Source organism: Aythya fuligula, chromosome 4 (assembly GCF_009819795.1).
Source record: "Aythya fuligula isolate bAytFul2 chromosome 4, bAytFul2.pri, whole genome shotgun sequence".
NCBI lineage: Eukaryota > Metazoa > Chordata > Aves > Anseriformes > Anatidae > Aythya > Aythya fuligula.
The window spans coordinates 15538287-15821398 of NC_045562.1; the positions used below are offsets into that span (position 1 = coordinate 15538287).

Consider the following 283112-nt stretch of genomic DNA (forward strand, 5'->3'; position numbering starts at 1 on the left):
CAAATTTTTTAACTGCATTTCATTTTGTGAGTGTTCTCAATAGACCAAAAAGGAACTTTTAGCGCTGTTACAAAAATCCTGGGCATGTCTTACAAAATATGTGTTAAAGGGACTTAAGTTCCTTGACACAGGGATCCAAACTGTGAGGTTCCACACTTTCAAACATTTTGAAATTATGACATGTTAACCTTAATTCTGAATGTCAAAGGCCTTTGGGAAATAGTCGTAACAGTCAATCCAAATTTCTAATCAAAAATAATCTTCAAAATTAACTATATATATAAGGGTGCTGTCACACTTTGGAAACAAACAATGTGCAAATGAAAAAACCTGCAGTAAGGCGACACTTTTAGAAAGCAAGGTGTTTGTTGTCTTTTTTTTTCCAACACTATCACTGCTCACACCAACAATTGATGAATCCGGTCATTCAGATTTCCACATTCTTGGTTGTATCGATCCCGTTCGTTCTGAACTTTTGCTACCTCAGAATGAGCTAGGTGCAACTGCTTCTCAAGATCCTCCACCTAAATGAAAAGCAAATTCACGAAGAATTATCTTAATATATTCTACTTTAAGAAGCATACTGGCTTTCTTTTAGTTTTCTTCTAGCTTCTGCTCTAAGCAAGTCTAAATGTCATCTTTTGATGGAACAGAGTTTTTCCCTAGGTATATTCACAATAGCATTTTTTTTTCCCTAATAACTAAGCTCAATTACCTTGTAGAGTTAGCTCAGCTTCCTGAGAATTAATGGGATTCCACCCTGATCTGCAACTCTCCAAAAATTCCTTACTTGTAAAACGAGTAATCTTCAACTTCCTAGAGCTACAAATTCTAAGCAGCTACAGAGAGCACCAGGGCCTTTTCTTCCCCTACTTGCCTGAAATCCTTTTTGAGAAAAGGGATTTTCTGATCCTCTGGAATCCTCCATCAGGAGGAGAAATTACAGTAAGCCCTATGTATTTCTCCCTTGAACCCTCCCTACACAACTACTTTGTATTTCCACAGAAAACCTAAGCCTGAAGCATGTCCTCTACAGAGCTCAAGGACTGCGTATGGCATTACCAAGAGGACTCCCACAGGCAGTGACAGAAAAAGTTCTCCTCGGACAGGGCCCTCCTAATTAAGGGAGAATTTGGTTCCAAGACTATCCAGATGTGTTCACCTTGTGTTTAAAGATACAGCAAAGTTTTTCAGAAGTGCCTATGTCCAAGGGCAGGTTTTATGCAACTAAGACAGTGAGGCATAATTCCCTAACTACAAATACATCAAGAAATCTACAGGCAAACATGTATTGTTCCAACCGATAGTCACACAGTTCCTGTGGAAGGATGCAACTTTTGGCAATGTATGAGATGGCAGGCCAGCCTACAGCCCTTTTTAATAAAGGGAAAGGTATTAACATAGGCTTATCCAAACAGAACACTTATATATTTACATTTATATCTCAAACCTAACCACCAAATTTCTTGACTGCTGAAAAGTATCTGATATCAACAACATACCATGGCTTACACCTACTACATCAAAAACTTTATTTGTGAAGGCGTTTTCCTATGAGAGAAGCTGTGGAGAAATGCTTGTTCTAAAACAGATAGACAGTTGTAAAAGCTTTATTTAGATTCTGCCCCACTCCTTCCTGGACATAACTCCACATAACAGCCTGAGATCAAATGATCAACTTGTCTTTCACTGAAGCCTACCTAATAACACTTAATAATATTGCACTTCCTATTGAAAAGTGGTTTTTATTCAGGGACCAGTAGTCTATTGTTTCATAGGGAAATGAAATGAACATTTTATGCCATCTGTAGATTGCAAAGAATAGTCTGAAATTGATGCAGTGTTTCCAATTTTACTTGTTATATATAAGATAGATATTCTGAAAGAGAATATATTTTAAGGAATACACACTACAGTTATAGTTTTTTACTGGATATGATCTTATGATGTGTACTGCATGATTTAGGTAAAAACAAAACAAAACAAAAATACAACAAACAAAATGTAGGTACACAGACCTACCCGAAAAGCACACTCTAAATTGTACTCTTCCTTGAGCATGAAAGATAGTAACAGAGGCTAAATACAGTTCACCATAGTTCACTTGTGATACTGTAAAAAGTCACTTTCAGAATTGCCTGGTATGAGTTTTGATGCATGTGAATCAAACAGAACTGGTAACAGTGAAAACCTATGGAAATGATAAAACACAATGTCATTCCTGCTCTGCACATCTGTCATGGCTCCACAGGCTCGACCTGACACATCCCTGTCATTCCATCCTCAGTCTGTTTTTGGATCAGAGAATATCAACTGTGCCAAATCTCATAGCACTCCTGTGACCTGTACTTTCCCTTTCCAGCAGCATGTAGGAGAAGGATGCCTAAATCTTCATGACTTGTAATCTAAGCTGGATTTGGATCCAGCAAGCATTTCTGCATGGGTCAGCTCTACTAATTTTTAAAGAAGTGGAGAGCATTCAGGTCATTTTCTATAGAAAACATTAACTAACTTTTACCAAAAATAATTAAGAATTTAAAGATATTCTGGTGGTTTATAAAACTAGAATCCAAAGCATCAAAGTAAGTGAGTGAAGCAATGGACATGATCTGGAAAGGGCATGTAAAATGGGTAATTTCTGGTCCCCAGATCTGGTCCCCTTCATCGAGAGGAAAGATCATGAAGCTCGAAGCTACAAATCTCGTATGCAGAATATGAACCCCAATATGCTGAGGTAGCTTTGTGGCAAACTGCAGTGAAGGAGGTAAACCCACTATGTATGCTTTGATCAGAACGGGGTACGCAGAGGACAAGCCTGGAGATTCGGAATGGAGTTCTTACTATCAGATTTGCCAGGAAACATGTTGACAGTATTGGACTGAGGTTTGGATTCTTCCCTTCTCTCTCAGCTGGCTTTGAGCTAACATTGCAGTTCTGCTGTTGCTCAGATGAATCTGCTGCTTCATGTGCTTAGAAGAATTGGCTAGAAGCCTGAAGAGAAATGTCTCTGGGGATTAGCTTGTTTTCCAGGGATAAACCCTTCTCTACCCTTTGTGCTTCTGAAGGTCTTCCAGGAGGACCCCTTAGAAACCCCTTGGAGAAGAGGCATGGTAACTAACTGTGAGAGGAGTTGAGCTGGGCCTCTGCCTCTCTGCTTCTGTTAAAAGGCCCCACTGAAGAAAAGCAGGACCTTGGGGATGTCCGGAGGCCATGTCAGGCCCAGACCTCAGTCCCCATTTGTTGTGTGGCCCATGCACCTGTGTAAATGCACAGGGAAGAGGATGAACACCCTAACAGCTTGTTGGACATGGGCAGCTTGCCAAACCTTCATCTGGTGTATGATGATACGAAAGGTGCAGTGTAACTCAGTAGACTTGGATGTGATTTCACTATAGTGTTTGCTAGGCAGCACATTAAGGAACTGTTTGGTTCCTTGCTGTTGCTGAGTGTTGCTTTGAACTGGGATTGTTCATATAACGTGACTAAGTACATCCTAATGCCCTGTGTGTGGACAGTATCTACAACTTTGTGTTCTAACCCTAGAGTAAACAGAAACAGATCCCCAGATCTGGTCCCCAGGGAAATGGCTCTGTAAAGGCAGTGCCACTTAGCACGCAACACAGGGAATATTTTGGAGGAACTTTCCAAGTGACGTCGCCACCCCAGATGTCATTCTGAAGCAATGTGTCTTATGGGCACCAAGTTCTGTGGTGCACAGCCTAGCCTAAGCCGCAGTTGAAATCTCAAGCTGTCATCTCAGCTTGACTGGCTCCTGAAGTTGGAATTTTGCAGAAAAAATTCAACAAAGCGCTCCACCAGTCTTACAGCATTCAAGCTTGAGACTAACAGATGACAGAGACTATCCTGAGCAACATGGTCTGAAAATGATGAGTATGTTTCATTATGTGCCTTCCTATGGGTCACAGGCAGGGATCTAAGAGCGTGATGTGGCTTGTCTGAGTTTGGTTTAGTGAGGCATGATTGTCTTACGCAAGCGGAGTGCTGTAATCAAGGGGAACTTTTTCTAACATAAAAGCATCTGAAATTTGAAAGATCCAAAGGCAGCACTTTGAGCTGCCGAAAGCATTAATACTAGGATAATTACATGTGTGCTGCACTAAGACTATCTAGATAACGAAAAACTCTCTAGATGCTGAGTTGTTTCTGCAATCTCAGATCCTTCTTGCCCAGATCCTTCTTCTGCCCAGCGTAGTGGGCTGTGTTCTCTTTAACGCTGTGCAAGCTTTTGGATCTTGGTAGCTCCTCACTGCATGGGGACTGTTGGTGCTCTTGCATGTTCTTCCACTTGCTCTGCACATTTGTTAGGCATGACACTTTTCGGGCAGAGGGGCTTGTTCAGATCATGTAGGGCAGGTTTCTCTCCTGTCTTAACTGCAGCGATCCTTCCAATTTGCTGTTGGCCAGCAGTCCTGCTCCCACCAGCTCAGTATGGAGGGAAAGATCCATTTGCATGTTGCTGCCTCAGGCATGACTGGGATATTCTGGGTGTTCTCCATCTGTCATCGCTGGGTGTAAGAAAGTCCAGAGCTGGGGCCTGTTTTTACGGTTTGTGGTTTGTGAAACGGCAGAGATTCTGTGGTAGGACTGTATGAAGTTCTCTCCATCAGTATGTAGCAATTCTGTGTAACTATCTGGAAAAAATTGGTTTAATTGCATGTCTTTGTGGACGTAAGTAACTTATCAAAATTGTTGTATAATGATATTTAAAAATTGGCTTGAATACATAGGGACTGGCTAGCTGTCTTTTTTACCTGCATTATGTTCTATTGATATGAAGCGTTGCAATGAATTTTGTGATTCTTAACTTACACTGGGACACTTCTGGACAGCTGAATGCTTCTCAAGAGCTGCCCTAATCCCTATGCACTCTTGTTCTTGCACTTCCCAAGAAAAAAAAAAATCGTCAGAACTTTTCTGGGTAGTACAACTCAAATAAATAACTATTTTTACCGCCCACTTTATTCCTTGTTGGTATATTTTCTAGTGGTACAGTGGAAGAATCTTCTTGTACTGCACATATAAGTGACGATTGTAGGACAAAATTACTTCACTTATTTCCAGAAGGCATCATTTTTGGTATGTTCTCAATGCATTCTGCAGAACTGTTTTTGTTAGAGAAATATAACTTGTTCCTAAAAATAATACAAATGATGCTCGAGATAATATCATTTATCTTGTCCACTCAGTTCTTCTAAAGCAAACCCTTACCAAAAGACTTTACTAATCTGTCCGGAAACTTTACACATCAAAATATCCAGTTTACCCAGTACTACCTGTAACACACGAATCTATACACACTTTGTCTTCATATAACCTCCTAGATTCTTGTAATTCAGAACGCAGCTGAGAAACTATAGATCCCAGGTGACTGACTTGATGCATGTGCACCGTGTTTTGCTTTCTTGTTTGTTCTCTAAGAAATATTTTAAAAGGAGAAATTATGCTCACAAAAGCATGAAACATTTGTGGTTGTTTTTGCTGTAATCAGTAAGAACACTAAAACTTACTGCTTTAAAGTACAATTAGCGTTCGGTTGATTATCATTCCACGTTTAAAACATACTGTCTTATTGGCCAGATTTGCTGTCTGAGAGTTCTCACATGAAATCATACAGACTCAAGTCTTAATAATTTTTATTGCTGGTGATGACTCTATCCTTAACCAAATCGTAAAAAAGCTAAGTCTGCTTTCAAATGCACCCCAACTATTCCATAATCTGAATCAGAGGCATTTTGCTATCAGCTATTCACTTTCAACTATGCAGGTCAGTCATAATATATATACCGGTGTTTAAGTCTCATCTTAAGTTTGCAGCACTGCATGGCATGTCCTCGATTTTTAATTGGTTATTGAACACTGATTTCTGAGTCACCAAGTAGCTGGTGAGAATCAGTGTCATTTTCTTCTCAGTCGATTATTGCCAAAGTCAATAGTACCAACATATCTGTTTCTTCCCCCAAATGAAAAGCATTTAAAATTACCCCTCATTACTATTTATTTGTACCTTTATGCAAACAGCCCAACTGTTTACTCAGTCTTGTCTGTGACTCAACAGATAATGTTACTGGCAATTAATTTTGTATCTGAATCCATTGAACATACAGAAGGCAAAGCCCGTGGTGCAATATAGACACCTAAAACTGCACACAACCACAGCTCTTAACTGTAGCCAGGTACTCTGCAAAAACTGTTCACAACTCTGATACTGGGGATACATCATTCAAAAAGCTGGTGGCAAAAACAGAGCTGACAGCTAGAGCCACAATTTGAACTTCCACCCACTTTGCTGGTGCTGTTTCAGAACCACAGTAACCGAACCAGTCCCTGAGTGTGCCAATTCTCAAAGTTTGCCTAATGCATTACTTTTTGCCTGTATATAGCGTGATTTCCTATTTCTTCATTTTTCTTTTTTCTCTTCATTCTACAATTTATGCAAGGACTGCCTAAGTTTCAGACATTAAAAAAAAAAAAAAAAAAAAAGTAGGGCATAGAGTATACCAGCAACATAAGCTGGTATACTCTAGAATAAGCTCTCTCAAATTAAGGTTATTCTTAACATTATCTGTACGATAATCAAACATACTGAACCTTCTACATCTGGCTTTGGATACTATTTGCATAGCTTCGTGCTCTTAGCTTTAGCAGTTAGTGCTGCCACCTCCTGTTCATGTTCATTCATTAGTTGCTCAATCCTGTTTTAAAAAGAAAATGTGGGTTATAATTTTAGTCTTGGCAAAAAAATAACCTCTCCAATGTACAGGTAATCATATTGTTCAGTAGTCAGAAAAGAAGAAGTTTAGAAAAGAAAAATATCATCCTTATCCTTCTCAGTTGGCCATTAACTCTGAAACTCATTAATGATCCCTCTTTTTTTTGGAAAATTTTTCAAATAGTAGGTACATAAGTGTGTATATAAAAATCACTAAATCTAATCACCATCTTCAACTCACCCCAAAACAGTAAAATCACTGAATATCACAAATATCACTTTTCCATTGCTGAATGGCCCTGAATCTAATATTAAAAATAATTCTGGGCTCCTGCAAATTCATTATCATTAGGCCTTACTGTATCCTGATATTTTTTGCAGAAATCCTGCTGACATATGGAAGAACTCCTTCCACCGTGCACAGAAACAAAGTACACAGATTACAATCATCAGTGCAATTCACCCCTCACAGTAGATTGCCTTGGGCACCCATATCCTTAAATTTTGTGTTCACGCCTTTCCTGTCGTGTTAGTATCAAGGACTACACCTTCAGTATCTGTTTGTTTCCATTTTCTGTAAGAATGATGTTGACCACAATGACGGATATCAGATACAGGATTTCTCTAATTAAAAGAAAAAAAAAAAAAAAAAAAAAAAGTATCCTACCTTAATTCCTGGATATTCTCACTCAGATTGACAGCATCTGTGAAGAAGAAATAATTGTCCTTATTTTCTAATATATTTATCAATATATTATTTCCTGGTATGTTAAGAACCAACTTTATGTCATAAAAATGAATTCTGTCTCTCTACTTTTAACTAGGAGAAATTCAAGGATATTGAGGTGGATTATTCTTTTCCTTCATAAAGCCTTAGGCTTTGTTTTGTCTGGATGAACACAGATGCACAGTTTTATAAATACTTGGTATCATCTTCTGTTAAGTTTTTCAACAATTAAGTGGTAAATCATATATACTGTCACTTTCTTATAACATTTCCAGGTACTTTTTCTGCAAGAAACAGTGAAGACCACATTTCTATAAATATCTGCCCTCATCTCATCTCCAAATACATTTTATCCCTACCTGCTTGCCTCAAGACAATCTTTTTCCTCACGTAACTGCTTTGCAGGTATGTCCAGAACAAAAACTGAGGTCTGGTGGAAGACCAAAGCACACAGTCTCAATTTGTGTATCTAGAGTTTTGGGATTGTCATTACCAGCTCCTGCCAGGACAGTTTCTCCTTAACCAGAGAGAACCCTCACGGCTCCCCAGGTTTTGTTTGCTGTGTGGTGAGGACGGAGGCCAGGAGGAGCTACAGGCGCCGCCATTTTGGTGGGGGGTGAGCATGCACAAAATGGCAGCCCCAGGATTCCACCTGCCCCTTCCCTGCAGAGCAATGAGGGAGACACAGAGCTATCTTGCCACTCTTGTAACCCTCCAGCCCTACTGTGCACACACTCCCTTCAAGTTTTTTGTTGGTGGTGTGTTGTTTTTTTCCCCCCTCGTCAGTGCAGGTTCTGGCTATGTCCTTTCAAAAAGGCCATGCCCTCACAGTGAGGCGTGTCACCTTGCCCCTTCTTCTGCCTCTTCCCCAGGAAGGAGTCTGCCCTTTTAGCAATTGCACTACACCCACTTTGCCTCAGCGACAGAAGGGCTGCAACACCCGGCCACCATGAGGAGATCTCCAGGCCAGCGCTTCGTCCAGCCCCCACAAAATGGCCGCTCGTGTGTGGCAGCCCCCTGGCCCCAGGCGGCGGGTTCTCTCCTGTGGGGGCACCAGAGCAGCCAAGCTGCCTTCACAGCCACTGGATGGTGAAGGAAGGTTTAATGGCCCCATGCTCGTGGCTGGAGGTAAAAATCCTCTCAATCGAAGGGGCAGGGAAGGGCTTGGGGCATCACGGTGTGGGGGCTGGCTATGAGCTTGAAGGGAGAAGTCAGAGTGAGGAACCTCCTGTCAGAGAAAAGTTCAGAGGGCCAAAAGCATCCCACCAGAAAGCTAGCTCAGGAGTAAAATCAAAATCTTCTGACTTATGCACCAGACTTTTCAGAGAAAACATGGTTTTCAGTTCCTGAAGGTAATGGCTTGACTGGTATTTTCCATTCTTGCTGGGAGAACGGGTGCACAGCCACCACATGATCAGTAAGGGAAATCAGGTGGCCAATTGTCCTATTTTGGATCTCAGTTTTAGGAGAGAACATACAGATTTCAACAGACCATATAACTCTTACCAAGTTACCAAGTTTTTGTTTGTTTGTTTGTTTTTTTCCCTTCAAAAATAAAAGAAGATAGAAAATAATCTATCTGAAAAAAAAAATACCTACCTGCTGTGTTTTTACATATCCCATATATCAAGTGTAAATGTTGGCAGAATTTTGCCAGCACTTCACATGATGAGCTCAGATAGAGGACCATGTTACCACAGCTTGCTGTGATGTGCTCTGGTGCCTTGAGTGACTTCAGCTGTAATCCATTTTGCAAGAAGCAGTTGCAAGAAATAGTTTGGCACAGAGAACTCTTATCCCAGAAGGTGTGTGCGTGTTGAAGTTGTCTGATTGTGCCTGCAGTCTGCCACGATACAGATAAGCACCACACAATTGCTAAATTAAATGAGGTGATTGTTTCCCCGAGCCTTTTGTGCTTCCCTCTTTTTATTTGGAAAGTCTGTAACTGAGCCACAACAAGGGAAACTCCTTTAGCCATTGCTAATAATACTGGATAATTCTGTATATTCATGTAATCTAATTTAGTGTTAGAATGAAGACATCTAGGATATGCCTACTTCTGTGCATCCTGATAAATTATTGCATTCAGAATGCAAACTGAGTCTGTTTTTCTGGAAAATCTTATGGTACTATATAGAAATTCAGGGCTTGCTACTTCTGAAATGTCCTCAGGGGTGTTACAGTTATAATGCCATACCTAACAACAACTCACATGTTGCAAATTTTTGGTGCTACATTGTGATGAGCCTTCTTTATTGATTCTTGGTTCCTGATTCAAGCAGTTACTTCATCAAGGTCATTGATAAAGCCATTACATCAGATAAGTGAAAATTCAGATGCAGAGAGAAAAATCAGCAGTTTTGAATTTAGATAGCCTGAGTTCATCTTCACTTGTGATGGCAGTTGTGCTCCCCTTGGAGGAGCAGAATTGTTCTTCACTCCTTATAGTTCCTTTTCAGCAACTCAAAGTTTGCTTTGAGTAACAGAGGGACCTCAAACTGTTTTGTGCCAGAGACAATATTATCTGGAAAGACTTTTTTTGTTCACCAAAAATTTTTATTTTTTTATTTTTCCCCAGTCTTCAAAGGCAGGTATCTTCTCCAACATAAGATCTACGTGGATTGATGTACTCTGCAGCTTCCTTCTGTTTCTCAGCCTTGTTATTTCCTTTCACTCTCTGATTTTTATATTCTACGTTAGGCCTGCCCAGGAAAGCAGGCTTATTCTGTAGCTTGGGAGGGAGCTAGACTCAAATCCAGCCTGCAATGTGAGCAGAGCTTCTCCCTTTAGTATCAGGAAAGTTTCTCCAGAAGCAAGCTTTTGACATTGGTAGTTGATTCTAATCCCCTTTTTTTTTGGTCATAGAGAGGCTTAACTTATGGTCCATCCCATCATTTCTCCTTTCAGATGCCAAACAAACATTTTACGGAGTTGAGTGGATGGATGTGCTATGGGATTGGCTCAGGTTGATGGGAGGTAAGCATAGAAAACTAGTATTTTCTATTTAGATGTCTCTAATTTATTAATTTACCTAACCTTCAAGAGAACCGTTACCCCAGGAAGGCATGACTTGCTTCTTAAGGGATCCTGGGTTGATTCAGGAGAGTTGTGTCTTTTAACACTTGTTTTGTTCAGTTCTGCAGGTTTGGGTCCTCTGCATCTTCAAGACTCAGGGTAAAGAAGAGGCTGGGATGGCCACTGGTGCTTGAAGGCCAGCTATTATCATTTAAAATTCCCAAAGCTCTTCAGTTTATACAGAGCCCTATCTGGAAGTAAAAGAAAAGCTATACTGTGGTAAAAAGCAGTGAGCTAGGAAAAAGAAGGCTTGCTTTCAGTTTTCAGCCTTTTCATACTTCATGTGTGACCATCAGCAAGTCACCCATTCCATCTGTTTGCATCTGTGAAAGGTAAGAAGGTCCACATTTCTACTCCCTTTTGTCTGCCTTGCCAATTTAAATTTCAAATTATGTCAAAAGAGGCTGTTGCAAGGCTTTTACTTGCTCAGAAGCAGTTTGCATACAGCTAGAGATACAAAAGACTACTCTAACCCTAGGGACTCGTGCTGGCCTGGCAGAATGTGGGTGCACCAGCTCCTGTATCTAGAAAAGGTTCTAAGAAAGGCCACTGGGAAGGCAAGCTCTAGCATTTGCCTTCACAGACCTTTCACAGAAATCCTGTTTCCACTGACGTGGCTGTGTACCTTGATATTTGTTCACTTCTTTGCATGAAAGGGCTAGAAATAAAAAATAAATAATCAAAATTGGTTTGTGCTTGATAAATCAGTGTGGGCCCTTTGTCCTTTACAGGCTCACTTCTGTGATGCCAGTGGAATTACACTGGAGTAAAACACGAACGCAAGGAGAAAGATGCAGCTCATTCCAAACTTGTCGACCTGCTCGTATTGATGATTTTCTGCCAAATGCATCTTGTTGTGTAATCAGTTACACTGCTGCTCTTCAGATGTCCAACTCAGAGCCAGTTTGGAATGTTAATCCTCTTCAGAAGTCCCTTCATTATGGACGATGGCTGCTTTGTTTTATGAAACAAGTCTTGAGAGGTGAGTCATGAGTTACCTTCACCCTTCCTCTAGATTAAATAGAAAGTAGATTTGAAGAAAGCATACTGTTGAGTTCTGTAGCCAAAAAGTAACATGTACAAAGACTTGGAGCTAAATTTTCTTTTTTTTTTTTTTTTTTTGATTTCTAGATTTATATTTAACCTGATGACACACCAGCTGATGGACCCAGGTAGGATTAATAGCACTGCCCTGAATACTTCGTAGGAATTTTGCTTCCTTTCAGAAAAGTAAATGCTTGCTAACTAATTTGTGAAATGTTTGCATGTAAATCGATAAAGACAACGTGAACTCTCGTAACCCAACTAAAAACCAGTGTGTTAGCTAGAGGCCAGCGGATGGGGGCAGTGTTGCTCCAATGAACTTTTTCATTTGCAAAAGAAACTTGCAATATTTGAAGAAATTTAGGAAAAGTGAGGGCAGCCAGCAGCAAAGTGGCAGCACCTTTATTGATGGTAACTGTAGGGTGTGATCTCGAACTGTGAGAAGAATCAATGGCAATTTCTCCTGCTTTACCAGAGTAGTACTTGACAGTTAAGCAAAAGGGTTCTGACATGACTCTATACCAATTTTATTTTCTCTTACGTTGAAAACCTTCAGAATTTTAATTTGCATTTTATTTTGTGTGGGCAGCACTTTCCTGAATCCACGTCTGTGTATTGCACTGTGACAACAGTGTTCTGAGAGAGACTTCTCAGAGAAGAATTCCTTAATACATGGGCAATGTGAGGTTCTTGCCAAAGGCAAGATGGGGGGAAAAAAGGTTTGTATTTAAGACTTTGAAATGATTATATGCAGGTGAATGTTGAGTACTGCTTTAATTATGTTCAACACTGAAATCTTTTTTCTCAGAAGAATTAGCTCTAGGTTCATGCACAGAAGTGCTCTGTGTACTGAGTCTGGCAAAAAGTTAAATTGGAGGGTGGGGGTGGAATTGCCACAGTCTCTAGCATTCCAAAAATCCCTTGCTTCTTCTTGATTTCTTTGGGTGTTCCCAGTGAGGTAAGCATTGTGAAAAACAGCCCAGGTAATTTTCTCAGTAAGAAATGTATGTATGTCATAGATGCGAATTGGTTTCTACGAGCACTTGACAATTTTTAACTCCTTTGTGAATGAGAGACTGCTGAGAAAGCAGACCAGGATCTGGCAGCCTTTTTGGGGTTGTTGATCAAACCTTTCTCGTAGCTGTTCATGGGTTTCTGATCTATGTAAGAAAATGTATGCTAACCTTTGTACAGCTGAAATAGAATTACGTAGGACTGAAGGGACTAGCAAATGTGGAAGCAGTAGGGGTGTCTCAGGAGACAGTAAACACACGGTTCTAGTAATACAGCAGCAATTTGGTTTATTACGGTAAGCGGAAATTTCATGATGCTATTGACAAAAAAGTTGTATTTTGGTTGTTGTATTCAGCACCCAAAATGAACTACAGTACTTCAGCAGAATATGATGGTAACTCAGCAAAGATGATGGTAACACACCAACCGCTGTCAGCACCATAATACAGCTCCTACTGGAATTCTGGCGTCTGCAAACATGAGGTGTACTGACAACATCTTTTCTTCAAAATGGATATAACCCAGACTACCTTAGCCTGTTAATAGACAGGCATGTTCTCACAGTCTTAAATAGTCTTGATGGTTATGGATAGGAGGATGTATGGCCTCAAGAGGCAGCTTTTGGAGACTTAACCTGTCTCTGCAGGGGCTGTGGAGGGACAGAAATCAATTGCTCATTGTAGGGACTTGAACCGAAGGTTTTTGCATTGAAACACTAGGAGTGTTTGAAACTACAGAAATCTGATTTGAGACAGGCTAAAGGGTGAGTTCTGGATAAAAGCAATCTGTGAGACTGACCATGATGTGAAGCTAATGAAAAATCAGCACCTGGGAGGGAAGCAGAGGGAACAACAGAGCTCAATATAAGCAAGGACTGAGGATCATCTACCATGAAAAACAAGGGAGGCGGGCTCTTTTCTCTGTTCTTCCTCTTGGCGATTGGGAATGAGAGCTGGGACACATGGGAGAAATAAAAGGCTGTGGGGAAACTCTTGCATCTTAAAGGGGTTTGGAGTAGGGCGGTATGAAGGCTGTGAACTAATGTGGAGAGTTTTGGTTTTAGATTTAAAGCTGCAAAGCTCTTTCCCCATGGCTAGAGTCTGAACACAGTAGCATTCATTATGGGTTTGTTAACACAAGATCTTCACTGCTTTCAAAGCCCGAGCACGTCCCAGGGGCTGTGAGAACAGAAGTGTGGGCACCTTTGAGGCACTGCCTGTATTTGTTTGCTCAGGTACAGAAGCAGGAAGGGGAGTGGGCTGTGGGCTGCCCTCTCCATCAGCCTGTTCAAGTGCGGATACGAAGTGGAAGTTTTTGCGAACACCTCTTGTGATGTTTTAGGAGTGAAGTCAACACCTGCTAAAGCGATGAGACAAATGCCTGAGCCTACATGCACACTGATAGACACATCCACAGCCGTAAATTCTAAATTCTATGGTGACTGCCTCCATTCAGAACAATATCCTAACTTCTTGCCACTGGTTCTTATCCCACATTTTGGGAAAACGTGGTCAACAGTGTTTGGAGGAAAGCAAGTAAGTCCATTGAAATTGGTGGGTACCATGTGGAAGAGAAGCACTTGATGAGAATAAAATTATTTGCACTGCTCCATTGTGTTGATTTGGAACAGGTCCATTGTATTTTCAGCAACTGGCAGTTTGCATTGCTGCAATTCCTTGACAAGTACAATGGAAAGATGGTTGGTTTCCGGAGGCATGATAAAAGAGTGAGCCCCAGCTTTTGCACACTGCATTTTATAGCTGCATGCTTGATGTGCACAATTGGGCAGCGCTGCTTTTCTTGCCTTAATCCATTGCCTTCTCTCTCTCTCTCTCTCTCTCACACATACACACACACACACACACTTCCTCACCCTCTCTCACAGCAGCAGTAGCTGCTGCAGCTCTGGCAGATCATCGTAGAGAGCACAGAAAATGAAAAGAGCTCAGCTATTCTCTTAACATTTTACCCAAAGGATTAATTTCACCTGCTTCTCCAGTTTTGCTGATAGACTTTCTGCGTTTTTCAATCCAATAAATGTGGGGTTATTTCGCATTTGAAACCCCTCTAAATAGTTTTCGGGATGGACTTTTTCTCTCCTCCTCCCCCAGCCTTTTTTATGACAGGTCAGAAAATTGTGAAGTAAGCGGACAGAGTAACCGAGAGCGTGAGAGGGAGAAGACGCTTCCATTCTTTTAGTGCAGTGGGCTGAGGCAAAAAGGCCATTGTAATGGTAAATTGCACGCAGAAAGGAAGAAAAGACTGATAATCAATCACAAGTGAAGCATTCGTTTGGATTTTGGCAATTTGCTGGCCAATGGCTTTTAAATGTCTAACCTTTTTAAAAAACTTAAATTTGATATACTGAGGACAGGAAGATAAGTCTTAACGAAGCTATCATGCCCAGAATACCTGGGAATGGGAAAAGCACAGTGTTGAAACAGCAGTAAAAAGTCGTGGTTCTGAAGGAGAAGCAGCATGCTGAAATGTTCTTGGGAAACATCTCTAGCCCATCACCTTGGACTCCAGCTCTGAAGAAAAGCTGTCCGTCTCAGCTGCTTCTTGTTTCACATGTTTAGGAATGGCTTCTGAGAAGTTTAATTTGCAATTTCATTAATCTGTGATTGCCCGAGTGGGTTTTGTATCTGACTGAGTATGCGATAGGACAGATGAGGATGTTAGACAACATTAGCACTGGCATATCATCTTCAGAGTCCAGCATCGCCCGTAAAGGAAGATACATCTACCTGGAGGCACTGCTTCAGGGAGGCGCTCCATGGGGATTCACACTGAAAGGTGGACTGGAGCACGGGGAGCCATTAATCATCTCAAAGGTACATATATATTTTTTATTTGAAATAAAATGCTAACAAGCTAGGAGCTGTGCCTGATTTAAAGAGCAAGAGTTGTAAAATAACCCTGAAATGGTTCGGCACTGTATTTGGCTTGGTTTTCAAATGTCTCGTAGATTTACTCAGGAGCTACCTATTTGAGCAGCATGTGAGAACTCTCAGCATTGTTTAACTATCAAAGTACAGATTTTGTCCCACAGGAAGTACTTTTGCTTTTAGAAATTGGCTCTATTTATTTCACTACACTCTCTTTATGAATGGGAGAAGGGGATTTCCTTTTCATGAGGTGATGCAGTGATCTCATGTCATGAAATCATAGCATATCTGAGCATGTTCAGTAATCCATAACAGCCTCTTCTGAAGAGAAAAGAAAGTAAGTGCTTCTCATCACATGATGTGATGTCAGCTAATAAGTACTTTGTGTGGAGAAACAGAAGAATAATAATGAATACTTATTCCTATCTGGTATGCATATATGTTATGTTAGCAGTGTACTCATGCTATATACTTTCTACTTGCTATCTTATAAGAGTGGTACGCCTTCAAGATTTGTGTTCTAGCTGACAAGGATATTTTGAGAAACAAATGAGAGAAAGTTCCTCATTCTCATCAGAACTGAGCTTTAAAAAGTAATCAGGTACCTGAAGATGCAGATCTTTAAGAAAATGGGTTTCAAAAGCATGAAATTGAATCTATGAATACTGAAATAGGTTTTACCTATGGCCCTAAAACAGTTTTGAAAATAGGATTTTGGTAATGCTGAAATTTAACCTCTAGTGGCTGGTGTGTTTCACTTTTATGTTACCTGTCTGGTGCACTCTTCTTGTTCATAGTACGCATTTATGTGGTGAGCTGCTAGGTGCACATGCACTCTCATCTGATCTCATTCCCTCACGTAAACTGGGACACGTGGGGAATTCAAAGGATCAGAACTGATGTCAACTGGAAGAAAATGCTGATACTCAATTTTATTCAAATCCTGCAACTGACTGTGCAAACACACTCACATGTTAACTGTCAGTCACTTGAATAGTTCACCTGAAATAAATTATTCGTGGTTTGTGCCATCTACATGTTGAAAGAAAAAAAAAAAAGGACTTCCATTAAAAGTTCTGTCATCATAAAGGAATTTTAGAAATTTCACATAATTGTGTTTCTTGCGGGACTTCACTGGAGATTGGCATAGCCACAGGAAGCAAAACTAGCCTCTCTGAAATGGTCTTATATTTTTCATTTTATAAACATGAGGGACTAATACTTCTGTCAGAATTTTCACTTTTTTTGGTAGTGTTCTACATTTGTGAGGAAACTGAGAGTTTATTTTGACTTTGACATTCTTGAGCAGTGTAAAAAGTGCCACCCTCCCTTTTTTTTAATTGGGGGCAGGGAGGAGAGAGGAAGAGAGATGGCTCTGGCTGCTGAACATTAATTAATCTATGGGATTTGGTTTCCACAACAACGAGGCCCCTTAATGTCAAACATGCCTGGAGTGTGCGTGGCGCCACTGGGAGCTCTCTGACTTGTGCCTGCCTTCTGTGAAAAGCACTGCAAAAATGTGTATTTTTTTTAAACTTGTAGCTGATGCTTGGTTTGTGCTGTCAGTGTTGACATTATGTTGTTTTGCTCATGCATTGGTGACTGCTGAAGAAAAGCTTGTGCACTCCAGAATATGCACAGCACCTATAGCTGCTTTTTGGTTTCCAGTTTCAGCTGGAAAACTCATTTCTTCTTGTGTTTGTATTCTCGTGTGTGAATTCACTAGGCACTCTTCAGGAAGAATCGAATCACATATCAGTAATTAAGCTAATTCGGTGTTCTTCTGGGAAGTAAGGAGGAACTGCGGGAAGCAAAAAATTGAACCATACTACAAGGCAGATCCTCTCGTACTTACGCGAGAGCACTAGCAGTACATATGCAGGTACAGCTCTAGGAATGATCCAACAACAATTCTAAGTAATGTTACCTATAAATATAAAAAAATATGGATGTCAGATTTTCATTTCTGATTATTCAGAATTAAGGTAGGAATTTTATTCACTTCAGGTTTCTTTTCTGTTCTGGTGAATAAATAATATTTACATCTGCTTAAGGATCTATTTGCATTGACAAAGTGGTGTTAAATTACCTTAGTGTTTAATAAAAATTTAGATTAAAATAAATATTGAAGTTGGTACCTTTTGAAAGCTTGCAACATGACTTAAAACAACAGTTTTAGTCTGGTTACTATCTTCTGGCAGCTCTTTCAACTAAAAGCAAGCTACCCACAGCCTCTCAGCTAAGTCACCTTGCTATATAGATGTGTTGCAGTGCTCCTGTGCAACAAGGCAGCTCAATTGCTTGTTGTGTATGTGGTTGAATGCACAGATAAGCACACGTAGAGTTAAACATGCTAGTAAATGCTTTGCTGAATCAGCTGTGATGCTCAGCACATCATGGAACCAAGACTTAATCAACTTGTCAGAAATGTTGGTTGTGCAGCTATCATGAATTTAGGTAGTTAAAACAGATGACCTTTATAAGCTAACACTCTTCTTTTTTCCCTGTGGAAAGACAAGCCTGTAAATCTGAGGATGGTTACTTCAAAGTCCTCAGCATAGGCATTTTCTGAATGTGTTTTGCGGGAGGTAGAGGAGGACAGACCATAAATAAACTTAGAACAACTGACCTGCGTTTTCCTCTCTCCATGTAGGAAGGTGCTTTGACAGTCCCTTATTTTTCCTGTCTTGTTTCTTGACTGACTATAAGCAACTCTTCACGCAAAGGCTGCAGAATCATAGTACTTCGTGATTCTGGCTGCGTAGGGCATTTAAAAGAACATACTCATTTTCAATAAAAAGAAATTTGGAAATGCTAATGCTGTCAGCAAGATGGAGATCCAAGGTGCTGACTGGCCTAGAACAGCACTTTGCCATTTTGGGAGCCTAAGGAAGTTCCCTTTGTTTTCTGGAGCTGCTGGTTGGTCCACAGTGCTTCAGGATTGTGTGTGGTATTCCTGATGGGCCACCTAAGCACAAGGTTGTGAGGGATCCTCAGAAACAAGCTTTGTGGAATTTCCCCAACATTTTATTTTGTGCCAGGAAAGGTTAGAAGAATGAGCAAAAAATGTCAGCTGGATGTTCCTTTTCCCAAGTGCGTGTCCAAAAATCAGTACCTAAATCAGCACGAGAATGTTAATGGCTAGCAGTGGGACAGCATCCAAAAAGATGGAGCAGAGGCTGAAAATTAACAAAAGGTGATTTGCCTCTCGTATTGATTCTGTGGAATTAAACACATTATCAGGGAATTGTGTAGGTGAGAATTTGAAAGGGAACTATGGTCTTACATTCCTCCTAGGGAAGAATTTCTCATTTATATGAGCTTAGAGAATAGCTGTCAATCAAATTCTTTACTTAGAACTATTCACAGTTTCTCCCCGTGTTTTGAAAGAAATAAATGTCCTCCTGAGGTGAAGAGGAAAAAGGCTTTGGTGGGAGGAGGAAAGAGACTCCAGAATGAGCATGTTATGTTAAATTTTTCGCAGCTGAGTGAGCTCTGCAAATTTGTAGACTTCAAAGAATCTAGCCTAGATCTCAAGAAAATTTGCTACTTGTGGTTATCAAATATTCCTTTGGCAAGAAGATTGTCAAGTTTTTATTATTTTACTTTATGTAAAATCACAGTTTTATTCTTCTATACATTAGTGTTCAAAAGGTAATATGAGATTATGTAAAAATGTCACTAATACTTCAGAAACAGTAGAAGTGAAATCCCTAGTAATGAGCTCCACTTCTCTGTTTTCAGATCATAGTTCATATTGCTCATCTTCCTTTTTCTTTCCTTTTTTGATTGTGCCAGTTTTGTAGTTCAGAACCATGTAATTTTGGCTCCGATTTGAGGAGATTTGCTCACAGTGGGAATCTTGTTAAATAAATGGTGTCTTAACCTGGAACCAGGAATGCCATGAGAAATGCACAAGTGATTGCTGTCGATACCAAATGCTGAATTGGAACCTGATTTCCTTTGGTCTCAAAACCATAAGCACGCACAGTTGAAAACGTGCATATTACTCTTTTGGTTCATCTTTTGCAGTAAGAGCAGTATTACTGAAATGAAAACGCCCACTGTTTTAGGCAGCAAAGGCAATCTGGGAACAGAAGTGTTTGTTCCCTCTTGGTTGGCTGGGAGAATTTTCAAGGTAATAAACATGATTCAGTATCAACTGTTCTGGGGCCAGGCGATCTATTTCAGCGGTCACTTTCTCATTGCTACACACAAACCTTTGCAATAGCTTCGGTTGTTACAGGCCTCTGAAATGTGCTTTTATTTTGAGCTCCGTGTTGATGATATTAACAAAAGAGTTGTTTCTCTTGCCTAAGAATTAAGGCATCTAAAGCCTCCTTTCTCGGATAGCAGCTATGTGGGAACACTTTTCACATGCTGTGCTGCAGTTCATCGGTTCCCTGAACTCAAAAGGATAGGTCATTTACAGGGACCTCATGCCAGAAGCATGACACAAACTCTGAGGTTTACCTCTCAGCAGGGATGTAGGAAGCAATAAAAGTTTAATAATAATAGGAATAGCTTGGGACAGAGCCTGAGAAATAGTCCTGAATTCTTGTAAGGTGTTTAGACCTTGTTAAAAGCTTGATCCAGCTTCTGGGGAAATGAATAGCCCTCTAGCAACCAGTGCGTACAGCACTGGATCAGACTGTCCTCCATGAGGCCCCCATGCCTGTGCTGCTCCTCGAATATTTTTGTTGGTGATGCCTTGTTCATCTCACCTGAGTGAGCTCATCGAGCATTTAGGGACACACAGCGAGAATCATTCCAGCAGTCTTGACAAAACAAAACCCAAAAGGCTGTTTTTTGATTTGTTTGTTTGAAACTTTCCATGTTTATTCTCTTTGGGCTAGACATAAGACTTTATTTTTCTCATTGCTGTCCTAGACTAGCTTAGGGCCTCTGTGTTGTTAATATTTAAAAATGCTCCTTTTCATTATTTATCTTCCAATGTGCTACGAGTGGGTTGATGAACAGATCCATTTCAAGCCATAAGCAGCTTGTTGCACTCATGCCTTCTTGCAGAGCATTTAGGACCATAGACACTGATGCTGTGTATAGTATGGCAAGTCCCTATAAATGTGTTCTTCATGCGTAAGGAAAGAAAAAGAGCAATATGTAAAAGGCAAGAGACCAGCACTCAGGTGATTCTTAACTGCATCAGCTGACAGGGCATGGGGAGCTGGTGTGTTCATTACTCCTTCAGTTCTTGTTTTCATGGGGGAAAGCAGTCAGTGGGCACTGGTTTGCCTAGGACTAAGCCATAATGTGATTGCTTGTGCTTGGTCTTTGTCCAGAGGCAGGCAGGAGGGTGTCCTGTGAGCAGAAAGCAGCACTGCCTGGCGTCCTCTCTGGGTTGTAGTAAAAACATTAAGGACCAAATCAGCTTGGACAACAGAAGTGACTTTTTCACAATTTCCTTCTCTCTGTTCACCCAGTATATCTGTTACATTTTGTATTGGAGAAAGGTGAGCTGAGGGGTTTGTTGTGCAAAATAAACCTTCTGCTGGGCTGGTAGTAGGCAAGACAGGTGCCTGATCCCAGATGACAGGGAAATGTGGATGGGGTGGGTGTTTGCTTTCAGAGAAGAAGGGAATTGATGCTGTAATCGTTCCAGAAAGCAGAAGGCAATTCCTCACTGCTCTTCCTTGTTTCTCAGGGCTCAGATTAGGGCCTCACCAAAGACTGCTGATGCCAGCACTGGGGACAGGATCATCTACCTTTTCTTAAAGCTAGGGAATTGCTCGATGAAAAGGCTTCTATTGTTAGCCCCCTCCATTAGGCTGCCAATCGTTCCCCAGCACAAAAAGACTTCTGTTCAATGCCACAGCACTGAATTAGCAATTGCAGACAAACCGACTGACTGATGGGAGCAGTGGCTTGCTAGGCACTGGTGCTGCCCCAGCCAAGGCAGTAGGAGCTTTTCAGACTGCAGATCTGCTGTCTGATGGGGCCAGTTGGTCTGTGATTCATCACGATGACCCCATCTGCTGGGACTACCTTGGTTGTCCTGGTTAACAAAGATCAGCACAGATGAGTTCTGAGGTTCACAGGAAGCTCAGCCATCTGACTTTCGTGAACATGCATGCAGAATAAAATTACTCTTGGAAATGTCACACTGGCGTGCTGAGTAGAGACAAACTGACAGGTGTCTGTTTCCACTTGACCAGTCGTACTTCAGGTTACATCCTTACCAGAGATGAACCCATTCTGCATAGTTTCAGTCCAAGCCCACAGAAATCTCTCCTCTAAAAGACCAAGTTTGCACTACTGTATCACAACTTTGTGAGTTGCGGAAGGCTACATAGTGTAACATCCTTCAAAGTCATAAAAAGGTGTGAGAGAATATATTTTCTGCTCAGGTTCCTGGACAGAGAGGAATCACATGTAATGAAACACAACATGTAATCCTTAGGGTCAGTAAATAGAGCCTTCATCAGTCCTGGCCTGGCTTTAGCTTACCTGAAAGAGAGTAGTCAGAAAAATGCCATATACCCTTGTTCACTTAGCTGTAGCAGGTATAATCAGAGTTAAAGTTCACACTGATCCTAGCATGAGAACCAGAGAATGTGCTCTTTAAAGCGGTGTTTGGGCAGAATAGATGGTTGCTTGTGAAAGGCTTCACTAAACTCAACCTTTCCCACGTTTCTTGGGAACTCAAGGCATAGAAGGAAAATCCATCATCAGTAACGTGTCTGGAGCTGAGCTAATCTCAAATTTCATCAGTACTTCCCTTCAGGATCTTTTGATAAATCTCCAAACTGTGAAACGTGAATCCAGCATGGATCTGTTTTGTAGAAAGTGCTCAAAACTGGGGGGGGGGGATCACTGAACGTGAAAATAAGTTGAACTGTAATTGGCTTGCCAACAAACATTGGAAATCAAAGAAAAAATGTACAGAGTCCTTTGGAAATACACTGCTGAACCACAGAATCTTTGCCACTTACTTGTGTCTAGCCAAAGCCCTGAGGGGATCACCATCTGATGGCAGCAAAGAACACCCAAGACCTGTGTCAGATAATCCTAAAATGTGTCGGTGTCTGTCAACCCAGGAGGCAAATCTCTCACTTGAGAGTTGAGGCAGTAGGGTTTGGATTTGAACACAACCAACAGGAACTGGTGGGTGTTCTGCCATCATTCCGGAGGCTGCAGGCTACATTTCTGGGCTTGCCTAGTGGAGGCTTTCCTTTTTGACCTGAACCTACTTACCTTTATGCGTGGAACAAGAAATATCCAGTTAATAATACAAAAACATAATTCAGCATCAGGACTAGCTTGTCTGTCGGGAGAGCCTGTCATCCCCCGGCTGCCCAGCACCCAGCCCTATCAACCTCACATCGTGGATTTCTTCTATGAAGTCAACCGTGTGTTCTGCACTGTGAATGCCTGCCAGCGTGGGGACTGAAGAGGACAAAGCCTGCTTAGTCCGTGTGAGATGAGGAAATCGGAGCCTCGCGTGGCCCAGACTACCACACACTAGTGACGGAGCTCCGTGTTGCTAGATGTGAAAATACAGTCTATGTCTGTGTATCAGATTTTGCACTCCTAGCGAAAAAACACCTTCTTAATTAAGTTTGTTTTATGTAAGAGAGGGGCTAATAGAGGTTCATTCATGTGGCTGAGCTGGGAATAGACTTCTGGTCTTCCCATTTTCAGCCACGCACTGCCTAGCTCTGTTTCCACAAGTCTTGTTACTTTGCCATGAGCTTAAAATAAATAAATAAATGATTCCAGGTTTCCCGGTCAACTGAAATTAGGAAAAGGACAACAGGAACAGACAAGACCAGCTTATCCAGGACACAGCTTGTTAACATCCTAACTGGTATTCAAGCATAATACTAATTTTTCACACTTGCATTAAAAAATCCCGCCGAAAAAAATAATTCAAACCTCAGTGAAGAATGATTCCTGCTGATAAGAAAATCACTGTGCTTAAATTCATTAATAGAATAGGCTGTGGGATACATTTCAAAGCACAGGGTGAGAAATAAGCTCCCAAATCCCATTAAGAAATAACAGGATTTATGTGCATTCCTCCCATATATTAACTTTCCCCTCTGGAAACGTCTTGTGCTGGGTTGGTGCCATTTTTCAGGCAGGTGCAATGTTCTGCAGTTCCCACAGACCCCTCCAGATAATCTGCCGGCCTGAAAGCCGTTCCCTATTCTCACTCAAGAATGGGGATTTTCCGACGTGCCAGCGAATGACGGGTTTGGCTGACAAATGTCATAGTTCCGTGATCTACAGGGTTTCAGTCACACATTCTGCAGTGCTGCCCTAAGCAGTTTTGTCCTGTCCGTCTTCACAGTTAAAACATTTCAAGTACCAGGCAATAGGGATGGAAGAGATGCTGTTTTTCAATGGTTATTAGCAGCACCGCATCAGTTTCTGAACTTGACATTATGACTTACGATGCTGAAGTCTTCAGGCAATTGGTTTTTATTATCTGTGGTGTCAGCTCTTGTTAGCACTGTTACAGTTTTGTTTTGTTTTTTGCCTTTCCAGTGAAGTCAGCTTTCTGAAAATCATAGAAAATAAGCCAAATCTTCACATTTGCAATTAGTTGTAAGAGTTTCCATGACTTTTTGCTTTTAGAAGCATAGATAAATGCAAAATGTCAAATCACATAAAACAGAGGTAAAAGTATTATGCAAATACCTGCTGAAGACATGGCAAACAGATCCATTTCCAAGGGTGCAAAGCAGAAACAGTTTCATGGAGCAGAAAGAAGCAAGAAGGGTCTCCAAGATCTGTGAAGATGACGTGTTGTGGCATGTTTATTTCAGAAGAAGAGGAAGAGCATGGAGTCCACTGCATGTTGCAAAAAATGAAGTATTTTTCTTTGTGTTCTGTTCAGCTTGTAATCAATATTTATTTTTTTCTACCATGACAGTGCCAGCAAGCCACAGTTGACAACTAGGACCCCTTTGTGCTATTTATAAATGCAATAAAAATTAACTCAGAGGATTCCAATTTTATAGTTATGATACAGTCACAAGATGCAAATATGAGAAAAATAAATACAGTAATGGGTGAAGGGTAAAGCAAGGGTGAGTGAATCTGCAAATGCATTGGTGACTTCACTGCCTCAGTAATTGTTGCTTGGAGTTTTGTTATGTAGCGTTGGACCTAGAGATGTTTGCAGTGGCACGTAATTGTCAGAATAACTGTATTCTTGGAAACTTGTGGTAGTACTGGATCAGTTATTACTTTTTATTTTCTTTTGTTAAAATATGCATTATTTAGATGAACGCTTTGTTCGGAAAAGTGGATTTGTCCCTAATGTCAGAACTCAGATTTTTATGTATTGATCAATGACCTAACTTGCCAGTGGATTGAGAGAGAGCCACATTACTCAAATGCAGTCTCATAGAAACTGGGAAATGAGCTGATGGAATTCAGACCAAAGATCTGGCTGTTTTCCAGGAGCAAATACATGGCAGAACACGTTTCTAGTTTCAAGAGAGACTGGAAACAGAGAAAGAAATGAGAAACATTTGGACAGAGAAGGGTGGGGTCGTGGGGGGATCTTCATTTTGTCAATGATGTCCCCCTCCTCCTCCTGCCCTGCTTCATTTCGTGTTTGCCTAAAATCAGTTGCCAGTGTTTGCTGAATAGCGTCAGCACAGAAGGGATGCAGCCACTGACCTGACTATACGGCAACAGCGAAAGGTTAGAAGAATTAGTCTTGTACCGCAGACTTGTATTAATAGTTGTATTGTGGTGGTGTTGGCACAAACTCTGCAATTAAATAAGTTGTTGGCGCTCTTCCCTAGGTTAAATTACTACCACTGTTCCCCATGCTTGCAAGTCAATGAATACAACACTTTTGGGGAGGCAAGTTCAAACATTTTTTGTTCTTCTGGGATTCAGCACAGTTCTGATTTCAAGCTAAGAAGTTTCTGCAGACTTTCCAAGTACACCTCTTGTTGTTATGTCTCTGCAGACAGCCCATGCAGACTAATGCTGGAGAGACCAGGCTGGGAAGGAGGTGGGTGAGGGGGAAAAACACAAGACTGGTGTAGAAATGAATGCCCTTGGAAGGGGCTTTCGCTTTCTCTTATCCCCAGGCCCGTGGATGCTTCTTAGCACCAGGCTGTTGTTGTAGAGGATTAAGTTGCCCTCACAGCTTCATGAGCAGCAACTTAACCTCTTTGTCAGCCACAGGCACAGCGGGGTATCCCTGCTTATCCCTGCCCCACAGTGCAAAGCAGCCACTTTTTCCAAACCAAGGTCCTTTTCTTGCTCCAGCTGTAGTCAGTGGCAATTGGGTTTGGCCAAGGGACCCAGGCACCCTTCTGTGCTGTTCTGCAGGGGATGCAAAGAGCAGTACACCTCCCCAAGGCTGCTTGCCAGAAAACTTCATATTTGTGATTTACTGACATTTTTTTCTACTTTGGGAAAAGGAGTCTTTGCGCTTCTTCACGAGTCTGTCTCTAATTTACTCTAGCAGGCAGCACCTGTGGCCCCATCTGTTAGTAAGGAGTAGATATAAAAATTGTCCTTCCCATGCACATCATAGCTTTGTTGTTGTACAGAGTTTTCAGTAAAGCTAGGGAGACAGCCCACATAAAGACTAAGGTAAGATGCAGTCTAGTCCCTTGGGGTAGCACGTTGTAAACAAAAGACCTGGAAATGCTTCTGTCTCTAGCTTCTGGTGGCTGGTGTTGAAAGGCAGCAAGACTGGGGGGAGGCCGTACTCTGTATATAGAACTGAGAAACTTGCACATATAATGGTTTTCTAAAAAGGGAAGACTGGCAGCATACCGAAAAATTATTAGGGAGAACCTTAATGTGTGTTTTCCTGAAGGCTGGCTGTTATTTAATCAGTTATCAGACATTATGAATGAACTGTGTTTGGAGGTTTCTCTGTCCACCACCACCAAAATCTGTTTGTGGCTTACATCAATGTTTAATGGGGATTGATGGAGAGTGAGCCACTAGCGCATCAGTAGAAATGGGAGAGTTAGGAGGAGAAGCAGAAACAAAAATGCACTTGAGTGACTCTGCATCTCTGTGACTTCTTGTGTATCTCATCAGCTGCTTAAACAAAAGGTTCCTCTGCTGGTTGGAGCTGAAGAGAACCAGGGTAAGCATCTTTTGTTCTATATATTTTATTGTTCTTGAGCTGTGATCTTGTCAGCTCGCATTAACTTAACGGCCTGGACTGTGTCAGTCCTTGGATGGGAGACTCTGAAAGCAACAAGAAATGACACAGAGTGGTTCAGTGCATCGCCTGCTCCCTCTGAGTCACTGCTGAGCCACTGAGAGGGTGTGATAGTCCTGCTCTGTGAGACGGTCAGGCTTTTGGTGAAGAGATATAATAGAAGGTCAGTCAGTGGCATATTTTCGTAGAACAAAGGTGCGATCCCATGAGCCAAAGTGTTGTTGGGATAAACTGTAGCACCATCTTCTTTCTCCTGCATCTTGAGCAGGTGAGGGTGGTGGCAGGTGGCTGTTGTGAGATGTTTTGGTTGCAGATGGCAGTGCTTGTGGTGCAATTGGTATATTTAGATATATGGAGGGGTCTGTCTGCTGGGTGTGTTTATAGTTTGTAATCCCATAAAGTGCCAGGATGCAATAAACAAACCAACAAACAAAAATTTCAGAGTTCAGTCAGAATAAACTTTGGAATATAGAATTGAAAGGTAATACCTAACTGAATTTAGAGGGATCTCCACAGAACGATTGCATGATGACTTAAATCAGTGCTTAATAGCAACAGAGCAAGCTAGCTGCTAGCACACAAAATAGAAATGTGAGAGTAAGGGGGAAAGGACTAAAGAAAAGATTTCATGCTGGTTTAGTATGCTCACAACGTTTGGCTAGTGACAGCATACAGTTGGGGCTTAGTTAAGAAGGCTGCCCCATGCATCAGTCATCTCAATTTTAAGCCTTCTTTGTAATTCACAGGAAGCTGCAGCCTGCCCTTGTGCTTTTTGCAACCTGTTGTAGGCCAAGCTCAGTACAAGTCTGAGTCTGTCTGCTTTTCTTTAGCATAATTGGAAAATGGTGAATTGAATTGAATCCAAGTGCCAGTGTTGTACAGCTCCCTACATCTGTGGGAGATCATTGGCCATCTTCTGTAGCAGTACCTAGAAATTTGCAAAGCAAGTTTATTGTGCCAGAGCAGGTGTTCAAGCAATTAAAGGTGTGAATGAATACACTTTCTTAAAGTTGGTAATCTGGGAGCTAGGTAAGGAGGCCCGGGGTAGAAAGCCACCTGGATGCACATGAGAGATGGTGCCTTTCCAAACTGCATATTCCCACAAACTCCCCATCCAAAATAAATTAAAAAAAAAAAAAAAGAAGATGGACAAAAGGAAAATGTGGTTGTCTCATAGCTGCTCAACAGGCAAGTCTGAGATCCTTCTGGCAAGATCAACTGAGGCTGAATTCATCATTGTTTGCCCTGTGTCACCCAGCTGGTCGGGTCAGAGAGCTTCTCTGACCTGAGCCCACGAGTGATGGACAGGTCTGTAGAGGGCATTATCACAACATAATCACATGGAATGAAAGGAAAGGCATGTGGCTTTCTTAACTTTCCCCTCCCTGTTCGCCAAATCTTTAGGATAATACATCTTTTCTTATTTTGCTCTGAATTAATTAATGCTTCTGTTATGTAATAAGGTTTTCACAGCAAAATATGGCCTGGAGAGTAGTGGTGGAGCTTTTCCAAAGATCCACAAAGATCTGGAAAGATTCTGTTGCACTGTTAAAGGAAGCATTAATCATGGTCAGAAATATTTCCTGCTGGGTTGTAGTGTGCTCTCTGGTTTCCTCTATCCCTCAGGCACTAGTGGAAATTCCAGCTGACAAAGAGCTAGATTTTTTTGTGGGTTTATTTACTTTTTTTTCCTCCTGGTTCAAGTTAGCTATTTTGGTTTTGGAGTAGAACAGAGGGGCTGTAAATTCTTAGTGGCATTACTGCACTTGCCAAAACAAGAAGCCAAGAAGAAAATTGCTGAAAACCCAATGGACCTGATCAGGAAGGGACCAAAGGAGGAATTTTGTTGGCCTGAAGATTTCAAAATTCCTTTATCATTTTGTTTATCTGTGTACATGTGTGTTGCTTGGGTGAGGGAGAGCATATGGGGAGACACGTGTTTGGAGAAGGTGGTGTTATGAGTTTGGTTGTTTACTCAGTTTTATAGTTTTTATTTAGTCACTGCATGTTAACCATGGGGTGAAAAATAATCTCTGATACGCATAAAGCTTAAAGAACGTAAAACTATGAAATCTTTTTGATTTCATGGCCCATATAAAGAGACTAGTTCTTATATACCCTGAACCAAAACTATGGCAAGACAAAAAGAAAAGAAAAAAAATGGATGTTTGCGTTGAACTGAAAAGCTTTGCCTGACCCTTTAAAACAAATGGCAGATGAATTTGAGATGAAAACAACAACTGAAAAAAACAAACTGAAATAAGCTGCTATAAAAATGTTAAATAAATGTTTCAACCCTTTCAAAATAACCTGTCATCCCTGCCTTTCAGGGATCAACACCATGGGCTGCACTTTGCCTGCTTGTGGAAGCAGCCTTGTTCTTGCTGCTCAGACTCACACTCCAGCACTGTTATTACTTGCTAAGTAGTGATGCCCTGCTCCTGTCAAAATATGACTTTCAAAGTAAAGCACTGCTTGAACATGGATGAATCTAGACTTTGTAGAACCTGTGAATGACATTCCTTGCTATCTTTGTGGCTTATTTTGATATTTTGTCTTCTAGTGAAAAAGAGCTGAAACTTGCCAGGATCCTCTTTCAAAACCTGCTTAGATGTGCAAGGGATATATTATGCTCCTAGGAAAATGTAGGTAGTGAGGTAGAGTTGTCAGGAAGGAGCAGATGGGGTAATATCCCTGGATATTTTTCCAGTGCATTTTATATTTCTGATGCCGTTGTGATGCTTTGGAGCACATCTTTTATCTGGGCAGGTAATGACGTCCACCGGTTTACGTGGTTACTCTTTTTAAACAAAACAAAACAAAACAAAAAGAAACAACAACAACAATTGTGTTGTGTATAGGAGCAGTAATGATGGCAGGGAATCAACCTATGTATAGATGGAGCTGACAATGGTAGCTTCTGGGCTGTGACCTCGAGGAAGTGCCTCTCAGATTGGCAGTTCTCAAACATCTTCACGGTCGCCTCAAGAGCTGGCACAGTGCGTCCTGCCTGGGTTCTGCTCCCCCTGCAGCTCGCTGTGTCTCCTCCAAGCACAGCATTGGCCACTCAGATATTGGCCAGTGACATGTGGCCTGTGGCCAAGGGCTATATTAAATTAATAATAGGAGAGATAATGGCAGTCAGGAAAATCAACACTGGCTGACAAATGTAGACTTGGTTTCGTTATGCAGCATTGTTAGCGTTATTCCAGTGTGAGAGGTGTCAGCAGAAGAATCTGAAAACACAAAGTCATTCAGGATTGCAGGTTATTGCTTCCTGGTTTCATACAAAGAGCTTTTTTTAAATTTTTTCTTTTTTTTTTTTTTTTTCTTTTTTCCTTTTTTCCCCTTGAGAGCATCATATTTCTGCTTGCAAGAAATACTGATTCATTTCATCCTTGGCTACTGACACACGTTTACAATGGATAACAAAAAATGTTTTATGGGCCCCTTTACCCACTGTAGTCTGTGAAGTAATATGAATCAAACAGGGATTAGTCAACAGGTCAGGGATACAGGTGAATGAATCCTTTGATATTTTTGCAGTTGTGTAGTTACATTTGTGAGGCACAGCTCATATTAAGGAGAAACTGACTTTTAATATTTTTCAATTACCAGTGATACTAAAAAAAAAAAAAAAAAAAAGGCAGTTTGGGCTCTTCCAAGTGGCATGTTACTTGAAAGAAAAGGCATCTCCACGTGAGTGGGGGCCTCATGAACAGCTGGTACTGATAAATAATATCCACAGGATAAATCACAGGATAAATATTGACTGATTTACATTTTGGATGTGTATGCTGTGCGCTGCTTAGAAAAACATGCTACACTGGTAGGCATTATTCTCTCTGCTTGATGTACATCTTGCAAGCCGAGGACTGGAAATGACTTGTTCCATGTCAAAACAGGCAGTGTCACCTTCTCTAATCTTCAGACTTGTTTGCAGTTGAGTACCTGCTGGCAGAGATCCATGCACCAAACCCCTGTTTAGAGGTTCAACTCTAGTGCAGGAGATAATTATTTTTCTTTTACCAAGCACCAGTGGCTTGCAATTTTCCCTTCATGTGTACCCTGGAAGACATCTCTGAAAATAACACAGTGGGTGTCGGGACAAGCGAGTAAATACTCTGTGAGTTTTTGGAGACTGTAGCAATCTCTGATGGAGAGGATTATGATAGTGGGATGCACAACCCAAAAAAGCATTGCCATCTGAATAGAGGATTGATGTGCTTTCTGTCCTCATGTGTTGGACATGTTTGGCTGCTTAGCAAGTCGAATAGACGTGCTGTTATTGTACAAATCCTTTCTGTGATCCAAACTGGGGAATCTAGTCAGCTTCCTCTGGGATTTCTCATACTTCTTAACAGCATGGTACCTATTGTGTGATGTCTTAGATGAACCACAGGTATGGAAAAAGGAAGATTACTTATGAAAGTAATTCTTACATGTTCCATCATCTATTTGAAATCAATGGAGATTTTGTTGCCACACAGGGAATTAAATGCTGGCAAAGACCTACAGTCTTCATAGCTGTGTATTTTCATACCGAAAGGGGGTTGCTTTCTACATTTCTGACTCCCCAGAGTGCATCTTCGGGGCACACACCTCAACAAAGACCTGCGTGTCTTGCTACCCCTTTATTTCCATGACCTGATTAAGGAGGATAAACGTACACTGTCTTATACGTACCTACCTAAAGCATTTGGCTGTAAACAGGAATTGTCAAGGCGTGCTTGGGAACGATCACGCAAACACAACACTGCAAAGCAACTGTGCAAAACAATTTTTAGCAGCCCTTGTCTGAGACAAATCCATGAAATATTTTCTGTAGCATAGTCATCTGAATCTCTCCTTGGCCGTCCATAAAACAGTGATCAGTTAAGATACCCCTTCTATCCCCGTGTTGCTTTGCAAATAATATCGTATCCATGTATTGAACTGCCAAAAATCTACAGGGAAGAAAGACAGAGGCAGAAGGTATTTCTCTTTCCTTATTTCTGTTGGTAACTGGAGCTAAGTGAAAAATGGATTTTTGGGTCAGTGGATGTTAAAGAAATACTCGCAGTTGATCCAGATGCTTTGTTTCAATAACATCCTTAGCTTTGATGATTCACAAAAATAACTTGAGCTTCTAAATCAAAGCAAATAATACAAATTGAATTTAAGCTGAAAAAATGAAATGTTTTAAAAATAATGAGCTTGATAGTGTTTGGGGGGGAGCTGTTTTGTCCTGTTATTTCAACCTTGCTATTTCAGCTATTCCAAATATTATCCCAAATAACTGCTAAGACTTGTCTCTAAATCGAGGGGTAGCACTAATCCAGGGAAAGAGGTTTTGGTAGCGTTAGGCCTTGTCAGAGCAGCTTGTGGGAGTGAAGCAGCTTTTCTTAAAGCTGGCGTATTTATAACCACCTAGTACTTCTGTGCCAGTGTAAGCTCTGGCCTTTGCACTAGGTTCACGCACGTGCACTCCATCTGCACTGGTGCTGTATGTGTGCGAGCGGCGCAGGCATCCCTCGTCTCTCCCCTGGCTGAGGTAGAAAACTAGCGAGCTGAGGGCCCATGCTGGCTCTTGCCACGTGTTTTGGTCAGTTTTGTGTGACCCACTCAGCCACATAGCTGTGTGTGTGGCCGCGCTGTGCGCTCTGTGCTCAGCAGCCAGGTGCTGCTGCTTTCTGTCACCCTGGCGGAGCCTGCTCTGGAAGCAGGAGCTGCCTGGCTGCTGGCACGCAACAAGTCCCTCCAGCAGCCCGCAGCAGGGTCAGCCAGAAGGCAGTGAGACTTGGTGTTTCTGCTGAACCTTCTCAGCTAAATGTTGGGATGAGATGGCTGTAATTAATGCCCAGCAGGTGAGTTATCGCCCTCAAGGGCTGCGTACCTCCACAGGGCTGGCTGTGACCGAGGGCTCATCGTGTTTAACAGACTCAGCCAGCTCTAAGGTTATCCGAGGACAGCTGCTGCATACAGGACATTGGTCTGCTCCACTGTGGCCTCATGCGTCTCCTCCCTGGGAAACATGGGAACGGGCAGAGGGATGTTTGAGAGGAGGATGGGACTGCAAGCCAGACCTCTCGGGGAGCTGTGCGTGTGTGTGCTAATGAGGCCCAGAGGTGATGCCAGCCAGCTCGCTCAAAATGCAGTTTGCACATGAGTGCACCAAGAATGCACCAGCTATTCAACGATAATAAGTTTTCAGAAGCACACGTTTCTGACCATGTCAAATTTTGTACCCCTTCAGCTGCTAAAATCCATGGAATTTGATGCTGGGGAAACAATCACATGCGAGAAGAACTTGTACAAAGGGGAACTCATGTTGCTTCCCAGCTAGAGCCTGAGCAGTTGATTGGCTTTTCTAACACAATATCACACATTTATTCCTAAAGCAAGATTAAAACTTTAGAAGAAGAAAGATTAGTCAGCAAGATTAGAAAAGAAAACATTCTTAGAGAGTTACATTAACCATAACGAACTATCTGCTCTCTGCCACTGCGAAAGCGAAAACTGATTTTTCTTCCACAGTTTTGGATGGTAGATTTCAACAAACACACAAATGGGACCTAGTCTGTTCCCAGCTCAAAAATCCCATTATCTTCTCTAACGCATTACTCATGTGGGTAAGTACAGTGTGTTTAAGGGCAGGGATAGGCTGAGCAAACAGAAGAGAATCGTGTTCACAGATGTCTTGGTGTCCAGGTACACCAAACAACACTAGAAGATACTGATGTGCCCACAGGGTGCTCACACTGAAGTGAAAGAAAAACGTGGCTTCTTCTCAGCTGAAGAAAACTGCTGGAAGCAAAATCATTCCTTCCACAGAAGATCATTGTTGAGAGAGGATCAATGGCGTCAAGGAGGGAAAATGGAAAGAAGTGGCACCTAGGAATAAAAAGGGTTTGGGGATCAGGAAGGATAATGCTAAAAAAGGAGAAAAGAAAACTTGAACCCAAACTGCACAGACTTCCTTTTCACTGGGTCGCTTTCTATTTACGTTGGCTAAAATTCACATACCAAAGGCAGAAGAATTCCCCGCTCGGGTGGGATGGACAGGCTGTTTCGGGCCTGAGCAGGTGTAAATCGGCATGGTTTCACTGACGTCAGGAGGCTAACCCTCATGCGTGTTGCTGGGTCGCCTCTTCCTGCTGATTAACACCATCCTCCAGCTGAGTACTGCTCCTTGCTGAGTTCAGTCAGAAATGCTGCTGGGGTTAAGTAGCCCCCTGATTTGGGGGAGGTCGTCATTGCACTAGGAACAAGGTGTCATCCTTCTTCGTGAGGAAAAATCACTTAGATTGCCTCTTTTCTGTCCATGTAACCTTCCCGAATGAACTGTTAAGTACAGGAGATGAACGTACTGAAATCTCATTTCCCACACTTCAGGTCTGATATCAGTTTACTACAATAACCGCTCTTGGAAAAACAAACATTAGCTCAGAAGAAGGCAAACTACTAAATACAAAGAGATGAAATATTAAGGAAGTTGTGAGCAGTCACTTGAGCTTCTCCAGTAGCACTTAACTTTCTCACCCCAAGGGCTCCGGTGAGATGGACGGAGCTGCTGAAACTCATTAACCAGGGAACCATTGTTCATTTCAAGCTTTTCCTACAAGGTGATTGATATTTCAGAACGGTGTGGGAACTGAAGGGACATGAGGAACAAATAATAAAAGTGAAACCAGGTTGTAGGCCTGATCCTTTCCCCACCGTGGATTTGTGCGGTTTAATTCCTGAGCAGAATGGGTTCGAGGGAATGTGCCCTGTGGAGCCTGTTACCCAAATCTGGATCCACCTCTTGTCCCCTCTCACACCATATTCTGACTCACTTCTCTTTTGGGGCTGGAAGAGATTCCAGCAAGCTCTAAAGGGTCAAAGGAAATGTGAAGGTTTGCCACGACAACCTTTCTGTCTTTAACATTGGCTATGTAAGGTATGTGAATTATAGGGTCAGGTTTTGCAATAGCCTTCTGTTTATATAGCATGAATCTCATACAGGACACTGGGTTTTGCTGAAGGTAACCTAAACCTGCTGTCCTCTGCCCTGACTTCTTGTTTTCATCTTTTAAGGCATTTACTATTTATCGCTCCTCCTTGCACAACAGGGGCTTTAGAAGTAGGGCTGCTCAGTGCATCTGTGAGGGGCACGAAGAGCCCTCAGGGAGCTAGAAATCTCTTGAAATTATCCTGTGGTAAACCTGGAAAGAGTCAGTGAAATGTCAGACGCATTTCTTCTGCACACTGATGTAACCGAAGCGGAATTTGGTTCTAGCTGCCTGTGATGGGTGAGCATTGTTATCTGCCTGGAGATGGCAAAGTCATCTGAGGACAGCCCTTGGGACTTGGCCAACATCCCAAATCTGTGCTATGGCAGCAAAAGACGGCATTTTTTCATCTGAGCTGCTTCTCTCCCAGCAGCAGGGGAATGACCTCTTCCCCGCCTGACACACCTTCACTTCTGCCTCCCCTGTCTTGTCCAGGCCACAGCTGTACTTTAATTAGCTGCTGGTGGGGGAAAGAGAAGTGGGAGCTGTGGCTGAGCTATGAAGAGGGGAGCTAACACAGAACACAGAACACAGTCTTTTCCTTTGAGTACAGAAGAGAAACACATCTTACACTGAATAATCTTGTGACCTTTTCTTAGAAGCTGGGTCATTTTTGCCTCCTTCATCGCTCCCGTGAAACGTTCCTGATTAATCAAATTCATCCAATATAATCCAGGTAGGAATGATTTCCAGAGGGCAGAGCTTTAGCTGATGTAAATCAACACATTGATATTAGTGGAATGACATGAGGCTCTCCCCTGAGAAATAGGCCTGTGTTTGTCTCTCATCCTTTATTTCTTTGGAGTGAGTAATGTGTCCCTAAGGTACAAAGCTAATTATTGCAGGCATATTGCTCTCTCACAAAGGAAAGGCTCAGAAATTCGGGTAGGCAGTGTTAGATGTAAAGCTCAGGAATAATGTTCACCAAAATATGGGGGGGGAAAAATCTAGCTGTCTTTTTGAACCAGGTCCTTTGGAAGCTTTACATGTATTTGTCTGGTTGCAGCAGGAGTTTACTGCCTTGCCCTGCTTGCTGAGGGGTGTTGCCAGTGAGAGTAGAGTGGGGTGCCCCGTTGTATTTGTTCTCAGAAAGCTTGCTTGTGGGGACATAAATTCAGCAGAAGGAAAACAAGACTAGGAGTGACGCCTTCTTGTAGCAGTATTTCATATGCTGCCTCAGCAGTGCACTCAGCCTCTGACCTGACATTTCAGAGAGGAAGAGTCAGTAGGAAAATGACTGCAGAGAAACTAATAAATGCATCAGGTCGTTCAGCTGAGCAAGTTCTTTTGCTGCCCAAAGAAAGAGCCGCACAGGTTTTGTTGTAAGAGGAGTCTTTCCTTCAGAAAGGCTAGTTTGGCACGAAGCATTTCTCACCGTCATCCCGAGTGAGAGGGGAGAAGTATCTGTTGGCTGACATTTGCTTAGAGAGCAACCACTTCCATGTTTGCCTGTGAGGTTGGAGGGGACCACAAAAGGTTAAGCAACAGTGTGGTTATTTGCATGGTTGGAAAAGCGATTCCCAAACTGAAAATGTAAAGACTATTATGGCTGGGATGTCTATGCAATACGAAAAGCTGCTCTGAGACAAGAGTATTGTGTAAGATTCAGTGCTGTGGAATGAGCTGAGATTCTCATGTGCATAACAAGACATGATAATTAAAGTCTATTCTTGTGCTTTTCGTCTTTTGCTGTTTCATGCATTCTTTATTCTTAATGTTGAAGGAAGAAAACAATAGGTTACATATTTCAACTCTTTTTTCTTTCCTGCTGTATTGATTCTAAATGCCTAAGATAATTTGTAGGGACTCTCAGTCTCTCACTTCTGCTTGCATCTGATGTTTTTCATAACAAAGGACAGTTTGACCCCGTAGATCTCACAGTTGTGTATGCTTCGGTCATTCAGTATTTGTGTATATGCAGTTTTGTAGGATACTTAACTGAATATTTGAATCCCTGTTGTAGTAATTGCCCATGGTCTGCTTTATTAGCAGACTCTCTTTATTAGCAGACCCTCTATGATTTTTTCTCTTCCGTGAGAGAAGATGAACATGCGGTGTCACGTAGGTGTTACCATTTATCGTAGCTACCATATATCTTAGCCTGCCACTTTGGACAAAAAGATGGGATTGCCAAATGCGTCAGCCTTCTCCCGAAGCCTTTAAATGCTGGAAGGGCAGCTGGTGGAGAGACGTGCAGAAAGCACACAGTCAGGAATGAGTGAGTGTGGGGCTGAAATGGCAGCCGTGGGATGTTCCTTAGCACCTCCTCTTTGTCCCTGAGCATTTCTGAAAGCTACTGAGTAAATATCATCTGGAAGAAGCAGAGCCCGAGCTCCACAAAAGATGCTTCTAAGTCATGATCTCAGAGAATAACAGTGGGAGAATGAAGCCAGCGGGAGCTCGTGCTTTCTGACGAGAGAAGGAGATGGTTTGCTGGGTAACCAAGACCACTGGAGCTGGCAAGCTCTCTTTAGGTTCTTTTTCACACCAATTTGGCTGCTGTTGGATTTCTTTGCTGGTTGCAAGCTATCAAGGGTACAAAAAGCTCCTGTGATGTTTGCTCTTTTGCCATAGTCTTTGGCAAAAATCTGATGTGCTGAAAGTTGTGATTGTTTTTATATGTGACATTGAAGCATAACAACAAAAGGAGCTGTGTGGTCACATGGAGATACATTTCCAGCCTGAGGGAGTCAGAGTAACTCCAGTGACTTCAAAGTCCAGTTTACTTGACCTGGGGAGCTTGACTCTATGCTACGTGGTTTCAGTTGTCTGAACCAGATGAGTTCAATGAATCCTGTGGCCAACTTCTAAACCTTTGGCTGAGGTAACGAAGCTAGACAAGGCAAGAACCACTAGATTTTAAAATATGGTCAATATCTTTGTACCAATAAGTGAAATGTTGTGTTAACTGCATTTATTGCACTTTCCTATCATGCTAAGCGATCTGGATGCGTTTCTTACTTTCTTGTAAATCAGATAGTCATGTTTTTAATTTAGAAATGTGTTCTGTTCCTCAAGTACCTTAAAATTCATAAGGATTTTACATACACATTTAGTGTTCTGGTATCTAATGCTAAACCGATTTCACCTGCATGCATTTGGGGAGCTGGGCCCTTATACTTTGGTGCATTGGTTTCTTTGTAATTCCTGAATGAAAGAAGCATTTATGAGAATATGAGATGCTAGAGTATCCCAAAAGGAGGAAAACATCTAAACTTACTATATTGGGGCAGAAGCCATGGTTTTAAACAATAAATTTTAAAACAAAGCAGCAGGTTTACAATTTTGCCACAGAGTAATAACCTCCTACCACCAAATTTGAAGTTGTAGTGAACCTGCAGGTGATCCAGCTGTATTTCAGTGTGCCTTATCACTCAAACTGGCATTTGTCTTCCAGTTCCAGAAATGTTATTGTGGTGGTGATGTGTGAAATGGAAATAAGACAATTAGCGTTTCAGACACGCCAGGCTGGCACTCAGACCAGCTTACTCTGGTGGAATGGAGTGTAAATAGCAGCTACCAAGCTACAATACGCCTTTATTTTCTGATCATTATAGGTTAATAACTGATTGTTACGCCCAAAGTGTTGTCTCCTTCCCCAAGTCCATTTATTTTGGAAAAGAAATGGGTCTTGCCCTTACTACTGAAATAACAAGTTTTGATCAGGGAGCTCGGTAAGTGTTGAAGCATGCATTATGAGCTAGTACGACTTCATTGGCAAGTAACAGGGCAAAATTGTTTAGGGAGTGTGAGTACAAGAAAGGATGATAAGAGCCTTTTCAGTTATTAATCACTTTAGTTCACATCTGAAACTCAGCCAGCTGAAAAGCAACCAGCCCTGGAGAATGGGCTCGTGGAGCAGAACACAGTCAGCTTATAGCCTGGTCCCGACATCTGCATTTTCCTACCTGTACTTCAGGAAGCTTTGCCAGGTTTAATGGCTCTGGACAATGCTGAGAAAATGTTCGTTCTGTGTGGAAGTTTATTAGATTAGCTGAGTAGGCGACATTCCGTGGAGAAGGTCAGTGGATCGTGGCCAGTCCTGGTACTTTGTGTTTTAAATTGCATAGCAAATGCTTTCAGTTTACCTACAAAAAATAACCGGTGGCTGAATGCTGAAGCTAAAAGATGAGATTAGGAACAAATGGGAGCTTTTTAGTTGTGAAAGGGACCTTTATCAGCGAAACAATTTACTGAGCGGCTACTACAGTAGTTTCTTTATCCTTGGAAACTTTAAACTGAAGATGGCTTTTTAATTTATTTATTTATTTTCTAATATATATTTCGGATCAGTTTATGTGGGAATTAATTAATCATTAACCTGTGTTAATATGCTGATTGATCACAATCATTTTTTGTGGCAGCATATTCTACAAATTTATCTCAGGATGTGTATGGGGTTTACAAACTTACCTCATAAACTGCAGGGAAGCTACCAGAATCATTTATATCCTACCAGAAGTTGGTACAAGCTCACAAGGTATATGTGGGCCTACAACTACTTTCTCATGGTCACAGTTCTTAAAATCGTAGCAAAACCAATATTTCAAAAGCTTTCAGCAGACAAATTTTCAAGTGATTTGTACTTGCAGGTGATTTGCATGCTCACAAAATGCTCAGTGCCCACGTCACTAGTCCTTCTGGGCAGGAAGGTGGTGAGTTCTGAGAATTCAGCAACAGGATTCCATGTTTGGTACTGGTTTTCCTTTTTCTGCCAAAACCTGTTATAAAGTATATGTTCATAGAAACTGAAACGGATTTTGGCTTCCTAGCATCCCTCGGGCTATGCTGGGATTGCTAATGCCTGCTCCCAGTATCCTGCAGATGAGAAGGTAAAATCAGGAATCACGGTGCTAATCTGTTTGGGAAGTAAAATCAGACATATTAAAAAAAAAAAAAAAAAAAAAAAAAAAAAGCACATTCACATGCAATTGATAAAACTAGTAGTGCATTGTCGGGGTGGTTGTATTTAATGCTCTGAAAGTCTTAGTGCTAAGAGAGCATTTTCACTCGGGACAGCAGAAGGGAACATAACTTGCTCTCAGGAGCATTTTGCTCTGGGCATGAGCTATGCACACAGCAAGAAACAGCCCTGGTCACAGAGAATATATCCCTTAACCAAAGGGATGGAGGAGAAAAGCAGGCAGAGGAAGTAATGCTGTATGGTTTGTAACAGAGCCCGTGTGATACTGATTCCAAAGTCATAGGCTCTAGATGATCCAGTTATTACAAATGGTGTTACACGTACCAGCCTTCAGATTCAGGGGCCTGGGCTAGAGGAAGTTGCCAAAGGTTTTAGAGCTGGACTGTACAATTGTCTGCAGATACCAAAGAATTGTTTATTTGTCTGAGGGCCAATAGAAATAGCTATAATTGCTTTTAATCATAGAATGCTTGGAAAAGACCTTAAGGATCATCCAGTTACACCCCCCTGCCATGGGCAGAGACACTTCCCACTAGACCAGGTTGCTCAAAGCCCCATCCAGCCTGACCTTGAAATGTAAAGCAATTTTAGCTGCTAGAGGCTATCTTGCTTCTAGAAGAAGCCTTCAAGACTAGGCTTCAAGATACCGATCAGTTGTACCAAGGTTACCTTTGCTGCTACTTGGAGTGGAGGGAGGAGCAGCGGATTTAAAACATTTTTGTTCATTAAAGTATGACAAAAGGCCCTATTCTGCCCAGGCATACAGCCTGCAAAGCTGTTTAGGGACTGAAAGAATCAATTGAGGCGATCCAGCGGCAGCAGAACAAAAGATCTCGGCCAGTGTAATTAGCTAAGTATTGCATGCTGTTCTTTCTGCCCCCACTTAGTTAATCAATCAGGACACTGAGCGATGATTCGCATTTCAGGCAGAAGGCTGAGTGACAGACGCCTCTTCCTCTGATAGATGGGCTGCTTGAAACACTGGCCAGAATCACCAGGGCTCCTCTGAAAGCCACGTCTGGGCTGTAGTGTCTATGTACATCATTTTCACCAGGAGCTGAAGCCATCTGCCTGGTAGATGGATACCTACTGCCTTCTTCCAAAGTGCAGGCAGTTCTTATGACAAGCAGTGCCAGTACAAACGGCAAGGATGTCACCCCAATGAACAGTGCAGAGCTGAGCCCTGTGGCACATGTCGTCTCGTGCCTCTGTTTGGCACTCAGGTAAACAGCGCTGCACCAGCTGTCTCTTTACAGCCATCGTGAGCTCACGGCAGTGGAAAGCACAAGCACTTGTAAGAAAATGAACTCCTTGTCCCCAGAGCTGCTAGGTAAATGAGCCTGGCTCTCTGTGGTGGGTGCAACAGGGCCTATTAAACTGCATTTCTTTGTCTCTTTGATTTGAGGAGGAATGCTAGGAAGGAAGAGAGCAAAGCAGCTTTATTAAATCTAGCTTCAGAGTCACCACGACTGGGCTTTGTGTGTGTGTTTCTGAGGCACAGATGTGCAGAAGGACAGCCGGGAAGTTAAAGAGGTCGGCACGGAGGGATGCCTTGATTTGATTTTGGGGTCAGGTGCAAGCTGTTTTATGCAGTCAGCAAATCCCTCAATCTGCCCGTGCTTTCACCTGTGAAATGGAAAGCACAGCACTTCGTCTTTTTGTGTGCCTTCTTTAGGGGAGGAAGGCACTTGAACACAAACACAGCATTGCAGCTGCGCCTTTGGGAGGGATCGCCAGAGTGCACTTCTGTGCCAACAACACTGGTTGAGAGGCCACCACCACTGCGCTGCTTTCACACATTAGAAGGAAAATCCAGTGAGGGCAATAACGCAGGACAGAATCAAGCTGCTAAGCCTCTGCTCAGATCTGGAAGGCTGTCCAACCAGCAAAAGAGAGATTCAACAAAAAGAGGGTAATCTGCCTCTGGTGCTAATTCCGCTTGAGGAACAGATGCTGGGACTTCTGCTGCAACTGTTGCTCTGTGCAGCTCTTCAAAGGGCCAGCTTTGTATGTTTTTAATTACTGTGCTGGCAAGTGTGAAAGAAAACAGCAGTTCAATATGAGTGTTCACAAAAGTTTCTGCTGGGACAGCTGCAAAGTCAGACGTGCAGCTCTAAGATCTGTTGTCTCATTTCCCTCTGGTTTTACTCTTCTCCTGCCAGGCCCTTTGAATGTGATCTGAATTCTTTAAGCTCATCCAAGCTTTTCACATATTCAATACAGTCTAGACATGACCTGTTTTTAACTTACAGGTTAAGGACGCTCCCTCTACAAGAAAGAATATCCTTAAAATGTCAGCCTGGTGGATGTGGGTCCAGAGCCACGTCGTGGGCCTTGCTGCTGTCATTCTGTGCAGTCCCTTTGCTGTCCACGTAGTGCTGGTGGAAGAACCGCTGAAGGGCTGTAGTGGTGCTTGGCGTGAAGAAAGCTGGGGAAAATCCTGCCCAAAATTTAGGCCACTGGTTAGATTCGAGAGGTCTGTAATGTTAGGGTCAGCAGCACAACTGATGACAGTGCAGTTTGTCTCATGAATCACCGCTCACCGCTTCTTGGATTAAGCCAGGTCTAGCACAGGCAGCGGATCAAGCTGCTACAGAGAGGGGGCTACAAGCTTCAGGGCTCAAAACACGGGCTTGCATTAAATCTGGAAGCCTTCAGAAGGGGCTGGTACTGGCCTTCTTTAGTCATAGCACAGTGAAATACCTATTCCAAGGCCTTTCAGGGCAGTGCTGCATGGATATTGCTTTCTTACAACGGGAGGAGCTTTTCTCTGAAAAATACTTTAGTATAGGCTTCATCCAAACACCGTTAAATGGAAAAGGCATTTACTGAGTTCAGCAATGCTTGGGCGAGTCCCCACAAGGATATTAGTTAACCTAACTTCAAACAGCCCAAACAGTGCCTGCCACAGTGTTTCTGCCTTGAGGTTCCAAGTGTGCTTTTTGTTTTGTCCTCTCAGAACTTTTACGCAATCTTAACATTTTCTGCAGCTCATTTGACTCAGCTGTTGTTGCAGGCTTGTTTCTCAGAAGGGACGTTTTCATCATTCACAGGATCTATTTTTAAGTCCCTCAAAGATTGCTTAAGTGAGAATGATATCCCTGCGAGCTGTACAGGATGCTGTGGGTATGGCAGCTGATCTCAGGGACGCTGCAGAGTGCCTGGGAGCTGAAACAATTGACCACATTCATTGAAACGGCAGGGAGACCAGAGGGAAACAGAATGTAGTTACCTTCGCTGGAATTTGGCCAGCATCCCAGCTACCACTAATGCCTCTGCTCTTGTAGGAATGTCCTGGGATTTTCATTAATGTATGATTCAGCTTATAAAAACATGTGCCTGCTGCCTTAGCCCCTGGAGCTATGGCAGTTAAAGAAAGGCGATTTAGCCAATGCGTAACGACTGGCTTTAGCAGGCACGTTCCCTTCCGTTCTAGTTACTTCTGCTCCCCTCACCCTTTGTTCTCTTTCCCATCCCCAAAATGCAAGAGTAAAGTTTCCAGTGCATTGCATAAACTACACAGGCAGTGAGCCCCTGCGCTCCGTTCAGGTGGTGTTGGGGTGCTGTTCCCATTGCACATGAAGCAGGAATACGGTTCTTCAGTGCTTAAGACTGAAATGGAGAAGGTTGTGCAATACTGAGATAAAGTGTTCCCTGTGCCCAGACTAACTAAGCTCATCTGCATTCGGAGTCACCTCGTGTTTTTAGTGCTGATACCTCTGGGACAGGGCGTACGTGTGAGAAGAGGCCAGCAAGTCAAAGTGGTATCCTGGTGGTGCAGGAGCTAAGTCACTTTTTGTGTACTGTTCTAATTTAGGTGTAAAACTTGAGTAAGCCTGAAAGTACTCATGGAGGACATGCCTTCGTAATCCAATTCTTTCCTGTGATCAAGCGTCTTCCACTGCTGATGTCTAAACAGGTCATTCCACATTGCCCTTGTTAATGGGAATCTTGTACTTGTTTGTCCAGTCAGTTTATTTTCAAGGACATTTTTGGAAACAGAAAAGAAGCAAAAAAAACCTGAGAGAACTGTGAGAAACCAGGAAATCATACCAAGCGGCGGAAAAGGCAGGAAGAGGATGCACATTTTCAGTTTGTGTTTCTGAAACAGTTGCAGTGGACTTTTCAGTGGCGCACATGGCAGAACAAGGATTTGAAACCCTTACTCTGGAAAGGCATTTACGTGTCAAACTGCTGGGTCTAACCTTCACATTTTCAGGTGCAGGGCAAAGTGTAAATACACACTTCCACAAAGTTAGCAGCCATTTGGAGCATGTGTTGAGGTTTGTCTCACAAAAAAGTTTCAGAAGAGAAACATAAAAGTGAGAGCTCTCCAGAATGCAGGAAGAAGACAGTGGGCAATGTGCCTGGGGTTTATACAGGTATGTTTACCTCGTTACCTCGTGCCACCTGACAGCATCACTGGCACTGGAAACTTCAACCTGCCTCAACCTGAACTCCACCTAAATTCATTAATGTCTACTGCAACTAAAAATAGTTTTGCCAAAAAGTGTTTGGCTCGATAAATAGGTAAGCTCCAAAACTCAGCCATAAATCACCTCTCCTAAAAGAAGGTATTCCTTGCATACCCCAGGACCTTTTGGATCATTAAGGTCCACTTCTGCAGTATAAAATTAGCAAGAAGGTTCCCAGATTGCTGTGTTTAAATGCAGCCTTGGTAATCACCAGCTAAGCTCTTATCATCTTGTTTTCAAAAGTTTTCTTTGCCATAAGCTGGCAAGAGACCCTGCATGTGCAGGTTGAGGACATTTAGGTGGACACGTGGGAAGGGCATTTGGTGGTGCCTTTGGCCTCTTGGCCACTGGTTGAAGAATTGACATGGAGCCCAAAGAAAATGATTTTGGTGCTTACTAACTTGACTGTTATGCAGAACTGAGCAGCCTGAGGTGTTCTGAGGACAACATGACAAAGAACATGCTGTCAGCCATTTCCTATCAGCAAAAATGGTAGAGAGCTGCAGAGAGGCTGCGGAGGTCATGGCTGAAGGAGCGGGTAGATAAGGAGGTATGAGACAGAGGCTGAGGCAGTCAGTACCCTTCTGTCTCCTTTCGTAGCTTGACAGAGGGCTGTAACATTCACTGGTGAGTCTGACTGCTTCTTCAAGGTCTACATTAAGAAGTGACCCCAAATGCCACTGCTGAACATTTTTTTCTTACTTTTTCACACCATAAACTTCGTTTACGCATCTGCCTTTGAATCTTTGAGATACTCAGCCCAGCTTAAGTGCAGCAACCGCCCTATTTCCACGACAACAGCAGTAACTGACCTTTCAGATGAGCTTTCAGCTAGTGCATAACTCATGTTACTGAAAACAGAACTACCCACAGGTCTGGAGGGGGAAATTCAGACTTAGGCTTGGATTTGACCTGACAGCTTTTCATTCCTCTTCTCACTAACACTATGTGAGCTGCTGCTTTAGCCCATCATTAGCAAAGCATCCCTCACAGTTTGAGTCCCACCAGCTGCAAACGAGATGGTAGCACGGAGAAAAGCAATTGTCCTTTGAGCTTGGAACTGCCGCGGGGTGGCAGCAGGGGACAAGGAGAGTGGCTGCAGAGGGAGCGATGTGAACAAACCAACCGAAGCGGTGCATCTCCCCTGCAGTTTATTCCGCTGTCTCCCTGGTGCTCCTGGTAAGAACACACATAATAAAAAAAAAAAAAAAAAAGAGAAGAAACAAACAAACAAAAACATTAAACAGCCCATTAGGACCCTGTTAGGAAAACATGCACAGCTAAGACTGCACACTTTCACATGGGTTCATAGGGAGAGGTTCTCAAACACTCAGCCTGCCTGTCCTGGCAGAAAGGGGGTGGCTATCAGAAGGACGTGCTCAGTTTGAAATTCAGGGTGTTTGTTCTTCCAGCATGAAGCTGAACTCATCACTCTCCTCCCTCCTTTGCTGTCAGTTGTTTCCAAGTATGTCATGGCAATTCTTTACTATTTGGAGTTATGGTAGTGTCATGGAAAATGCTGCCAGGGATTTCTTTTCATGGGTTGATGTGCGGTGAGGGGGCTCTGGTAGATGGTGGCACCAGGTGCTGCCTGCTTAGACCCCCCTGACACGTTACTGATCCCGCAGATAGCTGTGCCAGTGTCTGATATGCTCCTGTGCTTCAGTGCCTGGGGGACCAGAAGCTGTCCATTCTGCCTCATAAATGCCCATTTTTAAAAAATAGCTGCTGCACTTGGATCTCTGTGGCTGGCCATCTCGACAGCAGTGCTTAGGGTCCCAGAGAAGGAGTCTTCCTTTTGTTTCCAGGAGGCTTTTCCTTCCAGGACACACTAAAACACGCTGGAGATGCGGAGGAGAGAAGGCGTCAGGGAGGAAGGGTGAGAACTGATCTGCAGGCAAAGAAAACAAATCTCCAAGGCTATGAGCCTGGCATCTCTCATGGGCACTAAATTCACTTGAGAAGACTTTTTAATAATTATGGGAGGCTGGGGGAATAAAGAAAGGGTTTGCCAAGTGTGATGTGATGACAATGGCTTGGACTGTGAAATTCCTCTTTTGTACCGGCACCGTCACTCTGAGCCGTGCGCTGTTGCCATTATCTGGTCCGAGGGGAGATCTTGCTGCGTTATTGTGGAGTGTGTGTGACCTGGCATCGAGTCAAAGCGCGCCAAGCTGGGATGAACTTGCCCAGCTACTTCGGGAGAGTGCCTTAGCATTTCCTTCTCATTACCTAGGGATGCCAGAGCTGCTCTCTTGCCCTAAAGGACACGGCTCTCGCTGTCGAGCTGTGTTTTAATTGCTGCCGGCTGCTCCAAGCTTCAGTCTTCAAAGTGTTCCTGAAAATTTTTGTTTGATTCTCACTGAAATGAGTGAGAAACAAATACCTAAATTCCTTAGGCAGCTATTGAATGCGTTGCTAGAGCTCCAGTCAGTTCATCGGGCTGTGCTGCATCATTTTTTTCTCTCACATACAGACAAGTACAGACATTTAGTGGGTATTAGTTTGCATTTGATAGGCTTGGGAAGAAAGGAGGAGCATGGTGAAGGGAATATAGGGCAAAAGAAAGGAAAATGGTAGCACAATGGGAGAGGGGACAGCCACAGCAAATAGAGAAGAATGAAGACAAAAGAGATGAGAGGAGCCAGAGGTACAGGAGGCAGGATGTCCAAAAGCAGTTCCTCTTGGTTGTAGGAAGGGAAAATTGCCGTGAGGGAAAGCGGCTTAATGCTGGGGACATGGTACAAATATTAAGGGGGGAGAGTCTCATTTGGCCTCCGTATGGCGTGACCTGGCAGTCAGCACCGAGTGCAACTCCAGCACTAATGTGTGATTCTTTCTGTGACCCTGAAAAAGTTACACAAACATTGCTTCTGTTTTTATTTCTCCCTAATTTAGAAGCAATACTTTGTGCTGCCTTTCCGTGCTGTCAGAAAGCCAAATGAACTAATGGAAGGAAGGTTCTCATTATTTCTGTTGTCATTACTATTATTACTGCTATTTCCAGTAGCAGGTATAATGAAAGTGTTTAATATTAGGGAATGGAAATAAGGGAAAGAGAAGTGGGAAGTGTCAAAAGCAATAATTGGCCATGCTGGGTCCAACAACCTGTCCCCAGGAGAGACTAGTACTACATGTTCCAGTAGCCAGAAAATCATGTAGTTTCAGGTTTACGTGATTTCTAGAATTACCCAATTGCAGGGCAGATTTTCTTAGAGTTTCTGCTTTGAATTCACACAAGCAAAATATCAAGGCAGGAAATTTCCTGTCTAATCATGGAGTGGAAAAAAAAATATATCATCAACTGTAGTTCTAGAGCCTGCTGTTGGTGACTTCTTCAGTGAAACCTTGCTAGGTGGTGGGATGTGTGAGAAACGGCTGTGAAACTGGGGACAGGATGGCAAAGCAGGACAAGGAAAGGACTCCTGACTGGAAATCTTGGGTGTGTTTAGGAGCAAAGCAGAAGACCTTTCCAGCAGCCTCTCAGACAGATGGCTATTTTTACCTCTCACATGGTGGAGCAAACATTAACTCTCAGGTACGTGCAGTCACTGGAGAGGGGCAAACTGCGTCAGCTGCAGGAGAGTTAACAGGGAAGGAGTTCTCGTAGCCCCTTGAGCTGATATCGCCCTGATAATCGCTGCAGACCAAACAGGATCAAGTTAGCGTGCGCCAGGCCCCAGTATTTGTAATATACCCTCTGTGGAATGCGTGGAATGGCTTGTTTGCAAAAACCAAACAGCGAACAAAGAAGCAAGGCTCTCTCTGCTTGCCATGTGCACGGGCAGGGTGTGTTCTGCAGGCAACGCCCTCCTGGGATAAAAGCTGGCCTCACGCAGGAAGCAGAGAAGGAGCAGGAGAAAGCAATCCCTCGGGTTTTAACACTGGAAGGGAGCGAGCGGTGCAGCTGGCTTTATGCTGGCTGCAGATGAGCTGATTTTTCCCCTCTTCTGCAGGTGCCCTTGCTTTTCCTCACCTCTAGGCTCAGCCCATGTGTTGCAGATGTCTCACTGAAGCTGTGAGCGGGCTTTGCCGCTGTCTTGTTTGCTGTTGACACAGCTTTTCCACATCTCTGTTTCCCGTCCCTCTCTGTCTGACCTGCCCATTCACACGGTAAGGCTCAGGGCAGGAACTGTCCATGCTAATGTGTTAGCACCACACCGCTAGCAGAGGGACCTGACAGGGCTGTACACGTTATACATGTACAAACACTGATCAGTTCCTTGCCTTGTATATATGGATGGGTGTGGAGAAGACTTATTGTTAGTTTTGCCTCCTGTTACAAAAAAAAAAAAAAAAAAAGGATCCTGGAGGCTTCTTAAAGGTCTGAAGTCAAAGCTGTAGTGGAGTTCCGTCTGTCTTTGTGCATTAGCTGAAAGAAAACTTGATTTTTCCTGCTCTATGCTTAAGAAGCTCCAAAATTATCTAAGAGCTAAGCTTTCTTTCCTCTGCTGGCTTAGGAATTCAGAGTCACTGAGAGGAGGCAGACACAAACTCATCCACGCATGTCTTCTTATCTCTTGCAGCTGAAGCCAGCAATCTGGTTTCCATTCACTTCTCGCCACTTTTTGCTGAGGGGCTGACTGCTGAGATTAACCTTGCTTCCAGGACAGGAAACAATCGCGCAGGAAATGGGAAGGTGTGGAAGTGTTGGAGCCTGCGGGGTAGTCAGAGGAATGACCTTGAATCCTGGCCACTTGTCAGTAACTTGCACCCAGCCTGCCTGGAGCACCATGGCATTTCCGCAGCTGGGTCACTGCTTTGCTCCCCACAGCCAGTCTGCACTCCGTAATCATACGGGGAAAGGTCTTGGTCCTTCAGGGAGCTCCTGTCTGCACTGGAGCAGGAGCATCCCAGCATTTCGCCTGCAGTCCTGTCTCCAGACCATCCAGGTTCAAGGACAAGGACAAGGCAGCCCAGGTACTGCCTTACTCCTGGGCCAGGTTTGGGGACAGCCAGGTGGCACGGGGCAGTGATGCTCTCTGCTGCGTGCAGATGGGGCTGGAGAGGAGGGGTGGTGCTCAGTCAGCAAGGGGCAGCAGGTTTCCATCTGGATCTGTAGCACTTGGAGGGGCACCAGCACCACTGCTGCTTCATTTTGGCTTGGGGGAATATCCATAAAAAGTGAGGTCCTGGTCCCCTTTGTACTAGAGGCTCTGATACATAACAGCATTTTCACTCGGCATCCTGGACAGATTTCAGGTTTGGTAAATGGAGCCTGCTTGCCTGAAATCCCTCTTCTGAAGAAAAGATGTGTGGTTCATGTTCTTTCCAGTGTTCCTAGGGCAAGCCTTAGACATGGACAAAATACGGATTGCCTCAGGCAGCAGAGCAGAGGACTAGGAGAGGAGTAAAGCCACAGGGACGAGGAGCAATTTCTCCAGTGACCTTGTCTTGAGGGAAGCTCCTCTGTCCCACTGAGGCACGGCTGGCCTTGCTCTCAGAGCAGTGCCTACCTTTGGCCACCCAGCAGTGGGAGAGCAGCTTTATGGTGTCAAACACTGCTCTGCTGGTGGTTGCAGTGCTAAAATCAATGCTGGTGACTGTCGCTGCCAACACAGTGAGCAGAGGTCCCTCTGGGTTTACCGTGGTGCCTCTCTGATGTAGTATCTGGAAAATAAGCCTGAGGATGCCAGAAGTGCTGGAGTTGTGAATGGCAAGGGCTGGAGTCCTCCTTGCTAGGAGTCTTGCTCCAAGCCAAGTAAATGTATTCATTAACATGGTTCAGACTGAGTGGGGGAGAAAGTATGTTGTTTTGCTTGTGTTAAATAACAGATTTTCTTGGGAAGTGCCAAAAAGATTTCTTAGCACCGTTAACCCTTGAGAACCATGTAGTTTAACTTGTTCTTCCACTGAGTAAAATTCAGGCTCCCGAGGTGAATTCATTCTGCGTGAACCTTGTACAGCTACCTGGAATAAATGAGTCTCTCCACCACCAAACCTTTTACTTGGCAGCAGCAATGTTACTGTAGAACAATCCAGAGCACTACGAGAAAAAAATCTCTTCCTTTCTTCCCTGCAGGATAAAACAATAACTAATTTGGAAACACTTCTGAGTAAACACCAGTAGCTAAATTCTCTCTTGATGCATGTCTGCATCAGGGATGGGGATATCCAGCAGAGATAGGGCTCCAGGGGGAGACCTTAGACTTAACTGGTTTTTGATTGAATTGTATGAACTGCTTTGTCACGCTGACACAGGGCTTGGGGACAATGGGGCAGGATTTCTCTCTGCTGCATGGGAAACGCGCGCTGCCCCCAGACTGTGACACGGCATTAAGTCTGAGTGATGGGAGCAGTGTCTTCTCTGGAGTCTTTCAGTAGCAACTCTGCTGTTAGGTTTGAGAGCCCTGTCTGAACTCCATGGGGGCTTAAAAAACTCGTCTCCCGCGTAAAACTGATATTAATCAGCTACTCAACAAGTTTACCGAGCAAGCCAAATTTGGTGTACCAGTGCTGCTAACCCAGTGAGGGACGAGGCAGAGGTGAGTCCCAGGTGCGCTGGGATGCATCATCCCACTGGAAAGAATAAAAACAAAAAACAATTCTTGTAAAAGATTTTTGGCTGTTACAAATGCTTCAGCAGTGGAGATGTGGAGATGAAAATGGGCTGAGAAGGAGGATTTTCAAGGGCTCTGAAGCAGAGAACAAATTTCCGTAATGCTGCTCCTGGGTGAATCACGGACACCTTGCAGTGGAGAAAGCTTCCTCTCTCAACTCCTCCAGGGAGCAAAATTTCTTCCTCTGCCACCCCATCGGTTCCTATAAAACCTCTTTCTGCAGCTCAGGAATTCTGGACAGCCATCTCCAGCAGTTCATTTGTGATGCTCCCCTTGCCATCGTTACTGTGTGTGACACGCAAAGGGCAGTAGTTTGTCACTGCGATTGTGGCTGCTTCTGTCAACACCCGGCTAGGCTGCCTTACTGTTTTTTTCCAGAGCATCTCCTGGTGTCACTCAGCAGTGGTACTAACCTGCTGTGTGGCACAGCTTTGCTTGTGTAACTGCATACAGTGTGTGTGTCTACGTATTTGCTTCTTTTTTATGAAGAAACTTCGGCCAGTAAGTTTGCAGTTTAGGAATCACATGCATCGTGCTTGATACAAAAGACACAAAGGTGGAATGATCCATCTTAAAAGCTACAGAGAATTTGTTGTTACAAAAGCTCCTCAAAGCAAGGGAAGAGAAAAGAGGAATAAATAAAGAAAACCTCTTTAAAATAATCAAGAAAGGATCTCAGTTAGACAGCATTCTCTGAACCTACAGTAACCATAGTGAACCAAACAAAAGACAGTAGTAATAAGTCTTATGTATCCTTGGTGATCTGCTTAAGCAACATCTTGCTTTTACAGTAAGCCAAAAAAAGGGAGAACAGATGAGTTCAAAGTCTGCTCTATGATCTATTGAGTGACATGGAGCCTCCTCCAGTACAAGAAAATGGACTGGAGTGTTAATGCAAAGCAGGAACCAGGGGTGGCCTTGGGGATTTTTGGGAAAGGGCAGTGGGCATGGTAGGCTTTACTGCAATAAAGACAGCTGAACGGGCTTAGGTTTGTGTCAGCCTGAGAAGACTACTGAGACTTTTTGAAGTGTGTGGGGAGGCCAGCTTGGCAGGGAAGATCTTGTTTTCTCCTTCTGAAAGAACCTGGAAGCACTGGCTAGATACCTTTGTGGAAAGCAGAAGAAAGAGTGAGGTGTGGAGGAGATGGCTGAAATCACAGCCTTTATGGAGGACCTGGATGGGGTTTCACAGGAAATAGGAACTGTCAGATGGTTGGTGGAACACCCTCTGGAAGGGGATAATTTTCTGTTGCATGATTCAAGAGGCAAAGACTCTTCCCCAGGTCAGGGCTTGTGAGCTGCAGATTCAGAGGCAGCCCCTGGAATGAGAGCCAAGGTTTGGATCATCGCCACCCACAGAGAGATCACACATTGAACAGAGGGGACAGGTGAAGGTAGGAACAGTTGTGTCCATTTTACAGTTGGGAAGCCGAGGCACAGAAACCATGACTCTCTTTTCTATGGATGAATGTTTCTCTGTACAGATGCTCCTACTGACTTCGAGGAGAGGATTTCTGCTCCCCACGTGGCCATATCTGGCCATCTGGTTCCTCTCACAAGATCTGCAGTGAAACCAGGCATTAAACACAGCCAACCTGTGTCTTAGGTATTCCTTCCCCCTCTGCTTGTCAGTCTTCTCTCATAACTTGGCTTGGCAGAGTGGTTGTCTCATTCCAGCCAAAAATCATCAGTCCCCAGCTGGCTCCTCTTGTTCCTGACAGTTTTAGCAATATTCCTCTGCCCAAGTAAGCTTGCTGGCTCCAAATCACCTTGTTTCTCTCCGCATAAATAAGCCATAAGAGGTCTTACTGCCTATTGATTGACCCCTTACGCTAGGTCATGTAGCTCAGTGATCCCATTTTTGGCACAAGTGACTGCTGAGGGTCATTTTGACAACACTGTGGCTGTTCAATCTACTCCAATGCAACTGACACACTGAAAACAACAGAGCGTGCTGCTAGCTCTGCCGTTGCTGTGACAGCACTGAGAGCCACTTGAGGTTTAGGGGACAGCTGAAGACTTCTCTTCTCTTTTCCTCTCACTTGGGACCTTGGGTCCACAGAACAAGCCGATGTTCAGAGAGGGCAGCCACACGCAGAAGTGGCCTGCCTGCATATTTATCCGTCTGGTTTGGCACACGAAGCTTTGCAGGCATACTCTGTCATGTGGTCCTCAGCTGCTCAGCGCATCACAGACCAGCAGGTTCCCATCCTTGACTCGGCCAGTGAAGCAGGTGATCATTTAAATAGGTTACATGTGTGCTGAGGTTTGTTTGCTTTTGTTGATAATTGTTACACTGACTAGAGAGAGCGCTTTGTGTTTATACTGCAGCATGTTTTGTTTTAATTATTCTGTTCTTTCCTTGAATTATTACCACTCCTTATGCACAAATATTTTCAGAGGCATTCAGAGAGAGGAAGTGGCCAGGTTAGAACATGGGGCGTCTGAACTTTGCTTTGGGAGACAGTGCCTTGTTTCTGGACTTCTGCTGGAAACCCTGGGGTCTTTTTGACCCTTGTGACTCTCTGAGTGGTATTGCCAGGTCCCAGGGCTGTTGTGAGTATTTTCCTCCAGGATCTGTAGGGAACTTGCATCCAGGGAACCCTGACTCATTAAATGAGACAACTGTACCTAAGCAAGAGAGGAGGCTAACATTATTAAGAAATGAGATAGCTATGCAATCAAACGAAAAAATCAATCCATATCTCCACTTACATTCTGTCTAGGTACACAGGTAATTTAGTTTTGATGCTACCATCAGAAGTGTCTAGTCACAAAAAGCGTGTTGTGTTTTAGATCTTGTTTGTGGATAGTTATACAGGAGCAAAGCAGATCATTCTCAACCTCAGCATTACTTGCAGATGGCTGTACTCAGGCTAGCAAACTCTCCTTGAAGGCCTTCTTTAATATACTGCTGTGGCTGGCTACATGGCCTTGCAGACTGCAGTTTAAGAGCCCCTGGCATAAGCATAAGCTGGAACACATCAGTTGTCAAAGACAGATTTATTTTAGAGCTGTTCATAATGTTAGCAACCTTACCAGGAGTATTGTGGATTTTAGTGTTTCGTTGAGGCCTTTGATTTCAGGTTATTTATAATGGTAATTATGGAAGAATCCAAATACCCATTTTCACTAAAAAAAAAGAGAGGAAAACAAAAATCTAGCCCCCATGGTTCCAAAGAGAACCCTAAAATAGTGATCCTGTGGAGTTTAAAAACCCGAATAAATAAATAAAATCGGGACTTAGTAGAGAATAAAGCACAGATCATGATTTTTCAACTGGCCATTTTTTATGCCCAGAGTTCCTCAAGGCAGAAGTTAATACAAATGCTTCTGATGAGTGTCTCAGCCTTTGAAGTAGATGATATTTGTTACAGGGTACAAGTACAAATTTGTACTGGTCCAAGAATGCCTTTTTTCTATTATATGTGATCTAACATAACAAAGAAAAAAAAAAAGAAAAGACAATAAACAAACTCCCTTCTGTTTCTTGTATTGCAGGTTAATCTAACCTGTATTGTCCCAGTCTATTTTACTTAGTTTAAATGCTACCCACCTGTGTTTCTTTACAGCAGCAACAAACTGGAGCGATTTTTTCGTTTGTTATTTATTTGTGCTGGCAGCAAGGTCTAATGTTTCATCTCTCGCCCTTCCTGTTAAATGTGATACAAGACTCTTTATATGAAGTCTCATTCCTGTGGTTTTATCCATTCTCACAAAGAAAAGAAAAAAAAATCATTCATTAGTGGAAGGACTTCCTGGTAGGATGAATACCAATGATTTTTACCTACCTGTGTAGGGAGGTAGGAGAACTGATTAGCTAATGTTTGTGGAAGTCAGATTTTAAGTGTTACAAAATACAGGAGCTGGAGAACTGTTGTTCAGAAGAACAGACTGGCTTAGCCTGTGAGAAATCACCACTTACACTGAAACTAATGTACTAGTAAAAGGTCTGGGTAATGTGTCTGCACGAGCTGAGCTTCTTGTTTGAGTTGTGGCTCAATTACACCTTACCCGATGTGGCTTGAAGTAAAAGTAGCTTGTAGAAGTGTGCGTGCAGTTTCACTTCTCAGAAAGTGGCACCCCTGCAAATACTACGTCTGCTCACTAGATCAGAGTCTGAATCCAGTTTTTGTTTTGGTGTGATGTCTGGGGAGGTGAAGGACTGACAGAAGAGGTTATACTTCCAGGGTGCCATAAGACGTTGTAATTTGTTGTGGCTCACGAGACAATTGCTAACACCAGTTACAGCTTCTGTTGAACATGGACTGCTGGGTGCTTTGAATATCAGATTCTGTGGTGGCAAGTTTTGTAATAAAAGCTATTTTGGTTGCATTTCATTCTGCAGAAGCTCAGGATTCAGTGTGTTGTATGTATGTAACCTTGTCCTCTGCTAATACTCAGTATCGCTCTGTCAGTATGAACCTCTCACTTCGCACAGGGGCAGGAGTCCGAGATTCTGGGCCCTGTTTCCTTCTCCTCTGCCCTGTCTCTCACTTCTGTGCAGACTTGGTACATTGCTGCTGGCACACTGATGGAGAACCAATGGGCATTGAAGACTACACAGCATACACAGTGGACTATACAAAACCAAGAGGAAAGTGCCCTAGGATTCTCCTTCTGGATTTGCCACTGCATAGCCTTGGGCAAGATACTTACCTTCTCATAAAATTAAAATAACTTTCTATTTCCTTTTTTACTGTTCTTTGAAATCCCTAGCTGAAAAACCCTGCAGAGCTGCTGCATGTTACTAACTGCATACACCTGTGTGCATCTGCTCTGTTGCTGGCCTCTAAGCAGCAAGCTGTTGTTAACCGGGCAGTCAGATCATGCAGAGGAGCCTGAACCAGAAAATCACATCAAAGGTCTTTTAATCCAGGCTTGGCCCTTGGGCTCATGCTGGGGTGCTCTTATCAGGAGATGTTCCATCACCGTTTTGCTGGCAATTACTGCTTCCAAATAGGCGTGCCTCACCATCGCTTTCTCTCTTTCCTGTGCAGATCGAAGAGGGAGGTAAAGCAGACTCCCTGCCTTCCAAGCTGCAGGCTGGTGACGAGGTGGTGAACATCAATGAGGTGGAACTGAGCAGCTCCAGGAGAGAGGCCATCTCCCTGGTGAAAGGGTCCTACAAGAAACTGAAGCTAGTCGTCCGCAGGTAGGCAAGACACAACACTCCCTCTCTCCTGCCCTGCAGGGTACCACAACCACCCCCCTCACATCTCCAGCTGAATGCCTACAGCCTGATCTTGGCAGTAGCCTTGTTTTAAGCACACAGGCATGAGCCCGAGGGCAATCATTTGTTCCTTTCTGCAAACATTTCTATGACTCCTTTGTCACTATTGCATCCAAGTATGTGAACTACTTATCCAAATGTCTTCCACTGCTATCCCGCCACCTGGCAGTCCAGGAATCCTGTTCAGATTTACAGGCAGTCCCCCTTCGTCCTTTAAAGTACCGGGGGCTTCATTCAAAAGGGTGGCAATTCTGTACATAGCTCCTGCCTCATTTGCTCTGTTTTATCACGGTCACTGTGACAGCACAAAGATTTCCACTGGCCACAACAGGATTTGGAGCTGTTTAATGTTCCGCAGGTAAGTGATAGAGTTGCCATGCTGACAGAGAGCAGCTTGATCAGTATGGCACTCAGGGTGCGATCCAGGGGGAAGAGCAGCCACTTCACCTGCATCTTTTTAGCAGCAACCTCTGTATTATCACTGAATGAGCGATCTTTCCTCACACATCCATTTCCCTGGCTGCCAAAGGCCTTGTAAAGGGTAATGAGTAGCAATGCCTGCATGCTGGGTCTGGTGGTGTGCTGCGCTTAACTCAGCTACACAAAATTTGCCAATACCTTCTGGAGGTATGAAGAATAAATGTTTGTGATAGGGTCAAGCCACAGAACTTTATGTCCACTTTGAATCACAGACGTTTGGATCTAAAATTGTGGTCTTAAGACCTTAATAGAGATGCATCCTGTATGTTTCCTAGTGCTGGCATGTCCAAACAGTCTTTTTCTGTGCCAGTTAGGTGATAGCTGGTATCACTTCATGGAGTGCTCTGTCCTGAATTTCCATGCTCAGCCAGAGAGGAATCTGGGTCAAGATCAGCATAGCTGAGGAGCTGTCATTAGCAAAACAAAAGGTGTCAGCATGAGTCACTAAGTTGGAACAACTGGCTAACATCCGAGGGGTAATGTCTGAATAGGGCAGGCATGAAGGGCTCAGACACCCTTCTGTTTTCTGGAGTATATTTCATGCTCTGCTGGCTGTATTGTGTTGTTTACATGAAGCGTCTTCAGGTACTGACAATGGCCTTATGACAAAATCTGGATCTTCATATACTGAACTGGTAGATCGTTTGTATCCACTGGGAGGATATTTGCAAATGCAGTTGATTGCAGCTTGAGTGTTTTCCAAAAAACAAATGGCTTTTACTTAAGATCCATGTAAATTGTAATCAGTACTGACTGAACAAATGTTCAATTCAAGCTAACATTTTTCTGTCACATCTCAATTTAGTTTTGCTGATGTGAAATAGTGAATTAACTGGTTCTCTTTGGTCTAAAGTGATTTTTTTCTCAGGTTTATACTGTCTACTTGGGAGGGAAAAAATAAAAGGAATGAGAAAAGGGAACAAGAAAAATCAAGTTTGCAGACCTTGGAGTCCCAGGGAGTGATAAAAACTCTGTCTCTGTCTGGATATGTATTCACACATGTGCATGTACATAAAAACATTGATATCTATGTATGCATCTGTATGTGCTTACAAGCAGAAGTGAGGTACTCAAAGTCAGCAGTGTCATAGCCAGGACAAAATTCAACAGTTCCTAATATTTCCTTGGGAAATGCCTGAATGAGTGGAAGACATTTCTTACAAAGTTTTGAGGTCTCTCAAGCTAAAAGAGAAAATGAGCTGCTTCTTCACGTCCGTGACTGTTTTTTCACATGCAGGAGGAATCACGAGACACCCAGTTCATGTAGCCAATCCTAAAGGACATTGGTCACATTACTCTTATTGAAGGTGATCAGTTATTGAAGGAGGAAGTGATCAACCTCGCAAAAAGTTAAGAATCAGCCACCAGTGTTTTATATATTTCAAAATTATACTTCACAGTGTAGCTTAATGGTTCCTTTCTCCATTATTTTTAAGTTCCTAAGGCCTTTTCAGCTTTTCTTCTCCTTTTAAAAGGAATTTTCAGGGGTATTTGATGTTTTCCTTGTTTGGAATACTGTATCACACTTACTTTAAGAGGTATTACATTCACATAATACCCTCTTGCCAAGGTTCTTCAAAGCACATTTAAAGCTCAGTAAATCCATAAACCATAAACTTAAAACTGAAAAATTACAATTAAGAGCTAAGAGCCCATCCTTCAGGTGATTCAACATAGTCCCAGCTGCCCCTGCAGTGCTGGCATGGGCTGAGAAAGTAGCAAAAGAAAAAAATGTGAGGTCTGACTGTTTTGTGGGTAGTCAGTTAGAGGTTGCCTGAATTCTCCCAGTCCCCAAAGGTGGCAGGTCTCTGCTCTTTGGCCAGCTGATGACAAGGTAAAAGACTAAGATTTTCTCTCCAGTGCAAGAGAAGGGATAAAAGAAAGATCCCAGAGGAGAATGGTGGGAAATAGGAAAGTAGTGAGAGGAAAGTGAGCTTCTACATTTAATAAAAGCTTCCAACAATATTTAATGAAATGTAGCTAGATGCAAAAGAAATTAAGGAAAGCAACTCATTACAGAATATCAGCCACATAAAGCCTTCATCTCACATAGAGGGATGCTGCTGGGCAGGCTGCTATCTATGTGATAAAATGTGAACAAACAAAGGTTTGCAAGCCAGACTTGAGATAAAGCTACAGCACCAAATATGTGCAGGTTATCTTTACCCCAGACCTAATGTGTTTAGCCATTAGGACTGGTAAAGGAAGCACTAATGTGCTTCAACAACCCCGTTTGGGGTTTGGTTTTTGTTACGTGGACAAGAAGAAAATGCTTTGCAGTACTACATTGACTGAAAATAAATTATGTTTGGAGTGCCTAAGGTACTGGTTTTTGTAAGTTGCTCGTGACAATTTAACTCAAGTGGATTAGGTTTGCTTGCTGCAAATAGCAGCAGTCCTAACGTTCTCTGAACAGTCATCTGTGACGTGAATTTTCAGTGTGTGATTTCAGGATTCATGAGAACTCTTGCTTAGGGAGTGACACAAATGCATACGGACATGGACTTTACCCCTTGAAAGTCATACACAAACAATAGCAAAGTCTGCTTGTTGTCTGTCTTTTTGGTTCTCTCCAAAGCCTATTCAAGGTCAGCATGTTTTTGAAGGTTTGATTGTTTGTTTCTCACATTAAAAACCTCAGGAGCTGTCTTTAGCGGTGTGATGAAGACACGAGACATCACAACAGACAGAAAGCTTGGATTTTTTATTCAGATGTTTTGTAGGAAGAACATCAAAGGACATACAGAGTACATTTGAACCACTCCATATATTTGTGTTGCCTGCATAGCATACGCAGATTGCTATTTAATCTCAGTGTTTTTTTTTCTAGGACAAAGGTAAGCTTTTAGTGCCTATTGCAGTAGCGTGCGCCTTTACATGTTATTAAACAAAAATTAATGTTGCAATACCTTGCTGGGTCTGCAGATGGTTTGATGCAATATTCTGTTATTTTCCTCGGAATGTCATCTGCAAAGCTTGGTACTGATCCATCAGCATCTGTAGTCACCATTTTGTTATTGGGCACTTTAGTGAAGGAAAAGAGTGGTAACATTTGCAATATTGGGAATGTGAAGAGAAAACCAGAGAAAATTCAGTCTGAGAGGAAAGAGGAGAATAAATAGAAATGAGAAAAATGGCTTATCTTACAGCGATACTGAATATAAATGAATGGTTATAAACCAATGAGCAGCACCAGAGTAGGTAGTGTATGAAGACCTTAGTCTGCCTTTTACTTCTGTGCAAACATCCTGCTGATGCTGGGGAGGAACTTGCAGAAGGAGACACACGTGAAGTTGTGAATTTATGAGCTTTCTACTTCCTTGCTCATAAGCTTAACGTGGATTTGGAATCATGACAACTTCAGGCAAGTTTGGCTTTGCTAACATCTTTTTAATTCAAATGTGTGAAGAATAATTCAGAAGAAGAAGCACCTTACCCATTACAAACACTTCATAGGCCCTGGATCTGGTTTTGAAAGAGAGGTGTCTAGTCCATTGCTTCAAAATCAAAGTTACAGCCTTTTCCAGAGGTTAGCGCCTCCCCATGCTTCCCTAGCACAAGAGATGAATTGTCAGAGAAAGGTGTTTTACAGTTTTGCAGAGAAGTAAACTGTCGTTAAACACAGTGTTTGCCTCTGTAACATCTGTGTCAGTGAGATCAGAGTAAGTGTCTGGAAACCCAGAGCAGACAAGACCACAGTGATCCCAAGCTGTTGAAAGATGCGGTGAGCTGATTCTTTCCGGACCAAAAGTAAATTGATCAGCACTGAAGGGAGTAGTGTAAATGTATCAATATGTGACTGAAAGAATGGCAGTGAAAAGGGTTACTAAAGTCTACCACTATGGAAAGTAAACCTATACCCTGAACTGCCATTTGGATTTCTGTCCTGTGCAGGTGGTACCAAAAGCAGTTACGCTGCAGTCATGGGACAGGGATGTGGCAAAGCCACGTAGATTAGGCCACCCAAGACATCCTTTTGTAAATATCTTCAGGTTGTTAGCATATGATGTTGCAATGTAAAGATCAACAGACGGGGTGGTTTGCGTTGGCATGTGTGAGAGCTGCAGGAGACTTAGCGGTCAGAATAACTGCATTTCGGGTTTGCTACATCTCTTGCTCAGAGCTGGAAAGGAGCCTTTTGTGCTGCCTCTTGGCAAACTCCTACTAAATGGCAATTCCTCTTCTGGAGGGTTAACAGCCTTTAGCAGCCAGATAAAGTATAACTGGTCCATTCGCAGATGAGAAGCTGAGGCAGAGAGTGATTGAATGATTTGCTTGATATGACATAGAAGATCTCTGCAGAAGCAGAAAGTGAACCCTAGTGCTAAGTAAATACTGTGCCTAATCCCTGAGATGATCCTTATTTGGGAGATGTCTGGTGAATGTTTTTTCAAGGATGCTCTCTAGTTGCATTTTCTGTGTATCATTGTTAGCTCAGGAGCCCTCGATGACAGTTTATGAGCGTGTTCAGCTTTCCTTTGGTTCCCTAACAAGGCTGCTTGTATCTTAACTCATCTAAGAGGCTGTTCCTAAAGCCCATTTGTTTCTTTATGCCCATTTCTTGCTTCTTCCCTGTACTTGTTTTGCCCGTTCATTCAGGACAGCAGACTCAGGTAAGTATGTATTTGTGTATTCCTGTAGACCCCAGGTCTGCAGCTGCTGTGCCCTGGAGAAGCTTGCTGATGCTTCACATTTATTGTGCTGAAGCCTGAATAAGCCAGAGTGAGGTGCTTTGCATGTCAGAGAGTTACAGAGCCCTAGTGAGTGCACCTTAGGTGCACTTTCCACTCCCTGCTACACCGAGTTACAGTTTCTGGCCTCACATCCCCTGCTGTTGTAATAAGTAATTTGTGGTGCTTGCTGCTGGCAAGGTGGATTCAGTGTGGTGGTCTATTCTAGTCCTTTTTCTGAGGTGTGATGCGTAAGATGTTCAGAACTACACAGCAAAATCCCCTGCTTCTCCTTCCCCTTTCCTACTTTTCAATACAGGGCTTTTCAGGACATTTCTGCCTGCTGGCTCAAGAGAAAGCACATCCATTTCATTCTGACACATTTCAGACCCAAGCAATCAGACAGAAAGAATACTGCTGTTTTGAGCACTCAATCCTGCTAGCCAGATCAAATTGCCATGGATAAATAGTGAGTGAGGGGAACAGCCTTAAGAATTATCACTGGGCAAAGAGACAAGATAGCAGCGTGCTACAGGGAAGAAGGAACTGTCCCTCCACTGCTGACAGACTACGGGAGTGAGCCAAGAAGCAAGGCTCTCCACAAGTATTTCCCATGATAGTCTTCAGTATATTTATATCACTGCTGGTGACAAATGCCTCTGACTGCAGGTGTGAGCAGAACCAGCTCCATCAAGCCTGAGGCATCCACAGGCTGATGCTGGGGAGATCTTTTTGCTCATGGCTTGCCAGATTGGCAACAGTCAGTTGTGAATCACTATGAGGAACTGAAGAGACCAGTTTGTTTAATTTCATCGGAGGAGTCTTGCGTACTGTCCTCAGCAAACCGCCTTAGATAGTTTTTGATACTCAGCTGATCTTTAACCAGCTGGAGGAGACTGAGGGTTTGAAAGCTAAAGCTACAAGCCATAGAAATAATGCTCAGTTTAATTGTGGAAGGTGTTTTTTTGTTTGATTTTTTTTTTTTTTTCCCCAGTTTGGTTTCTTCTGTTGCTTCCTGTCCAACTTGAGTACCTAAGCAAGTTGGATGCAATGTAAAAAGTCCCAGACCCTTTCAGCTGTATCAATTCAATCTGACTCTACTGTGCACGCTTATGTCGGCTGAAGATAAGGCTCAAAATGCGTGCGCTGCCTTGTCTGCTTTACAACGACCATAGTGGCCTACAGCAGCTGCCAAAAATAGACTTTTCCACAGGTCAGTAAGCAAGAATGGCTGTCAGAGCGTCACACTGTTTACATAGTTTTACATTCAACATGTTCATAACAGCAGCAATTAGATCAGTGAGGCATGATGGCAAATGTAGCTGCTCTGTGAATATCATGCTGCAGGCAACAGCAGCCACAGGGACGACAGCTCTCCTTCCTAACACCCTTTCGAGCACAAGCGCTGCTTGAACTAGGGCCTCCTACAAGCCATTCCTTCGAGTTGCTGTGGTGTTCGCTGTTGCCTGGTGCAGGGAGGGCAGAGGTGAAAACATGAAGTTGTTGAGACATCAGTGTGTCGTGAAGTCAGCTTGCCATGGGCAGTTTGGTCTGCGCTCTCAGTGGGCGTAAACCAGCTCCGTTGGCTTGAGTGGCATTCAGATGAGTTACCTCAGGTCAGTATTCGGGCCTGTGATTCTCTAAACTCGTGGATCCAGCATTGGTCTTGGTTAATGAATGCAAAGCTCGATTAAAATTTGTTAGTGGAAAAATTTCTCTGCAGAGAATGACTGATGTTGTAGGTCCGTACTCGGTACACGCTGAAATGCTCGGGTCCTGTAGAGCTCTCCTCGGGTGTTGGTAGGCTCCAACCTGGGATGTGAGGGTCTGCAATGATGATTCTTGCATCTGCACAGCTAGTGAGACTGCATGAAGCAAAAATCTCAAATATCCACGGTCTTCAGCAAAACATGCTGCATGCCTCCAAGATGTGAAACACGTTTTTAGGAAATGTCCTATCATACAGATACAAGCTACTGTAGGAAGTCTGTTCAAATATTATGTAGGTAGCATATATAGTCTTGTATCAAAGATGAAGCACATTCCATTCCTGAAGCATGTAGCTGCCATAAAATCTTGTGCTCCTGAGGCTCAACGTGGGACCTGATGGCACACAAGCATAGCACTGCTGAGGTAAGAGCCCTCCATCAGCCTTGTCCTTAGCAGCAACCCATGAGTGAATCTGCTCACGTGAGTCAGTGATAGCTGGAGTGGGGAGCTGGTGCTGGGGGCTCGGTGCTGGCCATCACTGCTGAGATAGATTCAGCAAATAAAGTGCCTGGCTGCTGCTGCTCCTGATTCCAGCTGTCCCACAGGTGCACGCTTACCCACTTCTCATTGTGTATTTTATGTAGAGTGAAAGACATTTGTCTGCATTTCTCACTTTCTGGGGCAGTTTTATACATGTAGTGAGGTATAAGTAAACACTAAACACAGAGATGAAGACATAGCAAAGATCAGTATTCAAGACAGTTACGTTCTGCTTTCAGTAACTGGTAGTTTGTGTCTGCCCCAAACAGTGCCTGCAATCTGTTCCCATCTCACAGTGCCTTCAGGCTAAATATGCAAGTCGTGTAAAGGAGGAGTAGTGACAGAAAACACTATCCTCGTTTTCCTTTTGTGCTAAAAACTGTACCAAAAGAAAGGATTAAGCTTATCCATGGCTATAACTGTAATCTGTGTGTTCGTTTTCATACTTCTCTGCAGATCTCCCCCAGGACTTGTTTTTTTTCAGCTTATTCTCTTGGCACAGCCCTGTTCCCGTGCCCCCTTGTCTGAACAATGAGCCGTGGGAGAGATGCTGGGAGGAGAAACACAGCGTGGCACTGAGACCAGGGGCGTCGGAGGAAGCTGGCTAATTCAGGCACTGAGCGGGTGCAGAGCTCACCCAGGAGGTGTATTCACCAGGAATACACCCCCTGCAAACACCAGCCCCATGGCAGGGGCTGCCTCCCGGGGCTGGCAGGACATTGTGCACATATTTGTATTTGTTCTGCTCCTCTCTCTTCGTGATGTGTCTGCTTTTGGGCACTGTCAGGGAGAAGATGCTGGGATATGTGGGCCTCTGTTCTACCATGGTATGGACAGTGATGTGTTCTCAGACAAATCTGGTCCCAGTTAACTCATTTTAAGACCCCTCTGGCAAGATTAGGAATTAAACTCAGCCATTTTCTAACACGTATACCCATGCCATAGCTATAAAGTGATTTTTCTTTCAGCAGCCAATTGCTATAACTAAGACTTTCTTTAAAAAATGGAAAAACAAACAAAAAAATAGACTTTTACTCTAGCTGATAAATGACCATAGGGAAGTATGGAAGTGTGGGAGGAAGATGTCAGTCCGACTGACATCTGAGGCTCAGGGCCGACTGGAGCCCGTGGAAATTGGTGGAAAGATTCCCACAGACTCAGAAAGGCTTTGGCTCAGACCCTCACTGAGCAGTGATTTCCCTCATTGACCAGGAGAAAATGGGCTGTTCCTAGAGCGAGGGGAAGCTGCTGGCATTTTTACAAAAAGCCAAGTGCCAACACAGTTCTTCAAAGAACTCTTTGGACTAATCCTTTCCTCTTATGACACTAATGTAATTTTGTGTCGTATTTGACAGCGCGCCAAAAAATTGCATCAAATAAATCCAAGTTTTGTGAATGAAATTTAATTAGAAAAGGCACTGGCTCCCTCCCCGCTCTTCAGCAATGTAGGAGCGTGTTTCCAAAGAGCTGCTCTGCGCTGGGGCTAGTTTTTGCTCAGCGATGATGACTGGGGGAACAGGAGAAAGGGAGGTTTGGTACACATGGAAGTTGTAAGACTGACAGCTGGGGAGGCCAAAGCTGGCATTAGCAGCGGTAAAGGGCTGGCAGGGTGGTCTTGTGACTCGCGCTGTTGTATGTTGAGTTGTGAATTCCTCCACAGCTTTCTACTCTGCCCCTGCTCCCCTCTCCTGTCTGCCAGGTGTTGCTGAGGCTCTGTTCCATGAAGTTTTTGGGCTCTTTTACAGTGCATCTTTTAAACACACATAAAAATGAGCCTTCAGTGAAGTCTTACGTGATGAGACAGGTCCTCAGGTGATGCAGATGGGTGCCATCAGCCAAAGGCCTGACGTGTCATTTATACAGCATTTCTGAGATCAGCACAGCAGGTTCCCAGCTAACTAAAGGCTTTAAAATTTGTCCGTGTGTTGGATCAAACTGTCAAGTTTTTAACTATCTCAAGCATCACTGTTTCATTAGAGGAGTTTTCTCTTCATTTCATCAAAACGTTTGCGGTCCCTATATCATTAGGAAAGGTCAGTATGAAACACAGGGCAGACAGCTAAGAGATGAACAGAATGTAATTTTGAAATCACTGGCAATGGGCTTACTGTCTAGGATTTAATTAGCTACAGCTTAGGGCTGCCAGGCTTTTAGGAAATTTCCCACAGTGAAACATGGTAAGCGTGGAGAAGATCTAGATACCATTTTTGAAAAAAAAGATCTAGGCGTCTGATGGGGACAGTGAGAAAATGCCTTAAAAAAAAGATGCCGGCCACCGTAAAGTGTTAGGCTGTATAGGACATTAAAGGCTGACCCCTCACCTGAGCCTGTTTTAGAAACACAACAATTTCTAGCCACTGCCACTCTGCATTAGCTGCCTCTTTCACCAAGTGCATTTGGATTAGTTTGCCTTCTTCAGGCAGTAATCGGGCTGGGGTTTGATTTGTCAGAAAGTGACACTGGAAAAGCTGGGAAATCTCTGCCAGTGCTGGACAAAGTGCTTTTTAGGGTGTGAATCCCCTTCTTTTGGAATTTCCTGAGGATTAGGTTGGAGCTGGATCAGATCACGATAGTATGGAAATGCAAACAAGCAAGCATGTGTTCTCTGACTGATCCGGGCCTCTCTTCTGTATCTGGGATTGTGTCTAGGCTGACCTTTAGTCCATGGGGCAAATACCTGGACTTGCACAAGGTTTGGGTTACCTGTCCAGGTGCACGGGACTGCAGGATGACAGCTTCACAGCACAGCTGCTGGGGGAGCAGTGAGAATAAGTACGTTTTGTCATCTTTATTGTGAGAAGCTCCAGTTGCATGGCTTTGATTTCAAGAGCTGCCTATAAATATGGTTGGTTTGTAAGGGATTTGTAAGTTGCGTGACATGGATATGTGTTGATGTATACATATCCTTAGCTGGGTTAAATATTTACTTTGCTCAGCTGAGCTAATTACCCTGGAATATAAAACAATTTCTGAAAAACTTGTCCAGGCTTTTACTGCTTGATCCAAGGTTTCCTTTGGAAGAGAGATAGGGTCAGGAAAGGCTAATGAAAGCTAACGTAATCCTCCTGTTACAAGTGGAGTTTGCCTGGATTTACTGCTGTAAAACAGACGTTGGGGTGAAGTGGTCGCTGTAACTACTTCACGTGTTTTAATGAATGGGCTTGTATGGGTCATCCGAACCCGATGGCATTGTTCCTCCCTTGTGGCTGGGTGAATGGAGTATCTCAGTCAAAAGAATAATGAAGAAGAGAGACTGCACAGGCTGTATCGTTTGGTCTTTTATATGCACAGGTCTTCCTGTTCCTAGCGAAAGGCAGCCTCTCTCCCTTGCACAAATGGAGTTGGACAAAGAGCAGTCACATGGATGCGCCTGGCCCAAACATTGGCTGCATCAGTGAATATAGAGCAATTTCGTTCAAAACCCCTTTCTTCAGCTTTCTGCTTGCTTTGACTTTGGCGTTAGAGGCGAGATGGCATCAGCCTTCGGAACATGTATGTAAAGCATTCTCGGGGAGGTTATACCTGCATAAATACACCATAACGTTTGTTTTCTATTAAACAATGCCTAAGCTAATTAAAATCAGAAATATTGGTTACAAAAATACAGCTTCCCGAGGCTGAAAAGAGCCAGTTAACTCTTCTCAGGTTACTTCTCAGTCTGCTGTTTACTGGGCCTCTTAAAATTACTGCTGTTCTGAGGTGGAGTTGCAGGAGGAGAATGGAGGCAGCAAGAGAGAGCCATCCTCTCTCTGTCCTGGGGAGATGGGGAATTCTGCCAGGGTGCTGGTGTTCCCTGGGGAACTAGGTTCAGTTCCTCTTGCTGATAGATATTTGTATGTGGCATTACTCCTCACTCACCCTTTATAAATGGGAGACACAGCTCTCCTTCCCTGTAGGGCGTCAGGAACTTAACTGCGTGGAAGAGGGTGATGCTGAGCTGAAGGGAATATTGCAGCAGAGAAAAAATGGTAAAAATTATAGGCAAAATGGTGAATAATATATGTTTTGATCTAACAGCTGAACTGGAAAAAATATTTAGGGTGAAGTGGAAGTGAAACAGTGTGTTCTGTTTGGCCTGGAATGAAACATTTTGTCCCTTCAGGAAAAACAGGTTAATTTAATCTACAGAATCATAGAATTGCTTGGGTTGGAAAAGACCTTCAGGATCATCAAGTCCCATCACTAAACCATGTCCCTTAGTGCCACGTCCACACGTTTCTGGAACACCTGCAGGGATGGGGACTCCATCACTTTCCTGGGCAGCCCGGTCCAATGCTTGCCCACCCTCCCCACGAAGAAATTCTTTCTAATGTCCAATCTAAACCTCGCTGGTGCAACTTGAGACAGTTTCCTCAGGTCCTATCACTTGTCACCTGAGAAAAGGGACCGGCTCCCTCCTCATTGCAGCCTCCTTTCAGGCCGTGGAACACGGTGAGGTCTGCCCTCAGCCTCCTCGGGACTGAACAGCCCCAGTTCCCTCAGTCACTCCTACGCCTTGTTTTCTCCTCCCTTCAGCAGACCCACTGCTCTTCTCTGGACATGCTCAAACAACTCAGTATCCTTCTTGTAGTGAGGAGCCCCAGACTGAGCACACCATGTAGCATCTATTTAATGCCTGTTGTCAGCGTTCTCCTGGATGTTCAGCCAGCCCGGCCGGGTACAGGGCAGCCCAGCCTCCTGCAGCCGGGCAGTGCCAGGCCAACGGCCTCTTATTCCAGATATGCCCAGCGTGGCAGGTTTTCTGCTGGGCATCCATGGGCATCATGCGGAGAGCTACGTGCAGGGGGACCCACAGAGCGGCCGGCTGGCAGAAGGGAGCCGCTGTGGGCAGCGTTTTCAACCCTGACCCTGCAGCTGAGTTACTGTGCCCTGCCATGCGAGGCAGTGAGCAAGAGCCTGCTGGCCCTGCTACCCCTCTCCTCCACTACGGGATTTTATCCCCAGCCCTCACTGACGCTTTCTTCAGATGAGATTAGGGCGGTGAGTTTCAAAAGAAACACTAAATAATGTTGGGGTGGCCGAAAGCGCTTAGTAAATGTAAGTTTCTTTTCTCCCTTCTCCCCCCAAACTGCCCGGCGTTAATTACAGGAGGGGGGCAGCCAGGGATGCGCGGCAGCCAGGACAGAGCTGCCGGCACTTTCACTCAGCGCATTTCCCCTTTCCTCACGCTCTCTGCTCCTGTCCGTCAGGCCTGCTGACGACTGCTTGGTAGGAGGGCAGTAATCTGAGCTGCCTGTGCTGAGCAAACCTCCTGCTTTTTACTGCGGGATTAGCGCCGAGGTGGCTCTGCGCGCAGCACCTGTATCCGCGCCGCGTTATCTCTAAAGCTCCGCTCCCCCAGGCGGCTGTGCCGTTCCCCCGGCCAGGGCTGCGCTCCCCAAATGGCAGGCTGCCTCCTCCGCCGGGATGGGAACACCTGAGCTTTGTCGGCTGTCCTGCAAGGTAAGCAGCCCCTCGCTAGCAGAGCACAGCGGGCACGGCTCTGTGCTTGCAGGGGCAGCCAGACCTCGCGGCAGGGCTTTGGGAGAGGGAGGACAGGAGCCTTAGGGATCCTCTTGGTGCTCAACATCACGAGCATCACAGCCTGCAGGGCAGACGAGCGGCCAGGCGGTGCTGTGGGGGTGATAAAGCTGCTGTGGTGAGCGAGCAAGCTCACAGCGAGCGGGTGGGGAGCCAGCGCTGTGCCGCTGCTCAGGTGCTGCCACTGGCCAAGGTGTGCAGCCGTGTAAGCCGATCTGGTGCTAGAAAAGTGCCCGAAGCTGGCAGGGAGGTGAACTTGGGAGAGCCTCGGGAGCTGGAGGGGATGTTTAAGGCCATTACCTCCCCTGGTGTCAGTGGGTAAAAATCATGCCCTGCTTTTAAGACGCTGAGTCTCATGAGCAGAGGATCAGACTCACACACACACAGTGATGTGGCGGGCACATTTTCCAGTTTTTCAGACCAGAAGGCTCTCTGCTCAGGTGAGTGGTGCTCCTTTTGGCCTTCACCTTTTATCAGTTAAGTTGCTTAAAGTGGGTGTCAAACCAGACAGATACTTTGCGACGATGTTTGATATAGGCAGGCTAGCCAGGCAGGGTGGGATATAGCGATGTTTGATCTGTGCAGTCACGTTGCAGGTAGCAGAAAGAGAATGTGAAGAGACTGATGAGATGGCAGTGAGTATAGCTCCTGTATGGGCCTGCACTAATTTACGTTTGTTCAAGATCTGTAGGGTATTATGCACAGCTGTACGCCCTGTTGGGTTGGATGTGAATCATAACACTAAGTTCACTGAACTTTGATTTTGATTATTTCCCGAGACATTAACTCCTTTAGCAAACTCATTAACTAATCTTTAAACTAATTACTTCTTTCATTGCTACTAGGGTATCTTTAAAGGTAAAGTTTAGGTTTCCTTTGTCTGTGCTTTTTGTGGGTGAATATGGACCAAATCTTTAGCTGCTGAAATCGCTGTACCTTATTTTTTCACAGTTTGGTGATCCAGCCCATGTAGTGAAGGTTGGCAGTGCAATTGAAGTGGTTCTAGTGGAATAGTGGGGTCTGGGTCCCTGTCTATGTAGAGAGGGGTATTTTTGTGCTGTAGGTTATCTGCTTAAGAAAAGCAACTTGAAACAGAGTGTTCTGGTCACAGGAGCAGCAGCGTATTGTGAGTACAGCACACTGCCTTGCCTAATACACATTCATTAGTCCAGTATTTAAAGAGCAATGGGATTTTGTCAGTAAAACTAGAACTGCTTGCAGTGGCCAATTCTCAGTCCCTCTGGACTGCCCCAAATTCCCTCCTTTTGCCTTGCTTACGAGCCAGCTCTTTAAAACCGAATTCAAAGAAACGTGTGGCTGGGGAGGGACTGACCACGTGCTGTCCGTCCTCAGTCCCCACTGCCCTCTCACAAGCCGACTGCCCAGCCTGAGGAAGATGTGTGCATGGTGGGCACAGGTATGCTGCCACCTGCGTGCATCTGCCTGCTCTCAGGATCACACATTTGCTTAACTGCATGCTCTTAAGGGCAAACCTGCTCTGCATGAGCCCCACAGCACATGGGAAGAGGCTGTTCTGGAGCACAGATCCCATCACCCAGCAGTACAGCCTGCTGCCTGCACACAGGGGCATGTTCCCAGGCTGCAGTGAGGTGAGGAGCCTCCTGTCCTCCCATGGAGGACCCATGCACCGCAAGGCTGCCGGGAGCTCTGCAGAGGAGGGCACCAGCTCTTCCCTGCTCGCATCTCCCACCTGCTGTGACTCTCTCCTGAGGGGAGCTGCGTGCAGACCGTATCACAAGCCAAGAGCTCAGCTACAAATTAGTGTGGACAGTCTTGTACAGGCAACGGATTACCTTGGGCCCTAATCCACTGCCCGCTTGAGTGGTTTGACATCTCCTGTGTTCTTCGTATGGGGCTGTAGATGATCCAGGTGCATATTTCTTCTCTGTCCTGGGAATGACTTGAGCAGTGTGATTCGATGCCCTGTACCACATAATGTGAAGGAAGGTGAATGTGCTTCTGAGATCTGATGAGATGCCTTAGTGGCCTGAATTACAGAGATTTGGTGGTCACTTCCCTTAAGTGATTTGGAAAAAAAATCACCTGGGGGTGCTGTTAGTGCTCTAGATGGTCTGTTTTATGGTGTCTTCAAGACAAGACTTTCCAAAGCCTTCAAAGGGTTAAAGGCAGTGCCTCACAGAAACCCAAGTGGCTGAAGAAACATCAGATATTAACATTTGCTTCAGTTGCCAAAGCCTGGACATTTCTTTCTGCTTTTTAGAAATTAGAGCCTGCAGGGACCATTTAACAAGAAATCGTAGCAACTTGGCTGTTAGAGGGCAACCCGTGTGCACAGGCACTTAAGGGCTGTGCCAGCATCTCCTTTGTTCAATAAAAGTAACAGCAGGAATTTGATTAAAGACTGATAGAAAAGAGAGGGAGAAATGTAGGAAAGATTAAAGAAAGAAAGAGCCACCTGGAAACTTCATTCCCCCTTTATTTCTAACTTAAGCTCATAAATACCAAATCTAAACCATTGTGTGTGAGAGAGGGAGGGAGAATTTCCTGCATGCCTGCACAGAAAAGCCTGCACATGCGGCCGCGCAAGCTGACTTTTAGCAAAAGTCATGCTCTTTCCTCAAACTTAACACTTGCCCCTCGTCTGCATCAGGAAGAAAGGAAGCAGAAAACAACTTTATCCCCCGGTGCTTTGCAACGGCAGCATTCAGGAGTCCCGGCCGTAAAGGAGAGGGGCGAAGGGTTTGGGCTGGACCTGCTGATGAGCAGCGAGTTTCCCAGGCTGCCTCGAGCAGCCCCGCACAATGCCCGTGGGCAGCTGCACACGGCCGGCACCGCGCTTCGTGGTCAGCCTCCGGCATCTGCCGCTTTGTCTCCATCCTCACCCAGACCCCGGGGAAAAAAGTGACTCCAGCAGCCAAATGCAAATAAGCCCCGGAGAGCCCTCTCTGATGTGTGATCGGCAAGCGACAGGCAAACCGCATTCAAATTCCTTGCTGCAGAGCCAGCACGGCTGTTGTTTGCGTTTAGGAGACCAGAACGGTACGGTTAAGTGTCAGCCGTGTGGGGGAGCGGTGCCGGGCTGACTTCTCGTTGGCCTGGTTGTGCCCCGGGACGCGGGAAGGTTTTGCTGTGCAGCCAGAGCCACGCTTTGGTTCCTTGGTTTGGCAGGGTGCAGAGGGCGAGGCTGTGACCATGGCCTCGCCAGCAGCAGGGATGGCAGCGGGTTTCTCGACTGGTCCCTGCATGTTTTGGGTGCTCTGGCTGATGATCGTGCCCCATGTAAGCCTAGATGGAGCAGCAGGGGAGAAATCTGTGCCTGGAGCTCCTTGCTGCTGCTTCTGGTGTCTCTCTTCTGTATGCCTGGCCATTTAGGCTGTGTAAATCATGTTTTACCCCACCTGGTACTTCTTTTACTTCTTTACATCATTTTTCCCTCTTTTTGTTACACTTTTTAGCTGTTAATAACACCTATTAGGCAGCAGAACTTGTGGCAGTGACCTTGGCTTTGAACTGTGCTCCCCTAAAGCGATTTGGATGTGATGGTGTCCTCCAGAGCAAAGAGGATCTCTGCCTCGCTCCCACCTTCCTCACCACAAGCAGGGGTCCTGAGGCGTGCTGAGCAGCAAGGTGCACAGCCCCGCTCTGGATCAGCCCCTCAGGGGCTCCTTTGCCTCTCACCCTGACCCAGAGCAGCACAAGGATGCAGGAATCAGCAGCCTCCGGGACCGAGCCTCCAATTAACAAATCTCCCAGTGATTGAAACCCTGAAAAGCAAAGCGTTGAAATCGGATATCGCGACCCGACTGTGGGAAAACGCAGCGCCCGGGAGGGACGGCGAAAGGCAGAGGAGGTGGAAGGGCTGGATGTCATCCCTCTGCTCGCATCCCAGCTCTGTGTCTTGCGTCTTGGGGACGGGCTGCCCTGCGCCGAGCGGCGGCGGGGCCGGAGGTATGCGGGGAATGCGAATGGTATGCTTGAGTGGACAGCTTCAGAGCCAGGCGCGGGATGGCTCTCGCTGCCATCTGTTGTGAACCCCGCAGGCCCATAGCAACGGCGTCTCAGGAATGGGGCTGCTTTTTTTTTTCTTTTTTCTTTTTTTTTTTTTTCATAAAGAAATTCTTCGTTGCCCCCTTCCCCACTCCTGCATACGCAGCCTCATGAATAAGCGGGAGCGGGGCTGGGATTCCTGCTACGGAGCGATGCGTGCTGAAGGAGAAAAGGGGCTTACAGAGCTCGGCCTCTGGCTGGTGTGGGGCGGCATTCTGCTTTTCTGAGCCATGACGTTCTAGGAACATGAGCCGATGTGTGTAATTCGTTGGTATTTGCCAAAACCTCGTTTGGTTCAAATCAACAGCAGGTCCATATTTGCTGTGAGGTATTTCAGTAGGTGTGTAGCCACTCGTTTGTCCGTCTTGGTAAAACACAGACCTCTTTTGCCTTATTATTACAGATGCCAAGGTTACAACTGGCACAAATCACCCCACCTCACTGATTTGTTGTATGTGTCGTTTTCCTGAGGCCCCACAGCAGTTATGTTCTTCTTAAACGGCTTTGCTACAAAGTCAAGTGATGGGGTCGGATTCTTGGAGGCTACAGATAGCTCAGCATCACCAGTCCTTCGGAGAGATGCAGATTGTTATACCAGGAAAGATTTTGCCACGTCAGAACCCCATCTCTTAATGCCAACAGCTTGCTGATACTGTGCCACCTGAAGGGTTAATGCTGACCGAGCCTTTATTCAAGCAGCAGGGATAGGAATCAGCTGTGTGTGTCCGAGCAAACGGCTTTACTCCTTCCTTTTCCCTGGAAGTTCACCTCTGAAATGCAGACTTCTTTTCTCCCCACACCTTAAGGTTTTTTCCTGCTGGCAAGTGACTGTGGCCCCGTTCCTGAAAATTGCTCAACTGCTTGCCGTGACTCAGCGAAGTGAATTGTTTTCAGCCAAGCGATCTGATTCCTTTAAGACAAGGAATTCTGTGCTGTAATTTTACTTCAGGGTTTCAAGAGGTTTGAAGTGAGGCATTAAGAAGCGAGAGCTATCGAGCTTTTCCAAACAGCATATTGATTATTTTAGTGGTTCCTGCTTCTATATTTCTTGCAATAGCAACAGAAACTTGCAGAGAAAGCCCCCTAGACAAGACAGGGGCGGTGGTCAGGGAACTTGCAGACTGAAAGAAACCTTGCAGGCGTTTCATGCCATTCGGGAAAGTCTGTCGTGCTAGAAATGAGGGAAGGAAAAACAGCAGCCCCCCTCCTTCCCAGTGCCCAAGGCTGCGTTTGAAGCTGGGCACACAGCTATAGTGGCTTGATCACAGGGAGGAGAGTATAATTTCAGTGAAAGCTGATAGCTACATGGAGGGGGATGAAATACTCCCTGTTACAGGTATTTATTATCACTTGACAGCTGTCAGTTTGCAGTAGGTGATTTGCCTTCCTGTCAGCTCTCTGAGAACTGGCTGTATTTGCCTAAGGTTGTAGAGAAGGGTAAAAATCCTGCTTCCAAGTGCAGGTATCATTTCACTGTGATAAGAAGGCAGGTAAAGCATTTCTTCTGCAAGACGGCTGCGGAGAACAGGGAAGTAAAGTCTTTCTGGACCTACCGAGATGGGAAAAAACAAGTCATTAAAATCTGATACCTACCTGCTTTTAATGAGAGAAACGTTGTTCGAAGAAACAATCCCAGCCCTATCAACGCAGAACTATCTTCAGGAGCCATTAGCCTTTCACCTCCTCATATGTTTTTTCTTCTACTTTTTGATCTCTTTCAGGGAAAATGGCAAAGCTTCTGCAACAAGAGATTTAGGCTTTAGCTTTAATCAGCAGCTTACTGAGTCGTAACCGTGCTCTTACAGCCTTGCCTTTCCAGTAGGTGACCTGCAGAAGAACTAGGGGAGTAAGGCATAGAAAACAACACATAACATCAAGCACTTTGTGTCCCTAGTCATTCTTCTCTCTTCAGTGAGCCCATATGGATATTTTTATAGGTTCTGCAGTGCTCCCTTCATCTCTTCTTCTTCCCCAGAAACTTTTTTTCAGCAGGTGGGGACCATGGTCCGTTAGTTGCAAGCTTGAACTACAAGCACAGGCTGTTAGCATTTCTGGTCTTGCTAGACAAAGTGAAGAACAAGAGCAAGCCTTGATGGATGTTATGAGCTCCACTGAGTAGACACTAAATCTGGTCAAATTTACAACAAGCTACCGATCTTAACTACTTTAGCATCAAGGTATCCCTTTTATTTATTCGGTTTGCTGTGTTCTTTATTTGAAGGCTATGGTAAATATAAAATAAAATCATTCTGCCACGCACAGACACTCCCACAGTAAGTTCAAGAAGAGGAGTTGGAGTGCTTTATTTTTTGGCAGTGGGATCAGTAAAGGAGAGTTGTAGGCTCTATTAAGGTTCAAACTCATTTACTCTCTTCAGCATTTATTACAGTGTTTTGTACTTTGCTCCCTTTTGAGGAACGTTTTAAGATGATACCAGAAACGCTGCCTTAGTTCTTTGCCGAGACAGAGTGCTATTGCCAGTTCATGTGATGTACAATAAACGCTTTGAAGGACCGCCTTCTGACTCAGGAGATCTGTGAAGCTTTTTGCTTTTCAGCTTTTTTTGATCTCATGATTCAAAACCTAGAAGATAAGTCAAAATTCTGCTTATACTAACCGTGAAAAGTAGAGTACTTCCATTCTACACATAGTTTTGGAGGCCTGATCGTGCTTTTACATAGAGCATAATGCCTCAGCATAATGCAAAAGGCAGAGTCGTCTTGTGATACTCAGATTTCTCCTCCCTGTAAATATCACTTGCTCCCTGGCTTTTCCTGGCACCCTGGTAACAACCCCTGAAAGTCCAGCCCATGGCATAAAGATGAAATCCATTCATCTCACAGCTTTGTATGAGAGTACTTCAGCAGAAATCTGTCTCTTTGCAGTAGTACTGCAACATTTATCATTGCACTATAATAACTTCTCTGGGGGTGGGGGAGGATGGAAAATGAATCGTTTCCTTTGGCATCATTTCATTACACTCTTCCATTCTGAAAAGCATCAAAGTTTCAGGAGTAGAGAAGAGAAATGGCAGCAGAAGAATAACTGTCTAATGAAGCCCCCTGCTGAAGGGGGAGTTCTCCCTCACGGTCAGTCTGCCTTTGTTCACACAACAAGGAGCTGGCCACAAAAGTTGTTAAATCACAAGAAAATTGAAGCCTCTAGTCTGCTTTGTTGGGGGAACAGCTACTGATAGGTTCACACAGAAGCTTCCTCTTTCTTGAGCCCCAGAAATGCTTCCCCATTCCTAGCATCACAAGACATAGGGATGTGGTTTAGTGGGGACTGCTAGCGTTAGGTCAGAGGTTGGACTCTATGATCTTGAGGTCTCTTCCAACCTAGAAATTCTGTGATTCTGTGATTCTGTAATTCTGGACTATCTCAGCCATTCCCCTGATTTCAGATCTTGCTTCATCCTGTGGCCAGTGCAGGCAGTTCAGCAAACAGCCTCTTGCTGCACCTGCTCGGACAAAACCCTCGTGACAGCAAATGTCATTGTGACTCCACGTGGTGGCTGGCCCCAGGACAGGAGAACTGCTGCTCCAGTCTTTCCTAGCTGGTGAAGCTGGGGATGCTGGGGACAGTAACGATCACCAGGTCTGTGTTAGTCTTCCTCTAGCAACCTGGTCCCATCCAAGAGTTTATCCACCATCTGTATTTAAATGCAGCCAGTGTGCCTGGTGAGAAAACAAGCTCTGTGTCCTCTGTCTCATGGTGTCCTGGGGTCCATTTCTCTATGTGAAATTCAGCTGCTGTTGCTGTTCCTGCACACAGCAGGTCTCCAGAATCATAGAATCCCTTTGGCTGGAGAAGACCTCTAGCTGCCAAGTCTACCATTAAACCCACATTGCTCCTGAATATTTTCTGCCTCAGCTCCAACATGCAGCAACAGATGGTCTTTGATGCTGATTTTTTTTTTTCCTGCATTTGTTTAATTCAGACTGGAATCTGTTTTAATTCCAACACAGTTCTGTTTCAAAAGTTATCCATCCTTAGTTCCTTTCCTTTCCATTCCTATCCTTTCCCTTCTACAAGGAAAGCTTCTTTGCTGAAAACAGAGAAGTAAAAAAAGAATGTGAAACATGTTATATATGAGATAAAATATATAACATGTTATACATGAGATAAAATATATGCATATGTATGGAATACAATATATACATGTTACAATAATACAATATATACATATAATATAATAATACAGTATATCCATATTTGTTCCAGTGTGCTAGTTTTCTTTCTTTTTCTTTCTTTCTTTTGTCTGTGGGTATCAAAAACCAAAGAAATGCCAAGAATGTCTCATCCTATTGAGGATGCCCTGGCGGTATATTCAGAGCAACCCCCAGCAAGAGCTGTATTGCCCACAGATCTCCAAGCAGAAAATTGTACACTGTCTGGGACAATGCATCGCATTACAGACCTACACAAGGGCCACATTGCAGTCACGGTGGGAACCATCACTGGAGTCCCTCGGTTTGTTTGTGTGCACAAGAAGCATGCTTATAATATTGCTGTAACATAGCACTTTGCATCTAATTTAAGCAATACTGGGGCTTTTGTTTGTCTTAGAAGTTCTAATGTAAAGACAAAAGACGTAGTCCGGCCTGAAGTTTATGAGACATTACCAGACATTCATGTTCACACATACACGCTCCGTCAGAGGAATTTATGGCCATTACCATGTTCTCTAATGAGTACAAAATGAGACCATTACATCTTCACTTAATTAGTTTGACAGATTTTCATTTAAATATAAAAAGACTTCTCGTCTTTAGAGAACAAAGGGAAGGCTTTGTGTCCGGTGCAGTTTTTGACTCTGCTTTGCTGGAGCAGGAGGTTGGGGGTGACAAGTGAAGGGAGACGAAGCAGTGTGAATAATTCTCATCTTTTGATTTCATGTTGCCAGTTCTTTGCTGCTTTTCCAGTTCCCCTGGAGCACCTTGAGGAGAGTGATATGATATGGTCCTTTGAGCTGCAGCCAGCACAGGCCAAGTGAGAACTTGGGTTTTTCAAAGCATGATGGATGCTTTGAGATTCAGGGGGGTTGGGGACACTAAAAATATTAGAGAGTGGCTGTGAGCCCTGAGTGAACTGTGCTCTCCAAACCTGTTAGCTCACTCTGCCTCACTATCTTTCTTATCCTCTGGCCCAGCTGTCCCTTGAGAGCATAGAAAACATCGTGGTGAAGTTGCTGTGGGCTTACAGCCATCACAGTGATGTGTGTCAGCCTGGACTTCTCTTGAGCCTTCCCAAAAAAGCCTCGTGCTAGCACAGCTAGCCTTCTCCACACATGCCATAAGCTTTGTGGCATGGAGCAGTCTGCTTTGTCTTTATCTGCCTGCCTGGGCATCTCCAAGGCAGGATCAGACAGCGGCTGGTAAATAAATCCCATTGTCCAAAGGCATGTTAGTGTTACAAACAGTGTCAAACGTGGAGGTACCCACATGCCACAGGAGCAGGAAACATTCAGAGAAAACGTGCCATAAAAACTGCTGTTGTCATGTGAAAAAAATGTGGATGCTTCAGCAAAAATCTCATTTATAGCCTATTTTGGAGGTATATTTTACTTGTAGTTATCATTAGGAAGGGGGCCAACTCGTAGGTGAACAAGTGACAGGCTTTCCTTCCCCCCCTGCCTTTTCTTTCTGTTCAGTGCTGCCATTTCACCCCAGAGGCATAGTACAGCTCTGAGCACTCAGCAGCAGTCGGTCTCTCCACCTGTTTTTTCTGCTTCCAGAGAAAACCAGCCCTGGACTTAGCAAAGAAAGAGTCTAATCCTTGCATTGTGGACTTGCAGATTTCCCCTTTGTCTCCCGCTTACATGCAGGCATGATAGCATGAAAAGAGGCAGATAGCTGCCCAGACACACCCGGCTTTCTGCTTTTTATGGCATTTCCTTAACAGGGCAGCTCTGGCAGTCCAAATTCTTCTGGGGAGCAAGGACCCTTTGATCATATGACTGCAGTTTTCTGTAGGCTGAGTGAGAAGTTTTGGTCAGCAAAACCTGCTGGCAGAAACTTTCGTTCAAATTTCAGAGACATGAGGATTGCCCAGCAGTGTGTTTTAAGCTTCCTTGTAAGTGTGGTTACACTCTGTATGATTTTTTCCATGAGGGTCAGTCTGGTAAAGAACACAGCAAGGTCTACACTAGCAGGTGTGTCTCCTGCAAAGGAGGTGTATTTGGGCCAGAGAGGGAAAAACATAGTACACACATGCAAGTAAATGAACAAGAGCAAGCCTGAAAGAGAGGGCAGGCCATAAGGTCACAGAGACTGCTGCTCTGGAGACCTCATCTTTGCAATGTGTTGAGGAAGACATTAGCAGAGGAAGCGACTGTCATAAATCCAAGGTATCATTTGAGCTTCATGTAGGCTAAGAGTAAATGGTCCCATTTCTTACCTGGGGACAAAGCTGTGTGTGGAGTTACCTCATTAAAGAGGTGAGCCTAGCTGCGGGGAATTACATAGTTCATGGCATGTTATTTAACAAAAATATAAATTGTCGGCCTAGGTACTGTCTCTTCTTTGTCTGGAAGGGAACCAAATGGACGTGTCCTTGCTCCTTGTGCTGTCAGTGTCAGACACTGCAGCGGTGGGGATGCGATGACATTGAGTAGAGACATTTTTCACCTTAATAACATCAACCAGCTGGAACAATGTAAGTTTTGCCACTGAAGCCATGCAGTGTGTGACCCCAGCTCTCCAGAGCCCTTGTGAGAGGCGTCCCCTTGGTGTGGTCACCACGGACAGTGGCACCCTACAGCATGCTCTCCATTTGCACCGAGCTCCTATCGCCCTAGGAGAGCCCAGGGATATGGTTTACACCATCACATCGAGTCAGATGAGGAACAGCAGGTTTTGTGATACCTTGGATGTTATCATGGGACACCTTGAGATAACACTTAGTACCTCCTTTCCCAATTCCCTTACAGCCTTTGTTTCTTCCCGACATAGCAGCTGATTAATCTGAAACAACCTGGGGCTGGGCCTGGCTTCTGAAAAATGTCTTCACAGAATTTGCATAACAGAGAGCATCTAAAACACAAACCATTTTGAAGGTTGATAGTATTTTAGCAACATATGAATGACCCTTTCTGAAAAAGTCAGCGTTCCTTTTAACCTAGTGTTTTGTCTCTGGTGTCGCTTAACAAAATGAGCTGCAGAGTACACAGCTCTGGCTCCTTTCGGTAAGGTATCTGGCAAACGGTGTGCCCTGAAGACTAGTTCTTTGAGTCTTATTTCAGTCTTGCATTATTTTTTTTAGGATTTTTTTTTCCCAATATTGTTGTGCAGTGGCAAGTTCTGTTTCTTGGATATTTGGGGATTATAGAAAAAAAGAGTTTTTTTGTGTGTTTCTTTTTTTTCTTTTTTTCTTTTTTTCTTTTTTTTCAAATTTTACTTATAGTGATTTCTCTTTGGAAAGGTTAGCAAGAGCTATACCAGCTTGGTCTGTACCATTTCACACACTTCTGCAACATCTCTTATGTCTCAGGTCCTTTGTCCTAATTTATTCATCCCTTTGTATTCCTTATGCTCTAGTGGTGTCACTTCAGCTGTGATTTTTGTTCTTACATTGTTTGTTACATGCAGTATTTTCTGTGACTCATAAACGAGCACTGGCTTAAATTCTCTCCTGTTTTTAGAGCCTATATGTTGGTTTTGTCATCTCTGCTTGAGGAACACTACACATAACTGTTTCCAAGGACGTTTCTGTACTAACTAGCAGGAATTCTTAAAAGTCACCAGTAGGTTCCCCCCAAATACTCATGTGCACATCCAACACATCCAAACCAAACTTGGGTGGTGGTAGATTAGGATTACTGTAGGGTCAGATAACCCACCTCAGACCTGCTATCTACCACACCAGGTTAGTGCCCTTAAACCACATACAGATTTTGTTGCTGTTCATAACATGCCATCTGTGGGGCCACAAAACATTCGCCTTTGTGTAAGCAGGCTATGTCCTTATCAGAGCTGACAAAGTTTGTTCCTGTGCAGGGGTTACATGCTGGGACCCAGGGCTAAGTGCAGTTACTTTATTTACACATCTAAGTGCCTCTTGGCCGATGCTGGTAAATTTGTGGTTCTCTGGGACATCTAAAAGCAGCTTTCGTGCTGGAAGGTCTTGCACAAATGCATCTTGGCTCAGCCATTATGACGTTTCCCATTTATTCTTTTAACCATTTAGAGCTTGAAACCAGTAGTCCTTTGGCTTTTTACAACTGTCCCATCCCAGGATATGCCTCCCTTAAGTCCAACTGAGAGTAGGAAAAATTTTATTCACAGGTCATGCTCTCCCACGCTCTGGAACTAGAGCTGCTCTCTTATCATCACCAAGAAATTTACAGAGAGAACAAAGGCATTTTGCTGCTTCCATGTGCTAAAACCTCCAAGGTGCCTGATGTTTCTCCTCTGCTCCTAGCATACCTGAAGTCCCCATGCCACGACCTTACTGAAGACTGCCAGATCGGCTGCTAGTGTCAGGTCAGAGTCGAGCTTTTCACAGACCAAATGCAAACACAGCACTTCTCATATTCAATCCCAAACATTTTATTCCATGCTGTTTAGCTCTGTTGCCCTTGCCTTTTTTACATGATCTAACAAAAAGGAGTTTGGGCCTAATGATGAATTAGTGCTAGTGGAGTTTGAACTCATCTTGTTTTTTCAAGTTATTCTTATCAGAGAGGCTGTGCTTCTGGAAGAGGAACAGCGGCTGCTCGTTTTTGGAAAGCTGACAAAAGCAGGAAATGATCTGCCAGCCTTGACAACATCATAACTGAACATTTACTTTGAGCCACAGTGGGAGGGTCCCAGACTCATAAATCAACCCATTAAGCCTTCAGACACACTGTTTTGGAACCTCCTAGTTGTTTTTTTTTTTTTTCCTTCTTTTTTTTCTGCAGATAATTGTTTTACGGGCACAAGCTTCTTGATATTGTTAAACACAAGAGCAAGTGGTATTGCTCTAGGTCTGGAGTTGAGGCAGCAAGGGTCCTCCCTCTCTAGAAACAAATACCAGCAACTTCAGCTCTGGACATTTATTGACCATAAATACAAACTGACATGAGATATCAATTTCTCAGGAAGGAAGGATGGTCATCTCTGCGTAGAAGAGGCGGAATTTGCTGAACAGGTTTAAGAACTTATGTTGAAGGAATTAAACCTCTTAGAGCTGAATAAGCAATTTCAGAGCAACCAGATGTGTTCAGTGAATGTTGCCTTTCACCTCGTCTCTTCAACAACGTGGAAGCAGATGCTGATATTTCATAAAATGATCTCTTTTTTTAAGAGATCCTAACAGATATTCTGGACTAACCTTTTTCAGACCACGACTATTTTCAGGTTGTGAGCTGGGGCACGGTCTCTTAGATCTCTGGGCGCTGTTGCTTCTGAGTTAGCAGACTTGGAGAGACATGGGGACTGGGACTTTGTCCCATTTTGCTTTCTGGATTACTAGCAAGGTGCATACAAAGACATCAGGGAATGTCGCCCCTCCTCCCAATCTCATATTTGGTGCTTTGCAATGAGAATGCGAGCCTTTGTGGGACTGTTCAGGGGCAAAGAAAAACATGAGCCATCAGCACTTAGCATCATTTCAATCTAGGACTAAGACAGCTGGTATTATTTTTCACTGTTTACCCAGCTCTAATCACCTTGGAAGCTTAAGGAAAGAATAATTAACCTACTTTATCTGCTTCTAAAAAGTCAGCAGTACAGCCTTCCCCAATATAAAGCATGAAAATAAAAGCCTGGAGTTGCAGTATATAAAGTCTGATTACTAGGTGTGCCATTTCAGACTCCTGTTGGATTGCTATAATGATGGGTAGCTGCTTGCTCTTGGGGCAACTTTGTGCAACTTGGTGTTCTGCTTTGTGTAGGCATTGGCTGGGAGCGAAGATGGAGTGGAGTGCAGCTTAGCAATGCAAACATACACCACTGGGCCGATCCTCTTATAGAAAAAGGGATGGAAATGTTGTGACTTGGCTGAAGTGATGTCCATTTAACCTGGAGGAAAATACAAGTCAGCATTCTTCCTTCTGTACTGCATTTTTCATAGAAACGATGTAGGAGCTTAGCGCTCAGAGAAAGCACGAGCCCGTTTGGTCTGTGTGAGGCTGTGTGAAACTGCTGAAGGAGAAAGATAAATGGTGGCTCCCCATGAAAAATCAAGACCTGTAGAAGTTCCCATTGCTCGCAGACAAGTGCCATGACTAAAAAGGAATCCACTGCTCAGAGAAACACTTGCTTAGTCCATAAACAAGCTTGTGATGATAAGTGGGCCCTAGAGTTGCAGAGGAACCTGCAGGCTGGCCAGCCTGCAAACTGACAGCCTCTTTCTCTTATCAATCTGGTATAAACCTGCAGAGCTGAAGGGACAGTGGTCTCCGTGCCCTCTGCTCTCTGCCCCTGTGCTTGCAGGGCTGGCTGGTAGGAGGGCAGTAGGGTAGGAACCAGATCATCACCACTGAGCAGAAATGAGTTTTCTCCTTTTTTCACAGTTGTTAGGGGGAGATGAGCTCAAGTGTTAGGGGCCAGGATGCCTGGGTTTCCTTTCTGGCTGTGCCACGTAACCACTGTGAGACGAGAGGCAAGATGTTTACTTTTGTGTATTTGCATTTCTCCGTCTGTGCGGTGTGTGCGGCCGGCCTTCCTACAGGTGAGGGGTGTCATGAGGCTTAATTACCATGTGCAAAGCACTTCGCAAAATACAATGCACTGCTGAAGGTATGAAATGTCAATTAAAAGGAAAAAATGAAGCCTTTCTCTCTAATTTTCAGAGGAATGTCTTTGTACTTTGACCTGGTTGTTGTAACCGCAACCCAGAAGATTTTCCTGCTAAGTAGGTGGCGAGAAGAAATGCTTCTTGGCAAGAGAAAAATACTGCCTTCCTCAGCCTTGGTCACCCAGGAATGAGTATTTTGAGGCTAAAACAGGATCAAATGCTCCACTCTTCTCCTACCCAGCCAGGCTGTGGGAGCCCCCAGCTCTGCTCAGCCCTGCACACCCAGGAGCAGGAGGACACATTATAAGGGAGGGTGCCTTGTATAGCAGGACCTTGCTGTCGGTGATGAGATGCAGCATTCAAACTCGGTGTAGCTGGCAGGATGCTCTCACTTCCTTACCTCTCTGCTTCACGAGAGGTGAGGAATACACTGTAGGGTTGGCCTGCTGCTCAACCAAGAAGCATTTCTGCCATGGAGGAGATCCCAGGGAACCACAGCTTTGCACCATCCTTTATATATCTCTCTGTTTGTTTGAAGTTGAAGATAAATCATAAGGCACAGGGCCGGAAGCCTTTTACAGCTCATGGTATGGGAATGGGTGTGTGTGGGCGTGCGCGCGTGCATTGCTTCACAGGAAGCCCAAAGAAAGCCCTGGTTGTTTTGTGTGCTTCTGTAAGGAGACAAGAGAAGGGAAAGAAATGCTGAGGAACAAGGAGTTTGGTTTTGCTCTGCAATGATGTCCAAATCTTTTATATTTTCTGTATGCTGCATGCTTTACATGCAGAAGTGCAGCTGGTCACTTAAAGCAGGCTGCGGGTAAGACTTTGATGGAAGTAGGGAATTAAGAGCCTCTTCTACACGTGTTGTTTAGGGAGACAACATTAATTGCTGGACTGCCCCTGAGAGTGCTGAACAGCCTGAGTGGCTGATGGATCTGTAACACCAAGCTGGGACATCTCATGAAAACAGGTTTTCCTGTAACGTGTTCCTCCCAGCCTCTCCAAATGGTGTTCCTGTTTCTTTACATCCCTTGTGTGCACATACTGCACACAGCACGTCCAGCCTGCGGTGCATGTGGGCCACCAGGAAGCCACTGGCAATTCTTTCCAAGGGCTTTTGCCTTACTGACACGGACATGAGAGGGAAAACAAAGGGATAGACTGGGGAAAGCAGAATAGGCACAATGGAAGAAGGGGCTGCAAAGCTACCGCCGCGTATGTCTCAGCACATTTTCCATTGCTAAGGCCTCTTCTCCTCCTTCTGCAGGTTTACATGGGCACCCCCTCCCCTCATGACTGCAGTGGGACTAATCAGACAATAAGGATTACCCATGTGAGTAAAGCTTGCAGGCCTAAACTGCTCAATGCTGCCCATACTCAGGTTTGTTCTTCCCAGCCTTGACATAGCCACCTCCCGTCCCTGGAGATGGGCAGAGGAGTATTTTTCAGGGCCCTGAGCTTTTTAGCAGCAGTCACGAGGTTAATGGGAGCTGTCTTCCGACCTTCTGACCCACAACATGCTCTGGGGTGAAAGGTGCTTTGTTCCTTGTCCCAGTTTTGTCTGAGCCTCTGACAAACGGACATTCTGAGGAGCTAAAGTGCTGTTCAAATCATGGAGAGAAAGGCCCAGCAATGTCAGCTTTATTTGGCATTAATGACTGACCCTGAATTTCTGCTTTAGCAGATGGTAGGTTGGATCAGCTCCTTTGCAGTGTCCTACATCTTTTTTTTCCAAAAGTCTTGTGGTCACCTTCACAACCCGATCCCTATCCAGTGGATGCTTGATCAGTTCTAGTCCTGCAATGCTTTGTTGAAAACAGGTAGCTCAAATGAGGGAACTAAGACAAAACTTTTTAAAAAACAAACAAGCAATCCCCTTTGTGTGAGCTGGAGGCAGTGAAGTGCTGGATACTGCACTGACCTTGGAATCGGGACACTGGCTTGTAATTATTGCTGGTTGTTACCTGCATTATTGTACTTTCAAGGAGCCCTGCTGTGGGTTAGGAACCCAGGGTGCTTACTGCCATAAAAGCAGAGCAAAAGGCAGAGTCAGGCCTCAAGGCAGCAGAAGTCTCCGGGTATGCCCTGTGGTATCAGGCAGGCCTCATCAGCCCAAAGGGCATTACGGCCATCCTTGTGGCCCTGCAGCCTCCAGGGCTGATTGAGTGGATCATGTTTATTTGCTCTACAAGTGTCCTGCCTGTGATGTTAGAGCACGCAGTTACTTGGCCCAAATACATTCATTTTAGTGGTGACTTTTAGTGTGGAGTATTTGAGATAGGATTTGAGAAGCGCTGTGTGGCAGAGCAGCAGTACTGACCCGAGAGATGCTCTGAAAGAGGCCATTGCAGTCGTGACTGTTGCAGGGATTTGTCTTGTGCAATAGGAGGGCTGTACCAAATGTTTTCCATCCTCTGTGAGATTCTGCCTGTTTCTCTACTGTAACAAGAAGCAAATGAGATGGTCACGTTTTTGTCACAATCACACTTTCCATGTAATTTCCAAAGATTTACAAAGAATTCACAAATAAATAAAGAGATGCCGTTTTAATAATCTCATCAAGGAGGAATGCAGCTCTTTGTGAAGGTACGATATCACTTGTGCCTATTGGGTGTGTGAGGTTTGATCTCAAAGCAACACTCAGTAGAAAGTCATGAGCTTTCCTGTGTGTTTATACACTGAGCTGCATTCTCTTAATCCCATCTGCATCAACAGGTTGGTGGTATGAAGAAAGCATTTGCTTTTGAGAAAAAAGGAATTTCTTCCGAGATTGTTTTTTCATCAGCAGGACATCAGCTAGCTCTAGCTGTTATTAATAACGCTGCTGAAAATGGAAGATTTGTGAGAAGTGTTGTTAGGTGACAAACACCAGTAGCTATGGTTCTGCAATGGCCAGAGGTGGCATAAGGATCCTTGCAACTTTCCTATGCTATACACTGGTTATGTGCTTAGGATCAGACGTGTGAGACCCCATTCTATTCCCAGCTCTGCCATGCATCTCCTGGACGGCACTGGGTGTGTGCTTTGCCTTTTCCTAAAGAAAAAACCAGGGCAAGAGCTAAGCATTATTTTTTCATCATTAAAGTGTATGTAAGAGGATCTCACTTTAATTTCAGAGTCATTAAAATATCTTCTGTCAGGGAACTTAACAGGCAGACATCTTTCATCTAACTTGCCCTTGTGTGTGTGTGCTTATGAGATTTTGTAACAAACTGCTTTTTTTAAGAATGAATAAGGGTTCATCGTTACCATAAGCTGCCCAGGAATTCTGAAGGATCTTATCTTTTTAATGAAAACAGCTCCACTGTAAACCTTCTGTGAGTCCCGAGTTCACGCTGTCACATTTCAGGTTTCTTACACACATTTGCTCTCAGGGGCTAGTGTTCAAAGACAGATTTGCCAAGAAAAAAAAAACACTTGATGAACAGACTCTTGTTTTTCAGTGCACTGCCACTCTGGCTTCCCCTCAGGGAGATGAAGAGCGCAGTACAATAGCTGTTGTGGTTGCTTGCTGGCTGAACAAAGCAAACGTAGCTCGTGCTGGAAGGAGGTGGTACATCAAAAAAAAAAAAAAAAAAAAAGAAAGAAATAATTACTTGACTGCTAGCCTTTGTGTCTAAGGCTAAGCCAAACAGGGTTCCTGATGTCCCAGGACATCTAAGAGCCATACATACTGACCACCTACCTGTATCGCCTGGCATGTTGGTAGGACCAGAGCATTAGGTGATGTTCCCTGAAACCAAGGCCCAGATTTGTTCCTGAGGTCAAGGGACCAGCTTGCTCTTTGCCAGATTGGAAGCACAACCTTTCCAACCAGTTTGTCAGGTCAATTATTTAGCAACCTGCTTTGTTTATGCTATAAAACTTGGCTCCTGCATTGAATGTGGATTGCCGGAGGGCACAGGAACAACAGGGTGAGTTGCTTTAAATCCTGTGCATAAACTGCATTAGGCCTTAGAGATGTGAAGAGAAGGCTCCTCTCCAGCTGATAGATTTATTCTCAGTCACATACCTGTGACCCTGGTGCAGGAAACAGGCAGAGCAAATGGGGCAGAATCCAGCCTGTGCATTTTGTTACAATAGCTGGCGGTCCAGAGCAGAAACCAAAACACATTCTGCACTGCTGGAGATTAAAGGCAGGCAGACAAACAACAGGGACTTTAACTCCCCACAGATCTTCCATCTAACATTGTCTTTAAACCCATTAGGGTTTCTCCAACAGAAATGAGGGTGAATTAGAGGGAGATTTTTCTTGAAACCCAAGCTAAAGAGTCTTGAAGATGTTAATGCTCACTTTGGGTGCAGACCTACAAAATTCCTTCTGTGGCAAGTCCCCGTAAATTCAGTGTGAGCTGCTCCAAGCATGGAGGTCATGAGGATTTCCTTACTCACAAGCACTGGCATAGTTAAAGGTAAGCCAGAAATGCATGATTTACGCTTCAGTCTGGCTCTGACCTGTCCCAGAGTCTGGAAATTGCTTCACTCAAAGTTTCACCACCTTTGTTGCTTACTGGGGGTTTCTGTTGGGCTGCCCAAGTAACAGGGCATGTTGCCTGCAATCAGGAGTTTCTAACGCAGCGCAAAGTGCAGGCAGATCACTGCAGGCGTGCCGTCTGCTGGCAGTGCTGCCATGAGGGTGAGCAGCAGACCCAGCTGCAAGGCTTACTGAAATCACTGGTTCCCCAGTGGCTCAGTCCTGTGTGCTGCCAAACATTCTGGTTTGATCCAGCTTTTAAGATCAGGATCAGCTTTGAGAATGTGAGTAGATCCACTGAAGTGATCTGGATTACCCGCGGGGGGACAGGACACACAGCCCTGCAGGATCAAGCCCTTGGAGGCCACGTCCTGGAGGAAGGGGGAGAGAGAGGTGACAGCCAGCACTCCTGTCACAGCGTAGCACCCTGGAATTTAGGGCAAAAGCACACTGGACGTTTTTGTTTAATGCCAATCTGCCTGAAGTCCTCAAACTGAGATTAACAAAGGAGGCTAAAACCTCTAACAGCAGCTTCTCTCATTTGCTGACAGCAGCGTCAGGCACAAAATCAAATTCTTTCTATGTGTCAGGTAAGTCAAAGACTGCGGAGTCCCCCAGAAGGGAATTCTTGAGGATTTATGTTCCATCAGCGAGACGAGCGATAATTAAAGACTGAACATTTCTTCTAGGCTGGGAAACAAGAAAGAACCTTCTTAATTCCTTAAATTCCTCATACCAGCCTGTAAAACATATTCCATTCATGCCTGTGTCTTGCTGCTTGTTCTCTCTGTGTCTCTTTCTTTAGTATTCAGCCACCTGTTTGTAACCAGTGTCCTGCAGGTTCTCAGGGTGCCTTTCTTCTCCTCCCTCTCTGCCCTTGGTCTTGTTGCTTTGACACTGAGGCCTCGTTGTCTGCAAGAGACAGTGCATTGCAGCCCCCTGGCTTGCCGGGCTCCCGTAACTTCATTCTTGGAAAGTTTCTGAGTTTCCCGGGTGATAAAACATGTGCAACATTTGCTCTGACCTGAATCATTTCTGAAGGCATTCAGCCCTGTTTTGTGATGAAGGTTGCTCAGGGTGGGTGGTGGGGCATGAGAACTCCCCGCGATGGCAAGTCCTGAGAAGTGTCGGGAAGTCGCTGCCCGCACCTTGCGCACCGCAGGGTCGGCCTGATGGGTTTTTTAGCGTGTGCTGAAAAATGCATCAGATGCACTGGGGGGTGAGAGACACCGGCAGGACAAATGAGCCCGTGATGAGTTTGGTTGTCGCTGCCTTCCCTCGATTCTCACCAACAGGGAAAAAAAATGAAAAAAAAGGGTAAAAATCCAAGCCCCAGCTCTGTACATACAGCAGCTATGAAAGTGACGCAAATCCCTACAATTACATCTTGGGATATGTTTTCTACACGTGAAAAAACCTCCAGTTATTCACAGGAGACCAAACTAATGAATCAAGCAGGACAGTATTTAAAACTGTTAAAAAAAAAAAAAAAAAAAAAAAAAAAGGCAACAGAAACAAAAAAGCCACTGGTAAATAACTCTGGAATGTTGTGAGTTGACTGCGTGGGATTTTTTTCTTCCGCCCTGCATTATTTATCCCCTTAAAATAAATACTACATGCACGATGGGTGGCTCAGGGCTTTACAGAGCCTTACAGAGAGCATTTACTAACAGTTTGCAAGCAATTACTTTGGAGTCTGATTCTGTTCTCATTTATTCTGGAGTAAATGGGAAATAACTGTATGCACAGCATGTGTATTTCCCCTAACTCAGTATACACCAGGGAATAATAAGACCTTGAATGTCTGGCCTTTGGAAAGGTCTTGATGTGGACTTTGGAGATCCAGGCCACTCCAAATACTCTCCTGTCATTTTTTGTAGTTTTTGTTGCATTTCTTGTGCTGAAAGGTCTCCTAGCATCAAAGCCAAAATATTTCCAATCTTAGTAACTTGCTGTCCTACTACCTTTTGAAGGGAGGATTTCAGGACAGATACATCACACGTTCACCACAGTTTAACTGCCTGAGAGAAGAGGTAGGACATCATCAGAGGTGTTGTCTACTCAAAACAAAGCATTTCTTTTTAGATGGGAACTTCATTTCCTCATAGAAACAGGTGAAAACTTTGGACCAGGATCGTTTAGCAGCCAGGCTCCTGTTGTACACGTTGACTTTGCCTTTCATCTCTGCCATCAGGAAACAGGAAGGCTCGTAGCTAACATTACGCCAAATTAACAGACGGGGTTTTAATGCAGCATCAGTTATGTATGAATACTTGCAGAAGGAATCACAGTCTCGCTTTGAGCAAAGCTTTTGGGCATGCACTTCAGAATTAGCATGAGGACAAGTGCCTTCTTGAGTTGTCTTGGAAGCAATGAATGCCACGTTGCCTTCATTTTCCCCCAAACTAGCTGTAAAAATAAGAAAAAATGTCTGTGACAGGTAACTCAGAAACTTACCAGGTGTGAACTTTGTCACAAAGGCAGTAAGCAGGCTGAAGAAAGCTGCTAAAGAAAGCTTAGCAGCAGTTGCACGCTGTGATGCCCTATGAACTTGTCGGGAATTTCTTTGATGTGATATTGTGAGGCTTCACATTTTATTGCTAAACCTCTCCAAGAGGAGAAGGAGCTTGTGCAGATCTGTCACTACCACTGCTTTAAACAAAATGCATCACCCAGGTAGAGACTTCTAGAGGAGAAAGATTTATGTGGGGTCTGATGACCAAAGAAAACTCTGGTTTTGATCTTTGGAAGTAACAAGATCTTGCCCCTGAGATGCCCTCCTCTCACAAACCATTTTGCCTCCACAGGATCAGGGTTTTGCTGTGACACAGAAGGAAGAAAACAGGCTGCGTGATGGGAACTTCAGTGCCCTCAGCAAACAGCTGATTATCTGTTGGAAGGAAAAATATGTTTTTCCATCTGGTTATGGTTTGTGAGGCTGCCGAACCCAATTTGCTGAGCAGATTTGTGTACAAGACAGTAGGGTCACAGTCTTGTTCAGCCTCTCATCAGACAGGCACCTCAGCCTCCTGCGTTCAGGAAAGCACGTAAGCCTCTCTGTCACCCTGAGCCTGTGTGTGTGTCTTGTTATTGTGGACTTCAGTCCGTGCTGCAAATGAAGCACACGTACAGAGCACAGACACGTGCTTAACAGCCAGCACTGGCTTCAAGCACCCTCTTGAATTAGGATTCAGAAGTAGAAGCTGATAGCTCTTTCCATTTTCAGGCTGATAGGGTGCAGGAGAAGGTTGGCAAGAAAGATCGTGGTCCTGTTCTGCATCACGGGTAGGAACGGGTCTGACCTGCACAAGGATCCTAAGTGCTGGCACAAGAGTGAACTACTTTGCCTGTGGGATAACTGAGTGAAAAGTTGTGTTGGAAGTAGGGCATCATAACAAAAAGCCAAGAAATGCTGTTTTCTTTAGAAGTATGGAGACTGTCAACTATGGCAGGTTGCATAATTCGAGTTTCCCTCTAAGTTCTCTGGTTATCAAGCCACCAAGTCAGTATCTTTGGTGAAATCCTCCGCAATGAGCTGTTCCTGCAGTGAGTCCCGTAGACGTGAAAGGCTGGTGATCAAGATGAAAGGCGTTTCCGAGGGACTTGGGCCCCGCTGGAAGGCACTGGTAACCCAAGATGTGTTTATCCCAGCTGGCTCTCAGTCCGTACTGAGAATGCTTTTGCTTTAGGATTAAAAGTAAGGGGGTGGCTGGTAGTGTTTTAATTAATGCAGCTTCATTTCCCAGCTGGCCACAGTTTCTATACAACTTGTGTCTTCTGCGTGCTCACATAACTTGAACGCTGTCAGTATTTATAACAATCCATGCTTTATCCATAAAACAATAAAAAAGTCTCAGCTGGGTGAAAAATACTGGTAGAGGTGCTCGCTGAGTAGGATGCACTCTTAAAAGAGATGTCACAGCATGTGTGCTAGATCATGGACTCTTCCTTACCATAAAAAGCATTTGAATCAGAGCTTGCTCATGCTTTTGGTACGCAGAATAATTCAGATTAAGAAGCCAAGCACAACTTCTATGTTGCAGCGAAATGAAGTTTACGTTGCCTTCAAATATTGTGCTGCCTTCCCAGCTGCTGGAGTGTTTCTGCTTCACTCGTTGTTAGCTGGCTTTCTTTAATTCCGTGGAGTTGCACAATGCATTTCCTAGTCACGTTGTGTGTGCCAAGACCCACGCTTTATTTTCAATATCACGGTTACCTTTGCGACTGCTTCTTAGGATTTCTCTTTATAATAGAAGTGATGGCTTGGTGAACGTTGAAGAGCAGCATGTGCTGAGAAATGCCCAGTACTGGCACCACTGCTTACCTGAACTGAACCAGTGGCAGAGGCAGATCCTGCTGCTTCTCCCGTGTTTTATGGGAGCTGGCAAATTGGAGCCAAGAACCAGAGCACATTTCATTCCCCTTCCTGTCCAGCGAACCATCTTGTTGGGCACTATTAGCAAGGCCATGGTTAGCGTCCCCAGTGATCTTTAATCCAGATGCTTTCAGCATTAGCAGCTTCAGAGATGTGTGCGATGAAGAGAAGGGACCATACCTGGGTAACTTGACAGAGCAACTGGCTACCTGGCAGGCAAGGGACCAATGTAATTAAAAACATTCCTGTCTGCAGCACCAGGCTTCTGAATGTGTCCTGGCTGGCTGTAATTAGGGGTGTCGAGCAGATGTATTGTTTCTGGAGTGGGATTATTGGTACCTTGCTTATTGGTACCTTCCTTGCTTCTGGTCCTCCTGTTTTATGATGGCCTGTTCTTTGTGATGTCCCAAGGAGTTGACTATCAGCAGTGATCAGGGAAGGAGGAGAGCAGGAAGCTGTGTGGGCAGGTTGGAGATCAAAGGAGCGCGTTGCCCTGCTGCTTGTGTGCTCTTTAAAGAAAGCATTTTGGATTTCAGCACATCATTACTTAGGCTCAGAGTGGACTGATCTGTTACTAATGCAGTGAGCAGATACAGTGCCCTTGCATGGGGAGGGGAAAATAGCCATGAATTAGCAAATGCACGGTGTAGCAGGACAGCGGGAGAGTAGGGCAGAGCTCGCTTGGGGAAATTAGCACGCTTGTCCCACAGCAAGGTCCCCCGAGCAAGCACAGAGGATTACTTTAAACTGCTGGATTACTGCGAGCTCCGGCGCCGAGCCTGCAATGTGCTTGCGCTTTCATTTTGCTCAGCCCTGTTGCCCAGCCCAGCCCAGCCCTACAGGCCAAGCTTTCAGTAAAAAAGGGATCCTTATCTCCTTTCCTTTTCCAAAATTCCTGAACGCCTGAGCAGGGCTCCTTGAAGTCAGTGGGTTCTGCAGACCGCTTTGCACTTTTGAAACTCAGGTCGTGAATTTAGGCACCTGCCTTTCGAAGGTCTTTATACATTTTGCAGTGCCTCTACTTGCCTATCTATAGGACCTGTATATCCAACAATTTGTGCTTGCTTCAGATCCTGGAACAGGGGGAGTGGCTGAAAACTCCCATCTTACAGGAAAATCTCATTTGATTAAATGTGGATGGGTACATGTTGGCCCTAACTGAGCCAGTGACCTTCAGAATTTAATAAGGAATGAAATCATTTTCATAAACATTTTATGGTTTCCCTGGTGAGAAAATTAATGATTTAATTTGATAGGATGGTACCAAATATGCACAGAAAGGTTATCATGTGTGTATGTGATGCCGTAAGGTGACCTTTCCTCATAAGGATTCCCTTGTCTTCCTTTCTCTGGATTTCTTCTCTGTGGTTTCTCTTTTCCCTTACTAGTTTCAACATCCTGCTCCTTGCCTTTTCAATCTCTTTCTCTTCCCCTCTGGTGTAGGTGAGAAGCAGCATCAGAAAAGAACGGGAGCCAGAGTTACAACAGCTTTTCCCCAGTCATCAGCACCGCACTATCACTCCGTGCAGGGAGGGAAGGGGCTTTCCCAAGACTGCCTCTCATCGCTGGAGGAGAAGAGGCAATATTGGAGGAGGCAGTATGGGAGCCAGGAACGACCAGGCTCTTACCCAACTCCAACTCCTTTAGTTCCCAACGTAAGGGCTGGGTTGGGAGCACTTGTAGGTGTGGTTGTGAAACTGGCAGTAAAATCCGTTTCCAATCTCTCTTTGTGAATATCAAGAGATCACACAGGTTGGCTGATCAAAACCAGACAAGGTGTGAGAACTGCTGTCTTGCCCCGTTTGTTTTTATTATAATTTCCTGAGGAGCCGCGACTCTGCCATGAAACTGAAATAGCAGCTTTTAAAATTAGGTATTAAGTAGAACATTTCAGGCCGTGAAGAAATTGTCAGTGCGGGGCTGGGACAAATCATCATTCCTCTGTGCAAGTCTGTGAGGCTGCATGGATCTGCTGGAGCACCTGCCAGCTCGGCATCCCTAAGACATGGGGGCCTCCCGTTAGCTTCATAACGGGTGGCGGTGCTTCTGTAAGGGGGAACAAACAAGTCAGCTGCTCACTCTTACATGCCTCCTGCTTTTCCTTCCCTGTTTTAGTCACCTTGCTCTCTTTTACTCTCGTCTCACCAGCTCAGTGCCTGCAGCAACGGCAATTAGCGCAGTGTGAGCATACAAGCCCTGGCTGTCTGACTCCTGGCCACTGGAGCTCTGTCATTAGCGGCTGCCTGTTAAAAGGGTGAGCAAGGCTGGCTCCCTCTCCTTCCTGCCCCTGGCCTGCCTTCCCATGCGCAGCCTCACCTTCCCCGTCACAACCTGCAGCGCTGATGGTGAAGGCACTTCGTTCACCCTCCTCGCTGACGGCAGCCTCACGATGCAGTCAAATCTGCACGCGCTTAAGAAGATCCTGGCCTTCTGGACTGCGTCGCGACGGTGCGTACCCCAGCACCACGGGTGTAGTGAGCTTGGGCTTTGGTGATTTTTACAGCTTATTTGGAGTTTTGTGCCCCATGTGGGCACACCAGTTCTTTTGCAAGGTGCTCCCTGGCAGGTCTTGTGCTGTGGCTTCCTCATCTTGTTCCCTTTGGTGCCCATTGCGGGTATTTCTCTGCTGCTACTTCTGTCTCTCTGCCTTGTTTTGTAAGGGACTGGACACTCAGAGACGTGGTGAGCTGGGACATTGAATTTTGCAGTCGCCTCTCATCCAGGTTTCTGTTATTTTCTTCTTCCTTTAAGCATGAAGCTGTATAGGTGAGCACAGGCTTAAATCTATTGGGCTGAGGCAGCCAGCAGTGCATAGGAAATGGCATTTTTTTGTGAAGCAGTTCCAGCCTACCCCAGTCCACCAGCAGCAACGTGTGAATGGTCCTGCCGATGTGCCAGTTTGCTTTCTTCATTTACCTTGTGCACGGTCCTGCAAAGACTTTGCAGTCTCCATATTGTGGTGGTGTGCTTCTGCTGTTGAATACCTTGTCACGGATGGTGAGACGGTGACGAGAGCAGCACCCCGGCACATTGGGAGGTAATTGCAGGTGGGCACGGGATCACTCAGACAAGTCCTGTGTTCACTCGTTTTGAGTGTTTGACCAGCAACCACGTGAAGTGCGCAGTATTTGCTGCCTTGCTGTTGCTGTGTTTGTTCGGGGGGCATGTGGCTCAGTAGCTTGCTGAAGCACGAGAAGCAGCAGGGAGATCTGGTTTTGAGACCCAGCACAGCCGGGTCTTCTTTGCTGTCTTTCTTCTAGAAAACGATCTGCTTGGCCTTCCCAGAGATGCAGAAATTGCCACGGTGGTGCTACGTGTTTCCACCCAACAGCAGTCAGTACTCAATGATGCCAGGTGTGGAGCAGCCTTGCTTTATAGCAGTGCCATAGCTTATAATTCAATCTTGACCTTATAAAATGACACTACTTTTCTTGGGGTCCGAGTATCTGGGAATTGACATACAACTGGCTGAGCTCTCAGATGAACGTAATAGCCATGACAATCCCAAGGAAAACATCACGAATTGCAGCTTAGACATACATAAAGCCAGGCATTTTTATTTAGATGTCTAAGATTTTTGGTGTTCTACTTGACTCGAGATTGAGTCATTCTCCCCCACTTAGAGATTCGAGTGTTTCATTTTTGTTATTTACCTTATGTGTTAAGTGTGAGTTCCTCTGCCTGGCCCGCTCCAACGCAAACAAGCCACAATTTCTGTTAGCGATGGGAGCTAACGAGCTTAATTGCCAGACAGCACAGCGTGCCTGACGTCACGGCATCGCAGCATCGGCGCTGTGATGCTGAGCTGCTCCTGGGGCAACCGTAGCAGAGGGCTTTGCTTCTGTCAGGGCACGGGGCTGAATAACAGCCATGGGAAATGGCAGGGGAGGTTCTGAACCTGCCACTGCAAAACGGCTGAGCAAATCAGTCAGCACAAAGCGGCAAGACCTGTCAGTGCCCCTGAGAGGTTGATGCTAAAGGAAACTGTTGCCTTCCACTGAACTGAGCCTCGGCCTTTTTTTACAGGGTGTTAGCCATGTTTTTGCTTTTCTTTGGCAATTTGGAGCACCTGCAAGGTGCTCAGAGCTTGGGGCCAGCTCTTACAAAGGATGCCTAGGAAGAAGAGAAGGAAATTGTTTGCAGCCAGACTTTGCTGCACCACCTGGGACAGCACCCATGTGAAGAAAGCATCCAAACCAGGCTTCACAAAGTAATGTTGACCTAACTAGGAGCAAGAACAAGCCCTTATAGTACACATTGCAGGAGTAGAGTCTGGAGACGTAGCTGAACAAATGTTTCTCTCCATAATTTCAGCAACACTGAAACCCATCGTGTTCAGGTGTGTAAACCACAGGGAGATTCATACGTGGCACTGCATTCAGAAGTGCCAGGGGAAGGCTTTTGAGACCTGTTAACTTGTAGATACTGACATGGTTCTTACAGGAGAAGCAAAACTTTATTCAGTTGTATAAGGGAATGTAGAGACTTAAAATTTAGGTCTGGAGGTTTTGAAAGTTAAAAAAATAGAGGTTAATTTAAGTGTGCGTTTACTTGTGTGATAAGTGTAGTTCTCGTCTTAGGAAGTAATTGGCGAGATGTCTCATAGAGGACTAATAACAGGGTGGGGAAGACAGAGTCATAGTTCTGTGGAATACTCTGTGTCCTCGGAGCGTGTACAAACAGTAACTAGCAGCAGTGCATGACACGGACATTCCCAAAGGCTTGTTCCTGTTCAGTACAAACAGGCAACCCGCAGGATTCCTATTCATGGGAGAGAGTTCAAAGAGCGCAGCCTATTCCGAGAGAGAGCAAGAAGACTTTCCTAAGGGAGCTCGTAGGATAACAAAAAAATAATTTCATGAGCATCTTGGAAATGTCTTAGATCAGGTTCATTGCTGGAGAGCAGAGCAGGATAATGCGATTCTGTGCTTCTGCACAGCTGGTCGGTGGCACATCAGATCTATTTTAAGAATGTACTTGGCCTGCAGACCTGGTGATGATAATGTGCTGATCTGAATCTACCTTTGCTAGCTTAGAGGTTTTCACTTCCATGGTTAGTAGCTGCACTACGTTCCCGTTGCTGAATCAGTGCAGTTGAGGTTCCCTTTTCCGTTTGGTTGATTTGCACTGTAGTTGTTTGTGGAACTGTGTGTGAGAGAACGTAGGTTGTCCTTCATATCGCACAGTCTCCCGAGAAGATTTTGAGGGATAGCAAGTACATTTCGGCGCCCAGACCTGTTAAATTCAGGCAAGCCTCAGGCACTTGCCCTTCCCTGTTGTTTAAATAGTGTTCTTCCTTTTAGGGAACAAATTGGAGTAGCCTTGAGCCCCTGTCACAGAGGTAGGGTCCGTGTACACAGCAGGAACTGGGATCACGGCTCCCACCTTCTGGCAGAGTTAGATCTGGATCTGAAGCTTCACACTCACGCTATCTTTCGATGCCTTTTTCTTTGTTTGCTCAGGCACCGTTCAAAACTTGTGTCCCCATTTTTGGGTGACTTCATGGTGACTGTGTGCCTGGTGGTCAGGGTGCTGGGATCCTGCCAAAAGCTACAGAAGCGGTGGGGCTCTCATCATCATGAGTTTACGTCAGAGTTGTGCAAGCAGTACTTAGCTGCAGATTACGAGAGTGCTCCTCACTCGGTGTTAAGCTAAATGCCTTTTAGTGGGTTGGTGGAGAGGGTGGGAGAGAGAACAGCAGCAAAAACACACAAAGTAGAGCAACTCTGAAGCAGAACAAACCAAGAGGGCACGTTAAACCTGGAACATGAGCTTGTAGGCATGGCACGCTATGTATAATAAATATGAAACTGAGCCCAAAGAGGTTATGATGCAATTTAGAAGTGTATCCTAAAAGAACCTGAGCTGTGGGAGTGCACTCACAGCTTTATCGGATAGGTTAATGTTTCAGAAGTTTTCGTCCACAGGACAGAAGCCGTGGACTCACCACCAGGTTGTAAGAAGCAGCTTTCCCTATGGCTGGCTTGCTCTGCAGCTACCCCAAAAAAGCAGCTGAAATTTAAAACAGTTGGAGGCCAGGTACTGCATTTATGGGGCTGTTTGTGGACACATACCTTTCCCTGGAGGTGTTAGAACAGCAAATACATGAAGATGGGGCATACTTTCTTTTGTTCTGTGCTCTGGTGGGTCTGCCCCTCTCCACTGGTTTCCCTGAGCTTTTTGAGTAATTCAGTATAAATTACCCCACATTTAAACAGCAAGTTAGATGTTAGATGTGTCTCATCACATTAGGCTACTGACTCGCACATGGACATGCAAGCAAAAACTCCATTTGTTGGTTAAACCTTCATAAAGCCATTATCGTGGAAGTGACCACTGACCTAGAAATACGGCAGCTGCATCTCTGGCAGTCACTGCAGTAGCCTCTCGGTGACCTAATTTCTCCTAGCAGTGAGCGTCATGCTGCACGAGCCTGAATCCTCCTTAGTAAACGTACCAGCAAATGCTTCTTGCTGCTGAGTTTTCAGAGAAGTCGCAGATGAACTGGTGAAATGGGAGGAACCGTGGCGCTGATAACTGCTTGGGTAAATCTGGCTTTATCTAAGCCTCGAAGACAAGAATGGTTCAGTTGTGAGTGCGGATTTTCTAAGTATCTGAACGGCTGCTTTAGATTCAAAGGACCAAGTCCTCGTTTTCAGATTCCAAATTTATGAGTTTGTACTGTAGGTTTTTAAGATGCAGAGGGACAAATAAAAACTAGCCCAATTTTCAGCCTTTGGGGCAATGTCTCAATGTTTCCTCTGACTTTGCTGCAGTTTGCAGAAGTGGTGGTGCATGGAGCAGAGCAGAAACTGGTATCCTGCCTGCTCTGCAAACCCTACTTGTCTGTACACAGATGCCTCTGATTTCCATTCTGCATCTCTGTTAGCCTTGGCAATAGCCTTTCTTTTTTACACATAGCTATTAGCCTGACCTTATCTCTGCAGTTAACCATATGATATGTTACGTGTGTCCTTATGAAGCCCCTGATGAAGCTGTCCAGCCTAACCAGCACACCAGGTTAGAGGGTATGAAATGGAAGCCCTTGGGAACTCTCTCTTGTAACCCTCTTATTTTGTTTTAATTATCTATTTTTTTGCTTTCCCATTTTGGTTTATGTAGGGCAACAGTGACATCCATTGGCCTATTAAGCTGATCAGAAGTTCTGTCCAAACACCACCACGTATTTACTCAAGGTGGAGGGCTGCGCTGGAGGCCTCCAGCACCACGGTTTCTCATGTAAATACCAGCTGCTTGCCTTCCCCTCTCCTTCTGTAGCAACCTGTTTGCGTTCTCGTTTCAGATACTGACTCTTCATCCCTGTTAGGGTGAAAACATGCTTTTTAAGATGTAGCTTAGTATCACCAATTCCAAAAATTACAATCTGCTTGGTTTTAACTGCTGCATCCTTTCTTGAAGACAAGAGAGTTTGGAAGCACCACTTCAGAGAGAATTGGAAGGGACTAAGACATGCAGTAGAGGAACTGACAGCAGGAGGGTTCTTTAAAAGAAGTGAGCAAGTGATTCAAAGTATGAAATAATTAGAGGATTCAGCGACATGCACAGAAAATACTCATCTGGAGAATGAATCTGGAGGATTCCGATTTCATTCCAGACAAAAAACGAAGAGCTCAGTTTATTTTGAACTATATAAGTAAATCAGTGAACATTTCCTGCGGGCCTTTCATTGAACAGCCCCGGTGTCTGTTGTACGTTTTTGACCAGCTGTCGTTTCAATCCCATTCCAAGGTGAAACAACCCGTGTCTGAAAGGGAGTCCACCTGAGACGCAGGATTGAACCTATAAGTCTGTGAGCCCGCTGTCCTTGCCCCACAGCACGGTGCGGTTGTTGCAGTTTGCATCTGCAACAAGGTGCAGCCTCTCCCTCGTGACTGAGGCAACTGGAACTTTACCCAGCAAGGTCAGCACAGGGTTTTTCCCTTCCAGCATCACCAGAGATAGAAGAAAAATGAAGATACGCTGGCGCATGTAGTCTGACTTGGAGTCTAGTTCATACCTCTTAATTAGAAAGGAAATGCTAAGGGCTGTGGTCCTTCAGAGCAGTCATAACTGAGGGGAGCCGTAGGTACTGAACATAAGCTCTTCCCTTCATTTCGGCAGCTTTGTGTCAGTCATTGTGTCCACAGTACCTGAGATGAAGGATCTTCTCTTCATGTAGATTATTATTTCCAGCAGGACAGCCTAGGAAACATATTTAAGCAATGCTCAGTGTACTGAAGGACTTCAGGCTGCACTTTGTGGGTGCGTGGATAGCAAGCAGGAGGGAATCTAATGAAGAAGCTTAGCTTCCTGACCCTCCAAACTGCAGCCTGCTGGAAATGTGTTCATCCAGCTTATGTGACATCAGAGTCTTTCCTTCACCAGCATGTCTCTCACATTGCCAATTCCATAGTCGCACAGCTTGCAAATCTTTCTGCTGGATATTTGAGATGCTGTCATCTTACACAGCTCACTCCAGACAGCCTCTCCCCTTTTGATATCCTGTCTTCTCCCTGCCTGACTTTCGGGACTTCTCTGCTCTCCTTGCTTTCCTGCCTCTCGGTGGACAGATAATGTAGATAATGCGTGTGCACTATTGTTACATTTCCATGGGCTGGAAGGAAAGCATCATTTCTTTTTTCAACTCTTACTCACTCTGTGGCTGATTTCTCTCTCTCACACCCTTGCTCTGCAGGTGAGCTGCATACATCATTGGGGTTTACAGGAGCTGATCTTCCCCAGCCATTACCAAATGCTGGAATTTCCCCAGGTTTTGACTTCTTTTTGCCTCTTGAGTTCTTTTTCTCATTCCTACAGCGTGTGGTTTCATGGGGAGTGGCTGTCTATTGGCTCAAGTTTCTTTAACTATACTTTGTATACGTTTTCTGTGGTCAGGAACCAGGACCCAGCGCCAGATAAAATCCTGCTGTTTGTGGCTAACAATGGATAACATTGTTGTCCTCCCAGACATTTGCATAAGAGATATGAAAACAGCCCCATTCATACCCGTCTGTGACGGGGCTGGGTGGCAGCAACTGCTTTGAAATTTGAGGTGGGTTGTTGCTTGATTGCATAAGGTGGCCGGCACTGCCACAGCTTTCCTCAGGCCGCAGGTGCACCGGCCTTATCTGTGCTGTGTCTGCCTGCCAGCAGCGGCAGGGCAGGGGCAGGATTCCTCCTGCTGCTGCAGAGCTCCTGCAGTCCCAAGGAAACGCGTGTCTCATCTGCAGATGTCAAAAGATGGGTGAGAAAATACTGTCATCATGCTCCAGAGCAGGCTTAGCCCCATTTGCACCTGTAAATTCAGGATGAGTTAGGAAGAAAAACATTTCAAATGCCTTTTGGTAACGAACAAGCCAGAAGGTGGCTTTCTTTTTGTATTTTTACTTTTTCCTATAGAGAGTATTGACATTTCATTGGAAAACAGGATAGCTCAGAAGTGCAGTTGTGATTGTGGCACCACGCACAGCAAAGAGCGCCCCAGCCTGATGTGACACCTCCGAGACCCGCATTTGTGCAGCCTTTCCGGTGAAGACAAGCAGGGTTATCACTTCAGGTGTGCTTGTGGCTTGGAATGAAAGGAAGGCTTTCTTTCCCAGTGCTAAGAGGACCCAGGGTTAGTGCTCTCCTGTCAGATAGGGACGTTGTTCTGTGTGTTCAGAGCATCCTGTGCTGACTGCTCCTGTCAGTGAGGAGCTGCCAATGCTGCACACTCAGGTACCTCGTTTTGCTTTGCCACTCCACCAAACTGGCAAAACGCAGCAGGTTTGGGACAGCAGGAAGGTTTTCATGTGGAAAATGATCTCCTGCATGGGGTTCTGCTAGGAGATACTTTACGACCTGCACAGGTGTATAAAGTGGCATGGGGTGGCCCATTTCTCTGCCCTGCCTGTGTACCCCCTCAGGTACCCAGGGTGCCCGGATGGTTCGGTGCCGTGGGCTTTCACTGTAGCAAAGGGAAGGAGATGGACATTTTCTCTTTTGCTGGGCCTTCACATAGTAGAGCTGCTCGCTTGTTTTCAGCAAACAATGCATTATTACTGTCTTGGTGAAAGGAGGAAGGCAAAATTAAAAGAGAGAGAGAACATCTTATGAACCTGCTGTTCTCAGATCTCTCCGATAAGGACAGTTCCAAGTGCGTGAGAAGTTTCCTAGTCTGAGATTTATTTACTTCTGAAAGAAAAGCCACCTTCATCTCATTATTTTATTTTCAATACAGGTTTTAATTTGGTGAGAAAATATCTTCCCCATAAAGAACCTATTCTGCCTCATTAACTCCTATAAAAAGCATCCTCCCCAAGCTTGAAATGTTAAAAGAAGCATAAATTAAGGCTAAGTTTGTTGTTTGCCGCTTTAATCAACAAACAACCTTAAAAGGGACCCACAAAGGCTTCTGTAAACTAAATTTATTAGTGAGCAGGAAAACAGGCCTTCAGCTGCAGCATCCTCCCCTTCCCAGCCCCATGAATTTGGAGGGGGGTGGCTTTTTGGAGGGACTGGTTTTGTTTACAGGGGTCTTACTCTCTTAGGCAGGTTGTTGCGGTCCCATGGATCTCTGTCAGACTTTTGTGTTGCAGCTGAACTGAAATGACTTGGGACAGAGTCTGTTAATTAGGTCTTCAAAAGCCGCCTCCATTTGTTTCTTTGGTGTACAAATGTCCTTTTTTCCTCTTTTTCCCTAAATCTTCTTGTCAGTAGCTAAGCAGAAGAGAAGAGCTTTTTCACAGCAAGAGAAAACGGCCATCCTGGCTGCCTTCCTCTCCGGGAAGCTAGAGGAAAATAGAGCTACCCATCTGTTTTTCCTCCATTCCTCTCCTTGGTATGTTTAAGAAGCCTTCCTCCATTTCCTCTGTATGCTATTGTAATTATCATTGTTTATATTCATTTATATCAGCAGTATCTTACATCTTAGCAGTATCCGTACTCCCACAGAGTGGTGCTCAGAGTCACCGCTGTACCAGGATCCTGGGAAAAGGTTGGGGATGTAATCTAGAAAGCTTCAATACTTGAGGACAGGATAATTGCTTAAAAACATTAAGAATTATCTTTCCTGAGCCAGCACATATGAAAATATGATTTCTTCCCAAATTCCCCTTCAGATAACAGTGAACTTCCTTCCAAAGCTCTTGCAGTCAGATTCATTGCAAATTCGAACCAATTTTTCACTGGCGTTATTTGGGAGCAGTGCCTGTGAGAAAATTCAGTAATGGATTTTGTTGATTGCTGCAGGGTTTGGACTTCCTCACTTCTTTATTTCTTTCACAGATATCTTAAGTACACTCTGAGATATGCAGTGCAAAGACAGAGCCAAGAAAAATCGCTTTTGTACGCTGGAGAAAATTGCCTTGACCCATTAGAGAGCAGTTTCTGAGATTTATCTGAACACCTCCTCATCTTGCAGGAGTTAATTTGAATTGGAGACGAGCCAAGATGGGGAGTTTCTCTAAATTTCCCCAGGCTTTTATGGGCTTGGCTTCAAATGGTCCTGGCACCAACCAGCTTTTGGTTCGGCTTTACAGAGTCCAAAGGCAACTGAGCGAGTTTTGCAAAACCTGAAACTCCCCTGGAGTTTTGCTCTCCTCTGATTGATAGCCCTGGCTCCAGCCCTTCCTGGCTCCTGCTCTTCATGGTCTGTGGATAGGTCAGCGATGCAAACAACTCCTCAAAGGAAATCATCCTTCTTAAATGCAGCCCATGTCTTATTTCAAAAACTAATTTCCTCCCTCTGTCCCACGCCTCCCCTTCCTCCACCAGCAAACGTGACACAGGGCTCGCGTTTCACACCAGCTGCCCAAGCAAATGCACAAACTGGCCCAAATTTACTGTGGCCTGGCATCTGCATTGACCAGAAAGTGACATAACCGGTGACATCAATTACCAGCACAAGACAGTTTCCTTTTGGGGCAGTTGACATTGTCCTTTCATCCTCCAAACACGATCTTTTTTTCCATCCCTGTGAGGCAGCTGTAGCCCAGCTCTGCGCCCAGCAGCTTGCCAGAAAGCAGAGGACGGGAGGAGGGGAGTGCAGGTGAGGGGCAGCACGGTGTGCCAGCGCTCTGTGCTGCTGCAGGACCAAGCTGCTCTCCCAGTGGCATCGCTGGGGCACTCAGGGCTTTATTTAAAGAGGAAGAAGGAAGTTTTCTCAGCTATCCAGCTCCCTGGGAGCGTGCTGCTTGTGGAGCATGGCAGTACCTGGCAGCCAGGCGCCAGGCAGCCTGCGGCCAAGGACCTGGAGGACAGCAGCCCTGGATCCTGCTGCTGAATGAGGGGCAGGGTCCAGGAGCATCGGGGTGAATGCAGCGTCCTAAAAATGCACTGGGTATTCACGTTCTCTGCAGCACCTGGGCTTTCTCGTTCCACCGGATAGCTGATATTTTTCTTTAGTTTGCTTTTGAACCTCTGACACGTCTATTAATATTTATTTCCCTTTGTTTTTTTTTTTTTGCTGTTGATGTGGGGGTTTGGAGGTTTCTTTGTGGCGACCAGAAAAATGCGAGAGAGAAAAAACTCCCAGACAAACGTCTGAGCCCTTTGTCTCCCCGCAACACAGTTATTCCTGTCATTCATGGGGAAATAGCTGGGGAAGGGAGGTATTTGGAGTTATTCATGACATTAAATTGAAAAATGTGCTTGAGTGCTCTGCAGGTCTAGGGCAATTGTACCCACTTAGCACGTACATGCATTGATCCTGCTAACAGGCGCTGGCTCAGCTGGAAGAAGCAGGCTGTGAGGCTGTGTTTATTCTTCCATCTCCATTACCAAGTCCATCAGTGACATGAACTGAAGCAGCTAATAGCTTGAAAGCCTCCACGACCCTCAGAAAATCCCCCCATCTGCACTGACGAGGTGCACAGCTAACCTTGTGTGGTCCGCTGACCGAAAGGCTACATTTTATTTCAGAGTGGCCGCTGCCAGCGAGCAGACCGATGGCATGCAAAGCTCCAGGGCTGGTGCTCGCTGTGACCTGGGAGCTACAAGGAAATTGCTCGCCAGCTTTCAGTCTGGCTCCCGTTACTGCCGGATGAGAAGGGGCAGTGGGATGGGCAAGGTTTTCTCTGCACTCGCTGAGCACCGTTAGTCTCACCCATCTCTGTTGTATTTCACTCAGCTTCTAATTCAACTTGCAGCAGCTGGGAGAAACACATGGGAAAGCCATCGGGGCACTGGAGAGGCCAGCTCTAGTTTCTTCCATTTATCTTTTGAGTCAAAGGACGTACATTTTCAGAGGTAGTGCAGACATGACCAGGACTGAGGAAAATCCACTAGACCAATGACTGCAGTGTGTTGAGGGAGATTGTATGACCTCCACTCTTGTGTTCAAATAGGATTATACTGCCGTCAAAAGAAAACACCAAGCAAAACCAAAACCCTGCAAAAACTGTTAGGAACGTTTTTCTTAAAAGGGGCAGGAGAAAATTGCACAAAGGCAAAAGTGAGCTTTTAAAAGCTGACACTTGGCAGGAGGAGCAAGTGTCACCCAGCAAGATGTAAACATGGCTTTAGGTGTGAGCAGAAGGTTTTTATTCCCGGTAAGGTCAGTGAGGCATCTCAGCTGAGACACCACCACCACTCTGCAGGGCCAGCGATGATGCAGGTTGTGTACAGGTTGGCTGTGTTCTGCAAGGGAATCTCTGTGCATTTTGGGAAGATCCTGCCACCTAACACAAAGTGGAAGAGGTGTCTCTGATGCAGGAGAGGCCCGAGGTGAGCTCTGGACAGTGAGCACCTCCTCCATGTGGCTGTCCATCACCCAGAGCTCCCTGCAGCACCGCCACTCCCCAGCATGGATGTTGGCCCAACCCACACCTGTTTTGTCTGGAAGGGAAGCTGTGGTCATCTCTCCAGGGTGATAGGGCTGGAAGTTGGTTGGAGGTTCCCTTTTGTCAGCTCTATGTGCTTCCTGTGGTCACACATGGTTAATTTCCACTTGGACTGGCTGCCTGTCATCTGCCTGCGGGTGAGTACCTGCGCTATCATAAGTACATAAGGCCTAAATACATACTCTCAGGTTATGGGAAGCCTCAGGTTTATGTTTCGGGTGGTAATTTTTTGTTGTTTTTATCACAGAAGGACAAATGATCATGAGCTTTTATGGTTACATCCCAAAAAGGACTTTGTTTCATTGCCTGGTAACTTCTTGGAAACTGTTTGCTATGTGGTATCTCTGAGTTGCTGGCCAAGATGCAAAGTACAATTAAACTCTTTCAAATCCCAATAAAACCATTTGAAATCATTTTATGAAGCAAATGATTGCGAGCCCATTTGGCGCCTAACGAAGTGAGTGATCCTGAGCGGGTGACATACACTGATATGGCAAACCTGTGTGCCACATAGCCTTCCAGCTGGAAAGTGAAATCATGCGCAGGAGATGTGATAGCAAAATGATGTTTCCAAGCAAGAGCCCCGCAGGCAGCAGATAATCGTGCCTGATAATGTGACCAGCTTTTTAGCTGGGTGATGGGTGTCTTTGGTTCAGGTCAGAAAGGGACCCTTGTGTTGGGTCCACAACCCTTGCCTGCAAAGCAGACCGAAGGCAGGTGTCACAGTAAGCTGTCCTCACTGTTAGTACCAGGCTGTTTAATCTTCTGCCCCCAAAACCCCAAACCTTATCTTTCATGTCCAAGACAGCAATTTAGGGCTGTTAAGTGTTTAACCTATTTGGATGGTGCACCCTCTAAGATGTGCATGGGAGGAGTACGTTGATGACCCTGGCTGGAAACCTGGCCCTGTGAACTGCATGGCGTGCTCCAAGTCATTTTCTGAGGCATGTGATAGCATGCCAGGTTTTATAGAAAAAGATGTTTTTCTCTAGGAAGCACAAGTGGAAAAACCACAGGACATGGTACTCTGCTGTGAGAGGTACCGCGTCAGACAGTGGGTTTCATAAATAAGATTCACAGCTAACATTTTGCATCCTTTATAACGTCACCTGCCATTGCTCTTCTGCATCTCCCAGTGTGTTTGTCACAGGCTCTTTGATTTCTGCGTCTCGTTAAACATTAAGCGTTGTGTTACATTATGAGTTAGCAGGTAGAGGAAGAGATGTCAGCATGAGGAGCAGCACTGGCAGAACACCGTGTCTCCTGGTACGGATGCACCGGTGCAAAAGGCCATTACGTCACTTTTACTTTATCTTGAGAGTAGGATATATTTGTTCAGGTAAGGCCGGCAGGAACCATTTTAAGCCAAGACAAAATAAGTTACTTATGAACTGAAATAAAGTTATCCTTGCAGCCGTTTATGATTACTTAACGGTAGGTGAGGTGAAGCCAGAGCCTCTTTCTTATGAGGAGCACGTCAGGGAGTGGGATCCTCTCGCTGTTCTTACAGCCTCAAATTACGGGCACATCTCCTCCCTCTGTAAAACAAGAATCTCTGCCTCTATCAGACAGGCATACTTGTGGAGGACTCTTGGGTATTTCTGGCTAAAAGATCAGTTACAGGCCAGACACGTTGTGATGAAAATAAGTCACCTGCTTGGGGTTGAACAGAAAAGGTGTCTCTCTGGGTCAGCGTGGCGCGGCTTCTAAGCCACAGCAAGCAGAGCTAGCGGGCTGCCCACGCTGGCTGTCCCCGGGGCTGGCAGCGCGGTACCACCAGGAGCTGGTGGCACAGGGCAGGGTGAGTGCAGGGGCTCCCAGGGTGCCAAGCTGGGCTATGACAGAAGCCAGGGTAGGGCTGGGGCGGGCGAACAAAGGGCAGAGCAGGGGCTCGGCTAGCAGTGGAGCAGTTTTGCAGAGCCTCCATGGCTGTTTTACGGGTGAGCTTCATGTTTGGTGTTTCTGGGGCCTCTGTGAGGCACTGGAGAGGGAGGGAAGGGGTGTAGGAGTGGACCCTGCCTTGCTGCGCTTCGCTCTCTGCATGTGAGCGCTCCCTCCCCAGAAGGATTCTCCAGATGTGATCGGAAAGCCACCTTCTTGCTCGGGCTGCATGCACACCTCTAGGACCACGGCATTCAACTGTCCCATCCATCCAGAGAGCAAACAGGTGAGGGCTGTGGTGTTTTTAGGGTCCTGTTGCAGCACGTTCCCCGGAGGTAGTCGCCAGGCATCCTCGCAGCTGCAGCAGGTTTGCTGTGTGCACGCTCCGCGTGGCGGTTGCCTGTTTCAGGGGGCAGTGTAATGTTCTCGGAGCCGGTGTGGCTGGCAGGTGCCTTGCAATGAGATCCAGGGACGTAGCCTGAGAAATGTTATCACCAGCTCGGAGTGGCCCACAGACCCTTTAAAGCAGCTAAGAACAGAATTACATTCAAGTGTAACATTACCAGCCAACGTCTCTCTTTGTGCATCTGGAAGGAATGTGACCCGCAGACCTCATCCGTCCATTTACCTTCACTGCAATTTTCTCCTCTGCTTCTCCTGCCCAGCAGATCAAAACGTCCCTTTTTCCCATTCCCTGTGATAATAATTCCTGTTTAAGAGTGCTCTCTGTATGTTCCCCTGCCTCACCCAGCCTCCTGTTCCCTGCCCGTTCAGCGCTCCCTGCCCATGCAGGCACCCCGGCAGCCCCTGTTCAGGCGCGTGGATTTTTGCTCCAAACCTCAGCCGTGTTCTGCCTCTCCTTTGCCCAGCAAGTGGTGGGTGAGTCGCTCCTGCAGGTCCACGATGTGGGAGTTCAGGGGCTGAGAGCTGCTTGGTTCATAATGAGTGCTGCTGCGTGCTTAACGTGGGAGAGAGAAGTTCAGTTTGAGTGAAATACAGATTACTGTAATTTTTATGGGAAAGTTCAAGCTGTCATTTAACAATCACGGGGTTTTTCCTTCCAGAGGTCGGTTTAGGTACAAGACATGGCTAAAAAGCCAACGGCTGAGCACGCAGCGGTCGGCTCCAGCCTCCTTGGCACGGCCCTGCAGCAGGTGGGAGCCCTGCCACTGGGAGACAGGCAGGTTGTGATGCCACGGCAGCCAAAACGTCTCAGATGTCCCCGTGCTCAGCAGGCTGCAAACAAACGAACGCTGTGTTTGTGGTGAGAAGCAAAGCGCTGTGGTGCAGGGCCCTTCTCCTGCTGCGTAGAGCCCTCGCTCTTGGCAGCACCGGGAGAAAAACCACGCTGCCTGCTGTAGGATGCGGCCCGTGGCAGTGAGCAGATGGAGCCCAGAAGGGTGCTGAGTGAGCAGCAGTGACCGGAAAAGATCCTTCCCTCGTTTGTTTAGTTAGGGAGGACTCCACCGGTAAATCCTCGGGGTGAGCAATCATTCTTCATCTCGGTGTTTGCAGAGCACCCGGCACTGTGGGGCCAGGTCAGTTCCTGGGCTTCCCCACCTCAGTGGCAGCGTAAATAAATAAAAAAGCAGGATATGAATCGAAGGGGGTGTTCTGTATAATGCCACTGCTCCCTAGCCATGCCCAATTCCCACCGGAGCCTCTAGCCTGGGTAATGCAACACCAGCGTATCAGGTGCTCAGGGCACTGGGAAGGAAACCTGTTAGCGACGTGGCAAAGGAATAAGGGCCGTTCTGCTGGCTGCAGACCTAGCCCCAAAGCCGGGACAGGTCAGACATATGAAGTGAAGTACTGATAGCCCGTTACAAGTGCTTATTCATGACCGTCCCCAAGTGGAAGCCCATTTGTGCTCTGGCTTGCTCTAAGAGTGCAGCTGGGAGCCCCGAGTGTCCCCACACACAGACTGCCTTTACAGCAGCGGGCGTGCGAGCAAGCTGTGCAGTGGGGATAAAGCGAGGGGACAATTACCTGCAGCTCGGCTGAACTCTTTGCGAGCATTTCCTTTCTCTTGGCAAGTGCTGTGTTGGAAACAGGCGGTTCTGTCCAAAGAAGCCAAAGGGGCAAGAGAGCAGAAATAGCTAAAGCTGGGTGATACCCAGGCGGAAAGGAGAGGTACATGAGAAGACGTTGTGTCTGAAAGCCATGAGTTAGGGGGATTGTTGCCGAGTTTAACTGGAGTGAAAAGCTTGGCTGACCATGATGTGATGCATGCCTGTATTCAGCTGAGAGCCACTTCTCCAATCCTTTATGTTCTCATTGCACCAGTGCTTGAATTAGCAGCGCTCTCCTATGGGCTTACAGAAACATGAAGAATTTCAATCCTCAGTTGTTCTTGATGGGAAGAGGGGTGTGGGTTTTTTTTGATGTAGCAGTAGCTGCTGCATTAGCTCTGTTCTAGTGGTAGGGAGGAGGATCAGAAGGGCAAATTTATGCCTTTGAAAGAGGAATCTGATGCAAATGAAACCAGCCCACTTCACCCTGATTAGATTTCATCGTGTTGTGACTTCAGAATGCCTTCAGCATCCTGGCAACAAGGGCAAAGATTTGAGAAATGTCCTGAAGTTAAAAGGACACAGTTCCTATGGATTATCAGTGTATCCCTTTTTTTTTAAAAAAAAAAAAAAAAAAAAAAAAAAACACGCATCTTTACTGTTCTTTCAGCAACTTGAAGCGGGCGTCAAAGAAAAGTATTCAGCCAGACAACAAAAATAGCCGGCCAAGTGCTCTCCAGCAGTGACCTGATCCTGTCTCGTGTGCTGCGGAGGGCGCGGATTCCTTTGCAGTTACAAGCAGGCTCCAGGCTGGAGACAGACTCCATTTCAGGCTAATTTAAGTAAAGTACGTGATGATAACTGATGGCCCGTGCACTGCAGAGTTATAATGGGTACAGGGCCCCCGGTGCAACATGGCTACATCCCAGTCGTGCTGAGATAGTTTACATTTCCCTGGATAGATGGGGTCTACTCTGTGCTGTAAGGCATCACTCTAAAAACTATTCTACAGCCCTGATGGAAAGATGAAGCCATTTGTCTTCACAGCATTATCCCAGCTGGGCAGGGAGGAAGGAACCATGTGGTTACACAGCTCACGAGCTCGTCAGGAGTGGATTTCCCAACATTTTGTACTCCAGTGTGTTAAGGGTGTGTGCTGGTCCTGGCCGTTTCGAGCAGATGATTAGGTCCCAAACAGAGAATGAAGAGCATGGTGGCAAGCATTAACAAGGAACAAGAAGATACATTGCTAAAAGAAGACCTAAGCAGTATCATGCTAACAAAACCAAAATCTTGCCTGTGCCTTATGTTTCTCAAGCGAGGGGCAAGCATAAATACAGACAGCTTCACTGAGCTACATCAGTCAAAAAATCTGGCACCACCGTTGTGTTTCACCCAACATGAACTCCTTCTTGTGAGGATGATGCGGGTGAAAGCCGGGTCCTTTTCTGGGCTCTGATACAGGCACCTTCAGGCATCACCCGGAGTCACCTGGGCGAAGTTAAGAGGGGCTGGTTCCCTGCTCTGCTGTGTGGCTGCACACGTGGTGCTGCTAACACACCCGACAGGACGGGGTATACCACCACCCAGGGGCAGGAATGATCCACAGGGAGAAGGAGAAGCTGCAGTATTTGAAGTGGCTCTTGTGGCTAAGGATTTTACCTTTTGAAATCGTAGTTTTATTTGTCTGCCTTCCCGTGCAGATGGCTTTGGCCTGGGAGCTCTCTTACTCCATGCTGGTTTGAGTGCTTAATGCACTGGAGTCCAGACCTCAGTACAGTGCATCAGGAAAGGGAGCAGAAAAGCCAGCAAAGTGTCTCCAGACCAGAGAGGTGTGTGTTGAGAGGTAGATTGAAAAGTAAACATTTTATGGGGCCCGGTAGCTTTGTTGTGGAGGATGGCAAACCGTCAGGCTGGAACCTGGCGGCTATCACTCTATGAAGTACAAAAGGAGCTTAGTTTCTAAGTGGCTAATGAGTTTACTACCTTGTTTCTGTCAAGGGTTTTGCAGGGGTGATGCTGATTAATGTGTCATGCCCTTTCCCCAAGCCTGTCCCCTTCCTCTTCCATCTCACCAGGCTCTGTCTGACACCATTTATTAGGCTACTTGTCCCTGACTTGTGAGGAATAAATATTGACACTGATGGCTGCTTAAGAGGATTTGTTTTTGCTGTTCGACCTGTGAAAGAGTTTGGCACTCCTCACTCAAAAGCTGCTCTGTGTTTGGGACTGGCTCCACCCAGACTTAATTTTGGAGGTTATTTTTTGTTGTTTTTTTTTAGTGAGGCTGATCACAGCGTGTCCTGTGCATGAGGAGAGGCTGCGATTAGGGTTATACATTGCTCCCCTTTTTCATATTGGCATGAAGAACAGATTTCCAGACTGAGCCTACGGATCACTGCATGTCCCTAGCAAAGATGTGGCTTCCTTTGAGACAGTGCTGCTGTTCACGCTGGCAAATAATAATTTCAATACAATTTTTTGTTAACTGGGGCACGTGAATGGCCTTTTTCTATTTAGCTCCGGAGGTGTGCATCAGATCACGGTCTGTAGCCTGAAGAGCTCAAAGCAGTCTGCCAGTTGGCATTGCAGAGGGTGGTCATCCTCTGCCGCGGCTTTTTAGTGCATTTGGAGCTGCTTTAAGGAAAGCATTCTGTGCAGTTTCACATGCACTGGTTGCGGGTGGAATTTTTAAAATGCATCTTAAGTGGCTTGTTAGGAAAGTCCCGTTAAAAGCCCACAGGCATTTAGAGTAAGTGGGCTTTTCTGAGTTTCCAAAGAGCTATGAAAAATTCTGCATCTACAGAGTAGCACCTGTAACAGGGACTCGGTGTCGCTGGGAGCCCAGCAAGATTTGAGACATCTCCCTGGAAATCAAAACCTTACGGTGATCTGTCGTGGGATTTCCCCAGCTGGGCTTGGAGGTAGTGTGCCCCAGTGCTACCCAGGGACAGCATCACTGGGGCAGACTCTGAGCTCATCCAGGTGAGTGTGTGAGCATCCAGAGTCCCAACTTCAAACCTTGCTTTGAGCCCAGGGGATGACTTGCGTCTGGACTCGGGCTCATTGGACCAAAACACAGGAGGCGAGGTGATGAGGGAGGGTTTCCCAGTTGGCAGTGCTCATAGAAGAGCTCCCACTGCAACTGGGAAAGCTTACACTGGCAACTGGGAAAGCTTTTGTGGCTCCTGCGTTACCTTCTCGCCCACCTCCGTTCCGTGCTAGTCATGAGGCTGGAGCCCACTTGTCTTTTCCACCCTTACAATGCTTCCCCAGCCCCTCAAACTGGAATAATTGCTTTATTGGCACTTCCAGTTCCCTCTGGTTTTCCCCTCCCTCATGCTTTCTTTTTCAAAATCAGCTGCTCTGTGCCCGTCCCCCCAGACAGCCCCTCGCCACCAGCTCAGGAATGCGCGGTGGGGCAGTGGGGGCACTTCTCCTGCACCCCTGCACCAGGCTGGCTTTGCGGGGCAGGGGGCAGGTGGCCAGCCCTTGCCGTTGTTTTAGGAGCTGCAGGTGCAGGGGGCCTCTGTCGCTGCTGGGGAGGGAAAGGCGATTCCTCCTTCGAGGTGGTTTGTGTGAGCACAGTGGGGATGCTCTGGGGCATACGCTGAGCAAGGGAGATGAAGGGTTCCTCCCCTCTGGCTGCAGTCCTCGTCCTGCTCCAGAAAAGAGGATTTTTCTCTTTGCTTTTCTGTGCTTCAGTCCCTGAGACCTGCAGGGCTCTGAACTCTGTGCGGAGTCATGCTCCAGGTGATGCAGAGGTTCTGTGTTTTGGAAGGCAGCTGGCCAAATCCTTATCTCCTCACTCAATCTCTGCTCGTTTCTCACTCAGGCAGATCTCCTGCTGAAATCCTGAGGAAGTAAATGCACGCTGTGTTGAGTAAGGGATTCAGTCATTTGTCCAAGAAGAGTTGTGTGAGTGGGATGGAGAAGCAGTTCAGTAAGAAGTAGTTCCTATTATGGGGATTAAACGTTGCTACACCCATGAAGGTGATTTAGCTCTTTAAAACTCACTCCACCCCTCCAGTTACTGCAATTAAAATCTGGCACACCAGGAAGCCCTGCAAAGCAGTCAGGTTAATGGGCAGAGAGAAAACTCAGCTGTAGACTTGAGTTGGTTCTTGATGCTGAACACCACCGTGCCTGTGACAAGTGTGGATGCGAGGCTTTCTTTTGTCCCTCTGAGCAGATGCCCAGATTGTCGTTTGCTTGGTACCAATCACTGAGACCAATTTTCCAAAAAGCGTCTCAGCTACCATTCCAGTAACACCCGTATTTTCAAAGGACAGCTGCCAGGGTAAAAAGCCAGGTTCCTTGGAGTGCGTGTGTATGCAGGCCAGGGAGGGAGATCCAGCTGTGCTGGTGGAAGAGATTAATGCCCTTGCTTGCTCATCAGTGCCAGAGATCTCATCCATCTGCCACTGGAACAGTTCGTGTAAGCACTCCCTTAATCTTTAGCTTAAAACCATTTAAATTGCTGGTCTGAACTGACCTAGTTTGTTTTGCCTTCAACGCATTAGGAAACCCTCACGCAAACCACTGCACCAGCAGATCGAGCCTGGCCCCAGCTCCTACGCTGGTGGGAACGGTTCCCAGTGGAGCTGGTCCTACCTTTCAGTAGGACCTTTCTTGGGGCCATCCCCCGGCTGGATCCCAGGTGGGACACAGGCTGCCTGGCGTGCCCAGCCCTCCCAAGGACAGCCCTTCGGTATCCGGCAAATGTCACTGTTCTGAAGGGTGAGTGTAACACAGAAATTCTGGAGAAGATTTTCCTGGGTAGTGAATCTCTCACTGCGAACATCGCTTCTTCAGCATGGAGGCTTGTCTTTTCCCATGGAAAGGGCTGAATTTTATAATCCTAAACTGGAACCAGGTTCTTACAGTGTATGAGTATGGCTCTCGCTTCCCTCTCATACTGCCTTTCTTTCTATGAACTTTTTTTTTTATTTACACTTGTCCTTTACAACTAGCTTGTGCTTTGCTTTGTATTGTGTAAGAAAAGTTAGAAGTTTTAATTTATATTAAATGACTTCTGATCAACATGATTCAGCATCAGAATCTCCCAGGTCACGTGCAGATAACTTTATTGTTTTACCTGTGTGCAGGGGTCATGGTCCTACAACAGACAGCTGTGTTCCTGAGCTTCTCCCCGCGTTCTGCAGTACATCGTGCTCACCTGAGGTACCTCTGACCAGCAGGTCTGAGCGCTGCTGCACCTGGAGAGAGCTGATCCCAATCTGTTATGGCCAGGTCCAAAAGGTTGTTCCGAAATGAATCCTGGTCCTGGTGAAGAGGGTTGAAGCTCTGCTTCCCCAGGCAAATCCCATGCCTTGTCCAGAGGCCAGTGTGGCTTGCTGTGTCCAAAAATCTCGTGAGTGGTTCATAATGGTCTGTGGATGCTCGTGAGAGTCCCAGGCGTAGAATTGAACGAAAATGCCATTTCTCTGTAATTTTGCTTCTGTTTGGACAGAGTAAGTAGGTAGGCCTGTTTTCTAAGAGGGTAAAAACTTGGTGAGTGCAAGGTGCAGGGAAGCATTTCACTTGTGGGGAGAGCTGGGGTGCAGAGCAGATTGCTCTCCACTTTGTGTGGATGCCATCGTGATGCTGTTTGGCAGGCCGAGGCAGTTGTAAGCTCTCATTTCTCACCTCCTGAGAAGGGGAGGTCTCCCCTGAGCTGGCAGAGTGCTGCTCAAGTCAGCACTGGCTTACACCAGAGAAGACCGCAGTCCTACGCGTCCATTGAACTACATCCTGAAATGCTACTTTACAGAATTAAGCCACAATCCTGGGAAGATTTGGGTCAGAGCTGCACAGAGAGCACTTTGTGCAGGAACACCAGCAGGATGTAAAGGTGCTGCAGCATTGGGCACGTACCGGTGCCGGGCCTGCCGCTGATGTGCCAGAACTCAGTTGTGTGGACATGGGCTTGTGCCCCAGTTCGCCTTTGAGCACCACGACGCTCTCCTGGCATTAGTTTGGCTCCGATGGAGAGTGAGAGATGTTATTATGTTAAAATGGGTTATTTTAACTGCAAGCTCTTGGGTAAGAAGGAGTCACCTTTTGTTATCTATGCATGTGTACATCCAAGCATGGGGGGCTCCAGTGCCTGGACTGGCTTTCTGGGTGGTACCACAACACAAGCAGCAAGCCATACCTCACTATAACCACCAACTTCTATTACAAAAAGCCAGGAAATAACTAGGGATAAAAACTCTTTTTATTATTTTTTTTTTCTTTCCAGCCCTTCAGGTTATTCCTTCCAGCTAGGGCTCAGGTCTTTTTGGCAGGGCCACGCAGGGAACCGTGCACTCCGGCCGCCAGCTCAGCAGCACAAGAAAAGACTCCAGGCTTCAGGGCGGCGTGCCCAGCTGCCTGCCTGCACGCTTGGTTCACACACGCTGTCTGAGGGAGAGCTACTCATGCGAGGCAGGGGAGGGCCCACATTTCAGAAAGCCTCGATTTAGGGTGTCCTTAAAAGGGTGGCAATCACTGGGGTCTGGGTGCAAGGAATGCCTATTATCAAACCTAAAGACCAAAGGGAACGCTGCATATTGTGGACCCAAATGCAGCTGGCACGGACCAAAAATGTGCATGTGAGTGCCTTTCTAAGTACCCAGTAATCCTCCAGGGCAAAATGAGGATTAGGGCTCTCTCACAGACAAAGAGGGAGTTCATTTTCTCAAAGGTGCCTTGGCCAATACCAAATTAAGTGAGGAACCCGAATGAATGTGAATACTCCTTTCAGATCTCTGCTTGCAAACAGGTACAGTGCAGAAGCAGCTTGTTTGTGTGGGTCTGTGCAAACACAGCGTGGCCAGATTGTGGGATTGAGGTCAGGTCAAATAAAACCCATCCAATCTCAGAGAAAAGGGAAAGCCTGGAAAGCAGTGGGCAAGTGGAAATAGATGGTATTGTACAGACAAAATCCAGTCTCTGTTCACCAGATTTTTCCTCTCTGGACCTGGAGGTCAGTGCTCATTCTCTGCCTTTAATTGGAAGTTGGTTAAGTTGCAGTTAAGTGACGAGCCCTCCTGGAAGGAAAGCTCTAAGTCTGATTTCATTCCAAGTGAGTTCTCAGCCTATTTTTCCCTGCCCTGACACACCGTGTACTCAGCATGATTGCATAGGAGCTACTAGATTGAAGGCAGTGAGTGCTCAGATATGAAATGTATTCATGTCAAATGTCCCATCCCATGACAGCTCAGTGATTTCTTAGCCCTTTAGCTTGTCTTCAGTAGTGGTCGTGCATCTAGAGGAGCGCAAGCCGCCTCTGCTCTGCACTGTTCCTGGAAAATTCCTTCTTTTTCCTTTTGGTGATTGGCTTACAGCATGAGGATCAGCTCTACTAATCCCATCTTAACAGATAATCAGCACGGATGTCCCTGCGATGCATAGAAAAAATATTTGCATTTATGTATCTCAGAAGCAGCAGCCAGCAGCGCTGTGGTTTTGGGTCGTGTATTTTTTTCCTCCAGCTTTGCAGACCCATCGAAATCCAAGGGGTGGACATTATTGGTTCTGCTTGGGACGTGGATACAGCTGCAGAACTCTCCAGGACAAACATCTCATTTGGTCCCAAGATTTCCATGCTCAGTAAGCAGTCCTGTGATTTCAGACCTGCCTTGCTCTGCGTTGGGATGCAACTGAGTCCTTCCAAGGGTTTCCCCAGGCAGGGCCTGGTGCATTTTGAGGTGCCCATGAAACAGCCTTCAGTTCCTTCTCTGCCTCATTAGACTCTGGACGTGAAGCTGGGTCTCCAGGTCCTCCATCTCAGGTGAGTGCTCTAACTTGCAGGTTAGAAAGCTCACACGGGGCCTGAAGGACTTTTCCCAGCAAAAGCTGCAGCCCAAACTGCGTGCTCTCCGAGGAAAAGTTTCACTTCCACAGGCAAGAATTTTTTTGATGGAAAAAAACGTTTTTTCCGCGCATTTCCAGCTGGCGATGGCTTTGTCTGGCTCCCAGGTCCCTTGAGTGAGGCTCACAAACCTGTGCAGATGTTGCAGCTCCAGGGGAGGAGCTGGGCCTTTGTGCTGTGCCACGCAGGGACGCTCCCACTGCAGCTAAAGGAGATTCTGAAAGCGTGACGGATCTGTGGATTATGGGCTATTTCTGGACCAGCCACAGGAGGTAACAAAATAAGAAATACGTAAGCAATCCGGTCTTCTCGCTTCAGGCAGAGCAGGAGGATCCGCAAAACAGCGTGCCCACCGGAGAGGGAAGGGTTGGAGCCCGGGATGAGCACATTCTCCCTGCCCTCCTGCAGCACTGCCCAGGGGAACCTGCTCTTTAACTGCGTGGAGAAGGCAGAAGGGCTTTCTGCTTGCCAGGAGATGGGGAACTGCCATGAAAGCGGCGTTTTCGTTCGCAAGGAGAGGTGATTCCAGCTCCTCAGCTGCCGAGAGCTCGCCCGCAGCCTGCAGGATGAGGATAGCCAGAGGTGAAGCTGCCTAACTGTCCTTACCTCACTTGGCTGAGCTGGGGACCTCAGGACGCCCTGTGACATAATGTAACGCTATCGGGATAAAACCGTGGTCTTAACCCCTTCACCTCCCTCCTCGCAGCGCTGTCGGAGCCCAGTCCTGCATTGTTGCTGCTTCTCCTCGTTTCTGTGTTTGTGCTGTGCTGTCGGCTGCTTCTGTAGTGGAGGAGGGTTGCCTTGTATGTTCCCCTTGTAGACAAAGGAAAAAGTATTAGGTAACACCTAACAACTGCTGTAGAACTTGGAAGAGGAGTTCCTTGCTTTATTCTCAATTTCAGGAGCATCAGCAGGTGAATTAGTTTTCTAGGAAAGCTTTTAATTCTGATACCGGTTAGAAACACTCCTGTTGGTCCCAAATGATTAAAAAACAAAAGCCAGAATTTGAGCTTCATCCTCTTTTCTAGGAATAACACTTGGCTTAGAAATACTGAGACATTAAAAATGACTAAAGCTGTCGCTTGTGGATTGGAACCTGTGGGATTTAGGTCTTTTATTGCCACGGCAAGAAACTTGGAGTTAGCTGAAAATATAAGTCACCGTGACTCCAAGAGGTGGAACCATTAGAAAAATAGCTATTATGAAGAGTTTTAAAAAGAAAACACAAAAATAAATTTTATATATAGTTCCAGGTGCTGTTTATGGATGATCTCATCTCTGTCCTAGACCCATACCTGGAATCACAGACAGCTAAGCAGAAAAGCAGCATACAGGATGCTAGTGCTGACAGAAGAAGTGTAAGGCTAATGTGCTGGAAAGCACGCTATCAGCAGGGAGACTTCAGCAGCTTGGTTTTGTGTGCCCTCCCTGTGTCAAATCTCTCCTTCAGGAGCTGTAGCCAGAGAGCTGAGCCTACGCTGCAGCGTTTCATCGGTGAGAGCAATGGTTTGTGCCACTCCCGGTACTCGACTGTTTTATGATACCTGGAGCTTAAATCTCTGAGGCTGTTATCTCTGCAAAGCCCGGCTGAAACTGGGCAGCAGGTCCAGCCACTGATTTTGGGAGATCTGCTGGGCAGAGGCACGCACCCGCACCTATCGACAAGGCATTGGGTTAGGAAATGATAAGGGAAATCGAAAAAGGTGAGAGAGAAAAGCCGAGAGCCTGAAAGGTTAAGCTAGATGCTAGGAAATATGTGAGGTATGCAGGTAATGGGAGGTCAGTGCAGGAGGCAGATAAGGCGGCCAGAGGAGGTCACAGTTGGTTATGGTCAAAAGCAGGGGAGCTCCCTAAAGCGTGGAATAAGCTCTACAGGGTCGTGACAGCTCGGGCAGGGCACAAGATGTCAGGTGGCAGAAAGAGGCAAACCAGTCTTGTAGGGAGTGGATGAACGAGCCACGTGAAATAAGGCTACCTCTGCTTTCTTGTCGGGCTCTGAAAAGATGCTGAAAAATAGGGAAAAGCTTTGCAGATGCTTCGTTCAGGAAGGGCAGGGGAGGTGCTGCCTGGCTGGTGTGGCACTGCCCGCTTCTCCTGCTGGCTGCAGCTCCCTGCCAGCACAGCGCTGGCTGCGCCCTGACACGACGAAGCTCCTGGCCTGTAACGCTGGGCTGCAGCTGGCTGTAGGCATTTCTTAAAAAGGCTGAAGTCTGTAGCAGTGAATTCATCTGCTGAGGGTGGAACATAGGAAAAAAAAAACACCCTACCAGGCCGTATTTTTAGATGAGGGAAAAGCTGAGCGGAGCGCCTCTGTACAGCCAGTCAGTAACATGTGGGGTATTAAATACCAAAGGCACCGCTGAAGCAGCGAGTATAAATAACAATTCGTAATTAAACAAGAATTTTTTAGAAAAGGAAAGATTTCAGAGGCAGCTGCCAGCCTCAGGTGGGAGGTAAAGGAGACTTAAATAGGCTGCTAGCTTTCCTGTCTCCTGCTTGCGAGCTTTCGAAACAATTCGATAACACCAAGAACAACTGCGGGCCACTCCTTGCCGGGAGACTTTTTAGCTATGCAGTTGTGAGGCCCTTTGCAACGTCCCGAAATAAAATGCAGCCCTAAGGACGATCCCAGTGGGCTGGGCGCCCTTGCAGGGACGGGGCACGCCACACCGCCCTGCTGCCGGCACAGACTTTTGGAGGAGTGATGCTCAGAGGAAAGGGGGTGAGTAGCAACAGTCCAGACACAAGGTAGGCTCTGGGTGTCTTTGCTCTCGTATCGCCGCTAAGGAAGTCTCTTTCTAGAGATGAGTGTGGGGCAGAAAGTGGTGAGTGGAGGAAAGGTGCTGGGTTTGGGGGTCCGCTGCATCCTCTGTGGCAAAGCACCTGGCACTGCGTGCGTTTCCCTAGCAGAGGGATCCTCATCACTTGCTTTCCCTACCGGGCTTGATTAATGGTGTTATTTATAGACTGCCTGATTAGTTTTCAATGTCTTAGCGAGCCCATCGTTCCACACAGAGCTCAGTAATTACGGTTTTTTAAGAGGCCCGGGAAGAAACTCCATTGCATTTCCTTCTTACCCCCAAACAACAACCCCGGAGCCCATGCAGGCACTAATTAACGTTTCTTTGTCTCTGACATAAACCCCGCAGTTATGCATGCTGGCAAGCTGGGTTTTCTCCCTGTGTGAGGGGGAACACCCAGGCTGCTTACCCTCCTGCTGCTCCGAGCCGCCGGTTGTGAGGTCTGGGTCTGCGTGGATCCCTGTGGGAGCGCTTGGAAGCAGCACTTTGGGACAGCTCTGCTCGCAGTGGAGCTTACGGAGTCTGTGTTGTCTCTTGCTTTCTTCACGTGTTTCTAAAGCTATAAAAAAAAAAAAAAGCCTTGAGTGCTGAAAGATCACTGGGCTGTGGGCATGGGGAGGCTGTGTGTGCTTACTCCTCTGTCTCAGTTTCTCCAGCTGCTGATTTTTTATTTTTTTTTTTCTTTTGTGTTAGGCACAGGGGCAATTCCCCAGTCCTAAATATAGTTCCTGGCTACCTCTGCGATAGCTGGCTGGAGAGGAGGCAGGAGCAGCTTCACGTAGTGCAGGAGCACAGCTATCGTGTAGCCTGGGAGAGCCAAAGTCAGCTGTGCCGAAGCAGAGCACCTTCCCCTAGTGACCCTGCTGGTAAAGCAGAGGTGTAAGGAGTGGTAGTTCCCTGCCTGGGAGCTCAGCAGGGAGGCCAGGATTTACCCTGCGGTCAAGACCTGCCTCTGCTGAGGTCCTGTCCCCTCTGATGGGATCCCACCATGGTGCTGTCACTGAGACACCCCATCAGGCATCAGGGCGATGGGCAGCAGCCTTGCCACGGATCCGATCTGTGCTGAAATGCTCCCAGGGGCTTCCTGGGGCACCTTGCCACGGAAATCTCTCCTGAGCAGTGTTGTAGGGGCACAAGTGCTGTTCTCTGTGGCTGGGACCATCTCTGCTGTGTTTCAGTACAAAGCCTGAAAAGGGGCTGTGTCCTCTGAACGCTACAGCAGTAAACAGGTTTCATCTGCAAGACCGTATACCTGTTAGTATGCATCAACTGTGTGCGCAGGGTCTTTTAAATCCTCCTTTTATCTGTAGCAGCTCTCCCATCCTTTGTCTTGCAGTTAATTCTTCTCTAAAAGTTTGGGGGATTTCTGACGGTGAACTTGGTAGGCAAGGAGAAGCGCAGCAGTTCGTGGTCCTGGCACATCCTGGGGAGCAGTAAGGGAGGTTGTGCCCCTGCCGTGCCCCATGGCCAGTGCTGCAGCAGGAAGGGGCATCTTTACGGTCTGATGAGAGGCTTGATGTTTTATTTGAACATGCAGGTAGTGAGCGAGTGCTGCCTTGCTCTCCATGTCCCTGACCCATTGCATCCATTTTACTAAACACGTTGGAGCCAGATCTACATCGCACACAGCAAGGTTTGTGCAGAGGGAGAGCAGGTGGCACAGGACAAAGCAGAACAGAATTTGGCATAGGGAGAAGAAATGCAGCTCAGGCAGGATTTGGGGTAAAATTGGGATGGAGAGAAGCAGGGTAAGCAAAAAAGGCCACTGTGGAGCAGTCGCTTTCCCTAATCTAGGTGAAAGTGCCGCTGCGCGCTCCCCGGCTCTGTCTCATCCGCAGCGCGCGGCTTAACATTCCTGCCTGGCACGTGGGGCTCGGGGAGGGAGCGTGGGGGAGGACCGAGCCGGACACAAAGACGGCCGGCCTCTCACCGGAATGGCATCCAAGCCATCTCAGCTATCCAAAGCCCCAGATGCCGGCATGTGCGCCCAGCCTGCAGCCCGCTGAGCGCACAACAAGAGGCAATTACGGCACAACTCGGCCGCTGCAGGCTGAGGGAGGCACGGAGGGAGGCACGGAGGGAGGCACGGAGGGGGCCCTTTCAGCCGCGCTTTTATTCGGCTGGGGGGGTTCCTCGAGCTGGCAGAAATCGCAAGGCTGGCCCACGTCTGGGTGCTAAAAATGGGAGCAAGTGGGAGCAGCGTGCCTGCGGGAAGGAAGGAGCCGAAGCGCACGGTGCCTGTGTGACTTCTGCACGCGCGTGGTGAAGCGGGGTAAATATTCGTTTGCTAACTGGCTGGAAATACCCGTAGAGGTGGGGATAGACTTCTCTTTCTTGCTGTCACCGTGCGGACCTTTCTCTCAGCTTTTCTCTCGTGTGTTCAGAGCGTTTGTAAGGTGGTTACGTGCGGGTAGGGCACATGCAGCCCCGCAGCCCCTGAACTCCACGCGCAGGGATTTTGAATCCCAGCATGCAGATGCAGGGTAATGTATTTTGTGCCGTGGATGCTGCAGCTGAGTTCCCTCCTGCATGCTGAGCATTGTGCAGCTCCTCCAGAATGCTTTGTGAGGGGCACTCGCAGGGGCTGAGCACTGCCTAGGTAGAAAGAGCAAAGCCTGGCTCTTACAGCCTGCCGGAGCAGTGACAGAGAGAAGCAAAGGGCTACAAGTGGCTTCCTGTGACATTTTCTTTGCACTTTTTAAAAACCAGCCTGATGCCCCTGCCTCACCCCTTCTGTGTGCGTATGATCATCTTCTTTCTTAAAACCCTTGTGAATGTAGGGTGCAAAGATGGAGATTTCTGTGTGCTGATGCTCACCTGCCTTTGGTTTCTTTCGACAGGGACACGCATGCAGCGAAGGGATGCACCAACCTGTCTCCCAGCCCGCTCAGGCCAGACCGCGTGAGCTCTGACTTTCAGCCCAGCAGAACCGCATGGTCGGGGGGAGTTAAGCTGCGGCTGAAGACCAGGTGAGAGCGTGTGCATCCACGTCCCTGTCTGCTGCCTGTGTTGGGTGGCTGCTGTTCTCGGAGAGTGGCTGGCAAACTCCACTTCCCTTTCCTGGGAGTGAGGGCAGCAGCAGTGCTGGGCTGGAGCAGGGTGAATCTCCAGCATCTATGGCATCAGGTTTTTGGAAGAGGTACAGGACAGTTTCTTAACCTCACATCCACCTTTCCCTGTGGTTTCCTTGCCCTTAAGATAGTACCAGGGAAATGAAAGGAACTGACCTCTTGGGCCTTGAGTCAAGGATCAGCTTTGCTCGATGTCAGTAAGATTTAACGCAGGGCTGGGTGTAAAAATGTTCTTGTTTTGGCAGAGGGCGACTCGCTGGGAAGGGGTGTTGGAAGAGGTGTCCATCCTTTTCAAAAGCTTCGTCAGTTTTGTCTCCCATAGGAGATGGGGGACCAAAATATCTCCACAGCACTGATGTAAGCCTGCAGCAGCTCCCCAGCTTTAGGTGCCTGGCTTTCCAAAACCTCCTTGCGTCTTCCAAGTCTGTGAGTGTTAGGGGAGTTTGGTGTTCAAGACAAGCCTGCTGAGAGCCTATCTGAATGAGTCAATGTCTTCAGAAGGCAGCTTCCTGAATTGCTCTGGATCAACCAGTGCTGTGGTGGAGCCTTGTTTCCTTCCTTTGTGCATGCAGTGTAGGGCCAAATCCTACGGGGTTTGCTCAGGCAAAGCTTTTAGTGGCATCAAAAGAGCCTTTTGCATCAGCCAGGTGGTAATCTGGATGACCTCATGGATGTTTGTGTCTCAGTCTGCTGAGATTCGCACCACGAGGCAGTGACTTTTATTGGCAGCATGAATTCGGGCCAGACCGTGACCTACTTGGAGTCCAGATGAGCAGCTGAGGAGGGGATGGGATGCGTGTCAAGTCACGTTCCTATCTTACAAGCAAAGGTGCACATCTGGAGCAAACTCGCTGGCCTTGGTGGAGGTGCTCCAGCTTTTAGCCACTGCTGTCAGTTACAGACCCTGGCCCTGTGCATCTCCTCCAGATGGAGCAGATTTTACAGGCTGAAATCTCTCCTGGAGCTACTTTAATCAGGGGCAGATTTATTTTTGACTCCGAGGGTGTGGGGCTCTGCAGTTCCTGAGGTATGTGACCCACAGCAAATTTGGGAAAGAAGCTCGCCACGCATCCCCCACCTTTCTGTAGCAGTGAGTTATTCAGGACATGCCTGCTGTAAATCCTGCTGGCCTGTCGATCTATCAGCAGATATCTGTAGAAGCTCCAGAGTTTAGCATTTCACTTGGATTAGCTTGTCTTTGGATGCGGTGCCAATGTTTTCCTTCCCTTTTCCGGTGGTGTCGGAGGCAGTGTGTGCCTCTCTCCGTGGCTTAACTCGCGTTGAAGCTTTGGTTGCAAGCAGGAAGTTGCTTTAATGTATAAGAATTTGAGTGTGGGAGGGCATTTCAGCCCCAACTGCTTCGGCTGTACCACTGGGTGCAGTCCTCCTGCTTGTTGACTTTCTGCAAACACGCCCACAGCGACAAAGGCTGTCGGCAGTTTCTGAGGTTCAGGGTGATGAACGAACATCCTTAGTCAGAGGGGGAAGCCAGAGCTCAGGACCGGTCTCTCAGGTGTCGCAGCGGAGCATCTCGACCTTCTTCTCTCCCCCTGATCATCTCCCCATCAGGATTTTGGTGCTGCCTGTGATTTGTAGCCCTCCAAGTGAGAGCAGAACCCAGCTGCCATCTGCGAACTCGCCCTGAGAATCCCCTTGGTTACCTGCCGCGCCCCATTGTCCGCGTTGCGTTTGGATAATCAGGCTCACTGGGCAGCATTTCTGCTGCCAGCCCCCGAGTTCCTCCGAGGAGCTGAAGGAGACTGGGAAAACACATTCCTTCCATTGTTTCTAAGTCTCTCCTGTTGCAAGTTGCTGTGTGTTTGATATCAGAGGGCAAAAGAATCTAAGCTATGCTTGTTTTTCTGTCTTTTTAACTAATTTACCGACCGGAGAAGAATGAGAAAAAATTATTTGAATTAAGCCCGTTGGGCCAATTCATCAATGAGGATAAATCAGCACAGCACTGTGGCTTCTGCAGAGACACAGGCAGGTTAAACCATGTTAGGGTCTGGCAGCTGAGTTTTTCTACCCATGCTCTGGGAGTTGATGGGAACGCCTGGAGAACACATAGCAGGGGCCTTCTCAGAGATGAAAGCTGAAACAAAGACCCTGTCAGCTGGCCAGCTGTCTCTTTTCCATGTCTGTCCTTCCTTCGTCTTTTTCCAGTGAAGGAAACAGTAAAACTGGGGCAAGATGAGTGAAATTGCAGAGGGTCTTTAAGCCAGTGCTCACCAGCTCCTCATCCCAGCCTCTGTGTGCCCCAAGTACCGAGCAGGAGACTGCAGCAGCTCCCCCACCTCTAAGGCACAGCCCGGTGTGAGCAGCACAGACAGACTATCCTGGCGGCAAGTATTTTCTCAAGACAGAGATCCGAAATACCCTTTATTCTGCAGTTTAAGTCATACTTAACATGTAGCTTGGTAATGCTTTCTTAAAAAAAAAAAAGAAAGCTGTCAGAAGATCCCAGAAGGACAGAGTCCTTGAACCCAGTAATCAACAAGAATGAAGGTTGTATACATCACCTCTCGCACTAATAACCAAAGCCCCGCTGTTCCTGTTGAAGCCTGCTGTCTGCTTAGTGTCAGGGAATGTCAGCGGGACCCTTTCATTGTGCAGGGCAGAGCCCTCAGTCTAAATACTGCCTGGCAGATGGATGCTCGGGCGAAGGGAAAGCGCAGCAGCAGCGCACGGCCCAGCTCCTGGCGCGGCACTCTGCGGTAGGCCTGCTGGGTGATTCACTTCACCTCTTAAGGCCCTTGTTTCCTTTTCTGGAAAGCGGGATAAATGCCCCCTCCTTGGATAAGGCAGCCTAGGGGTTACCAGAGAAATGTGATAACACAGAGGTGTGATGTACAAGACCAATAATCATTAATTACACTGTTTGACTGTTCATGAGTTCACCCAAAGAGCGACTGTTGCTCGCAGCTGCCGTCACCTCTGAGTGATCTCAGGCCTTTTTTCTGCAGCCCAGGGGAGAGCATTTCTTTCAAGAAAAGCTGTTTTCTGTCTCCTGCAAACTCTGCTGCAGCACTTGATGCTGTCACCTGTCCAGAGCCATCCACACCTCGCCCCTCACCAGGGTCAGCATGACAGATATTGCTGTCCCCTTGGTTGTTCCCTTCCACCAAATAATCTGTCCTCATTTTTATTTTTATTTTGTCTGCTTTTGGTGCTAGCAGAAGAGGAAGGCAGAAAGGCTGCATCCTGCCTGTGGAGTTGAGAAGAATGGTAGAAGGAATCTGTCCATACATCCACGTATGTGGTTGTTATCTCTGCCTTCACCCAGGGCTTTTTTTTTCCCCATGGTGGTCTGGAACGGAGCTTGTCCCAAAGAGTTGGTGATGGTAATGGTAGGAAATGTGAGGATTAGCCTCTGATGCTCTGCTTCCTTGCCCCTGAGAGACTTCAGGGACCTCAGTGCCTGTCTGCCAGTTCAGACACAGAGCTCAAGGCCACGTCTGATGCAACCCAGACATCCCAAGTGATTCTCGTCAGAGGGAAAAAAACAAATAGCATCTGTTGTGGGCTGGGAGCAACAAGCAGAGACAGCATCACTGGGAAAGGTGTCTGAGAGAGGAATGAGAGCGGACTGATCCGGGGTAGGGTGCTGAACTCAGCTGGGATATGGTACTCTAGTTGTTTTTTCTGTGTGTGTGTTAAAGACCAAAACTGCTAAAAGCTGTGATATGCTCGGGGGGGATTCCTTGTCTGGGGAAATGTGCTCTGGAAGGGGCAGAGAGGAACATACTGCAGAAAAGAAGGTTGCGTCCACACGTTTGGTCTAAATGTCCTGACATAAGTTTTTTTTCAATGCTTTATTATTATTTCTATTTTACTTAGGGAAAGTTTTAATCTGAGCATAAAGACGGGTGAGGGGTGCAACTCTCCCTTTCCTTTACAAGTGAGGAGATTCTGTTGCCCCAGATTTATGACTTGAAATACCATTTCATATACTTCATGTCTTTCTAATGAGTTCTCCTCATTTTAATGAAAATCATGGAGGAACAGAGCACACTCCACATCTCTTCTGCCATTGAATTTACCAGAAGGGCTCTGTGAGCCTAAAAAGACAGATCCAGTGAAAGACACACCAAGCTGATGCCATTATGGCCCGACTTCTTCCTAATTGGCCTCGTCTGTTATGCTTATTTTTAGAACTATGCCTGAACCTTAATTAAGAGCGACGTTGCTTTGAGTAGATTGTGGCCTCACTCTGCTGAAATCCTAATAGGCTTCTGAGTGCTTTAGTTTTTCCTTCATCTCCTGCTTAGTAGCTGGGCACAGGGACTGCAGCAACGCGTTAGGATGGCTGCGATGGCACAGAGCAAACCTGCTGGCATTAGATCTCTTCGTTTCTTCCCATCTGCCTGATCATGGGGAATGGGTTCCCACTGACCACTGCCCCTGCCTGCATCCACAGCTTGATTCCTCCAGGAAAGCTACTTTTCTTGATTAGTTTTGATGCCTTTCTCTTCAGTGTTGCCCATTTCTCTGCTGAGGGGGGTTTTGAAGCTTGCTGGGACAGGGACAAAATGCACACAAGGTCAGTAGTTAGAAAGACGACGACTTAGATGATGTGTTTGCCAGGCGTGTGACTGCTGAACTTAACTTCCTGCAAGCACTGTGGATGAGTTGCAGGAAAAATAGGTGGGTTTACTGGGGCATGGAGAACTCAGAGCTGCTACTCAGTCAGCTGCAACGTCCCCTCACTGGCTATCAGTCATTAGCTTTCTAAAAGGCTGAGTTACATCCCCTTATTGTCTGCAAGGAGAAAATTAAGTCAGTCTTTGTGAGGCAGGGGAGGAAGTTGCTTCCTTCCTGCTTTTCATCCTACCATAAAAACTGGTCCCCGTGAACTGGGCGTAACAGTGGGCATCCACCTGCACTTCTTGCTGTCGGGGCAGCAGTGGTTGGTGTTGCTGCACTGCTCCTCAGCCTTGGGCAAAGCGTGCAGCAGGCTGCTGGTGACTTGAAGACAGCTGTGAGAAATCTGGAGTCTGTAGGGGTTGTTAGAACAGCTTTTTGTCCTTTTTTTTTCCCTCAAAGCCGCTCTATTTGGAGGTTTAGGAAAATGGAAGTTTTTCTAGGCAAGAAAAAAAGAAAATGGCAGTTTGAAAAAGCTGAATTGCCTCCTTTAGTTAAGGTGGGCCTTCATGCACAGAAGTAGAAGCTCTCGGAGGACACAGCTGGAGGATGGCTGAAGCAAAGCCCTCAGGTTGTGCATGCTCATAAAGAACAGAAATTACACTGAATGTGTTGCTTTGTATGGTTTTAGTTTGTAAGCATGGGAAAAACATAACCCAACCTTTTTGTTACACTGTGAAGAAAGCTGACGGCTGTTCCTTAGGTGCTGATTCATTTGCAGTTGGTGCCAAGCTATCTTTATAAAGGGTACGCTTCCATAACTGTTTTGCATACAAAGCATAAAAAGAATCTTCTACAGAAATTACAGAGGAGAACACACTCAGTTCTTCCTAATAAGAGAAAGGTGCAGAGCTATTACTGCTACGGACCTCAGAAATGTCAGTACAGTCCTCGCAGCCCAGACTGCATCAAGCCTCTGCCAGACTGTGTTCGAGGAGACTGCTAATGTGCCGGTCACATTTCTGTCTGAAACCGCCGTGACAAGGATAGGAAGAAGGAGCACCCAGATAACACCAGCTGGACAAGATTAAAGGCTTTCTTTTTCTCTTCATTCTCCCAGTTTACGGTGTGAATTTGGCAGTATCTGGTATGTCATCAGTGTTAAAGTTGCCGCAGGACCTGTTAGCTGCCAGCGTTGCATCAGCTCCACTGCCTGCCCCAATGCTCCAAGGCATCTGTTGGGGCGCCAGCCTGACCTGGATGCCCAAGTTACCTCATCACTGGAGGTGTCCATGAAGAACCAGGGGTCTCTTTTCCAGCCGGGGCGTTTACAACTGAGGGATCACCTTCTGCATCGTTTGAAGTGAATTTTTTACTAATATGTTTGTCCAAACTCTTTTGCAAGTATAGTACAGGTGTAGCCCTTGAGGAACAGGTATAAAGGATAAGGGATGGGGTGGTTTATTATTATGAATAAAGTTCCGCATTTTGAAATCTTACAGATCTTAGAACAGTGTCAGCTCTTGCTCCTGGTTTTGTTGAAGGCAACTGAGCTATACCAAATTTGTACCAATTAAAGGTCTAATTATTTATGTCTTCACTCAAGTCAGGAATTAGCTGCTGCATTTGCAAGTTTTATCACTCAGCCAGTTTGTCTGGGATGAATCAGGATCTGACACTGTGGGTTTTACAAGAGCAGTTCTGCCCCACTTGCCAAGAGGAGCTTAATCGTGCGCTGCTTTTAATTGCTTCCTGACAGTTGTGCTCTGCAGTAGCACCAGCGTAACCAGAAGCTGTTGCAAGCTTGGCAGATGAACCACGTTCAGCTCCCCCCAGATCCCTAATGGGAGATAGCTGTTCTGGAGACACTGCGTTGCTCACTGCTGTGTTACGCTCCACTTCTAGCCCTTTTCCCTTATTGGGCAATAATAACACTAATTATAAACTAAGCTTAAGGAAGCAGAGTGAAGCAAGGTGCTATTTTCAGGTGTCACAGGAGGCTGAAGGTAGGAATTTCTGGCATTCCCCAGACACCCACACGCAGACAAGGCTGTGCCATTCTCCAGCCCTCAGCTCCGTGTCAGGGGCAGTCTCCTGACTGATTCAGGGGGACTGGATCAAGCCCTCAGTCTCTGCCATTCGGTGCACGCGTACCTCCATCCTGCCTCCTCCTCAGAGATCACCTGCGTGAGTCTGCAACATGAGCCGGAGATCATGTGTACTGCGGCGCTTCCTCTCTTGGCTTAAGCTCGGCTAAGATTCGGTTACCCTTAATCCACGTTTCCAGGATCAGGTAGGTGTGGAAACAATGCAAGGTTATCCTGCGCTGAGCTGGTACGGCATGTCTTCTGACTTCAGTTCACAGCTTCGCCCTCCGTGTGTTGTATTGTTACAAGGATACTGGCCAAAAGGGTTTAAAATATCTGCGGCTCAGAGGATTGGCTCTGCTACTCCTTGAAGCTTTTTACTGATCAAATCAAGGGCTAATGTGCTTTGCTTGTGATCATCCCTTGTGCTTTCACAAGTAAAAGATTAATGCTGGGGGCTCTTACTCCTTCCAAGTACAAAGAAAGTCTTTAAATCTCTGCAACGGAGAAGGCAAAAGCATGGGGTTTTTGTAATAAACAGTTTTGTCAGCTTTCCATCCTGCCAGCAAGTTTCCTTGTTTCTTGGGGCAAGGAGCGTAACGAGAGAGCTCTGTTTTAAACACACCTACACATGAAATGGTAAAAGGGTGCTTGGTTCAGCTCACCCCCTATAAACCTCCACTTCAGCTCTCCTTAACACAATCTGTCACAACAAATGGTGAAAGGAAAAAGGTGTCCCTTTTTTGTTCTTCTATCTGATGATGAGGGAGTGCTTTGCCCTTCTGAAATCTGCATGGAAAACCTCCTGGTGAAGTGGTTCTGCTTCTCAGTGTCTGCCAACGCAACTCTGTGGAGCAGAACATCAGTCAGTGCAAATGTCAGTTTGTGCCGCTACGCGGTCTGACCCTAACAAGCAGTTTTTGCCTTGGACATTTTCCCGTACCCTTTCTTTTCCCAGTCTCAGGCAGTGCTAGGAGAGTCCTCTTTTGGCCTGTGTTTTATATCTGCAGAGGGCATTTTAGTCTGTTTACATTATTCAGGACATGCTGCACCATGAAGATTTCGGTGAGACAAGGACTTGGAAGATGTGTCAGCGCCTCTTGGCTTCATGCTTTATAGGAGTAGGCGAGGTTGACCTTCAGGCTGTCACATTTGGGATTTTGGTGCTACACAGGTCCAGTACTGCTCCTCGTTCTTGCAGGAAGAGTTGGAAACTGCAGGGATGCGTGCTAGAGCAGGGGAGCGATCCCCATGGAAAACAGGGAGGATTAAAGCCGAGCACAAAGGCTGGGGCAGAGGAGAGTCTGTGCGGCACATTCAGGGTACTTGATTGCTAAACCCCTGCTTCGACTTTCCACTGCACCATTATGTACTTGAAATGAGGTTGTTGGTTGTGTTTTTTTTTTCTTCTGAGAGCTGCTGGAAGCCTTCTTAGTGTCGGTGACTGGCAGAGCCCCCGGCTGGCTGCGCTGTGCAGGACGCAGCAGCAGGACAGCTGCCTGGCTGCACGGCACCTGGCTGGCACATCTCGTCCTGCATTTCTATAAGCACCCAGGAGAGATCAAAACAGCATTGTCTGGCCTTCCACCCCCTGGTGGCATGTGATCCTTTCAATGACTGCACCAGCAGTCACTTCAAAATGAAGGGAACCTTTTGAGAAAAGCACTCCTTCTGCATCCGTAGGAATCCCATGCTGCCAGCCTGCTCGCTGCATGGTGTGGGAGTCCCACAGGCAGCCCAGCCTGAACTGCTGCGTGGGGATGCTTGTCTGCCCGTGCTCTTTGGTTTGCAAACACGAGGGGGGACGTGTGGTGTGAGTGCTGGGAATGGCTCATGATTCGCTCGGGAAAGACAAAAATGTAGCAGTGAACAGAAGTGAGCGGTAGCAATTTTAAATGCCTCTCGGTGTTTCTTCACATTCCTCTTCCTTGAAGGAGCTGGCCTGCTGTTTACATGCAAAATCCTTCTGCTTTTACCTAGGCGGAGTGAAACTTCAGGCCGACCTCACTCCTGGCATTCAACCAAACTTGCGGAGAACCAACCCGATCCCAGCATGATGCAAATATCTCAGGGCACGCTTGGCATCCCCTGGCCCCAGTCCTACCACTCCAGGTAAGCACTACACAGCCGCGGTCCTGTGCTGTATGTAGCCAGAGGCGTAGAGCCATCAGCTTTTTTCATTTCTTATTTTTCCTCTTTTTACATACCTTACGTGGGTGTAGAATCAGGCTCCCAAGCTAGCGTGCTTCTAAGCCATCCCACAAATCCTATGTCTTTATTTCCAGTGTCACACTGCCTTCGGGGGAGGCTCTGCCTCGTACCCAAGGATCTGTCTTGGTGGTGCTGACTGCAAGGTCACAGTCTACATCTCGGGCTCAGGAGTGAAGGAAGGGGACAAAAGATTTGATGGCAAAATGTTACCATCTGCCTCCATACAGCTGGTGGGTTTACAAACAGACAGGGTTAGGATGGGAGGCAGGAGGGTTTCTCTTCCTCTTTGGTTACCCTGATAAAGCAGATGTGTATTTCTCAGTTAAGTGCTCTGTGAGGCGATTAACACCTATGCAATTAATTGCTTTCAAAATTCCCCTTCCTGCCAAGATGGGAGCCCACTGCCAGCACATTGAGGTTCTGGGTACTGATACAGGAGTTGGAGTCCTGCTGTGCGTCCTGTAAAGTGTCCCCGTGCAGAAACACAGCAAATTTATTTCCCCAGCAGGGGAAAAGAAATCCAACATGAAACCGAACCTATTAAGGAAGATAAAGGTTTGGCAGCAGGGCTGCTGCACCCATCAGCATCGCCGAGCCGCTCTCCAGCAGCATTGCATCACTGTCAGTACTCCCAGGGTGAGAAGTTCAGCCAGGGATTTCCTGCTTTTGGCAATCCCCTTCTGCAGGGGTCAGATTTACCATAACTAGGCAGTCAGCGCGGTGCTTTGTCAGCCCCCTGAAGTCTAAACGAGTAACCTCAGTGCTGGTAAATGAAGGTTGGGTGCAGGCCCTCTGGTTTTGGCTTTGGCTGTGGCAGAGGGAGACTGGAAGCAGCGATGCGGTCCCAGTGCAAGGAGTGCTCAGTACAGGGAGAAGAGCACCCAGGGCAGACAAACCCCTTGGCCCCTCTGAGGTACTTGGTGTTGAGCCCTGGGCCAGCTTGTGGGGGAGAGGACAAGTTTAAATTCTGCCCTTGGAACATTTTCCCTGGAAAAGCAGAAGGGTTTGGGGAGCAGGAAATTCTCCTTACAGCCACCGGGATTTAAACCTCACTTCTTCTACAGCCTGGGCAGAGGGGAGGAGGAGAAAACGTGGCATTAAAAAAAAGTGAGCGGGTGGTTACAGAACAAATGTATGTTCCTGACTGGCCTTTGGCGCAGATCATCCTGTGGTGTATTCATTTCCCACCCCAGGCCTTTGCTTCCCAGCCACAGCTCCTGGCAGAGCATTTGGCTGTCTCCTGGGAGCCTGAGGAGGAGCACGGGGAACACCTAGTGGCCAGCTGGCCGCAGCTGCACCGGGCATTGCCAGGGAGATTTTTTAAATATTTTGTTAAACATTTAGTGGTGCATTCAGATGAATAAACCAGAAAAGGCACCTTAAGTCCTAGGGCTGCTGTGCATCCCCAGCTGCCCTGCTGCATGAAGCAGTTTTGGGTTTGTTACCCCAGCAGGGTGAGGCACATAAAAATGGTGAGGCACGTAGAAATGGAGCTTGCCTTTCTTCTGCCAGCCGAGGCTGCAGCTTGCACCCTGGCAGCCCCAGGCTCCATTCCTGCTTGCAGCTCGGAGCCCTGTGTGGGACAGCAGCTTCTCCTCTCCTGCTGCTTTCCTGTGGCTCTGCCAGCAAGGCACCTGTAGCTGCACAGGGAACCAGACAGAGCCGTATCCAAAGGAGGGGAGCTGGGAACAGAGGAAGGGAAAGTAAAATCACCGGGCTACACTCCACAATCCTCCCTGCATTTGCTGGAGTCTGGGAGGAGAGATTAGCCAGGGGGAAACTCCGCAGAAATTTGTGATGTCCCCGTGTGAGGTATACAAGACCTGCACCCAGCACAAGGAGCTCCCTTCCAGCTGATAGAAAGATCTCTGAACATCCTTCTTTCTGAACACTTCTCTGGAGGCCACGAATCCTCTGTCAACACTGACGTTTCTCGGAGCAGGTGCCAAGGTGCCCCTGTACCTGCGGAGTGCCATGGTGAGGGGGCTGTTCTCAAACCCTTAATATTGTCGCCCCCCCCACTTGCCTCCACGCACAAACACATGCATCTCTTCTCTGTCTCGTCAGCTTACTCTTTTTGCAGCAAACAAACTATCCTCGGGACAGCTGAATTTCCAGGAAGCCTGCCAGGGCATAGCCTTCATCTCCATAAAAAGGAATGAAATGGGGAAAAAAGGAAGAGATTAGATTCCCCCCAGAACTCCTCTCGAACTCCTCTCCTCCTCCTCGGTGGCATCGGCCCTCATTCAGCTTCCCAAGTGCTTAGGATAGGTTTGATGGGTGGGTTTGATCCTCCCTGGCTCCAGAGATGCCCTGTCTTTCTGTCTGTGCTTCCCTCCTCCCTCCCCGCTGTGGTAAATAAGAGCCATGTGTTGCAATGTCAAGCAGTTCCTCTTTGTGAACTGGGATGACTGCAAACAGGGGATGGAGCAAGGCCCAAATATGGGTTTTCATCTGCACTTCTCAAAGCTAAACATCTTGCTTCTGAGCTCACTTATAAGTTGTTGTGCCTCTCCTCCGCTCACAGTGGGATTTCACTCTTCTCTCGCTCTTCCCCAGCTCCTCAACCAGCGATCTCTCTGGTTACGAGCATGGCTATCTGAGGAGGAGTCCTGACCAGTACAGCTCCCGGGGCAGCATGGAAAGCCTGGAGCACTCCTCCCCTGGCTACCACCCGTGCCACCTGTCCCCAGCCAAATCCACCAACAGCATCGACCAGCTCTCCCACCTCCACAGCAAGAGAGACTCGGCCTACAGCTCCTTCTCCACCAACTCCAGCCTCCCCGAGTACCCTGCCCCGCCGTTCGGCAAGGAGCACTCCTGCTCCACAGACAGCATGCACTCCCGGGGCGGCCCGCAGGAGGGGATGAGGCAGGCTGACATCAGGTACGTCAAGACGGTCTACGACGCCCAGCGAGGAATCTCGGAGGAGTACGAGGTGAAGTCCTCTGCCTTGCTTCCCAGCACCGAGGCCCGGGCCCCGCTGGACGGCCGTGGCCACGGCAGGCTCCACGGCTTCAGCCGGAGCAACGCGGCTCCCTCCTGGGCGCAGCCAGCCCAGGGCTCCTCGGACAGTGAGAGCCAGCCCCCCAAGGGGCCTCCCTTGCCTCCCGCTCGCAGCGACAGCTACGCGGCCATCAGGCATCACGAGAGGCCCAGCTCGTGCTCCGGCCTCGATCTGAACAAGCCCGGCCGAACCCAGTCGAAAGGGGCCTGGCCTCTTGCCAGCACCCTCTCCCAGGGGCCGCTGCTCAAGAGCCACTTCGGAGAAGGGCACCTGCACACGGTGCTGGAGAAGAGCCCCGAGAGTAGCCCCACAGTGAAGCCCAAGCAGAGCTACTCCCAGCCCGGGCAGCCCCTGCTGCCTACAGGGGTCTACCCGGTGCCTTCCCCAGAGCCGCACTACGCCCAGGTGCCCCAGCCTTCCGCGAGCAGTAACGGGATGGTTTATCCAGCTCTGGCCAAAGAAAGTGGCTACTCTGCGTCTCTTCCCGTCTCGTACGACAAAGGGGCAGCCAGCAGCACGCTGGGCTTTGACGAGAACGGAAACCAAAGCACTGCAAACAGGTCGACCGTCTTCTACCAGCCCCTGGCCGCTGAGAGGAAGCATGATGCCGCAGCCAAGCTTGTCCAGCAAAAACCTCCTAACACGGCAGGCCCAGAAGTCTACCTGAGCACGTCGAGGAAGGAGGAGCTGCTGCCACCTTACAAGGTGGCACACAGCAACCGCGACACCGCAAGCACTGCCCAGGCCTCCAAACACAGTTTGCAAGCCCCGCAGCCCCAGCCGAGGGATGCAGGTGAGAGAAGAAGCCCTTACCAGCCCAGAGAGGACTGGGTGGCTGAATCCCAGGAGGACAGAAATGGCAACACGCAGATAAACGAGAGAGACGCTGCCGCTCCCCACCAGTGGGGGCACAGCAAGGCCAAGCAGTACGGCTTCTCCTCCTTGCAGAACATCGCAGAGAGCGCCAGGAGGCAAAGCAGCTCGGAGCTAAAGGAGACACCGCCAGGTGAGGGTTATGCCAGCGCCAAGCTGTCCTTCTTGAACAGCGGCAGCAAAGAGGAGAAGGACCAGAGGGGACAGGGGCCCAAACAGTGGAGTGATGCAGACCCGCAGGCCTTTTTGAGGCAGGAGGAAGAGGGCACGAGCGTGGCCCCGTTCCATGCTGCCGAGCCAAAATACGAAGAGCCCCCTTCGCCGCAGCACCAGAAAACCTCTGATTTTGGGAGGAGCCGGCTCAGTTCTAGCAGCACCCAGAGCGTTCCCTACGGAAAGCCAGACCCCATCAAGTCCCGCTGCTCTGTACTGGAGAAGGTCAGCAAGTTTGAGCAGCGAGAGCAAAGCACTCAGCGGCCCCACAGCGCCGGCGTTCCCAGCTTCGGCCAGCACTACGGGCCCAGCAGGGCGAGCCAGCCCCCCGGCACCAAGAGCTCCCTGAACAGCCTGGAGGACACGCGCTGCAAGCTCGGCTCCCGCGAGCCTGTCCAGCTGCTCGGGGAGCTGAGCAGGGTGTCCAACCCCTCCGTCAGGAATGGGAATTTGGACGAGGCTCACTGGCACTGCGTGGAGCTGCAGATGGCAGCTTCGGCGAAGCAGACGAGGAGCAGTGAGTTCTACAGCCCGTCTGCTGAAAACGAGGTGCAAACGAGGGCGGCTCCGCTGCCACGGAGCAGAAGCACGTTCCAGCTGGGAGGGGAGCCTGAGAAGGAAGTCCTCTGGAAGGACAACGTCCAGGATGCCCACGGGTCGCAGCTGGACACGCAGTTCAACAGGGCCTACAGGAACAGCATCAAAGACGCCCAGTCCCGGGTGCTGCGGGCCACCTCCTTCCGCCGCATCAGCCCCCCCTTTGGGAGCACACCCACGAGGACAGCCCAGCGGCCTGCCTCGGCCCACGTGGGCGTGAGGAGCACAGCGGTGTCTCCCCACACCCCGAAGGAGAGGCACAGCGTGACGCCGACGGAAGGCAGCCTCTCTGCCCTGGACTACACCAAGGCACAGCACGTCTCGCGCATCGGGGGCCGAAAGCGGCTGACCGCGGAGCAGAAGAAGCGCTCTTACTCGGAGCCGGAGAAGATGAACGAGGTGGGCATCTCCGATGGGGAGCCGTCGCCTTTCTCCTTCCAGAAGAAAAGCCTGAATTTTGTCTTCCCGGAGCGCACAGTGGCTGACAGGCGGAAGATCTTTGAGGAGGGCAAAGCTTCTTCCACGGCCAGCCTCTCCAAGCCGGAGCTCAAGCAGCTCCAGCAGAACGCCCTCGCCGACTACATCGAGCGCAAAACGGGGAAGCGGCCGTCCTCGCAGGACGTCGGGCTGCTCAGGGAGCGCTCCCACAGCTCCTACCTGCAGGCGGGAGGCCCAGACAGCCAGAGCCTTTCCTCTGCCTCCAGCATGAACTCCCTCCAGGACCAGAACCTCTATCGCCGCAGAGAGTCGGTAGAGCGGGTAGGCAGGACGGGGCGGATGTCTTCTACCCTTCCTCCCGGGCTCGTGGGCTGCTTTGATGTGAGCGGAGATGAGCAGAAGAAAGGGCACCGGGACGGCTTGCTCACGAGCCGCCCCAAAACAGACCGGTGCTGGGATCACAGGGCCAAAACGGAGCTCACCAAAGGCACGCAGACAGACCCGCTGGGCCTGCAGGGCCAGCCTTGCTTTGGGAAGCAGGAGCAGGGCTTCGAAACACCCTCCTCCAGGAAATCTGGGAAGTCGGTGTCTGTGGAAGATTTGCTCGACAGGTGCGACAATCGGCAGAGGAAGGGGTGTGTCCCCGTGCACACGCGGTCCAGATCGTCTCCCACAGCGGATAAAAAACACCAGGTAGGTGCAAACGGGATCGTGTTTGGGAAAGCAGGGCTCTCCAGACCAGGGAAAGAGGGGAGACGTCAGGGAACAGGCTGCTGCTCTGTCACAGCAGTTACTCCTTTGGTTGCAGTGGTTAAATGCTTGTTGAAGTGCAGATGGTTCGTTCCATTTACATCACCGGGACACTGGTTTAATGCTTGCCAGTGGGGTGCTGCTGCTGCTGCTCTGCTTTCCTGCTGCTGGGGCTGCTTCAGGGATTTCAGAGCTGCTGGCATTTCAGTGCCTGTGCTGATGATAACGTGCTTGTGGCCTTCCTGCCCCTACCAACCCATCTGAGGTGTCCCAGTTCACCTGCCAGCATCACTGGGGAGGCACTGGGACGTTTCTGGTGGGGTGTGCCATGAAGGTGGTCACAAGGTGGTGCTGCCACTAATCTTGTCTCACTTCCCTAGTGCAAAGCACAGAACCTCAAAAGCTGCTTGAGGTTCTGGTGCTCTGCCCCAGCTCCCACTGTGGCCGACAGTGCTGGGAAGTGCTGGGCAGAGACACGGCCAAGTAACCACTGTGTTTGCCTCCAGCCCTGGGGGGAAGCAGTGCAGAGAAAACCCCACGCAGACGCCGGCCGCTCTCTCCACGTCCCCTGCTTGGTGGTTGGGAACATTGCACTGATGTCACCAACGGGGAATTTGACTGCCTCTGCTGACAGTAAATAGCAGAAACAGGCGAACTGCTTAAAGAACAACTGTCCAGGCCAGCTCTCCAGCTGGCTGAAATCTGGTCGGGCCTATTTAGGTCCTCGCAGCTGGCGAGCCATGGGGATTTGCAGCAGTGGTGGGTCTGATGCCGGGCTCCATCACAGGGAGGGGGAGGAAACAACCCAAATGGGTGGGCAGGCTTCTCACTGCAAATAGTCCAAGTGTTTGGACAGCCTCACATAGTTCAGGGACAGCTGAGACTGGGGACACCTCCTGCTGTTCCTCCACTTGTTGCTGGCCCAGAACAAGTCGAGGTGCAGCGAAGTGGCACTGAGTGAAGTAATGGAAAGGGGGCTAGAGCGAGAGCGCTGCGCTGTGCTCTCAGACACAGCCCAGACCAGGGTGCAGGGGAAGGAGCCGTCCTCCCAGACCTGTTGTGTGCTTCCTCTCTCGACAGACCTCAGATCCCCTGCTACATTTTTAAATCAAGAGAATGCAAACGCAGCTTGTGACTATCAAGTAACCAGAATGTATTCCCAAAGCCACTGCTGTGGGCAACTTCGCAGCACTTGCCAGTCCTGAAGCCTTGTGTTCAGTGGGAGGACAGTCCTCAGTAAAGAGTTAGGGTGAAAACCACACTGCAGCTCCTCTGCCTACAGGAACAGTCAGAGCAGCAGCAGCAACAACAACAACAACATCCAGTTAGAGGAAAATCACTACAATGTACTTCTCAGTGCCAGGTTGGACAACAAACAGCCCTAGTTCGTGTCCCCCAGCCTGCTGCCTCAGGCAGGGGACAGACAGGGAAGTTCTTGAGATCTTTATGTTCCCCCTGTCAGCTCATTTTTAATCTTGAATACATTCAGCAGACAAAGCAGAGTTTCTGCCTGTTGGAAGCTGACTCAAGGAAGACGATGAACAGCGGTGCAGACCTGCTCACAGGGTCTTAGTTCAAGTCCAGAAAGAGGGTAGAGCCCTTCCTGCTGTTTTCCAGAGTGATTTGTCTGTATCCACTTCTGGAGTGAGGAAAAGCATATTCTGAAGTCCCAGTTCAGGAAGGCATGTTTGACTTCAAACATATACACCCAACTATGTGTCTGTTTGTAAAGGAAGTATATTTGAGTGCTCTTAGCTCAGTTTGTTTCTCAACTGTCTCCAATGCAAAACAACAGTTACAAAAGTCAGGGACAAAGCTAAAGCAACAGGGTGATTTTTTGGAGACCTCGTGTGATTTTTTTTTGTGGGAAATGTTTATTTCCAGTTTAGCAGCAGACTTGTCTGCCTCACTGTATATTTTTCAGGGCCTTGTGTACAGTGTATAATGTTCCTTTCAGGCTGCATATAAATCACATTGCAATGTCACTGCAGGAATTTGTTTAAAGATATAAAGAAATTGATAGCCGTGTGGAATTATTAGCTCTAGTCTTCCGAGCAGATTCTCAGCCTTCCTTCCCTTCTGCTTTTTTAGTCTGTCTCAGCCCGCATATCTCCCAGCTCCTGGCCTCCTAAATCAAGATCTGCTCTTACCCTTGCCCTGCAGCAGCACTGTCCAAAGAAGCAAACAACTAGGGGTGTGGGGAACAAGCACTGAAATGCTGTGTGCTGATGAAAAGGTCATCTGGGAGAAAATACCAGCATCTTCAAAAGCAGGCACAGCATTTGCTTTCGTGTCTCTTAACAGTCTGGTGTCCTATGGCAGGAGCTGTAGGGCAGAGAGAATCCGATTTATGAAGCTATTTCAAACCCAAAATGTTTCTGGTTTTAGATAAGTGCCCAAAGAAGAGGTAGGTCCTGCACTTCAGTTTTCAAAAGAACCAAGTGCCAGCCTGTGTGGTGTTTCTCAGCACCTCTGCTTGTGTCTGGAGTTTGTGTCCAACCTACGTGGCATTCAGCACCTCTCTGCAGCAGTTTGGTCCTGATTTTGCACTGGACACAGTTCACTCACTGCTCAATTTCCCTGTTTCAGGCTGTTTTAATGATGTCTCAGCCTCTTGCTTGCATACAAACCAGCAGTGAGCACACAGGTCCCACCGATACCTTTGGGCAAGCTCTCTTACAAGAGGCGAGGAGTAGCCGAGAGGTTCTCAGAAAGTGCTCACCTGGATAAGTCTGCCCACCAGTTCACAGTTTTCCATCCAGCACTATATGGCACATGCAGTGCTTTCATACGAGGAAGCACCAGTGTTTTGTTACTTCCTTTTGATTCCTGCTTGCTGCTAACACCACCTTTGCACTCCAGGAGCTGCTGAGAAGGGAAAGCAGTGAATTTGGCGCCATGGTGAGAGATCCTTTCTACGTGATCAGCGCAGGAGCCAGGTAGGTGTACATTCATGTCCCCTTTGTCGCTTCAGGGCCAGCTCTTGTCACCCTGCTGCCAGCAGCAGTTGCGATGTGTTGTCTGTGTAAGCAGGTGGGTAGGGACAAACCAGAGCAAATGTCTGCGTGGACACGGTTCTGAGTGTCCTGCGCCCAGCAAAGGTAGAAGGAGTAAGTTGCTGAGAGCTTTTTTTGGCCGCTAGAGACATTAACTCTGTAAATTCCTCCTCTGCAATCCTGCCATTTCGGAGCCTGTTTCTGCAGCAGCAAGTTATGTACCTACCAAAATGTGTTTGATCTGCTGTTAGAACTCACCTCCAGACGTTATCCTAACTGAAGGATACCAAAGGAAAAACTACCAGGCTGCCCCACTCTGTCTGGCTTTCTCCAGTGCAGGGTGCTGCCTCCCCCGGAGCAAGAGAACATCTGCGTGGACTAAAATGGAGAGATCTCATTTATTTGGGAGCTTTGTATTTAGGCTGCTTTATTTTGCACAGGCAGGACATTTGCTCGGCAACAGGAGAGTGAAATGTTTTTAAAAATAGAAAAGTGTAATCATAAAACTCATAATATTAGGACTTAGGTAACCGTCCACTTAGCAGCAGATTGTTTTGAAGTTCCCTGGGACTGAAGTTGATCGTGCTGTATTTACTTTTAAATAATAAATAGCTGTTTGCCCTGAGCTCCGAGTGCCCAAACAGCTAAGTCATATTACAGTAAAAACCACCAAGAGGGACTAAAAGAATTGTTCACAGAGGAGCTCTTACAAACTTTCAGTAAATGTTGTCCCACTCCGTTGTCACACTGGCAGTTAACACTGCTGTCTCCAAAGGTTTCACCGTGACAGCTGGAAGCAGAGGAAGGCTCCTAGTCTAGCTGGATCTTACTGGCTATTAATTTTTGCCCCTAAGAAGACATAGATGTTGTTTTAGAGTTCTGCCTTCAGGCACGTCCTTTTGTGATTGTTTAAAACACATTCTTTCTCTTCAATTTGGACCAGCTTTCTCCTTTTTTTTTTCCTGAAAGAACAGCACAGCTTTTAGTTCATCCTGCCTTCCCATTTCTTCTAGAGCTTGCATTTTATCATTCTCAATTAACTATTTTCTACCTTATTTATTTTTTTAACCTAACCTATTTTCCAAGTAATGGGATGGAACAGCCAGACTGAAAAAAAGTTTTTTTGTGGCATGAAATACAGGTTTCTCATCTTCATGCTTCATTGGACAAAGATTATTGGTATTAATATAAAAGTTTTATGATGTTTCTGCTACACGTCATGCATGCTCTGCGAGCATTTTTCTCCCGGGAGGTGTGACGTTGCTTTCCTTTCTTGATCACATTTGGATTTCCCCAAAGATGGAACAAAAGGATGGGAGAAGACAGGAAAAAGCCACTGACTCTCAGGACATAGGTTCCCAGCACAAAGGCTGCAGAGCACTCCCTGTGAGCCTTGGCTGTTAAATGAAGTGGGTTTTGTGTTGCTGAACTTGGAGTGAACTAAATGAGAGTGGGCATGAGCTTAGGAAGTGAGTGGGCTCTGCCTGTGCGTTCCTGAAGCCATAGGCAGTTTTGCATTTAACTCTGAGTGGGAACAAGATCTGAATCCTCTGCAGACTGAAAGGGACGGGTAGCACAGGACCTTAACCGTATGCCAATGATTCACAGAAGGATCTCTGCTGTCGGGTGACGTTGAACCTTGTCCCGCTCCAGTGTGAGTGCGTATGTCACCATCTGGGCTGTGGGATTACTGCAGCATCTTTAATCCATCTCTCAGGAGATGCAAATCTTCGTCCTGTGATTGTCAGCCCCCAGTAGCTATTTTCTAGGTGGTCTTCTCACACGTAACTGTTACCATCCTACCTCTGCCTGCAGCATGCTGCATGCCTGGGCCCTTCAAGGGAGGCAGTGTCAAGCAGGAGGAATTACACTTCTGTGTTCCCTTGGGACACAGCTGTTTAATGTGCTGGAGAGGAGATGGGACCATCTCTACTGCCTTTCTTAATGGAGGAAGGAAAGCTATCAAATGGCCAAGTTACACAAGCCCTGGTCTGCGATCATCTGGTCTTGCCACACGTGCTGTGCTCTTACACTGCCCCGCAGGTGCTGGCTCAGAAGCCCTGTTGGGAATGGCTGTTTTTCTGCCAGTTTAGAAGCCACAGTTGCCTCCACAGTAGGAGAGAGCTTTAAATTAGAGAATTACCATCTGGTGTTTCTGACAAACATTGAGCATCTGAAAAGAATACACATTGCTACTGTCCAGGAACCACAGACAATACCAAGATCAGTCTGTCTGGGAAGTTTCCCCACCCCCAGGCAAAGGCTGCCAAATTCTGTTCTCAGTTACGCCAGAATAACGCCAGAACGACCCATGTGTTTGACAAGGTTGTTCTTAATTTGTACCAGCACGCCTGAGAGCAAATTTGGGCTCCAAGTCTCAAACATCACGGGCTGGCAGCATTAGACTGTTCAAACAATGAGTCTTGAGAACAGAAAATGCATTGGCAATTCATATTTATTGTATTTTATTGTTTTATGGTAGGCCTCATGCTTTTAGGCCATCTTCTCTTGCATCTGCTAGCGCTATTATTACAGCTCATTTTGTTTTCCAGCTAAATTGTCATATGAGCAAGTAGGTTTGGCAACATATTCTGAGCAGGATCCTTTCTTCAAAGGCCAGACACTATTTCTCAGACTCACATGAGAACATTTTACAAGGCATGGAAAGAATAATTTAATCTGCTGACTTTGCAGCCGTAACATCCTGTTGTGGTTGAAGTATCTTGGCTTTGTTTTTTTTTGTAACACCTGCATATATAAATGGAGCTCTTTTTCCTAATGGGATCCCAAGGTTGTAAGAGCTTTTTTTTTATTATTATTTTTATCCACAGTCAAAATACTGCATTTTTTGCTTCACTTTGTTCTTGAAGACAGTCGAATCATTACAATTGTACCTTCCCAGAAGGAACGGATAATGCAATGGCAAATGTTTGGCCCATAAAACTTAAATTGTGAAAGTTATCAGCAATTGAGAATAGACTCTGGAGGTAGATAATGTTAAGTCGTCTTCCTTACTGGGGTCAGTACCTACCCCATCTGTAATAAACAGAGTTCAAAGTGAGGCTGGAAGGGAAGCCAGCTACTCGGGTTTTCCTAAGGTATTTTTCTGCTGGGTTATTGCTGTGATGTTCAGTGTGTGTGTGTGCACATGTATGTGATGTAGCACACGCTGAAAGTGATGTGAGATGGTGGGTAGGAGTGGAAATTAGTAGACTACATTCACCTCTCCCTTCAGTATCACAACTGCACCTCACCTGGATCAGCAGGCACTGACACAGGCCTCAAATGGTCGTCTAACTTGGTTTTTAAGATGCACGGTAGCTTTTCCTGCTCATTGATTAATTACTGAAGTGGTTTCTCTCTTGTTTTTTATAGGTCTTTCAGCAAGAAAGAAAGAAGCCACTCTGAAAAAATGGCGTTTCCAAGTTATTATCCCCATCCACTCCATGGTAGCGAGGTTGCCACCAGGTCCTCCACAGTGACCGAGAGCCATAAGACCTCAGAATCTTCCAGGCAGGATACCAGGACTTCTGCATTTGTCCCATCTCCAACAGAGGCAAGGAGTCACTATCCGGAGCAAAAGCAAGGCTTTAAACCCACGGTCCTTCCTCTTAATCCATATGCATCCGGCCGGTCCTCACCTGCTACGCCCACACAGACTCCCTCAGACTTTCTGACTGCAGATGACGGCCAGGCCCTGAGACAGCACCATGCCAAGCGAGATGCTCTTCCCCCTGAGAGCAGTGGTGCTACACGGGCACAGTCTCTGGATGCTGTTCAGGATAGATCCCCCGAGTCTCCTGCAGAAGAAATCATGTGGAGAAGGAAAGCAGGGCTGCCGCACAGATCCCTCCCTGCCAAGGTGATGTGGGCTCATTCAGTCAAAGACAACAGCTCACCACCAGCTGTGGTGTCTCCTCCAGCAGCTGGGCCGAGGTTCTCCCAGAGGTGGCAGTCCCTGCCGACACAGAGCAGCACTTCTTCTGACCCAGAGACTCCTTCTCCCCAGGAGACCCACCTCCGGATCTCGGAGTCGTGCCTGCAGCTCACACCCCCGCCGTTGCTGCAGGACGATGAAGACGACGAGGTGTTTGTCATGCCTTCCCAGCTTGGGGGCATCCCTCCACCCTTCTCACCCCCACCGCCACCCCCTCTTCCTCCTGAGCTGAGCTCTTGCACTTCTGTGAACGGCACAGAGGAATTCCCACCTCCTCTTGAGGGGCATGGGGCAGCTGGAGACAAATCCACCAGGCTCCCGGAGGAGGACAAAGCGAGGTAAGGGAGAGCTGTCACGCCGTGTCTCAGGCATTGCAGGGCCATATACAGTAAGATATGCAGGGCTGCAGCTGAATGTGACTGACCTCCACAGCTCCGCGTGCCACCACAACCCACCCGCAGCTGCTAGCTGAGCGGGAAGCTTGCGGAGGATTGCATGCATTACAAGGGGAGAGGGACAGACAGACAGACTCGCTGCTGCTAGGCTTTGCTGGCTGCCAAGAGCGTTGTTAAATGATTTGGCCGGGGCAGGGCAGAAAGCTAGAAGACAAAAAGTTTTGTGGTCCATCAGCAGATGCACTGACAGGTGCTTAGTGGGCAAAGCAAAGAGGGTGATGAGTGAGGAAATACCCTGGTCTCATTCTCCCTGCACTTCCTTAGTGGGTTTCAGTGGGGTAGCTTCTCACTCACTCCAGCATGAAGAGTTAAAATGGCTGCTTACTCCATCCAGTCATTGCGTTTTGAGAGAGAACTATGAAAATTTGTCTTTTTCCAAACTGTTAGACTTCCCAGAGTACATTTTAGACCTGGCATGAAACAATCCTGTTATGAAACAGTGAACATGTGCCAAGAAGTGACAACACAAATATGTCACAGTAACTCTGTATAGTGAATTTTTCCTGAAGGATGGGGTTTTGGGCTGGGTGCCCAGCTGGTTTAACTCAGCACAGCTTCCCTTGCTCCCAAGGAAGGAGGAAGGATCCTTCCATCAGAGAAGAATCTGGCCAGGGCTTTTCCAACAAAAAAAGGGCAAATCAAGTGTGGACTGTTCAGGCTGGCATTCAAAGGTGCTGGGATTCAATGTCCCCATCCCATGAGCAGAAAACAGACTGACTTGTCACTTGCTGGTTCTGTGATGGAATGACAAAACAGCAGCATCCAGGTTAAGGGCACAAAGTGCATCTGGCACCCGTAGCTTCATAGTGTGGGCTTTTCTGTGTTGAAATGCAAAGACAGAAATGAGTGAGAGAGAAAGAAAGTGTATTTGTATTAGGCCTTCATCATCTGTTCACAGAAATCCTGTGTGGTAAGTTTACCTTCATCTCACAGAATTTTTCTGTCCATAACAGCTTCAGAAGCTTTCCCAAAGCCCTGGCCAAGAGGGAGATAACAGGGTTGGGCACGAATATCGGTGCAAAGAATTGGTCCTTCTCACCGCCTGCATCAAAGAGGACTAGTTCTCCACCTGCTGTGGATAAGCAGCACCACTTACCTGCTTCTTCTGAAGGGCCTCAAAGCTCTGACAGACAGCCCACAACTCAACCTGAAAGCAACCACAGAGAGCCAGCAGCTAACACCGGAGAGTCAGAAAAGGGCAGCCCAGACTCCGGGACACTCAGCACAGCTCCTCCAGTGAAGACAAAGAAAAAGAGCCCAGAGGACCTTAAGTCAGAGGCTCTAGCGAAAGAGATCGTCCATAAAGACAAGTCTCTGGCTGATATCCTGGATCCAGACTCCAAAATGAAGACAACCATGGACTTAATGGAAGGGCTTTTCCCCAGTGGAACCAGCTTGCTGAAGGAGAACAACATGAAAAGGAAGATGACACAGAAGAAATCTATCAGGACAGCAGCAGAAGATAACACGTAAGCACTCTTTGTTTGGCTTCTGGGTTAACGTCACAGCAGAACTCACTGCTTGCTTGCTTTTAAGGACAAGACTGCCAAATTTTTCCTCACGGGCAGAGTGAGTTTCTCAGGTCCTAGGCATAAGGACTGGCAGGGGGCTTCTGAATGCCCTTTCTCGTGAGCTTGACTGTGCGTGGCCTTTGAGCTCACCTCTCTGGGCCACGTAGAAAACAATGCCGAGCTTGGTGACCGGACAAGAAAGGAACCATCTCTGGAGGTGTTGTTTGATTTTGCTTTCTAAATTTTTGTAATCAGAAGCAATTCAGTCCAAAGAACACAGGTACAACAGTAAAATCAGGACCAAACCAGTGGTGGGCAGAAAGCTCATGAGAGGCCCAGTTTCGAAAGGAGGGGTGGGGGTGTCTTCTTACTACAGACAGACAAAAAGATCAGCCCAAGTCCTGCAGTGTAGCAGAGACTTCCAAAGGATAGCTGGAGAACTACACAGCAGTGAGTGGTAATGCATGATGGTGCCAAATAAAATGATCAGTTTGCCCATCACCAGCTGAGCTGAGCTGATTTTTCCCTAGCAAGGATCTGTTCCTGGTCAGAGCAGTTAACCAGTCAACACTTAAAACAGAGCAGCTGTGCTGTTCTGCGCAGGGAGAGCGATGAAAGCGGCTGAGGTGCACCCTCTGATGGTGAGAATCAGCCACTGCCTTCGTGGTTAGCAGCACTGAGAAGGTACCAAAGAGGGAGTGCTGGAACACCATGGATCTAGGCATGGGAAAAGTCAGGCTCAGACTGACCTCCTCCTTTCTCTTCACTGTGGTGTAGGAGAGAAGAAAAGGAAGCTCCCGTAACCCTGCTCACCTGCCCTGCCTATTACAATGTTTCAGCACCCAAAGCAGAACTGCTGAATAAAATCAAAGACTTGCCGGAAGAAGCAGGGGAGGAAGAGGAGCTGCTGGACATCAATGAGAAGAAGGTAAATTCCAAGTACACACCATCACTTGCTGTTTGCATTCCTGAAATAATAAGAAACCCTGAAGTAAAGTGCATTTCTATTTGATGTCAGCATTTGGCTGATACAATCCTCAGTTGCACGGGGGCTGGATGCATTTAGGCTGCTGGTGAAGCTTCACTGGGGTGACTCAGACTGAGTGAAGAGGGTTAATCTGACTGCACATTTGAGTACAAATCTTGCACAGCCCCGAGGCTGGCCTGTGTTGTGCCAAATGGTGAGCGTACAGGTTGTAAGAGACAGTCCCTGTCCCGCAGCAAGGAAGTAGAAGGCAGAGGTGGAGTTACTTCAGCAAGCTCGGCTTAGAAACAGGAACAGAGTCCAGCTGGTGACTGCACTGTCTCGGTGCGTGAGGTTTCACCCTATGATTTTCCTCCTGACCAGAGCTAATTTACTCATTTTACCTGCTGCCTGCACACACCACCTCCAGAGGAATGTTGGTTACTCCTTTTTCCCACGCCTTACTGTTTTCACTGCTGCACTGAAAACTGTGCTCCTCAGCAGTTCAGTCAGCGCAGCCTCGGTGCGATGACTTGGGTGGGGAGGGGTAAAGCAGGGCAGGGGAGGAGGAAACCTCCTCCTCTTGTATTGAGGCGATATTTGAGGAATGGCCCTGCGATTCTTGCTGTAGGCTTGCATGCTTTGCCTTCCAGGGCATTTGCAGGGCCCTCTAATTTGATCCTGTCGTTGTCTCACATTGGTTACCTGCTAATTACAGATAAGTTGGGAAGCTCACAAATCTCAAGGAGTCACACACAGGTTACTTGCGTGTCTGTGCCTCTCTTTACACACCTATCAGTTTCACGTCAAAAGCAGCTATGCCTGTCTGTAAATCTAAAAAGTCCTACCTTGACGTGGACAGAGTAACACAGCCCATGTTTCATGCTGTTTGTCAACAGAGTTTAAACATACTGAAGGACAAAAATACTTGTGCAAGTCCCATATGCTGTAAATACAGTCCTTAATTCCTCCTGTGCTGAAATCTGCACTGGATCTTTGTCTAAGTGCAGGGAATTCATGCATCTCTAGCACAGCTCCACATTTTCTCTCTGGATCCTCACTCCCATGCCAAGGGTAGTACAGCAGAAGATAGGAGGCTGGGTGGTGTTCGGGAACGTGCAGTTTGTCCTGCAGCTCTGACTTGGAGAGCTTACCTCTTTTCTTGATATTGCCTTACCATTTCTGCTCTCAGCTTTTATGTGCTAAGCAAAGGATGCTCCCTACTAGGCATTAATACAGTGACAGATACAATGAGATCTCCACTGACGTGCTCCATAACACAAATCATCAGCAGGGAGTGAGTAGATTAGCTCTTTGAGCATCTGAGATGCAGGTAGGCCCTTCTCAGGTCTTTAGGAGCTGTCACACCCCGCTGCTGGAGTGGTCTAAAGACGCTCAGTGCCTGCCATCGATACAAATATCTGTGGTCCTGCACATGTACAGATAACGTGTGTGTCATATGCTGCTTGATTTATCTGGCCCAAGCTGCTGGTTGTAGAGTGTGCAGCTTCGGAGGTAACCACAGCCCACCGTGCCTCTAGTACTTGATTGATTCTTGGGGTGCCGTTCACTTTGAAATCGACTGCCTGCTGATGAAATACAAGGAGGACGATGCTCCAAGGAGTCAGCGGGCATGCTGCAAGGATCTGACAGGCTGGCCAGTAAATGTGTGCCTGCCACTGGAGGACACGTCCCGAGCCTCAAAGGTTACGTTGGCATGGAAAAACAGAAATCGATGGGAGTGATTAGGCCCAGGCAGCGAGATCTGTCTGGCATGTTCATGGTCTATGTGAAATAACATTTGCATAGGCATTATCTGGGAAGGCAGCTACTCTGAGAGGTCATTTGGGTAAACTATGCTCATTTCCATTGTAAATGTGCAAAAGAGCTATGTTGGTTTGGGATCTTAGGAGAGTCACTGCTTAATGAATACAAAGCAGTTCCTGTCCAGCTCCCAGGCCTTCAAGAACAAAGGTACTTTGCCCCTGGCAGTCCTGTAGAGCAGGCCTGCACCTTGTGCAGATCTTCCGGAGCAGGTGGAGTGACTGCCACCTCTGAGCAGCTCAGGCCTCCTGAAAACCTGCAGAGGTCAATGCCAGACTTTCTGTCCAGCCCACAGAGCCCAGCAATAGGGTTTTCTCCCCTGCCATCATAGTTGTTGAGATTGGATCCCTTCTCCACAGGAGTTGGTCTGGTAATTAATTGGTTAGGACCTTGGATCTTTCATTTGGAAGTGGCATTGGCATCATAGGCTAAGGAAAGGACAAGTGTTGGTTCTTGTCCCTGGATACTACCTGTCATACTGAGGGGAGAATCCAAGTAAAGGAGTTTTGGCTGTCCCTTATCCTACCAGGTGGGATGTAGTAAAACACCACTTTTTCCCTCTTCTCCCCCTCGACTACTCTACTAAGAAATGGCATGAGTTACCAGTCATTCCAGCATAAACCTGGTAGCTGACATATGTTTTTAGAAAATATTTCTCACATTTTATTAAGCTTTTGTATATATGCGGAAGCTGCCAGTGGACTAGTGCAGCCAGAAGCCTGTGAGCTCCAGAGCATGCACAGAGTGTACCATCTAGTGGTGTCTGCCGCAACACTGCTCTTCATTTCTTGGCTGCAAGAGCAGCCCCCAGCCTGACCAGTGTTTAAAAATCCTCTTTCCTTTGAAGTACAGTTTCAATCCCACTTGAAATTAGCATCAGTTTTGATGGAAAAAAAGACTGTGCTAGTAAACTTTGAGAGAATATTTTCAGGCAAGTTTATGATTTATTTCTGTTTAATCCTGCAGCATCGGTATGCAGAATAGATTAACATACATGTAATGGTGCCTCATCAGTGCCTGAACTGAGACTGAACGTAGAAGAGTACATAAAAGAGACTGAACATAGCCCGACCCTTGCTATTTCTGCTCTCTATGCTCTCACTTCTGACAGAATGGAAGCAAAAATTGCAAACCTCAGGCCACAGACTTCTGCTTTTGCATATATATGTCTTTCCTCTAAATCCTAACAGAAATTAGGATCTCCAGCACACGTGCAGCAGTGGTGGTTCTGGAGTAACTGAACCCTGGGGGCCTCCTTTGCTTTGTCAGTGAAATAGTTGCCAGCATTGTCGCAAAATAAGTGCGTGCTCTATGTCTTTGATCAGTCACTAAGAAAATCACAGGCTGGGACGGAGAGGTGGGAAGAGGCAGGAGATATGGTTGTAGCTCTTCTCTTAACAGAATCTTTTGAAGGAAGGTGCATACGGTTATCCTCTTTCAGACATATGCATCTGGGTATCAGAATCTGGCAAACCAGATTGGATGCTCTTTTTGAAGATGTTCATTGATGATGGAACAAATATATCTTCGTGTAATCTGATCAGGTTATCAGATTCAAATTATCAGCTAAACGCGGAATTTCAGAGTTTTCTCTGTTCCCTGCTTATTGTCTTCTTTATGTTTCCTTTGTCACTCATTGCTGACTTGACCCTGCTCCTCAGGGACTGTAGCCATATCCTCTCGTTGTCGTCATCCGTATGAGCAGTGTGATCATGATAATAACCGATGTGGCAATGTGTTTCCCTTCTGACAGGCTGAGCTCATCGGGAGCTTGACCCACAAACTGGAAATCCTGAAGGAAGCCAAGGAAGGCCTGCTTGCAGACATTAAGATGAATAATGCTCTTGGAGAGGAGGTGGAGCTGTTGATCAGCGAGCTATGCAAACCAAACGAGTTTGACAAATACAAGATGTTCATAGGCGATTTAGATAAGGTGGTGAACCTCCTGCTCTCCCTCTCAGGACGCCTGGCCCGGGTTGAGAATGTTCTGAGTAGCTTAGGGGAAAATGCCAACAGTGAAGAGCGGGTACGTATCTGCACAACCGTAGCATCTTGGTCTTTCTCAGTCACAAGAACCTGCTTGTATAAGCTAGGACCTCCAAAGGCTCCCAGGGAGGCAGGTGCCTCATTGATTTTGTGTAAGCGGTAGCAAACACGGTTCTGTCCCCAGGAATCTTGATCCCAGTTTGTACAAATATGTCAGATCCTATGGCTTTTACCTCGAAACAGTGGCTGTGTTTGGCACAGCATGTCTGTGTGGAAGAGGGACTGTGTGGTGGTTTGTATTGTGGAACAACCCACTGCCTTTTACCTCAGCTGCAGCCACATTTTAACATTCTTTGGGTGGCTGTAAAAGACGAAGCCAGGTTTTCCTGGTAGTTGCTGCTTTTGAGCAAGTTTTATTGACGTTCTTGGGGTCCTTTCCTCCCCACATTGACTAGAGCAGTTGCAGTCCTGTTCAGCAGGATTCCCATTCATCCATCCTCCTTCCAGAGGCTCCTGACTCTGTCCAGGAGCTTAGCAGCCATCGTTCCTCCCCTAAAGGAGGCAAACACAGTAGTGGGGGGAAGAAGAGGGGAGATAAGTGAGTTTGGTGCTGCTGATACTGAAGCGCTCTCTCTGGTATGTGCAGAGTTCTCTGAACGAGAAGAGGAAACTGCTGGCTGGCCAGCACGAAGACGCCCGGGAACTGAAGGAAAACCTTGACCGTCGAGAACGGGTGGTCTTGGAGATCCTGGGCAACTACCTCTCTGAGGAACAGCTCCAGGACTACCAGCACTTTGTAAAGATGAAGTCCGCACTCCTCATAGAGCAGCGAGAGCTAGACGATAAAATCAAACTGGGTCAGGAACAGCTCAAGTGCCTGATGGAAAGCCTCCCCACAGACTTCACACCCAGGGATGCAACAGCAGCAGCCGCCCTAGCTGCAGCACTTGCTACCTCCGCCGGGGTCGGTGGTAAAATGCTTCCAGTGGTCTCATCCTCACTCTAACCTTTCCCATGTGGTCCTGGGCAAAGTCTTTCTGCTTGAGTCTATTTAATCCAAGTACTTTGGAGATGGTTCTCTACAGTGACAATGAACAGAGGTTTAAAACAGGATTTCAATGAAGGAAAAAATAGCAATAATAAAGGTTTTATTTTCCTTTCCTTCCACCACTGCTTCCTGGGAACTTAAATCAGTCTGGAGGGAACTAAACTGTATCTCCTCCTAAACTATATCTCCTCCTGCCAGAGAAGAGGAATTCTCATGAGAAATAAACACGTTACCTTTAATAAAAAACATCACCTCCTTTTTTTCCTCCCTTTCCTGCCTACCTGGCACCTCATTAAATAATGAAGGATCTAAAAGAATTAAGCCTTAAAAATAAAACCAGCCCATTCTACTGAACATTAATGATATTTATATTTTTTAAAGAACAAGACAACGTGTAAGTTTTTGTACATACTCTAATCAGTTACTTGATTCTACTTTGTTCTGTATGTAGAAAAGACATTTAATTTTGTATTTTGTGAAAACATTAATAAAAAGAGGGAACCCCAAAGATAGTCATGCATTAGCCTGGAACATCTCTTCATGGTTCTGTTGTTGTTGGTTTTTAATATAATAAAGGGCTACCGGAAGAAGCTTCAACCTGTTTCAACACATGCTGAATATACCAGTAAGTGTCCTTATGAAAGACATTTTGACCAGGAAAATACAATCTTTCCTCTTCGGGATCTTTTGATCCAATGATTCTAGAGTTTAAATATGCTTTTAAGAAAACTTGCATCACAGGAGTCCAAGTTAGCATGAAGTAATGAATCTTGCTCTTTACTCACTGTGGAGGTTTGGGAGGAGTCCGTTTGAAATAATCAAACTCATGATCTGTGTTACTGTTGCAGCCTGTTTGCATTTCTGTGAGATGAGAAGGAGATCTCTAATGGCATTATTTATAGGCCTGTTTTTGTGAAGGGATGATGTGCAGTAGGACTTTTTTCGTAAGTAGTATCTCATTTGAGATCCTGAACCTACTTCATCAGAAATTGATTTACAAGCCAGAGGAGGCATTAACTTGAAATCCTACTATATTTCCTACTCAGTCCAACCTGGAATAACTAAATGTGCCCAACTGAACTTTGCTGTATCAATTTACCAAGTGCTAGGTGATTGTTGCAAGTTTGCACACAGCAAAGCAGATTGGGGCAAACGTTCTTTTTCTGTCTGGGACGTTGCTGTCCTCTCTACTGAGCTGCATTGCCATTTAAATGAAATGGCTAGGAGCTGCCTGAACAGATCACCACTGCAATTGATGAGCCAGACTTGGGTCGCCTGTCTTCTAACCTTGCAGAGATTTCCAGCTGTGGAAGCAATTCAAGTTTCAGCCTTTCTCCAGGGGTTTGCATCGTTCATTGCATACTATCTTGCCATCAGGATCAGAGCAGAGATTTTAGTCGTGGTTTTTAAGATCATTCATTTTGAATTTCATGCCCAGCACATGACTGAAAATTACAACAGTTATTGCTTTCAGTGCTAGTTTTAAATCCCCGCTTGTTTTTTTTTTGAATAGCTCACGTAGCTCTTCCACAGGCAGCTTGGCAGGCGGAAAAAAAAATACCAGTGCCCTTTTGTCATATCCAGCATCAATTCTCCAATTCCCCAAAATAAAACCTATTTGATGTTTTAATGCTTTTTGAAGCAGCAAGTGACGTGACAGCAAACATTTTATTCACTGCTACTGAGCTTGAAATGCTGTTCAGGCTTATACAGCATTTCATGAGAACCCTAAGCAGGAGAACTCGTTTTTATGCCTTAATAGCTGAATCAAAAAATTGGAAGAAAAGTATTTTGGAGGTAATTCAAGAACAATTCTTTGGGATGTTTTCAGGAAAACAGTGGGGGGAGCTGTTTCCAGCCAATCAAAACATTTAATTTATTTTAAAAACAAAACAAACAAAAAACCTTCCACAGTTCTTTTAGTTTAGCATGTTTGAAAGCCGTGCTCACTTAGATTTTTTTTAAGCCACCCTTTCATCTTACACATACCGAAACCAATGAAAAAAACTTGGCAGATGTGGCAGGCTTTTGTGAATCATTTAGAACTGGCCGACATTGTCTTTTCCACTTACTGTGTCCTGAGAAAGAAAGTCCTGCAGTCTACCCTCAGGCTAGGAAGAGCCTCCCAGCTAAGCAGGGTCTGTCTGTGTGCTGCAGAAACCAGCACCCATTTCAGAGGCAGCCCACTGGGCTGCATGGGCTGCAAAGTCCAGCCACCCTTGCCCACGTGTACTGCAGGCAGCGACACCAATTTTCACTCAGTGTGCTGGCATTACGCTGCAAGTCAAGTGTTTCCAAGTGGTGGGCAGTCGGCCAGCCTTGCGGTGGTGGTATATAAGGCTTTACTAAATAGTGTGTAAAACTGTTTCTTTTGTAGGGTTTCCAGCTAAAACGTTTGAGGTTAAGGGTTCATGGTGGTTTGCAAGAAATTCAGATGTTTGGCATGGCTCTGCACTCCGCCAAGTTTGGGGATTCCTGCTAAGAAAGTCCTGCGTGTGCTCCCACTGTACACACAAGCATGAGTTAATGAGGCAAGTGATAGTAATTTATGTTTTTATAATAGCTGAGATCTTCAGGTGAAAAATGAATTAAAGCCCATATCTCTTTATCATTAGGGAAACAGCCTTTGCACAACTTTTTTCAAAAACTGCTCCTCAAACTGCAGGATTTGCTGTTTGGCAGAAACACATCTTGACTTGTATTTGAAGGTAGCCAACCATTGGCCAAGCCAGTAGATTTATTTCCTAGTAGATTTATTTCTCAGTGCCTTTAGCAAAAAAGGGAGACCTATTCATTTCTCCTTACCCACTTTGTTTTTCTCTTGTGTTCTTAAAACTGGAGCATAATGGAAACTCATTTCACAGAATGATGGCATAATTTCATGGGACTGGAGTACCATGGGTAGAATTTAACAGTTATTGTCTAGTCCTTATATGCTTACTGAAACAAATCTGAATTTGGGGTCTAGCTATGTGAGATTTCCACATCTGAACCCGTAACTACATGGCTACAGTGGCAAAAACCTGCAAGCTAGATACAGAGAGTGTGATTTTCATTACTAGCCCTTCCCTAAAATGCAGTGTCCCACTTATCTCAGATCTGGGGTATTTCCCCTTTCAGCTGCAGCACAGGCTGAAGCATTATAGCATGCTCAAAGCAAATTATTCAAAACACATCTTGCAACAAACAGTGGTTCTCAACAGGTGGGCATTTTAGCTAAAAAGGAGCGTTATTTTTATAAATGAAACATCAATTTGGGATACTGGAATTGAATGCTCCACCTTCTACCCTACTGTGGGAATGGTGGTGCTGCGTGACATTGCCAGCCAGCCCTCTGTAGATGAAAGTGGAAGAGATTCTTCCCAAAGTCAGTTCAGATTACCTGGGTCAGGTGCCTTCTCCAAATTGGTCTCTGGAGAAGTCTCTTTCCTTCTCTTCAGACTATTGACCGTTGAAGGATCCTGCAACAGCTACCTGGCCCATTCAGCTGGCTGCAGTTGATGCCTGGCACGGAGTGAAGCATGCAGTCTTGCTTCTCTAGCTTGAGGCAAATCCTAGTAAGGACAGAGCAGTAGCTCTTTTGATATAGATGGTCAGTTCAAGGTAAAAGCTAGTTGCACAAAAGCGATGTTACTGTGTGATCTGCCTTCCCTATATTCTCACTCTCAGTAAACATCTCAGTTGCAGGGGAAATTTCCAATTTACCCAGTGCTAACTGGCTTTACTTTTGAGGACAATCAGAAAAGTCACAGAAAAGAGAGGGGGGCCTCATTTTTCCTGATTTAGCATTCCTTAAATTGTTACCTTCAATTTCCAGCCAATTTCTGAGGGACCTGTCAGGAAAAAAAAAAAAAAAAAAAAAAAAAAAAAAAAAACACACACACAAAAAAAAAAAAAACAAAAAAACAGGTATAAGTCAATGTTGCCCCACAGTGATTTTCTTGGCCTTTGAAAGCAATCAAACTGCACTGCTGTCATTGCACCCAGACCCAGCACAGGGAAAAGGAAAAAGAAGGAGGCATACACTCACATTGCAATGCTGTCTGTGCAGTGCAGGACATTGAAGCAAGTCTCTTCAACCTACCTTTCAGTACGTCCTCACATGCTGTCAGCAACATGCTACCCCTGCAGTCTGCTTGGCTGTGCTGTTCCACATGATGTAATGCGCTGTGAAAATCTAGTCATCTGAATTTGCAATTTGCTTTTTTTTTTTTTTTTTTTTTTTTTTTTTACTGAGCCCTTGGGCCATTGATGGTCACAAAGAATTCACGTCAGATGCTTTCCTCGAGACTAAATCTAGCAAGGGGTGTTTACACTAGGGTCTCTTGGTTCTAAGTTCGTACACAAGATCTTTTGTGAAGGTTACCTACAAAATTCATCAAACACAGAGCACCGAAACAATCCATGCATCAGGACTGATCCATCATCTCCACAGCTCAGCTTCTGGCACACTCATTTAGACTGGTCAAGAAGAGGAGCATGCAAATAAACCTGGATGGCATTTCAGAGACACTCCACACAAATCCTGAATATTAACACGAGCAGTGACTCATTGTTTGCAAAATGGGAAACAGCTTTTCATCAGAGAGCCCATGCTTCAAATCGGTGTGAGCAGACTGGGGGCTTATTTAGGGACCTGCTCCCCAGGTTTGGCTGGGCTTGATTCACCTGAGTTGTTTTTTCCTTTATGCCCCCTCTAGAGGGGATTTTTGTTGACCGGGGCATGGCTTTATGGTTTGGCTGTGTTCCTACAGGACTTCCACTTGTCCCTGCAGCCCACAGGGCACGTAAATTCAGTGTTGTATGCTTCTTGTAAATTACAGGGCTTTTCTGGCAATAAGTTACTGAACATTGTTTGTGTTAGGTGACTGAAGATGGGTATGTGGCCAGAGTGGTCTCTGAGTAGGAGCTGGTCCTTTCCGCTCCATTTGGCCAAACACTTCTGTCCCTCTGCAATACAAATCATAGAAAGAGGCTGGATTTAGGGTGGCAAAAACAAGTAGCCTGGGGCTTTCGCCAGATGCTTACATGCATACAGCTTATGTGCATACAGTAGCACAGCCTCCTCAGCTTTCATGCAACACATTGTGTATTAACACTAAAATGGTAACAAAAAGCCACTTTTTCTTGTCCCCTTGTAGGGTAGGGAGCTGGAGCCATTTGTGGAGAATGGCAGACTACTGTCAGCACATCTGCTCCGTTTCTTTGAAGGTTAGGGATAAGGCTGTGTTTCCTGTACCCCATAATGTAAAGTTGGTAAATGTGAGCCAGACAGCTTTTTTTCCTTTGTGATTCACAACTTGAGACCATGTATTTCTGTCAGGGTCGCCCAAGATTTCTAATAAAAGTCACCACAGCACAGCTATTTGGTTGAGCCAAAATAAAACCACAATTTAAAAAAAATAAATTTAAAGCATAGCATTTGAGAAAGAAAAGCCATTGTGGAAGATTTCAAAAGAGAAAATGGCTTTTCTGCAAATATCAGTTTGTCACGCAGGCCAGTTTTATGGGGTGAGGCACTGAGCCAGAGGAGGTGGTGGGCAGGCGCCATTTTGCCTCAGCGGGGCCCGGTGGGCGCCATTTTACCTCACGAAGGGGCTGGGCAGGGCCTCCCCTCCTGCCTCACTGGAGGGAGCAGCGCACAGCAGGGCAATGCCACAGACACCCCTGTGGCCAACAGCACCAAAATCTCCAAAAAGTGTTAGCAGGGCTTGCCACCTGTCCCCCCAGGTGTGTTTTACCATTAGAAGCTGTGAGTAATCAGGGCCAGTGAGGGACAGCTCGGCTCAGGATGGTCAGTCAGGAGCCCACATACAGCACACTGCCGGGAGCCTCTGGAAAAAGGGTGAGTATATTTAAATTTTTATACATTTTTTCTCCACATAGGAAGGCTTTGCAGCCTGGACCTCTTTGCTTGCACCTACTGCGAGTGTGTAGGGGGTTTGGTTTCCAAGAGGGTTTCCTCAGAGGGAGGGAGGCAGTGTGTGGAGACATGGTGGTGCTTGCCTGGGTTTTTTCCCAGCAGGGTGTGCAGGCACAGCGGTGGTAGCCAGGTGCTTGTCTTATCCCTTGGTTCCTGTCACCAGACAGCTTCCCATGGTCTGTACCCACCTGACCCTGAGGGCTCAGTGTCCCACAACTGCAGCCAGCTTTGTGCTCAGGCTACCATCATGCTACAAGGGGCATTGTGTAGAAAAAAACTTCCAGTGCACAGCCCCAGGAAGTGGGGACAGTTATCAGGTAATACAGCTTATAGTTTGAGGATGGATTTTGGAAAGGATTTTTGAAAGTGAGTGGGTGACAGGGTTTCCATTTGCCTTGTAAAGAATAAGGCCAAGATCAAGGGAGCAGAAGGTGAGCAGACAAAGAAAGAACATGGCTGTCCACACACCCAGTGCTCTTGGAAAAAGCTGACTGGAGGTCACATATCCATTTTGTACAACACATGTTAATTCCCTTCTTATAAGTCTGTTGTCTGAAAGAAATACTCTTGCATCTTTTTTTGCCTGTGAATATGTGATTTAAGTGGGAGGTGACCCAACTGTCTCCCCCTTCCCCACCATAACTTTGGTTGCCCGTTGGCTTCCCCAGCTTTCTCCTTCAGACACTGTTCATGCTTACACTATTCCCCGTTTCTGCATGCAGACAGTCTTTTGAGGCTGTGTTGTAGAGTGGTATATGCACACTTGTGTAGCTAGAGTCACTCAGATGGCCTATTTCTGTCAAGTGAAGTTAATGTGAACTGCTCAAAGAGAGGTTATTTTTGAGAAGACAAAGCTGCTGGTCTGTCTGGCCCATTACTACTCTTTCAGGTCCTGTGTAAGATTTTAATTCCTCTGTCACATTTACTTTTTCCGTACTAACCTCTTCTGCAGTTGTGCATTTATTCTCCATTTCTTAAGTGTGAATTGATAACACACAACATATTTTTTGTTCATGTTGTCATAGCCTTACAGCTGCTTTCCAGGGTCTTAAAGGTCCCATTATGCCTCCCCATGATGCTGTAAGGCAAGAAAGTGCTGCAGCTTTGGTTCCTGGTGAATAACCAAGAATCAAGGCTGACTGTGGTGTAGCAAACTTGGAGGATTCAGTACATGCAACCCCCTTAACAGGGATCAGTGCTGTTTTCCTCCCTCTCCTGGTCTCAGTGAGGAGGTAACCTGTAGGATCTTGATTCCTTCTGGGAAGTGTTACTGGACTGAAAGACTCTCTACAGATGTGACAGGATTTAAATAGACAGAGAAAACCCACACCTCTAGGCCCTGCTGTCTGTGCTTTTGTGCTCCACCCAGAGCAAGCAGAGCTCAGGTTCCTCCCAAGGATACTGAAAAGCAAAGTTCACCATGCCTTTCAAGGAGGACTTAACTTGGCAGGGAACCAGCTCTGGCTTTACATTCACTGTGACCCTCTGCCTGCAGCAGGGCATAGCATTCTTGCTTTCCTGATCTCTCTAACAGCAAGTCTCACCATTACTCCAGAAGCCCGTTGGAGCACTCCACGTTTACTCTGCCTGTTTAACAATGTCACTTACAGAAACAGGAGCATTCAGAAGTCTGGGACATGGGAGAACACGACTCAAGAGGCAGGAAGTGCTGGCAAAGGCATGCTTCCTTCCTCCCCTTTCTCCCCTTTTGAGGTCTCCTTAGTGGTAGCTGCCAGTGTTAGAAAGCAGGATAAGCCTAATTAACCATTGTGGAAAGTACAAGGGGGGGGCAGTCCCCATGAAGGGGCTGTTTGTGCTCTGAGCACAGTGGTCAGGACCACACGTGGCTAGCCTACCTAGACATCAGGACTGCCAGTTTAGCAGGCAAAAATGAGATCAACTTTTCTCTTGTCAGTGCTGACAGACACATATTTCATCTGATCCAAGTAGCTGGCACAGGCACCTGAAGTAAGCTCCACATCCCACTGCAACATAAGGGCTTTCTACTCCTTTCTAATAAAGGGAACACTTTATAGCTTAGTGTACCTTCAGACATTAGAACAGGGAGAGAGGGGAACAAGCCAAAAGCCATCTTCTCCCCTCCTACCACAAAGTTTCAATAGCCTTAAAAAAAAAAAAAAAAAAAAAAAAACAAAACACCCAGAAAGCCTCCAGCTCATTCGCACTCCACAAGTCCCTCACTGGCATTAGCTGCACCAGCTCTCAGGTGAAACCAACAGAGCCCCGTCTCCACAGCTGTGCCCACAAGGGGAGTGGCAGGACCCAGCTGTAACCCGTGCCCTTCTGGCAGCGCTCCAAGAAGGCCTCCAGGGCAGGGCTGCCAAACAGCAGAGGGAAAAGGGTGTCCAGAAGCTGCCTCCAGATCAGTCACCTCACAGATTCCTCAGCTCTACAGCAGCTGCTGCAGGACAGCATTACTTCCACACAGCACATGTGCTGGCACAAGGGCGGCAGGACTGCAGCCTGTCAGCCTCCCCATAAGAAGTATTCAAATGGCTGAAATACTCCGCAGAGGATTACTGCCCTACCCCAGCAGCTGGCCTGGCTGCTCAGCTGTTCAAAGCAACCACAGCCCTGGTCCAAAGCAGCCCCGCTGTCAGAGATTAGCCAGCAGGACTCAAATTCCACCACTTCAGCAGCATTTGGCTAAGGTAGCACCTTGCACCTGCATAGTTGGGGTCAGGACTGTCACAGCTGTGACACCACAGGGCCAGCCCCACAGCCCAGCAGCCTGCCCAGGCTCCCTCTGCAGGGCTCTGTTACCTTTCGCCAGGTCCTCAGTCGCTGCAGCAGCCCCAACTCAGTCCCTGCTTGGGCATGGCTAGCAGGCAGCTCGGGAGCAGCTGTAGCAGGCACACTCCAAGGCATTGCATGAGCAGAGCGAAGGGGTTTCAAGCAGAAGAGACGATTCACCAAGCTTATTTTCACGTGCCTAACTGCAACTACTTGTATTTGCTGCACTCGGGATCCAACAGCTCTCCTGCCAAGGTAGCTTGAGTCACAGTAGGTCATGCTTTGCCAGCCATGTGGTCCAGCCCTGTACCAGCTGCAGGGCAGCAGTGTAAATAAGCACATCAGTGGATACTGAACCTTTCCCCCTGTCCACCCCTGTAGCACACACAGGAGCAAGCTAATTAGAGCAGGAAACAGCAGAGAAAGCAGCCAGGGCAAGTTTGGGTTTATTTCACTATGCAGGGGGAAAGAAAACAAGACAAGCTGTAGCAGTTAGCTAAACTTAATGGCTTTGACTTTAAAGTCACCCTCCACAGCCAGGTATTGAATTTTCTCCATGCCCAGCCGATTGGGGAACTCGAACTCCGCTTCAGGCAGCTTCACCTTTACCTCTGTGGCATCGAAGGAGATACAGATCTGCAGGGAACCACAAAGAGGAAGGCTTATGCATCACTGGTCACAAGCCAGGCTCGGTGCAGGATAGTTGAGGTGGCCACTGGTGGCAGCATTAAGATCCCCAAGCCCATCAGCGCCCCATGCCAGGGCCTTGCACAGACCCCCGGGGCCTCACCTCAATCTTGTCACCGTGCTGGAAGGGGAAGTCAGCCTTCCTGTCCTCCTCGCCCCACGTGCCATCCTCCTTCGAGTTGCACACGATAGTGTTGACGTCCCCGTGGCAGTCGAAGCGAGGGTTGAAGTGCAGCATGAGGGTGCCGCTGTCCTTCCCCACGTTCACAGCAAACCTGGGGAGACCGAGGCAGCACCAAGGAGATGCTCCAGCCACCCCGTGCCAGCAAGATGAACCTAGCAGGAGCTCCATTACCCCCGGCAAGGGCAGGAGCCTGCTGGGCTGCAGCCCCCCTGCAGTGCCCCATCAAGCCATCTGCCACCTCCTCACTCACCCTTTGGCATCAGACAGGATCTTGCCTTTGACCTTGATGCACTCTCCCGGCTCAACATCCAGCTGAGTAACCACCAGTCCCTGTGGGGCCAAGCGGCAGGAGTTAGTCCATCCTAAAGCAAGCCTTCCAGCCCTGCCTGGGCTGAGGCACGAGCCAGGCCTGGCAGACCCGAGGACATTTGCAGTTTAGTGCTAGGGCAGAGATGGAGTCAGCCCAGCCACCTTCACCAGGTCAGCAGCAGGCACTGGCACAGGTTTGCTAGCAGTTACACAGCTTTTATAACATTACATCCTTCCCCTTCCCTAGGCGTGTCTCCAGCGTACAGGGGCTACCAAAACATTTGCACACTTGACTCAGAGCTGCGTGCAGAAAGAGAGGGGGCAGTGGAGCCACTGCTGGCTGCAGCCCACTGAAGCACAGCACCCCCAGGGAAGCTCTCATGGGGCAGACAAGGGCTTGTTCCTATCCTCAGAGCCAGATTATTCCATCCCCCAGCCTCACACCTCCCAAGTAGGGTTTAACTCCCCCAGCCTAGAGGAAGAAGCTGTTTGGTGAGGTCAGGCGTAACTCAAGCCATGCTTTGGTGCCAGTGCTTCCAGGCCCAGGTGCAATAATGCTGAGCTGCATCCAGCCTGATAAGCAGATAAGAAGGCAGATAAGGCAGGGAAACTGCCTTCAGGCTGGTCCCATTGCTCACTTGGGCTACTGCTCCAGCACCCAGAGCCCCCTCAGATGGCTACCCAGCCCAAACGGTGCTCAGCCTCACGTCTGCTCCCTGCTGGGGTCAGATCCCTGCAGCCGCTAAGCTGCTTATTGCTGTGGCACTAACGCTGCCTTCTGGCTCTGCTTCTGGAGCCCCACAGGCACACAGCCCCAGTGGGGATCAGGGGGCAGACCTCTGGAGGAAAAGGGAGCTCAGGGCACAGTCAGCACACACTGCCATCCTGCTTTCCTCTGCTGCTATGTTTTAGCCCCATCCTGTATCCAAAGCAGATTTTTTTTCAGAAGGAAAATAAGGAGTTTATCAGGAAAATGGCATTCAGACTGGTCCCAAAACTTTAGAGCACTCAGAGATACAAACATGCATTAAAACAGCTTTCCCATTCAGATAGCATGCCAGAGAAGAGGGGGGAAAAGAAAAACGTCTGGTCAACCCTAACTGTTCCTCCCACAGCCACATATCAGCCGAGCATTTCCTCTCAGCTAATCCTTTTCCTCTCCTACCTCTGGCACCAAGCCCAAACCCCGCAGGCAGGCAGGCAAACCCTAGCCCTGCTCGGCGCTCCAGTCCGGCTCAGAGGGCACTCACTTGCTCCATGCTGCAGATCCCAGCCCCACCAGGCAGGACACCCCCGAGCCCCTGCTCCACAGCCCAGCGTGACTCAGCACCGAGCTCCAGCAGCTTAAATCCCTCGGGCAGGACCATCACATGATGGAGGGGGGGCGAAGAAGGGGATCGCTCGCAGCTGTTTGGAAGCTGGAGCTTTCCCAGCCATTTAAAGTGGGCAGCGGGAGATCTCTATTGATACTGCTCTTTGTGGGCAGGGTGTGTGTGTGATTTTTTAAAGCTGGCGATTGTTTGCTTCTGCGTGATCCTAGAAATCCTTACTGTAAGCTCTTCTAGCCGCTATGCCGTGTATGTTGGCTCGCAGCCCGAGTGTGGCTCCGTGCCTGCAGCGAGGTGCCTGCTTTTTGTTAAGTGATCCCTGCCTAAAACCGGGGCTGGAGTCCTTGTGTTACTGCTGCAAAGCCACTGCCTCGCAGAATATGTGTGTGTGTGTGCTCAGCCTCTCAGCCTGGCCTCGTGCTTGCAAGGAGACTGGGCTGCCGGGAGCCCCAGGGTATGCAACGTTACTGCTTACAGTACAATAAAACCCCGGAGTTTGTGGTGTGCAGTGCCAGAGCTTAAAAAGTGCCTGGAAGTTGAGGCTGCTGGTGTGAGGCACAACTAGATGTGAGAATTCGGGCTGCAGCTTTTGAGAAGCAGCGTGATCTGGCTGGATCCATTCCAGTCTCAGACTCCAAAGGGAAAAGAGAAATGCTTTTTTGGCGGACAAAGAAGTTGGGCAGGGTTGACTGCAAGCGGCGAGAAAGGAGGCTGTTTTCCCAGCCGGCCCCTAACTCCTGCTGTTCACCTTTGCTGCGTCCCTTACAAGCACACTGTCCCTGCCCCGAGGGGCTTTGGGGAGGGGAAGGTGGGAGCGTGGCCAGGTCAGCTGGGTGCCGCGTGTGGCTTTGGATTAGCCTTAGCAGGGTCCTCAGGCCTCCGTGCCTCAGTTTCCCTCGTGCATGGAGGGGCACTGATGGCTTGCAGCTTCACAGGTCCACTTGTGCAACGTGGGTCAGGGCTGCTGTGTAGATGCAGCACGCTGCCTGCTGGTTAAGTCTTGTCTGGCCTGTGAGATACCGATCTGCAGATAGCATTAGGGTGGGCTGTGTGGGGCAGTTTATGACACCGAGTGCAGGAATTTAGGGCTAGGTAGCAGGAGACAGGCTGCCACGCAGGGGGCTGCTGGCACGTCAGCAGACCATGCTCGCTGGTATGCATCCTGACTGCTGACACCATCCTTCACTCCTGCATCCCCCAACACCCATCTCTGAACACTCCCGAGGCATTTCTGCATCCCATATGCCTCCGGGCAAATCAAAGCAGAGCTGCATTTGAACTAGAAAGTCACAGGTCTGAACTGTGACTGGGCTGTATGAAAGAAGGCAAACTGCTGACTAAAAGTACTGGTGGGCAAATCCCACACGTCCTCTGGCCTCCAACTCGCTCCCTGGCCGTAGCACATTTAGACGAGGGCCACGCTGAAGCCAGGAGTCAGCTGCAGGAGCAGACCTGGTGCCCACAGCGAATGCCACCAGGAGCAGCCTCCGGCATGGACAGCAGGGAGAAACCCCAAGAAATTCCACCTTAAGGTTGCCCCAGTCTCTGGCACGATGTTAATGGGGATCACGTGTTAGAGGCTTTAGTCGCAGTTGTTCCCCTGTTTGCTGCCACGTGTGAGGGGTTGAGCAAATTCTGTTCGGTTGGTTGGGTTTTTGTGTTTGTTTTCCATTCAGCTCTGCAAAACCCCTGGAGATTTCTCCTCCTTTCGGTGCTGCAGTGTTTTTTTCTGGAGGCACAGCTGCTGCCAAGTTGGGTGGTAGTGTCAGGGCCACGCAGTGCCATAGTGTTGTGAACCCCAACTCCCCTTCCAAAATGCACATTTCTCAGGGGCTGCTTTTTTTTGCCTATGTCCTCCTCCTGCCCTGTCGTTCAGGCCGGGAGCTATCTGTCTAATAGCACACAGGAGACCACACTGTTTGTTTTCCTTCAGCACTCTGCACTGGCAGCCAGGCTGCGTGAGCAGCAAACCCTCTGGTCTTGCCCCTGATCTACAGCGCTCCTGGTCCTAGGTCCTGTGAAATCAGCAGCATTTAGTCTCAGGCAGCAGTGCCAAGATGCCAAACCGCCCGCCCAGCTCCAGGTCCCCAGCCCAAAGCCTTAGTTTCTCTCTTGATTTGCACAGACTGGAGGAAAACGACCAGCCAATCTGATTTTCTCCTAACAGTCCCCAGAAATGCCCCAGATTTGCCTTTAAAAATATAAATGGCAAGCAGATGTAATGTGCTGATTATTGCTCTTCTTCATCTTCTGCAAGAGGAGGTACGCCCTAGCCCTCGGCAGGTCTTATCTCTGGTAGTGACGCCTGCCACTAGGAGTGACACGCTACAGGAGGGCTCCTCGCTTTCCTAGTGAGCCCAAGCCTACACTGCTCCGTGGCCCAGTTCACTGAGTACAGACAGCTCCTTCCTCAGGTGCTTTCCTCAGCGGAGATCTGTGGCAGTGTCTGGGTGGGATCCTGGCCTCAGCAACAACCCCTGATTACTCTCGCAACCTAAATACTTTTGCTAGAGTGGAAACTGTTTCTACCAGGCTGTCACCTAGTTAAGGCTATCAGGCACTTCCACTTAATCCCCTGCTACTGCTGTTGGTCTGCTTCTTCCTGCTTTTCCTTTAGCAAGTTGGTTGGGATCTCCTCTCAGAAGTTTGTGCCTTTTCACCTGCTAAGTACTCCTAAACCCCAAAGAGCTTTAATGTACAGTTTCTCTGGACCCTTTGCACCAAAGACCCCTTCCACGGCTGGCTACAACGCTGACACCACCACGGTGTCCCCAGCTCTGTGCTACCCACAGGGAAAGCTTCGGGGCTGGCCTGGAGACCAGGAAAGAAATGGAGAACCTCCCTAACACCCCACGAGGAAAATCCTTTAGGCTGCTCTGGAAAAGACCAGGCATGACTTGGGAGCCACAGGCCAGTCTGGCAGGAGGCCGGGACACCCTCCCAGCTCCTGTGGGCACCGAGCCTCCCCAGGCACCGTTTCAGAGGGGGATTTGTGCCAGGAAGAGGGTCTGAAGGCCCAGGCCACTTGGGATGCTAGCTGGGGTTGCATGGCCACATACCACTACAGCATTTTTATCCCAGAGCATTTCCTGATTTCAGCTTCCCCTCTATTAAAAAGGAAGCACCTCTATTCCAAGTTAATTAGAAAGTTAATTATAAAGAACTTCTTGCACCATCTCACTGAGCAATGAAAGCAGTTTGCTGATCCCTTCAGTGGGATTTAAAGTAAGCCTCGTCATTTTTATATCCCTCATTAACACTGACCCAAGCTGACAATACCCGTGTTTCATCACTCAGGGGAGCAGACTCAATGGGAGCAAGATGCAAGCTGCCTAGGAGAACTGGGGCTCTGTTATTTTGAGTTTCTCCCACTTTTGCACATCCCCGTACTTGATAGATTTGCAGGTGACAAACACCTCCTCAGCGTCTATTTCTGCACCTCTGAGGAGCTGTTTACGTTTGCCCGTTTGAGGTCCCCGCTACTCTCAGCTTAGTTGTGACTGCAGCACGGTTAGACCACCCCTCCGCCCCCTTCCTTACCACGTCAGTGTCTCAGGTGCACACCTGGGACAGACCTGCCAGCCCCCCTCCAACTGTGTATTTTCTAGAGGTCAGACAACGCTGGCAATTTGAGGCATTTATTTACAATACTGATGTTACATTTATGACAGCTACGATCACATCGCAAACTTCTGCAACAGGGAGCACGCCCTGAAACATTTTTCCCTGGGATGCCTCAGCAGCGCTTCCCAGGCATGCTGTGTTCCTGTGGTCTAGCTCCAGACAAGATGAGCTTAATTTGTAACTCGTCATCACCTGCAAGGTGGCTCGGTGAGGGGAGACAGGCCATTACACCTCCCCTATCCTTAGCTGAATTAAACGTGTACAGGCCTTGAACTTGTTTACAAACACGCGAGATGTGAGGCCAGCTGGAAGGAGTGCACCTGCATTCCCCTCCCTGAGGTGCTCGGGCAGCACAGCTCGTTAGCTGGGTCTGGACCCAAAGGAGTGGAGGAAGATTACAAGCAACAAAACCTGTCCCAGTTAAGGCTAAAAGAAGGGTGTCTTGGCGGAGAGGGCTCACCGCTGGAGCTTGCCTTCTGGGCAGCTTTCATCTTGTGCAGCTCTGGTGGCTGCACACAGGTTGGGGGCTCGCCCCATTCACAAGTTAACATCCACCGCTCGGTGCCATCCATAAAGCTGAACTTCCTGGGCTTTAGCAGGAAACCTGGGCTGCTTTTCTCGAAGCTTATTGTAGACCTGCTTGATTGCAGGCCAAAGGACTGGATCTGTACCAGCTAAGACTTGAATGACTGTCTGTATCTGCTCACGTGGCAGGTGACAGGTCCATGGTACAGACACTGCCAGGCCTGCTTGTCCTCAAGTTGTCTGGAGAGATGCAGGGGAACCTGGGCAAGTGTAACATGGATTGCTGGTAAAAAAGTAAAATCAACCTCCCCATCTTCCCCATACATCGGATTCAGGCAGTACAGGCTATGTCTTTGCTTCCCCTCAGCAGCTCAGAATAGTGATGTCTGTTGGTACTTTTATTTCTTTTCTACTGTTTTCTAAAGCTCAGTTTTCTTCATGTCCTTCTATGCAAAACCTGCAAGGCAGAGGTGTCCCTAGTACTGAAGGAGCCTCAAATGGTTTTGTTTGGAACTTTGCTCAAACCAGAGGAGAAAAATACCTCACCCTGACTTGGGATAGAGTGGGACCTAACCTTCTGCGTCGGTCCTCTGTCCACTAAAGCTTCTCAGCAACCTTAAGCTGGACTCGTTTAGCAGAGCTCTCTAGCCTGTCACGTAGCACGTACAACATGCCAGGATGGTTTAGAAACTGAAACCATCTGGAGTTCTTTCCCCACAGAGGCTTTTCTGTGCCAGAACTGGTCTCCTCGGAGCCACCCACACAGTGAGAAAGGATTGTATTAAAGCTGGCTCAAATTTTTAAAATTCAAGTTTTAGATAGAAAAAAAATATGTCAATCAGTATTTGAAAAATGCCTTGGAAAGAGCAAGTTGGTTACAAAATGTAGCAACAAACTTTGAATAAACACTAACCCTCTCCATTATCCCCAAAATACTAAAGTCCCTTCAAAATGACCCTCCCTGGGTTGAAGTTTCTTCCTTTCCTGCCCTCGTCTCCATCACTACATGTTTTCCAAGCAGATTTAGAGTTCACCTGAAATAAATCTTGTGTCACGAGGGCTCCCTTGCTTCAAAAACAAGCTTCGACCTTCTCTGTGTATTGAAGTGCAACAACCAAAGACACACTCAGGTATAAGACCAACATTATTGGATCCCTTTAGTACAATGGTTTCATCAGCTGATTGCTAAATCAAATTAATGCAGGGAAGCATTCTAGGAAGAGCTATAAAAGCCTACTATTGACATTATAAAATCCTGTCAATATTTTGCAACACAATGCCTTGCAGTTTGGGAGCACGAACCCTCTGCAGCCACACTGCAGCTCCCTGAGAGCAGAGAACGGGAATGATGTGGGGATTCTGGCAAGAAGCCATGACACTGAGGCGGTCATAAATAGCTGACCAGAAGGTTTATTTGGAGGTCATCTGAAAGCAGTGGTTAAAACCACCAAGGCAGAAGCGTGGGGGCTTCTTCATGGAAGAGCAACCCCCATGGACACATACCAGAGTGACTCCCATGCGGCTGCCTGGCAGGGACACACGTCACCCAGGCACCTCGGCCAGCATCCCCTCACCGCTGTGCTCCAGGCATTCCTAAGAGGCTGGAGGCAGCAGTGCTGAGACAGCAGGCGGGAAAGAAGACCAAGGGCAGTGACACCCGCATAAAATGCCTGGGAAGTGCCCTCAAAACATGGAGTGTCCATGCCAGGGTGCTCCGTGGCCAGCAAGGGAGAGCAGGAAGACTGGCTGTTTCAGCTGCCGTCTGGGTATGGGGTCTGCAGCAGCTGCCAGCCCCTCGCTGGTGTCTGTGGGTTGCTGTTCTCCAGGCAGTTTCTCCCAACAGAGCGAGCAGCAGCGCATCAGCACTTGATGAGTTGCAGTGGGTGCCAGGGAGCATGTGGGAAGAGAAGACAGCACATCAACCTCCTCTGCACAGGACTAACGGCAAGGGCTACTGATATTCCTTGCAGTGAGCACGAGCACCACAGCTTGCAGATACTTTGGGCTACTACTTTGGTGCCCGAGCCCAGGAATCTCATCTCATCTCATCTCATCTCTTGGACCCAGGCGAGAGGCAGAACCACCAACACAGCTGGATGGCTGCAGCAGCACAGGCTTAAGGGACACTGGGTTGGGTTCGGGGTGGTGTTAGGGTTAGGGTTAGGGAATGCCAGGCTGGGTAACCTAACATGCAGCGCACGTCTTCAGCCATTCCACAGCTGCCATCCTCCCAGGTAGCTGCTGGACCTTTTTATGGAAAGGCCCGGAGTTGGCTCTGGCTGTAAATCAGTATCGAAGGCAGGCAGATTCCATTATTGATGACAGGCCATTTCGCGGGTGACAGCTGTAGAAGACAGGCAGTTAGAAATACGGATGCACAAAAAGACCTTGAGAAATGTTCTTGCAAGTGGTAGTTCAACAAACTCTGTTTGGTAGCAAGAATGTCATTACTGAGCACTGTGGGCAGAGCAGAAACCCTGCTCCTAAATCCCCTGAAGGCTGTTGTGAGCTTGCTTGGAGCTCCTGGGTGGGTCCCTAAAGAAACTGGCCACAGCGTGATGAGACGAAGCAGAGGAGAGCCCTGAGCATCTCCTCGCATCTGTGGGATGTGAGGAGAAAGGAGGGCAGACAGGATTTCTCACACCACCAGGAAACAGGAAATTGGGAGAGGGCGAGTTGTGCGAGAGCCTCGGCGGTGACTCATGGTTGCACCATGCCCCCGAGGGTGGGAGCAGAACAACTTAATGCAGCCACCACCATGTTAGTCAGCCAGAGGTGGCAGGCTCCGCCAAGGCACACGGAGACACTGCCCTCGCTGGCGTGGGGGAGCAGCCAGCTGTCTGACAGGGGCTGCCAGCACATAACCCCACAGCAGCTCCAGGAGCAGCAGCCCCAGGATAAACAAGCATCACACCTGTGAAAATCCAGGTGAGCAGAACCCAGGGCAAGCACCGCTACGGCCACCCTTCCCCCTGGTCCCCAGCAGGAGGAAGGGGACTCGTCTAGCTGCTGCGTCTGTGTGCAGGGGTGTTTGGTCACCCCCATAGCCCCCCAGCAGCTACAAAGCCATCCAGCCTGAAATCAGCAGGTGAGCGCTGTCAGGAAGAGCGGCCTTGGCGTGAGGAAGCAACCAGAAACCAAGGGAGAAACCAGCAAGAAACTGCAAACTGCTTAACTCACCTACTTGGTGTTTGTAAAGCAAAAGAAAAAAAAACAAATGCAATGCAAGGAACGCCTGAACAGAAAGATGAAGGTTTTCCTCCAGCATGCCATTCAGCTGCTGACTAAACCAGCTCCAGGTTTATGCAAAGCAAAATGGGTACGTTCCCATCTCTGTGCCCATCCGTGTCTCTGCCTGGAGGCAGTGCTGCCAGGCTCACTGACCTCCTCTGGACGGTCTTCATTAAAGCCTCTTGCCTAGGAGCTGCCCTGCCTTGGGAAGAGCATTTCACTGCCTTAAAAAATAATCATTTAAGCCACATCTACTCGTGGAGATATCTCACTTTGTACAGTGCCATGCAGTTGCTTGTCTTCTTCTGGAAACAGATGTGGTTTAACATATACATGCTATGTGTTATGAAACAAAGTTTCTCATCCCCCCCCCTTCTTGGAAGACGCTTTATACTTAGGGATTTGTGAGTTTTGTCTGCTTCTGGTGCTTGCTGCAAACTGGTGTCTCCTGCCTGGCACAGGTCTTGTCTTTGCCTTTGTACTGCAGTGAGCACAACTGAGATGGGGAGAGCAAATACAAGATAACATGTTTGTGCCATATGAACCTGCAGCAAAAAAAAAAAGTTAAAGCAGGGTTTAAGCCTCACCTTTACTGTCACTAATGTTGCGACTCATGCACAGAGCTGAAACCCCGCTGAAGTATTTTAATGTAATGAGACTGTCCAGGTAGGGAAAGAGCAAGGCTAATTGCTAATGAGGTTGAACTCTTTTATCCACGTGTCTTATAAGGGAATTTATCCCTTCTAGTGCGGGAGGTTAGCAGTTCACTCTGTCCTGTGGTGTTCAGCAGGTGCCTAGGGAAGGTGGCGGGGCTGACTTGGTGCCCCTTGGCGGGAGCACAGCCCCTGGGGAAGGGACAGCGCCGCACTCAGGGCACAGTGCGAGTGAGGACAAGGTCACAGCGCAGGGTCCCACCCCGGTTGCCCAGCCTGCCTACACAGATGCGTGTGTGGGCTGAACCGGAGGCACTGGCATAGCCAGGGATATGGAGCAATGCCGTGACACGCAGGCTTCCCCTGGAGAAAAGCCCCAAGGAGGCCAAAGCCACAAGAGGGAAGCTAGAGGTGGAGTACGTGGGGGGCAACACTGCTGCCCCCGAGCTCTGCACAGCCCCTGCCAAAGCCCTACGGGGGGAGCAGCAGCCCCTCAGACAAGGGCTGCGGCCCCACGCACACATGATGAATGAATAGCCCAAATCCTGGCACTGCAGATACTGCCCCAGCGCAGGGAGAACCAGAGGAGATAAGGAGGGCGAAGTGCTTGCTGGTGGAGGGAGCCCAGCTCAGCGTCCCCGTGACAACACCACGCTCCCCAGTACGTGTTTTCTGCGCTTGCTGCAAGTGAGCCTCAGGACCTTCCCCTTTCCCCTCAGCAATGCTTTCTGTTTACCCGTTGGCATGCAACTGCCCCGCGGACTTTGGACAACCTGTGATAACATCCACCCCGTGCTGGGCCGTGCAAAGCTGTTTGTCACCCGCTGAGTTACAGGAACCCGGGCATGGGGCACTGCTGCAAATTCTTTTGGCTGCCACTTCTAAAATACTCCAGGCTGCCTCAGGTACAACACAACACCTTTGCTGTTACCACATCCATTGGTTTATTCCTCAAGGCCATAGCTGTGCCTCAGGAGAATGGAAAGAAAAGACCCCAACCCATAACCAACCTGACAGAGGCCCAGCAGTAGGGGCAGCTGCGGTGCCACATCTTGAGGGACCTTGGTCACTGCTTCCCACGGCAGCACTACAGACACGAGCCAAGGACCAGCCACCACAGACCGAAGTGTTTGTGTGGAGGGACTTGTGATGGGTCTCTATCAGAACAGTATGGTATGGGTTTTGTGTTCCCCTTCAATGCCATCAGGGCTGAAGGAGACGCTAATGAGCCCAATACAGGTATATTACAGAAATAAATTCAGCTTTTCTTGCTTTGCTCGCTCTTTATGAGCAGGCTGCACAGGAGGGCAGTCCTGAGCCCTGACACACATTAAGAACACAGGTGCCCTATACAAGCACCCTGCCCTTTGAATCATTTAAGCTCTCCAGAACCAGGTTTGCCCCAGCAGGTCAGGCTGTTTGCTCTGGTGAAGGGAGCACAGCCCTCACAAGATATCCCAGCCTTGCAGACAGGCTATTGCCCTGGCACTTGCTGCGGTGGGTGAGGCAGGTAACTGCTGCCTCAGCACCTGGTAGCACCCAGACACTCAGCTACGTAAGGCTCTGGCCTCTCTAGCACATCTGGCTAACACGAGCGCTTCAGTTGTGCAAGGAAGTGCATTATTTTTCCTATCCAACACCTCTTAAAACGGCTTGCTTTTTTGTGTCTTTTTCCTGTATGTTCTTTTTTCCCTTTCCCTCCCTCTGAGATACTCTTCTCCTTTTTACAACCCTTTTCTTACAGTCAGTGATAACATGCTCTGTTCTGACAGTTTCCTACCTCTCCCCCATATCCATTTTATACTCTCCCTATAAAAAGTCCCTTTTATTTCAAAATCTGCATAACTAAGACACAACCATGTTTACCTAACTGCAAAACGAAGCTAATGAAATCATGTTGTTTTTTTTTTTCTCCTTTCTTGCTAATTCTCCTTCCTGCTGCTGCTCTCTAGGCAAACTACAAGAGCTCAGGAAGCAAACCCTGCAAAGGGTAGGAATGAAGCCTTCCCCAGCCTCCTTTTAAGCAGACTATACCGACTGCTGAGGCTATGCAAGGGGATAGGTACTATTATTTTGTTCAGGTTTGGGGCTTATACATGTGACTGGGGACATGCAGATCAGGGAAGAATATCCTTAGATAGTCTTAGACACTTTTGAGGTGGGAATGTTGTTGTTTACTCTGTTTGTTGTTTATTATTATTATTATTGTTGTTGTTGTTGTGTTGTTAAAGATGTTTCTTTTGAGCTAATATTTTTTAAATTTATTTTTCTTTTTCATTTCAAGTAAGTTCTTTGGATAGTTTTCCTGAACATATCATCATTAAATGTTTCTGCTAAATCATTTTAAGCTGATATCTCTAAGTATTTCCCTGCTGACTGTAAAACAAACCTACTTGTTTGCTTATATAGCTTACGTTGGGGATAAAGGGTGCTGTTTTGGCTAAACTGAGAATTCAACTTCCAATGCTTTGCAGTGCAACTTAGCTTCCACAGACAATATTTTGTCCTCTGAAGGGCTAACAACTCTGGCTTTAATGGGGATATTTCCTGCAGAAAATTCCACAGTTAATTGGTTTTTCCTTCTTGCAAAGCCCACCCTGCTAACCCGCCACCTGGTTCTACTTGCAGTACATGTTGTCATCAGAAATGCTAACTTTAACAAGATTTCATAGCACTCGGGCTTGGTTCATTACTTCTTTAAAATCTGCAAGACGTTCATCTCACTCCGGAGTTGTATATAAATAATTTAAACCCATTGGCATTTGTCACAGCAGAACAAAGTAGATCTTGTGTGATGGATTCCTGGATGCATGCATTTTTAACTGCAAATTCCCTTCCTTGCTGCTTCAGAAAGGTGCTGTGGTACAAAGGGCGTCCTGGCCATTAGCTTCAGTTACTGCCATTCTGCTGTGCTGCTTATCTGCTCTGCCAAAGAATGCCTTTTAATTGCATAAAAGTCTTCTGGGCTGCATGAGCTGAGGTACGACAGCTGCTCTTGTATTCAGCCCTTGTGCAGAGGCTTGTTTAAAAACAAAAAATCAACCACCCTGAAGCATGGTAGCTTGTTACCAGCTTGCTGCCCTTCGATTGGAAAGCTTCACATACGTTTGGTGTGTTTGTAGATGGGAAGCTCCCTCAGAGCTGGAGAGCTTTCATTTGCTGGCTGGGAGGAGCTTCATATCTTCAAGGAATGGCTCTGCCATAAAATGTGACTCAACTTGAGGTTTACCCCACTCAGCATAAATAATGACTGGTTTAAATGCTGGCCTTGCACACTCCTGGGGCTCGAGAAGTCATTCCACCAAGCTAAAATGATGAAGACCCTGTGAGCAAAGGGCCGTTTGTGACTAACAAAGGCTTGATAGCTGAGCAGTCGCATCGCACTGCCAGCTCACCTGTGCACCTGGTGTTAGTAAAGGCTGCAGCATGAATCTAAGCCCAGTCACAATCTGGAAACGTAATTGGGACCTTACCAGAGGCTCCATGAATCAGGCAAAAGTCCACCTCTGCTGCGCTGTCTGCTTTTAGCAATCCCAGGAGCAGGCATGGCAGCACGCAGCCCTGCAGCAGGGAGGTGACAAGAAGAGGGGGTATTGCACTTTCAGGGTTACCTGCTTGCTAACTTTGTAAGACCCAGGGTTTTACGGGTATGGGGTGGGCAAAGGCTACTGAGTGAATGCCCTCCCCCCCCACTCCCCGAAGGACAAGGCTCTCCGAGTTCAAAGCAGATGGGTAGAGATAAGCACTGGAGAGCAGCGGGGTGGACTTTATCATCATGGGCTGTAAAGTGGGAGGTGTGTTTTCAAAACTGATGTGAGGCGAGGGCAGAGTCCTGCTGCGCGTTAATCCACGCCGTCCTGTGTTTCAGGGTGGTGCCAAATCAGATGCCTGGATTGGGTGTGAGCAGAGGAGCCACGTCCACCTGTAATGAGGAAACAGCGGCGTGCACACAAGTGGAAGGGGCCAGGCAGGCTGACGAGTAAGTAGCAAGGAGGTCAGGAGCGCTCTGAAGCTGAGATGCTCAGGCTGCACGTGTGTGTGTGTCCGTGGGTGGGCTATTCCTGGGGGACTGAGCCTCGGATGCCTGCATCACACTGCCTGCTGACCGTAACAGGCTGGAGAGCAATTCCACCCTTTCTGTGCAAGCAAACCCAGAGGGTGAGGCTTTCTGAGGGGTAAACTGGTTATTCCCACAAGCAGCGACTGAGTGCTTTACAAAACAGTGTGGTGTGCAATATTACCAACGTCAGTGGTCTAAGGACTAAGTAATTCTAGGATGAAAAAGAGTGAATGTGCACAGGGAAAGGTTTCTGCAGTTCCAGGCTTCCTACGGGTTGCCTCATAATGTAAAAACTGGGGAATGCAGCTTGTCTGTGTCATCCCTGCAGGTGAGCAGTGTTCGCAAAGGGCCTTCCCAGGTTTTTGTTAGGCTGCTGACCTGAAGAACTGCTGGGGAGATAAAGTTGCTCTTAAAAGGATGACAGACAAGGTCTGCAACAGTGTGCAGGGAAAAGAAAAAAAAAAAAAAAAAGCATTACTTAGATTTGCGTCATGGAGAAAGGTCGTGGAAAGATTGTAAAACGAGAACCCCAAGGTAACATTGTCCTGCTCAGTCTTTGTCTTAGAAACGCCAGAGATATTAGGGGGCAAAACCATCTGCTTCAGAAGCTATGGGTGTCTGTGAGCAGAAGTATGCTCTCCCCCAGACAGAGGAGGGGCAATGGCCACTCCAGGGAAGGAGCCTTGTTTCTGATGGCACAATGTACGTGTCCTGTGCCCTCAGCGAGCTCTAGTCTCTCCACAAACTTCTTTCTTTTTGTATTTCTTCCCTGAAGCTCTCTGTATGCCAAGGCTCTGGCATGCCTGGTACCCCCCACTAGCGGGTTGCTTTTCAGGGCTTCTGGCTGAAGCTCAGGGAAGCCTTTAGAGAGCACTTCCCCAAGGGAGCCTGGTGTGCAACGTGAATTGTGGCAACAGCTCTGAAGGTGGTGGAACAGCCTTCAGCCAGCAACAGCTGCTTTGCACATTTGTGATAATCCAGGCTCCAGCCCCCAGCTGGAAGTAAGAGGAAGGGAGGCACCGAGGGCTCCTGCTGCAGGAGTCCTGGGGAGCCCTCCAGGTGCCCGTGCCAGTGGCTCAGCGGTCGTGTCAGAGCTGAATTTCTTGTGAGCCCAAGTTTGCATTGAACTCCTCAGAGCAAGGAGTGACTGTTCACAGGATGCTGCCTTGGTTTGCTGAGTTCGCTCTTTCCCTTGCAAAAATGAGAAAACTGGGCTGGTAAAAGGCCACTACCTTTTGTGGCCACAGAAACAGACAGACGAGCTTCCCTTCTGCAAGGGAAGAGTTCCTCCCTCAAACCCCAAGCAGAGCGGAGACCTCAATTAGGGCTTGAACGCGGACTCGAGGCATTCCCCGGCACGCATGTTATGCAGCGGTCAGGTTCTGCCGCCCCGGGTCCTGTTCCTCCCTGAAACTGCAGGCATTGAGGCACATACCTCAAATACATCAGCAGTCCCACCTCCTGCATGTCATTCTCTTGATCCAGTGGGATTCCTAAAGCCCATCTGTGGTTTGAATGACCGTGCTGGATGTCACTTCCTTGCTCCTGGGCCCCCATTCAACCCCGAAACACCTCTGAGGCAATTTAGGACTGGGGTCTCTGGGGAAACACAGCTCTGGCTGCAACACTGCCTTCCTTCCCACGAGCCTGGGGCCCGTGCCGTGGCACCGCTCCTTGTCCGTCCAACCCGGATCCCTGCGGTGATGCTCCGTGTCCCCGAGGTGTGGGAACGGGCCTCTGGAGCCACAGCACGGGTACCACTTCCCCGTCCTGCAGGGCGAGGAGCAGCACACACAGCGGGGGCAGTATCGGTGCTGCTGGGCAGCCTGGGGCAGCCGTGGGGAGGAGCGGGGCCGCGGTGCTGCCCTGCATTCCTCTCTGCGGGGACTGGTGGGCGAGAAGGGCTGAGGAACGGGGCGGGTGTGTTACCACCCTCCTGCCCTCGCGGCTCTCTGGCTGCCGCCCTCTGCCACAGTCGCTCTGCGAGGGCTCTTGCTGGGAGGCCGGACCCAGACCAACCGCATTTTTAATGGTGGGGCTCATCCTTAATCTGCCGGCGTTAGAAAGGCAGCCAGAGCTACTCCCCAGAATTTCGGTGGTGCAAGCAAGCATTTTGCAAGCCCCAGGACTAGCAGCAAGCTGTCCCTGGAACACTCTGACCTGGTTGGGAGGCTGTGAGCATCACCACGGAGCCTGAGACCCCAAACCCACAGTCCCACAAACGCTGGCGGTTTTCAGTGCCCCCAGCAGCTGGTGCCTGCCCCGTGAGTTGCCTCCCCGGGTTCAGATGCATTTCCAGCCGAGGAGCCACATCCTCTCACTCGTAGAAAAGCAAGAAATTGGAGGGAGAGCAGAGAGACTGGGGTAACGTTTCATTGCAATAATTTAAGAGTACATTCCTCCAGAGGACCAGCCTGCTTCGCGGCTCCCTGCGCCCACCTGGCCTCCCCTGGGTGCGCCTCCAGTGGCAGGGGTGCCGGGGAGCTGTTTCTCAGTCGCTGTCGCTGCCGATCTGGTGGGACGCTGCCCCGCGGCTGCGCTGCGGCTTCAGGCAGGCGGCCAGCGTCGCCCTGCCGGCGGGCAGCGAGGCCTTGCTGACGGAGGACACGCTGCGGGCCAGGGGCTGCGTGGGGAACATGATGGTGCCCCGGGGCGCCTGCAGGAGCTGCCAGATCTCGCCGGAGGTGTTGCCGCCCAGGTACTCCCAGGGCCGGCGCCCGCTGCCATCCCTCACCTGCACCTGGCACCCCAGCTGCAGCACCAGCACCTTGATGACGAGCTGGTGGCCGTGTATGGCGGCCAGGTGCAGCGGAGTGTAGCCGCAGCCCGACCTCACGTCCACGTCCAGGGACAGCCCGGCCCGGCGCGCCGCTTCCGCCAGCTCCTGCAGGCCCGTCCCGTCCCCGTGCTTGGCCAGCCAGTGCAGCACCGTGAAGCCCGTCACGAAGTCCCGCTGCAGGGCCAGCTCCGGCTCCTCCAGGAACAGCCCCCGCACCTGGGCCCAGCGCCCCGCCGACACGGCCACGAGCCAGGCGTGCTCCCGCCGCCCCAGCGGCACCACCAGCCCCCGGTTTGGGACGTGCACGGGGGAGCTCTTGGAGGGCAGGCTGCGGGGCAGCCCCCCTCTGTCGTCCTGCAGCGATGGGGGGACGCCCTGCACCTCCAGCAACGCCAGCTGGCACCTGATGCTCCTGAAGACAGGCAGCGGGGCTGCGGGGCCGCTCTCCGGGGCTTGTGGTGGCCCCGTAGGGGTCAGCGGGGGGGATTGGGAGCAGGGGGGCAGCACTGTAGGGCTGGCTGGGGGTGGTGGGGTGAGGGGTGAGGGCAGGCTGGGGGTGTGCAGCAGCGGGGCTCGGGACCGTGCTGGTCCATGGGGTGGCACCGTGAGCCCCTCCAGCCGTGGTGGGGATGGGGACGGCCTGGTGGGGAGGTGCTGCAGGGACCTGGACTGGGACGGGGGCAGCCGGGTGGAGGGTAACGCATCCGGGCACGGTGAAAGCAGCGGGGTCTGGGGTGGGGAGCGCTCAGCAGTGAGCGTCTGCAGGGACTGGGACTGCGACAGGGGCAGTGTCCCCGGAGCTGAGCGACACAGCGGGGACTGCGACAGGGGTGGCTCCCGGCGGGCTGGCTGCGGGGTCCGGGCTTGGGGTGGCCTGCTGGGGGGCGGCACCCTGGGGCTGGGGGACAGCAGCAGGGGCTGGGGTGGCCCGGCAGGGGGTTGTACCCCTGAGCCTGCCGAGGGTGGCGGGGCCTTGGGTAGGGGCAAGCGGGCAGCGGGCAGCGGTGGGGACTGGGATGGGGGCAGCCTGGGGCCCGGGGGCAGCGGCAGGGACCGAGCAGGTGGCGGTCCCTTGGGGTCCGCCGCTGGCAGGGACCCCGCGGGGGCTGCCCCAGAGGGCGGCGGCCCCCGGGGAAGGGCCGGGGAGCGGGCAGGAGCGGCGGGGGGCGGCTGCGGGGGCCGGTAGGGCGGCGGGGACACGAAGAGCGGCACCCCCGACCCCAAAGCCAGCGGGCGGCTCCGGTAAGGGGGCGGCCGGGCGGCGGCATCGCGGAGCGCCCGGCGGCACTCGCAGCACAGCCCCCCGCGGCCCCGGGAGGCGCAGCCCCCCGACACGGCTCCCGAGGGGTGCTGCCCCTTCTCCAGCGCCTTCCCCGACGGGCCGGGCTGGCACGGGGGCGGCGGGGGCTGCTGCTGCTTCTCCTCCTCCTCCTCCTCCTCTTCCTCCTCCTCCTCCTCCTCCTGCGGCCGGTGCTCCCCCGGCGGCGGCAGCTCCTCGTCGAGGAGGTCTCGGTACCTGCGGCGGAGGACGATGTCCTTGGAGGCGCCGGGGCCGGCGGGGCGCACGGTGGCCACGGAGTTGACGAGGCGCTTGAAGCGCTCCCGGCGCTCGCCCCGCTGCTCGGCCGTCAGCGCCGGGTCGCGGAGGAAAGCCTGGAAGTGGCGGAGCAGCGCCGCGTTGGGGGCTCGGCCGCCGGCCCCCCACAAGAAGTCCAGCACGGCCTCCTGGCTCAGCTCCCGAGCCATCCTCGCAGCTCGGCTCCCGGGGCTCGGCGCCGCTCGGCGGGGCGCTGCCGCTGCCGCAGCCCTGGCCGGCCGGGGAACCCGCCTCCCGCCCCGCCGGGCCTCTCCGCCCCCATCGCCCTCGCCCGGGGTGGCGAGGAAGAGGAGCAGCCGGCCACTGAGCTGGCCGTGCTCGGCGACAAACCCTCTCGGTGCTGAGCTGGGGGTGGTCTCTGTCCCTTGCCCTCCTCAGAGCCCCCTGGGAGCCTCTCTGAGGACACCGCCAGAGGACCTTGCACCCCTTGGGGGACTCTGTGGCTCGTGAGAGCTGGCAGTGAACGGGGACGGACGGGATGTGGTGGGGGTCAGGGTGGCTGCTGTCACACCTGCCGGGCATCGCGCCCCTGTATGACAGCTGCACGCAAGCCCTACAAGTGTCTCAAGTCAGGCTGCGTCTCGTATCATCTCCACGCTCACTGAGGGAGGTCAGGCAGGACCCAGGGATCTGATTTTGGTTGTGTCTCTAATGCTATCACTGCTCGTGTGTACGTCACAGCTGAGGAGCACGGATAAGGTCAGTGCCCCTGTGGGCAACATGCCCCATATGCACCAGACAAGTTCCAGCCATGTCCCAAGGAGTTTGGGGCACAGATAGTGGGAGGAAAGCGTGCGAGAGAGTTTTTTTATGAGTTTTTATTTATTTATTTGCTTTCTGTCTTGCTGTCAGGGAGTAGAGGCACAGAGGGACTGAGCTCAGTACAGGCTTTCTGACTTTAAAGAAGCCTGGGTCAGGCCCTCAGTCACGCTCCAGAAGTCTACGGCAGGCTCTCAGGTGACCAGAAATATTTTTAGCTGCCTGTCCTCTGGTCAGCCACTGCAAACCCAGAAGCGTGCACGCAACCTTCACAAACCCGAGGCAGAGATTGCAGTAGATGTCGTGCGTGGGTTTGCGAGCTGTGCTTTGGTAACGCTAAACCTTAGGATAACATTTGAGGTTGCGAGAGCGGATGTGTGCGGTGGTTTTGCTCTCCAGAAAGTAAGCTGCACAGGTCTGTGCTTCTGAGGTGCTGATTGTGGACGATTAGTTTCTGCCACAGCACATTACCAGGCTGGTTTGCATGATAAATTGCACTGTGGAGTTGTAGGACTGCTAAAATGTAACCTCTGGAATGGTGGGGGTAGCCCCAAAAGAAACTTTTAAGTTTCCAGGGCAGAAGTTACAGTTTCAGCAGTGTATCAGGAGAGTCATGCAGCGTGCCAAGCTGTGGGTTGCTTAGGTGGCAGCAGCAAGAGGAACTGCACTTTTATGCTACACCACATCTTGCTTTGGGTTTTTACTGCGGTGTGGAGCAGGAGAGTGTGGTTACACCCCATCGGAAGCGTTCGTCTGGGGAGGGCGCAGGTGCTGGGAGAAGAGGGATGCCATATCTGAAAAGTTAATATTTTAACATCCTGCACGTGCCTTTGGTACAGCTTTTCAAGGCAGAAACACCTCCTGAGCTATAAATTGCATTCACAGCTCTGTGTTTGATGGCAGCACACCCTCAGCGGAAGCGGTTGGGATGCAGTGCGTGGAGCATAATGATATAATTGTGATCACAAACAAGAGAGGAGGAGAGATGGTGGAGATAAAAAATCCAAGTAAATAACAGTGGCAAACAACAGCATTGCTATGAAAATGCTGTTTGGGTTTGATGAACTCAGATGTAAGCAGGAGGCATTTTACAGCTTTCCCTGATATTGCATTTGCACTTAAGCGCCACTGGGAAGTATTACCTCACTTACCATAAGCCCGGCACTGACTGCGAACTGGAAGGTTTTTCTCTTGAGAAATGCCAGCTCTCGCCCTGCAAGCCGTGTTGTTGAAGGCAGAGGAACGCGCTCAGGCAGCACAAAGCGACTGCTGGAGTATCTGCGGGGCTGAGGCCGATGCTGAATGCTGGCATGGGTGGAAAAACCTCGCTGAGCTTGTTCGAGTGACGTGGGTTACGCTAACGCATCTCGCCTGGCTGGGAGCGCCGCGCTTCCCGGGTAGCTCGGATACCCTTGGGAGGCACCCGCAAAAAAGTGTTGAGTGAGTAGCTCGTGTTGATTCAGAGGCTGGGGCACGTCTCTGCCCTTACAGCCTTGGCTGCAAATCCCATTTGGGGATTAAGGGGGTGTAATGCTGCATGCCGGCAAGATGTGCAGCTCTGCTACCTGCAGTCTCTTTGTCTGCTTCACACTCAGAGGTTTAAAGAGGCTCTTGTCTCCCTTATCCTGTGGCAGTTTGCTGTCTGTAAATTGCTCACTTTTGGTTGTGGGCAACAGTCTTCAGAAAGACTGAATTTACCCCGTTCTTGCCCTCTTTGAGGGCTCTGGACACAACAGGTCTCTTCAGGTGACATTTGAGTAAGCTGTGAGTGGTGCTAATCACAAAGTGGGGGCAGGCTCAAGCAGTATTTCAAAATTATAAGCTCACCACTCCGCCTTGTAGCCTCCTGCTGCTGTACGAGATGGTGGTAGGGAGCCACGTACCTGCGGTTGATTTTAAACAGGAGGAAAGTTAACCTGAGCTCTGCGTCTGCTTGTGTATTTTCTCATCCCCTGTAATCTGACAAATTGCCCCACAGCTGACATAAAAGGTCAGTAAAGCAATGACATGCTGCTGCAGCAAAATGATGCAAAAGAGCTTCGGAAAAATTCAATCAGTCCCCACAGGGTCTCTAGAATGAAAGGCTGGCGTTTCCCTTCACACAGGGACGCGTTTGTCAGCAGCAGCCATGAAGCTTGTAGGAATGAAGGGTCTGCTTCTTCCCGTTGAACACGAGGAATGTGAGGAACTGCGCTAGAAGAGATCTGGAGAGATTGCAGCACGTTTCCTTGACTTGATGGGGCTTAGTTCCTACTCACTCAGCTCAGGAAGGTCTGTATGCATAGGTGTCAGGGAGAAAACTCAGCCACAGCTCTCCTGGCCTTGGTGTTGAGCCACATCGGGGCTCTGCACACAGGGAGATCTCTGTGTTAGTTACGTGGTGCTGGTGGAGGAGCGTTGTGCCAGCTGCTGACTCACAGGAGGGGAAGCTGTGCATCTCACTCACAGGTGCAACAAGAGCAGCTCTTTGGAAATCACCACCAGGTTTCCACTAGAGGCTGCACTGGTCCCAGCACAGGTGTGCTCAGCGCCTCTCCTGGAGCCTGGCATGCAGGAGGAGGAACTTGCTACAAGAGCAAGATGAGATGAACAGAGCAGCCTCCTTAAAATAAGCTGGATGAATGTTATTCAGCTGTGCACCCCAAACCCTTGTTACTGGGAGAAAGCCCACCAGCTTTTTGTGCAGCAGGTTTGCTAATGAAAGCTGCACACCTGTGCCTAGGAGCAGATCCTTAAACCCCCACTGGGAAGGAGGGAGAGGAGCTGGGTGGTGGTGCTGCACCCCCTTCCTTTGCTGGGCAGTTTGAGGCAGCAGGACCAGGCTCGGGTACCACAGAATCATCTAGGTTGGAAGAGACCTCCAAGATCACTGAGTCCAACCTCTGCCCTAACACTAACCAGTCCTCCACTAAACCATATCCCTAAGCTCTACATCTAAACGTCTTTTGAAGACTTCCAGGGATGGTGACTCCACCACTTCCCTGGGCAGCCTGTTCCAATGCCTAACAACCCTTTCAGTGAAGAAGTTCTTCCTAACATCTAACCTAAAACTCCCCTGGCTCAACTTAAACCCATTCCCCCTCGTCCTGTCACCAGGCACGTGGGAGAACAGGCCAACCCCCACCTCGCTACAGCCTCCTTTAAGGTATCTGTAGAGAGCAATAAGGTCGCCCCTGAGCCTCCTCTTCTCCAGGCTGAACAAGCCCAGCTCCCTCAGCCGCTCCTCGTAGGACTTGTTCTCCAGGCCCCTCACCAGCTTCGTCGCCCTTCTCTGCACCCGCTCAAGCACCTCCATGTCCTTCTTGTAGCGGGGGGCCCAAAACTGAACACAGTACTCGAGGTGCGGCCTCACCAGGAGGATGATCACTTCCCTACATCCTTCAAAACATGGTCAGAAGAACTGAGGGATGGGAACTCTTGGACTCCATAGCCTCTGCCAACAGCCTTGTGCTTCTTTGTGGCAGTCCGGGGATGACTTTTGGGGTGCCAAGGCAAAGCCTTTATGTTAGTGGGTGCATGAATACCAAGGCCTGTTTGCTGGCTGCTGGTTTACTCGTGGGAGATGCTTTTGGCTTTTACCCTTTTGTCTTTTTGCCTCAGCTCTTCGGCTGCTCCCTTCAGCGGGTAGGGCTGTAACACCCTTTGCGTGCACAGAGAATCAGGCTTCTGCCTTTTGGGGTTTCGTGCCTTGGCGAAACCACCTCCAGCAGCGTCCTGGCCCCTACCCCGGGGGGCAACGGGGGGACCCGGCCGGTCCCCGGCTCGGCCACCGGGGCGGGGGTCCCCGGAGCAGGGGGGGCTCTGCCTCCAGCGCCTCCCCGCCGCGCTGGGGGGGGAGAAAGGGGGCGAAGGGGCCGGGATCCCCTACCCGGGGGTGGCCGCGGCCCCTCGGGGGGTGGCAGCGGCCGGCCCCGGGGGAGGGCCGGGGGGGGCCCGCCTCGCCGCCCGGCCCCTTCGCATTGCGCATGGGCCCTCCCCGCCGGGTGGCCATGTTGCAGCCCTAGCAGGCAGCCAGGAGGAGGGCCGGGGAGCGCAGCGATGGCCGTGGCCGTGGGCAGACCGGCGGTGGGTGCGGGACGGGGTTTTGGGGTGGGGGGGGCCGGGCGGGCTCGCCGCGGGGTCCCCTCTCTCCGCCTGCGCCCCTGCCCCGCGCCCGGCGCCGAACTTTTTGGGGCCGCGGCTCTTTGGGGCTGCGGGGTCCCGGGCTGCTCCCGGCGGGGCTGCGCTCGGGGGCTCCCCGGGAAAAGGGGAAAGGGGCAGAGGGGGCTCGGGGACCCCCCGGTATGGGGGCTGCGGGGACACGCGTGGCTCGCGTCCTCCGGCGCGGCTGGGAGGGGAGGGGAGGGAAGGGGAGGCTCTCTGTCTTACATCCCTGCCGAGAGGGACAAAGGGTTTCCCTTTGCAGAGAGGGGGAAAAAAAAATAGAAGACCCTCTCCATGCACACGCAGAAGCTAGCAGATGCTGCTGCGGGCGGGGGAAAGTCTGCGTCCTGCACCCGGCTGCAGGAACGTGGAGGGAGCTCCGGGCCGAGCTGCGCCTCGGCGGCCGGGGGAGGGAGACAGAGCGGAGCGGCTCGCATCTAACTTTCACGGCGCTTGGGAGTGAAGCAGGGGCTGCCCCCGAGCCGGGGACTTGAATGTGGCTCCTTGCAGAGCAAATGGTCTGCCTTCAGGGTGGGACCGGGACCAGACGGGTTCCTGTAGGGCTGGTGATGTGCTTGGGGAGCTGCCCGGCTACGGGGCTCCTCTGATGTGGCACGGGGAGTGTGTGAGGGTGGCGGTGATGGTGAGGTGTAGGTGGGGAAGTTAGGCTACGAGGCGAGATGAGAGCTGATGTTTGTGAGCAGAATGCCTACAAATTATCCCAGCTGCTTATAAAGCTGCGTCTGAAATGAGCCCTTGATTGCAAGCTCCAAAATGCGCTTGGAAGCTGAAGTTTGTGTTTCGGTGGAAAAAGATGCCTGGAAATCCCTGCTTCAGCTGGTGCTTAGGGCAGGCTGGCTGGTACTGCAAAGCGGAGCCCTTCTGCTTTGTGTGGAGTAGCGACCTCAGCGTGTGAATGGGCTTGGGAGTGGTTTATTGCCAGTTTATTGCGAGACGTGCTTGCTGTTTGTTCGCGTGTGCGCCGCTTTTCTTCCTTCGTCATATTACCCTGAGCCTCTCCTGGCTTTGCTGAACAGCAGTCCCCTCGCCATCCCGGGGCAGCATCTGCAGGGACTTGTGTAGTGGTTCAGCTAAATTCAGACCATGTGCCGCTGAGTCCGGCCAGAATAAAGCATCCCTCTGGATGGGAAGTATGTGTGTGGGACAGGGGAAGGCGAGGGGACTCTGCAGTGGGCAGACCAGGCACCAAATGGGTACTTCTCAGAGAGCTGTTTGACCCTGGGATAACAGCAAAATAAAGGACAGCAGGCTGGCATTCAGTAGGTGCTGAGCATGTCGTCTCCTTTACCGTATCTGATCCCCTCTGCTGCTGGGGAGGTGGCAGGGAACCTGAGGAAACAGTTAATTACACGGGAGAGTGAGGCAAAAGTGGTGAGTTCGTCTCTCAGCCTGATCACCAGGTCTTGTACGGGTGCTGAGCGACGTGTGTTGCTGGCAGGAGCGAGGGGGGGAGAATTAAGGGAAGGAATGAAGCTAGGAGTGAGCGAGTTTGATTTCTAAAAACCAAGATAACATTCCTGAGTCACAACCTTTTACGTCCTGGCAGGATACAACATTATGTTAATTGGAAAAGCATGCATAAAAAACGAACCTCGGCGAGCTGCTCTGAAGTGTCTGTGTTTAATTGTAGCTGAGCAGGGCGTGTTTTGGTAGGATGGGTGGCTTTCATTTCAAGGCCCTGGTCCCGCAGATGGGAAGGCACATGTGTAAGGCACTGCCTGTAATTTCGTTTGACTTAATGGAGGCTGATCTCAGCATGTAAATGCAAAGGCATGCATAAGCAAAGCTTTCGCAGCGCTGGGAGCTGCCATGGGACCTCGCAGCTGATGAAAGCCATGCATGTGCTTAACCGTGCGTCTGGGTGGAAGCATGGGGATGGTACCTGGGCTCCGAGATGAGCCACTTGCAGCCTGGAGGCTCGCGGTGCCCTGGATGGGGATCCCAGCTCCCGCTGGGCTCATCCCCAGCACCTTGACCAGCGCTGGGTGGTGCCGCGGGAGGTCGGAGCATGGAAGAGGGCTCTGGCTTCCCTACCCTGCTCTTTATTTGTTTATCCTAAACGGCTACAGGATCACAGCTTGGCCTAGTTAAAGGCAACACCAGCATGCACACGCGGATACTACGCCTCCTCCCCCCGCCAGTCAAACAGCAATTGATGGAAAATGAAGCTGGAACGCTGACTCGTACACGGGGGCCTCGAAATGTGCTATCTGAGAGACAAGACCGGCACAGTGCATTCTTCACTCTGTTTTAAAAATACTTCAGAACGAGAGACTGCCAGTTTCCATGGAGGGGAGGGAGGGGAAGAGAGGAAAGAAGGTAGAGCGGGGCTAGCGGAGCTGAGGAATCGGCGTTTTTTTGGCTCCCTCTGAACAGCAGATCTAGCAGCACCCCCCGAAATTGTGTGTAGTTTGTGAACCCTTCGTTTCCTTTATTCACCTCAGTGCCTTGTCTGTGGTAGGAAATGCTTTCAGACTGTTTGTGTCGCTCCTGTTGATGTTAACAATGGTGGGAACCTGGCTCCTCCTCGCCTTGTTTTTAACACGGCCACAGATTTTGGGCAGGCTGTGGCCAGCCCACCATGAGCTCGGGGCCACCAGCTCTTCCAGCATGACTTGAGCTGACCTGGAGGCAGGGCCTGATGGAGATCCTCAGAAAATCCTTGTCTTGGGTAGACGGGGTCATGGGAAATCAATTTTAGTGCTTGAATAAGGCCCTGAAACAGTGATTAAGCAGCTTGTGGCTCGCCTTGTAGGAGAGATGCAAAGGACAAGGGGGTCTTCTGCTGGCTTTGCGAGTGCTTCTGCCTTGTCTGACCTCGCTGTTGGCTCCAGGCTGCAGCAGCTCTTGCAGGAAAAGGCAGTGGAGCAGCCTGAGCTCAGAACAGTTGGCCCCACCAGGTGACTGAAAAACAAACAAACCAAAAACGCAGCAGTTCCTCGAGCTTTTTTTAGGCACGCCATCCAGCTCCATTCGTTTCCAGCTCTGTGAGCAGCTCTCCAGCCTGCTGCAGTAAGTGGTGCGTGATGATGGCTCCGACAAACGCCACGGCGCTGGTAGCAGTCAGCGTTGATACTGCTGGAGAGTGCTCCAGATCGGAGGAAAAAAAAAAAAAACAGAATCAAGTTGGGGTCTCGCTGTCTCAGTGAAGAACAGCGGTAACCAACTACTGCTCCACATGGCCCTCCTTCCCTGTAAGTGCTAGTTTGGGTGCTGCTGTGTGTTGTGCTCAGCAGGAAGCCATAAGAGCTGCTGTCCCTCGGCTGCTTGGTTGTCTGGGCACCTTCATCCGTGCTCTGGTGCGGAGGTGGGTGGGCCAGGAGTTGCCATCTGCACCCACAGGTCAGGCCGGTGGGACATAACACAAGAGCAGGCAAGGCCCACTTGGCCTCTGGTGAGTGGAGCCATCACCTGCTTTTTTTTTGTTGTTTTTGTACTTTAATGTGAGCTTATAGCTGCTTTAGATCTTTTTATTATAAAGTGAATCTTCTGCTACCATTTCTACATTTGAGTTTTATTTTCAAATGGGGTCTAGCTTATTGAAATGCCCTAATTGCAGGTTATATCCTAGCAGATCTGGTCATGAACACTTGCCACAGGCTAACCCGAAAAGGCTCGTTTTAGGAAGGTTTTGGTTTTGCCTGCGGCTCCTGGAAACTGATTGCTTCATGAACAGCGGTAGCTGTAAAGAGAATTGTTTCTGGAGATCTGCATGCATCTCATCGATTTCAGCCAGAAACTGCAGTAACCTCTCTGGTGTGATGGCAGTGGAAGGGGAGAAACAGCGCTTGTAACCCTGAGGGGCATCTTTGTGAGTGAGTTGCAGGACTCCCGTTTGGGACCGTCTCAGATCTGGCGCTGTGCTGCAGTCCGTGGGCGCTGTGCTGGGGTGAGCGGGGTGCAGCCCTAATCAGGTTGCCCTTTGTACACGAGGGACTCAATGTGTTTGCCAGCCGCGTGTTAAATGCAGCGGGTGTGCCGAATGCTTCACCTGAGCACGTTAGCACGGCTTGAGTGAAGCTGGTGGCAGCCTCTGTTCTGTCTGTGAGCACAGACTGAGGTGCGGGGAGAGGCCTGGGCTTGGTGGAGGGCTCGCTTGGCTTGCCCAGTGACGGCACAAGCTGCATTTCCCTCTCCCACGAGGAAGCACAGCGAGGGATTTGCAGGGAAGTGCGAGAGCCCAGGCTGCCCCAGAGGTCAAACTGCAAGCCTGCTTCTGTGCTTTCAGCTAGAGGGTCCTGTCTGTAGCCGCAGCCAAATCTTTGTGTTTCAAGGCGTGCAAATCATCTCCTTTAACCCCTATGAAAACCCATCTCCTCCACTCTGAGTCAGCCCGGGAGCTTCTGGCAGCTTTCAGATGAGTGGAGAATGCCAGGGTGACAGCCCTGGCTTGATTTTTTCCAGGACAAAATCCAGCAGGCAGCAGCCTGGCTTGGAAATAAGGAATCTGCAGCCTGGAAAGGTGAGGGTGTCTGGTTATCATTGATGCTGGTTCTTGGCACGTGTCCTTAATGGTGTGCATCACCCCGGATCCTCCTGAGCTGTGCAGCAAATGTACAGAATTACAAATCGGGAGGTTGTGTATTAATGTAGCTACTCGTCCTTCTCTTGCTTCTACGTTTGACTGAAGGTTTCTCTTCATCATCGTCTCCTCTTGTGTTAATCAGTAGAAGTAAATCTCATGTATGTCTGTGCAATGAGTGTACTTAGAAACAGCACGACTGATGAGATTTCAGTGGCCTCTTCTGGTTTTGTTTTGCTCATAACTTGAGATGTTGTCAAGACTGATTTATTTTTTTCCAGAAATTGCTGAATTAAGTCACTGGAAACAATTCTCATTTATTGCAGCCTCTATGGCTAAAAGATGAGTTGCCGTGCTGTGAGCAGGTATGTTGCCATGCTGTAAAAACCAGCAGTGATCAAGGCTTAACACAGCTGGCTGGAACTGAGTGCGCACCATCTTCAAACCTGTGTCAAGCCCCCAAGAAGAGCAGGGATTTTGCCAGATCCTCTGGTGGCTTGTTCTGGTAGCAAATCACACCTCCTACCCACCGTGTTCATTGTTTCTTCCTTCTTTTCCCCAGATTTGTTTCACACCCAGCTTAGGCAGTGGTAGGTCTCACCGTGTCTCTCCTGTCCCGGTCAGTCTCAGAGATTTGAGCTCTGAGCTCTGTTTTGTTTTGTTTTTCTCCTTTGTGCAAGCACAAGGATTTAGACTCTTAAAAACCAAGTCACTTCTCAAATCCCCTGTCAGCAACTTATCTCTAAAGTGGCAAACTTATCCCTGGCTGTGGCCAAGTCAGCCTACTTGCTGTTTTTCTTATTTTTAACGTAAGAAACAATGAGTCAACGAATACTCTTGTGTTAGTTTACAGAATCAGAGATTAGGATTTTTAATTACTTTTGAAAATGGTTTTTCACTTCCTGTATATTTCATGCAGTATCCAAGCCAAGAAAAATCCTTATTGCTTTTAAAGGAACGCTTTCCTGTCACAAAGTCTCTTTTATCTTGGAAAATGCCAACCTAGTCTCATTCTGTTTCATCTCTCTCATTAATATTGGATACGTGGCGCTCTAATATGGCAGCTGAAGCAAAGCACGGAGTTTCAGCTAATATCTGACAACAGCAAGCTGAGATTAAGTGACATGTGAGTGCAATCTGCTCTATATAAAGTAATTGGCGTTTTCCAGGAGCATTTGACCTAATTTGTGGTTCTTTCTCCTGCTGCCCCCTCAAATCTGCCCTCAGAGGTTGGTTAGTCATCAGGGCTTCAGAGCTGCATGACACTTGGGGAAAACCCGCCTGTAAGTCTCAGCTCTTCAGTAGGGCAGCTGTAAAGCCTTCCTGATGCCCCGAATCGCAAAGAAGCAGGGCTGGGAGTTGAAACCAAACCTGTGGAAGTGTGCTGCCTTCTGGGATGCCCGGCTGGTGGTAGCTAGGACAAAGAAGGAATAACTTAGCTTGGGTTCTGGTATGTAATTGCCAGAAAGTAGTAGTGTAAGGGGGCCTTGGGTTTTGTGTTTCCAGGTAGTTGAATATTCATCCTGCTGGAAATCACCCGTGCTGTTCTGCATGTGGAGTTATGCAGCTATTCATCATTAGATCCTTAATTACAAGAGGCACTGGGGATTAGGGCTTGTGTGGCTGGCACGCTGCAAGTGCTTTGGCCCCTGATCTGCGGGGCGGTCTTGGGCAAAGGACTTCAATTTGCTGTGCCCTTGTTTTCTCCATGTGTAAGGCAGATGATAATTCCCTTCCTCCTTTTTTTTAAGGTGCGTAGCTATGATGAATGGATTAATAGCACAGCTGCTTCATAAACCTAGCACCAAATCTAGTGAGATCTTGTGGCACGGAGGCATTACCAGACTAAATGCTTTTAATTAAAAGCGCTTTCAAGAAAACAACTATTCAAATGAGGTAATATGCAAGTTATGTTTTCGGGGAGATTTAACAGCTAATTTCAATAAGGAAGAGGGGATTAAAAGTGAGCAATGTGAGTAACTCCACTGACCTTGTTTTTATGGGTTTATGTAAATGCAGCAGAGGGCAGTTTTCACACAGAGCATTCCTCAGACACGGCGAGTTTCTGTGTTGCAGGCTAGAACCGTTTAAGCATCAAAGCTGGAGGTGTTTTGGTTTTGTTGCTTAAACAAAAACATTATTTGAAACCGTAGCCTGGTGCGTGACTACTGTCTGTTATTCAAGGCCTCGGCCTCGCCAGGAGCGGAGCTCAGAAGAGCAGTTTTTCCATGGGATGTGACCTAAGGAAAGCAGTATTTTGTACAGCCTAACCAAGCAACCTGGTGACTTGGACAGCAGGGCCGTGGCCCAGAGTCCTGGGTTCAGTGGTGCTGGGCAGGTAGGAGGGCGGATGGCTGCTGTCCTTCTGCTTTTTGTGTGAGTAGGACGACTGGAAGCCTGCTCTCAAGGCTTCTGCTCTGTTTTGCACCTCTGGGGGGTACTGGGCGGCCCAAGGAGGTGTGAGCATCGCGCACCCACCCATGGAAGGGTGCTTTGCTGCCTCTCCTGGGGCCTGCCACAGGGCCAGGCTTGCATGGCATGCCCAAACAGGGTGGGAGCCCAGGAGCTACGAGTACAAACCCAGCTCTTCTCCTGGACAGTCCTGAGAGGACAGCAGAAAGAGCTGGGCATTAGGCTGCCTCTCTGAAGTCTTGCCAAACCCCCAGGGCTGCTATTTACCTGTCAGACCCCAGCTGCTCTGGGCTGGGGCATAAGCAACCCATGCAAAGCGTGGCATGGCTGCACACGGGAGCTGTGCCCCCGTTTTGGGACAGGCAGCTCTCGGGCACTTGGAGTCGCTGAGCGTTTCAGAGCAGGGAGCTCCTTCGTGTGAACTGCTCCTGCCCAGCCTTCCGCAGGAAACGCTCGCTGGGAGCAGGCTGCGTTTGCCTTAGGGCATGTTTGTCTTCCCAAATCCCGAGCTTCGGCTCCCTGGAGTTGTGACTGGATTTACCTGCTCTGTCAGCTCTCCAAATCCTGCCTGCTGCAGCGAGGCAGAGCTCAGGGTGGCGGGGGCTGCTCGCCCTGCAGCACCCCTGCTCGGCTGTGGCTGCTACGTGCTGTGTGCTGGCTCTTAGCCGGCCGAGCTGAGCAGCTCGCAGCCAAACGGGGAGACTCGACGTGCCCGGCTGCGTGTCCCCGTGACTTAGGGGAAGAAAAGGGAATGGAGATCCGTCCTGAAAACTGGGATCTAGAACGGGCAGCCTGTGAGGACCTGTGGGACCTGTGCTCCCCCCGCCTTCGAGAGGAAAATAAAGTCTTGGGATATATTTGAGTTAGGTGGGGATACAAAGCTACAGCGTAAAGTAACTGCAGGAGATGCATGGCCATGCCAAGTCCTCTTGCTTATTATTGCTGTCGTTCTGAGCAACAGCCCTACAAAATATCCTGTTCTCCCCTTCCAAAAGCTGTCCTTGAGCAACGTATTTCAGTGAGGTGGAGTGGAATGTGTATTGCTAGTTTCTGTACGGTTGTGAGACTTGGAAATCTAGCAGGTACGTGTTTAGCTTGACTGTCTGGGGAAAGAGTGAGCAGCTGGACACAACTTCCTCTCGTTTGGGGTGTATCAAGGAAAAAGCATTATAAGTACATATTCGAACACTGCTCTGATACAAGCAGCCCTTGGTTGTTACAGCACAAGTCCTGACAGGAGGGCAGAGATTACAGGTATGGAGCTGGCCACTTCTGCCTTCTTTTGAAGCACAAACTGGGGTGGGCAGTCGGAGGAGAGCACGGTGGCCAGTGTTAATTCATCTGCAGAGGTGGGTGCGGGCTCCAGTGTAACCTTTTAGCAGGGCTGCACTGACAGCTAATGGAAGTTGCAGCAGCCTGTGCGTGGAATAATTTATGAGTTGGGGAGAGCACGATTCCAGCGAGCACACGGGGGAATGCCAGCGCCTCGCAACGCTCTGCCAGGGGTCTTGTGAGCAGCGAGAGTGCTGCGGGACAAACAGCATTGGGTTAGCTCGGGGCGAGGCATGCAAGCATTGCACTTAGCTCCTGAAGGCTGTCCCTGCTGTGCAGCAGCGCTGGGCTGTAGGCGCTGGAAGTGTAGTGACTGGAAGTGTTCCTCATGCATCAAACAAGCTGTGGGAAGCAGCACAGGGAGAGATCTTGAGCTGCAGGCTCTTCCCAGGCAGGCCTTGCAATCCCTGTGCCGCTTGGGAAGGCAAATCCCTTCCCTTCAAGTACTCGGGCTGCCTGAGCGAGTGCCAGGTTCCTTCACAGCACAGCTCCGAGGCGTCTTGTACCACCTCAGAGCTGCTCTCTGGCTCGCAGCGAGGTGCTGGGCGCCTTTCCTGTGGCTGCAGAAGCTGCAGCCTTGCCTCGGCACCGTGCTCAAGAGCCAGATGTGAACCAGCAGCACTCGCCTGCCGGTTTCCAGCTCTGGAGCCTCCTGCTTTTAATTAAACTGTCGCGACAGCGCGGGCAGAGCAGGAGCCAGGTGGCCAAAGGTCCAGCTCACAAAGGCCTCGGGGAGCCCTGGTATGCGGCTGGGAGGCCTTGGGCAAGGCGCAGGGCAGGGTCAGCGCCTGCCTGCCACTAATTGGGGGTTGTTTGCTCCGTGGCAGGGCTGAGCACACCATTGAAGTCGGGTGGTTTCCCCTCATATCGGCTTTAATAACAAAGCGCATCCTCGCTCCCAGGGAGCAGCAGAGATGATAGGAGCCCCTTTGCTGGATGCTCTGGTTCTTTGTGCAGCTTTGTGCAGCTCAGAAAATCGTCAGCTCTTAGGCAGTAATTGGAGGAGGCCACAAGGCGACTTGCTGCTGCCAGTCGGTGTTGCCTGCTCCAGACGTGGGCAGCTGGGGTGGCCGCCTCCTGCAGGGGGCTTGTCTGCGGTGCCAGAGCACGGCCCCGCTCTGTGCTGCGCCGACACAGGGGGGTGGCCTCCAAGCAGGAGGGTGAAATCCTCTGTGTCAGCCTTGTCCCGGGTGGTGGAGCTTGGCTGTGGGAACCTCCCGAGCAGAAACTGCTCTGAATTCCCTGGGAGATTCCCCGGGGGTGGCCCCTCAGCAGTTCTGGAGCTGTCAGCTGGAGGAAATGCCCACCCCGGGCCAACCCAAGGGCTGCGGGAGCTCTGCGGTGCCGTGAGCTGGCTGCTGGAGCAGCGGGGCCGTCTGCGTGCTCACACAAGGGTCAGTGACCAGCCCCAGCGCGAGGCCATTGTCCTCTGGTTCAAGACCCCGTGTTCCCACAAGATGTCATCTTTTAAATAAGCGTCGGTCCTAATGCACGGGGTCGCCTTGGCCCTCTGATAAGCAGAGCAGGTTCACTGGGGTCCTTTTCCCAGCAGAGCCGTGGAGCTGGGAAGCATGATGAAGTGTCAACGGCCAGCAGGGTTCGGGGGCGCAGAGGGGAGCTGTGTTTGTAGCCACCCCCTGAGTTTTTGGCAAAATAAGCCAGGTCCACAGCTGGCGTGCTCAGCAGAGAGCACTACCCCTCCCAGGGGCTGCACAGAGCCGGCTGGCTGGTGCTTTCAGCAGCCTGGGGGTGCTCGCTGGAGCTTGTGCCTCCACCTGGCACCACAGCATCCTCCCCTGCTGCTTTCCAAGCCGAGTGTCGCTCCTGCGTGTGGCTTCCTAGGGGGCAGGATGCAGTGCCCGTCATGCTCAGATGCTCTGGGGCTGTGTTTTGTGATCTGGCTCGATCAGCAGGGCTGTGAACACAGCTCTGCGAGGGAACATGCTGGGACAGAGCTGGAGAAAAGATCCCTGTAGCAAGGCTCTTTCTGGAGCTGTTGTGTGGGAGGGGAAAAAACCCACCTGACTGATGGCAGGAGGTATGGGAAAACATCCCGTGAGCTGGAAAGTACACTTCCTCTTCTTTAGGGGTGGAAGTCCCCGTAATTTGATCAAAGGCTTGGAACTGCATGCAGCCTTACGTAAGTGACTTTAAGGGGACTTCCAGCGGACTTCCAGAGTGTGGAGAGCTACAGAAGGAGAGCTGTGCCTGCTGAACCACACTGCCCACGGCCATCGCCACCCCTTCCTCTTAGCACCTGGCAAATGGCTCCAAATCTCCAACCTAGTCCATCGGGTTATAGGCCATAATAATGATCCTGTTGCTGAGATAGGTACAGGCACCTCAGAGGCTGCAGCTGTCTTCTGAGAGCAGACACACAGACCGTGGGCTCTTAGTCCTGAAGACCTTTGTGCTGGTTTTTGGTTTCATTTTTTCTTTCCTTCAGCTCAGTGTCCAATGTGTTTTCTGTGGTTTAAAGGACTGCCTCTTGTTCATTTTTCCTGGTGTAAGAAACTTTGCTGTTGGAGCATCAGGCCCTTCCACGTTGCTAGTTAGCTTTGGATCAAGGTCTCAGAATTATTTATAAATGAGAATAGGATTTAATGGTTACAGGACAGTTAATTAGTGTCTGGAATCTAGCCACTAATAGGAGTTAATTTATAGAAATACTGTTAATATTTTTGTTTAGGAGCTTTTTCTTTTTCATTTTTTTAATTGGTAGTTCAAAATAACACCTCGTGTTCATAAAACTTCACAGTTAAATACTTTACTTTCACTTATTTCCTCATGCTTTATATACTGTTCCCACTGGGCTTCCCTGTTCTGGGGTGCTGACTTGGTGCCTTGGGATATATGTGGCTTTCTCTACACCAAAAATTAAAATTGTTGGCTTAAAAGAGGAAAAGAAAAAAAAAAATGAGCTTAAGAAAACATACAGTTGGCTGAAGATTCAGGGGCTGCTAGCATCTCAAGCAACTTGCATGAGGGGAAGTGTGGGACCTTGAGGTTTTACTTATTTATTTTTCATTTCACATTGGACAGTCTTGAAGAGACTTTCCCTTCCCTCCCCCGGGAATTCCCTGTGGCTTTTTCCCTTTCAAGGACTGCTGAAGCATGGCTGGTGTTGGTGGGAAGTTCAACGTGGGCTCAGTCTCATCTCGGAAAGAACGAGCTTCCTCCCCTGAAATCCAGATGCGCTTCTGAAAAACTTGCTGTAGATGTTCAGCAGCGCTGCGGAGCTTGAGATTTGTGCGAGCTCTCTCCTTTTGTAGGCCAAACCCCCCGAATCCTTTAGCTGACACTAGTTGTTGTCCTTTCATCTGCTTTGTGAGTTGCCCTTAAAGAAGAGGAACCAGCACCTGAAATGGCACCTCTGCCAGCCGTGTCCCCTTGGTGTGCCCAGCTTGGCCACACTCCACTGCAAGGTGGTGAGGAATGAGGAAAGGGGTGACTGCTTTGAGAGCCATTCAGTGTGGGGCACGGGCAGATCTTTCACGTGTAGCAGCTTCTGCCACTTCTGCATCTGGCTTTATTTGTGGTATTAAGATGAAACTAATGAATCTGCTTGAAATTCTAGGTAATGGGGAATTGATATTTGCCAGCACTGTATTGCCAAGCGAAGGCTTCCTCCAGGCAGGTGCCTGGGCCGCAGGACAGCTTGCAATGCTCGTGCTGCATGCTCGCGTGCTGCTGCTCTCTCTGAGTGAGTTAGCAGCCGCGTTGGCCTTTGATGTTAGCTGACAGCTGCCTTCCTTACAGGCCGTGGGGATCTCTGCACTGCGGCGCGTGGCGTAAAGTGGGTGGTAGCTGGGAGCCTGCACAGGTTCCTGTGGCAAGTTTATTCTGTTTGCTTGCGTTTTTGTACACTGTTGTTTGTTTTGAGTGCAATCCCACAGCAAAGGCAGTGGGATTTTCTTAAGCAGGAGCTTGATGACAGCTTTCAGGTGTCCTAGCCCGTGTGTGTGCTTGCTTGGAGACTGCAGGAATATGCTGGAACCTGGGCTGGAGGATGCCATGCTGGCACAGCCAAGCACTCAAGCACACGGCATGGCCACAGCAGTTTAAAGGGACAGGTTTGTCTGTGCTTACACATTTTGCTGATAAGGTAAGGCCTGAATTTCCTCCCAACTCAGGTAGGCTTCGTTGTTTCGGTTGCCTCAATAGCTGTTCCTGTCTGACTGCTGCTAAGGCACAGGAAAATGAAGGCAAATTGAGCAGCTGTTTATCCTGAGCTCCTTAGACATATCTGCTTTCCCAGGTCCTTTCTCCTTTGCAGCTTTTACCTCCTAGACGTGTCTTAAAAGGCGAGGTTGTTGCTTTTACTCAAGGTTATGCAATTGTAGCTCTCAGAAGTCCTGCAGCTGCCCGAAAACATGGCTTTTCCTGCTGAGGAGCACCTTGCTGCTAAGCAAGCTGCATGAAGCTATTAAATATTTAAAGAAATCATCACAGGTTGTTTAAAAGAGCAAGGACAGGTGAGGTGGCTACAGAAACCGAAGCTGCTGATGTGCCCCAAGCTTGGCCTGGTGGCACAGCTGGCACGGCGAGCTCACGTACAGGTCGGAGCTGTGCAAATGCTGCGTGCCCTTGCGAAGGGGGTGGCCGGGGGTCCTGGAGGTGAGGGACCAGAGCTGTGCCAGGGATGTGCCACAAACCCTGCATCCAGTGCTGGGGATGAAACTGTGCTCAAACGGCTCGGGAGCTGCAGTGTGGCCTCATTGCCTTTATAATGTTATAATGTATTCCCACCTGCACTGCTGACACTATTTATTTTATCCCCCAGGAATTCCAGTGGCAGTAGTAGAGGTATTTGGAAAATAGATCCCTGCAGGAGGAACTTGCCTGACGAGCTTGACGTTGGTGTCGTTGCTGGAACAGGGGGAGGATCCCTCCCTGCTGGGCTGCATTCCCAGGCTCGCGTCCCGTGGGGAAAACCCCAATCTCCCTTTGGGATGGTGGCGTCTGCCTGAGCCTCCTTTGGGGGTGAGGTGAGGGCACGCGGAGGGTGCAGAGGAGGGAGGAGATTGCTGTCAGTATTCTGTGAAAGGGCTGAGAGGTTTCTAGTAGAGTGGTGCCCAGGCTTTGCTGTCTGCAGTCCCGGAGGGCTGGAGGGAAACGTGATATTTCTCTGTTTCAGCCCTAGCAGGGGCTCCCTGGGCTGACTCCCGTGGGAGATGTGATTTCAAGTCTCTTCTCTGAGACATTCATTTGCTGGGGGCAGCTCTGTGGTTTTGTAGCTGGCTCCTCTGGCCCAGGCGAAAAAGAAGCACGTGGGCCATGCTTTGTCACAGCTTTCCTTGCTGATCTGCTTGCAGTGAAGGCTGAGGGTGCGTTACAGAGAGGGCAGAAACATTTCAGCTTTGGTTGAGAGCTTGGCTGTGCTGGTAAGAGGCTTTGGTGGCCTGTGCTGCAGTTCTGTATCATCTTTCACGCTGTGTTCAGCATCTGTGATCAGCTAAAATGCAAAGAGGATTGTTTTTTTCCCCTTTACTGGGGCCTGGCAGGGGAGTTCAGCATAAAATCCCTTGCAGGAAATAGAGGTGGGGCAGAGCAGGGCTCTCCACGTGGATGGGAGTCGGTGTCTGTCTGCAGAACAAAAACCCTTTCTTAGCGACAGCCCAAAACCTGGGGCTGTAAAGCTGGTGTTTGGATTCTTTGTGACCAGCGAGTTAATCCTTCCTTCTGGTGCCGTGAATGTTTGTTTAGCCTTCTCTCTTACAACGCGTTTATGGGGCTCAGGCCGTTCAAGTGTGTGTTGGGCGGCTGCCGCTGTCCTGTCGGGGGATTCTTTACGGCTTGGAGCATCACCAGGACCGCGGTGGTCATCCAGAGCCTTTGTGGTCCTGCCCCTTAGCAAGTGATGGATGCGGAGACGGCTGTGGGAACATTCCTGTCTGCTGTCCGCATGCGAGAAAAATGTTTTGTCTTGTGCTTCCCATCGAGCCCAGAAATGTGAGGTCTCCGCAGCAGGCTGTCAGCGCAGCCAGACAGCAGGGGGATAAGGAGCCTGCGATGTGTCCTCGCGTCCTGTCTCCTCCGAGCGATACCAGTGTTATGGCTGTGCTGCAGGATGGGATCTGCTTTCCTGGGGGAGAGCTCCGTCCAACTCGTGCTTTTGGAAAGACAAAACACAGCCTTTCAAGGCAACCACAAAAATCCAGAATTAATGAAGTGGAGGGAAGGAAGTACTTCAGCCAGAATGGGGAACCGCTCCTTGAAGCTGTGGCCTATTTATAAAACGCTTTGTGGAGGCTTCCCCTGCTAAAGACGGGAGAGCAAAGACCCACTGAAGGCGAGTGGGGAAGGTTGCTGTTGAGTCAGCTGAGAGCTTGGAGACTGATGTTTCGAAACTGTCAGCTGAATAATTCAGTAAGCCTTGACCTTTTTCTCTGCACGCAGGTTTGGTTCAACTTAATTTCACTCTCGCTCCTGGTGAAAAAGGAAGAGTGCATGCTAAGGTGAACAGCAGGGTTTGCAGCCTCACATAGTCCTTGATTGCTAACCTGTTATTAATGGTGAAAGACTTGCGTGGTGCCCTAAAATAGCTTGATTTGCCCTAAGGGGCTGCACATTCTTGTTTTCCTCTTCTAAAGCAGGTGCAAGGGCTGTGGCTTCATACCCCAAAATCACCTTCCTCTAGATTTGAATGAACAGGTTCAAATCTGGTTTTGCTGCTTCGTTATTGTCCTCTCCATTCCTTGGTAGAGCCACGTACAAGTACGCCCATCGCCTGCGAGTGTCAAAAGCTGGCCTTGTTGAAAACTCAAGTGTTTAATTTCTTCTCTTTCAATCCAGATGATGCTGGGTTTTGGCAGTGCTGGGCCACTGAAGTGTCACCAAGGAATCCCAGCCTCTGTCTAGCGTTTGCCATGATCCTGGAAGCCCTGGTAGGGATTTCACAAAGAGCTCATTTGCCTGCTTCATTTACGTCCAAGCCCAAGACAAGTTGTCAGTGCCCTTTGTGTGAATTCAAGCAGCTGAACGATCATTTCTTTGAAGCCAAGACCATCGGTGCTCACCACTGCAGTACCTGCACGATGAACAAAGTGTGCGGCACGGATGTATGTTGTGTTTTTGTAAGATTTTAACGTGAGGAGAATTACTGTGCTAAGTTAGACCTCTTTAGCCAAGGCTCAGGACCACTAGTAAAGAAATATTCTGAAGCTGTGCGCCTGCATGTACCCAGCTCTGCAGGGCTCGCTTGGAAATTGGGGCTGTGCAGGGAACTGCAGCACAACTTCTGGTGTGTGTGCAGGGCAGCGCTGCGCTGTGACACCCCCCCTGCCTCCGAGCAGGCTGGCAGGGCACGGTATTAATGCCGATCCTGCTAATAGGTCCCAGAGCTAATTAATTATCCCGAGCACGATGTGGGGCACCTTTCAGTTCTGGAGCTTGCTGAATGGGAGCTGACAAAACGCGCCCTTGATGTGCGGCTGCGTTTTTTCAGGAAAGAAAACACCAGGCTAAGGACTGGCTGAAGCAGCCCCGCTCGCCTGTGCCTGCAGCACCTCGCGAGGAGAACTGCTGCTTTTTGTGTTTGGAGCAGACCTGAACGTGATTCAGGTACAGGAACAGTGCTGCCTTGTTACAGCTCTGTCAGAAAGCCCCGCGGGCTGCTCTCCTTCCTGAAAAGCTCTGCGTTTCACCCTGGTTGCGTTCCCACCACGAGCTGGGCTGGGGCTGCTGGAAACCTGGGGAAGGCTTGAGGAAAGCCTGGCGATGGGATCGGGTGCTGAGCGCCCAGGTTTGTTAGCTCTGCCCTGCCGTGCCCGAGGCCTCTGTCCCGAGAGCTCCCTGCGAGCATCCCCGCGTTAGCACAGGTCTTGCCGGGTTCACACCTCACGCTTTCCTGTGTCGAGCCCCACATTGCGCCGCGCCTCCAGCTAAAGGCTTTTAGTCAAGTCTAAATCCACTTATTTAGCAGCAGCTGGTTTGGGGCTATTTTAAGTGCGTGGCAGCGGAACACAGGAGGAAATGGCTGTTGGTTTTTTTCCTCTCTGCTGTCTTGCTGAGCTACATCTGTGATGCTGCAGGATCCTGTAGCCATGGGGGTGTGAAAAGCACTGGAAAAAAAATATTCTCTGATGTCCATATAGTGCCATGCCTTCTTGCCATCTGCACTTAGCTTCTGCCCTGCCACTCCCAGTCGGTTTTAATTCCTAAGCCGAAATGTTCTCAGGTCCAACAAAAGCTCGGCCTCTCCTGGTGCCAGCACGGAGCAGCCCGGTGCCGCTCACACCGTGCAGCAGCTGTTGGGCTGCAGCCCTCTCAACAACACTTTGCTTGGGGCTGGTGAAGGATGCTGCCACTTCATCTGTGCCTGGCTCCGGGAGGGTGGCAGGGGATGCCAAAAGGGGCTTACTTGCCTTTCTCCATGTGGCATCTGGGAAAACAAAAAGGCAGGGGAATTGCAGTAAGTCGTGGGGCGTTTCAGCCTGGGGAGCCTGGTGCTGGTACCAGCTGGCATTTTGCTTCGTGTAAGCTCTCAGAAAGGCGGTTGTGCTGTCCTGCTGGCGGGGGAGATTGGCCAGAGGAGCCAAGAGCATCTGGTTCTCGTTGGGCTCTGCCGTTGGATGGTCTTCATTCTTGTTTGTCACATTGTCTCTCTTCCCCCTCCCTTCCTCCTTCCCTTCCTTCCTCAGCCCTTTTTTCTCCCCTCAGTGAGTTTACAAGTCCTGCTGGAATGCACATATGGTCCTTATCATCCCCAAAGTCCAGCTTTTTTTTTTCCTGGTTAGCAATTTGTGACATCAGGGGCCGTTAGAGGCATTAGTCACTTTTACTCCAAATAGAAGGGTTCGTGGCTTTTGGAAACCTAAGGAGGAAAACGTCTTTTATGGCAGCTCTTGGCAGAAGCGCGGCCGTTCCTGCTGCGAGCCGGCGCTGCCCTTTAGCCAGGCGCTTTGCCTGGAAGATCAATGTGCCTTCCCACTCTCTGCAGCCACTTCGGAATGGTCGGATTTTGCTGACTTCCCTCTTCCCAGCAGAATGTCACCGGATCCTTTTTCTCCATCCTCCCGCGGCACTGCTGCAGCCTGCCAATGTAAGCAGCTCCTCGCAGGCGCGGGAGCAGCGGCAGTGCCGCCGGCCACGGGACGCAGTTCCCTGCTGTGTGGTGGCCTGTGCCAGCTCTTATCTAGAAAGAAGAGGATGGTTTTCGGAGATCTCTACCCCTCTGGGCAGTGGCAGGGAGCTGCAGGGTGAGTCAGTCGGCAGGCTGGTGGGAGTGTTAGCCACCCAGCCTCCTACCCCTCCATGGATCTGCGGGGCTCACTCCACCTAGAGCAAGGCTGTGCCTTCCAAAGGGGCTGTGTTCCCCTGTGCAAAAAGAAAAAAAAAAAAAAAAAAAAAAAAGAGAGAGACCTCCCAGACTTCAGTAGCTTGCAGATGTCTGCCCGAGTCTGCAGCCAAAGCACGGAGACAGGAACTCCCCCTCTCTGCTGGTGCCACTGATGGTTATCCTAGCCTGAAACAACACCAGTCCTTCCTCTCCTGATTAGCTGAGTGATTGCTGCGGGCTGTGTGCTCAGGGCACGAATGCCCAAGCCGTGGCAGGGAGGGGGTGGTTCTTGCCTTTTGTTTTCCCCGATTTTATTATACTCGAGTTCCCTCGCCCAAGGATTAGAGGTTCGGCCATCACTGGGAATACTTCGTGCCCCGCTGGCACCCAGCATTAATGTGGGGAGGGGGAATGATGGATCTGCCTCGTCCTGACTGCTCCTTGCTGCCGTGCTCGCTGCTGTCTCCTGAGCCACCCTGTTGTCTGAGCAGATTAAGGTATTTCTGAGGTCCCTGGCTCTGGATGCAGCATCTGAGACTGCTTGAGAAACACGGGAACGTGCGCCTAGTAATCAGGCAAAAATGTAGCTGGCCTGAGCTGCTGACAACAATAAAAGCTTTCAGAATTTCTTCAAGGTTCCCCCGAAGTCGTGTGGTCTCAAATAACTAAACACTTGCTTCATATTTGTGGTCTAGCTCAATATTTTGCATACCGGCATTTTTCCCCTCTTGAATTCGAGGCTCGTTTTTGTTTTCTTTAACTCTTCAGGGGCCGTGTGAAAGTGACCCCCAGCTGCCAGGAGCAGGGGGACAGGAGGGGTTGAAGGGGAGCGTTTTGCCAGCAGCCTTGAAGCAGGAGGGGCTCGGGCAGGAGGCTGCTTGGGCTGAGGGGCCAGCTGCTGGGGGGGAGAGCGGGGCAGTAAATGCAGCTCTTTTCCTGGCTCCTCGCTCTGCCGGCCTTTGGGAGATGCTCCTTCCCACCCAGGAGGGAAGGGGGTTTGGTGGTTCCCAGATCTCTTACTGGGCGCCTTCTGAGATGCGAGGGCACCTCCCCTTCTCACACAGACCTGCTGCTGTCTCCAGTGAGGGGAAAAATAAATTTGCTTCCCTGTATTCCTGCTAGCTCTGCCAAGCCACCACGGCTTAGGAGGAATGAGCTGATCCTCTCCTTGCACGTGCCTCGTCAGCCAAATTGTTTTACAAAGTCCTGCTGAGGTACCTCCAGGCAGGCCCCCTGCTCGCCGCAGAGCATCCCTCACAGCGCTGCCTGACCTATAAAAACCTTACCAGCAGCAGCCCCGTGTGAAGGGAACCAGATCTGAAGTACAGCTCGCGGGGCCCTGAGGCTGCAAACCCTTTCATGTCTTTTTTGCAAGGAACTCTTATTTTTCCTTAAAATTACAAGTGTTTGGAGATGGGGTCCTGACAAGTGGTCTCAGTGTAACATCTTAAAGACCATCGTTGTCCTGCAGCTGCCAGCCCTGTGGCAAAGCCCTGCTGTGGGGAGAGTGGCCAGAAAGGGGCAGGCTTTTGCTCAGCCTTCCCCCAAAAGCACTGGAAGTGTGTGCGCTGGAGCTGGCTGCCGTGCTGCAGGGTGCTGCTGTTTGTGTTTGGAGCAGGATATTTATAAACGCCAGCGCCTTGTGGTCCTCCTTCCTCCTTCAAAACGCAGATCTGCAACGCTCCAGCAGAAATGGAGGTGTTTCGATAGCCTCGCTGCTGAGTGGGACGTGCTGCAGACTGGAGCCCGCTGCGGGGAGATGGAGACGTGGGCTTGCATTTCATCTCTGCCCGTGCCTTGGGCTAATGAGCTTTTCCTGGGGTTTTGCTGTTGCAGGCAGATATCAGGCTACTCCTCTGCCTGCCGTTACGTGGCACGGCTTGGGAGAGATACCTGGCGTTGAAAAGCGTGCAGATACTGGCGCTCGGTGCTCCCGCTGTTGATGTTTGCCACTTGCAGAAAAAGAAAGGGGGGTGGGGAGCAAACGGTGATAAAAACAGGGAGCAAAAAATAACTGCCCCAGATGCAGGAGATGAGGCTAGCTCCTGTTCCTGCTGAGTAACTGGTGATGAGGCAGCACTTCGGTACTTGCCTTCCCAAAATACGTCGGGGAAGGAGATGCTGGTGCCGCGCTGAGGGGTGTTTAACACCCACCGCTTTCTGTGCAGCGTGTGAGTCATGGGCACCTACTGCTTTCTGCGATCTGCTCCCACTGCCTTCGCTTAACCATAAACCCAAGCCCACTGGGGTTTTAAAAATACTCCCGTTACAAATATTCAGCTTAACCCGTTCGCAGCGTGCTGAGTCCCTGGCTGTCCTTCCATTGCCTGCAGCTTTTCCCAGAAGATCCCTGTGGTGGGTACACGAGGTGAGGGGGGTTTTGTGCTGTTTTTTTCCAGCCGTAGCAAGGGGGTGGCATCTCTTACTCATTTTAAGCTCCTGCGGTTCCGTGCTGCTGAGTAGCCTCCAGTGCAGGGAGGGATGGAGGTGAGCACTCGGGACGTTGGCCAGAAACCTTCAGACGTGCCAAAGAAGGGAGGGCTCAGGCGTCCAGTGCAGGTGCAAGAGCACAGACCTGAGATTTTTCTCGTTCTATGTGTTGTCTTTCTTAAAGATTTTATCTTTTTTTAGTCTGTTATTTTCAGCGGCGCCCAGCCCTGTTGTAACTGCAGCCAGTGGCCAGTCTGCGTGTTTTGAGGAGGGCAGTGGGGACGCTCAGCCATCGTGCAGAAAGCAGCAAGTCTTCCTCTGGTTTTGATCCTTATTTTAGCAACCAGAGGGTGTCTTTGCTCTAAAGCACACTGATTTCGGGGGAAAAAGAGCTGGTGCTGCCAGCGCCTTTAGCCTTTAAGCCAGGCTGAGGCTGGCATTTAGCTGAGCAGCAGAGCTTAGGTGGAGTGACTGCTGGAAGTGTTTGGGACTGGAGAAAGGTCTGAAGTTAGGGAGTTGTTAAGGCCTTAAGTTAGGGACAAACGCGTGGAGAAAGATGGTCTGAAATAACAGCAGAGCTGCTCCAGGGCTGCCGAGTTTGTTTGTGCTCAGGATGTTGGCACAACCGCGATTTGCTGAGGGAAGAGATAACCCAGCTGGCTGCTTTTTCCAAGCCCGTCTGTGAATTACTGTACAACCGTTGTGGAGAAGTCCTAAATATAATCTCGGAGCTGCTCCACATCTCCCTCCTCTGCCACACCTTACCGCCCATGAAAGAGCCCTGGCTCTTTGGCATGAGCAGTCAGGTCCCCACGGGTCCTGGGGGCACCCTGCGGCTGGGGGTCCCAGGGTGCCTGTGCTGGTGTCGTGCTGCTGGAGGCGCCGAGCGGTGGCACGGCTTCACAAATCATGTGGGAAGCGCTGGGAAAGGTGCCCTGCTTTCCCACCTCGTGTCAGACAAGGCTATTTGTAAACCAAGGCATCTGCAGAGCATCGTGTGTGCTTTTTTCCCTTTCCAGCCAAGGCCTGTGAGAGCTGGGAAGAGCTGTAGCTGGCCTCGGAGGTGTTGTTGCAGTCTCAGCCATGTCCCGCTGTGGCCATACTGAAGCACTGCAGCCCACGTGTGTTGGCAGACTCCTGACGGCTGCTGGGTGCAATGTGCTGCTCAGCGTCCCATTACTTGCCTTTCTTCTTGGCTTTGCAGAACGATGACCTTAGGAACCTGTCCCTCTCCGGCCACGTGGGCTTCGACAGCCTCCCTGATCAGCTGGTCAACAAGTCAACGTCACAGGGCTTCTGCTTCAACATCCTCTGCGTGGGTAAGTCTCACTGCATGCGCGTCCCTAAGCTAGCCCCTTCTCCCTTGGCCAGGGGGTGAGACCTCAGCAATTTGTGGCCATAGCAGCATGAAAGTTACTGTTCTGTGCAGAGCTTCTCCAGGGTAAAATCTACTCTTCTTTCCCTTTCCCCCTCCGGTCCCTTGACTTAAAATACTGGAGTTTCTGGGTGTTAATCTGCCCTTTTGATGATTCTGCAATCTTGCTTTTCCCAAAGGCTGCCATAAGGAAAATAAGTTGATCTGGGAACTAAATGAATTTTTAAAAGAATGTTAACTTAAATCCGTCTCTCCTGGGGTTGGGTGCAGAGGCTGCTTCTCAATAAACTGCATTCCTTCCCTTCCAGGCTTTGTCTGCCTGTCGTGTTATATTCTTAGTTTTTCCAGTTGGAAACGATGCCATTTTTAGTCTCCAAATGATGTAGTTGAGAACAAAGCCTGTCACCTGTTCTCTGCTGCATTTAATCAGGGTGCTGCAAGTTGGTTTTGTAGCCTGAGCTATTGTCTTATTTTACCTCAGTTTTTCAGAGGTGAAATATGGGAAGGTACCTGATTCTTGCGAATATAGGAAGCTACTGGCTGTCTCTGCACTCTGTGCAGATACAAGTCCATCGCTCAGCCCTAGGGAGCTGTGTGCCAAAACAGCATTGAGCTGGTGGTGGACATCTTCAAGGTGTCCCCTGTGATGAGACAAAATAGGCAAAAGAGATGGCTTTTACTACTAATCTGACAGAGCAGTCCACAAACAACATCTGTTCAGGCATTGTTCACTTAAGCCCTTAAGAAGGCAATATTGTCCCTTCTAACAAGTTGCGTTAATTAGCTGGGGAAAAAAAATACAGCCCTCTGATTCTTCTGTGGCAAGCTGAGACTTTGTCTGCAGTGCCGGATAAGCCATCTGAAACAATCTGGTGAACAAACTTGACTCTTCTCTGAAGCCTTGCATGTTGAAGAACGAGATAAGAGAGTAGGATGCTTGCGCACGCTCAGGCTATCAGCCCCCACGTGATGCTTCTAGCAGCATGAAACCATTTAAAATTCAGCAGGGAACATCCCGATTAGCAGGCAGCTCTTTGATCAAAATGGCATAAATTAATTGCCTTTTTCTCTGGCAGTAAATATTCCTCTCTTAGTGTGACTTGATATGTCTCCATTAACATAGCAATTTGCTCCAACTCCTTTCTCTTATAAAATGTGCTGATCAACCATTTTTAGCCCCAAATTAAGATTTCATACAAATGGCTGCAGTTCTCCAAAGAGGAGGAACCTCCCCCTTTAAAAAGAAACTTTAGAAATTGTGTTTTGGGAAGGGACACAATTAACTTTGCCATGGTAATGCGAAGCTTTTAATTGTAGGGTGAATGGCTGAAATGCTGCGAAGTCCATCTGGCACAGCATGCAGCAGTGTTGCATTTGCATCAGGAGCTCGCTCAAATGTGTAGCTGCCGAGTTTAACAGCCTGGGCCATCAGCTTAGGGCTGATCTTTTCAAGTGGCTTGCACTTTATCTGGATTTGGAGCTAACATCTTGGGCATAGGTGCTGTCTTCCCCCTCTCTTCTTTCATTTGTTTGTTCTTTTGAAGTTTGCTTTATATCCTGTGGCTTCCCAGGTCAGGAAAGCTGTGACAGGCATGTGTGCAGCAGATTTTGTTTTATTGGTCTGTAAAGAATCCCTTACCTTCCTGAGCCTAGCACAGAAGTGGTCAAAGTCAAAGCCAGCAAAGTGAACTATTGAGTATTGCAAAGTTGCTGAATAGCAGAGTTCATTTCTGTGGATGCAAACACTGCTGAGGTCTTATAAGTGGGGGGTGGCACATTTTGAGAGAGAGATTTTCATCCTAGGAAAGCTGCCTACAACCCAGAGAGCTGCTTGGAGACCATCCCAGGTGCAGGGTCCCTTCTCCCACCTTAGTTTTTGCCCTGATTAATCAATCGATTGAATTTAAGATTTTCTGGAGGGGAGGTCCTGTTCACAAGCGAGTGGTTTGCCTCAATGCTAAGTGTAGTGCCACAGCGAATGTGGTTTGCAGTTGACCAGGAGAGATGCAGCTTGGCATTTCTGCCATGAAATAATATGCAGAGAGGAAATTCTTCTGAAATCTTGGCTAATCATCATGTGTCAGAGGTGACAAATGGCAGCGTAACTCGCTAGAGAGGCTGGGGTAGGATCCCCTCGCAAGCCTGACCTGCAAATGCCAGAGCTGCGCGCTGCGGTGCAGAGCCCTGTCCCAAATCCTGACCTCTCTCGGGCTGGAGCGACCTCAGGATGTCCCCTCAGCCCCCTCCTGCTCCCAGCAGCTGGAGAGGGTAATGCTCAGCAGACACTTCTGACTTCAAAATGGGATTTAGGCTAACGCTTTCATCAATGTTACTAATTGCATCAGGGGATTAGCTGACCTGTTATAGTTTAAAAAGTTGGTATTTATGTAGTGTGCTATTTCTTTTTTTTTTTTTTTTTAAGAAAAAACTTTTGATGTACTTGTCTCAAGTTTTGATTGCCTGAGTTTCCCTACGGGCTTTTCTGTAATTCCCTTGAAAAAAGAAAAATTGAGTTTGGGATTAAAAAACAAACAAACACAAATGTAAAAGCGTGGAGAGCCAGATCTCCCCTTAGGAATCAAACTTAGGGTTAAGAGAATTTCCAGTTTGATTCTGTAAAGAAAGTTGTGTCAGAGCTTGGCCAACACTCCTAAAATAGAATTAAGTATTTCTTGGGTAGAAATGCTTCATGCTGTCCTCAGTACAGATGTCCCTTGCAAAACAGGGGGGGGTTGGGGCTCTTCATGCCACCAAGCAGGAAGGAGCCTGCAGCACCGGTCAGGTCATACCAATGTAAAAGCCACAGGTAACAGCTGAGCACTGCTGGGAGCAAATAGCTCCTTGGGAAAGGCATGATCATTTGTCTTTCCTGCACTGCCAGCAGAGCAAGTCGAGTAACCAGCCTCTGGCAGCAGCAGGCACTTGCTGGTGCATCGCTGGCGGGGTCCCTTCCCTTCTCCACACAGGGAGCCTCACTCAGTAAATGTCTGAGTAACTGTTCTTAGAACTGTTACATCTTTTTGTTTAATCCCCTTGCTGTTCCCAGCACAGCAGCCAGGCTCTTCACCTGCGGGTGATGGCTTTTAGCTCTGAAGGCATTTGGTTTCTCCCTGTGTCTGTGGGAGCAGCAGTTTTTGCCTGGCAGGGGTTTGTTCTGGATTCACAGCCCTGGCGTGTGGTGCTTTGACTGGGGCTGTCTGCAGGGTGTGTGGTGTGACCTGGAGGGGAAATGGGTGAGAGCCCAGCAGAAGCCAGAGCTGCTGTCACCTCCTGATGTCTGCCAAGTCCCTGGTTCGGTCCTGGGGGATTGCTAAAGATGGGAACCTTCTCAAAAGGTGTGTTCCTGCAGGGATTACTTGGCTTAACTGTGGGTGTGTAGCCTAATTCCACCGCTACCAAAGCGGAATAATTCCTTAACCTGGTGAGTGTGTCTGAGACTGAGCTGGGGACAAGGGGTGGCATTGTACTGACCCTGCCTTTGTGTGCCCAGGTGAAACTGGCATCGGCAAGTCAACGTTGATGGACACTCTGTTCAACACCAAGTTTGAAAGTGAGCCTGCGACACACAACGAGCCTGGCGTGAGATTAAAAGCCAGGAGTTATGAGCTCCAGGAGAGTAATGTCCGTCTGAAGCTGACTATTGTTGACACGGTTGGATTTGGTGATCAAATTAACAAAGATGACAGGTAAATTTACTCCTGGTATCCTTCTGCTGAGGTGCTCTGAGGTCAGAAGGGCTTGATCCTCTGGGGACGTTTCCTGTTCCTGCATTGCTGGCCCTGCAAGATGGGTAGAAGTGGCCAGAAAGTGAAGTGAGGAACAAATGAATCACCTAGAAGGCTTCAAAACTGATTCTGCATTTCTGCCCTCCTTGTCTCTGTGCAGCTTAGTTTAAGTATCTGCTTGAATTGAAGCATATAAATATTTGAAAACATGTGCTCAAATTGCCATTGCATTACCATTTCTTAGGGGGCTGGGACTCAGATCGTAGCTCCTGCTCGCACCATCCCACAGTGCTCAAAGTCTGGGTGGGTTTTACTTTAACCTTGTGCCTAGGTGCTGAGTTTTCATGTTGTGCGCGTGAAGTAAATCCTCTGGGCAGCCTGCACAATCCTTTGTGTGCATCCATATGGGCTTCTCTGTTGTGTGAAAACCACTCGTTCTGTGATCACGGCTAATAAGCTAATTAATGCGTTTCCTACATCTTAGAGCCATGTACTCCCTCACTGCAGTAATCCCAGCTCCCTCTGGAGGGTTGTTTACAGCCCTCTTCCCTGCACCTAACAAATTGAGGGCATGCTGTCTGGCACCGTGTGCGCTGAGCAAAAGCTGTTAGGGTGCTTGGTAGGTCAGTGACATCAGCTCTTTGGCAATGCAAGCTTTAAATGAAAGCTCCCACCAAGGCTCCTGTTAGCAGAACAGGAATTGAACAGGTACCTGATGGAACAAGGACTGTTTCCCGTTCCACAATGAAAACTTCTTCAATTTTTAGGAATTATTATTATTTTTACAACGCCTTGTTTCGGGAATGCTTCCTCTGTTCCTGACCTGACAATAAAATGCAACTGTTGCCTCTGTTTTGCTGCTCCTGCTCCCAGCCAGCACAGAGAGACAGGCGTGTGTGCTGGAGGAAGCTCTGCGCGTCTGACACTGCCATATGCTCTCAGGCGAGAACAAAAGCTGCTCACAAGAGGAGCAGGTGCTCAGAGTGCGGATGCTCTGCAGTTTGTTACTGCTGGGTCACTTTGCATTTGCTTCATTTGGCAGACAGGAGCCAGCAGTACTGGTAGGGAAGCCCCACAGCTTCCCTCAGGCCACTGGGGACAGGGCTAGTTACAGGGCAGCAGGGCAGCTTTTAGGGACAGCTTTCTTTTTGCTGTGTCCCTACACAACACCACAACAGTTGGGTTTTCTCTGTGCTCCTGGCTCAAGTCCTACACATCCTTTTCTGCTCGGTTTTGTTACAGGTCTTTCTCTAACACGATCTGCCCCATGTTGAGGTGATGTTGCAAACCTAGTGAGATTTTGTGAACGTTTTGTGCCTGCAAATTAACAAACAGTGCTCAGTAGTGTCTTGTGGGTCTCTGGTGGCAGTGGTCATTGTGCAGCACTGGCTGTCTTCTGCCGTAGCTCTTGCTTGGTTAATTGAGCAAGGGTCTTTTACTTTACCCAGGCTTTTCAGCAACTGCTCGAACAGCTGCACAGGCATGTGGAGCAAAGGGACCAAAACCTTGTTGACTGCCTGTCAGAAAGTTGTTTCTGGAGAACCTGAAAACACCTGGTTGCCTCTTTCTTCCTCACAGCTGCTTTTCTGTGAGCATTAATGCTGCTGTGAATCCAGTACTTGAGGCAGTGAGAATATTGTCCTGGTCTCAGTGCCCTCCTTAGAGGGATTCCATGTGTTGGAGGCCCTGAGGTGTAGGAAGGGACAAAAGGAAAAGTTTCCTTTCCAGCAGGACAAGAAATTAAATCAGGGAATGTTAAATTATGACCGAATTTTCTCCATCAAGATGATCCTCCCCCTCCCCAAACAGTCTTAAACATGCAGTGATTCATGAGCATTGCTCACGAGTTTCAATTCCTGAAAAGTTCCCTTTTTTCCCTTATGCAATCCCTTTCCTCTTTTTAGATCACAAATAAGCTTTTGGACAAGCTAGGGTAGGTGGTGACTTCATAATTAAATTTCTCAATGGTATTGGCAGAGCAGCCGTTCAGGCTTTAATGGGAAAGACTGCAAAATACATTTCTCTTCTGGATAGCAGCCTTGTGTGGTTTCCATGCACCTAAATTCCAGGGTTTCTGCCGCTCTTCCTTGCTAATAAATCCATAATAACCTCTCTGTGCCTCAAGCAGAAACACAAACCTGGTCGGAAGGGACTGTAAGTTGGGCAGGGAGGGTTCTGTGAGCAACACTCGTCCCCTTAACGTGCAGAGCACCTCTGAAGCTTCCTGGTCAGAGACCTGTGTGGTCCCAGCAGTGAACGCCCTGGTTTGCTCACTGCTGTGTCTTCTCTCTCATCAGCTACAAGCCCATAGTAGAATACATCGATGCACAGTTTGAAGCCTACTTGCAAGAGGAGCTGAAGATCAAACGATCCCTGTTCAATTACCACGACACCAGGATTCACGCCTGCCTGTATTTCATTGCACCAACTGGACACTCGCTGAAGTCTCTGGACTTGGTCACCATGAAGAAGCTTGACAGTAAGGTACTTGCTGCCCCTGTTATGACCGTTGCTGCTTGGCACTACTGGTTTTTATGGGTTTATGACCTTGCCACAGACCTGGCTAAACCTACACAGAGAAACACCAGCTGTTTTTAGCAGTGGGGATTGCAGAGATGTGGTGTGAAAATTTTATTACCTTGGGCTGGCTGCTGGGATGGGTCATAATTCGCTGGTTCATACATTGCAGAGACTTCATAAGAGTGTGGGCTGTTACCCTCTTCCAGTCCCATCTCTGGTTAGGAAACTGGGCTGCTTTGCTCCACAGCTATGCTGTAAAACGAAGTCTGAGAGCATGAAACTATGTGCTAAGATGCTGTAGGAGCCCACTGTTCTTGCTGCTTTGCTGTGGTTTAACTTGGCCACGTTCACAAGTGGCAAATTTGTTCACAACTGAAAGACCAGTTGGCTGCTAGAAGGGAAAAAAAAAAAAAAAAAAAGGATGTAAAAAGGATGTTTTCCTCTTTCAATCTATAAATAAAATGAGAGGTTTAAGTTGAACTCTGCTAGTTTAGCACTTAAAAATATGGTTGCCATCTCTATTTCACTTTGTCCAATGATTAATTAGGTTTCAGTACAAATCCTTGTGTAAGTGTTTGTGAGATTGGGAGAAGTGCATCTAAAGCACTTAAGGACATCTTACCAATCAATGAGAAACAGATCAGAGTGCTGTGTCTGCATGCTCTAAATACAAACAGGGATTTGATCTTCTAGGCAGTTGTAGTGTTACTGTAACCATGATCTGATAAACAAGAATCTGAGTAAATGCGTTCCCCTTAGTAACAAAACCAGGAACCAAACTTGTGGTTTCAAGCCCGATTTCTTACTAGATAACCTAAGAAGGTTTGACCTCTCTTCTTCCAGGAAAAATAACCGATGTACAAATGTAAAATGAACAAGTATTTCAAATGAGGTGTCTGTGCTTCTTTGCACCATGACTGAGCAATTTAAGTCTGTCCACTTTGCACCTGTGGCTCGCTGGATCCTGATTCTGCAGAAGATAAATGACAACGGTTCTGTACTTCCTAGAGCAGCCTGTCGACTGGGCTTTGTGCAGTGATGGAGAAGGATCCCTGCTCTAGTCAGCTTAAAGCAGGGTTATGGAGATTAACCCAAAATGAGCTAATTGGCACTTGTCTTCTGTCTTTTGGCAAAAGGGGGTTTAATAACTCCAGGACATCCTCCAAACAGAATTAAGTGATGTAACTTAAGGGGATTTCAAGTACTGTAGAAAAAATCCCTTCCTATGGGTCAATGTTAACATCTCCCACACTAGCAGCATTGCCCACCATTGCAAGGGAGGAGAGTGAGGGTGAAGCAAATCCTGCAAGATCAAAGGCAGAAATTGTCTGTCCAGAGTGGGATGGAAAAGAAGTCAGGTTTCCTCCTCCTAACACGTCCTTACCTTCTCCCAGCAAAGCAGGTACTTGCCGAGCGTGGACCCGTTCAGCTACCCTGGGAGTCCCACGCTATATCGCTCCAGCTTTAGATGCTGCCCCTGTTTGCCATCCTGCTACCAGCACTGCAAACTGTGTGTGTACAGAAGAGTACCAGATACTTACCCTTAATTTGTATGTTAGCCACATCACGCTGCTCTCTTTGGTCATCTATGAGCCGTGTAAGAATAAACCCAGGTGTCCCAGCACTCGAGCAAATGCCCGCAGGAGGCTGTTGTCTGAGCGTGTTGCCTGCAGCCCCCCAGCCCGTGCAGCTGTCCTGGTTTCAGTTAGCACAGAATTAATTTTCTTCCTAGTAGCTGGTGGAATGCTGTGTTTTGGCTTAGAATGAGAAGAGTGCTGATAACACCCCGATGCTTTAATTGTTGCAGAGCAGTGCTTATACTAAGCCAAGGACATCTCAGCCTTTGCTCTGTCCTGCCAACGGGCAGGCTGGGGGGTGCAGTAAGAGCTGGGAGGGGACAGACCCAGGACAGGTGACCCAAACTAGCCAAAGGGGTATTCCATACCATCTGACGTCATGCTAAACAATATATAGGGGTGGCTAGCCGGGGGGAGGGGGCCGGACTGCTCGGGGTTAGGCTGGGCATCGGTCAGCGAGTGGTGAGCAATTGCATTGTGCATCACTTGTTTGTACATACTATTATTACTTTCGTATTATCACCATTGTATCATCATTATTATTATTGTTATTATTATTTTGTTATTTTTTTTTCCTGTCTTATTAAACTGTCTTTATCTCAACTCACGGGCTTCACTTTCCATTTCTCTCCCCCGTCCCAGAGAGGGAGGGGGGAGGGTGAGCGAACGGCTGCGTGGTGTTTAGCTGCCGGTCGGGTTAAACCACGACAGTCTTTTTGGCGCCCAACGTGGGGCCCGAAAGGTTGAGATAACGGCAGATCTGATCAGAGTGTGTTAAACTAAAATTGGTGTAAGGATTAGACCTGCTTAATAGTCACTTGTCACGATGCTGATTGCTTTAATCACAACTCTGCTGCGCCTGTTTTCCAAATTGAGTATTATAGTACATTATTTTCCGTATTTGCTCTCTGTAGTGTTGTTTCTCCTCTCCGGGCCCTGGTTTCAGACCATTATGGTACTAAGTGTTATAGCAATGGCTTATGAGACGATAAGATATCTGGTCATGACTCTAACTTGGTATTTATACTCAGTAACATCGTGGACTCTGTACTTTGGAAACAGCATCTTGGGAACTATTAGCAATTATACCTATTGTTTTTCTCCATTAGAGAGTCAATCTGTGGAGGGGAAAGGGGAGGATATTTTTCCTTACTTGCTTACTCTCCCTTTCTCCTTCACCACCCCTGTATCCTCCTGGGTCACTCTGCCTTCCTCCTTCACCACCCTCTTATCCCCTGAGCTTGTCACAATAGCTCTCCAAGATATTGAATATTTCTGGAATACTCAGAATACCATAGTCTTGTTGTTCTGCCTCATGAATGCACTTCAGATTCTGCTTAAAGTTAAACAACTACTTATGAAGCTCATCCGGAGATCTGCCCGGAGGCAGTATAGTTGTGGGTGGCAGGGAGTATGGGTGGATATGGGCAGGCATCTAGAGCAGTTGGCACCCCCAGTGTGTTGGAAATTCACCCCTGAACAATGGCAAAATCCTCAAAAACTGGCAGAATGCTTGAAAAAAAGGTGTAATGATTCTGGCAGTTCCAAAGTAACACAAATCATTGTAACGTGCTGGGGCCTGGCTCATGCCTATCGAGCTGCCATTGATACTGCTGTCAACTTAGTGACAGACCCTGCGGCCACTCCAAACCCTGTGACAGATCCAACGGCCACTGTGACCCCTACGGTGGATTCTGCAGCCGCTCCAGTCCCAGCTCCTGCAGCCGCTCCAGTCCCAGCTCCTGCAGCCGCTCCAGTCCCAGCTCCTGCAGCCGCTCCAGTCCCAGCTCCTGCAGCCGCTCCAGCTCCAGCTCCTGCAGCCGCTCCAGCTCCAGCTCCTGCAGCCGCTCCAGTCCCAGCTCCTGCAGCCGCTCCAGTCCCAGCTCCTGCAGCCGCTCCAGTCCCAGCTCCTGCAGCCGCTCCAGCTCCAGCTCCTGCAACTGCTCCAGTCCCAGCTCCTGAAGCTGCTCCAGCTCCAGCTCCTGCAGCTGCTCCAGTCCCAGTTCCTGCAGTCGCTCCAGTTCCAGCTCCGGCCGCTACTCCAGTCCCAGTTCCTGCAACTGCTCCAGTCCCAGCTCCTGAAGCCGCTCCAGCTCCAGCTCCTGAAGCCGCTCCAGCTCCAGCTCCTACTGCTGCTCCAGTCCCAGCTCCTGCAACTGCTCCAGCTCCAGCTCCTACTGCTGCTCCAGTCCCAGCTCCTGCAACTGCTCCAGCTCCAACTCCAGCTTCTGTAGCCGCTACAGCTCTGGTTCCTGCAACTGCTCCAGCTCCTGTAGCCGCTCCAGCTCCTGTGGCCGTGTCAGAGAAACGAGCTGTAGCAGTGCAAGTTGACCCTGCAGAGGGCATTCCAACCCCTGTGGCAGACCCTGTAACAAAGTCAGAGAAACGAGCAGTAGCAGTGCAAGCTGCCCCTGTAGAGAAGGTGAAAATATGGTATAGAAATTCAAGTCGTTTAGAACGCAGAGAGTCTTCTGCCAATCCAGGTAAGGCTTCTGCCAAAACTAAGTATAGAGATGACGAAGATGATGACGACGCTGGGCCGTCAAGGATTCAGGAGGAGGAAGATGAGGATGCCGAAAGAGCAACAGTAACTACCCGAAGCCTAAACGAGCGCGAGCTACGAGATGTGCGAAAAGATTTTGGTCGCTGTATAGGTGAGCAGCTTGTCACCTGGCTGCTCCGGTGCTGGGACTCTGGAGCCAATTGTGTGGAATTAGACGGCAGGGAAGCCAAGCGGCTGGGATCCCTTGCTCGAGACGCCGGCATTGACAAAGCAATTGCAGATGGAGCACGACCCACCAGCCTCTGGAGGCGTCTCCTCTCAGCCGTGAGGGAAAGGTATCCCTTCAAGGAAGATATTTTATGTCTACCAGGCAAGTGGACCACTATGGAGAAGGGAATCCAGTACCTGAGGGAATTAGCCGTACGGGAAGTGATTTATGAGGATCCAGACCTCAAACAAACATCCACAGATCCAGATGAAGTCAAGTGTACACGACCCATGTGGCGGAAGTTTGTATGGAGTGCACCATCATCATATGCCAGCTCATTGGCAATAATGGCCTGGAAAGAGGATGAGGAACCCACAGTGGGTGAAGCGGCTAAACAACTCCGGCAGTACGAAGAAAGTCTCTCCTCTTCCTTACAGGCCTGCGTCTCAGCTGTGGAGAAACTTTCTGAAAAGGTTCACCAACTTGAAGAGAATCTATTGTCCTCCCCACCTGAACCAACCAGTGCCCACCGACCAAAGGAGAACACTTGGGAGAAACTTTCTGAAAAGGTTCACCAACTTGAAGAGAGATTATTCTCCTTCGCACCTGTACAAAGCAGTGTCTCAGCTGTCAGGGGTAGGCGTTCACCCACACAAGGAAGACGATATGGTGGGTACTCACCCCGTGCCACCCTGTGGTTTTACTTACGAGACCATGGAGAGGACATGAGAAAGTGGGATGGAAAATCTACCGCGACCCTAGAGGCACGGGTACGTGAGTTGCAAAAGAAAACAATCAGGAAAAAGGGATTCTCCGAAAAGTTTGCTGCTCCAACTTCCAGCAGACAGTCCTTCAAACACAGAAACGAGGAAGATTCTGACCAGGATTAGGGGGGCCCTGCCTCCAGCCAGGGGGAGGAAAGGGACAATCGAGTTTATTGGACTGTGTGGATTCGATGGCCTGGCACATCACGCGCACAGAAGTATAAGGCTTTAGTAGACACCGGTGCACAATGTACTATAATGCCATCGAGCTATAAAGGACCAGAGCCCATCTATATTTGTGGAGTGACAGGGGGATCTCAGCAGTTGACTGTATTGGAGGCTGAAGTGAGTCTGACTGGGAATGAGTGGGAAAAGCACCGCATTGTGACTGGTCCGGATGCTCCATGTATCCTTGGCATAGACTATCTTAGAAGAGGATACTGCAAGGACCCAAAAGGGTTCCGGTGGGCTTTTGGTATTGCTGCCTTAGAGACAGAGGGCATTAAACAATTATCTACCTTGCCTGGTCTCTCAGAGGACCCCTCTGTTGTGGGGTTGCTGAGGGTCGAAGAACAGCAAGTGCCAATTGCTACCACAACTGTGCACCGGCGGCAATATCGCACCAACCGAGACTCCCTGATTCCCATCCATAAGCTAATTCGTCAATTGGAGAGCCAAGGAGTGATCAGCAAGACTCATTCACCTTTCAATAGTCCCATATGGCCAGTGCGAAAGTCTAATGGCGAGTGGAGACTAACAGTGGACTATCGCGGCCTGAACGAAGTCACGCCACCACTGAGTGCTGCAGTGCCGGACATGCTGGAACTTCAGTATGAACTTGAATCGAAGGCAGCCAAGTGGTACGCCACAATTGATATCGCTAATGCATTTTTCTCCATCCCTCTAGCAGCAGAGTGCAGGCCACAATTTGCCTTCACTTGGAGGGGAGTCCAATATACTTGGAATAGGCTGCCCCAGGGGTGGAAACACAGCCCTACCATTTGCCATGGGCTGATCCAGTCTGCACTAGAGCAGGGGGAAGCTCCTGAACACCTGCAGTACATCGATGACATTATTGTGTGGGGTGACACAGCAGAGGAAGTTTTCGAGAAAGGGAAGAAAATAGTCCAAATCCTTCTGAAAGCCGGTTTTGCCATAAAACAAAATAAAGTCAAAGGACCTGCACGGGAGATCCAGTTTTTAGGAATAAAATGGCAAGATGGACGTCGTCAAATCCCAATGGATGTGATCAACAAAATAACAGCTATGTCTCCACCAACTAACAAAAAAGAAACACAGACTTTCCTAGGTGTTGTGGGGTTTTGGAGAATGCACATCCCAAATTACAGTCTGATTGTAAACCCACTCTACCAAGTAACTCGTAAGAAGAATGAGTTTGAATGGGGCCCTGAACAACGACAAGCCTTTGAACAAATCAAGCAGGAAATAGTCCATGCAGTAGCCCTTGGGCCAGTTCGAACAGGACCAGATGTAAAGAATGTGCTCTATACTGCAGCCGGGGAGAACGGCCCCACCTGGAGCCTCTGGCAGAAAGAACCTGGGGAAACTCGAGGTCGGCCTCTGGGGTTTTGGAGTCGGGGATACAGAGGATCTGAGGCCCGCTATACTCCAACTGAAAAGGAGATATTGGCAGCATATGAAGGAGTTCGATCTGCTTCGGAGGTGGTCGGTACTGAAGCGCAGCTCCTCCTAGCACCCCGATTACCGGTACTAGGCTGGATGTTCAAGGGAAGGGTCCCCTCTACGCATCATGCAACTGATGCTACATGGAGCAAGTGGGTTGCACTGATTACTCAGCGGGCTCGAATAGGAAACCCCAGTCGCCCAGGAATATTGGAAGTGATCATGGACTGGCCAGAAGGCAAATACTTTGGGATATCATCAGAGGAGGAGGTGGGTCGTGCTGAAGAAGCCCCACTGTACAACCAGTTGCCAGAGAATGAAAAGAAATATGCCCTGTTCACTGATGGGTCCTGTCGTATTGTGGGGAAGCATCGGAGATGGAAGGCTGCTGTATGGAGTCCTACGCGACGAGTTGCAGAAGCTGCTGAGGGAGAAGGTGAATCGAGTCAGTTTGCAGAAGTGAAAGCCATTCAGCTGGCTTTAGACATTGCTGAACGAGAAAAATGGCCAGTTCTCTATCTCTACACCGATTCATGGATGGTAGCAAATGCCCTGTGGGGATGGTTACAGCAATGGAAGCAAAACAACTGGCAGCGTAGGGGCAAACCTATCTGGGCTGCTGCATTGTGGCAAGATATTGCTGCTCGGGTAGAGAACCTGGCTGTGAAAGTACGCCACGTAGATGCTCATGTGCCCAAGAATCGGGCTACTGAAGAACATCAAAACAACCAGCAGGTGGATCAGGCTGCTAAGATTGAAGTAGCTCAGGTGGACCTGGATTGGCAGCATAAAGGTGAATTATTTATAGCCCGATGGGCCCATGACACCTCAGGCCATCAAGGTAGAGATGCAACATACAGATGGGCTCGTGATCGAGGGGTGGACTTGACCATGGACGCTATAGCACAGGTTATTCATGACTGTGAAACATGTGCTGCAATCAAGCAAGCCAAACGGTCAAAGCCTCTTTGGTATGGAGGACGATGGCTGAAATATAAATATGGAGAGGCCTGGCAGATTGATTACATCACACTCCCTCAAACTCGCAATGGCAAGCGCCACGTACTTACAATGGTGGAAGCAACCACCGGATGGCTGGAAACATATCCTGTGCCTCATGCTACCGCCCGGAACACCATCCTGGGCCTTGAAAAGCAAGTCCTATGGCGACATGGCACCCCAGAAAGAATAGAATCAGACAATGGGACTCACTTCCGAAACAACCTTATAGACACTTGGGCCAAAGAACATGGTATTGAATGGGTGTATCACATCCCCTATCATGCACCAGCCTCCGGGAAAGTTGAACGATACAATGGCCTGTTAAAGACTACCTTGAAAGCAATGGGCGCTGGGACGTTCAAAAACTGGGATACGCATTTGGCAAAGGCCACCTGGTTAGTCAATACTAGGGGATCTACCAACCGAGCTGGACCTGCCCAATCAAACCTGTTACGTACTGTAGATGGGGATAAAGTTCCTGTAGTGCATGTAAAAAATATGCTGGGTAAAACAGTCTGGGCTACTCCTGCCTCAGGAAAAGGCAAACCTATTCGTGGAATTGTTTTCGCTCAGGGACCTGGATATACTTGGTGGGTGATGCAAAAGAACGGAGAGGTCCGGTGTGTACCTCAAGGAGATTTAATACTGGGTGAGAATAGCCCATAAACTGAATTGCACCATGTTAAATAGTATATTATACTGTATGTTATCACTACCATGATTACTATAGGTGACTAATTAGAATGTATGGAAAAGAGTGTAACCTGAGCATGACATAAATGGTATGGAATAAGGGGTGGATAGATGTCCTGGTTTCAGTTAGCACAGAATTAATTTTCTTCCTAGTAGCTGGTGGAATGCTGTGTTTTGGCTTAGAATGAGAAGAGTGCTGATAACACCCCAATGCTTTAATTGTTGCAGAGCAGTGCTTATACTAAGCCAAGGACATCTCAGCCTTTGCTCTGTCCTGCCAACGGGCAGGCTGGGGGGTGCAGTAAGAGCTGGGAGGGGACAGACCCAGGACAGGTGACCCAAACTAGCCAAAGGGGTATTCCATACCATCTGACGTCATGCTAAACAATATATAGGGGTGGCTAGCCGGGGGGAGGGGGCCGGACTGCTCGGGGTTAGGCTGGGCATCGGTCAGCGAGTGGTGAGCAATTGCATTGTGCATCACTTGTTTGTACATACTATTATTACTTTCGTATTATCACCATTGTATCATCATTATTATTATTGTTATTATTATTTTGTTATTTTTTTTTCCTGTCTTATTAAACTGTCTTTATCTCAACTCACGGGCTTCACTTTCCATTTCTCTCCCCCGTCCCAGAGAGGGAGGGGGGAGGGTGAGCGAACGGCTGCGTGGTGTTTAGCTGCCGGTCGGGTTAAACCACGACAGCAGCTCAGAGCAGTGCCTAGATAGTGATTTCCTTTCTTTGGAGCAGCTCGCAATGGTCTCTGACAGCATTTCCTGTCCAGCCAATTCCGACGAGGAGGGGAATACGACAGGAAATAGCGTGGTGCCAAATTGCATTCGACTTCTTTTTAAGGCCATCATTGCTGCTGCCTGAACATCCTGTCTGCGGCAGGGGTGCTGCCAGCAGCAGCCGCAGGGAAGGCCTTCCGCTGGCTGGGAGGTGGCTGGCGGTGCTTCTCATGGGGTGCTGTCCTTGTCTTGCAGGTGAACATCATCCCCATCATTGCCAAGGCTGACACCATCGCCAAAAACGAGTTGCACAAGTTCAAGAGTAAAATCATGAGCGAGCTGGTCAGCAATGGCGTCCAGATCTACCAGTTCCCGACGGATGAAGAGACAGTGGCCGAGATAAATGCCACAATGAGCGTATGTTTCCCTTTGAGCTTTGCCTGCCTTGGTTTCTCTGGGCCCATCCCTGAGGGCAGGGCACGTTGTGCCATGTTTCTTTTGGCTTTCAAACTCCAGTCTGAGCACTGAGATCAGGCTGGCCAGAAGGCTTTTGGAGCTGGAGATACCTGTAGGACGTGGGCTGCCTGGCCTGATACACTTCATTGTCTGACAAACAATTCTCCTCTGGACATTTTTCATATCCTTCCCCTCTTGCAGTATTCCCATCTCAGGAAAGGAAGAGGATGGGAGGCAGGTCAGGCAGGGGGCTGGGGTTTGGCTTTCCTGTCCCAAACGACCACTTGTTGCTTCGTGGGGGTGAATCACTTCTGTCTTTGTTTTGCTTTCCGGCGAGAGCGGGGGTGCTGTCGGTGTGTTCCAGCCCTCAGGAGGGCCAGCGGCCATCAGCAGCGTGGGCTCTGCCTTTCCCCTCCTTCCCCTTCCTCTAGCAATAGCTGCAGGAACGGAGGGGCAAATGAGGCTGTGGTAGAGCAGGAGCTTGCCCTGGGTACCACCAATTCACCATGGGCCTGACTTGCAGCACGAGGGGAAGAGCACGAGCCCACCATTTCTGGCAGTGACCTGCATCACTGCGGTGCCCTCAGGGCCCTTGGGTGGCTTTAGCCGGTCATGTAGCCCAAGAGGATGTGTTGGTCCCAAAGAAAGCTCATGTAAAATGAGCAGATTGAGTTATCTGCATTTTAGAGGGAGTGGAGGCATTGCAAGCCATTTCCTTGCAACTTGAAGACTTGGGGGAGTTTCCCTGCTCAGCTGCTCGTAGGCAGGAAACTTTCAGACCCAGCTGGGTATCAGACCCTCTCCAAACCTCTGTATCGCCTCCTGCTTTTCTCCGTCTGTGTTGTGCTCTCAGCGGGGAGACGCTGGCACAGGGAAGAGATGTGCTCCTGCCAGGGCGTTGCATGTGTGGTGTGTGCCTTGCCCTCCTCTGGTGCAGCCTGGCTGCTGGGAACCTTTGCCAGTTTTAATCACACCCTCTCTGCAGCTTTTTTTCTGAGGCTTTTTTCCCTCCTGCCCAGCCTGCGACCACAACCTGATGGCCAAGGCGTGCGCTCCCAGGGCTTGAGCTCAGCCCTTTCGGGTGCCGTTTGGGCAGGGCACAGCACGGGGGGGGAGCTGGCAGGAGAGGCGAGCTCCCTCCTGGCAGCAGCTGCGGTTCTGGGAGCAGATCTCAAACTGTTGCCGCCACACCCGCGGGGAGACCGGGACATAGCAGAGCTCGGTGACTCAGACACGTCTGCCCTGGGCTGGGTTGACTCTGCTCTTCCCCTTGCTCACAGTTTTGCCCTTTTTAAGAGGAAACATTAGCAGTTATTTCTAGCAGCAGAAACTCCCTGATTTTTTAGCCTACCTTCCTTTCGAGCATGTATTTTCTTTTCTTTTTTTGCTGTTTGACAGTTACTTTTCCTCAGTGCTCAAGTTTGTAAGCCTTTTTCTGTGCTGAACATAGTCATGCACTGCAGTTACATGTAAAATCTGTGCATCTCTTTTATTTTTGGGACTTCAGAATTTTGGACTTTGCGAACGTTTTTAATCCAGGCTGTCCTGTTGGTCTTCCTAAAACACCAGCTGAATTGGAAAGGCACTTAAGCAACTTAAATCCAGCACAGCTGCCACATAAACAGCTCTTTTCAGAAACAGTCCCTGGCAAGGCAAGAAAGGAAATCCCTAACCTCCTTGTCCCTTTGCTCTGTAGGTCCACCTTCCCTTCGCCGTAGTTGGCAGCACCGAAGAAGTGAAGATTGGCAATAAGATGGCCAAAGCCAGGCAGTACCCCTGGGGCGTTGTGCAGGGTATGTTACTGAAATCACAAATGAGTCTTTGTCGTCTTCTCTCTTTCTCATGAAAGGTGCAGTGATCTCTGAATGCCCCTTATCAAAATCTGCCTTGAGAAAGCAAGGTCTTTCTCCGTGAAATCAGGGCTTTGCAACCTCACGCTAGTTTTGGAGGGGGTGAGTGGGGCTCAACGTGGCCCCTTGCTTTGGGAAAGATCAGGGTGGTGGAGCTCACTAGGAGCTGTTGAATCTCTAATTAAAAAATAATAACCCTTCTCTGTTCCATGTGCTTTTCTGCCAGCTGTAAAGTGTGAACAATGGGGAAGGCTGGGGCAGCCAACAGCTTTGGAGTTGACACAAAAGCCAGCATACAACCCTGTAGCTGGGGGACTTTTCCGGGGAGGAGAGCAGGTGCCCTGCCTTGCCAGCCTGAAGCGGGAGCAGAACTAATTCAACCCTGACCGCTTGGTGTGTCTCTTCCTGCCATCCTAAAATGTGGACCTGTGGCTTGAGTATGCAATCCCCTCATAAAAGTCAACCAAAAGCACCTTTGGAGAGCAGAGTTTGGCTTGGGCTCTGTTGGCAGCCCAGGCTGTACCAAAGCTCCCAAAGAACAGGCTGGTCCTCGCTTTCCCAACCAGCAGTGGGAAGTAAAGCATTGAGACCGTGGTGGGCTGCTTGTGGTGACAGCTGCACTATTCAATTGGAGAATGTCCCAGCAAGCTGCGGGGGAGCATCCACAGGACAATTCTGCAAAACTCACCCAGTTTATCTCAGTAATACAATCTGGCCCTGAAGCAGCTTCAGACTTTCTGTCTGTGTCCGCCATGGGGTAATACTGGGGATAACTGCAGTTAGGAAAGAAGTTAATGTTTGCTAAGTCTAGTGCTCGACACGTATCCTGCTGGGTTCTGGCTGTTCCCAGGAACTAAGACCAGATAGTCAAAGAGATTTAGTTGGATACTGGAGGGACTTTGAAGATCTGGCCCTGAATTGTCCCTTTCCTCTGAGACAGCTGCTCTGATCTGAGGGGGAGCAGCTGGAGTGCTCTGCTGGGTCCCCAGGGACATGCTGCAGAGCTATCTGCTAGCAGCAGAGCTGCCTGCTGCTTGAGGTTGTATCCTAAACAGAGAATTTCCACCCCTTATTTTTAAGCATACCCAAACTGTGTGCAGCCTTCTGGCCACAGACCCCTCTGGGCTGAACAGCTTGCTCTCCCAGGAGCTGACCAGGGCACACCGAGCTGTGTTCTGCGTAGAAATGGTTATGAAAGCACGATTACAGCATCTCTGCCAGGGTCTTCTCATACCCTTTGTTTTCACCGTGGCCACAAGCAGAGTTTCTGCTGCCTGCCTGGGCCCCTGTTGGTGGCTTACATTTAGAATGGATTGGAGTGGGACGTGCAATCCCGTGTCCAAATGGGTCGGCATCACCTTGCTGGTGCAGATGGGAAGCACGGGAATCTTGCAACTCCACTGAAAGGCCTTGGGCTGATGCCTGTGTTTGGCGTGGGTGCTTTCACCCCCTGTTCAGCAAGATGTTTTGGTGCAGCTTGTCCTGGAGCTGCACTTGCGAGCTTGAAAACCTCTCAGGCTTGCCAAACTGGGGCCTGGGTCCAGGGAAATGGGGGACCCTTCTTTGTTCTCTTTGTGGATGGTTTGTCTTGTTTGCAGTCGAAAATGAGAATCACTGTGACTTTGTGAAGCTGCGGGAGATGCTGATCCGAGTGAATATGGAGGACTTGAGGGAGCAGACGCACACCCGACACTACGAGCTGTACAGGCGCTGCAAGCTAGAGGAAATGGGATTCAAGGACACAGATCCAGACAGCAAGCCTTTCAGGTAGGAGAAGATAACTTGGGCCTTGAACAGCCAGAGAGCTGGGAGGTCTTCAGGATGCCAGCATTTGCATGGACCACAGAGGAAATAGCCATGGTCGCTTAAAGCAGCCAAGATCTGAAGTGTGGCTGGGCAGTAAGACTTTGTGCAGTGCAATCCTGCCCCCAAGGCATATGCTTTGTACAGGAAAAACACAGGAGAAGTTTGGCTGGTTAACACTCCAGCTTAAAAATGCCAGGTCTTCAGGAATAAAGCTCGTGTTGGAGTTGGAAAGCTGATTTTTGGAAAGCAAATTGCCCAGGAACTTCTGCTGCTTTCTGCCCCTAGAACAGGGCAGGTTTTGCAATCATAAGGTGATGTGTTTTGGCTGCCAGCTCACTCTGCCAGGTACAACAGCTGGGTTTGTAAAAAGTGCATCCAGTGCAGCTGTGTCCGTGCTGAGATGAAGCCGACTCATGCGTGGAGGTTGGTCACCCACGGGGAGATCCTGAGATAAATGTTCTTGTTGGCTCTCCTAGGGTTTTCCACAGCTGGTGCAAGGTGCCGTGTGAAGACAGTGCTATGGTCTGATGCGTGAGGCTTGGCTTACTGCTAACTACAAAGTTTACGCTGCCTCTGACAGCTTTATTGGTCCAAAGCCCAAGTCATTAGCCAGGAACATCAGCTGTGTGGGAATTTGGGAGTGAATGTTTGTTTTCTTCCTCCGTTTCCTGTTTCTCCCCACCTTTTCCCTAATAATTGCCCCCCCCCTGCTTTAGGAGCATCCCACGCTCCTCTCTGCCCCAGGGGAAAGGAGTCAGGATTACTCCAGCATCTTTGCACTGACGCTGGTTTATCTCTGTAGCACTCGTGCATGTCAGGAATGGACGTGCCAATCTTGAGATGGCAGACACGCAGCTGGCTTGTGCAGATCACCACAGATGCAATTCATCTCAGATGTTCAATAGGGGAAAACCAGGTGGGCTCCAGAGCAGAAGGCTGAGCGGGGGGCCTCGTGCTCCTGTTTCTGGAAAACAGCAGTCCGCAGAGAGCAGAGCGAGGCCTGTGCCACAACACAGAGTTTGCTTCAGTTCAGGGTTTGATTTGTGACTTGCTGAGGCTATGCAGCTGCATTTCTTTTGCAGTGGAGAAACTGTGCTGAGCTCTGTTACTGAGCCCAAGTGTGAAGCTTTATTGGATTTCCTTTCTGGAGAGCAATGGCTTAAGATGGGCTCAGCCCTTCCCTTCCAGGAATCTGAGGAATTTCCATTGCTTCCTGTGCACGAGGCCTCTTTTGACCAAGCTATAAGTAGAAAGGAAATGAAAACGTACAGAATTTCTCCATCTGGTACGTGCTAGTTCAGAACAGTTCGCTCTGGCTGCCTTCTCCCTCCCTCTCTCCCATAAACAAACAGAACCCCTGAACCCGAGCTGTTTGGCTGAGGCTGATGTATGTCTGAAATGAGGGGAACGGGAGGTTTGGTTCTCTCTGTTCTTCCTGAGACCAGCAATCAAAGCCATGCTTTCCCTCCTGGTACTGGGAGACCGCTGCTCTTCAGCCAGTTTGCACCAGGGAGCCCTTTGTAACTCTCGGGGTGAGCTGGGCAAAAGACCCCAGCAAACTGTTGTGTACTTAAAAAGCAAATTCCCTTGTCATCTGTGTCTGTGAGAAGCTGTAGGGATCCCAGTAGCTTTGGACTGTTATTCCCTGGGGCTGGAAGTGTTTTTTCATATGCAGCCTGGAGTTGCCGGGCCAGTTTCTCTGTGAATTTAGCTTCTTTGGAAATCAGAGTCACTTCAGTAGAGATTTAGGTTTTCTGGCTTTAGGTTAGTGGCAAATGTTTGACTGAAGCTGGGATTAGCATTGGACCTGGGAAAAATTAACCACAAGCCTCTGCCCTTGCTCCTGCAAGCCTTTTTCTGCTTGCCTGGCACTGCAGTGTTGGAAGTGAGCTTTGCAAGGAAAGGTTTTGCAGTGCAGGATACAACTCGCAGCGTGCAGCTTTCCCTTTCAGTCCGCAAGGCTCTGCTGCTCCCTAGGACGGGATGTCACTAACTGCAGATTGCATTTCTGGGCACTGAGCAGCAGAGACTAATCCGCACTGAGAGTTTTCCTAAGCTGCAGCCAGTCCCTTCAGAAGGGTTTGTAAATGGGGGTTTCAATGTCCACAGCCAGAGGATTAAGTCCAAGACTGAATTTTAGGGAGGCTTTGATTCGAGTGGCCCAATCTCTATCTGCTGTGGCTGGAGCAGGTCTTAACTGAGTTCAGAGCCCGAAGATGCCTCTCGCTCTGTTCTCACATGAAAAGATTTCTGCGATTTGTACAGTGAGCCTTTTTGGTTTGTTGTCCAGGAAGCTGCTGTGGTCAGCTGGTATCGTGGGGTTGCTCCACAGTGCCGGGTGCTGTGTAATGTAAGAGCAGCTCAGGAGGCTCCTCGGTGGAGTACCTTAAGAGGAAATCCAAGTGCCCATCAGTTAGCAGCGTTAGCCCAGGTCTTGAGTCTGTGTGTCCAGTTTTCTTCCCCAGTTCAAATAAAAAAAAATATAGCCACAGAGTAGGAACGACAAAACCTTGATTTTAATGGGATTAACATGTCCCACTGGCCCAGTGGTTAACGTGTTCCTTAGGTGCATGCATGTAGCGCATCTCTCTGATAGCAGTGGCATTTTCTTTTAAAAAATGCAGTTTCAGAGAAGCTTCTTGGGGAAACAGTTATCATTCCCACACTATCGTAACAGCTGAAATACCCAAATCCATGTAAGGAATAAAACGAAAAGGAATTTGGCCTCCAGATTTCCTGCGAGGCCCTGAAAATCTCAGAGGTGCATGGACAACGTGTTTGTGTCCCAAATATTTGCTGTGATATCTCAGTGCTGGGGAAATAAAGGAATGTGAAGAAGTAGAGGGGGGAATAAAGGAATGAAAGAATCAGGTGGTGTGGTTATTCGGAGCGGGAATGCTGGCAGTCATTTGCAAAGACTGTCTCCCTTGAGAGCTAAAGGAGAAAGAGAGGTCTCCCAAGGTGGCTTTATCTTAATAAAGCTCCTGGTCTGAATCCATTAGCAGTGAATAGTGAAAGTTAATTTTGCTTTGTGTCAACACCATGCTTAATGAACTGCATACAGCCAGATTTTGCTCTCTGCTATGCCTGTCTCTGCTCGACAAACCTTGCACTTCAAATGAAGAGATTCAGGACAAACAGTGTGAGAAGCAAGAAGGCGTGAAACAAGCAGGTAACAAGCTGTGCTAGCACCAGAGGTTCCTTATGCAGTGGCTATATATTTTGGAGGACAGGGGTCCTGCCTGCTGAGTGATTTACAGGATCCTGAACGGTGTGCTCAGTTCTGCTTGCCGGTTTGTACCCCCGCTGCCACCCCTGTTGCTGCCATCTAACAAGATAGGACAGGTTTCTGGGGAGGGGTTCACGCATTGCTTGCAAGGCAGGGACCTCTGGTGACGTTTTGTGGAAGGACGATGCGGTAAGATCACCAAAGGCTGGAAACTCATGACTCTGCATGAAACGTAGCTCTGATTCTTTGTTTTTTTTTTCTGTGTTTTGACAGTCTCCAAGAGACTTATGAAGCAAAGAGGAACGAGTTCCTGGGTGAACTCCAGAAGAAGGAGGATGAAATGAGGCAGATGTTTGTCATGAGAGTGAAGGAAAAGGAAGCAGAATTGAAAGAAGCTGAGAAAGATGTGAGTATCTTGTAACTCAGAGGGCTGTGTGTGAGAGTGTGAGCTGGGATTTTTCCAAGAGAGCCCTGAGGATGCGGGCACCTGGATTCCAACATCAAGCCTGAATGAAAAAGGGCTTGCCAGGCATAAACAGTTTGAGGGAGCAGATATGGACTTGGTTCCTAGTCCTGCCATGGGCTTGTGCTGTGACCTCATCACACAAGCACTGTGCCCATAAAATGGGGCAGGAGCGTTCCCTGGTTTTGAGCATCTGAAGGAGGATATGTACCTTAAAGCCTGTGGGAGGTGCTGCAGTGATAGAAACAACTGCTGCGGCTGTGATTCCACAGAAATGCCAGCCTTGCTGCCACATAGTTCTCACTGCTCCCTCATCTCTTCATTCCCACCCAAAGGAGAGAATGTTTGCTTCCTGAAGTAACATTGATTTACAGATCTCCAGTTGTGCTGCAACCAGTGCTGCCCACTAGCAGCCACTCCATCTAGAGACTTTCAGCATGTAGTCGAAGACTCCCTGGAGGGCAGTAAGTCCAGCTCAGCACAGTCCTGCAGGGATGTGACAGAGCTCTCTGAGAGCTGCTCTACTCTGATTTGCTCAGTGTGTACGAGCTGATGCTGTGGGCCAGGGAAGACACTGACATCTTGCTGGGGGAGGCAGCTGTTTCTTGGGCCTCATGGAGGGACAGAGAAGTGCTCCAGTAAAAAGCATCACCTTGACTGGCTGTATTTTTTTGGCGTTGTATAAGCATGAGAGAGTCCAGTAGGAACATGGGGCTTGGAAACAGAGAGAGACCTGTTGTATTCCTGTGGCAATTTAACTCCTTGCTCTGTGCTTGTGTCCATTTCAGGGCTTTTTTCACAAGGGTACATTTTTCTTGGGGGACAGGTCAGTGACTTATCGACTCAGTCAGGCCCCAGTGCTAGTGGGACCACTTCAGGCATTGTTTCCTGTTATTGGGGTAAAACATTCTTCCCTTCCCCGCTAATTCTTATTTTCTCTGCCCCGGCAGCTCCATGAAAAGTTTGACCACCTAAAGAGGACTCACCAAGAAGAGAAGAAAAAGGTGGAAGACAAAAAGAAGGAGCTTGAGGAAGAGCTGAACAACTTCCAAAAGAAGAAGGCAGCAGCTCAGCTATTACAGTCACAGGCTCAGCAGGCAGGTTCTCAACAAACCAAGAAAGACAAGGACAAGAAAAAGTAAGCGGATGTCACCCACATCCTTTGTAGGGCTTATTACAGTTTGGGGGGTTGTTTTTGTTTTTTTGCTGCATGTCTGTATTTGCTTTTCCCCATTACCAGACTGGAAACTGGGCTTTTATCAGCCTGATCAAATAAAATATTTTTTTTCTAAAGGGTGGGCCAGGGACATGATCTTAATTTTTTTCCAGAAGAGTACCTTCAAATTTTGTCGAAGTCTGACTGAAGTCTGACTGGTATGGGAGAGCAATCAGATGGTGGAGGTTTGACCCGTGATCTGTCCAGCATCTTCTGGAATAGCTCTGGGTTGTTCTGAATGCAGATTTATCTGCCTGAGCCAAAATTTAATAGGGGTCTTAACCCATTCCTCCTCTCACCCGACAGTAGTCCCCAGTTCCCATTCTTTAAGGTTATAGTTGTAAGTAGAAGTAGATCAGAAACCAAAACCGCCATGTTATTTTGACGTGGAAATCTTAGTGCCAAAAGTGAATACTTGGGAGCTTGCTTTAAAGATGAGAAGTTTTCTTTGTTTTTTAAAAAAACAAGCAACTACTATGGTACCGTAATTGCAGGTAAATGGCATTTGTACTTGTATCGAGTTGACGTTATAAGCTAAGAACCCCCCCTTACCTTTTAGTAAAGACAATAGCACTGTTTTCTACTATTTTATATTTGTATACTAGGAGTATAATCCTCTACCCTCTGATACTTTGAGGTTTCTGCAATTTCAGTAGAAACCAAGCGTATCTGTGGACAGTCCCTCCCGTGGTCAGCACTGGGAGGCAGGATTTTCAGATGTGCTCAGCGTGGACCTAACTCTGCTTCTGTTGAAACTGGAGGAACATTGCCATTGGTTTGGGCTCAGAGTTAAGTCCCCGCAGAGCTTTGCTGAAAATCTCCCGATTGACCCAAACTGGTGTAATCTCTTTCTTGCAGCCTGTACTTGGAGATGGCTATGTTTAGTTTGCTTATTAGTGCAAAAGTCTCATATTTATTACATGATACTGGCTACTTCACCATCCTTTAAAAAGCGGAATGCAACATCCACTTGGATGTGGTATGTATGGTGAAGCCAGATAAGCATTGCAGAGGTGAAGTAGGCTGCACAGCTTGTTTGTATAGCGAAGCAAAACAGGTTACTGTACAGAGGCTGTTTTGAAGCCTCCTGTTGTAAATTCCATCCAGTTTTTCCATACCCAATAAGGGGATACTTGTGCAAGTCTTTTCTGGGTTATTTGTGATAACGGCGCTAGTTGATAACTGCAATCAGGAGAGCTGTAAAGATGCTAATACAGCCAGTCTCACTGGGAAATGCTTCTTTCTTCAATCCACACACAAAAATGACAGTTCCACGCTTCTCTTAAGAGCCGATACCAAGTGTGTTTGAGTCAACGCTGGCAGAGTAACCTTCTCGAGTAACACTAAGCTGTAACCATTGAAAGAACCAAAACGCTGGCAGGAATGTGATACAGACACTTCTGTCTCCCTTGCTAACCTGAGGACTTCAGCCAGGCCGGAGCTGTCTCACGGGGTGTGCCTGTGAGGCTCTGCTGCATTGCATATATACCAATATACTTTTATAGCTGGGGAAGTTATGCAGATGCTTACTGTACATCCCCTTTCTCTACTACTGGGTCGGTGGCCATCACTCATCGCTTCTGCCCCTGCCTTCCTCCGCGGAGGGAGGGGTGGGCCTGGGGCTAGTTCCTCAGCTGATGTAAATTGATGTAGCTCCTATGGAGCCGTGCTGCTTTACGCGAACTGAGAACTTGGCCTTCGGCTCCCACTGAGATACGTGGAGCGATTGTGTGCTGCATGCTCTGCTTGGGTAACGAAATCATTACAGACCGGCCAGTGGTGTGCCGAACTGTGGAAATAAGTGTCTGGCAGCCGTTGTCCCAGCATGCTGACACGCCGTTCCGCAACGGTGCCTGTGAGTCAGATAGGTTGAAACGCCGTCTTCTCTCACCTGAGAATTCAGACGTGGTGGCCCATTTCCTAAACACAACAGAAAATTTTCAAGACCCATTTTCTTATCTCAAACAGAGTCAGTAGTTAAATATTTTTTAAGAACATTGCAATCATTTTTTTTGCACCTCTGAGATACGAGAGTAGTATGAAATGGTTGGGGAAGTTTTGTAACTTCTGGTAGCCATGGTTAGCTGCTGTTTGCTTCTGTGAAGTTGGGTGGTACAAGCACAATGTTGTGGGTGTGATTCATTGACGTTTCTAGCGGCTGTGACAACGCAGTTTCTGCTTTGCTGATGCATTTACAGAAGTCCAGTCATGAGGAACATGCACGTCCATAAGCAGCGTGCCCTTGCAGTGTCGCTCCACAGCAGGTGCAGCAACTGCTTCAATGGTTCTGTAGTGTCTGAGTTACTAACGGCAGCTCTAAAGGGAAATGCTGATGCTCCTGCCTTGTAGCACATCCTGGTTTTTCTGAGGCTTCTGTGTGCGTCAGCTCAGGCAGCAGAGGAACTGCAGGCCCAGGGCAGAAGCTCGGAGTGCATTTCTTTTCTTTACCTGGCCAGACAGGGGATACCCAGAGCAGCAGCCAGGCAGGGGCACGCAGGTGGGCACGCAGGCACTGATGAGCTCAGTCCGTGCTAGAGGACTGCTGGCCTGCTGTTTACACCTGCTTATAGTGTGCTTTGATCTTCTCCATACCAATGCAGGGAGCTCAAGCGTGTCCCGGAGGGCACCTCCAAGTCTACCAAACACCTATGTTAGCTATGCATAGGTGTGCTACTTGTCAAACGCGTAGAGGATAAACAGCAATAGTTGTGGTAGGTGTTTTCCTATGCTGCTGCTCTCCAGGCTTTATGTACTCCCAGCTGCAAGGTCACTTGAGCCTATTTACAATCCTTCTCGACAATCTTCTGCTTTTAACACTTTTCCTGCTACATTCCACGCCCTTTGCTCAAGGGGCTAGCAGTGTGGGGCAGGGTAACTTACAGAGTCATGTAATAACATAAAGGAAAAGGAATTAACATATAAACGTATGGTGTTCTCAGTGAGATGCACCACACATCCTGTCAGAGACTTAGCCAGGCATTGCCAACAGATGGTTTCTCTGGATGCAGTAAGTCCTGGAGCTGTTGAATGTCATCCTGCACACTGGCTGGCTATGTTGAAGCAGCACGTGCCTTCAGCCTTGTGACAGCTGTAATGACGTTGAAGAAGGAGGTAGTACATCACCAGTTGATGCTGTGAGGTTCCTTAGCATACAGCAGGTACTTCCAATTTTAAGGCAATTGACTTACTTGTCCATTTTAAACCTGGTGCGGGGGCACATGCCAGGCTCTCTATTCACTACTTGGAAAGAATAACAATGAGGAATTGGTTACAGTAAAGGCCAACCCAACCCAAATATTTACCTATTGATCTTGGGGAAATATATCCAGGGTAGGTGCTTGTAGTACAAGTCGATAAAGCATGTTGAGCCAAACCATGACAGGAAAGGAAAATAGGGGTGTCATCTCCTTCCAGTAAAGCATTTACGGTTGCTCCAGCTTCGTCAGCCAATGTTCCTCTAGCCTTGGTGGCTTTAGATGCTGTAACTGCCCACACAGATTGCAGAGCTATGGCTTCTACTTTTTCAGATTGAACTTCAGTTCAATGTTTTTTTGCAACACCAATGACATTGTTTCATTGCTGTCTACCCTAGATAAGGCACGGGTATTTCTCATAGGTACCTGAAATATAAGAACTCAAGAATCTGATATAAATAGAGGATGTAGAAAAAGGGGAGAATTTGGAGTACTGACCCATACTGCATTCTCAGGGTTTATTATATGAGTCTTTATGTGTAGACTAACAGGTTGCAGTCCTGCTAAACAATCATAGAGTCATCCAGGTTGGAAAAGACCTCTAAGATCATCTAGTTCAATATTTAACCTAGTATTAAAGACCACCACTAAACCATGCTACCAAACACCTACATCTGTACATCTACATCTACACGTTTCTTGAAGCCCTCCAGGGATGGTGACACAACCACTTCTCTGGGCAGCCTGTTCCAGTGCTGCGCAACCCTTTCAGTAAAGAAATTTCTCCTAATATCCAACCTAAACCTCTCCTGGTGCAACTTGAGGCCATTTCCCCACGTCTTATCACTTGGCTCTTGGGAGAAGAGACAGATTCCCACCGTGCTACAGCCTCCCTTAAGGTAATTTTACAAAACAATGAGGTCTCCCCTGAGCTGCCTTTTCTCTAAGCTAAACAATCCCAGCTCCCTTGGCCGCTCCTCGTAAGACTTGTTCTCTAGACCCTTTGCCAGCTTTGTTGTCCTTCTTTGGACACAAGATTTGGACAATCTGTCAGTGTAAACAATTTGTGCTTGAGGTGTTGTAATAGGATCATACAACTCTCTTCCTGGTCAATTGCTGCAGAGGGCACATTAATACTGCAAGACACAGAATAAAAATTCTCTGCCCTAAAAGTCCCAGAGAAGTCTGCAGTTGCTTTACTGTGGTTGGTACAGGAAATTGCTGGACTATTTGCTGTACCTTGTTTGGTAGTTCTCTAATCTGTCCTTGCCAAACTGGTCCCCAAAATTGCACCATAGTTCTAGGGTCCTCTATTCTTCTCTTTGGATTCATTGCCCAGCCTTGGTCCTGTAAGTGCACTTTCAGGGATTCAGCAGCTGTTTTGGCTTCTGGTTGTGACTGCCACGATCAATAGATCATTAATGTAACGGTCAACAGTGCTGGTACCCAGCCACAGTGCTACGTCAGCTACTGTCCTTTAGTAGCAAATGGCAGGTCTGTGTTTATACCCCTGAGGCAGGATTTAGGAAGTCTGTTGGTTTTGTTGCCAGGTGAAGGCAAACGTCTTGGCTGTTTGAAGCAATGGCTATTGAAAAGAAAGCATCAGCAGCATCGATCACCGACTTGCAGGGTTATGAATTTTTGCTCTTTCTACGATAGTAACCACATCTGGATTTGTAACTGCACATAGAGAGGTGGCTTTAGTCAGTTCTCTGTAACCTACAGGCACTCCCCAAGTGCCATCTGATTTTTCAAATGGGCCATGTAGGAACATTAATAGCAGGCATGGTTTCTTTAAAGATTTCCACTTGTTGAAGTGCCCCTGAATGGTTTGAGTAGTTCCCTCTCCCACCCTCCCCATCAATACCCAAAATGCATTATTTAATTGGGGCAATTGGCAGCGTTGTTGCAAATGGGTCTCATCCTGTTGTTAAATTAGGTCAGAGGGACGGGGTGGGATTTCACCCCAGTATGCAGATCCGTGATGTGGCTTCTTTATTGTTGGTATTACTGTGTAATACAGGAACTTCAGCTCCAGTATTCCCCAGAGCTACCACATGTAAAACCCCTCCAGACCCACACTTTGTAGTTAAAGGAACATCGGGACGCCAGTCCCCTTCACCATTAGAGGCAGCAGTTGTGGGGGACCTGCCAAACCTTCATTTCTGCTATTTTGGCATTTGACAAGTAGTGCTTTGCTTTGAGGTAGCAGGGGAATGCAGTGTGCAGGGGAGGCTTTTTTTTTTTTTTTACATCAACTTTTGCCATCAGTGAAGTGTTTCTGATGCTGTGATCCTGTTTATTTCTGGTGGTGGGACACCAGCTTGCACAAGATCATCCCACGTTTGTTTCCTCATCACCTGTGATGCAACTCCTTTCAGTTTTGCCTCCTTTCCTTTATTCACCACCTGCACAGATGGTCCTGAAGTTACAGCCCCAGTTTCCCTCAAGGAAGTTGCTCGGGTGCCTACGTTACGCCAGCAGTCAGGAGTGCTGCTGATAATCGAAGGTTTCAGTGAAGCAGGCACCCCTGCCCCTGTCAAAAGCTGCATTTGGGTACTTTCTGTTACTGCTACCCTGCCTGGGTTGGATCCCAGAATTGCCACGAGCCATCCCTATCTGCTGCACTGAACTAATAGCATTGTACACCAGTTTCTGAGGGCTGGTAGTAATTTGGCAGGTTCTGCTTATGGTATTAAAACTGCTGCACACGACCACTGACAGAATAGTGCAGTAATGTCCTGCCTGTCACGATCCCTGGTATTTGTAAGTGACTGTATCCTTACTGTATCTGATCATCACTGGCCATAGGGCTTAACAGCCTTTTTTCACCCATAAAGAAGAGGACAGATGCAGCCCTGCTATCCCAAGCTCACAAAACCCTTTCTTAGTGCTGAGGTGCACTGTGGTGGTGCTCAGGCAGTTGCTGCAGGAAATCTTTGCCACGCACAGTTGCTGTCACCTCCCTTAGGAAGCATTTCATGGGAAAGCTTCTTTCCCAAGGTGGGATCTGATTTCTCCAGCTAGGACAGCAGAGACTTTCCACCGTGCTGTACAGGCTGGAGAGAAGGCTCGGGGCCAAATCTGCTGCTGGCCTGATCCCATGAGGGAGAACTTGGCCCTGTTGACTTCCAGGCTCTCTCTGCAGGAACAAGCTGTCTTCTACCTTACTTTTTTTCTACTCAATTTCTCAGATTCCTCTGTTTTTATGCTTTTTTCATCCTAAATTGTTGGCGATATGGCCTGATGACAGAGAAGCGTGCTGTTTTCGGGGCAGCACATCTGTGTGCCTCAGACCCTCACATGACCGCAGTACAGACACGTACTCAAGTCTTTTCCTGACTGAGCATACTGCCGTAATTTCGGGATGGGACCACGCTTCGAACCCAAACAATCTGGAGCTGGTTCCTGGCAAAACCTTTTGAAAATAGGAGCAGCAAATGGCCTCTTGCCTGTTGTTTGGTAGATCACCACGTGCGTGCCTCAACATGTGTCGTTGGGTTACTCGCTCATCCTCGGCCCAACTAGGAGCCAGGACCATCTGTTTGGGCTCTGTTTCTTTCTTCTGGAAACCAGATGGAAAAACTATTTTCTGGCTTCATTCGAATATAATAATTTCCAGTCCAATGTTGACTGGCTGGCTGTCATGGGCCGTGCTTAGTCCCAGAGCGATCCCTGATCTGCCACACAGCTGTAGCGTGTATGTCAGGGCCTGGCCCTACACCCTGTTAAAAGAAGGTTTTTGTGATGTCTGAAGGATCTGACTTGGGCTTGAAAACCCATGTTTGCTGAAGTGCAGGGAGACCTCACGGTGCCCAGTTTTGAGCTGTCTGCATTTCAGAAACGTCCAGGCACAGCTTTCTGCAACAGAGACCACGTTCACGTGACGAGAACTGGACATCTGCAGTCAAGTCCCCCCAGTACTGCTTCTGAAAAAAAGCTTTAAGGTGAAACATGAAGGCTCCAACCACGTGCTTGCAGGGTTGGTTGTTCCATACGTCTTCCCCCTTAGATTTTTTTTTTGATCTTTTGCTTATCACGTAGGCTAGAGTAGAGCTCATTTGGGAGGTTCAATTTCTTTTTAGTTCTGTAATTCATCTGCATGCCCACCCACCGTAGCAGGTTGCTGGTGTTGGCTCTCCCAGCTTTCCTTGATTATTTTTTTTTTCCATTTTGGTTTCTGTTATTGCTAACTTCTTTTTGTCCTTTTTTTTTTTTTTTTTTTTAACTTGCAGTGCAAGCTTCACATAAAGCCTGTCCAGCCAAGGATGTTCCTGCATTCACCTGCTTTTGCAGTAATGTGTCTCTGCCATCTGTTTTTTGTTTTTGTTTTTGTTTTTTAACATGAATAACTATTAACTCATCTAATAACATAGTGGGAACAAGAAGGAAGAAGGGTTGGGTGCAGGACTGTGTGCCTCTGGAAATCCCAGGGGGGTGGGGGTGGAAGCGAAATAATACCATGGATTTTCCTGGGCAAAACCAGCAGCGATAAATCATTTTTGGCACCAGATCTGAACTGAGGGTCAGGGCTGGAGGTAGGCAGCTCCGGGTGAGTGTCACTGTGCCTACCCAGCTCTCGGAGGGCCGGCTGCCACAGCCCTGTGCTGAAGGGGTCCCCCGGTCCGCAGAAACCAGCCTCAGGGATTTATTGCTGTCTGAGGGTTACAGCTGGCTTCCTGCTGTGGCTAAACCCTGATGTTCAGTCCGACCCATATCCCTTCAGGAGCGAGTGTGTTAGAACAAAACTTGTCCCGCTGTTGGGGAGGGAGGGAGGGGGGTGTGTGTGTGTGTAGGTAACAAAAGTTTAACTGACCTTGCATGCCATTACATTTGCATGATTTATTTTTTTTATTAGCTACTGTTTTTGTTGTCTGACCAGATAATATTTGTTGGCCGGGGTTCGTTGTCACCTGCTGGCATATTTTCACAGCCACCCTTCCAGGTCAGGGTAGTGTCTGCTCGCCGAATGCTGCGGTGGGAACCGAACAGCGCTGCAGGTGCCTGGAGCAGGGACCGTGTCTCGTTCCTGCTTCCCATGCATCACTTCCCTGACCGTAACCTCTGAAACCTCACTTAAAATAGTGCCAGGTTTCCCGTGTGCATGATCTTGGCAAGACTTAGCAGTGCTGAGGGAATCAAATCCCCAGACAGAGGAAGGCGTGTACCCTTCAACATCCTCTTGCTGCCTTCAGGAGCATTATTTACCCACGTATTTACAACATCCAGGTTTTCAAGTCAAGGGAATCCCATTTTATCGGCCAAACGCTGGTTAACATGAAAGGTTCGAATTAGGATCTCCATCCCTGGAGCAACCAGGGCAGAAAATGTGCTGCATGCCTAGGGTGACTGCCCCGTTGCCTGAAAAGCATCAGAAAGATAACATGTCAAAGCATGTTGAGGAGAGGCCAGAGGTTTGTTAAACCTGAAAGTGACTTGGCCTTCTCAGAGGGGTGGACAAAGCAGCTAAGGAGGGGGAGAGGGTGCCTGGACACACTCCTTGTGCACCCTTCCTGCCGTGGGGACGGTCACATATCCCCTGAAAAGTGCAAATGAGATATCTAACGTAAGCCAGGCTTCGCTCTTTGGCCAGCACGGTGTGGAAATCGGTCTGTTTAATGTTTTATTTTCTATGCCATTGCTTTTCGGACAGAGTCTTTCCCTTCCTACCCAAGAAGTGGCGAGCCATGCTTACCCTATGACTGCTGGATTTCTTTCTCTTCTGCTGATGTACTGCCAGCATTTCCACTGCTCCTAGCTAGGTAGTCTCCTGTTTCTTTCTTTAAAGCACTCCTAAAAATAGCTCTCTCCACTTAAGTCTCACACACTGCAGTTCTTTGCTTGTTTCTGGGATGAAATTTCTTGCCTCTCTGAATGTTCTTAAAAAAAAAAAAAAAATCACTTTTCCTGAATTTTGGTTGGAGAAATGCATTTGGGGTTGGCTTTTGGGGCTTTCTGCTTTCTAACCCTCACTGCCTAAACATGGCTTAGGGAAGAGAATATCTAAATACAGTGTCTTGGATAGACGGCAAAAATCAGAGATGAGCAAGCTAGAAATATAGTTGTCTCTTTTTTCTTCCAATCATACCTCCTGGTCTTGTCAGCCACGATGTGCTTCTGTCATGTTAAGTAGGTTTTCTAGAAGGTCATTTAGCAAAATAAAACTATGGTTCTTGTGACTTCTGTCAAACCTAACTTTAAAACCTTGAGTTGTCAAGGAAGAAATCTGTTTGCTGGCATGGATTTTTTTTACAATCCCATCATATGCTCCTGTCTCAAGCCTGAATGCTTGTGGCAATATGTTTTGTTTCAGCTGTCTCTGTGCATGTCCTCTTTTTAATTACCAGCATTTTGTGCCAAGTAAAAAACTTAACTTTAACGTGTGTTTGTCCTGCTTCATTTAACAGCCTTTCCAAGGGATGTTTGGCAGGGGAGATCAGCTGAGTCGAGCCATTTTTCTTTTCTGACAGAAAGCCATGGCCAAGTGCATTCATGTATTTTTGGTTGGGTTTCTTCCTCCAGCACAAAGCAAGCTGTTTCGGAGGAACTGGGAATAACCAGAAACTTGCAAAAGTGAAAGGTATCATTTTGTTTTCTTCTCCAAAGGAGGAATTAATAATGACTTTTTTCTCCTCAAAACCCTGGGCCATGTTTAGCTGGTTATTGCTGCACTTCTTTCCTTTACTTATGCCTTTTTTCACAGTAGTCCCTGGTTCTGCATGGAGTAAATGATACTCTCAAAATCTATTTGGATGTGCTTTCACCTTTGCACGTAAGTACAGTAGCAAGAGACTCACCCTTTCTGCTCACTACTAACATGAGTAAACCAGGTGTTTTGCTGGGGACTTCTTTTAAGTCCGCTTACGTACAAGTGGCATTGTTAAAACTATTTTAAAACTTCTTGTAATAACCTGCTTTTGCTGAGATTTTGGGAAAAAAATAATAGCCATAGGAACATGACATCCATCTGCTGTTGAATGTCTGAGTTACCCTGCATAGCTTCCCTGCACGCCTCAATCTTGCAAATTGGCTGGTGAAACTGGGGCTGGACAGCCACACGGTTGCATTGCTCATGAAGCACTGCAAGCTTTAACGTGCCATTAGACAGCGATGATAACGAGCTGATGATGCTGCACGTCCCTAATAAGGTGGATTTCAAACCTGAGAGTAACACAAATGAGCAGGAAAGCACACAGGCACGCGTGTTTCTGGGACGATGACGTTCCCTAGGTGTGGGACAAACCCCTGAAGAGAAAAAGGAACGAAATCCAGGTTGTTGAGAGGGGCCACGACTGCTCTGTAGGGGTGGGCATGCACGTGTCTGGCAGTCCACTGAGAAGGTGGATGTTGCCCATAGCTCTCTGGGAAGGCAGGCAGGCGCCCTTTGAGCTCAGGGTCACTGACTGCATCTCCTTGCTGTGCTGCAGCCTGTGGTGCCGCTGGGGAGCAGGGAAAGCAGCAAAAGGCACCTGCCCCCAGCTCCTCTGCAGCCCAAAACCTGCAATGCGTGTTGCACCCTCGCTGTGTGTGCTTCTGGCAGCTCGAAGTTGTGCCAAGGAGAGTTACATCTCTGTGTCTTTAAGCATGCCCTTATTTAACATGACCAGTGTTTCTCCAGGTAGTTGTAATTCTGCTTCTCCTAGAACATCCGAGTGAGAATGGAAATGTCTTTTTGTGTGTGATCATATCAGCTGTGTCCATTTGACTCCAGTTACCATTTGCCCTTCTAAGGTGTTAGAAGCGTGTGTTTCTGTCTCTTCTCCAAGGACCCTGGTTGCATTTGCAGTACACCATATCCATGACACTCATCAGCGTGTATCAGCATGGGACTATACAAATATGAAGGGTTTTTTAATTAACGGAAAATAAAGCTGTGAACAGCGGTAGAAATATTGTATTTGTATACATTTTTAATATCCTGATTGCCTTAAACTATAGATGTAGAACTTTATTACCTTGCTATTTGAAAATAACCCATGTTTGTAACTAAATAATTGTGTAACCTACATACAGTGTTAATGCAAATTATATGTATGCATCTGTTAGATATTGTCACTTTATTTGATGTTAAAGTATTTCTTTTTTTTTTTTTTTTGAATTACAAATTGAATAATAACCTCATAGCATAAGCTCAGTTATTTCTTGTATATTCTTTAGGCTACGTACACAAATAGTGCCAACACTTGAAGTGGGGAGAGGAAATATATTTTTTACCCAAACGCGTTGGTCTTTGAGTTGCCTTTGTGACTTTGGTTTGCTGCTGCCGCTTCCCAGGTGTGATGGGAGGGATGTGAGGACATTCGAGGTTCCCCAACAGGCTGTTTTGTGCCATCGGGCTGTCTCTGTAGACTTGTGCTGGTGTTTGTGGCTCTGTGTGGCTGCCACGAGCCTTTGTGTGTTCCCTGAACCAGGTGCGGTGCCTTGGCGAGGTGCGGGCCCCCGCTGCTCCCGTGCAGCTGATTTGTATGACACATCCCCAGCGCACTCCTTTCATTCATGGCTTACTTGCTCTAAAATGTTGTTCCTCCTTTTTTTTTCTTTCTCTCTGTCTCTCACTTTCTGTTTTTCATTTCAATTCTGAACCTCTGTTTCTTTTCTTTTCTTTTTTTTTTTTCTCTTCCTGTAGCTTCTTCTTTATGTAACCGTCATCTTGCCAAAGCCCCACACCCTCTCTCCCAGCGGACAGTAGGGCACTGGAAGAGCCTGTGGCTGCGTGGGCCCCCGCCGGGAGGAGAGCCATCTCATTCTTCCATCACGTCTGCCCTCCTCTCCTTCCCTTTTTGTTTCCCACCTGTGCGTCTGAGGGTGCGCTGTGCTGTGTGTCTCTGTGTGGGCTCGGTCTGCTCCCGGCGCGTTGCCAGCAGAATTGAGGCTACCAAAAATGACAGAGGTAACTGCTGGAGGAGGGAGCTTGGCTGTAACGTGAGATGCTGCTCTGGGATTTTTTCCCCTCCCTGTTTTCTTCCCTTCTGCCATAACGTGCACATGCTGCTGATGACGAAGAGACCGGCAGACGGGATGCTGGTGAGTGTGCGGAGCCAGAGGGCTTCAGGGCTGCCTCTGAAGCTTGAGTCTGGCTGCTTCGGACGCCACAACTTCATCACAAGTACGTCCCGTGCTGCTCTGACGTGTGATGAAAATGTGTCCTGAGACCTGGGGGACTTGTTAGCATGAAGCTGCGTGAAGCGGAGATGGCTGCTGTTGCATCCTGCTGCACTGAAGGACCTGTTCTGGGTGGTCGAGGCTTTATTATTTTCTAGTTGATCTGCCTCTGTATGAGCAGAGTAGGTGACTTGTGCAATTGAGCTGCACTGACTTGTGCTTAGATTGACTTCTTTATATTTTTACGAAGTCTAATTAGTGATGATTTTTTTTCCTACCCTGAATGTGGGGTACTTGTTTACTTTGGAAGTGAATACACTCAAAAGGCTTGAAGAGTGCCAAAGCATTGTTCCAGTGTAAAAACAAAGCTTGCAGGCTTGGTGTGTGGTGACCTCTAGCTGGTCTGAGATGCATGGAAGGAGGTAGCCTGCCCCTTCAGATGTTCTTTGTGTGGGGTTGTGCACTTTTCTTCTGACCAAATACTGGTGATTTTCCTCATCTGCAAACCTTAATCAAAGAGTTAACCTCCTCTAATCTGCCAAGGAAAACGTACTATTAAATTGTCTAAGTTTTGCCTCTTCCAATTTGTGCGAGAAGCGCAGGGTGCCAGGGGTGTTCACCGAACTCAGCTGCCTTGTGTCCAGAAGCACAATGTTGTTCAGTGCTGAGGGTTACATCTCCTGAGGCTCCCTCCACAGGGGTGGAGATTTTTCTATCGCGATAGAAAACCTGTTTGTCCTGGAAACATCTGCAATCAGGTGACTTTATAGATACAATGGGAAAGATTATTAAATATTGGCCTGGCGTGGATGCTGTAACAATTTGTTCTACAAACGCAATTGCATGCTGCTGCCTGGTCTGAAGGGATGCCCTCCTCAGGGTCCCTGCTTCGAGGAGGGAATCCCCTCAATTTTCTGTGAGTCCCTGGACTTTCTTCTTACTTACGATTTGTGGTCTGGGTTTATCTTGTGGTAGGAGTCTAGCCTGTGAAACCCCACTGCTGTTACAGCCTTTCTCCTGAAATGTAGTCACTCACTGTGTAGCTCGTGCTCTTAGCAGGGCGTGGGGCTGTTTTTTGAGCCCTGCCCTGTGCCTGCTCACCCGCGTTGTGCAGTCGTGGGTGGCTGGGCATCATTCACTGCAAGCAAGCAAAAAGAAAAAACAAGGTGGCAGGTTTGGGGGGTTTAGCTCAAAGGAGAGGACATCCAGTGCTGCTGGCCCCACCACCTCACCCATGTAGCTGTGCCCTGTGACCTTCCGAAAGCCTGCGTGTGACAGGAGGGAGGTCCAGCTCCGGGCAAAGTGACCCACTGGGAGTGCTGCAGCATCAGGAAGGTCGGAAGAGGGACAAAACCCTTCTGTTTGTTGGCTTCTAAACTCCAGATAAAAATATGTAAAAGCTTTGTATGATTAGAGAAACAGGCACAAAGCCAGTAACTACCACTTACAAGAACTGCCTTTATTTTACAGCTCCTAGTCTTGCTGTGCTGGTGCCTTGAGTCCTGCATGCAGCTCTGGCCTTCGTGTCTCCAGAAGGACATAGTGGAGGTAGCGAAGGGCACTGTAATGATAAATGGCATGGAGCAGCAGCCGGCCAGGTGAGACCACGAAGGCTAGGAGGCCTCAGCTCGGAGAGGGTAAAGCTGAGATGAGAGAGGATCGGCCCTGCTGTGAGCTGGAGGTTGCAGCAGATGCCCTCTAGAGGTCCCTTCCAGCCTAAATTTTTCAGAGTTTGCATTACAAAGTCCACACAATTGTGCCTGCAGCAGTTCCTACCTGCTGGTAACCAAACCAGCGGGACTAGAACCGGGGGGACGCTCGGTCAAGGAGGAGGGAATCGGCTCAAAACATTGAGGAATTTTCTTGCAGAGCAGGGAGCAGATTTCCAGAATTTGTTGCCTTGGGTGAAGGAGGCAGATCGTATCAACAGGAGTTCAAACAATAAATAAACAAGCAGGTGAATGCATAAGGAGCAGATCTATGAGGAGTTTTAGGGGGATGAAGCAGGATGAAATTCCTGACATCCCCAATCTGGTTGTGGTGGATGCAGGGGCAGGAGGAAGGGAGCAAGCAGCAGGACACGCAGGGGCACTACGGGCAGGGTTTGCGCTGAGATGCGTGTGGACAGGGGACTGGAGCAGAGCTGGGGGGTGACACCGGGGGTGACACCGTGCTGCTTGGCTTGCTTCCTCCCACACGCCCAGCTGCTAGGGGAGGAGATGTCAGCGTGGGGAGGGGATGGCAGCATGGAACGTGTTGTCGGGCGGCCCAGAGCTGGGATTTGTCACTCGCTGTCACAAAATGGCCCCAGCAGAGCTGGAAAGCTCTTCACACACAAGAGCAAGCGGGTGCCCAACTTTAAAATCACGCTTATGAGCTTAACCCTTCTGTCACTGCTGGAGAATAAAAATGGGTTTTAAGGAACTCCCCAAACCCAGAGCTGCGAACAGCTCCCAGGTTGGACGTGCTGCATGGCACAGTGGGGGTTTGTGGTGTTGTGCTGCCACAGGCTGGGTCACGGCGTGCCAAAGGAGGGGTCTGGGTTGTCAACCCACCAGTTGCTTGAGCAGTGAGGATTTCCCCCGTGTTTGGTACCTGCAGGTCTCACTTCAGAGACAAAAACACTTCATGAATGGTCCCAGGCTGAGCAGGGTGGAGGAAGTGTGGCAGTGCTTCTCTGAGGCAGCACTGAAAGAGTGGAGGAAATTGCCAGGAGGTTACTGTTAGCACATCTCCCAGGCAAGCACCGCTTGGGCATAGAGGAAGGATGAGGGCGAGCTGGGATTACTGTACAGGTGGCATCAGGAACAAGTGGCAGAGCTCTGCCAAGACGGGGCTGGATGTGTGGCTGCTGCCTGGGATCCGGGGGCACCGTGCTGGGTGCTGAAGTGAGGTTTTGGGAGAGAAAAGCTTTATCCCAGGGGTTTTGAGGGAGATCGGGCAGTGTTTTGGAGCTGCTGTTTCCCTTCCTGCTGCCTGTTCACCTGAGCCACGTACTCTGCTGGGCTCCTGCAGGCCCCTGCCGGAGCAGGCTCTGTGCTCAGCATCCTCAGCAGCATCCATGGCGTGATGCACTGGGGTGCCTGAAGCTCGTGAGGGAACCACACCAGGACTCAGCAGCATCGGGCAGCTTTCTGCTGTGCAGGGAGCCCGGGCAGGGCTCTGGGACAGTCCTGTGCTCTGGCCGTGGGGCCAGCACGCTGCTGAGGGAGCGAGACGATGGCACAGGCACGGGCCACATTGAACTTCATCTCCTGGGGGTTTTGGTGGGGAGGAGATGTGGGAAGTGGCTTTGTCTGGCAGTCCGGGTTATTTTTTGTTTGACACAATGAGCCCCAGCTGAACTGCACTGAAATCCCACAACGGTGGGGGATTTCGCTAGGGGTGTGCAGGTGGAGCCCGCGGGCTGCCCAGCAGCCCAGCTGGAGAAAACTTGTGAGGAGGAGAAAAGGTCAGCGACCGGGCCACCATGGGGATGAGAGGAAGGCCTGGAAAGGGAGGACAGGGACACGCGCCCTGCTCAGAAACACAGACCTGGGAGGTGGTTTCCAGAACGTGGCCAGGAAGAGAGCTGAAACCCGAGGCGAGCTTCTCACAGCGGACCCAAGCACAACAGAGGATGGCTCTGGCATGGAGCTGCTCCCCTGCAGCCTCCAGGTAAAACTGGTCCTGGACCCGGGTAAAAAGCATGAAACGAGGCTCGGAATCCAGGACAACTTTCTTTATTGCTACCAGAAGGCTTTCATCAGTACAATGGCTCCAATACAATACCTTCCTCAGGGCTGTGGAGAGAGAGCTTACAATTGGGACGGGTCATTCTGAGAAACAGAGGTGTAACATTTAAAAGAGACAAGCTTTTAAAGGTTTTACTCTTGGTTAGAAGTTACATGAACACAAAACTCAGGGTTAGGGTCTCTTGGTTTTTTTTTTTTGTTCTTTTTTTTTTTTTTGTGACTGATAATTACACACCTTTCAAACCTCAGGCTGCCCCAGCACTTCACCACACAGCGCTGGGCACATGCTAAGCTTAGAAACACATGGGAAAACAAACAGAATTTTCTCGTCAGAATTTAAGGTTTACACTTGATTTAGAGAGTCAAGTGTTGGTGAATATCCACACTGAGTGCAACATTTCCTGGTGCAAACAAGAAAAAATACCGTTTTTGTTGAAGTGACACAAAATCTGTTAGCTGCTTTCTGTGTTTGGGAACAGTTACTGCTTTACTGCAAGGTGCAGAGCTCGGTGGCTGGCTGCCCTAGTGTTCTTCTAGAGTACGTTCACACTCCTCTGGTTATTAAGTGTGGAACAGTTTGCAAGCATTGTTTTTGTGTTTTTCCTAACCTTTCATTTAAATCCAGTTTTTAAATATTCTCACATTTAAACACCAAAGTGCTAACAAAACAAAAAAGGCCTTTTTCTTTAGAAAGAAAAAAGAAACCTGTCATGATAGTACAGAACATCATGCACAAGACTTGCAAAGAATTAGAAGAGAAGCAAGCAGAAAGAAGAGCAAGGAGCGGATGGAAATCAGATCAGAGAGGTGTTAATTGGCTGGGAAACCTGGAACAACTCTGCACAACTCATGTGAGCTCTCGGACATGGAGAATGGGTTACAATACACAGGAGCAGAAAAACAGTGGAGCTGACAACACTAGAAGGAAACAATTTTTTGCTACTTTTTTTGTTAAGTTTTTGGGTCTTTTTTAATTTTTTATACTTTTTGTGTTTTTAAGTGCTTAAATAGTGGAACTATAATTAGCCGCACAAGAAAAAAAAATTCAAAAAAAGGGCTGGGATATTTTTTTCTGTTTTTTGGCTCCCTTCAGTTCAGCCTGAGAAGGTATGGCCCCTTCTCCCCCCACTGCGAACACTACGCCAGGTTCTGCATGGTTTCTAGAGTAGCAGCTATGGCGCAGCGGGTGCTGTGCGCTCGCAGCTACATCACAGACACTGGCTGTAGAGGCGGACAAGGGGAAACGCTGCCCTCCTGCCTCGAGACATCAGCGCTACAAACAGAGCCCATGTTTTCAAGAGCCACTACCTCCGGAGCAGTGTCTTCGTTGTAGAGGCGCTTGATACCGTCGTAGAAGTCGTCCACTTCCATCTCCTCCACTTTGCGCTTGGCAGAGGCTTGCTTGCAACCGCTGGGAGCTGGCAGACGCTGGTAGAGCGCGGCTGTAGCTGTGACGGGCACTTCTGGCCTGCCGTTGTCCTTGGAGAAACCTGGCCCTGGGACAGAGGAGGGCTGGCATTTGAACACTCCTCTGTTACAGGTCACCAGGGTGTGCTGGAGGGGACTGTAGACATATACAGGATTGGGCAGCAGAGAAGGCTGCGGAGTGGAAAGGTGATGTGCCACCAGCTCCCGGCAGTGGATCAGCTGTGAGCTGTCCATCTGGAACGAGACAAGCAAAAACATTGGTGCTGCAGGGCTGCTGCCGTGGGGAGGCCCAGCTGTGCGACAGGACCTAGGACTTCCTCCCCGGGACGTTTTCTCCCCGGAGCAGGGCGAGGCCGCGTGCATCAGGACACGGCTCCTGCCTCTGTCACCTACTGGCCGCAGCCAAGACAAACTTTTTGCAGACCCGCCCCAGCACCAGCAGCACAGCCGTCCTCACAGGTGCCTTACTGCAGGCTGGGGTCAGCAGCTACAGATCCCAGCCCCGTCTGGCCGTGCCCCTGGAGCACCCGGTCCCTCCCTGCTGTGACACCGGCTGCCAGCAGCCCTCACCTGTGCCTTCTGGAGCAGCTCGATGATGAGAGCCAGCCAGTCAGGGAGCAGCTTCTCCAGCTCCAGGCTGACGATGGCCAGCGCCAGCATGGAGCCCTTGAACTGCAGCAGCTGGTAGCAGGCCATGCAGTGCAGCAGCTGCTTGGTGAGCACCGCCACGTGCTGAGAGGGGCTCAGCTTGCGGAGGATGGTCAGAAGCTGAGGCCTGCTGGACACCGCAACCGCGTGGAACTGAGAGGGAAAACAGACACGTGAGGCCACTGGGGCCACCGACAGGCAGCCCCCCACGAGGTCAGGTCACACCTCCAGAATGGCAACTGACGCATCTCTCATGCGTGGGGATCCTGCAGATTAACCCTCAAGGCAATTTCCAGGGTGCTGAACCCACCAACAGCTTGGCGCAGCCCTTCTGGCAGGGCCTGCCAGCCTACACACCGTCTGTCCTGGGTCTCTGCAAAAGGCCACCCCCCTCCACCCTTCTCGACAACACAGGTTTGGCAGTTCAGCTGTCCCCAATAAAAATCCTCCTCAAGTAAGCCAAGAGGATGAAAATCAACAGCGAACCTCAAGTCACTTTCCTTCCTTTTCTCTTTCATCCAAGAATTTCATTCTCTGGCCATGTCTCTGCAGCAGGCACCGAGCACACCCACTGCCCAGCAGCCGTGCGTTCTCCTTGGTTCCTTTCTCTCCTCCTGGCACTCAGCTTTGAGCAAAACCACTGGCAGTGAAGATTCAGGGGCAAGGCTTTCAGGAGCAGTGAGTCACAGTGAACAGCTTGACATGCCTCAAGGCAGGGCCTGTATTTCAAACACTGCCCCTGAAGCGGCACAAGTCTCCTCTGAAACTTTCTGGCAAGGCTTTTATTTTTACTTCAGAAACTACTTATATGGAGGAATTGCAACCACATCCCAAGGTCCTCGCTACCCTACAGGTAAGGTGTTTTTTTTTCAAGATACCTCTTGATACAATATTTACACCCACGGACACCAGAGAAATGCAAATAGCCCCTTATTTACAATGTGAAGGAAATCCAGTGGCGTTGCCATGTGAAGATCCCAGTTCAGTTTATCCAGGATAATCTTCTCCATTCTGCGAATTTCAGCTGGAGAACAACCACAGAAGCTATCCCGAGCCAACACCTTCAGTACTGGAATCCTCTGCAAAAGCCAACACAAAGAAGAAAAGAGAGAACCCATCATTACTATAAAAATCACAGAAAATGCTTCATTCCTGCCCTGGCAAGCGCCAGCTGCCACATGCAAGCAAAGACAGGACTTGAAGAGCACATATTCAGACAATGCTAAGGTACTAAGAGCAACCAAAAAAAAGTTACCTCATCTTCCTCAATGGTCTTTGCAGCAAGGAAGAAGCAGCTGATTGCAATACAGTTCAGGTACTTTGGACGGGCCTACAACACAGAAGAGCAGAAAAGTCGCCCTGTGAGTGTGACGCAGAAATGATGCACGCCCTTTCTGCACGGACACCCTATGAAGCAGGGTCCCAGCTGCCTGCCAAGCACAAAGCCGCGCTCCCTGACGTCAGGCAGGACAGAGATCTGCCAGCCCCGGGATCGGGGTTGGCACCCGCTGAGGTGCAGCAGTGGGGTGGAAGGAGCTTGTTTGTAGGCACTGGAGTAGAAACGGGAAGGAGAAAAGCAGAAGGGCCAGATTATCATCTGGCATGAAACCATGGCCATCCCACCTATCAGCAGAGCGTTGAGTGCTGCTGGGGGGCAGGCACAAAAGGAACAAAAAAAATTAAAAGAATTTTAAAATGCTGTCTTTGTCTATAGAAGTTAAAGCACCCATTTAAAAAAAAAAAATAAAACACTACTAATGCTGTTTCTTACTTTAGTTCTCAAAACCGTGACCCAGGAATTATTAAGGGAGAGCTGGTCCCTTTTACAGTAAGTTGCATTAGGCAAGGTAAGTTGGATTTTAAGGGGAAAAAGGGATTTTTAATACGCATTAAAAAAAAAAAAATGTATGGGCCTTGATGTAGGAGAATAAAAAGAAAACCAGCAGCGTGCATGGGCTTGTAGGTATTTGTGTAGTCCCTGTGATGGACCAGAGCAAGTGCTCAGAATGCAGCGTAACCGCTGGAGGTTTTGCTCAGTAGCAATCTGTCCGTGGGCTCCTCTGCCAAAGGGCTCTGCTTCCAGTGTGAGAATACTGCTGTGCCTAGTGGCAGGGGGCTGGGAAAGGAGAGGCGCTGCTTCTAAGCCCTGTTACAGCTGAGTGGGCAGACAGCTGCAGAGCCATGCCCCCACCTCCTACAGCCTGCTGGCAACTCGTCCTCTTCTGTCCAGCTTACAGGATGCCAGAAGCAAAGGTAAGTGAAAATCCTACACTGAATGTAAAAGTGGAACCTTAACTGTTGCCACGGTTAGTTCTTGCTGGGTACATTGTAGTAGCCAGAACAGAGATGCGCGGTAGTTCAGGAGATCCTGCACGTTACTGTCATGAAATCCAGAAGGTTGTTTCAAGGAAGCCACAAGGGAAAGACACAGGCTTGTTCCCAAATTGAAGATGTTTAATAATATTTAGCCACAGCTACTTAAAGGGACCTTGCTGTGCCTGGAGCTGTGGCTTCCTACCGCCATTTAAACTTGAACTTAAATATTTGCAGGGAACCCACTCCTGGGGGGTGGTGCATGTGCACGTGTCTGCATGTACGTTCAGGAGTCTGAAAGCAAAGAGAATAAATTCCCTCAGGGCAAGACTGGAACTTGTTCCTCACTACCCAGACAGGTTAGAAGGAAATCACCAAGTGAGCATAAAAAATCTACAGCAATAAAGGGCTCCAGGTCAGTGTTCAGGGGAGAAAGAAACAGATGTCTAGAGCAGGTTCCTACCATCAGGCAAGTTTATTCTTCCCACTAACAGTAAATATGGACCCTCTTTTCCCAAGTGTGCCCCTTCTAGAATAACGGTGTCATTTCCCAAAGCTCCTGTCTCCCATCCTGGTCTCCTACAGCAGCCTCTATCTGCCTCCTTTGCTCCTCACTGTGGGGCGAGTGCTGCTGCGCCCAGCTGCGGGTTAACTGGGGCCTGCAGTCAGCTACAGCAAACGCGCCTGGGCCCCCTGGGCGGGATGGTGAGAGCCATGGGGCAGCAGCCTGAGCAATTTCAAAGCATGCTCACAGTGAAGGGAAGGGACAAGCTGTCTTAATAATAAAATCCTGCATGGTAGTGCCTGGATTTAAAAAAAAAAAAAAAAAAAAAAAAAGGAAAAAAAGAGTTGAGCTACATCAGTGGATCAGTGGAATAATGACTTTATGGGAGAAGAAAACGGGCAGGGAGCGTAAAGCCCTGAGCTGTTTGAATAATGCTCACCCAGAAGGGACGCAGAACGAGCTGACAGAACACCTTCCCACATTCCTGCTCACTGCCTGAAGCATGCAGTGAACTCTTACTCATTTGCTCATGCTCTCTTTGTACACTCTTTGGCTGCTGCAAATAACTGAAAGAAAAACTACTCATGGGCATTGACTGTTGGGGGAATTAAAGTATCTTTTTCCCATCTCAGTATTTCAGTAAATAACCAATTTAAGATCTTGAAAATAAATACTTCCATGACTTGTAACTTAAACATTATCAATATTTAATGGTATTTAAAGAGTAGGATAAGGGATGATGTTGCGTTATACTGAAACAAGTCACGTTGAAATTAAGTACGCAGGCTGCAAATGTGTTTTTCAGCTTAGATTTCCTAAGCTGCATTACTTACCTGCGAACGTTAGTAATGAGATTAGACACATGCAGATGAGGCTGCAGATTTGCCAAGCACAGTCTGTAACTGAGAAAATATGGGAAGAGAGACAAAAAAAAAAAAAGCCTGACTTCACAGCTCAAGGCCAGGGGTTTGGGGTTGGCCCAAAGTTAGTTCAGTCATTTGCATGGGTGCAAAACACAGCCCAGGCTCATGGTGCCCTTTGTCACCATGGCAGGCTTAGAGCACGACTGGCTGACAGGCAGAAGAGCAACAGACCCCAGGTGCAGTATCCCAAATGCTGATTTTTAACCTTTTTTTAACAGTTTCCGTGACATCCCAATCTGAAACCAAGCAGCCATGTCCCTTCTCCGCTCAGTACGGCGGTCGGACAGCCTCACTCCCACGGCTGGCACCCACGCTTGTTCCCTCCCCGTCTCCTTCACCTCTGCCCATGTGAGCTGACATCAGCCTTCGGTTCCCAGTCGGGGTGGCTGTACAGCGCCTCAGTGTCGAACAGCAGCTCCCCCAAAAAGCACTCACTGGCTGCATCTTCCCCCATCTCCTCAGTGTCCTGCACTAGCACGCTTGCCAGGCCCAAACCTGCCCTCGTTTCTACGCGCCCTCCGGCTAGTTTGCTGCTAGCCCGTGCTCGCAGCAGTTCAAGGTGACCCATGTGAGACTGAATGCAGTTCAAACGCCAGAGGAGCTGAGAGATGGGAGCGGGGACTTTCCCAACTTATCTGTAGGAGAGGGCACTGGGCCTACGTTCCTGACTGCGGGCTCGTGGGCATTTCCTTTAGCTGCGTGAGTCAGTTCAGTGTAAGGCACAGACTTCTCTTCTCATTTAAGGCATAACCTCTGTTCAGACTTTCTGAATAAGCCATCACTAGCTGTAGTGTAGGAGACGGGTACTGTGGGAGGGCAAATTCAACCTTCAAACCAGGTTAAAAGTGAGCATGGAGTTGAAGGGGAAGGGCGTGTCTGTTCCCTCAGGTTAAGATATGCCTAAACGATGAGGGGCGTCACATGAAGGAAACGGGCACAACAGAGGAGAAAGGGAATAGGGCCTTGGCAGGTAAAAGCGCTGGGTCAGTTCCCCAAGAACTGTGTGTGCTCATCAGTCAGCCTCCAGAAGTGCCTTGTGGCAGTGTGCTGTCAGTTTCATAACCCAAAATTTGGTGCCCGGAGTAGGGCAGGCAGTATCCTGTACGTCTGTGAGAAAAAAAGGGCGTGAGAGCAGAGCAGGGAAGGGAGCATTTCCATACAGCCATGCCACTGGGACTGCACACAGAAATAGCCGAGTGGGTATTAGGAATCTCTTTCAGTTTATGTCTCTGCAAATATTTACCTTTACCACAGCTAAAAACCTGTCCAAAAGGCTGATGGCCAGGGCGAGCGTTTCTGGATAAAGGTGGAACTGGTATTTGAGCTTGGCCAGCCACTGAATGACCTCATCCCTCTGCTTTGGAGAAATGGCTACATCCTGTTGGAGAGAAAAACAAAACTATTCTTAAACACAGGCTGAGCGAGGCAGAGAAGAGCAAACCCTGTACTTCTGCAGGCATTATTCAGCACCGAAACAGAAGTGCCTTTTGGAAAGGTGGTGCCCTGAAGCAGCCTGAATCGCTGCTTTGTTCTCACTGTTCCTTACCCCCCGCCCTGAGAAATCTGCCCGACAACTTTCCTCAGAGCAACCTCAGCCATGGCTCAGAAATGTTACTCTGGGGAAAAGAGGAAGGGCATCTGGTAGGTTCTCGGGTACTGAGGGTATTGTGCAGCTCAGCTCTAGGACGTTTCTTTTTTTAAACCTCCTTAGAACCACTCAGATGCACAGAAAAGCCCAGCTCTAACAACAGCAGACATGCCATGAAGCCAGGCAGGTGCCCAGCTCCTGACAGACAGAAGACGGGAGGGAAATGAGCTGGTGTTTTCGAGAGGAAAGGTTTGTTTTCCTTCATATCACGGGGATATTTTTATCTTAGAAACTGTTAAGAATAGAAAATTCTAAACATAATTCACAAAAGTCCTTCAGCAGTCCAGGTAACTGAGGGCTGGGTCAAAGCAGGTACAATTCCAGCTAAAAACAGTTGGGTTTGTGTTTTTTTTTTTTCCTTTTTGGCCTAAGTCACCATCACTGATTTTTTGGACAACAGCTGAATTCCAGCCACAGCCACAGACTGGCCACTGACATCAAAGCTCTCCAGCTTGTGCTCTGAAATATCTGCAGCTTCTGCAGAGCCGAGCACACGCCTGGGCTCCCTCCAGCCGGGATTATGGGGGTGATTAGCCAGGATGTGTCCAGAAGCGAGGAGCGAAGCCAAACCAATTTCCAGTGCTCCGACAGGGTCCTTATGCTCTCTGCAGCGGTTTGGCTGCTGCCGACACGGCTTAAGGAACGAAGCTGAGTGAAGAGCTGGCTGCCAGGCTACTGGGGAAAAGAAAGCGAAGGGCTTGCGCAAACAGAGATCGCTGCTGGGCCGGGCTGTCGCTGTCCACTCTGCAATAGCAGGGGGGGAAAGCAGCACAGTTTTAGAAGCTGAAGCACCCAGGAGTGGCACAGAGGAAGTACTCCAGGGGAAGTACCCCATCCATCACCAAGCTCCCCACCATATACCTTGCACGGCTCTGCCGAAGCTGCTCCCTCGGGGCCCAGAACACCGTGGAAGCAGGGCGCTGGAGGCAGAGCTGGGGCTCCAACAGGACACCAGCTTCACACCCTGCTAGCACCTGACTGCCTGCAGCTTCATTTCCCACTGGAGCCGAGCTCCCCTCCACCACCACAGGGGACAGAAGGGGAAAGGTGGCCGGGCTTAGGCCCTGGGGCTGAATTCCGGGCTCTGGCCGTGTTACTGCTGGGCATGGGTCCCACCGACAGGCGGTCACAACAATTCCCTTGGAAAAACTGAAGTGGTAACACTGCTGCTGCAGCAGCGATCTGGGCTAAAGACACGGGGTTGTGTAATCAAAAGCCGTTTCTTCCAGCTGTACTGGCTGGTCTAATTCAGAGACACTACCTCTGCCTGCACAACGCGCCTTCAGTGCTCCCTCAGGTGCTCCCGCGGAGAACAAAGCCCTGCCTTGTTTCTCTCCTGGAGCCCCGACTGTGCGATGGCGTCAGCAGGACTGTGCCCTGCTCCGAACGCCCCCCGGTCTCAGCTGGGGCCTCTGGACCCACCCGGCACTTGTCAGGGGAGAGGAGCGGCGTCCTCGGCTCCGAGCACTGAGTCCAGAAGCGTGAGCGCAGCGCAGGCAGAATCTGAGCAGGTGAACCTGGGACACGGTCAGGAAAGGGCGGAGTGGTGGCTATGATCAAATCCCCCACCACCACTCTATTCACTGCGCCTATTTTTAAAAGGAAGGCGACAAAGCCATACAAAGGGGCTTGCAGCCCCAGCCAGGTCGGGACAGTATTGCAGACTTCAAAGGTTTCTAGCAGCTTAAGGGATTATTTTGGAAATGCGGTAGCTGGGTGAATCCGGGAGGTAAGCTCTGTGTGTCTATCGCTGACAAGCCAAACCAAAACCATCCCATCGAACACAATAAACGTGATTGAAAAACCTCCCCGTGACTCCTAAATCGCCGCCCCGGCCCAGCAGCTTACTGGTGGAGCCAGCAAGGGCGGGCTCGGGCCCTCTGTCCACGAGGGGAACGGTGCACTCCTCCTAAAAACAGCATCTGTGAAGCGGGGCAGCCGGCCTCAGATCGTCCTGCTGTGCTGCCGCCCAGTCCTCAGTCCTCCCAGGGGCCGTCCTTCTGTCTCCCCGCTCTTCGTGGGCACTGAGAGGCCAAAAGGCAAAATTTTGGACTCGGGCGTTAGCTTTAAGTGGTGAGGCCACAACGGAAAGAACAGCAGTGTACACCCAGCCCCTGGTAGCAACTGTCCTTTCCTTGTGAAAAAAGGTGTTTAGCCTAAACCGCTGAATAACAGGGCGGCTCTAAGCAAGGCACAAAGTGCAGCCAAAGAACAAACAGCCCCACTCGGAGCACCACGTTCCTTGAACAGAAAGGAACAACTGCAGGGTGAACACATCCAGGTGCACGCGACAGAGGGAGGGCTTCAAAGCCAAACCTGGCTTCTTAAAAGGTGTCGGGGGGGAGCAAAGGAGAAGTGGTGAGCCCTGAGCTCTGTTGTGCTAACGCCCAGCCAGCGGGACCCTCCTCTGCTCCAGTCTCTACATGCTGAAGGTGAGGGGATGGAATTCCTTCCTGCAGAAAGCTGGGGTGAAGCCCAGCCTCCTCCCACCAGCACCATTCCCTGGTTCATTACGGCCCAATTTAGGAGACAGGCAGGGTAATGAGAACTGCTCCCACTGAGTTTCCTAGACAGATGGGTCAGTCATTGACCCAAAGGTGTACGGCTGTCATCCCAGCATCACGAGCAAGAAATACAGCACTGTAAAATTAATTAAGCTGCGAGGCCACTGTTCCTTGAGTTATACAAAATTAGAAGCAAAAATGAGACAGGGCTGTGGTTGAAAGTAAAAAAAAAAAGTCCCTCTGGGCTGGAAAGCAAAAGTTCCTCTTTGTTTTGAGGTGCTTTCCGACAGACAGCTTTGCCACTCTGCCTGCCTCTGGTCATCTCTTTGTCTTGCCACCACAAGTCTGCGTTGTAGATCTTATCTCCAGGCTAGAAGAGCACGATGACCTAACGTAGAAGTTTTAATTAGGGAAAATTAAATGGCAGGAGCCCAGGCCTCATGACGAGCCCCTCTCGCAGATCAGCCCGAGCCCTGCAGGTGCCCAAGAGCTCTCCTCTGGCCAAATCCGTGCAGCTCTTTGCAGAGGCGCCGCCTGGCTCGCCCCCAGCAGGAAGCCAGCAGGCAGCTGCAGGGTGCACAGGGGATTTCAGCACCGGTTTGCTCTGCAGGGACAGCCCCGTGGCGCACAGGCAGGGCTCCTTCGTGCCAAGTGCCCGCCGGGGCTGTGCTGAGAGTGAAGAGGCGCAGTGCTGCTGCTGCATTGCCTTAAAGTGACGCTTTCTAACTGCCCGCCACGATTACAGCTGTTAGCTCACGGCTCTCTCTTCACCTGCCCTGTGCTGGGGACTGACAGTGCTGTATAATGTAGCAGGCTGAATGCTCCTGCAGCAGGATTCAGCCCTTTAACTGCACTCCTTTCCTCCGGCTCCATCCGGCTTCCCCCTGCTTGGCACCTCCATCAAATAATGACGAGGTTTCCGCAGCTCCTTCTGCTCCTCCACCTGCAAACACTGCCGCACGCTTGCAGTACGGGACAGGAGGGCCAGAGGCCGGGACTCGGGCTCCACTGTGCTTGCACAGCACAAGGCAGCTGGAAGAACACCTCAGGACTTCTGGAAAATGCAGTCTAAAAAAATATTCTCTCTGAACTCAAACATGACTCAATTTTATTGCTGCCTAATCTAAGGAAAACACCTCACCTGGTATTTTTTTTCTTTACTGTCTGCTGTCCCGGACAGAGATGTTTTGCTCTTTCCCCTACTTGTTTCTGCCTGTTCCTGCTGTAGGCCCATCTGGGAGCACACAGGTGACCTTTATCAGGACTGGGAGGCTTCAGAAAAGGGCAGCAGCCAACATCGCAGCCAAATCGGTCCCTATTTGGGTCTCGGGCACGCCCGTTTGACACCTGTGACCCCCAGCCAGGCCCGCTGGGTCGCTGCCCGCTCGTTCCAGCTGGGAATTCGAGGTGCTCTCCTGCTGCCCGGTTTCAGAAGTGGCGACCTGCAGGGTCTGTGCTGACACGCACAGACTCCGGGCGGAGTGGTGACCACGCAGCGTACCGGGAGAGCTGACCGCACTCAGCTCATGTTTTTTTCCCACACTGCTTGGTCGGTCAGTCTGCGATTCACCCACAACAAAAAGGGCACCAGAAAGAAGGTTAAAAGACCTACCCAAGGGCACGTGGTGAGGCGGTGGAAAAACTGAGTAGACTGAGGTCTCCTGGTTCCTCAGGGTGTACAGGGGCAAACAAGAGGACAGAAAGAAACAGAACAAGCAACAAAGGAGAAATGATAAAAGTGTACTTCTAAATAAAAATAAAGATCTTGGCTTACACACCTCTCTGCTGCAAAGTTACTTGGTAATGTGCAGAAGTCAACCTTTGACCAGTCTTAACTGCTTGATTTCTCAAGCTTTAATCACATGAAAACTTCTGAATGTCATCTGCACAATCTGCACATTGTATAACCCAAAAAAAAAAAAAAAAAAAGAAAAAAAAACAACCAAATAGACTCAGAAGCACTGGGAGGGCTCCAAACTCAGCCCACCTGCCTTTTGAGGCTGAAAAGCCCCTGTGACATCTGGCTTGGATATGCTGCAAATAGTTGGAGCCAGCAGTGTACGTCTAAAGGAGGAAAGCTAAAAGAAATGTACATACCATTAGGGAATGGGAGCTTTCAGACAAAAACTGAAAACTAAACAACAGAAATCATGTGCACTATCAAGACAGAAGTCCGCAACGGATTCTGCATCCTGTACTAAAAATGTAGAGTGTCTTCCTGTTTCTGTACCCAAGAGTTTCTTTCTTCCTTTCAAAGATCTCAGCTCTGACACATATTTAGAAACTAAATTTTTGTTTTTAAACACTAGAACCAAAAATGTCTCCCGAAGGGTCAAAACGGAAAGTTTCCTCCTGAAAGCATACTTGTGGCGCACCTCCAATCTGATCCCTGGTTTATTTGCACAGGCACTCACGTTTTCTCATTTGCAAACCAGATGAGTCTGTTAAAACCCAGCCCGTAGCCAGTCTACCTTTGCAGCAGGGAATGGAAAGTTACACGTGCCTCGGGCTGCCAGATCTGATACGCGCAGGGCCGCGGATCTCCTGACTGTCATGGGAGATAAACAACAGCTTCATACAAGTCAGCTTTAGGCTACTGCAGAGGTCCTCAAAAGAGAAATAGATGTTAGGGAGTGTGACCTTCTTCCAGCTACTGCAGAAAACAGGTAATTCACACAACTTCAGCGATTGCAGCGTTGCCCAGATGTGTACTGCACAAGGGAAGGCACACGTGACAATTTGGAAAGCCAGGTGTCAGGAACTGGAGGAACAGAAGGAAGCATTTTATGTGACTACAGATGCTGGGTTCTCAGCGACTGGCGTGGCAAGCCAGGATTTCCCCAGAGCTGACGGCTGTGTTTATGTTCTCCCTTAAAGCTGACCTCCGCGTATTATACACACGTGCACCCAGAAATTTCACTGTGATTTAATGATTATTTACTGCTAGGGGACACGCAGTACTGGGGCATTCTAGCTGATTACCTGGACACCCGAACTGACATGTAGGCGGTGCAACGACAGTTTTGTAGGTGGGAGTCGTGTGAAATTGCACAAGGGGAAACTCGGCTGCAGGGACACGAAGGCCTCAGCGTGCCGTGGGCCGGGACCTCATCCCAGGGGGCGACAGCACGGCCCCGCGATGGCTGCCTGATGGCGGCGGTGCCTTGTGGGCCACCAGCACCAACGTCAGCAGGGCAGGACGGTTTTGTCCCTGTGAGATCTTCACCCAACAATCTGCTTCGGTTACGCTCTGTGCGTCCCAGCTGTCTTGTCGTACTGTAATCTTATCTCCCTCCGTGATAGCCACTGGTTTACCATAAACCAGGGTCCGACATCGTATGGGGCCTGAAGACAGCCACACAGTGTCCTCAACACCCCTGACAACCAGGTCAGGCGTTCGGAAACCTAACTGTGGACTAACAAAACTAACGCTGAGCCTTTAAAACCCCATTTGTTCCTACAGAACTGCAGCAGTTTGCCAGGCCAGAAAACTGACCCCGGCACTGATTAGCTTTGACAGGCACTGGCTGACGTACTTGTTTGAGCGAACATGTCGTGTGAATCAATAGGAGCAACCCGGGATCAGCGGGGTTACTTCTGGCCGCAGCAGCAGCAGCACTGCAGGAACACGGAGGTTAACTCTCATTTCTCATCAACTGTCCTCTCATTTCGCAGTCTGTTTTAAGCAAACCTCGTGGAGCTCACAGGTGTTTCCGAGTGCACACGCCAGGCAGATGCCGGCTAAGCGATGAGCACAAACGCGACTCAGGCTGGATGAAGCAGTGGGCAACCTGGCCCAACCTCTTCGCTGGCCCTGCCCCAAAATTTGGGCAGGAGGTTGAACCACAGACCGGGGCTCTTCCTGAAGCAGGCAGCGCCGTGCTGAGTCAGGCCCTCATCCGGCCCGAGTCAGTACAGCCACAGCCTGCCCCGCACACCTGGGCTGACTCGCAGCAGAGGAAGAAAAGGTGCCAAAGCCGGGCCTGCCCCGTGCCCGTGCTGCTGCAGGACGGTGCGAGCCAGGCGAGCGGTGCTGCTTCGTGGGACAAGGCATCGCTTCATGTGGAAAGCAACCAGCACTTCAGCACCGTTAGCAGTGAACTCAGTCCAAGAGGATGAAGCCGCTTCTCAGAACCATTGCAGAGCTGGTGCCCGCTAGAGATGTGTGTTAATTAGTCCAGGCACTTTGTGAAATGAGTTTAATTACAGCGGTACACGTACGTGCTTTCACAGGCTGCGTGTCCTGCACCCCAACTGCGGGTCTGTCCCTCGCAGGGGAAAGCACCCGCTCGTTTCAGAGGCGAATTTCCCAGCCTCAGGCAGAAGGTGACCCTTCGTGCAACAGCCCGAGTTGTTCCCCAAAAACACACCAGACACTCTCATTCAGGCCTTTACCGAGATGAAGGGTGAGAAGAAGAGACGTTACCTGATTGGGCTGAATTTTCGGCACATGTGCTTTCCACATTTGAGCTTCCCTAGAGATTGCCGTCTCCAGAAGGAGAGACAACCTCTGGCTCTCCAGGGGTCCTGAAAACTTCATGGTAACCCTTGGATCCACCTGCCACCCAGCTGGATACAGCTACCTGCAAAACCAAAGACAGCCTGGTGAGATGCGGAGCCGTGCCCACCGGGTAAAAGAAGCAAAAGAAAGCACAAAGGTGACTGAAGCTGCAGGGACTGGAAGAGGCTGGTGTGTAATGCACTTGGCAGACCCTGCAGGGAAACCCAAAGGGGATGTCAGTGAGTTGGCTGCCCTGGCCCCCGTCCCCCTAAGCTCAAAGCAGCCGGCCCAGGGAGCTGTGACTGCCGTTCACACATTTGTCCGACATCCCGGCCCCGGAGTCTCATTCCTTTCCTCAGCCACGGCAAGTCCTGTGCAAAACAGAGCGACGTTTGTTTGGGAATTTAAGTGATTTACGAGCTGAAGCACAACCAAAAGAGCAATGTTTTCCCTCTCTGCAGTACGGTTTGTAGTTTCTCACAGAGGAGCCCGTAAAGGGGCTCTCCTGGCCCCCCACTGGCCTGCCTGAGCATTAACAATGCACCAAGAACCTCCAGCTTTGAAATTAGAAACAAAACACAGAGAAGTTTTTTCTGAGATTCCACCTTGTACTTTTAAACAGAGAGAAGATCCGATCGGAAAGGTTATTCAAGTTGGGCTAATATTTCCTACCATTACTCTGTTTGCACATTTCTTGACAGCATTAAATCACTTAGGCAAAACAATTCTGCCCTGAAGGGTAAATCCATGGGAAAGTTATTTAAACTTTCAATTCCTTTTGTGAGCTCTTGTGAAATCTGAAACAGGTGGATATTGGCCAAATCCTAACCAGGGTATTTCAGAAAGAGCAGCCTGTTAATCCAGCAGCTTACGCCGCATTTACAGGAAATAAGGCAATGTGCTGAAAAAGAGAGAACAAGCAAAGCTCGCCGTGAAAACAGAGAGACTTCACTCACTGCAGATGACAACGGCAGCTCTGAACAGAAGAAGGCCCGGTGTCGTTGCGGGTTTAAGTGCACAGCTGCCACCTCTGTTACTTCACAAAGGTGAAGCCAACATTCAGACGGAACCTGCACAGAGCAGCACTCGAGTCCCGCTCACAGCCTTGTAGGTTTTAAGTGGCAAATAAACATCGAGGCCTTCGGTACTGAACACAAACCCCTCTTCACTTGGCTTTTAGGAAAAAAATGCTTCTCCTTGAGGACGGGCGAGGCAGCACTAGCTCAGCCCAGCCCTCAGAAGCTTTCTAGCCCCTTGGTGTAAGACCCCAAGGTGAATGGCTGGAGGGAACACCTTGGATCAGGACTCCTGACCAGCTAGAAACGGTCTGCAGGGTCTCAAAACCGCCCCCACCGGCCCCGAAATGGCGAGTTAATTATCCCTGCGGACTAAGTAACCCCTCCTCAAGGTCCGCAAGAAAAATTGCAGGCCAAAGCCAGCATCCTCAGGTGCTTTCTTCTGCTGTGACAGACAGACGGTCCCACCATAATTATGACAGAAATGGGTTTCCCAGTCCTCTGGGCCCATCCTGATCTTGCTCCTGTCTTTTTTTTCCCAGTTTGGGCCACGGGGCTGGCTCCAGAGACCTCTCCAGAAAACATCCCTTTGCTACCCCGACCCCTCCCAAGGCTCTCTCTGGGCTGCAGTGGCCGGTCAGCGTCACGAGCAGCAACAGCAATGGGAAAAGAGGAGAAAATAACCTTTCCCTTCTGCAGCAGGGAGGTAAACCAGCGAGGGCTGAGGCACAATAACCTTTATAAGGAAAAAAAGAAGCAGAATGACGCGCTTCAAGTTTTCCTTGGAGCGAGAGTGGTGCGCAGACTTTTCCAGCACCGAGAGCACACCAGGCGAGTCGCCAAGCACCCCGAGGGCTGAAGCTTGTTTGCATCTAAATTTACATAGCTCTTAATCAGATAAATGCACACCATTAAAATAAAAAAAAAAAAAATCCAGCATGCCCTACGTGCATGCAGTTCTGCAACTATCTGCTCCCGAGCCCCACAGCTGCAGGAGGAGAAGCTGTGAGAGTCAGATGAGGCCGCCACAGACCAACTCGCCCCCGCTTTCTGCCTCCATTTCCCCGATTTCAAATAAAACTCAAGACCGGGGCAGGCGGCCACCCGGCTGCTTTTTGGTCTGGGGCAGGGGGTGGTTGTGCAGGAGGCAACGCGTGGCTGGTCTGTGGGCTTTGTGATCGCCTGCGCTGCCAACAGCAGGCGGCTCTCGCAGACAAAAGGCGCAGCGGAGGAACGAGTTACCCTGAATTATCCCTGAATTATCCCGGCTCCTCAGCGTCCCCGCCTCGCCGCAGCGCTGCTGTGCCGGTGTGACAGCCACACTCTGCGAACGGGATCGCCGAAATCCTTCAGGGCAATGATGAAAACCTCTTTTGTTTTGCAGTGGTTTTTGGTCGTAGATCATTTCAGAAACAAAGAATAATGATACAGGACCAAGATTTCTAGGACTAGAGGCAGCCCAGGAGCTGTTGCCCTTCTGTCACACATGAGGCCAGGCGGGCACTCTGGGCAGCAGGGGTTATTCCAGCAGAGCTCAAGCACCGCGGGCATTTCTGCAGACCGCATCAGTATTTTCTGCAGCCACATCTGCCTTGGCTGCAGCGAGCAGTAACACGCTCTCATAGATGACCCAAAACCAAGACTTTTCGGGGTGGGGGAGGATGGCAAAGCAGGAGGAGAGGAAGGAGACTGCGCCCCTCCGAGCTCCAGCTGGCCATCTGTGATTCCCAGCGATGGAAACGTCGCGTGCACTGCTCTGAGGAGCCATCTCCCTGCGCGTTGTGATTAGAAATTTCAAAGCTGTGGGCGGGGGGTGGGATGGATGTTAATTTTAGCATCTGGGGCTTTCTCTCGGCTTAACTCCTTCCTCACAATTCGCTCCAGGCAGGAGGAGGTAGCTACAGCAACGCCTAGGTCTGAGAAGGAAAAAGCAGCGGGCACACACGTCCTTTACGCTTTGTACATCTTTTCATTGCGGATAACAACCCTGAGAGGCCAACGCTCCCGTGAATGCCTCACTGCTGGAAATCACTGCCCGGCTTTCCGTCCTTTCCACCTGACCAAGCACAGCAAGGGCTAGCTGCGGAGGACAGGCAGGGGTTAAGAGCAGCATTCGGCTGTTTGCCTTGTGGAAAGTAAGGCGTGCTGTAGCCTGGTGAGTGGAAATAGCTGGCCGGAGATGTGAGACAATGTATGTGAGCGTTTCCAAGCTAAGTGACCGAGGGAAAAATGTTTGGGGATGCAGTGTCAAATTTCACCCTCTCAATAAGCGAGGGGCTGGGCAGCGATGAGCTGACTTCTGTGGAATGAAGTCAAATCGGAATTAATTCCCCCCAGAGACATGTGGGGATCTCAGGGGTAGGCATCCCCCAGGTAAGCAGACGAGAGCACCTCCACCAAGCGAAGCGGCGTGTCGGCTTGTGTGGAAGCAGCCAACAGACCCAAATTCCCAAAGCGGCGATTTTATTCGGGCTGGCAGTGAAGGGCCCTTGCCATTTGTCGGCGTGACTCACCCAGAGCTAACTCCCACAACCTGCTACAAAGGGAAGCCTGTAAGATATTTTGGCAGCATCTTTCAGGCGAGCTTGCGTACATCACACACTCGCCACTTCTTTTCCTCCAACCAGCTTTTTCCAGGGAGTGTAAACAAATGTGACCTCATTTTAGTGCTGGCTTTCCAAATTTAAGAACTTCTCCAAACATCTCGAGGACTCGAGATTGATACAAGCGTTTCCCTATTTAAGGGAGGCTGAAATGCCATTTCCCGTGGTAGGGACTTCTGGAAAGCCAGGCAGGAGATGAAGCCCTGCCCGAACTCGCAGACAACGTCCCCATTCTTTCCCCCTCGAGGCCGGAATGCTTCCATGTCCCTCCTGCCCTACCCCTTCTCCAGTGGCACAAGCTGAAAATGCAGGACGAGGTTTGCAGCTCCTTTTTATCTCAGCATGTGCCCAGAAAGGCCTTTGGTAGCCAATGGCTTAAGCTGCAAACAGGCTGCCCCAGCCAGGCTGCTTCCCCTTCTGAGGCACCCCGTGGCAACGTCCCAAGCCAGCCGCGGCTGAGAGGTGAAGGCTGCAGCCCTGGGAGAGCAGCTCCAGCTGCGTAACGCATGTGTTTGATGCAAAGAGGAGATGGAACTCAATATACTTTAATGAGCTCTGCTCTGAGATTTTGGTTTATTTGAACCTAAAAATCAAAGGAGAAGTTATTAACCGATGGAGGCTCCTTGCCTGCATGGATTAAATTAAGCAAAAACAAAACCCTAGCAAAGCAAACCCCCTCTATGCCATTTCATGAACGCTTGCAGAAGAACCACTTATATTTTATACTCCTTCAGCACTGCGGGCTCATCCTCTGGCTGCTGACAGGCACGCGAGATGCCTCTTGAAGACATGAACTCCTCACAGTGCTTATTAAAGTCAGCCATGGGGCTCAGGCGAACGTTTTGGTAGGAATCGGCCCCGCTACGGCCTGGCACGCAGCTCTCCAGCCTGGCAGAGGCGCTGCCAGGCCAGGGCCGTGACTGCACCAAGTGACACCAGCTGGGGGGCCTCACGGGGACGAGGCCCTGCTCATCAGGGAATGCCCAGGGACCCCGTAAGGAAGGCAGAGGTGGCTGCTGCTGGTGAGGGAAGCCACGAGGCTGTGGGTTGGAGGAAGCTCTAACGAGGGTAACGAACTGCCCCTGATTAGGGAGGGTCAAGCACCCGTTAGCCAGTGCTTGGGAGAAGCCTATATAAGAGGGCGGCTTGCTAGGCACTGCCACTCTGTGGGGTGGGTGTGAAGAAGGGGGCTGCTCACCCTGCACTGCTGGAGGGGCTCAGGTATGGCCCTTCCCCAGCAGCTGTGGGAAACCAGCAGGCTGTGGTGCCTCTTGGAGGTGCCTGTACTCCACGCATGGAGCTCGGGAGATAAAGGTGAGGAGCTGGAGATGCGGGCCCTGCTGTGGGGCTGTGATCCTGTGGGGGTGGCTGGAGTGCCCCAGCTTCCTTTGGGAAGGCCAGGGTGGGAAGCTGAGGGGACCTCAAGCTGTGGCACTGTGATAATGAGTGGTGTGCCCCAAGTCTGCGACCCCCACAGCCAGAGCTACTTGGGGGTCTCCAGCCAAGGGCCACCACCGTGAGGAAGGGACTGGAGCATCCTTCCTCTGAGAAAAGAGGGAGCTGGGCCTCCAGAGATCCCTGCCCACCCCAGCCAGCCTGGGTTTTGTACAGGCTTCAGGCTCAGAGCAGTGGTGAGGGCGCAGCTGTGTGCCCAGAGTGGCTCATCAGTTCTGCAGGCACACGCAGCCTCTGCAAATGCTGAAAGCAGAGCAGGAAGCTTAAAAAAAAAAAAAAAAGGGGGGGGGGTAAACCAGAGCTGGCATTATGTAATGTCTCGCTGCTAGCCTCCTCAAAGGAAAGGCAACACATGCAGAGCACGATCGCCTTCTCCCACCGCCAGTGCAACCTCTTCTAAATCACTGCGGGCTGGAGGAAGTCACTCCGAGGAAAATCAAGCTCACAAAGTCTCTAAGAGCGAGCGGCAACTTCAGAAAACAGGGCCAGAGGCTCTCCTGCTTATACAAGCTAACTCTCTGCAGACAAGGGCCAACAGGCTTTCAGGATGCGAGGCATCACGCACCGCCTTTTGCACAACATAATCCCCCGAAACCAAATAAAGACCATGCCTCCGTGGGCAAAAAGGCTGGAACAGGACTCGGCGATGGCGCTTTGTCTTTGGGAAGCAGTCATTAGCGTAAATGAACAGCAACAAAACCAAACAAGTTCTTACCCAGTTCAACACCCACATCCAAAAAAACATGGGACTACAATGGCTCGATTCCCCTCGACAACAACAAAAGAAAATGTTATCTGAAAGCATAAATGCTCGCTGAGGCCAATATTTTGCTCTGCAGACTCTGATTGGCTTCAGGGTAAATTATCAGTGATTACAGCTAATACCAGGATACAGTGCGAGGCACTAAAAAGAGGTAATTATGAGGAAATGAGAAATTATCTGCTGTAGAAACAATAGATCAATTATGAGGTACAGCACAGTAGCTGCGGAGCAGCATTCTTAAGCTCTGAGGGTACTGTCTCCTCTTTCTCATTAACCAAAGAGAACCCACAGTTATAAAGCTTAATTATCCTCCAGGAGCATAGGCTTGCTGTCTAATTAGCTTCTTGTTGAGACAATATAGAAAAGGACCTAATTCCAGTTGTCCACAAAATGGGATGGCACAGGCTCATCTCTCCCGCCCAACCAGCGTGAATTTAATAGCCTCAGTATCCCTGGTTCTGGGCCTAAAAGCAAGAATCCTTGGCCTATACAAGCTCAGAGAAGAAACCCTGGGTATTGATGAAGAAAACAGTGTGTCCAAGGGCTCATGCTGTGCAGCCCCCCTCTGCTGCTATCACATGTACAGGCATGTTTGTGGCTCTTCCCTGAAGGGAGGCTGTGCCCTTAAAGGAAGCCGGCTCCTCAGCAGCTGTTAGGAGCAGTTAAACCCCACGGTTTATAGGCGAAATTACAGTGGGAAGGTAAGCGTTGAAGATTTGGGGGCTCAAGCCAAGAGCTACCCCTGCAAACGAGCAGGATCTGCGCAGGGCAGCAGCGCAGCAAAAGGCACAGCCTCTGGCCAACGGGCCGTGCAGCACCTCCCTCATCCCAGCACGGGGTGCGTTTGATGTCCGGGCTGCTGAGCAAAACAGAGGCTCTGCAGTAACGTGTTGTTTGTCGGGGAGCTCGCAGGGGAGTTCATTGCACGCCGAGTGCACATCCCCTTCATGGCCACCAAAACGGCGTTGGTAATGGTCACAGTTAGCAAGCACACGGGAAGGGAGAATTGGAGACTGCATCTGCCGTGTACTCAGTGGGGAGACACCTGATATTTTCCTTACATCTCAGTGACTTCATCTTGCTGTTTTGGCCTTCAAAAACAGCTATTACTGTCCTGAATTGTGAAAGAAACTATTCTCTATTGTCAGTGAACCAGAACTCCTCTTGAAATCCACCTCCTTGAGGGGTTTCCTGCCGCTTTGTAGCAGCAGGTGACAGCAGCTGGGTGTGCGACATCCTCGGCCCCACTGAAGCCCTGGGAGCTACGGGGAGCGCCGCAGTTTGTTCCTGGGCACGAGAGGACCTTTGGCTCCCGTGGCTGGGTTTCACTCTGTCTGGAGACATGATTTCTAACCAGAACTTGCTCCCTGCTCAAGCAACCAAGTCCTAAGGGCTGTCATTCGGCAGCAAGAACACTCTGACTAGCTCTGGTGACCCACAAGTCCTGCTCAGCCCGTACTGAGTCCCTCTCCAGAAGGCTACAGAGCAGTGTGAAACAAACGGCAGGCTGTGCACCTCCGCTGTCACCCAGGTTGAAGATCTCATTTACACCCGTGTGACAGCTGCACCAAATCTCACTTCCGAAAAAGCACCACATGAAAAACACCAAGATTAAACCTGCAAATACAGGTGCTCCTGAAAATCCAGTTGGGTGGGAGGTCATGTTTAGTTACTGCTTCTTAGCAGGGTGCTGCTGTGGGTGTGCAAAGGAAAGCATCCTTTGTGTGGGCCCGGGGGGGTATGTGTGCTGGAAGAAGCACCACACCAACGCTGTGTGTGTTTTTGCTTCTTTGCCTGTGCAAGGTAAGGTGGGGAGAGGGGAAAACACGAGACAAACTACAGGGGTGATGCTACAACTGCAAACGCCTGGGTCCAGCTATGGACTTGAAAAGTTTATCCCAGGGCAATGATATGCAAAGACATCAAGTGGCCTCACATTCGGACTGATGTGTATTTAAACCAGTAGGTCTGTCTGGGGTGTTGTGATAAATAATCTGAAAGCAGGGAGATGACACATCTCGGAAGAAAAACATTGACTGCACCGCAGTGTTAATGTAAGATGGCAGCCACATAGCTCTGGGTGCTGTGCTGCCCCAAAAAACCTAGGTCCCAACCCCTGGCTTGCCAGTTTCCTCATACAAAGCTGTGCCAAGGCCTGTGGGGTGCAGGAATAGGGACGGGTGAGCCACAGCTACTTCCCTCATGCAGAGCCTCGGGAGCATCCATGGGGGCTGGCTGCAGCCCCCTGGGACAGTGGGAAAGCCCGGCCCCAGCAGGCATCCTCGGAGCAGCACCTTTTGTGCAAAGACAGAGCAACATCTGTCAGTCCTGCAACGACGCCAGGACAGACGCCACCTTGGAGAAACTTTAAATAAGGACAGGCAATAAGCAAACAAAGCTCCAGTCTGGGCCAGAACGTACACAACGGGAGGAAGGCAGGAGGGCCGTGGTGAAAGCGTCTGAGATGGGTTTGGTTGAATACTAAACTATACATGAGCTGCAAGGAGGGGTGCAGGGTAAGTTGGAGTACAGATACAGGGGGAAGTTCAGCTCCTGCTGGGGCGAGGCCAAAAGATCGGCTCCCCACATCCCACACCAGGGTCCGCACAGCCCCACGCCCTGGGGATGGGGGCGAGCCAGCCCCACAAGGTGGCCGAGCTTCTGTCCAAGCAAACCTGGGTGACCCACAGGGATCCCACAGCAATCCCTTGGGATGAGGCGACGGCGGGGCTGGCTTCTGGAGCCCAACCGCTGCCCAGCTGGCGCAGCCCGTGAGCGGGGCGAGGTGGGCCCAGCCAGCCGGCCCTAAGACGGGGGCACCCCGGGGCCTGAGGGGGACGCGAGGGGAGCCCCCACCCCCTCTTCCCTTCCCTTCCCTTCCCTGCCCGCCCCCCTGCCCGCCCCGGCCTCACCTCCCCTGCGCGGCGGCGGGGTGCCCGGCGGGGCCCGGCCATCAGCAGCCCATGGCGGGGCGGCGGCGGCGCCGGGGGCTCCTCCGCGGCTTCTTCAGCTCCGGGCGGGCCCCATGGCCGGGGCCGGGGCCGGGAGGAAGAGGAGGAAGAGGAGGGAGGAGGAGGAGGCGGCGGCGGCGGCCGGCGGGTTCATGTCGCCATGGCGGGGCGGCGGCGACGGGCTGCGAAGGGAGAGGCGGGCCGCCGCCGCCGCCGCGCGGGGGTCGGGGGGAAAAAAGAAAAGAAAAAGAAAAATGAAAACAAAATAAAACGGGGGGGGGAAAGGGAAGGAGGGGAAGGGGAGCGAGAGGCAGCCCGCAGCCAGGCGGGGAGCAGGGGAAGGGGCGGCGCGGCGGCTCCCCGCAGGCTCTGCCCGCCCCCCGGGCGGGGCCGCGGCGCTGGCTGAGGGCGGGGACCCGGGTTCGAGTCCCGGCGCCGGCAAAACGGCCCCGGGGGCAGCGGGGCCGCGGCGGGCACCGGGCACCGGGCACAGCCCCTGCAGGCCCCAGGGCGAGCAGTAAGGCCCTGCCCTGCCTACGGGGGCTGGGATGGAGGGGGCACTGCGAGGAGCTGGAGCACAGGCAGCTCGGTGTCTGCGCCTCCTGCAGCGCCTGCGGCTAGGAGCTGTGCAGATGGCACACAAAGGATTCCCTCCGCAGACACTGACATCAATCATGCGGAGGGAGAGCGCCGAGCGCCTTTTCTGTTTACTTCCTCACCAGTGAATCCTGCATCGGTTTGGTAAAAATGTGTGCCAGGCTTTTTTTAAGCCTGGTAACTGATGAAAGCTATTTTGCTGCCTTTGCACAAGGCAGTCTGCTCGCCGAATCCAAGCCTGCTGCGCGCCGCTCCCCTCCCTTGTGCTGCATTTTCCCCTTTGTGATGGGATAGGACAGTGCAGAAATGGCGAGAGCCGCTGGAATTTTACCTAGCTTTGGCCCAGTTTTGCTCTGATTTTTCAGAGCCTCACTGTCTGCGTTTCAGGATCCTGTAAAGCTGCTAGGGCTTCCCAAAATCTCCCAGCCCGCGGGCAGTTTCTGGCCGTGGCCGAGGGAAGCTAACTGAGCTGATACTCCCAGCTGGGAAATTCTCGCCGGAGGTCTGCCCGGCACCGTCCCAAGCTTGTTCCCCTCCCACAGCTCCAGCAATTTGTGCGCATTGTGAGTATTTGCTCAGGGGACTTCTTCCAGGGCCCTTTCCAGAACATTTTGCGTGCCAGCGCGGAGAGCCCGAGGCGGTGCGGCACATCCACGGCCCAGCAGACTGTGGGATCGATGTTTTGGCAGGAACCTCTCGTGCTCGCATAGCGCAACAGAGCGCCTTTTATTCCTCCGGCGCTGGATATGCTCAGCTGGGTACGTGTGATTACAGTCCTTTGTCCTCGGCGGCAGTAGGAAGGGCCTGCTGAAGCAGTGCCCGGCCGAGCTGGAGGCAGCGCAGTGAAGCAGCCAGCTACCAGATTGGGATTTCTTGCGGGGGAAACCCCGGAGCCTGAGCAGTGAGCCACCGGCACTGGACGGACCTCAGAGCAGGTCGTCCTTGCGGGGTGGCCAGCCACAGGAGTGGGCTCCCAAAAACATTTCCAGCCTCTCTACGAGGTGCCCGAAGCCAGGACACAGCCACGCCGGGGTCAAAGTGGCAGCACTGCTGCACACCCTCCGAAAAGAAAGACCCAGTTTGTGCCCAGAGCAGCTGAGGGCTGGGGTGGGCAGGCTGCCATGACAAAGCGGCTGCCAAGGCCCAGGGATTTAGGGAGAGCGCTGAGAAAGAGACGGAGACAACCAGCAAGAACTTTATGCGTTTGGGCCTGCAGCCCAGAAAGAGAGAAAGTAAAAGAGGCAATATTAAGCTTAGAAAAAAGGAACCTGGAGCATGCAACGAGGCACACCTGGAAGAAGGCCATTACAAGCAGGTGTTCGGCATGCGGGGACGTGATGCATCGTGCAGAAATCTGATTGCTTGGAACAGCAAAAAGACCCCAAGCGCTCTGTCAGCCAAAGGAGCAGTTTGGTGGTGGGCAGAAGGCATTTTTATCCCTCGGGGGAGACAAGGCGTGTCTGTTTTAAGGAGACTGATGGCACTATGGCATTGGCACCGGCAGCACGCCCCGTGGACTCGCTGTCTGGGTGTGCAGGGGGCTCAGCTCCCCAGCTCACGGCCTGGTGCCAAGGCAGCGTGGCCGCACGCAGGAATTGATGCACAGGTGGCTGCTGCTGGAGCAGACTGGGCTCTAGGGAGGTGACAAACCAGTAAATACAAGACCAGTGCGAGATCCACGCTAGCGGAACAAGAACATCACAGGCATAAGGCATCTCCTGTAGCACCTTTGTTTGCGTACAAAATACCTGTTTATCCACCACTGGATGGAGCGGAAGAGGAGGGCACTGCTGGATTCGCAGCCAAATCCCACTGTGTGGAAAGGGGAAGGCCATACATCTTTGCAGCAGACACTTCTATCTGCGCTCTATAAACACCCCTCAGAAGGCAAAACAGATGGTCTTGTGGTTTGGCTCTGCGCTCTGCTTTGGAGACCCAAGTGCTATTTACTGCCTGACTTTTGACCAGTCAGTTAAATCTACAGATGCAAAGGTTAATACTAATTTTCATATCCACCCAAGCTACGTGCACACAAAGTCCAACACGGGCAAGCAAGTTTGATGAGCTCCAATATGTGTGCAGACAACAATTTCAGAAAATTTACCTTCATGCTGGGTTGGTTGTAAGGCAAAATTAAAGTATTTGTGAAGCATTTGAATATCCCGAGGGGCTAGAGAAATGCAAACTTTTAATAATAATTACTCTTTTGATTTAACTGGATGAGCTCAGTGTAACGCAGCATAATGAGTCTAGTAATTCCTCTGTTTGTGCTTTGACTCCAGCTGTTAAATGACTACAGCTTTTCTGTAGTTATCACAAACCTGAGGTCCTTGAAAAAGAAAAGTTTTGATCAGCCTAGAGAAGGCAGTAGTGATGTTGGTTTGAAGAACAAAGCCCACAAACACTTAAAGAAAAACGCACAAAGTCGTATTGTTCTTTTCCAAACCGATCTCAGACTCAAAGCTTGGTGAGTCTAACGTCACGTTCCTCACAAAAGAGGAAGAGGCTGGAGCAGGCAGGCTGAGCTTGGGCTGTTTGGTGGAGGAAACCCATGCAGAGGCATCTGAGTGCTCATCAAAGCAATCAGGAGACACGTATGCTGATAGTGCTGTAGAAATCTCACATCAAGGCTTACTCGGGGCTCAGAAAGACTTCTCTTCTAGGGGGAAACTCCTCCTTTCAATGCCTGGAACAGAACATTCTCCCAGGAAGTGATTTTCAAAAGCTGCGAAGACAGTTACACTGCTTTCTTTGTCTGGAGGCCCAGTTTTCGAAACATATTGTGGAACATTGGGAAAAGCAATGCAAGGAAATGAGGGGAAACCTAAAAAAAGATTTATGGTGAAATTAGCTGACAGACTTTGCCCAGCTCCCTGGGAGTAAGTGGTCATCAAACAAAAACAACGAGCACATAGGAGTTCTCAAAGAGGAATAAAATGGGTTCAAACACTGACTGAACTGATTTTGACCTCTCTGAAAACTGAACTATCCAAAAAAAAAAAAAAAAGTTATTTTTGTAAATGTGATCCTTTCTCTGCATTAAGTCAATCAATGGAATGCTAATTTTCCAAGCAAGTAGTATGGAAGTCAGTACATACAAATTCTAATATGGGACATGCACAATTCTTATGTTCTGTCTTATGACTACACCAGCTACGCTTGTTCTGACAGGCAATAATGAATGGCCCTTTGAAAAAAAAAATTAAATGTTATATTCCTGAAATATGTGGCAAGGGAAAAAAGAAACTAGATGTGGGCTCATCCATTTCTTTCGGCTTAAAATGTAGATTTCCACTGCAGCTGGACAAACCCTGGCTCCAGTTTCACAAGAAGAATCAAGCTGTTCCACGCACGAAACAGCAGCTAAATTGTTGCCCTGGCATGGAACAGGGAGAGGATGCATCTGGCCACTAAGCGACACTAGCAGCAAGCAAGTCCCCTTTCTAATGCAGTCTGCTTACTTTTTCTAAAAGGGACGAGAAAAAAAGCACCACAAGTTTTGTCCAAAGCCTTTTCAGCTTTAGGGGGAAAAAAAAAAAATAAGAAAAAATGTCTTGTGCAGGAAGTGTCTCAGGTACCTAAGACATTTTTTAATGAAGATCCCAGAAAGAAGAGCCATGGCTATGTGGAGCACATGCAGTCAACAAACTGCAATTGTGCAATCTGTTTTGCCTCTTTTAGACCAATTGTCAGTTTTAGTGCCTTCCCTTATCAGAAGCTATCACCCTTATCAGGCAGGGAGAGGCAGACTCTCAGGGATGTAGCCACTTGGTTTTGATTGCAAGTCTGGAGGACCTGGGTAGGCTCAAGGCTCGCTTGCTTAAAAGTCTGTTGACAGTAGAAATCATTGCAAGCTGAATCACAGGAGTGATGACTGAAGTGTAACATCTCTTTGGCCTCTCAGGACTGCATAGCTGTTTTCCTGCAGTCTCACATAACTTCTTCCCAACAGCAGGAATATACGTTTTTTTTACTACAAAAACAAACCCTGTGATTGGAGCTGAAAAGGATTGGGTCTCTTGCTATCTGTTTCCACCACAGAACTTCTGAAACGCCAAGGGACACTTCTGCTTTCATTCAGATCAGTGAAATAAGTGCTTACGTTTAGCAAATTAAGTACTTCTTTCACAGTCAGAGATGTACTTGGGGGGGGGAGCAATGCAAGAACTAAATTAACCTTCTTACCAGAGCTACTTTTACTAAATAAACGGTCCCATATTAGGCAATTTTCTCACTCAGAACAGATTATTTTCTGCGGTTTGTTTTGCTATTTGGAAAATGTTCTCAACTATTCCATTTAACTCAGTCTGCAATTGTACAGCCTTCAGACTGTGTCTGTCACCCTAGGGATTGCACCTGTAAATCAATCATTCTTCCTAGAAAATAGATGACTAGTCAGAAACGCTTGCTGCAACATGTGAGAATGCCAGTGGCAGACAGGAATGTGTCTTCCTTCACAGTACTTCCAATTTTACTCTTTTAGTATTGGTAGCATGAATGATATAGTGGAACAGCCAGCTGACAGTAATATTTCATGTATATTTCTGCTTAATTTTGTGTTGTGTATGTGATCAACATGCCTGAATCCAAATTACCATATGGAAAAAAATAATTCTCAGCTTAACTGTCTGCATCCAAACCTTTTTGACCTACGTTTCTACATGTACATGATAAAACACTGCCCAATTTTGGAAAACACCCTTTCAAATAAACTTCATCTGACATTAAGATTAATTCTTACATCATTTGATTTGAAGAGATGTATTTTCTTGAATTGCTTTCTAAACTACAGTATAATTTCTTACAGCCTTTTGTAACAGTGCTGGAAGCAATATAGGAGAAACAGAAGATAATCAGCTTTCACAGTCGAAGATCAATAAGGTAAGGGGCATTATAAACACAAAGGTGTTAGCTGCAATAAATAGTCATAAAATCAAAGAATAGCTGAGGGTGGGAGAGACCTGTGGAGGTTTTCTAGGCCAAACTCCTGCTCAGAGCAGGACTGATTTCAAAGTTAAATCAGGTTGATAGTTTTCCAAATTGTGTGTAATGCAGATAATGTTTAAATGCATGGGAACAGACCTCAGTGTAAATCAACTCATCACTGGGCAATCTTCGCCATAATTTAAATTTGACAGCATACCTGTTAGAGAAGCATTCAGTTTCCAGCTTCTGTTGGAGTCAGGCTGGACTGAAGTTGAAAATGGCTAAAATGCTTTCTCATGCATAATATGGCTGCTGAAGTTCATAACATAACTGCCATTAATGAGGACAGAACAGTTTTCTAATCTCCTCTCATAAAAAGCAGTCCTGTCATATTTCCCTGGTATTTTTCATTCTGAGAGATGATTGTGGGAGAAACCTTTACCATCGTGGTTCTCCTTAATTTTTTTTGTCTTACCCCCCATTTTCCCGATTCCTATAAAAAAATAAACCATTGAGCCGTCTTTAAACATTGACTTGTGACTCCTAGGATTTCACACAATAAGGAAAGCATGTTGCCTTCACACCACACTGCCTAAAAATAGAGAAAGAGAAAGGAAGGAAGAAAGGATTTTGACTCCAAAAGTTGACAGATTCCTAAGAACAACAGCTGAATCTATCAATTTTTCTATGATTGGACCTGATTTCATGTGTCTTGTAAGTCCTGGGCTGAATCCCTGCTGCATTCAAAGAAATTCTCAGGTTCATGCAAAAGCAAAGAAAAACAAAACTTTTTATAAGGCAGAGAACATCACATGTCTCAGGGCGTTGTTACATCTTCCAGATGCTGCAACAGCAACTGTATACTCTTGAGTATACTCACTCCAAACAAGCCGTCAGTTAAAGCAACTTCATCATGGCCTTTGGAAATGGAGAAAATGTGAGTAGCAATAACTTAAAAATTCATTCTCTCTGGCTCATGTAACACACGTTTTCTTACATTTTCCCTTCCAGAACATACAATTTTCCATCCTTTTCTGTGTGACAACTTAAACTCTGTTCATGTTATTTACCCTGGCTGTGGTTATACTTCACTGTAGACATCATCATCTATACTTGGAGATGTTATGTCCTGGAGAGTTCACGTCAGCATTGCAGGAGTTTATGTTGTCAACCATCTTGCAAGACCTTTAGTATTTCTGTGACACTTGCACACATACTTTTTTAAATGGACAATTTGCTCCCCAGTAACATAGTGACTTGTGCTCCTCTGATTGGGTCAGGATCACGTATATTCACTGATGCTCGTTTGGATAGAAGGTTTTACAGATTTTACAACAGTGACATCATCACCTGGTGACTCTGTTGGAAACAGCACTCTGCATTTCCCGTCCTAGCTCCCGAATCCTTGCTGCTGGGCTCTATCTTTTCTTCCATTGAAGGGGATGGGAGCTTTGCCACAGGCTGCAGCGACAGCAGGAGTGCAGACACAGATTAGGCAAGGTGTTGGAGGATTTTCTGCACACCCTGTAGGTATTTAGGGAACCGTGTGGTATGTGATCCTAAATACAAGCTTATGCAGTTTGAACTCTTGAGCTAAACCCAGATATTTCCAGGCCAGCAAAGCTACCTACTGACTGTACGTCTGAGAAAGCACATCCTGAATTATTTCTGACTGTATTTCTGATTTATGTCCTGACTGTGCATCTGACTTATTTCTTCTGGCAAGTATCAAGAGTATGTTAGTGAAATGTGCCTGGATATAGTAGCTTAAGATGGAGCTATGCTGGAAATGTTCCTGCAGCTGTTACTTGGAAAACATCTGTGGTACTGTGCATTTGTACATCTCTGTTCACACTGGCACGGAGCAATTGATCTTGTGGAACAAAATATAAATTACTGTTGGGAGATATGAGAAGGACATTCTGCACCAATGAACACAAAATGAATACAGGCAGTAATGGTTTGGAAGTAGAGGGGCAAAAAAAAAATCCAGTGCTTCATTGCTGGCACAAGCAGTAAAGAGCAAGATCAGCAGACTCTGTGACACCTCCAGAACTCCAAGTGCTAGTTATCTGAGTAAAAATAACCAATCCACTAGCCTTGAGGCGTGACATTTTTTACGCTTAGCCTTGAAAAAAGCTTCTGACTTTGATAATCTCTGACAGTCTGTGTTTGCATAGTCTGATAAAGGGGAGAATATCCAGGCTGACATGATGTGTGGTTTGTGGTTAATGCTTGGCCCTATGCAAAGCATAAAAGACATCGCCCCGAAGAATTCAATTCTAGCCAAAGACATACAGTAAGGTATATTTAAGAAACCCTCTGGAAGGACTTTGAGAAGTATTTTGTTTAGAGCACATTAGTTAATTAAGGGATTTTGTCATCTCTTTAGGCCTTCAAATTAAGCCTGGGTCGTTAGAAGATGTGCTTAAGTGAATTCTAATGGCCTATTGTATTCAAGAATTCAGACCGGATGATCTTTGAAAAGCAAGGGCATGAGAAATGGAGAATGCCTTCAGTAACACAGCTGAGTGTGGGACGATGAGAAGCCAGATAAGATATCTGGTAGCCAGAAGTTTGTCACTATTCCTGAGCCAGGGCTCCTGCAAAGAGCCGATGAGGTGTCAGTTGCAATACGTGACTCACCGTGTCACCTCCCAGTAGCCTTGTGTGAGCTCCATGGCACAGAACGCTTCACTGTCTTACCTATTTTCTCTCATGATACCTGCATTGCATCATTAAAAAATAGAAATCAAGGTGGAAATATCTTCCTAGTGCTTTGTGGAGGCTTTGTGCAAAGGGTCTTTCATCTCATCTTTAATCCGAATTATAAAAAGTGGATTTGCACCATGCTAAATCTCTAAATAAATTTAAAATATCCGTTCCCAGTCCTCGAACTGAATGCCTCCTAGCAAATCATTTTACTCAACAGCTGCCCAGTTGTACAGCTGGCAAGGTGACTGCTCTTTTTCTTTCTTGGCTTAACTTTTAATGACTCATTTAAATTCCTTTTAAGCAGAATCCATATGATTTTGAAAATGCCTTCTGAAATTATGCACAACTACCTTTCTAAAAAAAAAAAAAAAAAAACCTTTAAAAAGCCGTAAGTACAACATTGCCTAGAATTATCTTGTCAATTAAATAAAAGAACCCACTTGAAATAAGTGACAAAAATATACAGTGAATGAAACGCACCTTCCAGTTACAAATCGTTATTAAAAGAGACCTTTAAGCAAACTGCTAGTTACCTGGTCATGCTTAGACAAGCACAAGGTTATTGAAACATACAGCTTCCTTTCAGCCAATTTAACTTGCACTGAAGGCAAATTATTGCCATAAAAGCACTGAAGCACGTTGCTCAGGCATTTGGTGTAATTGTTTGCTCCTAAAAGATTACCCTCGCTGCACAGCAATGTCAGCGGGATCAGATTCAGGTCTGCATCTTCAGTTGCCATTACAAATGCTCCCTGCAATGTTTTCCCACAGGAAATTGATGTATGCTTTTGATATTATTATCTAAAAAAGACAGGAAGCTATATTTTAATAGACCTGTAGATGCAATATAGATTTCTGACAATGGCTGTAATGGAAATCAGTGAGACTGAGCCGACTCACAAAGGAATTGCAAGGGGCCTAATGAAAAGCTCGCCTCACCCCCCCCAGCACAGGGATCATGAAGAACATTTTACTAACTGGGTAAGCGATGAAATACGTCACAGTTTTGGAGTCTCTCCTGGTTCCTTCCCTTCTGTTGCTGCACAGAGAGTGGAATTTGAACGAGGTGGGGCAACAACAACCTGGGAGCAGCAAAACTGCAAATACTGCCTGCATGACAGCGGGTGAGGTCATTGACGAGCGCCTTCCTCTTCGCACCTTTACGTGAGGGTTTGCTCTGGTGTGTGGGTGCAGTTCCACCTTCCTCTTCTTGTGTCAGAGCTGTTTTCGAGGCCCAGGAAATGAGTTTTGATAACATTGCAGAAGTAGGTTGCGTTGGATACTGTGCATGTGAGGTTGGCAGTTAGCTCCTTAACACCATCACAGATCTTTTCAACCCTGCGTAGAGAGATGCCTTCACGAAAGCACAGGCAGAGAGAATCAGGCTCAATGACGAGCTTCGCTGCCTCTCCAGCCATTTCCTGGCGCTCTGTCAGCATTAGGGATGATAGATTTCTGTGGTTACCAGCATACCACACACTGGCATGCTCAGAGCCGTGAAAGAATACATAAGGGCCTATCTCGCTGTGATGTTGTTGCTGAAACAAAATCATTTTGCATCAGTGAAAATCATCAATGAGGGCTTGGTTTTTCTTCATGAATCAAGATTTTAGCACTAGGCACAAGTTACAAACAATTCAGATTTTAGCTGTGTTTCGCAAGGGTTATGCCAGCTACCAGACAGGGAGTACAAACACTTCCTAGCAAAGATCTGTTTCTCATGGGCTTTTCAATCTCTCTCTTCCAGTAACCCTGTCTTGGAAGTCAGATTAAAAATGGAGTGAAAATGGAGGTCCAAAGTAGTCACCTTCAGTGTTTCACATTAACATTTCATCATCTCTGAAGGTCTGCCGCTGCCGCCTTGCTTGTGAGCTGTAGCACTGCATATTACTCAGGCATTGTTTGTACGGGGAGGTTTTGTGATTTAAGTTACACTGGAGCACTTCCTCTTGTCCCAGAACTCCAGTGCAGCCGTGCTGGTATAGGAGTACTTTTATATGGCATGAGTATGGTAGCTTTTTTCAGAACACAAAGTGTGCAGTATCACCACATGGCAGCTGTATACCAGCTTAAATGCATCCCTAATTTTACCTGTGCGTGAATGTCTGTAATGTATAAACAACTGATAAATGCTTTCTGTCTACACACAGAAAGCTGGAGTCCTAGGGTACATACAACCAGTCCTGTGTACAGCCAGGGTTCTTTGCCTTTGGCCTGTTTTTGCTGAAGGTGCCCTGCAGTCAGCCACGCGTGGCAGGCCTTGCAGCTTAGCAAAGGTCCAAACAAACAAGCGGCGCCTCCAGCTTTACTCTCTGGACGTGCAGGAAAAGCATTTCAGGACACACATCAAAAAAATAGGTAAGCCTGACCTTTGCAAAACAAAGCGATTGCAGCTAAACAACATAGCCGTGCTCTTATAAATGTTCTCGTGTAGACTAACTTGCGTTTCCCTCGGTGGTAAGCTTCCTCCTCTTGTGGAAATTCCTCTCATCCAGCCATTAATATTGTTGGATGTTATTTCTGCACTGTTCTGCCATATGTTGTAGCAGCAAAACAAAACCCCAATCTCTAAAAACTGAACAGTCTGTCCTAAACTGATTATGTCTCCATTGGTTTGTGTTTGGTTCTTGTCTGCTCAAAATATTTTCTGCTAAGTATAGCTCCCTTCTCCTGAGCAAACAAGCTGGGTTTCTTTTTTCTGCACCCTCCCTTCCTAATTTCGACAGCTATTTTGAACTCGGGGTGGGGTCACTCAGGCATGCATGCACTGTCATTGCTCGTCTCTAGATGAGCTCTTGTTGCCAGAGAACCTTTTCCTCAGCACCAGCCTCATATTGGCATTCAGCCTCGGTTGGCAAGCCTTGCTCCCCTTCCTTCATTTAGGAAGCACGTCATAAATCTGAATAAATTCATTTATTTGTGAATTCTGAACCTGACCGAGTGGCATGAGCGCAAGTTGACGTGTGTGAAATTACACACCCCTGTATTGAAGGCAGAGCTGCACCAGTGGGGACATTGACTCCTATGGCTACTAGAGAGAGGATCGAGTGGCTCTCTCCCGTAGGGGCTGTCAGGTGGGCAAATTTTGAATTCCAGGAGACTTCTGCATCGTTTTATCTCCTAGACTTGCTCCTTTACAACGGGCCTAGTGAGGAGAAGCCTGCGAAAAGGGTTCAGTTTTGAAAGCTTTAATCACCAGGGACTGGTCCCAGTGTTTCTACAAACAAGAGTCAGAATATTTTGGGCACACACACACACACAAAGCCTTCATGCATAAAAACATACACACGGAGGGTATTTTGTTTGCTTAAAGCACCACCTACTTTTCCTCCCCTCAGTTAAACACGAGCCACACAAATGTCAAATCACCTCATGTAATTAAAATGGAGATTTATATATATATATGATGCCTCTTAAGGGGGGGAAAGATTCTAGGGCTAATCTCATTTGATGCAGGCTCTCATGCTGTGTGATACTTTACCCATGTTCTTAAAAGAGCTTGAATCATCCTTGAATAAAATGCTAGTTCAGCATGAGCTGTTGTCTCCTGCATCACTGCAGAAAAAATGGATGTTGGCCAAAGCAGACACGTGTTTTTTTCCCTTGAATTAGGCTAAGTCCCTAATCATCATATAGCAGCAGTTTGGTCTCAGAGAGAGAAGTAGTCATGACTCCAGTGCCTTCTGCCTCCCAGTTTTTAGCATTTCTGCTGCTTTCCTGATGCCACCAACCTCCATACCAGTATAATGGGATTGCAATAGGGCAGTTAGCTTAATTAGTGGCTGTGAAGCTCTTTGTTTAAGTGGTTCAAATAAAGCTATTGTCCCAAGTGACCCTTATTGTTCTTACCTGGGTGACCAATTGCTGAGCTCTGAGTGCATGTGTCTGGAGTGTTAATTACCGCCTGTCCCTTAATCATGAAGGTTTGTAATCCTATTGCAGTTTGGAA

General features: G+C 48.3%; 5 protein-coding genes across 9 annotated transcripts; 2 read left to right on the forward strand and 3 right to left on the reverse strand.

Moving 5' to 3' along the window:
- Nucleotides 1–15259: 15259 nt before the first annotated feature.
- Nucleotides 15260–153833, forward strand: SHROOM3 (shroom family member 3). Its single transcript, XM_032187178.1, has 11 exons — nucleotides 15260–15424; nucleotides 55641–55795; nucleotides 123606–123734; nucleotides 132488–132619; nucleotides 135278–138539; nucleotides 141459–141535; nucleotides 144968–145867; nucleotides 146938–147453; nucleotides 148273–148423; nucleotides 152037–152309; nucleotides 152916–153833. Exons 1-11 carry the CDS (start codon nucleotides 15260–15262, stop codon nucleotides 153273–153275), a joined length of 6120 nt encoding a protein of 2039 aa, XP_032043069.1. The 3' UTR covers nucleotides 153276–153833.
- LOC116489094 (16 kDa beta-galactoside-binding lectin) lies at nucleotides 153274–164497 on the reverse strand. Of its 3 annotated transcripts, XR_004253244.1 has the most exons (7): nucleotides 164425–164497; nucleotides 163116–163195; nucleotides 162785–162956; nucleotides 162522–162630; nucleotides 157122–157150; nucleotides 156700–156871; nucleotides 153274–153348 (listed from the first exon to the last, which is right to left on the reverse strand). XR_004253244.1 is itself a non-coding variant. In XM_032187179.1 (6 exons), the coding sequence occupies exons 1-6, from the start codon at nucleotides 164431–164433 to the stop codon at nucleotides 156788–156790; spliced, it is 483 nt and encodes a 160-aa protein (XP_032043070.1). In that variant the 5' UTR covers nucleotides 164434–164497; the 3' UTR covers nucleotides 155612–156787. The 3 variants fall into 3 exon arrangements, 2 of the variants coding, with proteins under 2 accessions (XP_032043070.1, XP_032043071.1); XM_032187179.1 differs by lacking the exon at nucleotides 153274–153348 and having other exon boundaries at nucleotides 155612–156871; XM_032187180.1 differs by lacking the exons at nucleotides 153274–153348; nucleotides 156700–156871; nucleotides 157122–157150 and having other exon boundaries at nucleotides 162423–162630.
- A 14589-nt stretch (nucleotides 164498–179086) lies between these two features.
- On the reverse strand, nucleotides 179087–181120 carry SOWAHB (sosondowah ankyrin repeat domain family member B). Its single transcript, XM_032186029.1, has 2 exons — nucleotides 180387–181120; nucleotides 179087–180251 (listed from the first exon to the last, which is right to left on the reverse strand). The coding sequence occupies exons 1-2, from the start codon at nucleotides 181118–181120 to the stop codon at nucleotides 179087–179089; spliced, it is 1899 nt and encodes a 632-aa protein (XP_032041920.1).
- Nucleotides 181121–185722: 4602 nt separating this feature from the next.
- Nucleotides 185723–244738, forward strand: SEPTIN11 (septin 11). Of its 3 annotated transcripts, none has more exons than XM_032186515.1 (10): nucleotides 185723–185795; nucleotides 207075–207189; nucleotides 210736–210931; nucleotides 213268–213454; nucleotides 222873–223034; nucleotides 224770–224866; nucleotides 226522–226690; nucleotides 230232–230364; nucleotides 231372–231559; nucleotides 243458–244738. In XM_032186515.1, the coding sequence occupies exons 1-10, from the start codon at nucleotides 185769–185771 to the stop codon at nucleotides 243471–243473; spliced, it is 1290 nt and encodes a 429-aa protein (XP_032042406.1). In that variant the 5' UTR covers nucleotides 185723–185768; the 3' UTR covers nucleotides 243474–244738. The 3 variants fall into 3 exon arrangements, with proteins under 3 accessions (XP_032042406.1, XP_032042405.1, XP_032042404.1); XM_032186514.1 differs by lacking the exon at nucleotides 243458–244738 and adding an exon at nucleotides 239067–240729; XM_032186513.1 differs by lacking the exon at nucleotides 243458–244738 and adding an exon at nucleotides 240485–240729.
- Nucleotides 244739–247639: 2901 nt separating this feature from the next.
- On the reverse strand, nucleotides 247640–271184 carry CCNI (cyclin I). The gene is made up of 7 exons (XM_032186516.1): nucleotides 270887–271184; nucleotides 262063–262219; nucleotides 254728–254862; nucleotides 250999–251073; nucleotides 250682–250822; nucleotides 249666–249896; nucleotides 247640–249329 (listed from the first exon to the last, which is right to left on the reverse strand). Exons 2-7 carry the CDS (start codon nucleotides 262174–262176, stop codon nucleotides 248871–248873), a joined length of 1155 nt encoding a protein of 384 aa, XP_032042407.1. The 5' UTR covers nucleotides 262177–262219; nucleotides 270887–271184; the 3' UTR covers nucleotides 247640–248870.
- Nucleotides 271185–283112: the final 11928 nt, after the last annotated feature.

Excerpts from the sequence above, each read along its gene's own strand:
- LOC116489094 (XM_032187179.1), bottom strand. Across the intron at positions 162,957-163,115 it reads ATCCTGTCTGATGCCAAAGG|GTTTGCTGTGAACGTGGGGA; the intron begins GTGAGTGAGGAG and ends CGGTCTCCCCAG. Across the intron at positions 162,631-162,784 it reads AGCACGGTGACAAGATTGAG|ATCTGTATCTCCTTCGATGC; the intron begins GTGAGGCCCCGG and ends GGTTCCCTGCAG.
- SHROOM3 (XM_032187178.1), top strand. The coding sequence starts at position 15,260 with ATGAGGATGTTAGACAACATTAGCACTGGCATATCATCTTCAGAGTCC. Across the intron at positions 55,796-123,605 it reads CTGAAGCTAGTCGTCCGCAG|GGACACGCATGCAGCGAAGG; the intron begins GTAGGCAAGACA and ends TTCTTTCGACAG. Across the intron at positions 148,424-152,036 it reads TGGACATCAATGAGAAGAAG|GCTGAGCTCATCGGGAGCTT; the intron begins GTAAATTCCAAG and ends CCCTTCTGACAG.
- CCNI (XM_032186516.1), bottom strand. The coding sequence starts at position 262,176 with ATGAAGTTTTCAGGACCCCTGGAGAGCCAGAGGTTGTCTCTCCTTCTG. Across the intron at positions 254,863-262,062 it reads CGAAAATTCAGCCCAATCAG|GATGTAGCCATTTCTCCAAA; the intron begins GTAACGTCTCTT and ends TCTCTCCAACAG. Across the intron at positions 251,074-254,727 it reads GGTTTTTAGCTGTGGTAAAG|GCCCGTCCAAAGTACCTGAA; the intron begins GTAAATATTTGC and ends TCTGTGTTGTAG.
- SOWAHB (XM_032186029.1), bottom strand. The coding sequence starts at position 181,120 with ATGGCTCGGGAGCTGAGCCAGGAGGCCGTGCTGGACTTCTTGTGGGGG. Across the intron at positions 180,252-180,386 it reads CCCAGGCTGCCCCCATCCCA|CAGGCCACCCCAAGCCCGGA; the intron begins GTCCCCACCGCT and ends GCCGCCCCCCAG.
- SEPTIN11 (XM_032186513.1), top strand. The coding sequence starts at position 185,769 with ATGGCCGTGGCCGTGGGCAGACCGGCG. Across the intron at positions 224,867-226,521 it reads CCCCTGGGGCGTTGTGCAGG|TCGAAAATGAGAATCACTGT; the intron begins GTATGTTACTGA and ends TCTTGTTTGCAG. Across the intron at positions 226,691-230,231 it reads CCAGACAGCAAGCCTTTCAG|TCTCCAAGAGACTTATGAAG; the intron begins GTAGGAGAAGAT and ends GTGTTTTGACAG.